Source organism: Cotesia glomerata, linkage group LG7 (genome assembly GCF_020080835.1).
Source record: "Cotesia glomerata isolate CgM1 linkage group LG7, MPM_Cglom_v2.3, whole genome shotgun sequence".
NCBI classification, from domain to species: Eukaryota; Metazoa; Arthropoda; class Insecta; order Hymenoptera; family Braconidae; genus Cotesia; species Cotesia glomerata.
Window position 1 is genome coordinate 21,986,058 of NC_058164.1, and position 287,350 is coordinate 22,273,407.

The 287,350-nt window shown below is 31.6% G+C and overlaps 26 protein-coding genes and 2 long non-coding RNA genes across 62 annotated transcripts; 18 read left to right on the plus strand and 10 right to left on the minus strand.

Annotated features, from left to right (window-relative positions):
- Positions 1 to 1,250: 1,250 nt before the first annotated feature.
- On the minus strand, positions 1,251 to 16,899 carry LOC123268655 (serine/threonine-protein phosphatase 6 regulatory ankyrin repeat subunit A-like). Of its 5 annotated transcripts, none has more exons than XM_044733936.1 (10): positions 16,853 to 16,899; positions 12,100 to 12,148; positions 11,317 to 11,444; positions 8,684 to 9,716; positions 6,322 to 6,853; positions 5,106 to 5,724; positions 3,696 to 4,132; positions 1,921 to 2,180; positions 1,620 to 1,749; positions 1,251 to 1,537 (listed from the first exon to the last, which is right to left on the minus strand). In XM_044733936.1, the coding sequence occupies exons 1-10, from the start codon at positions 16,888 to 16,890 to the stop codon at positions 1,434 to 1,436; spliced, it is 3,330 nt and encodes a 1,109-aa protein (XP_044589871.1). In that variant the 5' UTR covers positions 16,891 to 16,899; the 3' UTR covers positions 1,251 to 1,433. The 5 variants fall into 5 exon arrangements, with proteins under 5 accessions (XP_044589871.1, XP_044589876.1, XP_044589872.1 ...); XM_044733941.1 differs by lacking the exon at positions 16,853 to 16,899 and adding an exon at positions 12,305 to 12,446; XM_044733937.1 differs by lacking the exon at positions 16,853 to 16,899 and adding an exon at positions 12,239 to 12,373.
- LOC123268653 (protein MMS22-like) lies at positions 12,496 to 18,567 on the plus strand. 3 transcript variants are annotated; one of them, XM_044733933.1, is made up of 4 exons: positions 12,496 to 12,812; positions 14,551 to 17,337; positions 17,910 to 18,098; positions 18,173 to 18,567. In XM_044733933.1, exons 1-4 carry the CDS (start codon positions 12,496 to 12,498, stop codon positions 18,216 to 18,218), a joined length of 3,339 nt encoding a protein of 1,112 aa, XP_044589868.1. In that variant the 3' UTR covers positions 18,219 to 18,567. The 3 variants fall into 3 exon arrangements, with proteins under 3 accessions (XP_044589868.1, XP_044589869.1, XP_044589870.1); XM_044733934.1 differs by having other exon boundaries at positions 12,534 to 12,807; XM_044733935.1 differs by having other exon boundaries at positions 12,743 to 12,864.
- Positions 18,132 to 21,813, minus strand: LOC123268686 (high mobility group protein 20A). The gene is made up of 5 exons (XM_044733999.1): positions 21,689 to 21,813; positions 21,000 to 21,615; positions 19,937 to 20,021; positions 18,591 to 18,806; positions 18,132 to 18,519 (listed from the first exon to the last, which is right to left on the minus strand). The coding sequence occupies exons 2-5, from the start codon at positions 21,600 to 21,602 to the stop codon at positions 18,377 to 18,379; spliced, it is 1,047 nt and encodes a 348-aa protein (XP_044589934.1). The 5' UTR covers positions 21,603 to 21,615; positions 21,689 to 21,813; the 3' UTR covers positions 18,132 to 18,376.
- Positions 21,798 to 23,820, plus strand: LOC123268714 (DET1- and DDB1-associated protein 1). Its single transcript, XM_044734042.1, has 4 exons — positions 21,798 to 21,936; positions 22,043 to 22,181; positions 22,862 to 22,923; positions 23,404 to 23,820. Exons 1-4 carry the CDS (start codon positions 21,934 to 21,936, stop codon positions 23,515 to 23,517), a joined length of 318 nt encoding a protein of 105 aa, XP_044589977.1. The 5' UTR covers positions 21,798 to 21,933; the 3' UTR covers positions 23,518 to 23,820.
- Positions 23,821 to 24,121: 301 nt separating this feature from the next.
- On the plus strand, positions 24,122 to 29,958 carry LOC123268670. Of its 3 annotated transcripts, XM_044733978.1 has the most exons (5): positions 24,122 to 24,603; positions 24,669 to 24,735; positions 24,831 to 25,001; positions 28,082 to 28,719; positions 28,759 to 29,958. In XM_044733978.1, the coding sequence occupies exons 3-5, from the start codon at positions 24,854 to 24,856 to the stop codon at positions 29,740 to 29,742; spliced, it is 1,770 nt and encodes a 589-aa protein (XP_044589913.1). In that variant the 5' UTR covers positions 24,122 to 24,603; positions 24,669 to 24,735; positions 24,831 to 24,853; the 3' UTR covers positions 29,743 to 29,958. The 3 variants fall into 3 exon arrangements, with proteins under 3 accessions (XP_044589913.1, XP_044589912.1, XP_044589911.1); XM_044733977.1 differs by having other exon boundaries at positions 24,654 to 24,735; positions 28,082 to 29,958; XM_044733976.1 differs by having other exon boundaries at positions 28,082 to 29,958.
- Positions 29,959 to 31,794: 1,836 nt separating this feature from the next.
- On the minus strand, positions 31,795 to 37,613 carry LOC123268680 (activating signal cointegrator 1). Its single transcript, XM_044733991.1, has 10 exons — positions 37,527 to 37,613; positions 35,120 to 35,365; positions 34,403 to 34,515; positions 34,129 to 34,329; positions 33,787 to 34,057; positions 33,027 to 33,309; positions 32,766 to 32,929; positions 32,262 to 32,380; positions 31,999 to 32,190; positions 31,795 to 31,930 (listed from the first exon to the last, which is right to left on the minus strand). Exons 2-10 carry the CDS (start codon positions 35,185 to 35,187, stop codon positions 31,884 to 31,886), a joined length of 1,458 nt encoding a protein of 485 aa, XP_044589926.1. The 5' UTR covers positions 35,188 to 35,365; positions 37,527 to 37,613; the 3' UTR covers positions 31,795 to 31,883.
- Positions 37,614 to 37,951: 338 nt separating this feature from the next.
- Positions 37,952 to 52,756, plus strand: LOC123268669 (putative uncharacterized protein DDB_G0282133). 2 transcript variants are annotated; one of them, XM_044733975.1, is made up of 7 exons: positions 37,952 to 38,401; positions 42,399 to 42,936; positions 43,015 to 43,070; positions 44,579 to 44,852; positions 46,071 to 46,148; positions 46,260 to 46,539; positions 51,673 to 52,756. In XM_044733975.1, the coding sequence occupies exons 2-7, from the start codon at positions 42,626 to 42,628 to the stop codon at positions 52,549 to 52,551; spliced, it is 1,878 nt and encodes a 625-aa protein (XP_044589910.1). In that variant the 5' UTR covers positions 37,952 to 38,401; positions 42,399 to 42,625; the 3' UTR covers positions 52,552 to 52,756. The 2 variants fall into 2 exon arrangements, with proteins under 2 accessions (XP_044589910.1, XP_044589909.1); XM_044733974.1 differs by having other exon boundaries at positions 37,952 to 38,376.
- A 1,306-nt stretch (positions 52,757 to 54,062) lies between these two features.
- Positions 54,063 to 59,397, plus strand: LOC123268679 (potassium voltage-gated channel subfamily H member 2-like). Its single transcript, XM_044733990.1, has 8 exons — positions 54,063 to 54,146; positions 54,228 to 54,453; positions 55,049 to 55,241; positions 56,889 to 57,225; positions 57,306 to 57,497; positions 58,635 to 58,736; positions 58,818 to 58,939; positions 59,019 to 59,397. The coding sequence occupies exons 2-8, from the start codon at positions 54,251 to 54,253 to the stop codon at positions 59,331 to 59,333; spliced, it is 1,464 nt and encodes a 487-aa protein (XP_044589925.1). The 5' UTR covers positions 54,063 to 54,146; positions 54,228 to 54,250; the 3' UTR covers positions 59,334 to 59,397.
- LOC123268652 (liprin-alpha-1) lies at positions 59,398 to 88,477 on the minus strand. Of its 18 annotated transcripts, XM_044733915.1 has the most exons (21): positions 86,046 to 86,405; positions 85,926 to 85,942; positions 85,188 to 85,733; positions 83,728 to 83,829; positions 81,859 to 82,023; positions 81,700 to 81,774; positions 79,753 to 79,863; positions 79,116 to 79,343; positions 77,240 to 77,527; positions 75,989 to 76,132; positions 75,560 to 75,740; positions 74,001 to 74,371; positions 71,254 to 71,697; positions 70,939 to 71,031; positions 68,745 to 68,962; positions 67,707 to 67,995; positions 66,813 to 66,964; positions 64,749 to 65,225; positions 64,505 to 64,661; positions 63,112 to 63,228; positions 59,398 to 63,026 (listed from the first exon to the last, which is right to left on the minus strand). In XM_044733915.1, exons 3-21 carry the CDS (start codon positions 85,434 to 85,436, stop codon positions 62,937 to 62,939), a joined length of 3,951 nt encoding a protein of 1,316 aa, XP_044589850.1. In that variant the 5' UTR covers positions 85,437 to 85,733; positions 85,926 to 85,942; positions 86,046 to 86,405; the 3' UTR covers positions 59,398 to 62,936. The 18 variants fall into 18 exon arrangements, with proteins under 18 accessions (XP_044589850.1, XP_044589852.1, XP_044589851.1 ...); XM_044733917.1 differs by lacking the exons at positions 85,926 to 85,942; positions 86,046 to 86,405 and adding an exon at positions 88,388 to 88,477; XM_044733916.1 differs by lacking the exon at positions 85,926 to 85,942 and having other exon boundaries at positions 86,140 to 86,405.
- LOC123268713 lies at positions 87,088 to 87,627 on the plus strand. The gene is made up of 2 exons (XM_044734041.1): positions 87,088 to 87,237; positions 87,310 to 87,627. Exons 1-2 carry the CDS (start codon positions 87,198 to 87,200, stop codon positions 87,594 to 87,596), a joined length of 327 nt encoding a protein of 108 aa, XP_044589976.1. The 5' UTR covers positions 87,088 to 87,197; the 3' UTR covers positions 87,597 to 87,627.
- LOC123268720 lies at positions 87,850 to 88,582 on the plus strand. The gene is made up of 2 exons (XR_006510272.1): positions 87,850 to 88,041; positions 88,410 to 88,582. It is a non-coding gene; the product is annotated as an uncharacterized LOC123268720 (long non-coding RNA).
- A 1,108-nt stretch (positions 88,583 to 89,690) lies between these two features.
- LOC123268665 (exostosin-2) lies at positions 89,691 to 93,296 on the plus strand. Its single transcript, XM_044733962.1, has 2 exons — positions 89,691 to 92,121; positions 93,094 to 93,296. The coding sequence occupies exon 1, from the start codon at positions 89,951 to 89,953 to the stop codon at positions 92,111 to 92,113; it is 2,163 nt and encodes a 720-aa protein (XP_044589897.1). The 5' UTR covers positions 89,691 to 89,950; the 3' UTR covers positions 92,114 to 92,121; positions 93,094 to 93,296.
- On the plus strand, positions 93,121 to 100,316 carry LOC123268647 (maestro heat-like repeat-containing protein family member 1). Its single transcript, XM_044733901.1, has 2 exons — positions 93,121 to 93,323; positions 95,345 to 100,316. The coding sequence occupies exons 1-2, from the start codon at positions 93,284 to 93,286 to the stop codon at positions 100,240 to 100,242; spliced, it is 4,938 nt and encodes a 1,645-aa protein (XP_044589836.1). The 5' UTR covers positions 93,121 to 93,283; the 3' UTR covers positions 100,243 to 100,316.
- Positions 100,261 to 103,404, minus strand: LOC123268693. Of its 2 annotated transcripts, none has more exons than XM_044734018.1 (4): positions 103,132 to 103,404; positions 102,299 to 102,518; positions 101,637 to 101,717; positions 100,261 to 100,569 (listed from the first exon to the last, which is right to left on the minus strand). In XM_044734018.1, the coding sequence occupies exons 1-4, from the start codon at positions 103,294 to 103,296 to the stop codon at positions 100,364 to 100,366; spliced, it is 672 nt and encodes a 223-aa protein (XP_044589953.1). In that variant the 5' UTR covers positions 103,297 to 103,404; the 3' UTR covers positions 100,261 to 100,363. The 2 variants fall into 2 exon arrangements, with proteins under 2 accessions (XP_044589953.1, XP_044589952.1); XM_044734017.1 differs by having other exon boundaries at positions 101,637 to 101,762.
- A 22-nt stretch (positions 103,405 to 103,426) lies between these two features.
- LOC123268678 (ubiquitin-associated domain-containing protein 1) lies at positions 103,427 to 107,245 on the plus strand. 2 transcript variants are annotated; one of them, XM_044733989.1, is made up of 3 exons: positions 103,427 to 103,544; positions 105,609 to 105,834; positions 105,907 to 107,245. In XM_044733989.1, exons 2-3 carry the CDS (start codon positions 105,620 to 105,622, stop codon positions 107,177 to 107,179), a joined length of 1,488 nt encoding a protein of 495 aa, XP_044589924.1. In that variant the 5' UTR covers positions 103,427 to 103,544; positions 105,609 to 105,619; the 3' UTR covers positions 107,180 to 107,245. The 2 variants fall into 2 exon arrangements, with proteins under 2 accessions (XP_044589924.1, XP_044589923.1); XM_044733988.1 differs by having other exon boundaries at positions 103,438 to 103,554.
- Positions 107,246 to 111,275: 4,030 nt separating this feature from the next.
- On the plus strand, positions 111,276 to 113,958 carry LOC123268690 (chymotrypsin-1-like). Its single transcript, XM_044734013.1, has 4 exons — positions 111,276 to 111,333; positions 112,240 to 112,574; positions 112,656 to 112,907; positions 113,749 to 113,958. Exons 1-4 carry the CDS (start codon positions 111,276 to 111,278, stop codon positions 113,890 to 113,892), a joined length of 789 nt encoding a protein of 262 aa, XP_044589948.1. The 3' UTR covers positions 113,893 to 113,958.
- A 7,618-nt stretch (positions 113,959 to 121,576) lies between these two features.
- Positions 121,577 to 131,590, plus strand: LOC123269752. Its single transcript, XM_044735588.1, has 9 exons — positions 121,577 to 121,681; positions 125,002 to 125,330; positions 125,403 to 125,654; positions 125,730 to 125,868; positions 125,950 to 125,954; positions 126,973 to 127,060; positions 127,241 to 127,575; positions 127,645 to 127,896; positions 131,438 to 131,590. The coding sequence occupies exons 1-9, from the start codon at positions 121,627 to 121,629 to the stop codon at positions 131,588 to 131,590; spliced, it is 1,608 nt and encodes a 535-aa protein (XP_044591523.1). The 5' UTR covers positions 121,577 to 121,626.
- A 48-nt stretch (positions 131,591 to 131,638) lies between these two features.
- On the minus strand, positions 131,639 to 135,427 carry LOC123269754. Its single transcript, XM_044735589.1, has 2 exons — positions 133,571 to 135,427; positions 131,639 to 133,215 (listed from the first exon to the last, which is right to left on the minus strand). The coding sequence occupies exons 1-2, from the start codon at positions 135,072 to 135,074 to the stop codon at positions 131,684 to 131,686; spliced, it is 3,036 nt and encodes a 1,011-aa protein (XP_044591524.1). The 5' UTR covers positions 135,075 to 135,427; the 3' UTR covers positions 131,639 to 131,683.
- Positions 135,428 to 135,560: 133 nt separating this feature from the next.
- Positions 135,561 to 137,551, minus strand: LOC123268676 (cytochrome P450 9e2-like). The gene has a single exon (XM_044733986.1). It carries the CDS (start codon positions 137,421 to 137,423, stop codon positions 135,900 to 135,902), a length of 1,524 nt encoding a protein of 507 aa, XP_044589921.1. The 5' UTR covers positions 137,424 to 137,551; the 3' UTR covers positions 135,561 to 135,899.
- A 441-nt stretch (positions 137,552 to 137,992) lies between these two features.
- On the plus strand, positions 137,993 to 154,297 carry LOC123268663 (leucine-rich repeat-containing protein 15-like). 2 transcript variants are annotated; one of them, XM_044733960.1, is made up of 5 exons: positions 137,993 to 138,148; positions 149,756 to 149,993; positions 151,568 to 151,879; positions 152,404 to 152,736; positions 152,828 to 154,297. In XM_044733960.1, exons 2-5 carry the CDS (start codon positions 149,757 to 149,759, stop codon positions 154,172 to 154,174), a joined length of 2,229 nt encoding a protein of 742 aa, XP_044589895.1. In that variant the 5' UTR covers positions 137,993 to 138,148; position 149,756; the 3' UTR covers positions 154,175 to 154,297. The 2 variants fall into 2 exon arrangements, with proteins under 2 accessions (XP_044589895.1, XP_044589894.1); XM_044733959.1 differs by lacking the exon at positions 137,993 to 138,148 and adding an exon at positions 145,491 to 146,282.
- LOC123268718 (IQ and AAA domain-containing protein 1-like) lies at positions 146,282 to 149,511 on the minus strand. Of its 2 annotated transcripts, XM_044734047.1 has the most exons (3): positions 149,333 to 149,511; positions 147,650 to 149,057; positions 146,282 to 146,775 (listed from the first exon to the last, which is right to left on the minus strand). In XM_044734047.1, exons 1-3 carry the CDS (start codon positions 149,467 to 149,469, stop codon positions 146,419 to 146,421), a joined length of 1,902 nt encoding a protein of 633 aa, XP_044589982.1. In that variant the 5' UTR covers positions 149,470 to 149,511; the 3' UTR covers positions 146,282 to 146,418. The 2 variants fall into 2 exon arrangements, 1 of the variants encoding a protein (XP_044589982.1); XR_006510271.1 differs by lacking the exon at positions 146,282 to 146,775 and having other exon boundaries at positions 149,000 to 149,263.
- Positions 154,298 to 157,098: 2,801 nt separating the features above from the next.
- Positions 157,099 to 192,986, minus strand: LOC123268674. 2 transcript variants are annotated; one of them, XM_044733983.1, is made up of 5 exons: positions 192,908 to 192,986; positions 159,337 to 159,447; positions 158,529 to 159,259; positions 157,732 to 158,073; positions 157,099 to 157,655 (listed from the first exon to the last, which is right to left on the minus strand). In XM_044733983.1, the coding sequence occupies exons 2-5, from the start codon at positions 159,438 to 159,440 to the stop codon at positions 157,189 to 157,191; spliced, it is 1,644 nt and encodes a 547-aa protein (XP_044589918.1). In that variant the 5' UTR covers positions 159,441 to 159,447; positions 192,908 to 192,986; the 3' UTR covers positions 157,099 to 157,188. The 2 variants fall into 2 exon arrangements, with proteins under 2 accessions (XP_044589918.1, XP_044589917.1); XM_044733982.1 differs by lacking the exon at positions 192,908 to 192,986 and adding an exon at positions 161,955 to 162,099.
- LOC123268704 (histone H4-like) lies at positions 168,213 to 169,126 on the plus strand. The gene has a single exon (XM_044734031.1). It carries the CDS (start codon positions 168,650 to 168,652, stop codon positions 169,031 to 169,033), a length of 384 nt encoding a protein of 127 aa, XP_044589966.1. The 5' UTR covers positions 168,213 to 168,649; the 3' UTR covers positions 169,034 to 169,126.
- On the plus strand, positions 173,380 to 177,635 carry LOC123269755. Its single transcript, XM_044735590.1, has 3 exons — positions 173,380 to 174,542; positions 175,653 to 175,712; positions 176,442 to 177,635. The coding sequence occupies exons 1-3, from the start codon at positions 173,585 to 173,587 to the stop codon at positions 177,515 to 177,517; spliced, it is 2,094 nt and encodes a 697-aa protein (XP_044591525.1). The 5' UTR covers positions 173,380 to 173,584; the 3' UTR covers positions 177,518 to 177,635.
- A 104-nt stretch (positions 192,987 to 193,090) lies between the features above and the next one.
- On the plus strand, positions 193,091 to 199,919 carry LOC123268658 (YEATS domain-containing protein 2). Of its 4 annotated transcripts, none has more exons than XM_044733946.1 (5): positions 193,091 to 193,205; positions 193,447 to 193,538; positions 195,552 to 196,160; positions 196,191 to 198,109; positions 199,427 to 199,919. In XM_044733946.1, exons 2-5 carry the CDS (start codon positions 193,454 to 193,456, stop codon positions 199,595 to 199,597), a joined length of 2,784 nt encoding a protein of 927 aa, XP_044589881.1. In that variant the 5' UTR covers positions 193,091 to 193,205; positions 193,447 to 193,453; the 3' UTR covers positions 199,598 to 199,919. The 4 variants fall into 4 exon arrangements, with proteins under 4 accessions (XP_044589881.1, XP_044589882.1, XP_044589883.1 ...); XM_044733947.1 differs by having other exon boundaries at positions 195,552 to 196,145; positions 196,197 to 198,109; XM_044733948.1 differs by having other exon boundaries at positions 195,552 to 196,079; positions 196,203 to 198,109.
- A 351-nt stretch (positions 199,920 to 200,270) lies between these two features.
- Positions 200,271 to 212,290, plus strand: LOC123269756. Its single transcript, XM_044735591.1, has 9 exons — positions 200,271 to 200,311; positions 200,394 to 209,374; positions 209,429 to 209,560; positions 209,615 to 210,076; positions 210,149 to 210,310; positions 210,387 to 210,526; positions 210,600 to 210,845; positions 211,877 to 211,991; positions 212,069 to 212,290. The coding sequence occupies exons 1-9, from the start codon at positions 200,271 to 200,273 to the stop codon at positions 212,122 to 212,124; spliced, it is 10,335 nt and encodes a 3,444-aa protein (XP_044591526.1). The 3' UTR covers positions 212,125 to 212,290.
- A 10-nt stretch (positions 212,291 to 212,300) lies between these two features.
- LOC123269873 (cytochrome c oxidase subunit 7C, mitochondrial-like) lies at positions 212,301 to 215,484 on the minus strand. The gene is made up of 4 exons (XM_044735768.1): positions 215,344 to 215,484; positions 215,161 to 215,270; positions 212,999 to 213,116; positions 212,301 to 212,404 (listed from the first exon to the last, which is right to left on the minus strand). Exons 2-3 carry the CDS (start codon positions 215,257 to 215,259, stop codon positions 213,003 to 213,005), a joined length of 213 nt encoding a protein of 70 aa, XP_044591703.1. The 5' UTR covers positions 215,260 to 215,270; positions 215,344 to 215,484; the 3' UTR covers positions 212,301 to 212,404; positions 212,999 to 213,002.
- A 97-nt stretch (positions 215,485 to 215,581) lies between these two features.
- On the plus strand, positions 215,582 to 223,748 carry LOC123269887. The gene is made up of 3 exons (XR_006510493.1): positions 215,582 to 215,830; positions 220,241 to 220,390; positions 223,634 to 223,748. It is a non-coding gene; the product is annotated as an uncharacterized LOC123269887 (long non-coding RNA).
- Positions 223,749 to 287,350: the final 63,602 nt, after the last annotated feature.

Here is a 287,350-nt window from a genome sequence, read left to right on the forward strand (position 1 = left end):
CTCGGGTAAATATATAATAAAAAAAATTTTTGATTTTAAGATAATTTTTATAATAATTATAAAAAGATGTAATACCGAAAATATTGTAGTGAAATAATTAATAAATAAAAATTGAATATTTTGATAGCCACGCTTTTTTTAAAAAGTAGTTGGATTTCAGCAGTTACATTTGACTTAACACCAAGTTTGCGGTAATTCTTTACAACACAAAGTTGTAAAAAAATTGACGAACATCTACGTTCACAATTTGAATACATTTAACACCAAACTTTTGGTTAAATTTCCTTTCAACTTTACTACAACTTGAGTAAAACACTGCACGTCTTGCACTGCAAGTCTTGACTTATAGACAACTTAACTAAAACCGTTTGGTTTGAAAACTCTTTCCATCAAGTTGACTACAAATTTCGGCAGTAGATTGAATAAAAGTTTGAGTTAAAGTGGCTATCATGGATAGTTCGTCATCAAATTGGATCGGGGAATTTGGCTTAAAAAAATAATAAAATTTTTTTCAATAAGTAAAATCACCGATGTTCAAAATATATTTTAAAAATTATTATTCTTTTAAAATCAATTTTTCTAAAGACTGGTTTATAATACTTTTTAGATATTTTCGGTTTATTGGCTATCTAGTCTAATACAACAATTTTTTTTCTCTAATTTTTCGTAATATTGTTAGCCTGTATTTCCCTCCACGCACAAACAATTTATCCTCAATTCATATATAAATTTGTCATTCAAGACAAATTTGATTGAAAAATAATTGTGGACAGAGTCTCGGATAGCTTAACAGGTAGAGCCTTTGGCGTGTAATCAAAAGATCCAGGATCGATTCCTGGTCTGGGCCGTCCGAATTATTTTTCAGTCAAATTTATCTTTATTTATTTATTTAATTTAAATGCCAAGACAATGGATGAATGGCAAATGGTACAAAAAAAAACAAGTAAAAAAGTACATATAAGAATGTAAACAGATCTACATAGATAAATTGACAAAGTTATGATTATAACTTTAATGACAAATTTAAATATGAATTGAGGCTAAATTGTTTATGCCTGGAGGGAAATACAAGCTAACAATATTACGAAAAATTAGAGAAAAAAATTGGTGTATTAAACTGAATAGCCAATAAACTGAAAATATCTAAAAATTATTATTATTAATTTTATTGTTAATAAAATTGAATTTTACTTTTTAATAGTAATATTAATACTATTAATTAATTCGAATTATTATTATTATTATTATTTATAATTAATAATAGTAAAAAGTGTCTCACGTTATCTAATTTTAATAGATGGCATTATTGTTAATTTGAAAATGAAACTCAAGCAGTGAGTGCATTTATGATTATGATAATGATTGTGATTATGATTACGATTTAGATGACGATGATGAAGATGATATTGACGACAAAGCGTTGTCAATCGTCGTCAGTAGAATTCAGAGTCCGAGCTATGTTGAGAATCTTTGCCATTTAAATAAATCTCAGAGGTTTGTTGAATTGACGGCTGTTGTGTAGACTCCAAATTTTGCCCTAAAAAAAAATTATTATCAATTAATAATGTTAATAATATTAATAATAAGTCATATTTATAAATATATATTTAATGAGATACCATGAGCTGCGAGAATAGTTGCCAAACATTTAGCAACAGCGGGGTTGGGCGCGCAAGCTAACGCTGGAGTCAATCCGTCTAAATCAACAGCAACTATGCTGGCTCCTAATTGAATTAGTCTTCTTGTTATCTAGAATAATAATAATGATTAATAATATTTTTGCACAGATTGTCTAGATTATAATAATTATTATTTTTATTATTATCATTATTTATTATTTTTTATTATTATCATTATCATCATTATTTATTATTATAAATGATAATTTTTTTTCAATTCTGAATTATGAGTATAACTTACGCCAACAAGACCATTCTTAGCAGCAAAATGAAGAGGAGTTTTCAATTGCTTGTTAGCCATATTGACAATTTCCACTCGCTTTGAAGGATTCTTCTGAGAATTTTCAGTTGAATTGATTAAAGGTACAGTCTGGGATGATTCGATTATATCCAGGAGAAGAGAAGCTGCTTGTGAGTGTTTTCTTTGACAAGCTAGGTGAAGGGCTGTGTTATTTCCGGCGTCTACTGCTTGGATGTTTGCTTTCCATTCCAATAATAATTCTAAAAAAATGATTAAATCCATAATTATAGCAAATAATTAAAATTATTGATATACATCAGAACTGTGTTGTAAAAATCTAAGAATGTTATTGCTATTATCACAATATAAAAGTGCTGTATAAGATTATGTATTTATGATTGATGGTCCTAAGGAAACTGCAACTTTAAGATCAACTAAATTTAGTTATTTATTTATCTTTCAATTAATATAATTTATTTAAATGATTGATTCTAATTTTAAATTCAGGAATCTATTTTAAAAAATCAGTAAATATAAATTAGTCATTGATTTAACGCTTTAAAAAATTGCGCTTGTAGTTTTTCAAATCTACTACACGTGAAATTTTTATTTTTTTTTTAAATAAATTTAACAAGAAAAATCTTAAAAATTGTCGGATGCAAAAAAAATTGAACAAATTAAAAACTATGTCACGTAATTGAAAAATTTTTTTAGAATTTTAGAAAAATTTATTTTTGACGTTTGATCAATAATTTAGAGTCTATCTGATGATTATTAAATATTTTTTTTTATATTCTGTATTAAGAATATAATAAACAAAAATGACTTGATAAGTCAATTTTCAAAATTTTGGGTTTGATTTTATAAATTTTACAAAATCAAAGACGTTCATACGCTATGCTACAATCAAATGAGTACTAACTTTTTATGAAATTAATTCGGGTCTTGAGAACAATTTTAAATTATATTAATAATCTTATAATGATTTACAACTACTTGTTTATTTACCTGAAATATTTTTTAGGAATCTATTTTAAAAAATCAGTAAATATAAATTAGTCATTGATTTAATGCCCATCTTTATTGTTTATTAAATTAGACAAATCTGTCATTTCTAACGATGTAATTAGCTGTATAAAGTGGTTGTTTTCAGTACGGTCAAAAATCAACTAAAATAATTTTAATTATACCAAGTAAAATAATAAATAATTAATTTAAACGTTCGTCAACACTCTGTATGTTTTGATGCATTTATATAAACTACATAAATCAGATAATTTTTTAAAACATTATTTATTATGGAATCTACTTTAATAATATAAATATTATAATTTTAAATTTAAAAAAATGCTGATCTGCCATAAGATTGTATGTTAAAAATCTAATTTTTAATCGTTATTAACTTTTTTAAATAATCGACAGCGAACTTTAAATTTTTTAGGGAAGATTATTGTATGATTAAACTTATCAAAACTAAAAAATATAAATTTATATCTACTATTAAGTTTACGCATGAATGTCCTCAAGTAAACTTTCAATAAAAAATTTTTAAATCTTGAATAAAAAAAAAAATTTGACAGCTCAATTTTTATTACAAATAATTATAAAAAAAAATTTTGAAAATAATAAAAAAAATGAACCTTCAAGTTTGTGTCTCAACGTAAGTTTCTCCTCACTCTCATCCATTTGTAAATAAGCAAGGTGACTTTTTTCGACATTTATCTTTAATTATTAAATTTTTAAATAATTAAGAGAAATGAATAAATAAAAATTACCTATTGTAGCAGTTTGTCCTGCAAGAGCAGCACTGAGAAGGGGAGTTCGCCCCGCGTAGTCTTGAGCTTCAAGACCAGCAAGATTAGCCCCGACGGAGTGAAGAATTAATTTAGCGCATTCGACGGATCCTGAAGCAGCGGCGACATGGAGGGGTAACCTGCCCCCAGGATTGTCTCGTGGCGCAGCAGCGACAGCTTTGCCTCCGAACTTGTCGATTAGAAGCTTGAGACACTCTGCTGAGCCCTGGTGAACTGCACAGTGGACCGCAGACAGCGGGTTGCTTTCCAGCGTGTCCACAAAGTTCTGCTGCAGAAGGTACTCTACACAATCCGAGTGGTCGTTGTAACACGCCCAGTGCAGGACAGTGCAGCCTTGGTCGTCTTTTAGAGACACTGCACTCGGGTCTGCTTTTAGTAAAGCCTCTAGAGCGTACAGTCTGTAATAAAATTAATTTTCATCAATTTTTTATCATTTTGATAAGTAATAAATTTTCTCAACCTTCCGTTACTTTTGTTATTAAGGGAATCCCGGGACTTTTATGTAAAATATTAAAAAAAACTATCAAAATTATTGTTGCTAATTATTTTCGAATTAATTTATTATTAATCTAAAAATGTTCTCAGACCTGAATTTTTTATTTATTTAGCTATTTTTAAAAATTGATTTTGAGTAACTTAGTCACAAGAAATTGCGGCTATTCCCCGCTAGCAAGTCTATTCTTGATAATATATTAATTAAACTTTCAACGTTCCAAGATTTATAGAAAATATTTGAGTATTTTTGTTGTTTAATAATTAAAATTTCAATGGAACTGAACAAATTTTTCCAACATTAAATTAAACTCAAAGAAATAATATCTTTTATAGTTAATTTTATAAAATAACATTTAGTAAGACTTAAAATGGATTTGGCAACAATGTCGAGTAAAAAAATATTCCGGGGATTCCCGTTGACGCTTCTAACGCCCTCTGGATTTTTTGCGTCACGGAAGGTTAATAATTTTTAGATAATATAACTGACGAAATTAATATAATAATTTCTTCAATTTCTTCCGTGAGATAAAAATATTTTTGTAAAAATTTCTATAAAAAATTCTTAAAAACAATCTTATAAATATATTTACATCATAAAATAATAAATAAATAAATTTTTAAATACTACTTTATGATAATCATAAATTTTGAGGTGAATTTTTCTGCATAACTAACAAATTAAGTTTCTGATAAAATTACTAGTTATAGACCCTCTTTCTTATCTCTGATAATTAAATTATTAAATTAAACCAAACACATTATATTTTCATTCAAGCGTCTGCTTGTGTAAGCGCGTCTAGATCCATCGATGAAATTGATATAATCTAACGGCCTCAGAATTTTTAGCGCGTGTTAAAGCTTAATCATAAAAATTACCCTCCAGCAGCAGCAGCCAAATGAACCGGAGTCTTCCCAGAGTTGTCTTGAACAGAGACTCTTGCCCCGTGTCTCAACAGCTGATTCAGCACAGGATCTGGATTATATTGCACCTGAATCACAGCACGGAACAGCGGCGTGTGTTTATTGATGTCCGGGAGATTGCAGTCCGCTTTGTATTCCAGCAAAATAGCTGCACATTTTGTGTGTTCATTGGCGACCGCGAGGGTCAGGGCGGTCCGATGCTTAATGTCGTACCTGTCGATCACCGAAGGGTCCTCCATGTTGTTCAGAAGGAGTTTCAGGCAGTCCGCGTGACCCATCGCCGCGGCGCAGTGCACTGGCGTTCTTTTGGTGACGTTGTCCTGGACCGAGACCAGGGCTGCGCATCTTAATAATAATCTGACGCACTGCTCGTGACCGCAGTAGGCTGCCAAGTCCAGAGGAGTTTTCCCCGTGTCCTCCCGGATGTTCGTGCTAGGAAATAGCGGCAATAACAGCCTTAAAATTTCTCCGTGGCCGCAAAAAGCTGCAAGGTGGAGCGGCGTCAAGGCGGGATTCCCCGGTCCTTGGATCAACGAGGCTGCAGTGAGGTTTGCTGATGATGGGGTTGATGAACCTGGGTAAAGAAAAAATTTTTATTGTTTATTTTTTAATGTTTTATCATTGTTAATATTCAATTTTTTTTTTTAATCATAAATTGTGATTAATAAAAATAATTTTATAATCCTTAAAAAAAATGTATGATTTTTTTTTTAGCAAATGACTAAATATTCGATTTTTTAAATAATAAAAATTAATGAAAACAATTAAAAATTTGCTAATGCGTTCCCTGAATAAGATTTGAATTAATAATTGAATTAAAATATTCTTGAGTTTTCCTTGAGAAATTTTTAATTAAAAAAAAATTGTTCTCAGTTTTCTTAAAAAATTAGTAATTAGTAAAAAATAATAAAAAGTTTACTACTAAATTCCTTGACTAGGATTTAAATTTCTTAACTTTTTCAAATTTTCCATAAATTTATGATTAAAAAAAACAACATTGCTAATTTTTGTGAAAAATTAATAATTAAATAAAAAATGTTACTAATTTTTTTCTAAATAATTAACTAGATGAAAATAATTATTAAATTTTCTGAAAAATAAAAAATTACCAACAATATTATTACCAAAAAAAAAAAAAAAAAAAAAAAAACTATCACATCTCAACACTAACCTGGAGAAGCCGGTGAAACACTTTCGCAGCGAATCGGGGGCGAAGGGTGGCTGCTTTTCAAATTAGTCAAAGTCGAGGACTGATTATTAGAAATGACCGTCGCGGAGACGTTCAACAGCGCTTCCAAGGCGGACTGGTTTCCTCCGGCTACGGCGTAGTGAATCGCGGTAAATCCACGCTTGTCTCGGATGTGAGCGTCTGCTCTGTGGGTGAGTAAGTATCTGACACACTCCCCAGCATAGTCTCCACTGTGAATCACTGAAAAACTTCCAGCTGCCAGGTGTAGGCACGTCGCGCCGTTTACGTCCTGGGCATTCGGGTCACTGCCGTACCCTACCAGGGTGAAAACGCACAAATAGTGACCTTGGTTCGCGGCATAGTGCAGGGCCAGTCTGTTGTCGTTGTCAGACAGTCGGAAATTCGCTCCGCTGGACAGCAGAAGGTCTAGACAATCCACTGAACCCTTGAATGCCGCGGAATGCAAGGGCGTTCGCCCGCAAATGTCACGGGAGTCGATTTTCTTGTTATCCACCTAGAAAAAAAAATTAATGTGAAATTAAAAATCAAAATTTACTTTTAAAAATTTCTAAATCTAAAAAAATAATCAATTACTAGCAACCTTTCAGTCACTATGTGACTGCCGTGACTTGTAAACTATATATAAAGAAATTATGCTTTATTAAATAATGACTTTTGTTAAATTGCACTGTACTTTCTTAAATATTGACGTTTTTAAAGATATAAGCTCATCCCAATGTTACATTTATCAAGAGCTTTCATTTGAGTACCCACATGCATTTTTGATATATTTTTCATATATACATATATAATATATATTTTAAAGATATAAGCTCATCCCGATGTTATACTCATCGAGCTTTTATTTGAGTACCCATATGCATTTTGATATATTTTTCATTTATACATATATATATATATATATATATATATATATATATATATATATATATATATATATATATATATATATATATATATATATATAAAATTGATGTGGGTACTCAAATGAAAGGTCTCGATGAGTGTAGTGTCAGAGTGAGCTTATATCTTTAAAAATGTCAATAGTTCACAAGATACAAGGTCATTTCTTAATTATGTATCTAGAAATAGAGCATTTACGAATGCAGCCTAAATACTTATCATAATAAATTGACTATCGGTGAGAATGATACGAAACCTTAAAAAGGCACAAATTCAAGTCAAGACTTTTGCAATGACATTAAATTACACTAAAAAAAATCAATTTTATCATATGACTATCCTGGAGTCAAAATTTTTCTTATTCTCTTAATAATATAGATTATTTAAATTATCTCAGTACTTATACGATTTTATGAAATTGTATACAAAGTTATCTAATTTAATTCATTGTTAGAGTTTATTTATTTTTTGTTAGAAATAACGGCAATATTTTATCAGTTCATTTTATTTTATTATTATGCAATAAAATTTTTTAAAATTTCAATAAATCGATTGCTACTTTTTTACTAGCTTTATAATTAGTTTGTTTATTAATTTACTTGGTCATATGTTTTTTTTTATATGTATTTTTTATACATTTTTTTAAACCACCGTGATTTAACAGATAATTCAATTAAATTTAAAATATTAATCCCTCCGATATTTATATAAATATAAATTAAATGCTGTTCGTTGGTAAGCGGATTAATTGAGTACGGCTGGATCGATTTGGGCATTTTTTTTTCAATCCTCGTAATAATCCGAATTAAATTTTTATACTAGGAAAATTAGTTAATCAGAAAGAAAATTAGTTCTTTTTTGTAGAATTTATTTATCAACTATCGATATTCAAAGGATTCAAAGAACAAATGTTCAAAGAAGAAATTTTAAGTAAGAAAATTAAAAAAATGTTGACAAACATTTTTAAGAAAGAAATTTATAAGAAATAATTTAAAAAATTCGAAGTAAGTTATTTTTAAAAGACAAATTTCAAAGCAGAAATTTTAAGGTAAAAAATAAAAAAAATGATGAAATTTTTTAAGATAGGAATTTATAAGAAAGGTTTTCAAAAATTTCGAGTAAATAATTTTTAAAAAAGAAATTTGAAGAAAAAAAATTTTTAAAATATTGAAAAATATTAAAAAAAAATAAATTTAATTTAATTCAAAGGATGAATATGAATAAATCTTGTTATTTTGTTTGTTAGTCCTAAAAAGATTTGCAGGGAGAAAAAATTTTAGTAGTTACAAAAAAAAGTCAGAAAAATTCTTACTAAATATAAGAATTATAATTTTTTAAAAAATTTCTATAAAAATAACTTTTGGTTAAAAATAAGTAAAATTAATAAAAAAAAAAAAAAAAAAAAAAAAAAAATATGAACCTGCAATAGCTTCCTGCAGACTTCAATATGCCCAGCAAGACAGCTCAAATGTAAGGGCGTCCTCTGTTCAGCATTCCTAGCCGCAGGAGAAGCTCCGCACTCCAACAAAGTGGTGGTAAGGCACTCGTGTCCCAACCAAGCGGCAATATGCAAGGCAGTGTTTCCATTTTTGTCCCTAGTGTCCGGAGAGGCTCCAGCATCCAGGAGACTTTTGCTCCTAGTGAACCTACCGTGAATAGCAGTCATATGAAGCGGAGTCCTGCCATCCTGGGACTGGACATTAATATCAGCACCAGCGCTCAGAAGAATCTCCAAACAGCTGACACCTTGAGTACTCGCAGCCGCTATATGCAACGGTGTCTGTCCTCTGTAATTAACAGCTTCAATATTGGAGCCGTGATAGACCAGGACAGCAACGGCCGCAGCGTGTCCGTTCAAGCAGGCGACGTGGAGCGGCGTGTTCCCGTAAGAGTTCTTCGCCTCGATATCAGCCCCTGCCTCGATCAGGATCTTCAGACACCCGAACTTCCCCGCAGCTACCGAGACGTGCAAGGGAGTGTAGAGATTCCGATCCTTGACGTCGACCTCAGCTCCGTGCTCCAGGAGAATTTTTACAATCTCTTCATGACCTTCGGAGACCGCGTAATGCAGAGCGCACCGGTCCTCCTTGTCCCGGGCGTTTATTGCACAGCCTGGCTGCTCCAGGAGCAGGCGAGTCATCTCCACGTGCCCGTTCGAGGCCGCGTAGTGCAAGCAGGTCCTTCTTCTTCGGTCCATCAAGTTTATGTTTTTGAATAATTTTGGGAGGATCAGGCGAGCACATTCTACTGCGTTGTTCGCCGCTGCTACGTGCAACGGCGTTCGCCAGGTCGTGTCTCGGATGTTCACCGCTGCATCGTGCTTCAGCAGAACTTCCACTGCTGCTACGTTCCCTGAACAACACGCTCGGTGCAACGGCGTCAGCCAGTGCTTGTCTTTTTTGTTCACTCCGGCTCCGCTTAGGATCAACGCTTCAAGGATTTCTGGATCTCCACTGCAATTTTAAAGATTATTTATTATTTACAATATTCAGTAACAAATCGACGGTCTAATTAGCAATTTGTCTAACTCCTTGTTTTTTAGAGGGTGTTTTTTTAACATTTCGATGTAGCAATAATCCAATTATAAATTATTTGAATGATTTAGACCTAAATATTATATCTCTATTAGATATTAATGATATTAAATGGTTTTTTAAAGTAATAATAAATTTTTAACTAATTGTTTTTTTCGTACAAATAGAAGATTCTCTAAAATGGAGTTAGACAATTTGCTAATTAGAACGTCGAAATGAAAGGTCTTAAGGAGTTACATACACAGTAAAAAATTTTGTGTTAAATATTTAACACTTTTTTGTGTTGATTTAACAAAATAAATGTTAAATTTACACATAAAAGTGTTAAATATCCAACGCAAAATTTTTTGACGTAATGACGCAAAATTTTTTACTGTGTGGATTCCACGGCTTCAAAAAAATCCATTTTTTTTATTGTCTTATTAAATTCTACATCTCTAGAATATTGTCCTGAAGTTTCAAGTCAATCCGAGTAATAATTTCGAAGATAAGCACAGTTTTAAAAAATTGCACGCTCAAGGCGCTGTTTTATTGTCACTCAAAACTTTTAACGCGTTTTTCTTAAAACTGTGGTTTCAAAAACGGTTGTCAAGATTTCTCGAGAACTAAACAACCGATCTTGATAAAATTTTAGATAGGTCTCCGAGGTACAATTTACAAGTACTTGGACGAAAGATTTTTTTTTTTCAATTACAACTATTTAATTTAAAAAAGAAAAATGCCGCGAAATTTTAACCAAATCTTTCATTTTTTCGTAAAAACTTTTGCCAAAAATCCAATTTTCATTTTTTTTTGCTTCGTCCAAGTTCTAGTTTAAAGTCTTAACTAAGGCACGTATTTTTCTTTTTTCATTTCAAATGATCCTACTAGGAGTTCTGCTGTTAACGCGGACGCTTTTTTATTTTTTTCAAAAATTTCAGTAATCCGTTATTAAATATGTGTCTTTGAGACAGTAAAAAGTTCGAATTAAATATTTCATTTTTTATATTAAAAAAAAAAATTGTTAAAAATAGGCCATTTTTTCCCTGAGGAAACCCATATGATCCCTTAAAATCGGATATAATCGCAATTCTGTATCTTAGTTAGTATAAAAAATAATTTATTTTCATAAAAAAAAATTTCAGGATTTTTTATTACTAAAATAAAATTTTTTCGCTTTCGATTTTTAGTCTGAAAAATAAGTGTTTTTTAGTCTTTAATCATTAATATTTCTCAAAATAAATTTTTTACTCGTTTTAAACTACGAATAGAAACGTAAAACACTTGTAGCTATCGGTTCATATGCATTATTTTACTATACGATTTTTTTTTGTAAATATTATATGCTCTCGAAGACGGAGCTCAATGATGTATCATAGCTATTGTAGTAGACTAAACTTACAAAATTATAAAATTTTATTGGAGTTTTTAAAAAATATTTACCCGACATGGTATTAAAAAAATACAATACCGCCATTGAAATAAAATTTTGATTTTAAATTACTGATTTATTTTATCAGTATAAGATTATAACTCTTACATAAAAGCTGCTGCGTGAACCAGCGTACGCAGTTTTTCATCCTTCCAATGGACACTTTCCTGCTGTGTCGCCAATAAAGAGCGAACTTCTTGGATGTCACCAAGGAAAATCGCTTGCAGTAATGGTGGCTGTAAATTAATTATTTCTGTTATTGAAAAATCACTCTTTAAATATTAAAATATATTCTTAATCTTTAAATTTCAGTCAAAAGTTAATTCTTAGAATTTTTTACTTTTAAAAAAATTTTAATATTTGTTATTAATTAATTTGATTTCAAGAAAAATATTAAAAAAATTTATTTTGTTGTCTAATCAGGATCAGAATTTAAAAATTACTAATTTTACAGGTTAAAAACAGAATTTACAAAATTACAATAAATATTGTCGTTTTTTTTTTCAATTAAATAAAATATTACAATTTAATATTTTTAATTTTTAAAATATAATTAAAGTAATTAATAAAAAAATTGTATTTAGTGTAAAAAAAATTAAATTTTCATAGAAATATTTACAATTTTTTTTTATAATAATAATTGTTACTGAAAATAATTATTTTTTTTCTTTAAACTTTGTTTTTTAATTTTTTTGAATCATAAATTTTATTTTTTTAAATTAGTATGTTCAATTTTTTTACACATTTTAAAACAAGTAATTAAAAAAAAAAAAATATGAGTTTTATATTAAAAAAAAAATAAGTAATTTAAATTATAAATAATTAAGCAAAATATGAGTCATACTAATTTAAAAAAACTATTCCTAATTTTAAAAACCACAAAAAACTTACCCCATCACTGAGTTCCAAAAAATGGGTCATTGTGCCCAGATTGACATTCCTTAAAAAAATAAAAAACTGAATTAAACAATTAACAAACTCAAATATTACAAAGCAACACAAAAATTTCAATCCACTGACAAATACATACAAAATCTAGACATAAAAACCTGAAGCGCGCCGCACCAGCATGCCAAAAAAACTTACAAGTACCCACCAGCTTCAACTATATTAATTAAAATTAATATCACAAGTATATTACTATCATTAACAATGCATTAGCATCGAGCGTAATAACAATTAAAAATTATTGTCTGTTTATTGTATAGTTTCCATTGATATTGAATCTTTGTCCATGATGGTCGCCATTAATATTGTACAGTTAAATCCCGGAGTTAATAGTTACATATGTACAGTGTAAAGCTGTCAGCTGATTTCGGCACAAACTGTAGAGTAACCGGCAAAACCGCGTCTTCTCTGAAATTCAATAGCAACAGTCAACCTGAAACAAAAGAAAACACTATGAGTAAATTTGTGACGTTCGATTGTGCTGGAAAAATTAATTCAAATGACACTAACCTGACAAAAACTGCAGCACTGATGAAGGAACAACTGGACCGCTGCAAGGAATTCCAAGTTATTGACGACCGGGTGCTGCTCTTCGACCACGAGCTTCCCGGGGCGACTGCGATCCTGCACCTGCAGCCTCTTATAGAATGCGTAGAGTATATTTTTGTTTTTTTTTTTTTATAATTTTATATCACCTAGTGCTCAAAGGTTGGTGAAAAAATTGTGAAAATTAATTTACCATTTTTTATTACAAAAAAAATATTTTTTAAAAATTTGCACTTGTAATTTTTTTTCTATCTCTAGACATGAAATTTTTTTATTTAATTTTTTTCATAATTTAATTTTTGAATTTTCATTACAAATCAATAATTATAAAAAGAAAAAATATTTTTAAATTCGAATTTTTTTATTTTTTTAATTCCTACTTTTGGAATTTTTTTGCTAAATTTTTTTCAACATAATTTAATTGTTAAATAAAAATTAAAAATTGGTCAAAGGTTGTTAATTTTTATGTCATAAAAAATTATGATAGTGTCTATCTGTCAATTTCTTTTATTTTTTATACCTAAACTAGCAACCTTGCAGTTACTACGTGACTGCCGTGAGAATTATAAATAAATAAAATTTTGCTTTATTAAATAATGATTTTTATTAAATTGCACTGTACTTTCTTAACTACTGACGTTTTTAAAGATATAAGTTCATCCCGATCTTACACTCATCAAGAGCTTTCATTTAAGTACCCACATACATTTTCATATATTTTTTATATATACATATACATAATATATATAAATGTATGAAAAGTTGATGTGGGTACTTAAATGAAAGGTCTCGATGAGTGTAACATCGAAGTGAGCTTATATCTTTAAAAATGTCAATAGTTCACAAGATACAAGGTAATTTCTTAATTATTGATATTTTTAAAGATATAAGCTCATCCCGATGTTACACTCATCAAGAGCTTTCATTTGAGTACCCACATGCATTTTTGATATATTTTTCATATATACATATATATAATATATATTTTAAAGATATAAGCTCATCCCGATGTTACACTCATCAAGAGCTTTCATTTGAGTACCCACATGCATTTTTAATATATTTTTCATATATACATATATATATAAATATATATATATATATATATATATATATATATATATATATATATATATGTATATATAATTATATAAATATATAAAAAATTTATGTGGGTACTCGAATGAAAGGTCTCGATGAGTATAATGTCGGGTTGAGCTTATATCCTTAAAAATATCATCAGTAGACAAGGTACAATGTAATTTCTTAATTAATGAAATTTTTTAAGAGATGGACTTATTTCGATGTTACATTCATCGAAACCTTTCATTTAAGTACCCACATGGCATTTTTGATATATTTTATGTATATTGTATTTGTGAAATATATAAATATATGAAAAATTGATGTGGGTACTCAAATGAAAAGTCTCGATGAGTCTAATGTCGGGGTGAGCTTATATCTTTAAAAATGTCAATAGTTCACAAGATACAAGGTCATTTCTTAATTATGTATCTAGAAATAGAGAATTTTCCAATGCAGCCTAAATACTTATCATCATAAATTGATTATCGGTGAGAATGATATGAAATCTTTAAAAGGCACAAATTGAAGTTAAGACCTTTGCAGTTACACTAAATTCCATTTAAAAAAAAACAATTTTATTGTATGGCTATCCTGAAGGCAAAATTTCTCTTATTCTCTTAATAATACAGATTATAAAAAAATTCACATCTATAAATTTAATAAAATTACTTTTAAATTTTTTCAAAATATTTTTTTTTTTTAATTTTTTCCCAACCTTTGAGAAAAATTAACCAAAAATCAATTAAAAATAAAATCTTCCAGGATGAACCTGCGGATTTTAACGCGCTACGAGAAGTACAACCCCCGTATCTTAGAAACAAATTCCCCGGATAACTTATACCAGCTCCGTAAGTCAGTCTGCGATTTCCTGAGCTACACAATGAAATTCATCAGCAGCGTAGACAATGCATGGTTCAATGAAGAAATCTCCCAGTTCCTAGACCTGCAAGACATTGACCGGATCCTGCAGGTCCTAAAAACGTTCATCAGCAGACTAAGAACCCGAGTTCCAGCTGCAATCTTCCACTATGCAGTCTCGAACATCGGGAACAAGTGTTCCCAACCAGAGTTCCACCTGTACCACATGCACCTAGAGCTTCGCTGGCTCTTGATATTATTCACCTACGTGCGAGCGAGCAAGTTCATAGTAGCAGAAATGATAAACGACTTGAGCACGACCTTGGAGCTGGTGATCGACGACCTGATCTACATATCCTTAAAGATCTTCGAGAGACACTCCGGGGACTTGAGACTAAAGACCCCATACAGCTGTTCCTGTGCTAGAGAGCTGTGGCTGATGATTCAGTTTATCATCGAGGACTGTGACCAGATCGAGGTCAGCTTCTGGGAGTACGTGAACTGCGCGTTGGACAAAATCACCCCTACAGCAAAAAGTGAGCTGTTCAGCGTGTGGCTTATTTACCACCTGGGGATCCTCCAGGGGTACAGCATCGACGGAATCTTTCATGGTAGCAGCAGCGAGAGGATCAAGGACAATTACACCAAAATTGAACGAATCCTCCGAGGGTTTTCCCGGCACCCTGGAGACGTTGACGAGGAACTGAAGCTGCTGATCCCGCTGGTGAAGAAGCTGACTACTGAATGGTGGGAGTTTAGAATCATAATAATAAACCATCTCTGGGAATACTTCCCCCGGAGACTGGAGCACCCGTACCTGACCTCCCAGGGCCTGTGGTCGCTCTCGATGGACCGGAAGACTCCTCAAGAATTGTTGAAGCAGGTCAAGGAGAGGATTGACGGCAAGGACGCTGAGTCCAGCTACGGGATGTTCCTTAATTTCCTGGGCTGCGTCCTCAAGCGCCAAGATGGAACCTCCGGTAAGAAGAACTACTGGTACCAGATCAAGGGCCGGATTTGCTCCAAGTTCAACAAGTGCAAGGTCCAGGAATTCAACGAAGCAGCGCTGCTCAATTTCATTTCTCTCTTCCTGACTCTAGGTGTCACCGCTGATGTTGCTGATGTTTGCACGGTGATGCTGAACCTGCTGCCACCTGTCTTGCAGCCGGACAATAATTCCAAGAGGACTATTTTGAGCTGGAAAGGACAGCTGTGTGTTCTGCTGCTGTACAGGGAGAATGATTTAAGCTTACAGCCAATTGCTGACAGGTTTGTTGAGATGGTAAACGTTATCTGTTGCCGACAGGACGAATTTGGTAGGTCGATGATGTCTACCTTCATCGACACCTTGGGTACTTTGGTGGTGGGTAGAGGAGATGAGCATCTCTTGATTAGTGGATGGATCGACAGGTATTTAAGAGAGTGTCCTAAAAGCAAGATTCCAGTTTTGCTGAAGCTGATCTTGGAGATGTTGAACAAGGACAGCAAAGATGTCCTGGCTACTTTGATGGTCAACGTTGTTGGGTGTCTTCGCACGATGGTCTTCTCTGGGGATTACTATGAAGACCTTCCGAATCTGGCTGTTGAGTTCACTGTCCAGGCGGCTAGGTACAAAGACATTGCTGAAGCTAATCGGCAAGAAGCTTCTTCGCTTTTTGTTCACTTTACCTCGACGTTGAAGGTCAAAGACGCGAGGATTATCAAGAACTACCTGACTGGCGTCCTGGGGCACATTGAGCTGGAAAGTATCAGGGGGATCAAGAATTTTAACTTGATTGTCATCCAGGCTTGGTTTAAGTGTTGCATCCATGGGTTGGATTCTCCGGGAGAGATGGAGGAAATTAAACGCTGCGTGGTTCAATTTGATGAAATTCGACAGCTGTTTACTCAGCAGGAAAGGGAAAAGTTTGTTAAAGAATCTGAGTCGTTGATTTCCTGGGCTATGGCGTTGAATAACAGGCGGAGGACTGCACAAGATGCAGCTTTGGATGTCAGGACTAGGTCCGTATTGATGAATCTTGACAAGTGGATCTTGGGGCCGATAAGACCTGAAACTCAGGACAGCGAATTGGCTTGGTGGATCTACAGATGTCTTGGCACGATATTTCTCTGCTGCGGCGCGATGATGCACACCAAAACTCATGCTAGCATGCTGGTTAATTACATCAACAAGTTTGTTCTGATAAAGAATGAAGAAGATTCTTACCTGAGACACCTAAGCAAGAAGATATTCTCCATGGTCATCTTGGGGTTGGAGGCTGCTAATGCTAAGAATGATGTTACTTTGTTCAATTTAGTATCAGATCTGCTTCAGGCGTATCTTCCGCTTCTTGTTACTGAGTCCGGAGACGGATTTAGGGTCGCCGAATCACTCACCAGGTGCTTCACAGACACCGCTAGTGATTTTTCGGTTTTTATTGTGGAAAAACTAGCGGTTTTTCTTAAAATTTCTCAAGATAATTCAATGCACAAGCACGGGTATCTGGTGATGGCGCTGATTAATCACCTGCTGGATGTTTTTGTGGCTCAGAATAAAAAGTATATTGCTGAGTCGATTGTTTTAAAGTGCTCGGGTAATATTGTCGAGGCTTATATCAGGACTCATGAACATCATCCTCATAAGCAACAAACGATTAAATTTATCAATTATGTCTGCGGGAATAATTACTTCAGAAGTGATTTTAAATTGAGGTTAGTTTTTTAAATAGTTATTTATTTTCACCGCTAGGTGGCGTTTTTTTTCAAAAGTAAAAACTCAATTTTTATTTTATATAAGTCTTTACTGATAATTGATATAAAAATTATTCTCAAGTAAAATTAAATTTTGTAAATTAATTTTTTCATGTAAGAAGAAATTTGAGGTTAGTTTTTTGAGTAATTACTTATTTTCACCGCTAAGTGGCGTTTTTTTTCTCGAAAGTAGAGACTTAATTTTTATTCCATATAACTCTTTGCCAATAATTTATACAAAAATTATTCGGAAGTAAACTCGAAGTTTGTAAATTAATTTTTTTATATAAGAAGTTTGAGGTTAGTTTTTTAAAATAATTATTTATTTTCACCGCTAGGTGGCGCTTTTTCTCGCAAGTAGAAACTTACTTTTTTTATTTTATATAAGTCTTTGCTAATAATTAATACAAAAATTACTCCAAAGTTTATAAATTAATTTTTTTGTTTTTTTTTTTTTATTTATACATAAGAAGAAATTTTTTTGTGAACTTGAAGATTTATTTAATAAAAAAAATTTTTTTTTTATTTTTTAGAGTAAAATTAGCAAGTATTATTGCTTCAACTTTGATTAATTATTTGCCATCAAATTCGCAACCTACTTGGGAACTTTTACAATCAATAAACACACGAGAATTGTCAAAAATAATAATCACACAAGTACAACAAGGTATCATTAAATTACAACGAGGATACCATCACCCGCAAAATGCAAAATCACTCAGGTAAGTAATTGATTTAAAATAAATTCAATTGACTTTAATTAATTAATATTATTATTATTATTATTATTTTGCAGAGATCTATCGAGTAAACTCACAGAACACGTGAAAAAATTAAATTAGTAATTTAATGGGTGTTATGTAGATAAGATAATATTTGTACTGCGTTGAACGCATCACTTTCGCAAGTGCCTTGACGAGCGATGTTTCGAATTAGTCGTTGCGACATTGGGTGACGATGGCGGAGGCAGTGCCGGTGCTGGTGAGGAAGGAGACGAAGGTCATCCTATCAGATCAAATTGGGCAATAGCATTTTGCACTGCGTTTCGGAATGAAGTGTCTGAATTGCTGCCGCTGGTAAACAAAAATTCTAATCGCTCGATATAGCTGTCGATATTTTGTAAATTGGCACCATCGTGTGTTCCTGTAAATATTTTTACCGATATATAATAAACTATATTTATGTAACAGATATTTGTGTAGGTTGATAAAAACCTTTGAGAGGGACTGAAGCAAAACAACTGGCCAATTGATTTCGTAGAATATCAAGATGACGCTGCAGAGATTGGTTCGTGGTTCGTTGCTGATTTGTTTCTGACTCTAGTCGATTTACTGCTGCGTGGAGGCTGTCTACGTGAATCTGGAGAACTGCGTTTTGAGATTCACAGTCAGATGTTGCTTTTCGTAGTTGCCGTAGTTCGGATTCACAGGCTGTAAATTGGTTCATTTTTTAATTATGACAATTTTTAATTGATAATTTTTTGTATAATGATAGAAGAATTTATTAACTATTGATAAAATTATTAAGGGGTTAGATGCAGTCAGAATTGAAAAAAAATCGATTTTAAAAATAGGGTAAAATACCGTTTGTGGCCAGTATACCTTTTAGAGCCACTTTATTTTCAAATTATGGCATAAATATTTCTATAAGCGTAAGACTTTATGAATTCAATTCGTATAAATTTACTAATTCACAAATTCTATAAAAATTGTACTTGAATAGTTAAATTTTTTACAAATTAACTAAAATATCAAGTGACCAAAATTGGTCCTAAGATCACCAAAACAGGTACTTCTACCCTATTTAATGGAAATTTATAGTTACTTTAATTAATAGTTTTCAAGATATCTGACAATTTTTTAAGTAATATGAAATATTTTACAAAACTCGAGCTAAACAGTAAAAATAATTTTTTTTATAATTTGGGCAATTTTGAACAAAAAGTTATTATTATTAAATTTAACTAAAATTCATAATTTTATCATTTTAAATTAATAAGATTGATCAAAAAAGGTAACCTTTACTCAAACTAAAACTCAAAATTTGAACTCTCAAAACTATATTTTCAAACTTTGTGATTACTTTCATTAAAAAACAACTCCTAGAATTTTAATTTAATTTTTACAGCTTATTTAAAGTATAAAAAGCTGGCCTTTGATTTATTTATACTTTTTTGGAGTCGCTAAATATGAAACTTTTTTAAGAGCGGTTGATAGTTGATTTTCAAACGGGTTTTGCTCATGAATAAGCTAAAATTTTGAAAAAAACGCTTCGCTCTTCGATAGATAATTAAATTATCTATCGAAGAGCGAAACGCTTTTTTGAAAAATTTTCATTTATCTATGCATAAAATCCGTTTTAAGATTCCATAAGTTGTACAAGTATGACAGAGATACTTTTATTTGTCCAATAGAGGGTGAGAGAGAGAAAAAATGTAAACTCTTCTTAAATTAATCTTGTTAAAAAAATTCTTCAAATTATCAGATGTCTCTCAAAATTTCAAAATCATAAAATTTTTTACTGTCTAACTTTTATACCTAAAATAATATTTACACAATACCTTTATTATGATTAAGAAACTCTTCAGTGAAAATCGGAATATCAAATCCAGAGAACCCATCATTGTCTTTTTCCGACAAATTTTCCTAAAAAAAGAAAAAACAAAACATTCATTAAAATCACGAAAAAAAATGATAATTAAATTAGCAGATGTTTGACTATTTTTCTTATTGAAAAAAAAAAAAAAAAAAAAAAAACTAAAGAAAAATTTAATATGTAGAAAATTTTTAAATGTCTCCTAATTTCAGTATCATAAAAAAAATGATGCTGAAGTTGAGAGACATCTGATAATTTTTAGAAACTAATAAATTATAGCTCAAAAAATTAATAAAAATTTCCATTTTTGAAAGTTGTAAAAGATGATTAATGCAATTTTTACGTAACATTTTTCTAGACCTGGTTTAGTTTTTAATAAAATCAAATTTCTGCTAATTTCATCATAAAAAAATCAAAATTAAGTTAGCCGACATTTGAAAATTCTTAGAATTTTTTCTTATTGAAAAAATTATTACAAAAAAATAAAAGAAAATTTTCATTTGTAAAAAAACTTGAAAAAACTATAAGTGCAATTTTTTAAAAATACTTTTTAGTTCTAATTTAATAAATTAAAAAAAAATCAAAAGGCAAAAACGTCGGCTAATTTTAGTATTATAAAAAAAATGAAAATTAAGTTAGCCGACATCTAAAAATTTTTAGAAATTTTTACTGAAAAAATTATTACAAAAAAATAAAAAAAAATTTTCATTTATAGAAAACTTGAAAAACTATAAGTCTAATTTTTAAAAAATATTTTTTAGTTCTTATTTATTAAATTAAAAAAAAATCAAAAACTTCGGCTAACTTAAGTAAGGTAAAAGACCCAGTTATTGACACTTGTAATTTTATTTAACTTAAATAAAACAAATCGACTCTAATAAATATAATTTTTTAATTATAAATTTTAAGATAAATAGTTTTTTAAGAACATTTTATTTTTTTAATTAGAATAAAATTGCAAGTGTCAATCAACTAGGCCAGTGTCAATAACTGGGTTTTTTACCTTATTATAAAAAAAAAAAACTCACAATTTGATCAGTAGCCGGCGCATCAGGAACAACCTTCTTATCGTTAACCTTCTCCATGGTCTGTTTCTCACTAAACGACCGATAAGCTTCAGTCTGCTTGTAATTACTGTACTCCCGGTTGTACCTCTCCTTGTCCTGCTCAGCAGCCACCAGATACTGCTGTTTCTGATCAGCTGGTAGCGAGCTCCACTCAGCAGCCAGAGCCTTGGTGATGTCCGCGAATGACATGTTAGGATTTTCATTGCGAACTTTGTCACGCCTGTCATTTAAGAACCTGAAGTACCCGGTGAGCGGTTGCTTGGGTGCTTTCGCGTCTCTGGGAGTCTTTTTGCGCTTCTTCGACTTGTTCTTGTTCACCGGAGTGACATTGTTGGTACTCGCGTTCAAGGATTTCTTGTCACCCGCAGAGTCGGCTTTGTCTTCAGCGGATTCACTGTACGGCGACCTGTTCCCGGAGAACTCCTCACCTTCCCCGTTTACGTTTGACGGCTGCTGGCTCGCCGTCATTATTGTCATCGAGGACACCGACTCCTCGCCATTTACCGCATTGTTATCGTTTTCGCCCGTCGACGTCGCGTCGCTTCTTCTTGAATTTTGGCTCATTATTTATTTCTTCCTAAAATTTATTTAATGTTTATTATTAATTACAATAATAATAATAAATATTTTACAGGTTAATATTTTCTTACCTTTTGCTGCTCTGTGCTCTGTAAATCAAGCTTACAACTCTGCAACTCATACGCATGCGCTAAATGCAATTTAATGTCGAAGATTTGATGCAAATGTCAAGCATAACCTCAAAAAAGTTGCATCATTAATCACCAGGAGAAATTTTCAAGGCGAAAATAATTTTGTTTATTAATTGTTACTTTGATAAGTATTTAATATTGTTCATTTAATTGAAAGTATTTTTTAATTCTAATTCACTGCAACTATGGTGAGAAAATTATATTAAGAGTTTTGTTTTTTTTTTACCGTTAATTATTTGTACAACCGTTTGGCATCTATGTTTAGAGTTTTCTAACATCTTATTATGGTTTCAGTCTGTCTCAGAGTTTTTGAAAGGACTTCCGAGCCACGACGAAAATAATTTCGCTAATTTTCATACAGATAACGGTAATAGGACTTGTGTTAAAAGACCTTCTGTTTATTTACCCACCAAGGATTATCCTTCAGAGCAAGGTATCAGATGTTTTGTGTATTTTTTTATTTTATTTAATTATTTTTAATTACTATCAGTAATATTGAGGTAGCAAAATTAGTTTTTTTAAATTATACAAATAATTTGTGAGTATTTATTTAAAAAAATTTTGGAGCGTTTTTTGAGTTAGTATAAAAATAACTAATTAAATTTACAATTTTTTTATAGTTAATTTTTTTAAAATTAAAATTGACTAAAATAGTTAAAATCCTCATTTTAAAAAATTAAATTTTTTATTTATTATTATTATTATTAATGGTAAAAATCAGCTAATCTGACAATTTTTTGTTTTTATTTAAGAAATCAATTATTATTAATTTTATTTAAAAAATTTTAATAATAATAAAATTAGCCGACATTTTTTATTTTTTTATTTTGTTTAATTTATTAAATTATAACTCAAAAATATTAAAAAAAAATTGCAATTATAGTTTTTGAAGTTTTTAACAAATGAAAAAAATTTTTTTTTTATTTTTTTGTAATAATTCTTTAATAAAAAAAGTCATAAAATTTTACTCCATTTTTTTTTTTTTACAAAAATTACATTTTTTTTGTTAAAAAAATTCTATAAATTGTCAAATATCAATATTATTTATTTATTTATTATTAGTAATAATATTGTAATTATTATTAATATTGAAAATAATTTTTTTTATTACAGTAATTGTCACAGAAAAAACAACAATTTTACTCCGTTTCCTTCATCAACAATGGGACAAAAAGGTACTTAGTCAACAAATAAACTAATTACCCTGATAGCCAAGTTGGCCGCAACTTTCTGTCAATCTACTGCCGCAACTTGTCACCAACTTGGCGGCAACTCTTGGAAAGTAACTCGATTGGTGTCAACTTGTTCACCAAGTTGTCAGCAAAAGTTGCTCTGAAACTTTTTCACACCAAGTTGACGATAAGTTTCTCAAGAAATTTGGCGACATATTGCGGCAGTAGATTGGTCTCTTTTTTCTCAGAAACTTGTAGCCAACTTGGCGCCAACAGTTACAAATTTGGAAGTTGACCGCAAGTTGTCGCTAAGTTGGTGGCAACTATCTGACACCAACTTGGTTGGTCTGAAACTGTGGCTATCAGGGTATAAAAAAAAAATACTGTAATAAAATTTTCGAGTACAGTATTTTTATAAGTATTTTAAATTAAATTAAAAACCATAAAAAAATGATGAATAAAATAAATGATGTTTCTAAATAGAACGCTGAGCGAAAACGTGATGTATTATCACCAAATGGCGGCAGTGATCAATCTGAAGATGTTACAGTCCGTCGCTGTAAGAGACCACGTCTTGATCTCAACAATACTCTTTAATACACGATTACCTCATTTACAAATCAACAAAATAATAATCAATAATAAGTAAATTCATTTTATTCACACACGCTACATTCCAAATACTGCGGCATGTTACATTTAAATTAACTATTCATTTCATTATATTAAATTTTGCAAAAAAAAAAGAAAAATATTTTCATAAACATTGATATTAATTCAATTATGATTAATAATAATATTTATGCGTACTCTATTTGTAATTATGTGTAATTGACATTTGTGTGCAATGCGTGTGAAATTTTAATGTCGCATTACCAATAAATTTAATTGTAATTTTAAGTTTTTTTTTATTGTTACAATTTTTTTAATAATTTAATATTAATTGAAGAAAATGAAATTGAATTTTCAATTAAATAAAAAATAATTATAAAATTCGAAGATAAAATTAACAAAAATAAATCTTAAAGTCATGTTAGTAGAATTAAAATTTTTAAAATTACAAAATTTACTTGAATATATACAATGTACTTAAAAAAAATTACTTTAATTTTAATACTTCATTAGATAGATTGTCAAAAAAAAAACCGTTTTTAAAACTACAAAAAACAATTATTTTTTGATAATTTAAAATAAATTTGTAATATATTTATTAAAAATAATTAAATTTTCTCCTGGTGGCAAAAAGTGGAACTTAAAAAAATAAAAATTGGGAATCCCCAAGGCCCGCCATCTTTTAACGGCGCGAAGAAATATTTCAAACATAAATTCCACCATTGCCGACATTTTACAACTGAGAAAATTAAATTGTTGATTTTTTTTTAATCGACACATGCAAAAGGAAGCATTAAACTATTATTATTATTTTGTAAAAATTAATAATAACCAAGTATTTTTAACAATATTTAAATTGAATAAATAAGTGAATTTTTAACCAAAACAAAGATGCTAATTATTTCCCAAATTCTGAAGCACTGAGAGCTGACCAGTGTCGACAATAAATAAATATTTTGCACAGAGGTGTGTATTTGTTAGTTTATTGCTAAATAAATGAATTGGTAAATGATCATAAACAAAATGCTGAAGCACGAGAAATCGAATTGCAACAATGGTAAAATAAAAAAGGTATGAAATTTTAAAATTATTTAATGGATCTAGATTACTTCTATAATTAGCATTGATATTTATAGGTTGAGACAGTATGAGCAGACATACGGAAATTCGAGTGTAAATTGCACTAAATTTTCACCGGAAAAGGTATTTCCGTCATCAATTTTCCAATTGTTCCCTAGATAATTATTTTATGTGGTGATTTAGTTATTAGTATGCTGATGGTGGTGATTTGTTGACAGGTTGTAGGTAATTAGTGCTCAAAATGATGGCATTTGACATTCTGAACCGTCCAGGTGCTGCGATAATAGACAAATTGGAAGAAATAAGCATAAATGTCGAAAAAAGTCACCTTGCTTATTTACAAATGGATGAGAGTGAGGAGAAGCTTGCATTGAGACACAAACTTGAAGGTTCATTTTTTTTATTATTTTCAAAATTTTTTTTTATAATTATTTGTAATAAAAATTGAGCTGTCAAATTTTTTTTTTATTGCGGATTTAATAATTTTTTATTGAAAGTTTACTTGAGGACGTTCATGCGTAAACTTAATAGTAGATATAAATTTATATTTTTTAGTTTTGATAAGTTTAATCATACAATGATCTTCCTTAAAAAATTTAAAATGCGATGTCGATTATTTAAAAAAGTTATTAACGATTGAAAATTAGATTTTTAACATACAATCTTATGGCAGATCATCGTTTTTTAAATTTAAAATTATAATATTTATATTATTAAAGTAGATTCCATAATAAATAATGTTTTAAAAAATTATCTGATTTATGTAGTTTATATAAATGCATCAAAACATACAGAGTGTTGATGAACGTTTAAATTAATTGTTTATTATTTTACTTGGTATAATTAAAATTATTTTAGTTGATTTTTGACCGTACTGAAAACAACCACCTTATACAGCTAATTACATCGTTAGAAATGACAGATTTGTCTAATTTAATAAACAATAAAGATGGGCATTAAATCAATGACTAATTTATATTTACTGATTTTTTAAAATAGATTCCTAAAAAATATTTCAGGTAAATAAACAAATATTTGTAAATCATTATAAGATTATTAATATAATTTAAAATTGTTCTCAAGACCCGAATTAATTTCATAAAAAGTTAGTACTCATTCGATTGTAGCGTAGCGCATGAACGTCTTTGATTTTGTAAAATTGATAAAATCGAACTCAAAATTTTGAAAATTGTCTTATGGAGTCATTTTTGATTAATGATTATATTCTTAATACAGAATATAAAAAAAATATTTAATAATCATCAGATAAACTCTAAATTATTGATCAAAGGTCAAAAATAAATTTTTCAATTATGTGACACATTTTTTAATTTGTTTTTTTTTTTACATCCGACAATTGTTAGGATTTTTCTTGTTAAAAAACTTATTACAAAAAAAATAAAAATTTCACATGTAGTAAATTTGAAAAACTACAAGCGTAATTTTTAAAAAATATTTTTTCAGTTCTAATTTAATAAATAAAAATTTTTTTAAACGTTTGTTAATTTCAGTACTATAAAAAAATCTCAAAAGAAAAAGCAAAACCTAAATTTTCAATCTTATTTCTTCTTCAAAGAACTTTTTTTAATTTATAATTATCATTTATTGATTTAGTTAATCCGTGTATTATTAACATTAATATTTTGTCCATTTAAAATTATCTATATTATTATAAGAAATTCCTATCTGTATAGTCACTCATCACGATATCTCGGGAACCATCAGACCTAGAAACTTGAAATTTAGTAGGAATATTACTTTTGCTATGTAGAGGTCAGCTAAGAACGGATTTTAAGAAATTCCTCCCCCCAAAGGGGTTTGCGGGGGCGTTAACAACAAAAAATTCTCGTTTTTAAAATATAGCTCCTATCGACTCCAAATTTGATAGGAATCTTCTGCAAGAGATGTAGAAATAGTTTACGATATATCATCCCAAAGGAGGTTGTGGGGGTGGGCATTAAAAATGAAAATTTTTAGTTTTCAATCTATAGCTCCTACAGACTCCAAATTTGATAGGAATTTTCTATAAGTTATGTAAACATCATGTATGAACAAATTTTACGATATTTCATCCCACAGGAGATTGCGGGGGTGGGTATTAACAATGAAAATTTTTAAGTTTCACACTGTAGTTCCTACAGACTCCAAATTTGGCAGTAATTTTCTATAAGTGTTCAAAGAGTTCATTAATAATTTTCAACGATAGATTCTTCTGTGTCCGTATTTGAGCGAATTAGGGCGAATGTAAGTGAATTAGATTTTAAAACTCTCAAAGAGTTCATTTATAATTTTTAACGTTAGATCCTTCTGTGCCTGAATTTGAACGAGTTTGGGCGAATTTGTGTGAATCAGGTTTTAAAACTCTTAAAGCGATCATTTATAATTTTCAATTTGTGCGAATTATGATGAATTAGATCTTTTAGTCTGTGTGTCTGAATTTGCGCGAATTACGGCGAATTCTGATGAATTAGATCTTTCAATTTGTGTGTCTGAATTTGAGCGAATTACGGCGAATTAGTATGAATCAAGTTTTAAAACTTTCAAATAGTTAATTTATAATTTTCAACGTTAGATCCTTCTGTGCCTGAATTTGAGCGAATTAGTATGAATTAGGTTTTAAAACTCTCAGAGAGTTCATTTATAATTTTCAACGTTAGATCTCTCTGTGCCTTAATTTGAGCGAATTTGGGCGAATTCGTGTGAATCAGGTTTTAAAACTCTCAAAAAGATCATTTATAATTTTCAACGTTTGATTCTTCTGTGTTCGTTTTTTGAGCGAATTAGGATGTATTAGACTTTAAAACATTCAAAGGATTCATTTGTCACGATTATTAATTACGGCTGTGCGAATAGTGTTCGAATCGAATATTCAAATAGTTCGAATATTCACACACTCCTACTTTTTTTTCTAAGCCTAATATTTTCGCCGTAATATCAAAACTCAAAACCATTAATTTTAAAATAAAAAAATTAAATTAAAAACTTTTTACTTTTTATATTTTATATATGATTATAAATTTATACCATATACTTTTTGTATTAAATAATTGTATCTGTGATGGCCGCAAGGAGCCTAGACTCCATGGCCAAATAACAATAAATAAATAAATAAATAAATAAAAATAATCTATACTAAGATCATAACGAAGAAAAATTTGATTGTTTGTTTGTTTGTTTGTTTACATTGAATAGTCTCCAAAACTACTGAACCGATTTAAAAATTTTTTCACCGTTGGGAAGCTACACTATCCCCGGGCGACATGGGCTATATTACTAATAATTAATTAATTCAAACATTTTTGTTAAATTCCCGTGCGAAGCCGGCGCGACCTGCTAGTTATAATTATAATTCATGCCTTTAGTCTTATTTTTATGTATTAAAATATTTAATAATTTTAAACTTATATTAAAGTTTGTAGTTCCCACTTTAAAAAACTTACTCACAATTTCTTTTTTAAAACACTTACAGGCTTCATAAAAGAATACCTCCATCTAGTGCCTCACGAGAACAAGTACGTGTTCGAGCAAACAGCGCACATATTGCACCAATCAGCAGCAACCCTTCCTGACTTCAGCGGTTACCGAGCTTGTTCTGCCTGGATCGCCATCTCTCTGTACGCCGCGAACCTCCTAGCCCAGCCTTGGCGCAAAGAGTACCGAACCCTGCGAACTTACAGCGGGTACTACAAGCACGAGATCGAGACAAACTTGATAGGCACTGAGCTGATGTTCGAGCTGATGGGCTACAAGCCGACCCTACACGAGCGAGGCGTGATGACTCTCGAAGGACCCATAGATCCCGACCGAGTGTCCTTCGTGAGCCGTGACGCGATCGTCGCCTTCGTCGAGTGCCAGATAATGAAGCAGATCTGGGAGAACGTGTCGCAAACCTTCACCGTTTCTTGGTTAGAAGTCCTCGAGTTCCGCGAAAAACACGTTGGAACTCCTGAGAATGCAATCCGCGCCCTCAATCACAGGTTCTGGGAACGGTGCCAACAAAGACGCAAGAACTACGACTTGCATTACGCGCAACCTGCAATTATAAATTCTCCAATTAATGAATATCAAACTGGAATTAAATATCCTATTAATTACAGACCTGATGTCATTCCGGTTCCTGGAACAAGAATATTTCCTGGAACAGAAGTTCCGGTTCCTGGAACAAGAAGTTCAGTTCCTGGAACAGGAGTTCTAGGAACTGGAATAAGAAGCACCGTTCCTGGAACAGCAGTTCTAGGAACTGGAACAAGAAGTACCGTTCCTGGAACAGGAGTTCTAGGAACTGGAATTCCACGTGTTCCAATACTCCCTCTGGCGGCGAACTATGTTCCAGATAATTATCAGTACGAAGATTTAAGGCACTTTGAGTCTGATTTAAACAATCACTACAATCAAGTCTACGGAGTTCCAACTTACGCGCATGCGCCGCTAATTGAGTTCGATGGTTCCTACGATAAGCGGAGCCACCGTCGCAGCAAGTCTTCAACGACGGCCATTAAGCCGCCTGATCAGTTCGACGGAGGGAACAAATCTTCGCCGATAAAAACTTCAATGAGTCTTGATTCTGCGACGGCTTCCGATTCTTGGGATTTTGTATATCGCAGCCTGAAGGATGTTGGGTACTCTAAAGATGTCGCTGAGAGAGAAGACGTTCTGAGGAACGAAAGGCAGAGTAAACGAAGAGAGAGTTCTGACAAGTTCGAGGAACGACGTCGTTCCAGAAGTTCCAAGAACGCGAATTATAATGGAAATTCTAATCCCAGGATTGACAAGGCGCCATTAATTGATTTGGGTGCGACGTACAATTATGATAGTGAAGGGAGCGATTTGATGGTTGAGGTTAAGGGAAGAAATAAGAGAGATAAGGATCAGGTTTGCGATCTTGTGAAGAATATGAAGATTGATGGTGGAGCTGAAGCAACCTGGTCTTGCTTGACCTGCACGTTTTTTAACGCCGCGGGGAAGGAAATTTGCGAGATGTGCGGAAAATCTAGGAGGAAAGGTAATGAAGATATTCCTCTGGCCAGTGGCGGGAAAGTGTGTCCTAAATGCACGCTTGTTAATGAGAAAGAAGCTCTTGTTTGCGAAGCCTGTCAGTTTAACCTCAAAGACTCGCCTACTTATATTTAATGATCATTATTATTAATTTTAGAGGAGAAATTTATTTATTTGTTTTTTTTTTTTTTTTTATTGAATTACGGAAATGAATTAAGTGGATAAATTTGGCCTTATTGAATTGTAAAAAGTTATTAGATAATTGTATGAATGAATTTGTAAGATATTAAATATGTATCGATGCTTTTATGTTATTTTGGTTCAATAAATGTTGAATTGTTGCTATTGTTACATTTTTTTTTTCTTTAGATTTCAAAGTTTTGAGATGAAAAAAAAAGGTTTTTGGATCTGGGGGCGTTGAAAACTTGGCGGAAAAAAATTATTTAAAAAAAAATTGTAGTGGGTCTTGAAACTAGGGGTCTAAGGATTCTAAAAATGCCGGCGAAGACATAAAAATAATTAGTTTGATATTTTAAATTACGGATCAAAGTTTAAAAATTTTGAAGATTTTAAATTTGGATCCTGTAATTAACCCGTAGTGGTCACACTCCTTAAAAATAACATACTGGTCATACTGAGTCTAGTTGACCCCATGCACGGAAAAAATTGTTGCTACTTGCGTTCTTTTCAATATTTTCACTCGAGCCGTACATGAGAGTAATTTTCAACACTTCCGTTAAATAATTCATTCGTTTTTAAATTTTTAACTTCCCGCTAAGAAAATTGAAAATTTTCAAAAATCGGGAAGTTATTGTTTTCACCCCGTTTTTAAAAAATCGAGTTTTCATCAGATCTCGACGTTTTGAGGTCCTAGGAAGCTTTCCTGACTATTTCCACGGCAATGTCACCGTGTCTGTATGTATGTATGTGTGTGTGTGTGTGTGTGTGTGTGTGTAAATCTCTCATAACTTTTGAACAGATCATCCGATTCAATCGAAATAAGTGGCGTTCTGAAGAGTTCCTTTGCTCCTAGAATTCTGATACTAATTTACAGAATTAGAGTCGATCAATTTTGAGAAATCTCAAAAATAAAATTTCCAAAAATTCGTTTTTTTGAAATATCTTTTAAACGGCTGAACCGATCAATTCCAAAAACTAATCAGCTCTTAACCTCAAAAAACCACGGCGATTGCCACCAGCCCGGTCAAAATCGGTTGATTTGTTCGTGAAATATCGTTGTCGAAAAAAATTGAAAAAATTTTTTTTTCAGAATTTCTATGAAATTTTTAGTCTGACCAGTTTACGCCTGAAGATTTTTCAAAGAACTCTAAAAACTGCGTTGAATACCGTAAACCGCGAGAAAATCGGTTAATTCATTCAAAAGTTATTGCGGTTTGAAAATCCAAAAAATAGTGTTCTATAAAACTTCCATTAGCCTTTTGAGCTCCAAGAGCTCAAAAGCACAGAACAGCGATTTATTTGAGCTCGGAGAGCTCAAAATTACACAAAAATTATATTTTTGAGCTTGAAGAGCTTAAAAAATAAGTGAATTGTTGAGCACTTAGGTATGGAAGTAGCGGGAAGTTGCAGGGATGGCCTTTAAGGTCAACCGTTTTCCTAATTTTTTTTTAATTGTTTAATTATAAAAAAAAAAATGCGAGAAAGTCAAATTTCGAAAAATTTTACTTTTTTCGCATACTTTGAAGAAAAAAGTGGTGTCATGTCGAGTTTTTCAAAAAATATATTGATTTGTGGAATTGAAATCGTAAATTTCCATTAATCTCAAAAAATCTTCAAACAATAATAGATGGTACCACAGATATCATTTTGAATGATATCTTCGAAGCAAGAGCAACTCAAAATTGCCTGGGGTTATCTAGAAGGATAATGACCACTACGGGTTAGTATTAAATAATTTTCATCTCGATTGCTATTGGTTCTGGAAAAAATTTGGTGAAGAAAGTTGTAGCAAAAAGTTTTTTTTTTAAGATAAAATTTGACCGGTTTAAAAATTTTTATTAGTTCAAAAGTTATGGCCGTTTCTTTTTTTCTTAGATTCTTATTTCTTCTTAGAAAAAAAAAATAATGCTTGTAATTTTTATTATAAACTTTTTATTGTTTTTAATTATTTTAGTTCACATTCTTATGCGTTGAAATATTATTAACTGTAAAACTAAATAATTAACAATTAATATAAATTTAAATATAAATATGAAAATGACTTTTAGTCACTTAAAAAATAATTTAACGACATATTTATATAAAAATGTTTAAACTTATATATGCTTCAAAGCAGCTTTGTGAATTTGTTTATCCAGTTTATCTGAAAAAATTTTACATTATGATTTTTAGTACTTATAAATATTAAAAATAAAAAAAATATTTACTTACATATTTTATGTTTCCCTTGCATGGGAAATTTTAAAGATAATTCACGACTATCTTGACAAATAAACACATAAGGTGAGTCTGAATCACCGTCGGGATAAATTTTACGGTACTCATCTTGCGGGAGAACGTCAACGACAGTCACACAGCCGATGAGACAACCAGCCGGGTATGTTTTTGGAAAGATATAATTTTCTAGAAAAAAAATAATTAACAACTTGACTCAATAATAATTTAATAATTTTTATAATTTAGTCATAAATTACCATTGAAATTTTTGTAATGATCTTCCAGGGCAGTAATTTCTTCTTTGGAAAAAACTTTAGCCGCAGCGTGGATCCACAACCGTCCTCGGTGTGCAGAGTACCATGTTCTTCCTTCATGTCTACAATGTTTAATATTATTAATACTGACACAATTAAACTTCCGTAACACGCGCTAAAAATCTAGAGGGCGTTAGAAGCATCCCGGGGAATCCCCGGAATATTTTTTTGCTCGACATTATTGCAAAATTGATTTTCAATCTTACTGAATATTATTTTATAAAATTAACTATAAAATCAATTTTTAACATATAACGCTAAATAAATAAAAATTTCAGGTCTGAGAACATTTTTAAATTAATAATAAATTAATTCGAAAATAATTATAATTAGCAACATTAATTATGATAATTTTTTTAATAGTTCAAATAAAAGTCAACATTCCGGAGATCTCTCAATAGTAAAAGTAACGGAAGGTTAATAATTAAAAAATTAATTAATAATTACATTTTAATTCCTGCGACTAGAAGAGAAGCATATGGTTGATGCATAGAAAGGCAGTATCCTTCATCAACCATGTCCAGAAGTTCTTTGTCTTGAATTCGACGGATAGTCGTCGAAGCGTTTGAATTGTTTGATACATTCTTCAGAATATTATCTGTCTCTACGTACTAAATAATTTTCATAAATTATTATATGATGTAATAATTGATCTTATTAGATCATTAAATAGAACTATTGTTCTATTTAATGACAAGAAAAAAATACCTGAGGAAGATCGAACTCCAAGTCAGGACAAACAACATCGTTGAAGCTTTGAGCTTGACTTTGATGAGGTAATGGCAAATTATCATAATTTTCAGGCTCGTCAATAACCTGACGCCCGTACAAATCAAGAGTTACTTTTTTTGACAAACGCGAGGCGTGTTTTCGACTTCTCATTTCTTCCTGGTGTTTTTGAATTTCAGCGCGTTCTTTGTTTGATAACCAGACGCTGTCTGTTGATTGGTAGTAATCAGACTGGTCGTCAATTACTTGAGTACGTTTTACACTAATAATGATAATAATATTTTTTAAATTATTCGATTTTTATTATAATAAGCATTTAGGCTGCATTCGAAAATACACTATCTCTAAATACATAGTTAAGAAATGACTTTGTATTTTGTGAACTATTGACATTTTTAAAAATATAAGCTCACCTCGACATTACACTCATCGAGACCTTTCATTTGAGTACCCACATCAATTTTTCATATATTTATGTATATTATATATATGTATATATGAAAAATATATCAAAAATGCATGTGGGTACTCAAATGAAAGCTCTTGATGAGTGTAACATCGGGATGAGCTTATATTTTTCAAAACGTCAATCGTTAAGAAAGTACAGTGCAATTTAACAAAAGTCATTGTTTTATAAAGCAAAATTTTATTTATTTATAGTTCACAATTCACGGCAATCACACAGTGACTGCAAGGTTGCTAGTAATAAATAATAATAATATAGCAGAAATATAAATACCTGTTGCGATCAAACTCCACAAGTTTGTCTCTCTGCAGCAAAGCAGCTTGCATCTGATCCTTACTAACTTTCTGCTCCATCAATTTGTTATACAAATTATCTGACTGTTTAGTCTGCATCGCAAGAATTGCTTGCTGGTCTGGAGTGCAAACAAGTTCATTACAAAAAAAACACGGCCCGGGACCTTCTTGCGCACAAACGATTCTTCCACAATTGAGACAATTGTTTACTAGAGAATGGTTCTTCGCTTCACAGTCGCACTTGTGCCTGTCTATTAATTAATTTTTACTCATCAGTACAAATAAAAAATTTTTATACAAATAAAAATAATCTAAATCATACTCTTTAACATGACGGTAAATTTATCCTTGCCATCATCAGAAAAAATATTAACAAACTTGGACTTTTTTTTTCCAGGCTTCTCCGGTGGATTTTCTTCCTTTTCTTTCTCCTTGCTCTTATTTTTCTTCTTCTCATTTATTTTCTGGGAAAAATTAGAATTGTCATCGACTTTCTTGTAACCAGTCAGTAAATTTTCTGCACCTGAAAAAATATAAACAAGTGAGTAAGAAAAAATAAAATATTAGACGTTAAAATTGACAAGTAATACACGCACCTTTTTTTCGCTTCAGCTCCAGGACAAAATTACGATGCTTTGGATTACTGAAGTCCAATAAAGTTTTAAGGTAATCATCTAAATCTCTTTCATTGTGAATTTGAAGAATGTACCTGGTAATTATTTTAATTATATTCATTATTTTAATAAAAAATTTTATAACACTGAAATTAGCAGAAATATCACAATGTTTTTTATTTCTATTAAAAATTAATTAAGAAATGAAAATTATTTTTTTTTTAATTTGTCTTGTAATTTTTTTTTTATTTTTAGATGTGGAATTTATTTATTAAAATTTTTTCATAGTGATTTTGCATGACACTGAAGTTGACTAACATTAAAATTTTTTTTTCAGAAATATTGTAGCGATTAAATTATTGTGAAAAAATATTAATAAAAAAATTCCACATGTGAAAATTAATAAAAATTATTAGTGGAAATTTTTAAAAGAATTTTTTATTGTTGCTGTAATTGATTTGTTATAAGAATTTAAAAAATTGACAGGTGTCAGCTGACTTTAATATAATTTTTTTATTATGAAAATCTAAAAAATTGAGATGTTTTTTAATTTCACTATCATAAATAAATTAGATCTAAAAAATTATTTTCTTTTAATTTAATAAAATTATTACATTTATAATTTTTTTATTGTTGAAATTCTAAAAAATTATCAAAAATCACAAAAAATTAACAAGTACAAAATTTTTAATTACTTACTGAGTTAGATCCTCTGGAACTGGAAAGTCTAATATCAATGACAGATTGTCGTGTACCCATCGATCCATTGTTAGTAATTTTAATTAATTTTCTATTAAAATATAATGCTAAATATTTTTAATTCAATTTGTGGTTTATTGTTCAACAATAACCTCCTGCAAGATGTCAAATGTGAAAAAAGTAAACACATGTGAGTCTTCAAGAATATGATAAGGAAGTGCTGCCTCCAATCGGCGAGTTTTGGAACTAATAAATTCAAAAATTTAATTTAATTCAATTTCTTTAAGTTAATTATAAATAGTAAAGTGAAATTTATTTTTTCTTTTACTGAAAAAAAAATTTTTTTTCAATTTTTATATGAAGAAAAAAAAATTAATTAAGTGACAAAAATTTTCGCGATTGTCGAGAATTGAACTCGGGACCTTTTAGTTAATTTTGGTAAATGTTATTCCATCATACGGCAATAAATTAATTATGTCATCTTGTAATTTTAAAAAATTTGAGGGTTTAATTTATTTTTTTTTTAATTTTTAATAAAAACTGAATTAAAAAAAAATAATTTTAAAAAAATTTACACTTGTAATTATTTTTAATCTCTAGACGTAGAATTTTTTTTTAATAAAAATTTTTTCATAATAATTTAGTTATAAAAGTCTGAAAATTATAATTGTTAATTTAAAGAAGAAATAATATTATTAAAAAAAAACTTGTTTTTAATAGAAAAAATTATATGAATTAAACATGAAAATGTTATATTAATTGAGCAACTTTCTTCACAAGTAAAAACAATGTCATACTTATAATTAATTATCAAATGACACTTTATTAAACAAAATACATCGCAGTTGGTAACAATAAAGATGAATCATCTTCATGATCCGTCTATTATAAATATAAATTATAATGATCATGCAAATACCAGATACAAAATATATAACTTCCTTTTTTATAACGTATGTATATCAGACAGTTCATTAATTCATCCTGTACTTAAAAATTTATCTTAAATTATTCAAAAGAAGAAATTATATTTTAAAAAATTAAATATTTAAATAAATTGAGTAAATTTTTATTATTTACAATTTTCTTAGTTGAAAAATTTCTATTTTAATAACTCTCGACTAATTATCTTTATAAATTATTTATAAAAAATTTCTTCACATATTTATAATTAAATTATTTCTTAACTAGTTTTATGTCGAAATTAATAAGAGTTATTATTTAATGTGAATATATTTCTTTTCAAAATTATTTATAAATATAAAAAAAATGAGTATTGAAGAAATAATTAGAAAAATATTTTTTATTAAAACTTTGTTATCTTCATAAAAACAACTAATTTTTTTAAATTCATATATTTTCTTCGAATTAAATAAAAAATTTCCATTTCTTCTTTGAAAATAATTTAAAGTCAAATTTTTCTAATAAAAGATTTAATATTTCCTCTTAGAAAAATTTATTGTAATAAATTACTGATTTGATATTTCTTCTTTGATCCAAAATTTATTAATTCTTGTTAAAAATGTAATATAGTCTTCTTTATATTAATATCATTTAATAATCATTTGTTTAGATAACTTTTTTATTTCTTTACAAAAAAAATTAATAATTAAAAATAATTCTTATGTCTTCCTAGTTAAATAAAAATTTTTCTATTTCTTCTTTGAATAAATATTTGAAATTCTTATTTTCTTAATAAAAATTTATTTTTTCAAACAATTTTTTTATCATAAATTCTGTTATAATTAATTTGGTGTTTCTTCTTTGATCAAAAATTTATTTCTTCTTACTATTAAAACTTTATAGAATCTTCTTTATTATAATTTCATCGAAAAAAAATTTTTATTACACTTTCTTCTTTCTTCTTAAAAAACAACTAATTTAAAAAATGCCTCCATATCTTCTTAATTAAATAAAAATTTTCTATTCCTTCTTTGACTAAATTTTTCAAATTCTTCTTTTATCAATAAAAGATTTAGCATTTTTTCTTGAAAAATTTTTTTTATCACAAATTCAACTGTTATAATCAATTATTAATTTAATGTTTCTTCTTTGGTCCTAAATTTATTTCTTCTTACTATTAAAACTTTACAATAATTTCATCTAAAAATAATTTTTTATCACACTTTCTTATTTTTTCCTAAAAAAAACTAATTAAAAAAATTCCTATATATCTTCCTAATTAAATAAAAAATTTCTATTTCTTCTTTGACTAAAAATTTAAAATTCTTATTTTATCAATAAAAGATTTAGTATTTCTTCTTAAAAGAACAATTTTATTATCATAAATTTTACCAAAATTTATATAGACTTCTTTATATTTTTATAGATAAAAAAAATGTAGAGTACCGAAGAAACAATTAGAAATATAACTAAAAAGAAAAATCGTGACAAAGTAGGTGGTCACCTCTCTATTTTTCATCTCGAAAGTTTCACCCACAGTCTTTCTCTCAGTAGACGAGCTCACTCAAACTGAGAACTCTTAACTCGCCTCTTCATGCTTCTTCGGTTTTAAATTTATTTGCCTTATACATATACATATATATATATATATATATATATATATATATATATATATATATATATATATATATATATATATATATATATATATAATCTACACAAGATATACCAGTCTTATATATACATATATACTTCTCAATAGTATATACTCACCTCTCTCATTATCTCTTCATCCTATCATACTTTCTTCCTTACTCATTCTCTAGAAACTTACATCACACATCCACGTTCTCATATATATATATATACCAACTCATACATCACACTACCTACACATCCACACACCCGTCGCGGAAATTCGCGATTTCGCGAGCCAGCGACAGTCGACCGGCGATCAACATCGTCGCCGTTGTCTAAACATTTACATTAACAAATTACAAACAATAATTGAACAGTGATAAGTGTTGGTGATTCAAATTCAATAATAGTAATAATAAAATAATAATTATAATAAAAGTAAAGAAATAGAACATTAATTGAAGTCCTCGAAGGAATAATGATCAAACAAATTCGTTGTCTTTATTGTGATAAATGAATCATGATTGCATCGTTATAGTTTGTTATCAGGGTGACCTCGCAAACATTGATCTTACATCGGTGTTTTTTTTTTCTATTCCTTTTGAATATAGCTTTTAGTTTTTGGTTTGAATAATAGGAACCTTTATTCGAATAAATACAACGTTTCCGGTGTTAATGTGACAATTTAATATTCAAGTACTTAGCAGTTGGAACAGGTATACTTTAAAGTTTAAATATAATGTACGTATGATTATATAACAGTTAGGTGGTAATAAGTAATAAGCACATATAAAGCGTGAAAATGAGTGGGTTAAATGATAGATATGTTGGTATTACAAATTTATATTGTTATTATTTTATTGATTCACTTTATCATTCTTTAATTCTTCTCATGCTATTATTTCTTCTCCTTCTTTTAATAAAACAAAACTATGTTTTTCTATTTATAATTTGACATTTTATTCAAATGTTTGATTTCTTCTTTTAATTAGTAAATTACTTGTTTAAAGTTATAATTTTTTATCAGCTGTTTCTTCTTTGTTTTTATTATTTATTTTCGAAGTAATACTTTTCTGTTTCTTCTTAAAATTGAAAAATTTCTTTAATCGTTTGTTATTTTTTCTTTACTTCAATTATAATATTTTCTTCCATAAAAAAAAAATACATTTTTTCTTTTCTTCGGAAAAATATCATTTTATTAATTAGTCTAAAATTTTACCTTCATTTTTTCTAGAATTTCTTCTAAAAAAAATTATATTTTCTTACCGTTAAAATTTTCGATCGTCTTCTTAATTTTACCATAATCTGAAATTCATTTATTTTATACTTAAAAATGAATGTATTGACAAAAATCTATACACCTCTTCTTATTAAAAAATTCTCTATTTCTTCTTTGATTTATTTTTTTTAACTCGGATTTTCTCAACAAAAGATTTAATATTTCTTCTCGAAAAAATTTATTACCATAAATTTTATTGTTTTGACATTCAATCATTGATTTTATATTTCTTCTTTTACCCAAAATTTTTTTTCTTTTTCTAATAAAAATTTAACCTATAGTTTTTTCATATTAATATCACATACAATAACTTTTTAATAACAACTTTCTTATTTCTTCATTATAAAACAATTAATTTTAAAAAATTCTTACATCTCTTCCCAATTCATTAAAATCTTCCTTTCTTCTTTGACTTAATAATTTAAATTCGTATCTTCTCAATAAAAGATTCGATATTTCTTCTTGAAAAATTGATTATTTAAATATTCAACCATGGATTTGATGTTTCTTCTTATTATTTAAATTTCGTATAGTCTTCTTTATATTAATATTTACAATAATTTTTTTTAGTACAAATTTGTTATTTCTTCATAAACAAAAATCTTACATTTCTTTTTAACTTCTTAAAAATTTTTTTATTTCTTCTTGAAAAAAAAATTTATCATAAATTTTATTATTTCAATATTTAATCACTAATTTAATATTTCTCCCCAAAATAAAATTGGCTATCAATTAATACAAATAAAAAAAAAACATTCTTCAAACCTAATAAATAATAAATAATTAATAACTGTAAAAAAATGATAAATATCGTTGAAGGTTAAGTTCGATTGTCTGGAGTATTCTTCGTCAATTCTATTTTTGACTATGAATAAATACATTTATAAAAATTTATTATCGAACTTTGCTCGGTATACATATATTCAACATACATGTATAAATTTATTTAAGATTATATCTCATCGCGTAAACACAACACTGTAGATTAGATAAATATAAAATGAAAAGTTAATCTCACAATTATAAGTACAGGAAAACGTATATAATAGAAAAATAATTTTAAAAAACGAATGATACTAATTATTTTTCTGGTGTAAATGAAACTTCTTAATAATTAACTCTAGTATGACGTTTATTATCACTGACTTGCGAACTCGATAAAATATTTTTATTTTTTTATTTTTTAACCGCAATAATGCGCAACAATATATATATTTATTTAAAACAAGTGTTTTGTTCTGTGTAAGTGTTTTCATATATTATTTTTTTTTAATCTTCAAATCAGTCTATTTTAAATCATGGAATGTCACGGGCTTGCTCTCTACTAAATATATCAACGTGAATACCTATATATACACATACATACTTTTCTTCTTTTTTTATTCAGAGCTATTTCAAGACAAGCACACCCATCCGTTGTAATAAACAAAAAAATATTACAATTGATGCAAATTAATATTAATTAATTGTTCATGACCTTATTTGTATTATTTACATGAATGGAAATTATTTTTAAAGAAGAAATAGGGTAAGCTTGTTTTATTTACTTTGCAATACTTGACCCTGAAGAAGTGATTTAATTAAATAATTTATTGTCTAGAAATTTAATCTTTTTGATGAAAATTTTTTATTGCAGACGTATAGTAGGATTATTATTAATTGTTTTAATAAAAGTGCATCAGTTACGCTGTATCAATTTAGTAAATATACCATTGCCATAATAATTAACTTTTAATTGTCTAAATTTATAGTTTGCGTGACATATTTTTATTTAAATAATTATTTATTTTGCTCTTAGTGTTAGTTATAAAAAAACTTTCGGATTATTTTTAGAGAAGAAATATTTATGTACATTTATTTTGAGTGTTTCTGTTCTGAATTTTCAAAATAACTTTTTTAATTTTCATGATTTTTCTTTCGTTTATTTCAAATTTTTTATCAAAAAATTAAATACAAATTCCTTTAAAAAATTTCTTTTTTATTCAATAATTTTATTTTTTTTTCTCATAATTAAACTGTTATTTCTTCATTGTCGATAAATATCGTCTGCTAAGTCCATATTTCTTCTTATAGTATGTTTCATCTTCTTTTGAGTTGAACAATAAATATTGTAATTTTATTTCTTCTCATCATACTAATCATTTCTTCCCGTAATTTTTACAATTATTAACTATTTCTTCATTTTCATACAAAGTTTGTAGTTTTTTCAATTCAAATTGTATTTCTTCTTATAAACAAAATATTGTTACTCATTTTTACATTACTTTCATTATATCTTCATATTATTCACTCAAAATTTATAATTTTTTATGTAAAAGTAATTTATAGTTCCTTCTTAAAAATTAATTATATTTCTCTTTAACAAATGATATATACCGTTTTCTTTTTATTAAGTATTAACTATTTCTTCTCAATGAATATTAATTAAAATTTCATTTCTTCTTTCTACAAATTATTATAAATTATAAAATTTTGTATTTCTTCTTTAAATGAAGATAATTACCATCACTTTTTTTTTTTTAAATAAAACATTATTTCTTCTTTTTTAAAAAATTAATACACAATTTTTTTTTGTAAAAGTAATGTATTTCTTCTTCTTATAAATAAATTATATTTCTTCTTTCATAAAATTCATCTCCTCTAACTTCACTTTTAATTTAAATTTACTATTTCTTCTTACAAAAAAATATTCTTCATTTCTTCTCAGATTAAATAATATCTTCCCATTATTTCTAAAAATTATTTCTTATTTCTATAAATCATTCATCATTTATTCTTACAACCAAAATCCTACTTCATCTTCAATTATAGACATTTAATATTTCTTCTTTACCAATTAATCATAACTCCTACCTCTTTCCAATAAAAAAAAAATATTTCTTCTTCAAAAATTGTCCAAAACTTGAAATAAAAAAAATAAGAAAATTCCTAATTAAAAATATACTCACACTCAAACTTCTAAAAAAATTTAACAGTAAATAAACAAAATTAGCAAATTAATAATAAACAATAAAAAAAATCTCATAAGCCCGTATAGAAGAATTAAAAATAAATAATTTATAAACAAGTACGTAGGCAAAGTAATAAAACGTGCTGGTGTAACAAATGAATCGTCAATTTTACTTACACACACTAACAATTAATAACAATAATAATCCACATGTGTCTATCGATATATAAACACATACATATGCATACTAATGTAAGTACGAGTACATTGTATGTACATTTGTAATTCAAATGGACTTTATTCTAGTGGCATATATTGCGGTATGGTATTGCGGTACGTGTATGACTGGGACAGTCTAAATATATACAGTTATGTGCTCAAAATTTTTCCTAAAATAAAATCATCAATTATTATATTGCCAACAATAATAAAAAAAAAAATTAAAATAATTTTAATAAAACTTAATTATTTTTTGTTGATAAAATAAAAAAAAAAAAAAATTGTTACAGTGTTAGAGAATAAAAAATGAGATACTGGTACTGAGAGTAGAAGAGAATGAGATCCCAGTGGCAGTGTGCTGGCAGTTGCGGTCGCGATGGTGACAGCTGATGATACGGATCTAAGGCCAACGGAATTGTGTTAATACTTTTTATAAGTTGGAGTTAAGATTGAGTGATTAATCAATAATATTTATATTATTGATATTAATAATAATAATAATAATAGTGTGATAATAATGATGGATACGTCGAGACGGTCAAGTATTTCCACTCATGAATACCCAGAAGATTTGAACCCATTTAAAGATGAGACCGAAGACTCCGAGGATCAAGTTATTTTGAGACGTCCGCTTCCACGTGTATCTAAAATTAATAATAATAATAATATTAATAGTAATAATAGTAATGGTAATAGTCATAATCATAATAATAATACTAATAATAATAGTCTATCGAAAGATAAAGATAAAGATACCAAGAACAAATTTTGGACGTTTGGCAGGAGCAGAAAAAAAAGATCCAACAGTTTTTCTATTAAATCTACTTGGTGAGTTTTTAATGATTGTAATTATGATAATAATGATTACTAATTAGAAGTCGAGTGATTAATTTATCGTTTTTGCAGGAATGGAATTTTTGGAAAACGAAAAGAAGAAGAAAAAAAACCGACTATTTCTACCGGTGAATAATTTTTTATTTTGAGGTTATGTTTAGAATTTTTTGTGATAAGTTTGTAAATGTCTGACAATTTTTTTTTTTTGACAAGTGAGTGAAAAAAAATTTTGTTTAGAAAGATATTGTCAAAAAGTGTGAGTGCTAATTGATGATATTAAAGTTAGCAGTCTTGGCCAGTTTTTAATTTTTTTTAACAAAAAAAAATTTGTTTTAAAAAAATTGCATTTTTAATTTATTAAAATTTCTACATGTCAATTTTTTTGCCAAAATTTATTTGTTAAAAAATTCTTAAAATTATTAAATATCTGCTAAATTAATTTTCATTGCAAATTGTTTTTAATTAAAATCAGCTGACAGCTGACAATTTTTAGAATTATTTTTCAGCAAAATTGTAAAAAATTGCGTTCATAGTTTTTTGAAAATTAAAAAAAAAAATATTTTTGTTTTAAAAAAAAATTTAAAAGCTGTCAGATATTTATTGATATTTTATTTAACTCTAATTTGTGTGTTGAGTAAGGACTTAAAAAAAATTAGTCAGGTACCTGATTAAGAAATCTAATTTGAAATGATTTAAAATTATTTAAATGCATCGGATTTGAATACTATTAAAATCATTTCAATCATCTTTCTGAATCAGGAGTGTCAGCTGATTTTAGTGAGTGAAATGGAAAATGTATAGTAAAAGAAAATGAAGAAATATGTGAAAAATTTTTTATAATTGTTAAAAAAAAAAAGCGGCAATTGTTTGGTTTTAAAAAAACGATTTAAAATTTTTTGGAACAATTTTATTTTTTTTTTTTAAAGTTAATCGAGATTATAACAAAAAATAAATTTCAAATGTCAACTTGTGAAAAAAAAATTATGAAATTGGCATTTTTTACTTTTAAAAAATTATTATTATTCTAAAAAAACAAAGTGACTTTGAAAATAAACAATTATCTTATATAAACAAAGAAAAAAAAACAAATGAGTAAACAGAAATTGATAATTTCAGTTTAATTTTTTAGGTTATGGAAATCAGTTAATTTATTTGCATGCCGAGTTTATATTCTAACTGCATGATAATAATAATAAAAATAAATTCTACGAACTGCATAATTACAAGAAGAACAAGTAAAAAATATCAATACTGCGGTTTAGTATTGATTTATCAACTAGTGACTAGTTCTAGGCTGCTAGTTGCTTGATATTAAATAACAATGCCGCATAATAACCTCCAAAGAAATTTATTCTTTCTTAATTTTAAAGTAAAAATAAGAAAAAAATTATTTTTATAAAATATTTAATCAAAAAAATTAGATATTAAGAATTAGATTAGCTAAAAATTTTCTAATAAATAAATTAGTGTCAAAAAATCTGGAAACCCGGCAGTACCTAGCGCCAAGTAATTTTACTATACAGCATTTCAAAAACTCAATGCATAAATTTATTATTCATGTCAGCTATTTTTAGTTCTATGTAGTGAGTAATTAGTAATTAGTAATTAGTGTTAATATTCTTTTCTTCTTTTTCAGTTTCTTCAACATACAAAAGAACAACGTACAACAATTATCCTACAGAAACACCGGCGACACGATTGTCGAAAGACCAGCAGGAATTCGATGAAGCACTTGGCACACTAACGAGACGACGTAAAAACACTTTGGACTACCCGTCGACGACTTCTTCCCGATACGGGTCTAGTTTGACAGTTAATGGGGATCCTGGAAGAATTTACGACGGATGTCCGCCTCAGGAGACCACGACCTCCATTATGGGAGAACTTACGCCCAAACCTCCAGCTAGAAGGTCAGTAATAATTCATAGATATATAATTTATTTTTTACAGAGAAAATAGATACCTTGGCTCAAGAACAATATTATTGCCTAAGAAACATTTTCAGGAAGAATTTCTTGATTCAAATAAATTTTTTTATATTGGAGATTTTGATTCAAAAGTTCCAAATTATTGAGTTATTTTTTTTCAATAAATATTTTTATTTTTCCATTTAAGGTAGTTATCGTAGTTAAGGCATACCTTCAGAAAATTCTAAGCTTTTGTATATTTATTAAGGGCAGGATGATACAATTACACTAAAAATTTGAAGTTGATTGACCACCTATACCCCGAGCTGAATTCAATTAAAAATTGGATATTTAACATTGATTGCATATGCTCTCTGCAGTTCTGTACCAGTTTCTGAGTTATAAAAAAAAGCTAATTGTCAGAAACTTTAAAAAAACTGACAGTTTTTTAATGCATTTTTTGAGTTTAAAAAAAAAATTTTTTTGACTGTCTAATCATTTATAAATAACGGATTAAAGTTCAACAATTTATGAAAAAGTATATATTTAGAGAGTCGGACAGAAACGATTGTATGGGTTGCGTTTGCATGGGTACAGTTTTGCGTAAAAATTATGGATTACTTCGTTACAAGCTCATATACTTTTGCGGCGCGTATAATCTCTAATTTTTTGGCAATATAGTACCGCGACAACTACCTTAAACATAAAATATTTCTGACTAAGAAATATAATCTTTCTTATACAAGAGCTGTATTTAACTAACTCCAAAACTAAATAATTCAACTCAAGAAGATGATGTTCTTGGCTCTAGACGATTCGACAGCAGCGCTGATTTAAGATGGCCTAAAAATGACACAGTTCGATCAGGGTTCGAGTCCGGTCTTGGGTGTATTTTATATTATTTTTAGTTTCTCAAAAAAATAATATTCTCAAGTTTTAAACATTGATTTCTTTGAGTCAAGTATTTATTTGTTGAGCTTACGGAATAATTTCTAGAAAATTATTCGTCTTAATTCAAGTTTTTTGATATCATTAATTTTTAAATAATTTTTTGAATTGAGAAAGTAAATTTTTTCAGTCTAAGAACAAACTTTTAAGCTAAATAATTATAAATGAGCCAATTTTTTTGAATTACAAAATGAAATAAAAAATTATTGTAAATAATAATACAATTATTTTTTAAATAAATTTTAAATTAATTAATAATTTTGAGAATTTCAGATTTGGTCAAGTTACCGCAAAACGTGATATTCCTCCGCTGCAATACAGTCAGGAAAATAAAACGCCTATACCCCCAAGGTAGTTTATAAATTTATTTATTTATTAATTTGTGAATTAATTATGAATTTTTAGAAATTTTTTAATATTAAATTTTGTTGAAATAATTGATTCAATTATTCTTTCTTGAAGGCGAGGTGGAGTAAGATCATCACAGAGATTAAATGTACCAAATGACCATCAAATTAACAGCAGTAATAATAGCATAAAATCAACAGTAGCAGATGAGAACGAAAACATGCCGGAGGATTACGTGTTCAAAAGGGTTAATCATGGCTCTATGGCTGGTGTACGAAAGTCTAATTTATCAATTAACAGCTGCGTGTCTATGACAAGTGTTTACGCTTCTGGGAGAAAAAAAAGACGAGCACCCCCACCGCCAAGTCCGCGTGACGTTAAACCCCAACTAAAAGTAATTCTTTTTTTCTTTTTAGTAGTAATAATATAATGAATAATATTTTAGGTTGAATTATTGTACTTAAACGAAAAATTAAGTATGATGAATATACTTAGTGCAAATAAGAGCAAAAAATTTGGATCTGTTACGCGGGCTAAAATAACTTCAGGCATAATAACCGGAACAAATATAACCTAAATATAACTGATACTAAAATAATCCTAAATGTAGTACGGAGTGTTGAAGTAAAAAGTACTAAAAAATTTTAAGTAATTTAATATTTTAGGTTCAATTGAAGATACTTAATTTAATTTTAGTATATTTTGATAAAATAGTCAATATTTTAATTTTCCGTTCTTTTGCGCTAAAAAAAAAATTAATATTAGCAACTAGCCCTAAACAAAATTAAGGAGTTATAAGCACTTGGAGAGCTATTTTCAAATAATTTTTTCTGAAGAAACTTTTTAATTGATTGATATGAAAATTAATATACATTTACTAGCGACTTTAAACTTTAATAATAAGTTCTTATTTATTTTAAATAAAAAGTTCTGCTGATATTATTAATCCTTGAATCAATTACTGAAAAATATAATTAAAAAAATTGTGTAAAAATTACAGGCTGGTTTTATCACTTTTGATAAATATTGCTCACTGATTTTGAAAATATAATTTTCTGCCCTCCGGCCGGAAAGTGGCAACTTTCTGGCCGCTGCGCTAAACAAAGTTGCCACATTCCGGCTACGTCGAGCAGAAAAATAGTATACACACCTTGGCCAGTAAAAAGTAAAGCCTCAGACCACATGTTTGTCAACCTCGGCTTCGCCTCGGCCAACAATTACATGTGATCTGAGACTTTACTTATTATACTGGCCTAGGTATGTAATATACTATTTGAGAAAAAGGCGTTTGAAGTTTTTCGGCCTTAGCAGCATTGAAGTACAACAAGCTCCGATTAGGCTTTACAAATATCTGTATAACTTTGGAAATACGTGTCCGATCGGCATTTAATTTTTTGTGTAAATACCCCGTGAAAAAATATTCTGATCAGGCTTGATATGAGCTGATAAGGCCATATAAAAATTTTTGACATGTTCATATCTGGCCTGATATGATCTGATATGTCCATATTTAATTTTTTATATGTCCTGATATGGCCTGATATGAAAATTGGCCATATCAGGCTTGATCAAGCCTTATCAATTTGATATGTCTATATCAGACTTGACATAGCTTAATATGCTCATATCTAATTTTACATTATTTTTTTAATAGGTCCTGATATGCCCTGATATAACCTTATAAAGTTATATATACTTTGATAAACTTGAAAAAAAAAATCCCTGATCAGGGTTGATATAACTTGATATGGATTCATATAGTCTGATATACTCATACCCTTACCAGCACATAAGTAGTCTTATGTACTCATATAAAGGCATACCCGAGTAAAAAAAACTATATATCATTATATATGATTTATATCTAATTATATAGAAGCATATGTAATTCATTTATAATTACATAGATGTATATATAATTCATATACAATTATATATGAATCATATAGAATTCTATATAATTTTTTTTTACTCCAGTGTGTATTTTGTGATTACCATAAAACATTCTCTTTTTCTATCTAAGAGTCTGTTACTCCAATGATTAACAATCTTTTAATATATAGTATTTTTCGGATGAAATAATAGGAACTTAAAAAAAAATTTAATTTCACAAAAATTATTAGTTTTGTCAAGTTCAAAAATTGTTAGCCAGGCCCTCCAGCAATATATAGTTCCATAAACTAAACAAATAATTCCATCAAAATTTAAGCTTTCAATTCTGATTTTACCTCGATTATTTTTTTAATTTCAAAGAAATTATAAATTCTAAAGCAACGAAGTACCTTAACAATATATCGTAGAATCATTTTTGCGATTTCATGTATACATAGATAATTTTATAAATCTACATATAGATACCATTATTATATATAAATATTGACAGTTAATAATTAATAAATTAGATAAAAAATTTTGTTCACTACGAATCGATGATGTATACGATTTTCATTACTTGTAGTTATAATAAACTCTTAGGTAAACGGGTAGTGAATTAGTCTTTCAAGCGGTAGGTCCACGGTTCGATTCCCACTCGCGCCGATTTTTTTTATTTCCTATGGAAATAATTATATATAATTATACATAATTATATAGGGCCATTTTTCATTTATAATTATGTAATATAATGATATATAATTTTTTTTACCCGGGCGGGTACATAGTCTGATATACTTATATCAAGGCATATATAGTCTGATATGGCCAATTTCCATATCAGGCCTGATACGGACGGGTTATATCAGGCCTGATATAGTCTGATCAGAAAATTTTTTCACGTACGTGAATATATGGACATTACAAAAATGAGATTTATAAAATTCCAAGTGCATATACCTTTAATCTTCCATTACTTCTGCTATTAAGGGAATTCCGGGACTTTTATTTGAAATATTAAAAAAACTATCAAAATTATTGTTGCTAATTATTTTCTAATTAATTTATTATTAATCTAAAATTGTTCTCAGACCTGACATTTTTATTTATTTAGCGTTATATTTTTAAAAATTGATTTTGAGTAACTTAGTCACAAGAAATTGCGGCTATTCCCCGCTAGCAAGTCTATTCTTGATAATATATTAATTAAACTTGCAACGTTCCAAGATTTATAGACAATATTTGAGTATTTTTGTTGTTTAATAATTAAAATTTCAATGGAACTGAACAAATTTTTCCAACATTAAAATAACCTCAAAGAAATAATATCTTTTATAGTTAATCTTATAAAATAACATTTCGTAAGACTTAAAATGGATTTGGCAACAATGTCGAGTAAAAAAATATTCCGGGGATTCCCGTTGACGCTTCTAACGCCCTCTGGATTTTTTGCGTCACGAAAGGTTAATAATTTTTAGATAATATAACTGACGAAATTAATATAATAATTTCTTCAATTTCTTCCGTGAGATAAAAATATTTTTGTAAAAATTTCTATAAAAAATTCTTAAAAACAATCTTATCAATATAATTACATCATAAAATAATAAATAAATAAATTTTTAAATACTACTTTATGATAATCATAAATTTTGAGGTGAATTTTTCTGCATAACTAACAAATTAAGTTTCTGATAAAATTACTAGTCATTGACCCTCTTTCTAATCTCTCTTAATTGAATTACTAAATTAAACCATATAAATTATATTTTCATTTATGCGTCTGCTTGTGAAAGCGCTCCTAAATCCGTCGATGAAATTAATATAATGAATACTGAAGATTTCTCAACAATCTCTGACTATTTTATCAAACTTCTAAGAAGGAATACTTAAAGTCAAGTACTTCAACATAATTATCATTTTTTTGTCGTTAAAATAATTTCGCAGTGATAAATAAATATAAAAACATAATGCTGATAAATAAACTACGTAACAGATAACCTCAATGACATAAACCCGTGCTAAATTTTTATTAGTAAAAATTACTGAGATAAAATTAATTGCGTTAATACTATATACAAAGTATAATTGTATAATTTGTTATTTAAATATATTATCTATATTATTAAGAGAATAAGAAAAATTTTGACTCCAGGATAGTCATATGATAAAATCGGTTTTTTAAAGTAAAATTTAGTGTCATTGCAAAGGTCTTGGCTTGTGCCTTTTCAAGGTTTCATATCATTTTCACCGATAGTCAATTTATTATGATAAGCATTAAGGCTGCGTTCGAAAATTCTGTATCTCAAGATACATAATTAAGAAATTACCTTGTATCTTGTGAACTAATGACATTTTTAAAGATATATGCTCACCCCGACATTGCACTCATCGAGACCTTTCCTTTGAGTACCCACATCAATTTTTCATATATTTATATATTTCACAAATATCATATATATAAAATATATAAAAAATACCATGTGGGTACTTAAATTAAAGGTCTCGATGAATGTAACATCAAAATAAGTTTATATCTTAAAAAATGTCATTAATTAAGAAATGACATTGTACCATGTCTACTGATGATATTTTTAAAGATATAAGCTCATCCCGATGTTACGCTCATCGAGACCTTTCATTTGAGTACCCATATCAATTTTTCATATTTATATATTTCACAAATACCATATATATAAAATATCTAAAAAATGTCATGTGGGTACTGAAATGAAAGATCTTTATGAATGTAACACCGAAATAAGTTTATATCCTAAAAAATGTCATGAATTAAGAAACGACATTGTACTTTGTCTACTGATGATATTTTTAAAGATATAAGCTCATCCCGATGTTACACTCATCAAGACCTTTCATTTGAGTACCCACATCAATTTTTCATATATTTTATATATTTATATATTTCACAAATGCCATATATATAAAATATATAAAAAATGCCATGTGGGTACTTAAATGAAAGGTCTCGATGAATCTAACATCGAAATAAGTTTATATCTTACAAAATGTCATTAATTAAGAAATGACATTGTACCTTGTCTACTGATGATATTTTTAAAGATATAAGTTCACCCCGACATTACACTCATCGAGACCTTTCATTTGAGTACCCACATCAATTTTTCATATATTTTATTTATTTATATATTTCACAAATACCATATATATAAAATATATAAAAAATGCCATGTGGATACTTGAATGAAAGGTCTCGATTCATGTAACATCGAAATAAGCTTATATCTTAAAAAATGTCATTAATTAAGAAATTATATTGTACCTTGTCTACTGATGACATTTTTAAAGATATAAGCGCATCCCGATGTTACGCTTATCGAGACCTTTCATTTGAGTATCCACATCAATTTTTTATATATTTATATATATTATATATATGTATGTATGAAAAATATATCAAAAATGCATGTGGGTACTCAAATGAAAGCTCTTGATGAGAATAACATCGGGATGAGCTTATATCTTTAAAAACGTCAATAGTTAAGAAAGTACTGTGCAATTTAACAAAAGTAATTATTTAATAATGGAAAATTTTATTTATTTATAGTTTACAAGTCACGGCAGTCACATAGTGACTGCAAAGTTGTTAGTATTAATTATTTATTTAAATTTTCAGGATTCCGATGAAATAAGTGAAGAAATAAGTAAAATAGCGAAGAATATAGAAAATCTAAAGGTCGAATCGACGGAAAAATTAACCGAATCGAATACTAATGATTCTGATGGTAATTATTCCGAGGGTCAAGAGGTCAAAGTCGAAATAAAAAAACAAGAAGAAACTCGCTGTGAAATAATAAAAGATGTTGAAATTGTGGAAGACAAAACGCTGCTTAGGAAGAAATCAAAGGAAAGTATTGGAAGCGACAGCAGTTTTTCAGTGAAAGACGAAATTGAAAAAATAGAACGTCAGATAAAATTATTGGAGGCTACTAAAGCTATTAATAACGACGAGAAAGCGGCCTTGAGGACTCGGACGTACTCGTTGACCGATGAAGACAATTATGATACACCAGGCAGGCGGCTGATACGCGGCAGCAGTTCTCGAAGAAGTTTGCAAGAAAATCGCAGAAATTTCTTCAAAGAGTTGACTTCACGCTCTAGTAATAATGTGAATATTAACAATAATATTAATCATAACAATGATAGGGTCAAAGTTGAGATTAAAGAGCTGCCGCGTCAGCAGAATGACATTAAGATTGTCCATCTTACAGATGAAGTAGAGCATCATGATAATGGAGAAGAAACTGCCGATAATTCAGCGGTCAAAGTTATCGAGCTTAGAATTTCCGAACCTTTAAAAGTTAAATCTGACTTTAATTTTGAGATTAACCCAATTCCGAAACCCGTCAGGCATAATAGTAATTGCAGTTTGGATAAAATGTCGACGGTTAATATTAATAATAATAATAACAATAATGTTGATAATAATAATAAAAATATTAGTACTGTTGATGTTAATGATAATAACAGAGACAACGAAGAACAATCTTTGTAAATTGATATGAAAACGCACATGTTTGCCACCAAAATTTGTATGCATTTGAAGAAATTTTTTATGAGAAGAGAAGACTATCACGCGATGGCCTTTAATTTTTTAAACAAGTGAATGTGCCTTTTAAATTGTTATTGATAAGCACAAGCTTATTAGTATTTACAAATTGTTTATTTATTATAATACAAATAAAGTTTTATTTAAGTAATTTTGTTGTTTATTTAAGGTGAGACTTATTTCTATTTATTTGTATCCATTTTTTAAGGTTAAGACTATATTGATGGAAATTTTTGATAAATATTATCAATGGTATTAATAACTCAAAAATTTATAGGTTATTTATGAATAAATCTTAAAATCTGATTCTTTCCATTAAAGTATTATTTCTTCACCAGATTTCATCTATATAAAATTTATTTCTTCTTTCTATAATTCATTTAATATTAATAATTTTAGAAAAAATTATATTTCTTCTTTAATCAAAGGCATTAATGATTTCTTCTATTATAATTTAATATTAACTATTTATTGATTTATTAAAAAATTATTTCTTCTTCAAATAAAAAGTTTCCGAAAAAAAAGTAATTAACAAAAACTGAAACAAGAAATTACTAACCTCACATTGATAATAAAAATTCTCCACTTTTCAACTGCTCCGAATTCCTTCCAAAAAAATTCTAACCAAGAAACTTACAAAAATTTAATTTCTTCTTCAATTAAAGCAATTTATCAGGACATTAAAGTTAGCAGTCACTTTACAATTTTTTAATTTTATTTAACAAAAAAATTTGTTCCAAAAAATTATTTAAAAAAAAATTGCATTTTTTATTTTTTTCATTTCTCCATGTCAATTTTTCTTCAAATTTTTTTTTGCCATAATTTATCTATACTAATATTGTAAAGAGGAGAGATTCGATTGTTTGTTTGTTTGCATTGAATAGGCACTGAAACGACTGAACCGATTTGAAAAATTCTTTCACTTTTGGGAAGCTACACTATCCCCGGGTGACATAGGCTATATTATATTATAATTAATTTTGAAATTTTTGTTAAATACCTGTGCGAAGCCGAAATGCTAGTTTGTTATGAAATTCTTGAAATTATTAAATATATGCTGAATTAATTTTTATAAATTTATCAGTCCTCGTGTTCTTTTTTTATTTATATTAATAAAAATCAATTTAACTAGTTCATACCAATTTTTTATAACCAAGATTTCATTAAAAACTAGTGAACTATTAATAAAAAATAGTTAAATTAATAAAAAAATCTTCAATCAACACTAAAACCATATAAACCATATTAACATGATATTTTGTCAACAAGATGGAGATTTACGAAAGATGGCGGAAGAAGAACATCGAGCGGCATGTTTGCGAACTAAAACGGCAAACATCTTCCAGCCAATTGAAACGCTTGCCCCCCAACGCAAAATTAATTGCCCGACTAAAGCGCAAGTTTCAAAAACTGATAATCGTGTATGAAGAACATCCTTTTACAAAATACCACTTGAGGAGTCGAGCTGCCATTGCGTTTGAGAAGAAAAGACACAATAATTCTCAGCATTGGTGGATTTTGCATCCCTACAGTAAACTTGGGTACTTCAATATTCCTTTATTATGATTAATTATTATCATGGTTGTTATTCTTCTTCAACTTCAAAACAAATAATTCAATAGACAGATTTTTTTGGGACAAAGTAATGACTGTAGTGCTGCTGTACTTCTTCTTAACAGTCCCATATATAAAAGCGTTTTTTCGTATCTGCGACAGACCTCTGTATAATCAAGTGTACTATGTTTACCCGGTGTTCACTGTTTGCACTTTTGATGTCATTGTTAGATTCTTTACAGGTTATGTTTCTCACGATAATCGGATTATTATTAATCCTACCATGATTGCTAGGTAAGTATTGAAGGTTAAGTTAAGTATTAAACTTCCGTAATACACGTTAAAAATCCAGAGGGTGTTAGAAGCATCAAGGGGAATCTCCGAAATATTTTTTAGCTCGACATTGTTGCCAAATCCATTCTAAGTCTTAATAAATTAAAATTAGTTATAAAAGATATTATTTCTTCGAGTTTAATTTAATGTTGGAAAAATTTGTTTTGTTCCATTGAAATTTTAATTATTAAACAAAAAAAATACTTAAATATTTACTATAAATCTTGAAACGTAGCAAATAAAATTAATATATTTTACCAAGAATAGACTTGCTAGCGAGGAAAAGCCGCTATTTCTTGTGATTAATTCACTTAAAATCAATTTTTAAAAATACAACGCTAAATAAATAAAAAGTTTTGGTCTGAAAACAATTTTAGATTAATAATAAATTAATTAGAAAATAATTAGCAACAATAATTACGATAGTTTTTTTAATATGCAAAATTAAAGTCAAATATTTCGGGGATTCCCTCAATAGTGAGAGTAACGGAAGGTTAACTTTCCAAAATGGTCACCAGGATTTTGATATTTTTCTTCCTAACCTACAAAATTTCAGACATTATTCTCAGAAGTTTTTTCTCATTGACTTGATTTCTTCAATACCTTACACCTGGTTCTTCAACGATGACTTGATTTCATTAAAAGGAAACAACCAAAGGAATTTCATCGCCTTTATTGGAGAACTTCTTCCTTTGTTAAAAATTTTCCGACTGACCACTTTGCGATACTACGTCAAGCAGATCAATTCTGTAAGTTGTTTTTTTATATGATATTAAAATCGACAGACATCTGATATTTTTTTTAATTTTTTTACCAAGTAAATTACAACAAGAATTTATAAAAAAGAAAACTCCAATTTTTAGAAGCTCTACAAAATTATAAATGCAATTTTTTAAAAATAATTTTTTGGACCTAGTTTTTAGTAGATTTCATAGAAATCTAACTATTGCATTGGTCCTCGTGACGGAACTTTTAAAAAATTTTGCTATTTTTCGACTATACTTGTCGAGCTGAGTCGGAAAATGCATATGGTTCAAAAGTTTATATATGTATGTATATATATTTACATATATATATATATATATATATATATATATATATATATATATATATATATATATATATATATATATATATATATATATATATATATATATATATATATATATATATGTATATATCTATATATATATATCGGATACAACGCGGCTTGTCACGACGATAGCGTCGCCAATTTACAACGGATCTCTACCAAACTCATCATACTTATTCTACAGATAAATACCAAAGTCAAGTTCGAAGATGAGCTTAATCGGTCAAGTAATTTAGAAATACCAGGATTTCAAAATTTTGAAAACCATAAAAATTCATATTTCTTCACTTTCTTACTCGAATAACTTTTGAATGGGATAACTTATTGAAATTCTGTAAAATGCATCTGAAAGCTCTTTAAATAAGCTTCAATTTGAGTACCATATCATATGTGTAGTCGTAAAATTTTTTAGAAATGCCAGAATTTAAAAATTTTCAAAATTATAAAAATTTATATTAGTCCTAATTCATATAGTCTTAAAATTATGTCCTATTCCGCTATGCCAATTATGAAATTTGCTATTGCGCTGGTTTAAAAATTTTTCCATCGATTGCATAGAAGTTAAAAACCCTAGTTTTGTATACAATCCTCGTTATATTTTTTTTCTATTCATGATGAAATCTACTTCCATTTCGGCTGCCGAATGGTCTTTTTTTTTTTTGAAAAAAATAAAAAAATTGCTAAAAATGCTAGTTTAAGAGTCATCTTTTTTTATATAATTGAGGATATTTCAGTAAATTTGTTATTAATTATAAAGTTATAAAAATATAAAAGTTTAAATATCTTCAAATAATTTTAGTAAAAAAAACATTTGTGAATGAATTTTTTTTTCAAGCTACTTGTTTAAATTTCAATTTTAAACAATGACAAATATCTAGGTTATACATAAGATTAATTAGCCAAAACAAGGCTTAGCTTCTTCAAAATAACTGTGGAAACAGCACCAGAAACTTATATAAAATAATAAGTATTATTTAAACTTTAATAATTTATGAAAATTAAGTTAGCCGACATCTCAACATTTTGAGAATTGAAAAAAAAAAATTCATTTGTAAAAAACTTGAAAAACTATAAGTGCATTTTAAAAAAAATATTTTTTAGTTCTAATTTAATAAATTAAAAAAAATTCAAAAAGTCAAAAGCGTCGGCAAACTTTAGTATTATTAATCATTTTAAATTTAAATACACGCCTCATAGCGCGAAGCGCGTCAGGTTGTGCTTTATATCCGACTCGTCAAAGTTTTGTAACTTACATTATTTTTAATTTATTGTTAAAAATTACTAAATAGCAAAAAAATTACAGGATTGGGGATTTACCAGCTCAACAGATACCGCCATCTGGATCTCAATCCTAACAACTCTGATCTTCCATTGGAGCGCGTGCTTAACCTGGGCATTTCCGTTTATCGTGATCCACGCAACACCTTTGCAGAAAATATCAAACTCAAATGTCTACGCAATTCAAAGCGGGTTGTACAAAATGGAGGACACACTAATTATATACATCAACAGCTTGCACATGGGCGTGAGTAACCTAATAGGCTCGAGTTTCATCGAGCTGCAAAAAATTTCACCTTCTGACAAGCTTATACGGTGTATTCTTCTTCTCTTCGGATCCAGTTACACTGTTTACTTGATTGGTATCTATAAGTTAATAAAAAATTTATAATTTATGTTAATTAATAATGATTAATTATGTTAAGATAATTATTTATTGCAGTGGTCATCCTGCAGCTGATAGAATCTTCAGCAGAACCGGAGTTGAAGTATCAAGACATGAAACGTCAAATCCGAGAATATATTCACAAAAACGATATACCGCAAGAACTAGGGGACAAGTTTTTTTTGTACAATCGATATCGGTTTCAAGGAAATTATTTCAAGGAGAGTACTATTATTAATTCACTACCGAGTATGTCATTTATTTTTTATCCACTCTTATAATTTAGATGAAAAATATGAAAATATATCATGTAAGCAAACTATTCGTAACGTAATTGGTTGATAAAGTTACATGAAATATATGCAAACGACACGAAAATATATCATAAGCAAATTTACATGGGCGCTTGCGCGCGCAACGTATACTGGTTCATTTATGAGAATAAAGAATAGTATATTACACATCTAGGGCAGTAAAATAAGAAATGTCTCAGATCACATGTAATTGTTGTCCGAGGCGAAGCCGAGGTCAATAAACATGTGATCTGAGGCTTTCTTATTTACTGCCCGTGGTGTGTATACTATTTTTCTCCTCGACGGAGGCGGAAAGCGGCATTTTCGTTTAGCGCAGCGGGAAGAAAATTGACGCTTTCCGCCCGGAGGTGAGAAAATGTTTTTTTGAGGTTACGTGCGGACAAAATTGAAGAGATATTTTTTGTATTTAAAATATACCTAGAATGATACTGAAGTTAATAAATATTTAAAAATTTTTTAAATTTTTGTAACAATAAAATTACAATAAAAAAAGTTTGCTAAAAAATTTTTTAAATTTACAAATCTGAATTTTTTAAAATAATTAATTTGTTATATTAAAAAATTATTTTTTGTCCCGAATTAATTTTTATTTAATTTGGATAATTTTAATGATTTTAAAGTTAGCTGATAACTATCAATTTTTTTAATTTTTGTAACAAATCAATTACAAAAAAAATTCTTTTTTTAATTACCACGAATAATTTTTTTTAATTTTCACATGTTGAATTTTTTTATAAATAATTTCATTGATATAAAATTATTAAAAAATTTCTAATGCATGTCAACTTTAGTATCATAATTTTTAATCAAAAATCATTCTTATAAAATTTAATTTCAACATAATTATAAGGTAAAAGCCCCAATATATGATCATGTACCAATATATGATCACTCCATGTATTTGTATACCTATATTTGTAGCTATATAGCTATACAAATACATGGAGTGATCATATACTGGTACATGATCATATATTGAGGCTTTTACCTTAAGTATCAAAAATATGATTAAAAATTTATTTAATCTAATGACTGCACCTAATCTCAAATAATAAAAAATTTATAATTTCAGATCACTTGAAGCAAGAAATTTACATAAGATCAAATAACGGATTATTAGAAAAAGCTAAAATATTCCATAACTTGTCCAAGAGTTTGATATCTAATCTCATGAGTATGTATCTAACAATCTAACTACCTAAATTTAACCAAATTAATTTTTCTATTTTTTTTCTGCACTATAAAAACATTTCAGCTGCACTCAAGCCGGTAGTTTACTTGAAGGATGATGTAATTTACAATTACAACACAGAGGGCGACTGTATGTATTTCATAACAAGTGGAACCGTTGCGATCATCAACTACAATGGCAAAGAAGTAATAGATTAATAAACATAACCTTCAAAATGAATACAACAATTAAATTAAATAATTAATCAATAACAATAAATTGTAGTTACATTACCATTTAGAAGATGGCGACCATTTTGGTGAAAGATGTCTAGTATCTTCAGCAAAACTTCGGGAGGTTTCGGCCATTGCCGTAGAAACTTGTGAACTTCTTCGTCTTTACCGTCGAAACTTCAACCGGCTAATTTTGCCGCACTCGGAGTTGCACGATAGGTTATCCAAAATTTCTGATATCCGGGGGACGGAGATAGAGTACTTGAACAAATTGTCTAAAGAAGAAATGACATTAAAAAAGAGACGAAGCTCAGAACTTCGAAAGTTACTGATGAGAACAGACGATCTGACGGCGGACTTACCTTAAGAAGACTATAAATTATCAAATATTTATTATAAATCATAATAATAAATGAAGAAATAATTGACAATTCGCGTTCAATGGTATATATTTACAATTGAATACATTGAAGGCATTTTAAGCTTGCTACAATGTTTTTGTTTGTTAATTTGTTCGTGTAGACGCACTCGCGCCATTACAAATGCATATCATTCATAAATATCTTCTTACAGTTGCAGAATAAATTTATTTATTATTTATTTCTTCTTTTATATTCTTCGATAATTTTTAATCAATAATTATTAATTTTCTATTATTTATTTTGCAACTCGTTGCCATTCTATCTTTCATGTGTAATATGGAATGTGTTTTTTGCGCTAGAGCACACTATATATATAAACTAACAATTATGATGATTAAAATAACTGATTCATTTATACTACATTCGCCGTGCAACTTCCGAATATAATTTATCTTAACTTCAAAATTGTATTTTCTGTTTCCCGGCAAAAAAATTATCCGTCTCTCCCCCACCACTTCTTTGCGCATGCGCCTGAGTGTCGCCGCGCATGCGCAGTTTATTTTTTTCTAAGGAGTGGGAGAAGCTGTGATGTCACTTCAGTTAGTTCCTTCGCCGAGAAAAGGTCGACCAAACTCGTAATAATTATTTACGCCAATTTCTTCTTAAACAAAGTCATGAAAATAATAATTAACAATAAATAAAAAATTACGATATGTCTTATTACTTTCTAAAAAAGAATAAATTTTTTTTTTTTTTGTAAAAAAAAAAATCTCATGACAATGCACGATTTTAAAAAGTCTTTGGTATAAAAATTATTTGGTAAATACGTACAATTATTACATACAAATCGGTAAGTTGCACTCGCAATTGTTAATTATTTAGTTTTTTTATTCTTTATATATTAGATAAAAAATAATATAAGTGATAATGACGTGATACGTTTTTTAGGTTAATATTTTGTGGATGAAAAAGAAATGAACAATCAACAACAATGACACTCGTTCAAGTATCACACAACAACATTATAACAACATTGCAATTGGGGCACATTTACAATTATTTTATCCCTACTCTGTTTCTTTTTTTTCTTAATCAATCGACTAATTCTTATCGTTGTCGCTATTAACGTGCCACTCTCTGTATTTTCCTAGTACTTAGCCATACATACTTATAAATTACCGCCGATCGATCAAAGGACAATTGTGCGTTTATTTATAAAATAATAACAATAACTTTAAATAATAGTTTTGATTTCAATTTTAAATAAATGGCACTACTAAAGCATTTCAATAACAAACTTTAAACTTTAAATTAATACTGCATTAATCTAAATAAAATAAGTTACGATCGATCGGCTGACAATTTATTAACATAAATCACGTCTATTTTTTTATTTTGTTTTAATAGTTATTTATTTATATATTTATATTTATTTATATATATTTATATAATTTTTAAATGTAAAGTCAAAATTACGCAACTTTTAATAATTATTATTTCGGTATAAAATGCCCGCGGTTATATCGTAATTTTGAATCTACGAAATTTTTATATGCGCGCACATTCATTCGCATTTTTTTTAAATATACGATTTTATCTTTTGTTTATGGCTTATCTTTGTTCGGGTAAAAAATGGTAGCAAGTGATTCACAGAAAATTACGTATCTTCTCAAAGGTATTTTTTGGTACGGTTAGATCTCTTTTAATTATTTAGCAAACTTAAACATTAAAATACCATGTTAAAGATCATGTTTTCCGATATTGGCGAAAAATATCCAAGAAATTTGAAGAAATGTTTTTGGTTAAAAAATTGACAATAAAAAAATTTACAAAACAATGCAACACTATCTGTTGAGTATTTATTTAACTATGTAACTGAGTGGAGGGTGCTTTCGGCTACTGAGAGTGTTGGCGCAACGAGCAGAGAGTGTGCGCTGACACACGAGTGCCGAAAAGCCGCTTCCAATCAGTTGATACATAAATAAATGGAATTAATTAACACAACCAACATAATATTTTGCGCAATATCGTGATAAAGAAATAAATGGTCGTATTATAATGTGGAAATTAACGAATGCAAATATTTATAAATGAAAGATATTTTTTTCTTTTCAATACTAGTGATAAATGTCAATCTTATTTTCACATTATAAAATGAGTGAAATTTTTTTTTATTCTCTAATATTCACTCAGAATATGGATTTAAAAGTTTAATAAATAATTTTTAGTTGCAATTTTTACATAACAACAGGTAAAATTATTTCCATAAACCAGAGCTACCATAAAATACCATAACTATCAAAATACAGTGAATTCACCATAAACTTGAATAGAGGCAGGCATAAAATAATTAATGACAACCAGTCGATGATTTATAAATATTTTAATAAGTTAGATAATTTATTAATTCAAGTCAATCATCGACAGTTTGTTGTTAATGATAAATGGTAATATTTGATAAACTATTCGGATCCTACGTCATGCAAAAAGTTAGTTTTAATGATGATGATTATGAATTTCAATCGCGCAATTATTAACACACAATTTTTTTTTTTATTTTATCGGTAACTAATAACGAGAGATTTGTTGTGCTTGTGCATACACTCTCGTTAAATATATCTCTCAATTTCACCTCAATTCATTAATTCATTATTAATAATAATAATATAAAGTACAGGTGTCCTGTTAACATTTTTTTACGAATACTCGATGGTTTTCTTAAATTTTTCATATACATTTAATAAATTATTAATTATTATTATTAATTATTATTATTATTATTATTATTATTTTTATTATCGATACAATATTAGTATAGAGATTGTGTAAAGTCAAGATTAATTTATAAACTCGCGTTAAAAAAATTTTATTTTCTTTTAATTTAAAATTTAAATGACAGGAAAGTCGTCACTTTAAAAAATTATTTTCAATTGGGATTTTGTGCGACATATGATGCGTGATTATCATTTATCGAGTACACGGTTATAATACAACGGGAAATGTTACAAAAAAATGATTTAATGATTGATAATGATTTAATGAATCTAAAAAAAAAGCAACAAAATAATTCAGCCCGATGGAATTATTGTCACTTGGAGTTTGCTGTATTGATGAAATATAAATTAATATTTGTTACACGCACTCTTACTCATTAAATTACATTTAATTATTATTATTTTTATCTTTTCTCTCTCCTCACAATTTCCACATAAATTTAATCATTTACAACACTAGGAATGCGACTTGATATCAGCGGTTCGTATTTTGTTAAAAATAATAATAACTAAATAATATTTATAGAATTAAATTAAATAAAGCACGAGTGCTTTCCGCTTTATTAAATATCAATATTCATTTATATATATTTATATATTTAAATATATATTAATTTATCCTCTCAAGTCTTTAAGACTGGAGATTGATATGAAACTTTAAGAGTCAAAAATACTCTGCGGATATTTTTAAAGCTTACGCTTATTAATTTTTTATTTTTTTTTTTAAATAGTTTATTTATTACTCCGTTGGAACTTTACAGCGAGGACAGCTGCGGTAGACTAGACGTGATGGGGTTGATGGCGTGGTAATGATGGCCTAGTTGTTAAATTTGATCAGGACTTTAGGCTCATTGATTCCTCTGGATGCCTTTCTGTGGCGGTCGTTAAAAGGTTTGAAAATTCCACTTCCAATATTTGTCTTGCCTGTTTGTAATTTTATTAATTATTGGTAATTTTTTTTTTTTTTTTTTTTTTTAATTAAAATTTTTTTGGTAATAAAAAATCATACCTGGGTATTTTGGGTTGGTATTTGTAAAGCAAGAGCAAATGATGTGGCGTCAAAACTGTCGTCAAGCGCAATAAGTGCACCGTGAACTCCAGATTCTAATAAATTGTTCCCATACTCCTTGAAAATATTATTATTTATTAATATTAATTAAAAAGATTTCATATTAAATTGTAGTTTATTAATTTTATTCAGTGTGGTTAGAATTAAAAAAAAAAGATTGATTTTTTTTTGGAAATCTCGAAAATTATTACAAATACTTTTTTTTTTTTGGTCGAATTATTTTTTTTTTATCATCAATTTGAGTAATTTTAAACTAAAAGTTAATCTTATAAAATTGAACTAAAATTCATAATTTTTGAGTTATAATTTTAAGAAAATTATGAAAAAAAATAACCTTTGCTCAAACTAAAACTCAAAATTCGTACTCTCAAGAAAATTTTTAGTAAGTTATATTTAATAATCAATAACAAAGCAAATAAAAGGATTATATGCAGTCAAAATTTAAGAAAAAATTGATTTTTAGCATTTTTGTTTAAGTATAATATTTCAAAAATATTTACTGAAAAATTTTAATATATTTGATTAATAGATTTTAATATACTTTACAAAACTCGGGCAGAAAAATTGTTTGAAAAAAATTTTTTTGGGCCGAATTATTTTTTTTTATCACATTGAGTAGTTTTGAACCAAAAGTTATTTTTATAAAATTTTAATTCATTAATTTAGAGTAATAAATTTATCAAAATGATCAAAAAAAGTAACCTTTGCCCAGACTAAAACTCGAAATTTGTACTTTCAAAAGTATATTTGAGTCAATATAAATGAGTCAACTATGGACTCAAGCTAATTAAATATGTCTACGCGCCAGATGGCTATCTTGTACTTAAAAATTAAATTTTTCTACTTATAAGTACTCTGTACATGTATTAACCCTGTTAATGGCTCTGGCTGTTGGGTTTGATTTTCAATAAATAAATAAATAAATATTTTCAAACTCGGTGATCAATCTCATTAAAAAACAACCCCTAGAATTTTAATTAAATTTTTACAGCTCATTTAAAGTACAAAAAGCTAGTCCTTGATCCAAGGATTTATTTTTTTTTAACAATAAACTCCCGCTTTTTTCTACAAAATTGGCGAGTAAGCTGTTAGACACAGCAAGCTGTCCGAGCTCCGACAAAGATACCAATAATTCTGTTTATAATAAACATGTTTTTTTTTTTTTATTTTGGTCGTCAAATTAATCATATAATCAATATCATTAATCATTAATTTTATATAATTTAATTAGTGTCAAAAAAAATATTAAAAATTTATTTTTTTATCCTATAAATGTACTTAATTCTTTTAATATTTTTTTAATTTTGAGTGAAAATAATAATAATAAAAATACCTTAAGACCAATTGATTGAACCCATCTAATAACACGATCATTACTCCATACAATGACATCAGCATTCGCACTTTCAGCCATTCGCCTTCTTTCTTCAAGTTGATGTCTATCAAAGTTTAATCGCTTTAAACATGAAATTCCATACTGAAGACTTGTTCTGAAAAAGAATAAATAAATAATAACAATAAATTAATAATAAATAAATAATAATTAAATAACAATAATAATATAAGTGAACACAAACCTGTGAAAACTGTCAACCATTCTGAGCTGGCCCCGCAAATCTTTTTTGTTAAGATGGTCAAGCATCCGTGCATCAACAAGGCACTCCATGAATGTAGACCTGTACTGGGGCAACCCGAGACTCGGGAGCCAGACGTTGCCGATCCATTCGTGGTTCATGTCACCAAAGGCCAGAGTAGTGCGCGAAGTCTTGGGAGCCGAGGGGCTGGTCAGGGAGACCATTTCTTGGATTGCCAAGCGCAACTTCAGTCGATGTAGGGGATTGCTTATTCCGATTTCTCGCTGGATCTCCGTGTCGCTTAGAGCACTCATTATAGCACCGCTTTTGACATTTGCGCGACAGGCTGCGACATACCAAGCCGGCATTCCGACCCATAATTCCAGCCACGCGACGATTGTCGGGCCGTTCCACAGGCCGAAAGGTGTTCCGGCTTTCATTGCTTCTCCCAGCAATTCATGTCGCGATGAATCTAACATACTAGAAGGTCATATTTGTAAATTAGTTATTGATAGATTAATAAATAAATTAAACTTCTGTTACAAATAAAAATTATGAGGGTGTTAGAAGCGCCAAGGGGAATCCCCGAAATATTTTTTAGTTCGGCATTGTTGCCAAATCCATTTTAAGTCTTTTTAAATTAAAATTAACTATAAAAGATATTATTTCTGCGAGTTTAATTTAATGTTGGAAAAATTTGTTCAGTATCGCCGAAATTTTAATTATTAAATAACAAAAATACTCAAATATTTTCTACAAATTTTAGAATGTTGCAAGCTTAATTAATATATTATTAAGAATAGACTTGCTAGCGAAAAAAATCCGCAATTTCTTGTGACTAAGTCACTTAAAATCAATTTTTAAAAATATAACGCTAAATAAATAAAAAGTTCAGGTCTGAGAACAATTTTAGATTAATAATAAATTAATTAGAAAATAAGAAGCAGTAATAATTCGGATATTTTTTTTAATATTTTAAATTAAAGTCAATATTTTGAAGATTTCCTCAATAGCAAGAGTAACAGAAGATTAATAAATCAATTAATATTGAAAAATGATCAAATTTACTAAATATTATTTTATAAAATTAAAAGCTACAAAAAATATATATTATTTTTTGAGTTTAATTTAATATTGGAAAAATTTGTTTAGTTCCATTGAAATTTTCATTATTAAACAACAAAAATACTCAAATATTTCCTATAAATCTTGATACGTTACAAGTTTAATTAATATATTATCAAGAATAGATTTGCTAGTGGGAAAAAGTCGCAATTTCTTGTGACTAATTAACTTAAAATTAATTTTTAAAAACATATCGCTAAATAAACAAAAATTTCAGGTTTAGGATCATTTTTAGATTAATAATAAATTAATTAAAAAATAATTAGCAACAATAATTATGATGGTTTTTTTAATATTTCAAATAAAAGTCGCGGGATTCCCTTAATAGCAAAAGTAACGGAAGGTTAAAAGGTATACGCTCTTGGAATTTTTTTAATTTAATTTTTGTAATGTACATATATTCACGTATATACACAAAAAATTAAATGTCAATCGGACAAGTATTTCCAAAGTCATACAGATATTTGTAAAGCCTAATCGGAGCTTGTTGCATTTCAATGCTTCTGAGACCGAAAAACTTTAACCGCCTTTTTTTCAAAATTATATTTTCAAAATCGGTGAGCAATATTTATCAAAAGGGATAAGATCAGCCTCTAATTTTTACACAATTTTTTAAATTATATTTTTCAATAATTGATTCAAGGATTAATAATTCTAATAAATATTTTATATTTTTATAAACAACTTAAGGCTAAAATTTTTGTCAAAAATTGATTATTTTTTTATGATACCGTCATTTTGTTAAAAATATTTACTTTTATAATTCTGGAAATTAATTTCTAGGTAGTATATAAAAATATAAAAAAAAAAAAGAACTTATTATTAAAGTCCAAAGTCGCTAGTAAATGTATTTCAAATAAAAGTCAACATCCGGGGATTCTATCGATAGCAAGAGTAACGGAAGATTTATATAAATTAATCAATATTAAAATAATAAAATACCTTTTCTTTTTCCTACGATCAAATTCAGTCTTACTGGTACTTAATTGTGTCCCAACAACAGTGACACTATCACCATAATCTGGGTCCGCTGGTGTACTTGCACCACCAAATCCACCCATTTCAGCTGCCATTGAATTGTCTTTCGACTTTATCTATATCAATAATTCAAAAATATTAACATTTATAATATTAATGTAAATATAAATAATAATAATGATAAATAAATAAATAAAAAACAAATAAATAATAAGGTAAATATTTACAAGTAAAAATTTTTAATTTTTTAGAAAATTGTGATAATCAACTTTTTTTTTTTAAATTTTAGTGATTATAAATCATTGATTATAAATAATTGATTATAAACTAGCAATTAATGATTATCAATGATCAATTACTAAAAATTTTTATCTTTTTGTTTTTCTCTTCTTTCAGATCTTTTAAATTTTAAATCTATCTTCTCTTTACAGATGCTATTTATTGTATATAAACATTACTAAGCATTCTACACAAGAAAGTGTAACATATTCTTGTAAATTACCAAGGGCGTTTCTTTACAAATAAATAAATAAAATTGTTCGTTTTTTTTATGTATTTAAAAAAAATATATATATATCAAAAACACAAAAGAAATAAAATAGAAATTTTATCCAAAAACATGTGAGCCAAAATTTTTTCCAACTTTTGAAGGCAAAAAAGCTATTGAAATCTTTATTTTTTTCTATCACGACATTTTTATCATAAATGCGCCATAAAAACAAGCAGAATAAAAAAAAATTGAAAATGTTAATTTTTCACCTAGTTATAGCTCGAAATGGAGTTGACTCCACTTGTAAATAATTACAATAATAATAATAATAATAATAATAATAATAATAAAATAAATAAAAAACAAACCTTATCCTTTTTACTGAAAAATCTTCCAAGACTACTCTTGATTCCTTTCTTCTTCTGAGCAGCAGCAACAGCGGCAGCTGTAGCAGGGCTCATTCCACTAGCTTGCATCTGCAAGTGTGAGCTGGATAGCTGTCCCAAAGGCAGCCCTATTGGATGGCCCATTCCTTGACTAGCCGCCATGCTGATATAGTTGTTTTTGTGCAAACTGTCCTGGCTGCTATGACGTGAAGACAACGGTGAAGGAGGTGTCCCACAATTGAGGGTGCCGTTGTTATGATGCCCATGCCTGCTAAAGCATGTAGCACTAATCTAGTTTCTATTTCTAACTCTACTACTAATTGTCAAACTAATTATAACTACTGAGCTATTTAATAATTAATAATTTTGCAGCCTTAAGCACGAGGCTTATCAAACGTTAAAAATAAAATTTTCTAAAATTCATAAAAAATTTTTCAATTGCGTGACACATTTTTTTATTTGTTCCATTTTTTATAGTACTAAAAGTAGCTGACGTTTTTATCTTTTTGATTTTTTTAAATTTAATAAATTAGAACTAAAAAAATATTTTTAAAAATCCACTTGTAGTTTTTCAAGTTTTTTACAAATGAAATTTTTTTTTTTATTTTTTTGTATTAATTTTTTCAATAAAAAAAATTCTAAAAATTTTTAGATGTCGGCTAACATAGTTTTTATCTATTTTTTTTACATCTGAAAATTTTTAGAATTTTTTTCATTAAAAAACTTATTACAAAAAAAAAAATAAAAATTTCACATGTAGTAGATTTGAAAAACGAAAAATTTTTTTTTTAAAGATTTTTTAAGTTCTACTTTAATAAATTAAAAATTTTTCAAAGAAAAAATCAAAAACTAAATTTTCAATTTATCTTATTTCTTCTTTAATTTTTTTCTTAAAAATAAATTGAGCGCTTAAGGCATGAATATTTCGTTTAACTAAACTGTAAAATAATATTATTTTAAAGTTGTTTGGTATTAAATTACAATTGCTCGACCAAACATCTCTAAAAGAAGAAAACAAACCTGTGAGGCGGATAACCAGCATTAGGAAACCCGGTGTGACCTGTGCGTCTCCTAAGTTCTTCTTGACTGTGAGCCAATGCCTGGACAACGCGTTCAAGTCTGATAGATCTGGCCGTCGAGGGTGACGGCGTGTCGTTATTCATACTCATTCCGCTGCCCATTCCGACCATTCCGTCGCGTTCGTTTACTGAATGCAGTTCTTCGCCAGACAACTGAAGCTGTAACAGATAAATCATTCTTTATCTTTAAAACAATATGGAAATTTGTAAATTAAATAAAATTGAAACTAGATAATAAGTATAGTTTAATATTAATTATTTATTATATGTTCATGCATTGTATTAAGCGTGAGTATCACATTCTGCGAATAAATATACACATACACACGAGTATCTTCCATCCTGTTTATTGAATATCGGATGTCTGTATGATTTTATTGAAACAAATAAACAAATAAAGTGTTGATTTTTGTGAGTGATAGTGATAGTGATGAGGAATGTAGTTCTGAGTTGGTATTTTAACGCTGGTGATTGCGAGTGATTGTGATATTAATCAATTCCAGTAACCGAAAATCAAATTAGTAGACATTTTAAGAAATAGTTAAAATTTCTATTATAATTTTTAGAACTAAGAAAAAAATTGTAAATTGATTCAAGCTCAAAAATGTATCTTTCTGAGCAGAAGGTAGTTTCTTATAGAAAATTATATAAAGTTTTGAAAATTGCAAGTTCTGGTAGTATTTTTCAGGGTTGAGTGCAGCCATAAGAAAAAATAATTTATAATAGTTTTTTGACAGTAATTGAATTTAAAAAAATTAATTATGTTGATTATGTGTTTAATTTGACGACCAAAATTTCAAAGTAGTGTTTCAGGGTGACTGTCATAACTCTTTATTAGTTTATTAAAAATCAAACAAGAAATAATCATTAGTTTAATAGTAAATATAGTACCAAGATCGAAACTTTTTTTTATTTTGAAAATTAAGAAAATGACAGCGTCTAACAGTTTACTCGCGAATTTTGTAGAAAAAAGCGGGAGTTTATTGTTAAAAAAAAATAGAAATTATAAAAAAAAAATCCTTGGATTAAAGACTAGCTTTTTATACTTTGAATGAGCTGTAAAAATTTAATTAAAATTCTAGGGGTTGTTTTTTAATGAGAATGGTCACCGAGTTTTAAAATATAATTTTCAGAATACAAATTTTGAGTTTAAGTCTGGGTAAAGGTTATTTTTTTTGATAATTTTTATAAATTTATAACCATAAAATTATGAATTTTAGTTAAATTTTATAAGAATAAATTATTCAAATTAATGAAAAAAAATTGATTCGACCCAAAAAAAATTTTTTCAAACAATTTTTTTGCCCGAGTTTTGTAAAGTATCTCAAAATCTATCAATGGAATATATTTAAATTTTTCAGTAAATATTTTTCAAATATTATACTTAAAAGAAAATGCTAAAAATCCATTCTTTTTTCAATTTTGACTGCACTTAATCCTTCAATTTACTTTGTTATTAATTATTAAATAAAACTTACTAAAACTTTCCTTCAGAATTCAATGAGAGATTGAAGGTGCATTTGAAGGAACGTATGCACAAATTTTAATTTTTAGTTTGAGCAAAGGTTACCTTTTTTAATAATTTTTATAAATTTATAATTCAAAAACTATGAATTTTAATTAAATTTTACAAGAAAAACTTTCAGTTAAAAATTACCCAAATTAATAAAAAAAAAAAAAAAAAAAAAAAAAAAAAAAAAAAAAAAAATTAAAATTAATTCGGCACAAAAAGGTAGGTATCTCAAAAACTATTAGCACTTATATATTTTTGAGACTTACTTAAAAAAAGATTGATTTTTAAAAAATTCTTCCTAATCCTTCAAATAATCACAAAAAAATAACTATGAATTTTAATTAAATTTTACAAGAAAAACTTTTGGTTAAAAATTACCCAAAATAATTAAAAAAAAAATTCCATTTTTCGGCCTAATTTTGTGAGATATCAGTAAATATTTTAGAGATATACTTCAAGATTAAAAAAAAATTATTTTTATTTCAACTGCACCTACTATTAACTCCTTAATAATTTATTTATTTTATCCTTTAGTACTAGAAAAAAATGAAAAAATAAAAATTTTCGGTTACTGTATTGACAGCGAAAGTGAAAGTGAGTGAAGTGGGAAATGAACACGAACCTGGCTGGCAGGCAAAGACTCAGATAGTTGTCCCGGGCTAGCCAATGAAGATGCATATTGATGAAGATGCGCAGGTGACATTGAGGCTGGTGCCTGTAACAACCCACACCCATCCCAAACCATTTATGAATCGACAAAAAGAGACATTCACTCTTGCAAATTAACACGCATTCCTATTCAGTGAAAAAACAGGTCAGGAGGATCAGGAGGACCAGTCCAATGAGTCAGGACATTAAATAAATAAAAAAAAAAAAAAAAAAAAAAAACAATTTTCAAATCAACTAGTCAACATTAATCTACTGAGACAAGTCTTACGGTGTGGTATTTGTGAAGATAGTCACGATTGGGACTGTGATGGGACTTTGGCGTCGAGCGGCCACTCAGTGGCGGAGAAGCGCGATCGTGACTGCGACCACGGGTCAGCAGGTTCATGTGCTCCAAGCTGCCTACCCGAGATTCGAGTTCTTCAGCTCTGGCTTCAGTGCTCTGCTTTTCTTCCTGGATCAGCCGGATTTCGATGTTGATGGCGTCCAGCTGCTCTTGCAGCATCATCGCCAGAGTTTGAGCGTCTGTGTGACCTGAAGGACTGATCATGTCCGCGGCTGAGCTGAAGAGACTCTCGTTGTCTCCGTCTACTTCTGCGTCGCTTGATACGTCGAATGCTTGTTGTACGTTTGCTAGCACGTGAGCCTGCTGGAGTTTTTCCCACTCCTGCTCGGCTAGTGTGCGAGCAACGTAACTCTGTAATAAATAACGAGTCTAGAATATAAAATTTGTTGGATTAATATGAGATGTATGGACAATTATGAGTTAAATTAAGAAAATTAACCTTCCGTTACAGATTTAAATTATGAGGGCGTTAGAAGCGTTAAGGGGAATGCCCGGAGTATTTTTTAGCTCGACATTGTTGCTAAATCCATTTTAAGTCTTATTAAATTAAAATTAAATATAAAAGATATTATTTCTTCGAGTTTAATTTATCACTGCAAAATTATTTTAACGACTAAAAAAAAATGATAATTATGTTTAAGTATTCCTTTTTAGAAGTTTGATAAAATAGTCAGAGATTGTTGAGAAATCTTCAGTATTCATTATATTAATTTCATCGACGGATCTAGGAGCGATTTCACAAGCAGACGCATAAATGAAAATATAATTTATTTGGTTTAATTTAGTAATTCAATTAAGAGAGATTAGAAAGAGGGTCAATGACTAGTAATTTTATCAGAAACTTGATTTGTTAGTTATACAGACAAATTAACCTCAAAATTTATAATTATTATAAAATAGTATTTAAAAATTTATTGATTTATTATTTTATGATGTAATTATATTTATAAGATTCTTCTTAAGAATTTATTATAGAAATTTTTATAAGAATATTTTTATCTCACGGAAGAAATTAAAGAAATTATTATATTAATTTCGTCAGTTATATTATATAAAAATTATTAACCTTCCGTGTCGCAAAAAATCCAGAGGGCGTTAGAAGCGTCAAGGGGAATCCCCGGAATATTTTTTAGTTCGACATTGTTGCCAAATCCATTTTAAGTCTTACTAAATATTATTCTTTATAATTAACGATAAAAGATATTATTTCTTCGAGTTTAATATAATGTTGGAGAAATTTTTTCAGTTCCATCGAAATTTCAATTATTTAACAGCAAAAATACTCAAATATTTACTATAAATCGTGAAACGTTGCAAGTTTAATTAATATATTATCAAAAATAGACTTGCTAGCGAGAAAAATCCGCAATTTCTTATGACTAATTCACTTAAAATCAATTTTTAAAAATATAACGTTCAATAAGTAAAAATTTCAGATCTGAGATCATTTTTAGATTAATGATAAATTAATTAGCAACAATAGTTATGATAGTTTTTTTAAGACTTCAAATTAAAGTCAATATTCCGGGGATTTTCTCAATAGCAAGAGTAACAGAAGATTAATAAATCAATTAATATTGAAAAATGATCAAATTTACGGTATCAAGATTCTTGATCCCCCGACAAAATATCCCGGAGAAAATATCCCCGGACAAAATATCTCCGTAACAAGCTTAAGTCCTTCTCTCCAGATTAGTTTCTTGATAAATGATTAAAAAATCATTTCTTTTAATAATTTATATACATTTGAATAACTATTTATATTATATTATGGAATTGATTGAATCTAATTCTATTTTATATTTTGACAGTTGGAATATTTAAAAATATTATAACTTTTAGTATTATTGATAATTAATTTTTTGGTAACAATAAATTTTGTGGTATTCGTTGTTATTTATCAACTGATTTCATTTTGTTGTATTTGTGATAATTAAATCATGATTATTTTTGTAATAGTTGACAAATGTTACCTAATAATCAATACTTAAAGTTTTTGTAAAGTCGTGCTACGAATATTTGTTGAAATGTCATTAATAAGTGTTAAAATAAAATTTATAATTTTTTTTAAATTTATTGTTTTGAATTATTTTATTGAAAAATTTAATTATTTAAGATATTTTGTCCGGGGATATTTATTTTAGGGAAATTTTGTCTGGGGATCAAGAATCATGGAAGAAAATTTATTAGTAAATATTGTTTTATAAAATTAAAAGGAACAATAAAAGATGTTATTTTTTCGAGTTTAATTTAATTTTGGAACAATTTGTTCAGTTTCATCGAAATTTTAATTATTAAACAACAAAATTACTCAAATATTTTCTACAAATTTTAAAATGTTGCAAGCTTAATTAATATATTATTAAGAATAGACTTGCTAGCGAAAAAAATCCGCAATTTCTTGTGACTAATTCACTTAAAATCAATTTTTAAAAATATAACGCTAAATAAATAAAAAGTTCTGTTCTGAGAATATTTTTAGATTAATAATAAATTAATTAGGAAATAATTAGCAACAATAATTTTAGTTTTTTTAATATTTTAAATAAAAGTCAACATCAGGAGATTTTTTCAATAGCAAAAGTAACGGAAGGTTAAGAAAATTTATTACTTATCAAAATGAAAAGTTATAAGTTTTTTCTTGATATTTAATAACTGTTAATTGAAGTTACCTTTGCAGAATCATCATCAATGATACGCTTACTAGCAGCACGTCTTGGCAATGAGTGAGTATCAAAACTACTGTGACTAGCACTCCTGGAAGATGACGACGGTTCTACCAGTGTAACGGCGTTGGGTGATAAACTGCGGGTCAGTGCATCAGTCTGTTGTATGTTAAACGCTATTTCTTGCTGCAACATTTGACGCTTCACATTGTCTATTTCTAGTCGCGCTTTGCTTAGCTCTTTCATTATCTCGCTTTTCTCGTTCTGCAAGTCTTCAGCTATTTTACGCATCTTTTCTAGCTCTTGAGTCAGCGCGTTTTTCTCCTCTAGTGCGTGCATACGTTCCTTCAAATGCACCTGCAGTCTCTCATTGGATTCTATACGAAGTTATAGGAAGTTGTATTTAATAATTGATATTAAAGTAGGTTAAAGGATTAAGTAGTCTAAATTTAAAAAAAATTGATTTTTTTTAAGCACATTATTTCACAAATTTTTACTGAAAAATTTAAATGATAGATTTTAAGATACTTTACGAAACTCGGGCTAAAAAAAAGTTTTTTTGGACCGAATTCATTTTTTTTCATTAATTGAGTAATTTTAAACCAAAAGTTATTCTTATAAAATTTAACTAAAATTCATAATTTTTGAGTTATAAATTTATAAAAATTATCCAAAAAAGTAACCTTTGCCTAGACTAAAACTCAAAATTCGTACTCTCAAAAAAAGTTTTAGTAAGTTGTATTTAATAATTAATAACAAAGTAAATAGAAGGATTGTGCCGTCAAAATTTAAGAAAAAATATATTTTTAGCATTTTTTTTATGCATAATATTTCAAAAATATTTACTGAAAAATTTAAATATATTTGATTGATAGATTTTGAGATACTTTACAAAACTCGGGCAGAAAAATAATTTGAAAAATTTTTTTTGGGTCGAATTAATTTTTTTTTATCAATTTCAGTTATTTTGAAGCAAAAATTATTCTTATAAAATTTAACTAAAAATCATAATTCTAGAATTATAAATTTATAAAAATGATCAAAAAAGGTAATCTTTGCCCAAACTAAAACACAAAATTTAGGCTCTCAAAATTATATTTTCAAACTCGGTGACCACTCTCATTAAAAAACTACTTCTAGAATTTGAATTAAATTTCGATGTTTTTTAACAATAAAATCCCGCTTTTTTCTACAAAATTCGCGAGTAAACTGTTAAACGCTGTCATTTTCTTGATTTTCAAAATAAAAAAAAAAGTTTCGATTTTGGTACTAAATTTTGGTACTATAAAACTTAAATTACTTCTGGTTTGATTAATTTTTAATAAACTAATAAAGAGTTATGAGTCACTTTGAAGCGGGACTCCAACAAAGATATCAATAATTTTGTTCGCAATAAATGCTTTTTGAAATTTTGGTCGTCAAATTAAACATGTAATCAATATCATTAATTTTATATAATTTAATCAGTGTCAAAAAAATATTAAAAATTATTTCTTTCATTCTTTAACTGCACCTAACCGGATAAAATCCAAGTTAATAATAAAAAAAAAGTTTTGGCAAATTACCTGACAATAGTTTATCGACAGTATTACTTAAACGTGAATTATGCTCTTCATTCATCTTCAATCGTTGATTAAGACGCATGACCTCGCCATTCTTTTCTTCTAATTGAGTTTCCAGTCTTTGTATTCTGTCCTCGGCGCTGCCGTGCTTCTCTTGCGCCTGCTTATTTAATGTATCACAAATCTATTGTTTATTATTAAATATTATTCTCAATGCTTTTAAAATTTTCAATCAATCACTTTATTATGGATGTTTCCCCGAAATTTATCGCTAAAATCCTTAATAAACTGATTAATTGCTAAACTAAGAACAGCAGGCTCATATTTTTGTATTAACGAAACAATAAAATGAATAAACGAATAAATGAAAAGATGAAACATGAGTGAATCATTTTTTGTATTAATGTGGCGATATATGAATTCCCTGCGTACCTGGTTGGGCCTCCTCACCTGCGTCAGAGCCTCCATCCTCTGCTTCAACTGTTCCTCCATTTCTGGTAGTTTTGCGTACTGCGCCAGTTTCTGTTCCGCGAGCTCAAGTTTTTCTTGTATCGCTGCTATTCTCTTCTCTTGCAGCTAAAAAAATAAAATTAACATTAGCAACTGGCCTTCAACAAAATTAAGGAGTTATATGCACTTGGAGAGCTATTTTTAAATTATTTTTCCTGAAGAAACTTTTTAATTGATTGATATGAAAATTAATATACATTTACTAGCGACTTTGGACTTTAATAAGTTTTTTTTTTTTTTTTAATAAAAAGTTCCGCTAATATAAGATATTACCTAGAAATTAATCTCCAGAAATATAAAAATATAGATTTTTAACAAAATATAATATTCTAATATTTATTAGAATTATTAATCCTTAAATCAATTACTAAAAAATATAATTTAAAAAATTGAGTAAAAATCACAGGCTGGTTTTATCACTTTTGATAAATATTGCTCACTGATTTTGAAAATATAATTTTGAGAAAAGGCCTTTGAAGTTTTTCGGCCTTAGCAGCATTGAAGTGCAACAAGCTCCGATTAGGCTTTACAAATATCTGTATAACTTTGGAATTACGTGTCCGATCGGCATTTAATTTTTTGTGTAAATACGTGAATATATGGACATTACAAAAATGAGATTTAAAAAATTCCAAGTGCATATACTTTTTAGCCTTCCGTTATTTCTGCTAGTAAGGGAATCCCGGAACTTTCATTTGAAGTATTAAAAAACTATCATAATTATTGTTACTGATTATTTTCCTAATTAATTTATTATTAATCTAAAATTGTTCTCTGACTTTAACTTTTAATTTATTTAGCGTTATATTTTTAAAAATTGATTTTAAGTGAATTAGTCACAAGAAATTGCGGATTTTTTTCGCTAGCAAGTCTATTCTTAATAATATATTAATTAAGCTTGCAACATTCTAAAATTTGTAGAAAATATTTGAGTATTTTTGTTGTTTAATGATTCAAATTTCAATAGAACTGAACAAATTTTTCCAACAATAAATTAAACTCGAAGAAATAATATTTCTTATAGTTAATTTTAATTTAATAAAACTTAAAATGAATCTGGCAACTATGTCGAGCTAAAAAATATTCCGGGGATTCCCCTTGACGCTTCTAATGCCCTCATAATTTTTCCCTGTAACGGAAGGTTAAAAAAATAATTATATCATAAAAAATTACTTTTAGCTGATCTTCCTTGTGTTTAAGTTCCTGCTCCAATTTTTCATTCAAGTCATGAACACTAGTAGATTCACGCTGAGCATTCAAGTATCTCTTCTCAAGAGTCGCTATTCTTTCTTCCTGGTCCTCTTTTTGCGCAACATTCTCCCGTAAATCGCGTTGCAATTTTCCATTTGCTTCCTGGGTCTTCATGAACTCTTTTTGTGTTTTAGAAAGAGTTTCTTCTAATTCAGCAACACGAGAGCTCAATTCTCCGACTCGACGTTGCCACGTCGCTATTTCAGAGTTCTAAAAATTAATATTTTATTAATACTTTTTTATTTATTTTAAGCGAGACTCATACCCGAAGCAATTAATATTTTATCCACTGTCTAGAATAAAAAACTATTAATTAAAACTACCGATCGGGTACTGAGTCTCCAACCTTACCTACATAATTAAATTAGAGTACCAAGTGTCATATAATCACTGTGTAAGTGTACTGCAAAATCGTGTGTGTAATTTTTTATTTCGCCACGGCAGTACGGCACGGGAAGGCGTTACACGTAAAAAAAATCATTCCATCACATGCTCTATTTCAAAATAATTATTTAAGATCAATATTAACAATCAATATTTTTTAGGTAAATATTTTCAGTGGGGTCAACCATTTTAATTTTCATTTTTTTGTACGAAATTTTTATTTGATTTTATTATGAAAAATACAAAAAAAAATTAACAATTTAAGGGAGAACACCACTGTGACGGTCGAAATAAAAGGTGATTTTCGGGAATTTTTTTGACAGAGAAAATAAAGAAATTTGAGGATCAGATTTTTTTTATTTTATTAAGAGTACATTAAAGATTATTACCCTAAATTTTTATTAAAAAGTATTTAATTATTACAAAGTTATCAACAATCTCGTAGAGCACTAGAAAAAATTTTCCACTTCATGGTCGCATCGATAACTCGAAAACGTATCATCTGGAAGTAAAAACCCAAATTGCTTTTTAAGCAGTAAGGATGTAGTTATCGTTGCACGTATGGAAGTTTGAAAATTTTAATTTTCAAAAAAATGGCGACTGATTGAAAATTTTCTCAAGTTTTTGACTGTTCTTTTTTTGTTTTAACTCGGCTAAAAAAATCTTTAAAATCAAAATTTTTAAAATTCCGTCCGTGCAACGATTACTAGATCCTTACTGATTAAAAAGCAATTGTGTTTTTTGTTTTCAGATGATCCGCTTTTGCGACTATGGAGGAGGAAATTTTTAGTGCTCTACGAGATTGTCAATAACTTTGTAAATATTAAATATTTTTTAATAAAAATTTAGGGTAATAATCTTTAATGTACCCTTGATAAAATAAAAAAAATCCGATCCCCAAATTTTTTTATTTTCCCTGTCAAAAAAATTCCTGAAAATCACCTTCTTTTTTCACTCTTATATATATATATATATATATATATATATATATATATATATATATATATATATATATATATATATATATATCAAAAACATAAAAAAAAAAAATAAATTAGAAATTTTATCCAAAAACATGAAAGCCAAAATTTGTCCCAACTTTTGAAGACAAAAAAGCTATCGAAATCTTTATTTTTTTTTCACGACATTTTTTATCATAAATGCGCCGCAAAAACAAGCAGAAGAAAAAAATTTTTAAATATAAATTTTTTACCTAGTTATGGTCCAAAATGGGTTTGACCCCACTTATAGTTACCATTTTTTGAATAAAAAAAAAAAAATTTATCTGTGCAAAATTCTAAATCACATGCCTTGACTTCACAAAAATCGCGTACGTGAATGGAATGACCGACATTATAAATCTAAATTAAATAATAATAAACTTCCCTGTAGTCGACAAATAAAAACCGCGTACCTGTTTCTCTACGGTCGCTTGCAACTCGGCGACTCGCGCTAAAGACTCCTTAGAATCTCTAGAATCTTTAGGATCCTTATAATCCTCAGTAGCGTCTCCATTGCTGAGCCTCTCGGCGTCTTCCTTAGTGGTCTTCTCTGGACAGGATTCATTGACATCGTCAACAATATCTACTCGCTTACTCGGTTCCTCCTGGTGGGTCTCATTCAGCTGGTTCACCTCCTCATTCTGTCCCAATATACGAGTCAGTATTACCTCAACTATTTTAACGCATTACACTAAGCCCTATTTTATCTCCCACCACCGCAGTTGATTGCCATTATGTTAATGCTTATTTGACATAATGTTAGAATTAAAATTAAAATTACAATTATGATTAACATGCATGTACATTATTTTATAAAAAAAAAAAGGTGACTATGAAAAGCTATGACACATGCAAGCACAACCCGCGCACATTGCCTTATATTTAATGGTATTTATTACTTAATATTATTCATTAGATTTTTTTATTTAATTATTGGTCAAGCCCTCGACCGATTGCCCAAATAAATGTGATTAATGCTGATGATGTACTGAATAAATGTGCCATGGTGTATGAGTGTAATTTGTTGGCATTGATTGTAAGCAGTGGTACCTTGTTTTGTAATTGCTGCTGCTGCTGCTCGTCCAGTTGCCCGTTTTCTTTAGGCTTGTCTTCTGATGGCTTTAATGACGCTGGGTACCCACCGAGTTTATATTGCTGCAACTATTCAAATTATTATTTTAGTAACTTTAAAATAGTCCATTTATTTATAAATAAAAATAACTTTAAATAAATAGTTTTGATTTCAATTTTAAATAAATGGCTCTACTAAAACATTTCAATAACAAACTTTAAACTTTAAATTAATACTGAATTAATCTAAATAAAATAAGTTACGATCGATCGGCTGACAATTTATTAACATAAATCACGTCTATTTTTTTATTTTTTTTTAATAGTTATTTATTTATATAATTTTTAAATTTTATCTTTTGTTTATGGCTTATCTTTGTTCAGGTAAAAAATGGTAGCAAGTGATTTACAGAAAATTATGTATCTTCTAAAAGGTATTTTTTGGTACGGTTAGATCTTTTTTAATTATTTACCAAACTTAAAAATTAAAATACCATGTTAAAGATCATGTTTTCTGATATTGGCGAAAAATATCCAAGAAATTTGAAGAAATGTTTTTGGTTAAAAAACTGACAATAAAAAAATTTATAAAACAATGCAACACTATCTGTTGAGTATTTATTTAACTATGTAACTGAGTGGAGGGTGCTTTCGGCTACTGAGAGTGTTGGCGCAACGAGCAGAGAGTGTGCGCTGACACACGAGTGCTGAAAAGCCGCTTCCAATCAGTTGATACATAAATAAATGGAATTAATCAACACAACCAACATTATATTTCGCACAATATCAAGATAAAGAAACAAATGGTCGTATTATAATGTGGTAATTAACGAATGCAAATATTTATTAATGAAAGATATTTTTTTCTTTTCAATACTAGTGATAAATGTCAATCTTATTTTCACATTATAAAATGAGTGAAATTTTTTTTTCATTCTCTACAAAAAAAAAAAGTCTCTTATGATTTTTTTGTATCTTCAATATTCACTCAGAATATGGATTTAAAAGTTATACAAATAATTTTTAGTTGCAATTTTTACATAACAACAGGTAAAATTATTTCCGTAAACCAGAGCTACCATAAAGTACCATAACTACCAAAATACAGTTAATCTGCTATAAACTTGAATAGAGGCAGGCAGAAAGTAATTAATGAAAAATAATTTTGTTTTTTTTTTAATAACAGTAATAAATATGTCTTATTTTCATTATAAAATAAACGTATTTGATCGCAATATTGTGCGAAATATTCACACGAGTCGGCTAGTTTTATTTTAAAATACATGTAGAGTTTAATTGTACAAAAAGGCTTTTGAAGTTTTCTTCTCAGTTGGAACGAGTAAATATAAAGCTTTAATTATAAACGCTGTGTACTCATTATTTTTTATTTTTCATTTTAATCGATTGTAATTAAAACATTTTTTACGAATATTTAAATTTTTAGATAATTTGAGAAAAAATTAAGTACTAAAAAATTCTACATTTAAAATAACTCATATAAATATTTTTTTTTATATATCAAAACTTGTAAATCATGAATAAATTTTGATAAAATAAAATGAATTAATTGATTAATTAATTTATAAAAATTGAATAAGCTTCTGTGAAGCTAATAATTTATTTGAAATATCAGACTAGCGACTGTAAGCCGTATCTTTTTTTTATCACATGTGGAACTGTGATAATTAAATCTAATGGCGAAGTAAATAGAAATTATGATATATGAACTGATTAGCGAACATCTGTCATTTAAAAAATATAAAATACTTTCTATGAGAAATTGTAGTTTATTTTACTCGTAATTTTATTTTAAAAATTGTTTTGAGTAATTATAAAAAAAAAAAAAAAAATATTGAAATTTGATGAAAGATATCCATTAAAAAAGGAGAGTACAACTAAAAGGTTTATAAACGAAAAAAAAGGTACCTCGTCTTTAGTTCGTGCGAGCTCTTCCTCAAGGCTTGTATTTCTTTCGAGCGCGACTCTTAATCGTTCTCGAACCTGAGTAACAAAACAAACAAAACAAAAAATTTAAAATTACGTGATGGTAAGACATAAGACAAAAAACACTCAGTAGAAACAGACCTTTTCATCCAAAGCCTTGTGGTGCTCGAAGAGGCTCTTGAGTGCCTTGAGTACCTCGACCTCGGACGACACTCCGGATTGTGCAGCCGCTTGTCTCTTCACCACCGTCATCCGAAGAGATCTTTCGTGCCGAGATACTAGACATTCCAGATGCTCAAGTAGCAGCTATTTAAATAAATTATTTTAACAATTACAAGTACGATCCATTATTTGCAATCCAGTCAACAAACAACAATAATTTGCATCTTGGTTGTGATTGTTTAAAAGGTTAGGAAATATTTTTTCAAAATCAATCTTTTCTTAAGTAAATCTCAAAAATAAATACTAATAGTTTTTGAGATACCCTTTTTTGTACCGAATTAATTTTTTTTTTTTTTTTATTAATTTGGGTAATTTTTAACCGAAAGTTTTTCTTGTAAAATTTAATTAAAATTCATAATTTTTGAGTTATAAATTTATAAAAATTATCAAAAAAGGTTACCTTTGCTCAAACTAAAAATTAAAATTTGTGCATACGTTCCTTCAAATGCACCTTTAATCTCTCATTGAATTCTGAAGGAAAGTTTTAGTAAGTTGTATTTAATAATTAATAACAAAGTAAATTGAAGGATTAAGTGCAGTCAAAATTTAAAAAAGAATGGATTTTTAGCATTTTCTTTTAAGTATAATATTTGAAAAATATTTACTGAAAAATTTAAATATATTCCATTGATAGATTTTGAGATACTTTACAAAACTTGGGCAAAAAAATTGTTTGAAAAAATTTTTTTAGGGCCGAATTAATTTTTTTTCATCAATTTTAACAAATTTCAATATTATAAAATTTATAATTTTTTAGTTATAAGTTTATAAAAATTATCAAAAAAGTAACCTTTGCCCAGACTAAAACTCAAAATTTGTACTCTCAAAACTATATTTTCAAACTCGGTGACCACTCTCATAAAAAAAACAGCTCCTAGAATTTTAATTAAATTTTTACAGCTCATTTAAAGTACGAAAAGCTAGTCCTTGATCCAAAAATTTATGTTTTTTTAATTTCGATTTTTTTTAAGAATAAACTCCCGCTTTTTTCTACAAAATTCGCGAGTAAATTGTTAGACGATGTCATTTTCTCAATTTTCGAAATAAAAAAAAGTTTCGAGCTTGGTACTAAATTTACTATTAAACTAATGATTATTTCTTGTTTGATTGATTTTTAATAAACTAATAAAGAGTTATGACAGTCACCTTGAAGCACTACTTTGGAATTTTGGTCGTCAAATTAAACATATAATCAACATAATTAATTTTTAAAAATTTAATTAGTGTCAAAAAACTATTAAAAATTATTTTTTCTTACGGCTGCACTCAACCCTGAAAAATACTACCAGAACTAGCAATTTTCAAAACTTTATATAATTTTCTGTAAAAAACTACCTTCTACTCAGAAAGATACATTTTTGAGCTTGAATCAATTTACAATTTTTTTCTTAGTTCTAAAAATTATTATAGAAATTTTAAATATTTCTCCAAATATCCACTAATTTTCTTTTCGGTTATCAAAATTCGTGAGCAAACTGTTAAACGCTGTAATTTTCTTAATTTTCAAAATAAAAAAAAATTTTCGATCTTGCTACTAAAATTACTATTCAACTAATGATTATTTCTTGTTTGATTGATTTTTAATGAACTAATAAAGAGTTATGACAGTCACCTTTAAATTTTGGTCGTCAAATGAAACATATAATCCATATCATTAATTTTAGATAATTTAATTAGTCAAAAATTTTTCTTGTGCCTAACCCTTCAAATTTTTTTCCTAAAATTAATTCAACAAGGTCCAAATCACTGTTAATTGAATAAATTTATTTATTAATTTATCCACCATACCCGAGTATTATTACGTTCAGCCTTCAATTCCGATATTTCTTCCTCGCGCTCAAGAATACTTTCACGTGCAGCAGACAACTCTTTCGTCAACTGGGAAAATTCCTGAAAAAGAAGAAAAAAAACATTCATTACTCTTCTTACCTAATTGATAATTATCATAGTCATAAGCAATAAAAAGATCCATATTTATATTTATATTTAAATATCTATGTACATTATAGTATCCGTTTACGATTGACTTTAAGTTGTTACGCGGTGTAATACTCTTGCATATGTGTAAATATATACATGTATATTATGAGCGAGATAAAAGTACTGAGAAGCGTGTATAGTATAAGGTGAGGTTCATTCATACGCCCGGGGTCGTTGCCGATAGCAGACGAGTGCCGTCGTAGAGTAGGTGGTTGTAGTGGTGGTGGTTGTGGTAGTAAGCTATTGATCGGTCAGTTTCTCTCTTGCGTACAACCAATCATCTCATTTACCCGACGTCGCACGCACCACACACCTCACCGTGCTCTCTACCTATAATCACCTTACCATACCGTCAACGACATACACCTTCACCGTCGCCGTAGGTTGTAACCGCACACGAGTTTACATTATACGCCCTACTCATGTTTTTTTTTTTTATTTTGTTGCATAATTATTTCTTCATATCTCTGGCTCACATTATTTATTATTTTATTATATATTGATATTTTATTTCTAATGATACTCCAAGACCAACAACACCCCCCCACGTGCTCATAATATTTTTTCCTCATCACAATCTACTCCAACATTCCAGATTTTAAAAACTATGCCTCAAGCACATTACACGTAACGACTGAAAAAAAAGAAAAAAAATTACTGAGATTCTGTAGACCGTGATTGCGACACGTTTTATCTTTTTTTTTTTAATTTCTTGGAACAAAAATATTTTAATTAATATTATGAAAAATTATTTTTAGTAATCATTGTTATTTTTTAAATATTTTGAAATTTTATTGTTCTAAATATTTCGTTAGAAAGTTATTAAATCTTATCATTAATATTAATATTTTTATTTTTAAAGATAGTAGTTATCTTTTCTGACATCTAGTGATTGTTTCAGATTCTTCAGTAGCGCCCCCACTCTAACAAATCTAATTTTCAATAATTACCGTAGAACAATGTTAATTTTAACAATAATTAAAGCGTTAATTTAAATAAAATTAAGTGTCTTTACAATTCTACTATCATGAAGATTAAAAAAATTTTATTTAGAGCTATTATTACAAATCTATAATAAAAAATTGTATAAATAAATTTTCCAGTGGGTCCCTTGATTCAAAATGGCGTCTTTAACCTAATTTCCATCTTTAAAAATCTAACCTTGTACTATTTTTTAAACTAGCGCTTTAATTATTTAATTATTAAAAAATTGAAAGGTTATGTTTATAAAAAAAAAATAAAATAATTTTTTAATAAAAAAAAATTACCTGAGGAACACTAGCATTGATTTGTCTATTAAGAGCATCCCGCTCCTTCTCAACATCCTGGAGCCTAGCCTCAGCCTCTTGAAGTCTCTCCTGGCTCTCGCGAAGCGAGTCCATAAGCTTGTCCCGCTCGTCGAGCATGGACACCATAAGCTGCTCGAAATTGGCATCTTCGCCAGAGAACTGTGAGCTTCTTTGGCTGATGCTGTCCTCAGCGATCGTTGGCATGACATCGCACATCATATTCCACATTTTGATCACTAGCGGCACATGCACACACACAACTGTGCACTTAATAAACAATAGCAACAACAATATCAATAGTCTGTTGTATTAACTAAAACAATAACTAGTAATTCATTTCTTCAGAAAGTTTCTCGGGTTATCACGGAACGTCATTGGTCCAATTGGTGTCTCTTTGAAGAGGCCACTCGCTGCAGCTCGACAGCAACTGTGGCTTCTAATTTACTGTCAATGGGAATCACTCGTTCTGGTGTCAACTGATGATGCATCTGTCTGATGATCCGATCGCCCATCTTTTACTGGACACTTAAAAAAAAATTTATTTTTTTATTTAATACAGCTGTCAATTATTTTTTTTAAATAGTTTGGTTTTACTTTAGTGTTTTTTGTTTATATAATCACCACACCTAGTGCAATAAACTATCATATATTTTAATAATGTCAAAATATAATTGTTGTGGATTAAAAAAAAAAAAAAAAACTGTCATCTATATCTACACCGTGAAAAGTGGACCCTGGAGAAATGAAAGTAAATAATGTAAATTAATATTGTGAAAATGAAAAAAAAAATAATAATAACAAATAATTAAAATATAAATAAAGAGAAAGTTTACGTACATTACTATTACCATCAGAATGACCATAAAAAATATACATTACAGGGGTAGTTAATAAAATACATGTAGATGTATATATAGATATTGGCACTCACAGCAGACGTGCTTGCTACGTTTAGTTTTGAATAGCGGTTTTTAAAAATAGGTATAAATATATGTGTACTAAATGATAATGTTAATTTATAATATAATAATAATAGTACACTAGAAAAATGATTGATATAAAGTAAATGTGGCGGTATCCGGTCACGTTATCACGGTAAAAACCGCGGAAAACCGCGCAACTGACACACCTACAGGTATTACTACCGCCCAGTCTTCTACACTACTCCATTTTCAATACCAGGACGGCCATCTTGCTTATTGTGTATGCGCGTGTGTGACGTAAGGGGTGAAGAGAACAAATTACGGAGTTTCACGAGTTTTTACGAAGTTTTGTGGGCTTTCAGGGAAATACTTTGCGCGCGAAATTTGAATTTTTACATTGGGCCCAATTTTTTTTTTTTTTTAATTAATATTTATAATTATAATATAATAAATTATTTATTATTTAATAAAAAAATAATTTTTTTTTAATTAATTATTTAAAGATGTTAAAAATTAGCAGCAGAGTGAAGTTTGGCGAAATTAAGAGCTAGTCCGCCATTTTTAATAAAATTCTCACTTCAATTTTTATTTCTCCAATTTTATTTAAATAAAAATTTTAATTTACGGTAAATTGATTTATTTTTAATTAATGCAATGGCAAAATTGTAAATATGTATTTTTTTTAAATCAGCGCTTGTATTTAAAGGTAAATTTGTCAAAAAAAGAAGGCCCGATCGTTGATAAACATTTAAGGTTGTTAATTATTTTTAATTTTTAATAATCGCGCGGGAAATTTGGATAAAAAAAAAGTTTCAAAGTATTGATTAAAATTAGCAAAGTTATTTAAAGAGCTGTAGATATAAGAAATAAATAGTTTGAATAAAAACGATTTATTGCCAGAAAAAAATAAATGTAAAAGGGGGTAAAAAAATATAGAGGGCAAAAGTACGCGGAGATTGCGCGGAATGGAGCCAGCTGGATGCTGCGTTAATGATCAATACTTTTCTCCATTTAATCTGTCATTCTGTTGTCGGACGTCTGTTTTGTAGACAAACTTTGTTAGAAAATGGGATCACCGAGTCATTTGTGTCATCGAAAAAATAAACGTAACTATTTATTTATTTTTATATTTTTAAAAATATTTTTTTAAATTATTAATTAATGTTTGAATTTTTTAGTGATCAACGAAATGGAAGATGAAACAATAGAAGACATCTCGGAGTCCGTTGATGACTTGAGAGAACGATTAGCAAATGTCAAGAGGATGATGAAGGAGCAGAGTGGCTACACCCTGGGCGAACTCGCGGCCAAGAAGAAAGGAAAATCTGATGTTATAAATGGCGACTTATTGTCTTTGATTTTTGCTGGTGTTTTCTTTGTTGTTATGGGTGCTAGTTGTTGGGCTTTTTATAATCTTTATCGAGCTGTTCTCAAAAAGTTTCCCTCTCATCATACTGAACTTTAATTATTGTTATTATCATTCTTATTATTAATATTATTATATTAAATTATTAATAATTCATGATGTGATTTTGTTGTAATGATATTTAAAAAATATTTAATGTAATTATTGAAGAAATAATATTTATAAAATTAATTAAATTTGTTGTCTTTTATTATTTCTTCCTAAATATTATTATTATTTAATTAATAATGATATTAATTAAATTATATAAAAAAAATTTTTTAAGCGCTAATTTTAAAAATTTTGTATTTTTCCCCGCTGAAAAAGCGCGCTATCTTCCGGCAATTTTTTTTACTATACTTATTGATTATAAACGTGCTTTCTAGAACACACCACACACACTAAATTGCAATTTGCATTAAATTACAACAAAGTCCAAGTTACTAAATTAAAAAATGGGTGTCTGCAGTTTACTGAAGAATATTTACTACGATCCTTTTAAATGGTAAAAATTAATTCATTTTTATACTTAAAAAAAACTTGACAGTTTTATTAATTTTCTCAGACAATTTTTGAGTTTTTGATGTAATACATAGCCTAAAAAATTAATTTTATTTATTAATAATTTTTTAAATAAACAAATTTTGTAATAATTTGACTTTCATTGTTTAATTTTAGTTTCATTTAAAAATTAATAAATTTTTCTGGAAAATTTATAAAAAATAAAACTTGTCAAGTGTAAGATTAGTTATTATAACACTTGTAATTAAAAAAAAAATTTTTTCTTTTTTTTTATGATAGCTTATTAAAAAAAATTGATTATCAAATCTATGCTAATTAATAATACTCACACTAATTATTATTATTTTACAGGTCACTAATAAAGAGTATCGCTATGTTTGGATTTGGTGTCGCCCTGGCTCTGGAATTCAAGGGAGTGGACTTCATGAACCCACCGGCATAATTTGACACTGCTGTCCTAGAAAATTATAATTTTTATTACAAAATTCCATTATGTAATAAAAATGATTGAAAAAATTACTGTACAGATGCAATTAAATATATTTTAAATCAAAACTGAAAAATTATTGTTTAATATTAAAATAATGAGAAACCTGATTATTTTTTGAAGGTTTTTTCAATGGAGAAATTATAAAAAAAAAAAAATTAAAATTTTACGTATAGAAAATTAAAAAAACTATACGTGGGGTTCTAAAATAATAATTTAATTAATTAATTGAAAAATTGTAAAAAGTCTGCTGACTTAAGATAGTGAAATCAGACATCAGAAACTTGAGGATTTTATTAAAAAATTTATTGCAAAGTAAACTTCAAAAAAATTTTTGTGTAGAAATCTAAAAAAAAAAACAGTGCCAAAAAAATTTGTTTTTATTTTAATTTAATTAAAAAAAAAATCGTAAAAATTATGAGTTAGCTGATTTGTGATATTAAAATAAAACAGACAATTTTTAGAAATTTACTCAAAAAATAAATTAAAAAAAAAATTTTTCAAATCAAAAATTAAAAAAAAAGAACTCAGTGCATTAAAAAATAATAAAAAATAAAAAGTGAGTTAGCCGACATCTAAAAATTTTTAGAATTTTTTTTATTAATAAAATTGTTACAAAAAAATTTTTTTTAAATTTCATTTGTAAAAAACTTTAAAAATTGTAAGTGCAACTTTTTAAAAATATTTTTTGTTCTAATTTAATAATTAAAAAAAAAATCAAAAAAATTAAAATGTCTGCTAACTTTACTTTTATAAATAAAAATTTATAGATAGAAAATTACAAAAACTATAAGTGGAATTTTTAAATAATAATTTAATTAATTAATTAAAAAATTGTCAAAAGTCTGCTGATTTATGATACTGAAATCAGACTTCTGAAAATTTTAAGTTTACTCAAAAAGTTTATTGAAAAAACTGCAATGTAAAATTCAAAAGAAAAACTGAGTGCAATTCAAAAAGAAATTTTTTAAAATTCTAATTTAATAAATAAAACAAAAATAAAAATCAGAAGTCAGCTGATTTATGATACTGAAACCAGACTTGAAAATTTTAAGTTTACTCAAAAAGTTTATAGAAAAAAATTAGCAATGTTAAAATAAAAATAAAATCTATCAGTGCAATTACAAACAATTTTTTTTTCAAATTATAATTTACTCAATAAGATGAAAGAAAAAAACAGAAGTCAGCTGATTTATGATACTTTAATCATACAAGAGATAGTTTTCAAGTCTCAATAATTAATTACAAACAAGTTAAAAAAAGAATTCCTCAGGAATAAATTAAAAAATTCCAAAACAAAAAATCATCAGATTAATTCCAGTAACCACGACCAAGTGTTAGTGCCTATAAAAATTCCATCACAAAAAATAAACAGTGACGTGAAACCCTAACCTCAAAGCATGTAATGCATCGCGTAAATACCCATCTTCGAACCGAAAATTCTTCCAGTGAGTCCAGAAAAATGACTCCTTATTTCCTCCGAAAGAACCACCAGCTAGTGTCTAGCTATCACCGGAACATAATCCTGTCTTTATTCGCGATAGTGACAAGTGCGTTAACCCTGACAATCATCTACCACCTCTTCGGATACGTAAACACCTCCAAAGAAGTGATCTATTCTCGAATTTCAATCGACGCAGAAACCTTGGCGTCTCTCCCCCAAGTGACAGTCTCGAGATCCCTCAAATCCTCACCAAAGAACCTAACCTGCACACACTTCACCTGCTTCAACGTGTATCGGTGCGGACAGGAGGGCAGCAAACTGCTGATCTACGTCTACCCCCTGGAAAGTTTCTTCGACGAGGACGGCACAATAATAAACAACTTATCCCGTGAATTTCTGCAGATCCTCCAAGCGATAATCCGGAGCAAGTTCTACACCCCGGACCCTTACCAAGCATGTCTGTTCGTGCCTTCAATAGACACGTTGAACCAGAACAGGCTGAACGTCCAAGCAGTGAGTCGCGCGCTCGCCTCCCTGGAGTTCTGGAACCATGGTGAGAACCACCTGATCTTCAATTTAGTATCCGGCGTCTTCCCGGACTACAACACCAGCCTGGACGTGGACATCGGCAAAGCGATTCTCGCCGGTGCAGGATTTTCTACTCTAACTTTCAGGAACAACTTCGACCTGAGCATTCCAGTGTTCACCTCCAGGAACGCTTTGGTTCCTGGAACCGAGTCAGAAGGTAAGCACTTGATAATCTCCGCACAAATTAACATAAACATCGCCTTCGAGCAGGACCTGCAGGACATAAACACCAACAACGAGATCCTGATCCTCCACCCGTGCCTGAACCACAACCCGATGAGCAGTTCCGTCCGCTGCAAGAACTCCAGGGTCTATAAGTACCCAGAAGTCTTGAACTCGGGGATCTTCTGCCTGGTGATCCGCTCAGCCAGGTACGGACAAACCGTCCTGATGGACTCTTTAGCCGCTGGATGCATTCCAGTAATTATTTCAGACTCTATCGTGATGCCTTTTGGAGATCTGATCGACTGGAAGCGCGCTGCGGTGTTTGTCCGCGAGGTTGATATCTTGGGGGTCATTTCCACGCTGAAGAATATTTCTGCGACCCGCATTGAAGAACTAAGAAGCCAAGGTCAGTGGTTGTGGAACAGGTACTTCAATTCTGTTGATGCTATTGTCAACACGGGGCTGGAGATCATCAACGATAGGATTTTTCCCCAGGAAAGCAAGGACTATAATTACTGGAACAGCAGGGTTAGTTCTTCCCCGCTGTTTTTGCCGGTCACTGCGCCTAAAACTCATGGGTTCACTGCTGTTATCTTGACTTATGACCGAGTAGAGCTCCTGTTCTCGCTGATCACCAAGATTGCCCAGGTTCCGAGCTTGTCTAAGATCCTGGTGGTCTGGAACAATGTTAAGAAAGACCCACCGATCTCTGCCAGGTGGCCCAAGGTCAACAAGTTGCTCCAGGTGATCAGGACCAAGGAAAATAAATTGTCTAACAGGTTCTATCCGTATGATGAGATTGAAACTGAAGCAGTCTTGTCGATTGATGATGACATCGTGATGCTCACCGCGGACGAACTTGAGTTTGCTTATGAAGTCTGGAGGGAGTTTCCGGATAGGATTGTTGGGTTCCCTTCTAGGACTCACACCTGGGACAATGAGACACAGTGCTGGAGGTACGAGAGCGAGTGGACTAATGTCATTTCTATGGTACTCACTGGTGCTGCTTTTCATCATAAGTATTGGATGTATTTGTATACTACCTCCATGCCTGGGGATATTAAGTGGTGGGTTGATGCGCATATGAATTGCGAGGATATTGCTATGAATTTTTTGATTGCTAATACTACTGGTAAGAGTCCGATTAAGGTTACGCCTAAGAAGAAATTCAGGTGTCCAGAGTGCACTAATACTGAAATGCTGTCCGCTGATTTAGCACACATGGCTGAACGGACTAAGTGTATTAATAAGTTTACTAGGATTTATGGACACATGCCTCTTAAGTCGGTTGAGTTTAGAGCTGATCCGGTTTTGTTTAAGGATGTGTTCCCGGAGAAGCTCAAGAGGTTCAATGCTATCAAGAGCTTGTAATTTTTTTTGTAAGTTTCAATATGGAGCTATTTTATTATTATTGTTATTAATATTAAAATTAAATTAAAGCTGTTAATTTTTTGGATTTTTATAAATAATTTTACATTTTGAAATTGAAAAAAAAAATATAAAAATTAATTTAGCAGATAGGTTGATAATTTTAAGAATTTTTTTTAACAAATAAATTATGGTGAAAAAATTAGAAAAAAAATTTACATGTAGAAATTTTAAAAAATAAAAATTTCAATTTTTTAAAAATAATTTTTTGGAAAAAATTTATTTGTTAAAAAAAATTTTTAAATGGTCAAGTTGACTGCCAACTTTTATGTCATAAAATTATAAAAATTTATTTAGCAGATATTTGATAATTTTAAGAATTTATTTAACAAATAAATTATGGCAAAAAAAAGTAGAAAAAAAATTGACATGTAGAAATTGAATGACATTAAAGTTAGCTGTCATTCGACCAATTTTTAATTTTATCAAACAATTAAATTAATTCTAAAAAATTATTTTTAAAAACCTGCATTATTAATTTTTGAAAATTTCTACATGTCACTTTTTTTTTCTTATTGTTTTTGCCGTAATTTATTTGTTAACAATAGTTCTAAATATTATCAAATATCTGCTAAATTAATTTTTATAGAAATTAAAAAAAATAAAAAGTGCAATTTTTTTTAAATAATTTTTTGGAAAAAATCTATTAAAAGAAAAAAAAATGGTTAAGTGACTGCTAACTTTAATTTCATAAAAAAATTGTAAAAGTGCAAATTAGAAAAAGATGACAATTTTTTGAATTTTTACGATTAAATTATTAAAAAAAAATTTGACATCTAGAAATTAAAAAAAATTGAAACAGCAAATTCAAACAAAAATTTATTTTTATTATAAATTTATAATAAAAATAAAAAAAATTTTCAGATGTCAGCTGATTTCAGTATTACTTAATATTATTTTAATCGATGTTGTTTTTTTTACAGGTATTCATCATAGTGACTATTTTAATCAAAGACTTAATTAAGTGAACATTTGAGGATTAATTATCGATAGTAAACAGTATATTTAAAACCATGAAAAGCTGTTATTGTTATTATTATTATTATTATTATTATTATTATTGTGCAGTGCGCGAATCTAACCTAGTAATATAGTTTGACATATTAAATTACGATGAAATGTCAAAGTGAAGATAAAATGAGCGAATTGTCAGGTATTTTATTTTTTTTATTAATATTTTCATTTAAAACCTACACTAGTAATTATTTATTATTTATACTAATGATAATAAATAATTTTGTTTAAGTTTTTACTGGAAAAATGTTATTTGGAGTTTATTGCTCCAATAAGGAGTTTTTATGACTCGGAAATCTGGCCGAATTATTCAAGTTATTTGTTTTGCAAATATTTTATGAATCTAAATAGAACTTTTTAATTTTTAAAAATACTTCAAAAATTTTTTTGGTTTATAATTTTAATTATTAATTTTCTATTTACTTATTTCATTTTGCTTTCTCCAAAATTGACAGAAATTAATTGCTGTTTAGAATATTCACACGAAATATTATGTCATATTCTCTTAATATTGAAAAAATATATTAACCTCTAAATTAAGCGAAAAAATTTTTAATTTTTTAAAAATTAAACATTAAATTTATTTATTAAAAAGAAGTTTTTGTTTTATGACGACTTTAATTTATACAGAATAACTTTAAATTTTTCGTGATAGTCTTTGACCTTGTGATTGTAAATTCCAATAATAATTTGAAAGAATTTTATCATGTTTAACAACCTTAATTTAAAGATAAATAATTTTGTTTAAAATTTTTTTTATTTCATTAATTATCATTATTAAAAATCTTCAATAAATATGATAATTAAATTAGCAGACGTCTGACAAATCTTAGAATTTTTATAACTAATAATATAATTTATTATTATAAAAATAAAATATTTTTAAAAATTCATGATATTTTTTTTAAATTTTTGGAGTAAATAAATTACAATATAAAAAAAAATGTTTTAAAAAATTTACACTAAGAATTTTTTTTTAATTTTTACACGTGGAATTTTTTTCATAATAATATTGTTATAAATTTCTGGGTGGGGAGCATCTCTACAGAGAATTGCTCTACATTTTATAATCCCTCAAGAGAAATCTTTATTTTAAAAAACTCTCAATATAAAACTCTACAATGAAAACAAATCAATTTAAAAAATCTCTCAGGAAACAATTGATTACAATGGAACTTCTTTATATCGTAAAAATTTCAAGCGATACATCTCTCAGAAAGAAAAGCTCGATATTTTTCTAAAATCATGTGTATTCTTTTTTTATTAAAATCAAAAATATAAAGTTGTAATTATTACTAATTATAACATCTATAAAATATTTTTTTAAATCTAGTTTTCATCAGACGAGCTCTCAAAAAACTTTATATTTTTGATTATTTTACTAAAAAAAGAATACACATGGATTTAGCAAAATATCGAGCTTTTCTTTCTGAGAGATGTATCGCCTGAAATTTTTACGATCTAAAGAAGTTTCATTGTAATCAATTTTTTCCTGAGAGATTTTCAAACGAAGGATTTTTTAAATTGATTTGTTTTCATTGTAGAGTTTTATACTGAGAGTTTTTTAAAATAAAGATTTCTCTTGAGGGATTATAAAATGTAGAGAAATTCTCTGTAGAGATGCTCCCCATTCAAATTTCTAACTTTCCGTTATAAAATTTTTCATAATAATAAAGTCAGCCGACGTTTAAAATTTTTTTTCTTTTATTAAATTAGAACTAAAAAATATTTTAATAAAATTTGCAATTATAGTCTTTCAATTTTTTTTTTTAATTTTTTGTAACAATTTTTCCAATAAAAAAAATTATAAAAAATTTCATGACAATAAAGCTAGCCGAAATTTAAAAATATTACAAATTTTTTTTATTGAAAAAATCATTACAAAAAAGTTTTTTTTAAAAATTCATTTGTAAAAATTTTGAAAAACTGTAAGTGCATTAAAAAAAATTTTTTTTTAGTTCTAATTTAATAAACTAATCAAAATCAAAAAATAAAAAATCCCGGCTAACTTAATTTTTATAAATTTTTTAAAGTTTTTATATGTTGAATCTTTTTGCTAATTTTCTAAAAATTTGTTATAAAAATCTAAAAAATTAAATTCAGTATCAATAAATTCAACCGTAGGTCTTCATCCTGCTAAAACCTGTAATAATTTTCCAGCTGTAGTAGGTGCTCTACTAGACGGGCTGAACGACAAAAGTGACCAAGTAACATCCTGCATCAACGAATCAATCCGTCAGATATCAACTCGCAGCCCAGCCGTAGTTCTCCACGCGACAATATATTACTTCGAGTTGCATAAAAAAATAACAGCAGCTCATACATCAGCTATTCTGCGTATCATTACCGACACTTTGAACAGCACTAGCACCACTAATCCCATCACCGACCCCAATGATAATTCCAACGCCAATTCCACTGACAATTCCAATGAAGAATCCAACTCAAGCCACCAAACACTGGAGATGCCTACCCTGGCGGATTCCGTAGCAGAATTAGCCGTGGAAAAGCTTTCAGAATTCGAAGTAGAAGCAACCGAAGTGCTAGTCGCACTAGGTAACCGTTTCTGCAACCAAGCAATCGGCAACATCTTGAACAAGTTTGAATTCGGAAGCATCCCCAAGTCCTCAGCAATGATCCGAGCCCTGGGACTGATCGCCGCAAGCAATCCATATGACGTGGTGCCTTTCATAAAGCTGACTTTGACATTCTTGCTGCCTTTCTTGAACCAAGCGCAAGAGGAACACCAGAAACTAGCACTGTGCTTCGTGGTAGGAAAATTCGCCGAGGCGATAAACGAGTACCTTGGCAATCTAAGCACGAATTCAGAATCTCGTATCACCCGTGACAGTTTTGCCGAAGAAGCGAGCTTTGTCTTCGATTTCCTGACCAGTAGTTCCTGGTTGAAGCCAGCTTCAGCGACCAAGAACCGCCTGGCTGAAGCAGTGTTGAGCGCACTGTGTCCAATTTTGCTGCTTCTGCCAACTGGTAAGAATCTAAACGAAACAATAAAGTTAATCCCGTCGGTACTAAACTTCTGCAAGCACCCAACGACGCGGTTCGCCGCTACCAAGCTGATAGCCACCATCCTGATCGACAACGACCGCCACAACGACAACCAAGCCCGGGAACTGCTGCGTCCTCACCTGGAACCGATTCAGCAGATTCTCTTTGAGTTGGTGAACGTGACTCCTGCCTTTGAAACAAGGTCCAGTTTGTCCAGAGACGCTCTGTTGACCCACTATGAAGTTCTCCAGTGCTATCGGGCGATAGTCACTCTGTACCCAGAAGAAGGGCTGGACCTGGTCCTGTACCACCTGAGATCTCCAGCTCCGCAGTCGCATCGCGGCAGGGCTCTGGTGATCATAAGACACCTGATCAACACCCTGCCAACGGAGGACGACCTTTCGCTCCAGCGTATCGCTCTGAGCATCCAAAACATCCTTGGAGACAGTGGAGGTGCCACAGTTCGTCATCTAGCTGGTCCGATAATTGCACTGCTGGCGCATCCTAGTCTTAATCTCTTGCCTTCGCAGCGCGCAAACTTGATCCGCTTCATCATAATCCGGTGTGGTGATGATACAGAAAGCCAAGCGTACGAAGAAGCTTTGTTCTTGCTAGCGAACACAGTTGCTGGGGCGGAAAACTGGCTCTGGACTGCTTTGCTGAAGGCTTTGCTAGACCCGACGTATTCATTGGCAGTGGTGCCGATTCTTCGGGGCCTGGCGGCTCTGGTGGGAAAAGTAGTTCATCAGATGGACAATGAAGGTAGCAACTCTTTCAAAGAATTCTCTGGGTCGAAAGTTCTAAAAAGATGCTTGGAATTGCTGGAGGATGATAAAAATTGCCTGGCAGTGGTGTCGTTTTTAAAATCCGCGGCTCCGTTGTTTGGACACCAGCTGAAACCCGAGTGGGACATCTCGCTGGGGAAGATATCTTCTCTTCTGGAAGAAGGGAATGATGATTGGAAAAACCAAATGGTAGAGCTTATGGAGACCAGTCGGCTGTTAGAAGGCGCTGATTGGGCTGGAAAGCTTTCCAATGAGATGGTTCAGGGAGAAACTATTAAAAGCTCCACAACTGTTTATCTCGCAGCGATTACTGATAATCCTAATCACATGTCTACTCTTGTAGATCTTTCAAGACTTAATCCCTTTAACGAAGTGTATTCTCAAGCGGTAGGAATTGCAGCCAAGCGCCACCTGTCGGTAATTATGGCCAGAATGCAAGAAGCATGCGACATTATCGACAGCCAAAAGAATCCCACAAAGTTATTTGGGCTAATGAAAAACGCGTCCGCTGTCACTGTAGTCGAAGCGACTAAAGCAAGCTTGCTTCGTTGTTACGGAGAAATTTTTGCAACTGCTAAGGATCCTGAGCTAGTTTACAAAACTTACATTGCGGAGAACAAACACGTGCTGCCGTGGATTGTCAAGCAGCTGACGGATTGCAAGGAAGTTACTACTAAAGAAGCTGGGCTGTTTGCTTTGGAACAATTGGCCAAGATTGTCGCAGCTAAGCCGAATTCTGAAGATCTGACTTCAAGTGTTGTGCCGAGTTTGAAGTCCAAGGGGGCGTGCTTGGCGACCTTGCTGTCGCTTTTGCAGTCTCACACTGGGTACAAGCCGATTCAGCTGTACCCCCAGCTGCTGAAGACGATGATCGCGCTGCTAAAAGTCCCACCGATGCTGACTGTCGAGGAGCAACAAGTGCTGATGGGGACTATTTTAGACAAGGTGATCAGCGCTAGTGCGGAAATCGACTTGATTTTGAAGAAAGAATCCAAGAATCATATCGTCCAGAGGCTTGGAGCAGTCAGCAGTGAAATGGTCGGTGATTCTGCTAACAATTTAGCTGAGTTTGTCGAGATTATCATGCCCTGGATGGAGTCTAAAACTCCAGTGGAGCGTAAGATGACCTTGCTGGTTCTTAGAACCACTTTGAAGTCTTACTGCCATGCGCTTAAGTACACCTACCCTGAAGGAAAGTTAGAAGCTGGGAAGCTTCTAGGCAGAATAATCTGCTGGTCAGCAGACTCCGAGCGTCTGCTCCGGCCGATTATCATCGACTCTTTGGCTCTTACTCTAGAAATAGCCGCAAGACACCACAGCAGTGGCCACCCATATGTCGAAGGTAGCAACGATCTGGAAGAATCCAAGCTCCGGTTGATCAGCGAGGACATCAAGTCCCCTGACGACGTCTACGAAGGCGTCCTGATGCTCGCCAAGACAGTCTGCCAAAGAGTGACTCCTGGGGAAGTGGTAGCAATGGCCGAGGGCTTGATAGAAGGACTCTTGCTAAGGGAAGAAAACTCCCTAGCAGCTGGAATCACCCTGAGCCAGTTGTTTCGGATCAGAGGCGATGAAATCCCCAGGTCTGACTTGTACCTGATTGACAATATCGTCACCCAGATGCGCCAGATAGAGAACGCCAGTTGCAGACACGCTGCTGCTACTGCCATCAAATCTCTGACTCTCCATCACCCGGAAGAGGTGATAGAGCACCTGTTGCACCAGCCCTTGCCCCCGGACCGCGGTACTGAGGAAAGCTGGAGGGAAATGGGCAGTGATGAAGAGACAGGCCTGATAGCGGTAGATTTCCTGGTGAACCGCTTGGAGAATAACAATCTGTTCGCGGAAGCTCCGTCGCCAACCAACGGATCCTTAACCAATCGCAGTGATATCAACAAAACAGCTTCCCTGGCGTCTTTAGCAGCAGTGATAGCTCTAGGACACGTTCTCCAATCAGCAAAGTCGGAACTGTTGATAAATTCACGGCTTGCTGAGCTGATCACCTGCTTGATAAAGTACTTGGCTGGTTGGTTGCACGCAGACACGCCTGCTTCTGTCTTGAGTACCAAGTTTGGATTCGTTCCCAATCGCAAGGCCTGCAAGTTGAACCCTTATAGGCAAGTCTACACAGTCTTGACGAACCTGCTGACTGTCATTGATATCAACGTCGCCTCAGGGCTGCTGAATGACAACCCGAGGTTTGAATCCGACACTCAAGCTAGTGATAGCTTGATATCTACAGTGCGTTCAGTCCTCCGGTGTCTTGGAAGGAAGGCTGGGTCTAAAGACGACTTGCTGATCTCCGTAGCTCAATCTATCGGGAAGCTGGTGACCAGCCAGATAGCTACTCAAAGAGCCGTAGCGATTGCGTTTTACGGAGAGTTGATCGGTCAGGTTGATGCAGACCCAATTTGGCTGGACTCCATCATCACCACGTTGTTAGAAGCCAGGTCTGATTCTTCCTTTCTGGTGAGGAAGCTAGCGATCCAAGGACTGTCTAATATTCACAAACTGGATCCCCAGCAGCTGAATGAATTTTATGACAATAGTGTGGCGGCGCTGCTAGACGGGTTGGAGGAACTGCCGAACAATGGCGGGCTGGTAGCTGGTGGAGGTAGCCAGGTGATTCTTGAATCTTTAAGAGGGTTGGAGACTCTGCTGGGGCTTCAGACTACCGGCAGGGCTGTTAGTCCGAGAGTTGTGTTGTCCTTGAAGTCTTTTGTTGACAAGCAGGACAACTGGGACATGCGGCTGGCTGCCGTTGGAGCTCTGGGAGCTGTTTCTCGCGGGTGGTTGAAATCTTTGAAGACTTATGATGATGATGACGTTACTGATCATCTTCTGGGATGCTTGCCTTGTTTGACGGTCAGGCTTGAGGATGTTAACAGCCTGGTTGCAAAAGCTGCTCGAGAAACTTTGGTTAGCTTTTCAAATCTTCTGCAGTCTTCGTCTCTTGCTCAGGTTATTAGAGGACATCTTTCTTCTTCGGCTAATGCTGAGGTTAATGTTGAGCATTTCTACAAAGAGCTGGTTAAGGTCTTGGTGATTGACCTGCCGGTCAGGGCTCAGGAGATGAGGAATGCCATGGTTCGGGGGTACTCCAGGTCAGAGGTTGCTGCTACTCGCGCTACTGCGGTTCTTATTTTGGGGTTCTTTGGGCAGCCCAGGGCTGAAGATGTTCAAAGGATGCTACAGCTGCTTAGGGATAAGGACAATAGTGTTAAGTCCAGGGCTGCTAGGGCACTCGCTTTTGGGTTTACTACTTGAATTAATACTTGTAATTCCATTGTTACTAAATATTTATAAAATAAAATTTGTACATATTATTATTATTATTATTATATATGTTGTTAATTGAATTTAATTATTTACTAAATTTTAGTTTATTTTATTTATTGTGTAGCTTCTCGATGCACATACTGAGCTGTTGGAGTCTGTGAAGAAGGTGTCGCATGTTCGCACTAGACTGTCCAGGGCCGCTGGTGTCTTTTTCTTGATGACGGGGCTGCTGTTGCCCAATTTCAAAGTGCATTCGGGCTAATCTTTCTTGTTGCTCTCTGATTTCTGTCATTTGTTCCATGCTGCAGTCTTTACCTGTATATATAATTAATTATTATTATTGAATTAAATTTAAAAAAAAAAAAAAAAATCAATTTAATTTTTTTGTATCAATTTTCGATACTAATGACCGAAAATGATGGTTTTTTCATTATATTTAAAAGTTTTTTAATAATCTATATTATTAAGAGAAGAAAAATTTTGTCTACAAAATTATATGATAAAATCGGTTTATTTTAGAGAAATTTAGTGTCACTGCAAAGATCTTGACTTGAATTTGTGCCTTTTCAAGGTTTCATATCATTCTCACCGATAGTCAATTTATTATGATAAGTATTTAGGCTGCATTCGTAAATGCTCTATTTCTAGATACATAATTAAGAAATGACCTTGTATCTTGTGAACTATTGACATTTTTAAAGATATAAGCTCACCCCGACATTACACTCATCGAGACCTTTCATTTGAGTACCTACATCAATTTTTCATATATTTTATATATTTATATATTTCACAAATACCATATATATAAAATATATAAAAAATGCCATGTGGGTACGTAAATAAAAGGTCTCGATGAATGTAACATCGAAATAAGTTTATATCTTAAAAAATGTCATTAATTAAGAAATGACATTGTACCTCGTCTACTGATGATATTTTTAAAGATATAAGCTCACCCCGACATTACACTCATCGAGACTTTTAATTTGAGTATCCACATCAATTTTTCATATATTTATATATATTATATATATGTATATATGAAAAATATATCAAAATTCATGTGGGTACTCAAATGAAAGCTTTTGATGAGTGTAACATCGGGATAAGCTTATATCTTTAAAAACGTCAATAGTTAAGAAAGTACAGTGCGATTCAACAATAGTCATTATTTAATAAAGCAAAATTTTATTTATTTATAGTTCACAAGTCACGGCAGTCACATAGTGACTACAAGGTTGCTAGTTTTAATTATTTATTTTAATAATGAAATTTCAAGTCAAGATTATTATTATTATTATTATTATTATTATTATTATTATTATCATTATGAGTTTTTTGGTTAATTAAAATAATTAAAAATGTTTAAAATTACTAACCGAAGGCACGGAGGTTTCCGCTATGAAAGTCTTCAAGCAGCTGCAACAAGGCTTGTTCCATTCTCCGGACATCTGGGACCTCTGACAAAAAGGAATGATGCTTGCATGCTTGTATGCTTGCTGTTGCTTTTTATTTATTGGTTTTTAAATAAAATTGTGCGGGATATTTAATAAAACAAACAAAAATAGCGTGCTGATAAGTGGAATAGGAAGGTCAATAAAAAGCTTAACGTAAAATTATTAATTAACTAATATTCATAAAATAATATGTTATTATCTTGGAAATTTTTCTAATTCTTATTTAGTCAAGATTATATAGTCGAAAAATATTTTTTTTTAATTCATTTAATTTAATAAATATTTTGGATTGTTTATAATCCTAAAAATAATTAATTTAAAGCTTAAAAAATAAATTTATAACATTACAAGTTATTGCAAAATAAAAACTATTAAAAATTTTATTATTTGTTATTTTTTTTTAATTTATTACAAAATATGGAAGTTAAAAAAATTTCAAGATAATTATTGCAATTTTTCTTTTAAATAATAAAAAAATTATCAGTTTCTTTTCTTAAATAAAAATTAAAAATTTTATAAATCATTATGAAAAAAAAAATTTTTTTTTTAAAAACATCAACTTTTTAAAAAATAAAATAAAATACCTCTATGCTGACGAGTTCTACTAGTAAAATCTGATTTACTAGACCGCTGTTTATCTTTTTCATTAACATACATAACCCGGGATTGTTGTAACAATTGGTGGTGATTTCCATGAGTGTTAACTTTTCCAGAGACCATTGACCCTTGGCTGGTAGCTTGTTCAGAGCTGGTCTTGCTGATTATTGGCGAAGTTTGTGCGTTACTTTCCCACAATACTTGTTGCTGTCAATAAAAAAAAAAACCATCAATAATAATTTCATTAAATTAAAATTTTTATTTTAAAATTTTATTTAATAAATTAATTGCAGAAAATTATTTAAAAAAAAATTAAATTTATACTAAAAATGAGAGACATTTAATAAATTAAAAAAATTTTTTAACAAATAAAATATGGCAAGAAAAATTTATTTAAAATATTTCATATTTAGAAGCTCTAAAAAATTATAAGTGCTAGTTTAGAAAAATAATTCTTTAGATCTAGTTTATTTTTAATGCAAATTAATTTAGCATATATTTAATAATTTAAAAAATTTTATAACAAAATAAATTGCAAAAAAAATTGATATTTAAAAATAAAAAAAAAAAAATGCAATTTTTTAAAAATAAAATTTAACAATTGTCAAGTGACAGCTAAATTTAATGTCATTTATTTCTAAAGAAAAATCAAGTGTACTGATTTCAATGTCATATCATTAAATTTGTAAATTTTATAATTTCTATACCAAGAATTTTGTTATAATTTATTTAAAATAAAAATCAAATTAATTTTTTATTACAAATTAATAAATAAAATTCAATTAAATGTAATGAATTAATAAGTAAATTATTGACTTACTGAGGATGCATGAGGAATGTAATTATTTTTACTAGGCTGAGACTTATCTGGACTAGTTGGCGGAGTGGCCTCGCCACTGGCATTTATTGTAGTTTCTTCATTTTCTTCTTCTTCTTCTTCTCTAACTAATTGTTGCAGCTCTCCACATCGAGATTCTTCGTTCATTTTTTATTTATTGTCAATTTCAAATCAATAACAAACACCTTTCAGCTTTTAAATTTATTTCCTAACCCCGAAAGACAAAGAGAGAAAAACAGCTGGTAGCTGTCAAGTTTTGTTGGTAAAGAAGAAAATTTTTTTGCCAGTAAAAAAAAAAGAAAAAGAAATATGTCAATATTGATGTTGACGGAAATGTTGATTGTAATGTTATTTTGTAAATTCTAATGAAATTTATCTGTGGAAAAAATTAATAAGTTGTAATAAGTAAGGATTTTTGATGTTGATATTGTTAATTATTAATTTATGTTCTTTTAATTATAATTTTTTATGTAAAATGTAGAATTAAGGTTATTAAAATATTTTTTTTTTTAAATTAATTTTAAGGACACTTATGATTCGATAAATTCATTTTTGAACAATTGTTGAGGAATTTTAATGTTAAATTAATGATACTGACATTAAATAACGTTTGACATTTTTTTGGATTGTTATGATAAATAAAATTTTCCTAAAAATTTTTCATGTGTAGAAATTTTGAAAATTTATGAGTGAGAATTTAAAAAAATATTTTTTTTTGTTATGACAGTTCAAAAAAGTTCCAGAAATAAGCTGATATTAGTGTCATTAAAAATTATAATTGAAATTTTATAATTATTTTTATTTGTTTTTTAAATTTTATGAACATTGTAAAAAAAGAATTTTTTTTTAATTTCCATAATTTTATGTTAGTATTAATTATTTTTTAAGAGTTTTTATTATTGTATAAAATTCTATGAATCCTAGTCATATATAAATTTAGTTGTAAATAATTTTAAATTTATATTTTTTTATAATTATATATAATTACAGATAAATCTATAATTATAACAAAAATAACAATTTTAAAATTATCTATATTATTAAGAGGATAAGAAAAATTTTGTGTCCAGGAAAATGATATGATAGAATAGGTTTTTTTTTAATTTATATTTAGTGTTATTGCAAAGGTTTTGACTTGAATTTGTGCGTTCTCAAGGTTTCATATCATTCTCACCGATATTCAATTTATTATAAGTATTTAAGCTGCATTCGAAAATGCTCTATCTCTAGATCCATAATTAAGAAATGACCTTGTATCTTGTAAACTATTGACATTTTTAAAGATATAATCTCACCCCGACTTACACTCATCGAGACCTTTTATTTGAGTACTCACATCAATTTTTCATTTATTTATATATATGTATATATGAAAAATATATCAAAAATGCATGTGGGTTCTCAAATGAAAGCTCTTGATAAGCATAACATCGGAATGAGGTTGTATCTTAAAAAATGTCCATTATTAAGAAATGACCTTGTATCTTGAGAACTATTGACATTTTTAAAGATATAAGCTCATCCCGATATTACACTCATCGAGACCTTTCATTTGAGTACCCACATCAATTTTTCATATATTTATATATATTATATACATGTATATATGAAAAATATATCAAAAATGCATGTGGGTACTCAAATGAAAGCTCTTGATGAGCGTAACATCGGGATGAGTTTGTCTCTTAAAAAATGTCCATAATTAAGAAATGACCTTGTATCTTGAGAACTATTGACATTTTTAAAGATATAAGCTCATCCCGATATTACACTCATCGAGACCTTTCATTTGAGTACCCACATCAATTTTTCATATATTTATATATATTATATACATGTATATATGAAAAATATATCAAAAATGCATGTGGATACTCAAATGAAAACTCTTGATGATTTTAACATCGGGATGAGCTTATATCTTCATAAACGTCAATATTTAAGAAAGTACAGTGCAATTCAACAAAAGTCATTATTATTTAATAAAGCAAAATTTTATTTGCTTATAGTTCACAAGCCATGGCAGTCACATAGTGACTGCAAGGTTCCTAGTTTATTAAATTTTCATTTTATAATTTTATGCATTTTTGTATCTTTATAAAAAATTATACAAAAAATTTTTTGTAATTCACTAACATTAAATTTTTATAAAAATTTTTATGATTGTACAAAATTATATAGATTCTTTTTTAAAATTCTTACGCTACTATATAATAATATAAAATTACATCAAATAGTATATTAAATAAAATAATATATTTTTATAAAACAATATGAATTAATTTAGATACAATTATAAAAATTTTTTTTCTTACATTACATAAAATTTTATTAGTTCTTTCCTCATATAATTTTATATATTTATTGACATAAAAATTTATATGAACCGATCATAATTATATTATATAATTTTTCTTCTAAATTAATTTAAATATTAAAAAAAATATTTATCAAAACAGAGAACAATTTGATGATCCCATGGATGAAAGAACAAATTGCTGATGTGTGGAATAGGAAAAATTCGTCAAGGACAGCCAAGAAAGCGTCGACGGCGACGTCAGGATCTGGCTCGGGACTACCATGTGCAACAAATGAAAATAAAAACGATAATAAATCTAATAATAAAATGATGTCATTGACAGCAGCTTCTTCATCTTCTAATTCATTCAACATTTCTGTAATCAGGTAAAAAAAAAAAATAACAAAAACAATACTAATAAAAATAATAACAATAAACTAAAATAAATAAATTAACAGCCTGGAAGGAGATTTGCTGGACGTATCAGTAAAACCGGACTTAAGCGTGGACAAGTTAAAAACAATAGCAATAAAGCATTTTTACGGTCAAGATCCATCAAAAGTGTCATCTGGGTTCCACTTAATCCACGCGGAGCACATCCGTCAGTTATCTGACGACAACAGCCTGGTTGACGAAAACGTGGGAGCATCTGACGAGCTGCTGATGATACAGGTTCGCCCGTTGGTCAAGGTCAAGGAGCTGACGGAAGATTCAGTGAAAGGACCACCAGTAGAAATGATCCTGAAGGCTACAAGTCACTTGTCAGAAGCAAAGCCTCCTAGACCGACACCAACGACGGACTGCCCGGCGGATTTCCAGGCTGAAATCCGGAAGATCTTAATAACTTTAGTCGAAGCATCAGCTAAAATTCTGATGAACAGTCCGGAGGCTTCAACGCTTTACGAAATAATCCGGGAGACCTTGGAGCTGCGTTACAGACCTCCTTACGACCCGAAGACGGTCAAGTACCTGACGGACATCGGGTTCTCGGAAGCAAAAGTGCTCCGGGCGTTGAGAATCTGCAAAATGAACGTCTCGGAAGCTCTCGAGTGGCTGATTGAGCACCAGGAGGACCCGGATGACTGCGACAATGATGACTACTTGTCTCTCCCCTTGATTCAGGCCGACGGGGAGCCTAAAGTCGAGCCGGAAAAAGGAGCAGGACCCAGCTCTGGCTCCCCGACTGGAAACAAGCCTGGAAGCTCCAGGAGGAAGAGCATCAAGGAAGCCTGCTTCGACATCATCAAAGGCTCCAAGGACTCTGGGAAGAAAGACACCAACCTGGTGTACATCGTCGGGTTGCTGCTCCAGAGTTTTCATCAATACAAGCAGCTAGAGTTCCGTCCGAACCACAAGATCAAGGAGTCCTTGATTGAGATGGGCTTCCAGGAGAAGAATGTCGTTGAAGCGCTCAAGATCACCGGGAATAATCAGTTCAATGCCTGCGAATGGCTCCTCGGGGTCAGGAATAAGAATTTACATGATGTTGACCAGGGCCTGGATGCTGATAGTCCCATTTATAAGGCTATTATGACCAATCCTCATATTCAGCTGAGTCTTACTATTCCTAAGATGCTACTGGCTTATTTGTCTATTTTAGAGACTCCTTCGTCCACCAGCATTTGGATTAATGATCCGGAGGTCTCTCCGGTTTTGAGCCAGATTTTTAAGACTTATCATGCGGAGAAACACGCTATTCATATGAATAGATATGAAAATTCAGATAATTAATTGGAATTATGGCACTGAAAAATTTACTCTAAAAAAATTAGCAATAAAAAAATTATTTGGTGAAAATTTTCAAACTATTTTATTTTGTAGCTGAAGAAATAAAAATTTTTGGCATAGTAACTTTTGGCAATTATTTACAAGTGGGGTCCAGCATTTTCATTTTCATTCTTAAAACTTTTTATTTATTTTGTTTTGAAAATTACATAAAAAAATGAATTAAAAAAAAAAAGTTATCACAATTTTACAAATTTTCAAAAAAATTTATAAATTTTTTAGAATTGTGATATTCAATTTTTAACTTCTCGCCAAGAAAAAGGGGAATTTTTCAAAAATCGAGTTTTGTAATCGAGTAAGTGAATAGATTCTTTGTGAATAGAGATATAACTGAGTTAAAAATTCAGTGAATAGACTTGAAAATGAATACAATTGAAACTAAGCAAAGTTGTAATTGACTACTGTTGAATTTGAGTAAGGTTGTAACTGATTAAAGTTCTACCTGAAGGCAAATAATAATGAATAAAGTTGAATCAGAGTAAAGATTTAAATGAATAAAGTTGTGACTGAATGAAGATGATTTTGAATAAAAATGTAATTGAGTGCAGATGTCGTTGATGGCTGTGAGTAGAGATTTTATGAGTAGACCTGTAACACAGCCGTTATCAGCATATCTCCAGCATTGGTCTTATGGATCTTCTCTACCGTACTACGGACCTGATCATCAGGGACGTCCTGTTTTATTCGGCGCAGGATCTCGGCGTACTTTGCTTTCTCTGTCAGCCGGATGATGAGGGCATCCGGTCTGATCCATTTCCGCGGTTTCTTTCGCTTGGGTTCAGATCGGGGCTCCTTTGTCATCTGTTTTGGGAGCACCTCTTTCTTCTGTCGCTTTAGCTCTTTCTTGGACTGAATTTTTTGTCAAACCGACTCTTTTTCCTGTTCGTCGCTTCGTACTGCCGCTCCTTGAGGAGGACTTTTCTTCAAATCCTTTTTCTTCACGACTTGGCTGATTGCTGGGTTAGGAGAAGGTCGATCTTTTCTCTTACCTGACTTGCTGCTGGCTTTACTTTTGTCTTCCGCGACTGATTCACCGTCACCTTCGGCTCCGGTGTCCATTGCTTCGTCAGTCACGACGACGGCCTGACAGGCTTTCTCCGGTGTAGCATGGGAAATGCGCTGCAATGATGAGCGCCACTCCTCGTCCAGCTTCTCAAACCTTTGAAGGGCGTTAGCTACACCAGTCGTCTTGGCCTTTATCTCTTTGTGAATGTTGAATTTTGGTTGGACGAAATCATTCAACTCACTGATCAGCTTTTCAAGGCGTTTGAGCGCTTGCGAACGCTTCATTTCAGCGCTTGCGTCAATCACTGCTTGTTGGGCATGTAGCCCGTTTCCACTCTTGTTTGTTTCCTGTAAATTACTCATACTTTTTTGATTTACCAGCGCATCGTACGGAGTGGAGCGGGTTGTCATAACTAGGAACGGGTGTACCCTCGGAGATAGTACTCCTACCCCAGTTCCCTGAGGCCTAGTCGACACTTAGCCAGTCCCGGAATACACGGACGGACTAAACTCGCTCGGAGCGGTGAAGATTCCGATCTCTAGCACTCACTGCGTACTCCCTGATCAAGGCCCGAGGTGGCTGGCTCCTGATCTACTGCTGTAACTTACACCTCGGCAGAGCAAGCTCACATCAGCCATGGCCTGCGTCGTCAGAAACTATGACACAGGTTCCGGACACTCCCAGTGGGTTACAACAGAGAACGATCTTCTTCTTGCTAGGTCAGGTAGTGTGACCAACCTATTAAGGGGAGTTTTGTCCACGGGAGCGTATTTTATTTAGCTCCTACTCTCTGTACCTTGTCAACTAAGAGACTCAGTGTCATCCAAGGACAGCGAGCGTTCTCCCATCCGCTCGGGGAGACGCGCCCGGTAGCAGTATCTCTTCTGCCCCGAGGTGTGTGTGTGTGTGTGTGTGTGTGTGTGTGTAAATCTCTCATAACTTTTGAACAGATCATCCGATTCGATCGAAATAAGCGGCGTTCTGAAGAGTTTCTTTGCCTCTAGAATTCTGATACTAATTTACGGAATTTGAGTCGATTAATTTTGAGAAATCTCAAAAATAAAATTTTCAAAAATTCGTTTTTTTTTAAATATTTTTTAAAGGGCTTAACCGATCAATTCCAAAAACTAATCAGATCTTAACCTCAAAAAACCACGTCGATTGCCACCAGCCCGGTCAAAATCGGTTCATTTGTTCGTGAGATATCGTTGTCGAAAAAAATTGAAAAAAATGTTTTTTTCAGAATTTCTATGAAATTTTTAGTCTGACCAGTTTACGCTTAAAGATTTTTTAAAGAACTTAAAAAACTGCGTTGAATGCCGTCAATCGCGAAAAAATCGGTTAATTCATTCAAAAGTTATTGTGGTTTGAAAATTAAAAAAATAGTGTTCTATAAAACTGCCATTAGCCTTTTGAGCTCGAAGAGCTCAAAATTACTCAAAAATTATATTTTTGAGCTCGAAGAGCTTAAAAAATAAGTGAATTGTTGAGCACTTAGGTATGGAGGTAGCGGGAAGTTGCAGGGATGGCCTTTAGGGTCAACCGTTTTCTTAATTTTTTTTTTAATTGCTCGTTTTTTTGTGTACTTTTCAAAAAAAAAAAAAAAATATATCAAAAACATAAAAAAAAGATAAAATAAAAATTTTATTCAAAAACATGAGAGCCAACATTTTTTCGAACTTTTGAAGGCAAAAAAGCTATCGAAATCTTTATTTTTTTTTTTTTCACGACATATTTGATGAAAAAAAAATAATTTAGGATAAAAATTACCAAGTTGCGTGTCAAAAATTGTTTTTTTTTTTTTTTTTAGTTAAAAAAATTTTTTTAAGGAAGTACGAGGACCAAGGCAACTTTTGATGAAAAGCTTGATTTTTTTTAATATGAAGTTTAAATATGTCTAAACAAATTCCGAAAATTTGAAGGGGATTGCCTGATTATTTAAATAAATAATTAACTTTGAAGTTGAGCAGTTTAACATTGGTCTTATGGGGTAACCTCCAAACATTGATACATTTCTGTATTTTTCTCGTAAAACTGTCGGTGAATATTTTTAAAAAACTTGTGGATGAAAGTAAATATATTAGTGATAAATTTAATTCAAAAAAATTTACACTTGCCCGACTAATTAATGTGTATTAATTAAAAGAAAAATAAATGCCGCCATTAGCCAATGTTAAATGTATATCTATATATTGAGAATAATCATATGGTTACTGCTCTCCCCTTACCGCGCTAAAGTCGATACCTATCCCCACCCCGCCTAGTGCTTGTACTTCCTTAATAAGAAAATACACTAAAATACAAAAATTTGTATTTCTGCAGCCAGAAAATAAAATTTTTAACAAATTAATTTCTCTATTTCAACATTGCTTATGTTTTTCAAAAGAAATTTTTTCTTTCAGCTCGGTTCGTTTAGGCTTGTAATTTATGAAGCCCATGTATGTAGTTATACCTAAATAAATTTATTTAAAGTTGTAACAGTATTTATGGTTTAAAGTATTTTATATAAAAAATATTTATTGAAAAATCATTAAACTTTACTCAATTATTTGAAAATTTTGAATCAAAATATTTGTCTTCTTCAAAATTTTTCATTTCATTCCTTAAATTAATTGTTTCTAAAAGCAAATATTTAAAATAACAAAAAATTGTATTAATTAGATTACATTAATCATCATCCAAATATTTAGTATCTGATCTCATAGTAAACTTTCACTTTATCACTAATTAAACATCTAAACAATGAAAGTAATAATAAGAGTAGGTATGTTTACATTAATGATAATTTTTGGAATAACAAATATACTAAAATAATGGATTATAAGTATTACTTATATATGATTCAATACTTATGAATTATACTAAGTATTGTCTTCATATCAATACAAATTTAGCGCAATAGTAATTAAAGTAAAAAGGAGGTTTTATCGAGATTACACTTAATTATACTAAAAAATAAACACTAAATCCTTATAAAACAAGAAAAAAAATTTCTTAATGCAGTTCACTTTTGTTAGGTAATTAATAATATTAATAATGTTTATCAAAAGTATTTATATTTTTATTTTCATCCTTTCTTTCGTATTTATTCAAGGTAAATTATTTAGTTTCATTTTTGTATTGAAAAAAAATTACTATTATTTTCTGATTAATCTCCTTTCACAATAAAAAGTTTGTGTGGGACTTATGAAATCTTGTTTAAAAAATTTAACTTGAACTAAGAAAATATATCTTGACTCAAGAATTTTTCCTCTTGGCTCAAGAAATTCATTTTCCTCCAATTGGTGTTCTTGGTTCAAGGTTTTTGCTCTTGAGTCAAGTTAAATTTTTTATCAGTGTATCAACCGTAGTAACGCCCCTTAACAACTCGACGGTACTTTGGTAAAACCTCGTATCTTCTATGTATTTTAAATGAGAGATACGAGGTTTTACCAAAGTACCGTCGAACTGTTGCTTAGCAACCTTGGCAACGCCCTTAGCTAACAGTAGCTAAGTAACGGTTGCTAGGGGCGTTGCTAAAGTTTCCGTTACCTAGCAACCTTAGTAACGCCCCTTAGCAACTGTTGTTTAGCAGTCGTAGTAACGCCCCTTAGCAACTGTTGTTTAGCAGTCGTAGTAACGCCCCTTAGCAACTGTTGCTTAGCAACCGTAGTAACACCCTTTAACAACTGTCAATTAGCAACCTTAGCAATGCCCTGAGCTAACAGTTGCTGAGGGCGTTGCTCAAGTTTCCTTTATCTAGCTACTGTAATAACGCCCCTAGAACGCCTCTATATAATAGTTTCAAGGGATGTTACTGAAGTTGCTAAGCAACAGTTGCTAGAGGCGTTGTTAGGTAATGATTTTAAGGTGCGTTGCTACAGGAGGGGGAAAGAAGATATTTTGTACTACCCTATTTTGTATATAATTATTTATTATACATGCTTAAAATTGAAGAAAGTAAATATTAATCAACAAAATTAGAATCGCCTTAAGGTTAAATAAATTTTTCTTATCACAGACGCCTATGGGAGACGCCCCAACAAGATATCAGGTGGCACAAGAACTTCTATACAAGAACATCCATCAATAGTCTCAATTCGGTTTTACGGTCAACATATCTGCGGAGGAGTTTTCATAACAACCAGACACATATTAACTGCAGGCCACTGTCTGTCTGATGATGATGAGTCCAGACAAGGCATAGTACGCTATCCGAAGTCTCTAATAACGGTGGCGTCAGGAACTAACAACTGTTACCATCCGGCAAACGTTCATAAAATAAAGAGCTTTACAATTCATCCGCAGTACCGAGGGTCCATCAGCAATTATGTCAACGATATTGCTATTATTGAGGTAATAATTTGTAGTAGTAATTACTAATTATCAATTATGATGAGTGGATAGACTAACCTAATCTAAATTCTTACTTTGCAGTTGGAAGACACCATAAAGCCTAATGAATCTCGACAAATCGCAAAGCTTCCTCGTGAAGACACATCACCAAATGTTGACGCCACTGTTGTTGGATGGGGGACATCCTACGAGGGAGAAAAAATATTGTCGGAGTTGTTGAAGAAAGCTGACGTTCTCACCATTGACAATCATGAGTGTCAAAGCGAGACACGAAATTTGGTTTATGCGGGACAACTTTGTGCGACACAACCTTGGGGTATAGGTTTTTGCGATGTAAGTTTACTATTAAAATATTTTATTAGGTGCGCTATTCCAATTAATTTCAATGATAGCACTTGGTAGTAATCTGACATCTATCATGTTGTCTGGATTCGTAGTCAACTATACAGAAAAAAAAAACTTCTTGCACCAAGAAAATTTTAAGGAAGACAAAAGTTATTTTTGAGCAAGAAGAAATTTTCGTGGCTCAAGAAAATTTTTTTGGCTTAAGAAACTTTAACTTCATTCAAAAAATTTTCAATCTCTTTAAATATTTTCTTGAGCCAAGAAAATTTACCTTCCAGTCAAGAATTTTTTTTTTCAGTGTATATACTTCTAACCAGTTTTTTGTTTTTGGTTTTAACAATCAGTATCACATCAGTAACAAATATTCTTAAAACAGCTTAAGCAATATGCATATAAAAATAGTTTTTGGTTTGTCATCACATGAAGCGTCTTACCATAATACCGTTTGAATATTATTTTTCTTATAACAAATTACTTCTTAATATAACTATATATAACTCTAAATATTTTTAAAGCTATGTTAAAGAAAAGTAAAATATAAATTAAAAAAAAAACGATAGAGCCATATAAAATATATACTTCTACAATCATTAGTTGTAGCAGAGTGGTTAACGTGCTAGACTTCAAACTATGAGTACTGGCCAGGCATGAGTTCGAAACCCACCATGGTTTTTTTAGTTTTGAGAATTTTATTTATTAAAATTTTCTCTCACATATAAATAAGTAATAATATCCTTAATTAAAAACTTATACTCTAATTTACATTTTTGTTTTGAATTGCCATCAATGATGTTCTTATCAAAAATCAATAAATTTACTAATCTTTCAGGGTGACAGCGGCGGCCCCTTGTACAGTAGAAGTGGAGAATGCTTGGGTATCGTATCAATGTCCATCGACTGCGGGAAAGGAATACCAGATATCTACACTCGCGTTTTCCACTACCTTCAGTGGATCAAAGCCACCATTAAATAGTCTTCTCATGCCAATTAATAAAATTGAGATGAAATATATATGAAGCCAATTTATTCGTAATGTGATTGGTCAAATACATCATAAGCATGAAAATTTAATTTCTAGTATATTATAGAACGTTGATTAAATCTAAAAATAAAATTCTTATCTACAAATTGATTTACTGAATTAACATCACTGACCTTCAACTGCCTAAATTTTCCTGATTAAACAAAATAATTTGAAATGATTAAAAATTATTAATTATTTAATTATTTTTAATCATACCGAATCATGTGAATCATTTTAGAAATTTCAAAATTAATCATTATAAATCATTTCAAATACTGAGAAATTGACAGAATATAAAATGATTAAAATTTTTTAATCATGTCGAATCATTTCTAATCATAAAATACTTCATGAATTTCTGTGACCTCTTAAGATTTAAAATGATTTTAGGATTAAAAATTTTTAATAATTTTAAATCATTTCTAATCATAAAATAATCGTTGAATTTCTGATATCTGTAATGATTGTAAATGATTAAGTTATGATTGAAAATTTTTAATCATGTCGAATCGTTTTTAATCATAAAAAACTTTTGAAATTTTTGTCTATGGAATGATTTAAAATGATTGCGTTAGGATTAAAAATTTTTAATCATGTCAAATCATTTCGAATCATAACATACTCCGTGAATTTCCGCCACTTCTTATGATTTAGAATGATTCAGTTAGGATTAAAAATTTTTAATCATATGGAATAATTTCTAATCATAAAATAATCGTTGAATTTCTGACTTCTATAATGATTGAAAATGATTAAGTTATGATTGAAAATTTTGTAATCATGTCGAATCGTTTTTAATCATAAAAAACTTTTGAAATTTTTGTCTATGAAATGATTCAAAATAATTGCGTTAGAATTAAAAATTTTTAATCATGTTGAATCATTCCTGATCATGAAATACTTCGTGAATTTCTGTCACCCCGAGAAAAAATATTTATATATATTTATATATAAATTGGTTATATATGATTATATATGAAAAATGGCCAAATATAATCATATATAATTATATATAACTATATATAACTGTATATAATTATATATAACAATATTTAATTATATATTTATTATATCTAATTAATTATTGGGTTAATTTTATGGATAGAATATTTAATATGGTCCTACGCAATTCTGTGTAACCAATTAAAATGCAAAAAAAAAATATCGAGATATAATTTTATAGCTATAACACCAGCGGTCACCCATCCAACTATTAACCCTGCTTAATGCTGCTTAACTTTGGTGATCTCCGTGCGTCTTAAAGTATCTGTCTGCTGTGCTGCTGTCTTAGATGATAATGATTCTATGATCTACATAATGTATCATATGAGTTTATCATAAATGGAATATAAAAATTGATTTTAATATATATTTGGATAGTCATTATTCATAATTTATTTATTTTACCGAATTTAATTATAATATAACACTTATTTAAATAATAAAATAAATAATGATTTTACTATTAGGTAGTAGCAGAGCAGACCAAAACATCTCATAGGAAATGTGACAAATTTTGTATTTCAGAATTATTTAAACGTCATTATAAACATCATTTTACACTTTTTGTGATTACCAAAAAAAAATTTTTTTTCAAAGAAAAAATTTTTATGTCTGTTAATTATATATAAGCATATATAATTATATATACTTATATATAATTATATATGGGACTATATACAATCTTGCATGGCTGTATATTGCTCCATATATAGTCATATATAATTATATATAACCTCATATACAATTCCATATATAATCATGTATGATTATATATAATTCTATATACTTATATATAATTGTATATGGAACTATATATAATCCTGCATGGTTGTATATTGCTCCATATATAGTCATATATAATTATATATGATTATATATAACCTCATATACAATTCCATATATAATCATGTATGATTATATATAATTATGTATGATCATATATAATTGTATATAATTATATATGTGATTCCATATATAATCATATAAGATTATATACAATTATATATAATTATATAGAAACATTTTTTCTCGGGACCTGTCATGATTTGAAATGATTCAATGAGGATTTCGAATTATTAATCATGTACAATCGTTTTAAATTATGATATAAGGGGTAAATTTCGGTTATCTATAATGATTAAAAAGGAATATGTAAAGATTAAAAATTTGCAATCATGACAAACCATTTCTGATTATGAAATATTTTTGAAATTTTTGTCGCTTCAATGATTCAAAATGATTACGTTACGATTGAAAATTTTTAATCATACACGGATAAAATTAAATAATTGGGCTAATTATACTAAATTTTTAATTCCAATCATTTAGGATGATTAAAACGTCACTTTTGTCACACAGCTACGCCAATACTAAAATACGACAGCATTAAATAAAAATTATTGTTTTTGAAGCTAGAGTTCCAGATGTCGAGACTTTTTTTCAGAAATTTCCTTCTCTATGAGAATCTTTTTTTTCCCGTTTTTTCGGTTTCACCTATAGTTATTGGGTTATTTACAAAAAACTAAGATTTTTTATTTTGTTTATGTTTTTTGTTAAGGGGACCCAAACCCGGTGGTCTGACGGCCTAAAATTTAGGCTATTTTAGTAAATGTTATTTCCATATGAAGGTAATGACTAATGCTTTTGAATTTTTTTGACAGCTACCCGGGAAAATATGAATTTGCCTAATCATATATAGTTATATATAATCACTTATATATAATTAGACCTGAAAATTGGCGAGATCTAATCATATATAATTAAATATAATTATTTCTATAAAAATAAAAAAAATTCACCGTGAGCGGGGATCGAACCGGGGACCCGACGCTTTCAAGACTAACACGCTACTTTTTTTTTTTTTTTTTTTAAAGTTTATTTGCTTTTGTTGGTAAATTACATATGTTTTACAAAGTTCGGCTGAAAATTAACTTAAAAACTAGCCATTATGATATGTTTATATAAGTTTAGTATTAGTCTCCGTGTGTGGAGCTGCTCATACCAATCTAGTATGTGGGCCTGGGATTCAGGGCCTTATTATCTCATTGTTTAAGTATTTATATTTTAAATTACCATATAATTTATATTTTATGTTTATTAGATTGCGGTGGAAAATTATAAAAAAAAAACCCTCGCTTGACTCTCTGAAAAGTTAATGAAGTTAATGAAGAGAAAAATAGAAAAATAAAAATAAGAAATTTTAGCTTAAGAATTTACAGTATTTACAATACATACATATTTACACTTCACAAAATCGCCGACCAGCCGTTCAGCTTACGTTTTTTTAATTTTACACGGTGACAGGAGTCCTCCAGCCACCAGTATCTGTCATCGAGACTGTGGAAGTCCATCTTGTCACGTTCAGGTAAGGCCATGGAATAAACTGGATCGAATTTTTAGTTGATAACCATCTCAGAAGTTAAGTTGACTCTTTTGTTTGCAATATTTCTGCCCCAATGATAGATTACAGGAATGTTGTTGCTGTCTTGGATGACTCCTTCTTTATCAAAATAGATAAAGGCTTGAGGTGGTAGGCAAGCTGTATTATTATTCGTGATAAAAATTTCTTGATCAGGAGACTAACACGGTACCTGTTTACCTACGAGACTTACTGGAAGAGAACAACTTGAAATACCTACAACTAATGCAAATCGAATACATAATCGACTTTTATAAGTTAAATTAATTAATACAGTTCCATTATTTCATCCACAAAAAACTATAGTTTAAAAGATTACACTGATAGAAGGATTTGTTTATAGTTAAAAAGATTTGTTAATATTTAAAAAATCATTTATTAGAAGTCATTTGTTAGGCCTTAACAAATATTTATTAGTATTTAATAAGATTTATTAATATTCAATAAATGGATATCAGATTTATTAAATACAAACAAATCATTTTAAATACTAAGAAATATATATTTAATATTAAAAAATGGTCTCTAATAAATGATTTGTTAGCTATTAACAAATATTATTTAATACAAATAAATTCTTCTATCAGCGTATTAATCATTGGAGTAGCAGACTCTGAGATGAAAACAGAGAATGTTTTATAGTAATCACAAAATGCATATATAATTAGATATGATTCATATATAATTAGATATGATTTCCGTGTAGTTACACTGATATTGATAGAAGAATTTGTTTATATTTAATGAGCTTTATTAACTGTTAATAATTGATTTTTTAACATCATGGGATTTAATATATATTTATTACCGTTTAATAAATTATTTATTAAATACGATTTATTAAATGTTATCGTGTGTTACAGTTATGTATTCCAGCTGTCGGGTTATATAAAATGTCAAAAGAAAATTAATATTTTTGCTTCTGATTTTAAATAAATATTTTGTTAACTGTTAACAAATATTTATTAACATTTAATAAATCGTATTTAATAAATAATTTATTAACTGGTAATAAATATATATTAAATCCCATGATGTTAAAAAATCACTTATTAACAGTTAATAAAGCTCATTAAATATAAACAAATTCTTCTATCAATATCAGTGTAACTATACGGAAATCATATCTAATTATACATGAATTATATCTAATTATATATGAATCATATATAATTATATATGAATCATATATAATTATATATGCATTTTGTGATTACTATAAAACATTCTCTGTTTTCATCTCAGAGTTTGCTACTTCAATGATTAATAATCTTTTAAACTATAGTTTTTTGTGGATGAAATAATGGAACTGTATTAATTAATTTAACTTATAAAAGTCGATTATATATTCGATTTGCATTAGTTGTAGGTATTTCAAGCTGTACTGTTCCATTAAGTCTCGTAGGTAAACAGGTAGTGTGTTAGTTTTGAAAACGTCGAGTTCCCGGTTCGATCCCCGCTCACGATGAATTTTTTTTATTTTTATAGAAATAATTATATATGATTAGATCTGGTCAATTTTCAATTCTAATTATATATAAGTGATTATATATAACTATATATGATTAGACAAATTCATTTTTTCCCGGGTCGGTATAGCTGTATTCGATTGGACTAAAAAACCTTGTGTTTATTCGATATTAGACCAACACAGTCGCGGGTAATCGTGTTGCGCTTTTTTAACATGGTTTTTGTGTGTGTTTATTCGATATTAAACAAACACAAACGCGGGTAATTTTGTTGGGGATATTTTTTCGGGGGATGAAAACGCATTACTGACGTATCTTGTTAGTATAATGAGCTTTTTTTCATGAGTTTTAACCGGTTGAACTGTCACCGGTTGAAATATCGCGGTTGAACTGTCGCAGTTGAATTGTCTGCGGTTTAATAGTCGCGGCACCAAAAATGTGACCTTAGAAAATTCAATTCTCGGTGTCCACTCAAGGTTAAGGAAAGAAACTCAGAAATCATAGAGTAGAGTCTACTGAAGAGTTACAGACCCATAATTATCAACCCTATGGACACCGAGTAACAGCCCCATAAAAGGCATTTTTTTTTACTTATTTGTCAGAAATTAGACTTCAAAAAATTTTAATCTTGAGTGGTCACCGAAAAACGAATTTTAAAAAAACAAATTTCCATCAAATAAGATAAAATTGTCATCTGATGAGGCAGATACTCGATATCTCTGGGGTTGATCGATTAATTATGGGTCTGAAAATCTTGGGTAGACTCAACTCTATGATTTCCATGAGTTTTTTTCTTAATCTCGAGTGAGCACCAAGGATCGAATTTTTTAAAATCAAATTTTCGACAAATAAGACATAATTCACATCTTACGGGGCTGATACTCGGTGTCTATGGGGTTGATCGATCAATTATGGGTCTGGAAATCTTCAGTAGACTCTACTTTATGATTTCTATGAGTTTCTTTTCTTAATCTCGAGTGGACACCGAGGATTGAATTTTTTAAAGTCAAATTTCCGACAAATAAGACAAAATTTACATCTTATGGGGCTGATACTCGATGTCAATGGGGTTGATCGATTAATTATGGGTCTAGAAATCTTTAGAAGTATCTACTTTATGATTCCCATGAGTTTCCTTCCTTAATCTCTGGTGGACACCGAGGATTGAATTTCTAAAATTCAAATATTCGTCAAATTATAAAGAAATCGCCGCTTACGGGGCTGTGACCCGGTGTCTATGGGGTGGATCGATCGATTATGGGTCTAAATATCTTCCCTAAAGTATCTACTCTCTGATTTCCATGAGTTTCCTTCCTTAATCTCTGGTGGACACCGAGGATTGAATTTCTAAAATTCAAATATTCGTCAAATTATAAAGAAATCGCCGCTTACGGGGCTGTGACCCGGTGTCTATGGGGTGGATCGATCGATTATGGGTCTAAATATCTTTTTTGACGTATATTCTATAATTTTCATGAGTTTCCCTTGTTAATCTCCGGTGGATACCAAAAATTGAATTTTTAAAAGTCAAATTTTCGTCAAATTCTAAAAAATCGCCTTTTGTAGGGCTGTTACTCGGGGTCCAGGGGGTTGATCGATTGATTATGGGTCTGGAAATCTCCTATAGGATGCACTCTATGATTTCCATGAGTTTTTTTTCTTAATCTCCAGTGGACACCGGGGAATGAATTTTTAAAACTCAAACTTCGCCGAAATTAGCTGAAAATAGCCACTTATAGGGCTGTTTTTCCGTGTCTATGGAGTGGATCGATCGATTATGGGTCTGGAAATCTTCTATAGAGTCTCTTTTACGGCTCTCATGAGTTTCTTTTCTTAATCTCTAGTCCACATCGCGCTTCTAATTTTCTTTCGTCTTTGTATTTTCTTTTTGCTTGTCGTTTGTCGATAGAGTCCGTGGGATGCTTGCGCACGACATAGAGTCAAATCTCCCGTTCCTGAGTTATCGCGGTTTAAACAATTAAATTTTTATTTACAATTGTTTGCATTATCTGTCAAAAAATTAAATATGATCTTCGTAATCCTTGACCGAAAATATATAAGAAATCGTTGGATTTTCCCATGGACATAAAATGTACACGGGCTTCATTCTTTATATAGCCGTTGGACTAGTTATCTTATTCAAAACCATTAAGTTAGGATTGAATATTTTTAACGATGTCGAATCATTTCTAATTATCAAATACTTTCGAAATTTCTGTTATCTGTAATGATTCAAAATGATTGCGTTAGGATTAATAGTTTTTATTCATATCGAATTATTTTCATGATGAAATATTCAGTGAATTTTTATCGGTTTTTGATTTAAAATGATTCAATTAGGATTAAGAATTTTTAATCATGCCAAATCATTTCTTATCATAAAATTTCTGTAACCGTAATGATTTAAAACTTTTGAATTAAAATTAAAAATTCATAATATTGTTTAATCACAAAATACTTTATGAATTCAAATTTTAACGATTAGAAATGATTTAAAGTAATTAAAAATTTTTTTATCATTTTGAATCATATTTTGATAATTAAAAATGATTAAAAATTTGAATTAATTGTCCAGATTTGTGTCCAAAGGTCTTCTATCTAACTGAGTTATTCTTCCAAAATTCTAAAAATAGTTATTTGTTTAAGATTATTGTTATATATTTGTAAAGTATTTGCCGACTGCATTAAGTAATTAAATATAAATAGCTTTTCAATGTTTGGAATTACGATAAAGAATCGCTTATTAATCTCCGATTTGCAAAATTTCATAGCTTTCGAGTTTCCAACACCAAAATGGCTGCATCACAGGTTATACTTGTGGCGATAATCGGGCTGGCGCTCACTAGCGGTATGTACTCGAACTAAAAGATATTAAAAACATACAACAAAGAAAAGTTAAGGACGTTCATACGCTACGCTAAAGTAAAATTAGTATTAACTTTTTATGAAATTCATTGGAGTTTTGAAAAAGATTTTACATTATATCAATAATCTTAATGATTTATAATTTTTTGTTTATTGTATGGTTAAAAATCAACTAAAATAATTTTAATTATACCAAGTAAAATAATAAATAATTAATTTAAACGTTCGTCAACATTCTATAAATGTTTTGATATATTTATATAAACTACATAAATCAGATAATTTTTTAAAACATTATTTATTATGGTATCAACTTTAATAATGTAAATATTATTATTTTTAATTTTAAATTTATTTGGTGATTTAAAAAGTAGTTACGGACAGTGTCTTAGATAGCGTAACTGGTAGAGCTTTTGACGCATAACCAAACGTTCCGGATTCGACTCCCGGTCTAAGCCGTTCGAATTATTTTTTCGGATACCGAAAATGATACCCACTGAGTAGGTCCTCTCTGTCAAATATGGCTGTTCTGCCATAAAATTGTATGTTAAAAATCTAAATTTTAATCGTTAATAACTTTCTTAAACAATTGACAGCAAATTTTCGATTTTTTAGAGATCACTAAATAATTAAATTTATCAAATCTAATAAATATAAATTTATATCTTATTATGCCTCTGTAGATTATTCTTATTCTTTTAACGTTATATTTCAAAATTGCTGACGGTGATGTTTATACGCCTGCGTCTGGGCAGAGCACACTATATTACCAGTTTATTCCCGTGCACTGAAAAAAAAGTTTTTCAGCCTCCGGCCGGAAAGTGGCAACTTTCTGGCCGCTGCGCTAAACAAAGTTGCCACATTCCGGCTACGTCGAGCAGAAAATAGTATACACCTTGGCCAGTAAATAAGAAAGCCTCAGATCACATGTTTGTCAACCTCGGCTTCGCCTCGGCCAACAATTACATGTGATCTGAGACTTTTCTTATTTTACTGGCCTAGGTATGTAATATACTATTTTCTACCAAGGAAATGTTTCCTTATGGTTAAAAAACTGGTATTCTTATGATTAAAATACGAAAGTTTTTTAACTGTAAGAATACCGTTTTCTCACTGTCAAAAAACTAGCCTTATAATAAAGCGTGGTATTTTAAGGTTAAGAATAGCAGTTTTTTTAAATCAAGAAAACAAATGAGGAAAAAATTTTTTTTTTCAGTGTGGCATATGATGATACTTAAAACTGCAATGTATGTTTTTTAACACCTTTTTAATCAGTTACAGAATATGGAACTCATAGAATACACTACGGATTGTTATGAATTCCTACCCGGGAAAAAATGATCAGATCTGATCAGACATGAACAGGCATGAGTCTTCAGGTCTGATCAGGTATGAAAAATGACCGGGTCTGATCAGACCTGGCCAGGCATGTTCAGGTCTGATCAGATCTGTTCATGTCTGACTCGATCAGGTCCATAAAAAAAATCGGTGCCGACGTGGATTCGAACCGTTCACCTCGCGCTCTTCAGACTGACACTTTACCTCTTGACCAAATGATTCATCTTAATTTGAGAGTATCTTTCGAGCTACTTCAAGTAATTCAAATTTTATACATGATTTATCCTTATAGTTAACGGAGTTCTATACCTAATTTATTAATTATTAATAATTAATCATATATTACAGTGATTTATTCGGAACGGCTATGTATTTTTTCGCTCCATTAACATATGGTTCTACACTGAGAGAGAATTTTATTCAATAGTAATAAAACAGTTTATTTGGACTTGAAAAAATTTAGTTAATATTAATAAAATTATATTTCATATAAATAAAATTATATTAGTATTTAATAAAATTTCATAAGTATTTAATAAAATTTTCTTAAATACTAATATGTGTTTATTAAAATAACCACGAACGACGCTTTCGTTTGCTGTCATTAATACGAATATTAAGTCATTAAAAGAAATAATCTCAAAAAAAAAAAAAATTAATATTCATCAATTAATTATAATATATTCAAATATATTTTCACAGTAAAGTCTTTTAATAAATAGTATTAAGATTTTTAACAAGACATCCTAACCTAACCTATTTGTTTACTTCATGACGAATCACATGTAGAGATTTTAAATAATAAAAATAAATAAATATTCGATTGAATTTATGAAATCATAGTCTTTATTTTTAACAAATGCGTCCCTACATTGTCTGGTTTTCTGCTTCTGTTTTCATTTTATTAAATAATGCCTAACTCTTATCGATTCATTTGTGAAATTTTTAAATTTAAGTGCATAAAAATTAACATCCACTCGGATAACAACAGTTGTAGACTTTTGTATTTCAAAATATAGTTCCGACAAAATTCAATTTTACTTAATTATTTATTCAATTAATTACTGATCAATACTTGTTAGTTAGTTGATTAATGAATTTTCTTTATATTACATGTAGATAAATATTCATTACATACTAAAAAACATTTATTAGTATTTAATAAAATTTTTATTAGTATTTAAGGAAATTTAATTAATATTTAATAAATTTTTATTTGGGATTAGCCAAATAAACGTTTTATTAAATAGTAATAAAATTTCATTACTATTAAATAAAATTGTCTCTCAGTGTTGGCTAGATATCAGACATGGACAGGTCTGATCAGGTCTGAGCGTATTTAAGGCTTCAGACATGAACAGACATGAGCAGGCATGAACAGGTCTGATCAGATCTGAACGTATTTAACGCTACAGACATGAACAGACATGAGCAGGCATGAACAGGTCTGATCAGGTCTGAGCGTATTTAATGCTTCAGACATGAACAGGTCTGATCAGGTATAATTTCAGGCCTGATCATACATGAACAGGCCTGCTCAGGTCTAATTTCAGGCCTGATCAGATATGAACAGGTCTGCTCAGGTCTAATTTCAGGCCTGATCAGATATGAACAGGTCTGATCAGTCCTGATCATTTTTCCCGGGTAGTTACAGAAAATCTTAAAGAATAAATTATAGAATTGTAATTAAAAATCTTCCTTTAATATTATGTTATAAAATTAACCCCAGAATAAATACTAGCAATTTAGTTAAAATTTAACAATTAACAATTAGTTTTCCAGTTGATGTTTATACAGTCCAACTTTATGTTAACAAATAAACAATTAAATGTGACTATAGTTTAGACATTAAAATTTGTGTAAATTATTTAGACGAAAATTGAACCTTTCTCCCAAGGCATAACAATCTACTATTGAAATAAGCGTTATAAGACGTGCACTTTTTTACTATCATTTCTGTTGCAGTAATAGAAGGCAAGCCACCGAAGAAAATAGTAAACGGCTCGGACGCCAAGATCACCGACTTCCCCATAATAGCTTCCATTCAACGATTTGGGATTCATTGGTGCGGAGGAGTTTTCATAACACAGCGTCATCTTCTTACGGCGGCTCACTGTCTGGCGGATTACGGAACGGGACCTGTAAGATTGCATGACAAATCTGGGATGTCGGTAGTGTCGGGAACTAGTAACCACAAGTACCCGAAATATATAAGTGGAATTGAAAGAATGGATATCCATCCAGGTTTTACAGGAGAGCTGCCGGATTTTTTGCATGACATAGGAATAGTAACGGTAAGTTTTAAGATTTGTTATTTAAAGTGTTGTTTTTTTTATAACTTCAACATAAAATCTGATAAATTTCAGCTTGCGCACGATGTAACTATTGACGAAACACAAAATATCATCGGGCTGCCATCTTCTGACGTTCATGCGGGCATTTACGGAACATCGTTAGGGTGGGGGTATACGTCGCAAAATTCTAGCGTCACTTCAGATGTTCTCAAGAAGACGCCAATGATAACCTTGAACAACCATGAGTGCAATCAAAGAACTCCAACGAATATTTACGAGGGTCAGTTTTGCGGGTATTACAGTCAGGACAGTGGAATTTGTCAAGTAAGATTTTTTTATGGTTGAAGGTTAGTTTTAAGTGGAAGATTATGATAGAGATATAATGGAATTCGGTTACAGGGTGACAGTGGCGGACCTATGATTTACAACAATGTAGTAATAGGTGTTATTTCAATGGGCTGGGGCTGTGGTAGGGGATATCCGGATGTTTATACCCGTGTTTACGCCTACTTGCCGTGGATTAATGGGATCATCGGGAGTTATTGATGACTTTTGATAGTTATTGGCTACTGAAATATTGAATTTGAAATGTATTCTTATTGGTTATATCGAATTTAAGGCTATGTAATATTACAAGAGTATTAAATAATATAAAAGAGATGATTCATGTTGTTATAATTGATTGCACACCTCATACCGCAAAGCGGTTGAGGTAGCGCTCTACTCTCGTTTTACTAAAATCAAGCAATTTTCTGAAGTGAAAATGTTTCTATTTTATTCATATTGCACTTATTTAATAATAAGAATATACGTATGTAAGAAAAAACACTCGTTTTAACGCATTTGAGATTTTTAAAAGACATTTATTTTATTTAGTGTAAAAAAAACTTACAAAAAATTTCTTGGCCTGTTCAGAAGTCTGTATGTGTGGATCTGGCACGATTGCGCCTACAAAACTTAAAATATAGACATTTTTTTTTTATTAGCTTCAGAATCACATCGCGCAGTTTCATATCGAAAATGGCTGTGTAATTCGGTGCCGTTTAATTACAATTAATAGAAAACTAAAATCGACTAGTCTTTCGTATGTCTATACATATATGTAAATAAAGACTAGCCTTAAGTAACGTATGGGGCGCTCGGTCATCTATTCAGTGGTGCACTTGCGTCCTATTTTTCTTATCTTAGATGAAGATGGGGCGCAAAGTATTTGAATCTATAATTAAAGTACAATTTGTTGAGTCATTTAATACGAATGAGTTGATAAGAATTTTTATTAGAAATTAAATGGACGTTATGAGGCGTGCTTTTTTGGATTTTCCAAACTGCTTATAAATGGAATCGAAGTTTGGATTAAAAAAAAGCTCATGTTATAGCAAACTAAATTTGGACTCGGAATTAAAATGAGGTCTATAATGATTGATGATACTCTTTAACAATCAAAATACCCACACACGCGTGAATAAATTACTGGATTAAATAACAAAGATAAGCTAAAATTAACTTTCTTTCTCAGATTTCATTTGTTTATTCATGCAATAAATAATGAAATTATAACGCTCCATTTACTGAATCATAATAATGTCCAATGCAATCACCAAATTGTGTCACCAATTGATAAGACATTTAGGATGCATAAAAGCCGTTAAGAATACATTGTTACCTCAGTATTTCCAAAATGGATCGCTTTATCCATATCGTTTTTATCCTTGCGATCTTTCTACCTCTCGGTAAGCAATCCTGATTAAGAAATCTAATTTAAAATGATTCAATCTATAACTAAGTAAACTCAAATTATTTTGAATTGTTTTTAATAATTTTAAATTAGATTTTTCAATCGGGGGAATCAACTTGCACTTGCTAATACTAAAAAAGAATACTATTAATACTCTTTTGAACTTCTGGACCAGGAATTGACGGCAAATCTCCAAGAAAAATAGTCGGTGGAACTTTCGCCCAGATCAATGATTTTCCGTGGATAGTTTCCGTCCAAAGCTGGGGTGCGCATTACTGTGGTGGAGCCTTGGTATCAAAGAAACACGTCCTGACAGCAGCACACTGTCTTTGCACCCCAGACGAGAGAACCAAGACCATGAAAATTTTCGACAAAGATGCGTTTAGGATCGCTGCTGGAAGCAGCAGTTCGAAGAATCTTAATCAAGTCTACGAAGTAGAGAAGATAAACGTCCATCCTGCGTATACCGGCAAGTCGCCGTTAGTTTTGCACGACCTTGGGATCATAACGGTGAGTATTGGTGAATTTGATGATTAGCTTGGTGATTTGATCATGAACAGTGACTAGATACTTGATTAGATGAAAGAAGAAGCTGCCCTAGATGATACAGTGCAGGTTGTAAACCTACCAACTGACTACTGCTACGCCGGGCAACTCGCAACAGTTCTCGGGTGGGGATACTTGAAAGACAAAGATGGTGCCACGTTTGAGTGGTTGCAAAAAGCTCCTGTTCTGACACTGAGTAATGAAGATTGTATGCAGAAACTTCCTTATCCCATTGCGGAGGATCATATTTGTGGGTGGTACGGTAAAGGTGTTGGATTTTGTGACGTAAGTTTTTTGATTATCCTATAACAATATTTATTAAGGCTTTCGCAAGACTGCTCTGAAGTTTAATAGTTGCTAGCATAAAATTCTCGCTAGCGGTTTTGTAAATACCGAAAAAATGTCGCAGTTATACAGTATTAAAGCTGTATTTTTTCAGCATATTTTCAGTTGTTTTGGTCAGTTTTTTCATCAAAACATTACGGAACGTTTACCGTAAAAATGCAAATAATTTACGCTCAAAATGCCAAATATTTACGCTAAAAATTTAGAATATTTACGCTGAAAATGCGGCATACTTATGGTAATGAGATGATAAAATGACTGTATTGAGACCATATTTAAAAATGGTGTAAGATTAAATGATGCTCGGACTGGGATTCGAACCCAGAACCTTCCGAAGACACGTCGGCTACTCTACCATTTGAGCTACACCCGATCTATACCAAATTTCCATTTTGCTTATTATATACACATTAAGCCACACCATCCATCTTACGATAAGCATTTTTAAAATTAAATAATATAATTATATATGTGAAATAGTATAACTTTTCGATTTTAGAAAATTTGCAATTTTGTAAGTGAGAAATTAAAGATGAAATTAAAATTAGAATATACAGGGTGTCCCAAAAGTCACGGACGCCATTGTAGCATCTGATGAAAAAAATAATTCTGAGACGAAAAGTCCTTAGCCATTTTTCAATTAACCGCATAGATAATTAATTATTTTTAACTTCCCGCTAAGAAAATCGAAGATTTAAAAAAATCGGGAAGTTATTGTTTTCACCCGGTTTTGCAAAAATCGAGTTTTCATCAGATGTCGACGTTTGAAGGTCACAGGAAGCTTCCCTGACTATACCCGCGAGGTTGTCACGGTGTCTGTATGTGTGTGTGTGTGTGTGTGTGTGTGTGTGTGTGTGTGTGTGTGTGTGTGTGTGTGTGTGTGTGTGTGTGTGTGTGTGTGTGTGTGTGTGTGTGAAAGTATGTGAACCGCTTATAACTTTTGAACGGCTTGACCAATTTTATCGCGGTTGGTGCCATTCGAAAGGGCTTGACCAAACTTAGATTTCAAAAACTATTTGGAACGATTCAGATCGATAGATTTTGAGAAATCTTCAAAAAACTGAAAAAAAAATTTTTTTCAAATGTGGTTTTTTTGGCATAACTTTTAAACGCCTTGATGGTTCAATTCCAAAAACTAATCAGCTCTTAACCTCAAAAAACCACGTCGATCGCCACTAGTCCGGTCAAAATCGGTTGATTCGTTCGAGAGATATCGTGAACGAAAGAAAACCAAAAAAAGTGTTTTTTCGGAATAACTCCAAAATTTCTAGCGCGATCAATTCAAAATTTAAGATTCTTCATGAGGCTTGAAAAACTGCGTCGAATGCTACCAACCGCGTGAAAATCGGTTTATTCATTCAAAAGTTATTGCGGTTTAAAAATTCAAAAAATAGTGTCTTATCAAATCTCTATCAGACTTTTGAACTCGAAGAGCTTTAAAGCATAGGAAAGTAGTATCTTTGAGCTTGGAGAGTTCAAAATAACCCATAGATTGTATTTTTAAGCTCGAAGAGCTCAAAAACGTCATTGGTGCAATTTTAAGCGCCTAAGTATGGAATTAGCGGGAAGTTGCAGGGATAGCCTTCAGGGTCAACCGTTTTTCTAATTTTTTTTTTTTTTTATTTTAACCCCGCTTTTCAGACTTCTGTCTCGATGGGGGTCCGGCCGAGACCGGAAGGGGTCTCTAGGCTGATCGGTACATTAAATTTGGCAGAATAAGTTTGGTGGTATTACATACTTTTTCAGCCTGAAGAGTAATGCGGCGATGGGCCGACTTTGGGGAAACTGTATGCATTTGTCTGTGCCCCACCGGTAGCACAGGGCTTGGGGAAACCATCGAAAAACCCAAACCTGTACAGCCTGGCGTGAGTTACGAGCACCAATGTTCACTAAAAATTAAATTTCAGCTCACACCGGGATTCGAACCCACGCCTCACCAGTCCCAAGCATGCATGACAAGCATTATACCGCTTAGCCATGGGACTGGCTTTAGATAATTAATTATTAATTAAAAATAACGTCTTTTCATTTGTTAGAGAGAGAGCGCCAGTGTCCAGTAAAGTATGTGCCAAACAAAGACACAACTAACTGTATGACTAACTAGTTTCTATAGCTAACGTAGTCACACATATTTACTTACACATTCACACGTGCAAGCGTCTTCGTTGGAACGCACTTGACTTGACACTAGTGCTCTCTCTCTCTAACGCATAAAAGGACGTTATTTTAATTAATAATTAATTATCTATGCGTCTGATTAAAAAATGGCTAAGGGCTTTTCGTCTCAGAATTATTTTGTTTATCAGATGCTACAATGGCGTCCGTTACTTCTGGGACACTCTGTATATACTTAACATATGTATTCCTTTGTATTTATTACCGCTAAATACCTAATTAAAAAATAATATTCTATATAGTATTTATTCAAAAACAGCATTTGTTTTTGCAAAGTATCAATGGAGAATAAAAAGCAAAATTGGAAATTTTTCATTTTATTCATTTTTATTGTTAGCAAAAAATATGGTTTTATTACTTATAAATTACTGTATTATTGCGGTAATTATTTGGAATTTTTTGGGTAAAATTTGGGCATTAATGCGGTAATCGTATAGTATATTTTTGGTAACTGTACAGCATAACTGTACAGAATATATGCTGGATAATTACAGTATCAAAACTGGCCAAAACAACTATACCCCTACGGAAAAATTATATATCCTAGAATATATACTGGGAATATATCCTAGAATATACTCTAGAATATATGCTGGGATATACGAAAATTCGCAAAAAAATATATGCTACGATATATGTGCTAGTATATATTCCAGTATATATCCCGGATATATCCATGGATATATATACTTGCGCTCGTATGTATCCCGTTGTACGCAAAATTTTTTTGAGATCTATAGTCTGGTTCATAATCAATGGACGTAAAACATGCATATATATCTTAGAATATATCATAGGATATATTCTAGGATATATTTTGAGATATATTTTTCGGCGAATTTTCTTATACTCAGCATATATCCTTGAATATATACCAGGATATATTCCCAGCATATATTCGAGGATATATAATTTTTCCGTGGGGGTAATTTAACCGCATTATTACCGAATTATAACGGAAAAATTACGGTATTTTTACGGCATTCTCAAAACCTCGAGGGCTGGATTTTGCTGCAGATTTACACTACCGACAGAAAGTTTCCAGACGAGATGAACATTTATTGAAACGATTATTAAAAGTAAAATAAATCAAGAAGAAAGTCAATGACATGATCGTACACTCTTTGTAAAATAAAATAGCATTTTCTTTGTAGATCAAGTTAATTTTTTTATGTATCATATTTAAATTAAAACGTAAACAAGAAGGTTGTTCAGAAATTTTCCATCGATACTGTAAATTGCCAGGATCTGCTGCTAGTTTCTGTAACAGAAAAGTTAACGAAACTTACCACAAGTATATTTTCAGGGTGACAGTGGAGGACCTTTAGTGCTCAATGGAGAGATAGTTGGAGTCGTCTCCATGGGCTACGCTTGTGGATCTGGACTTCCCGATATCTACACCCGGGTGTATTCTTACTTACCTTGGATCAGAAGAGTAATTAGCAGAACGTATAATTAAGAGTATTGTATCAAATTAGTCATAAGTCATAAATAAATAACAGTTTAGTTAAAATGAATAGTATTTTATTTAGAAAGCATACAAAGACGTTGATCATTTCCGTGGTTGGATATCTAACCAAAACCCGCCATCGGCGATCAGGGTGAAACTCCTCTTACTAAGTCTCATCGGCAGAATCATCTTTTTGGAAAGAGTGATATTGCACTTGGCAAGAAGGTAGAAGAACAGTACCTTGATTTCCAGAAGAGCAAACCGGTTTCCAATGCACATCCGGGGCCCAATACCAAAGGGCATGTAGGCAGCCTGATTAAAGGTGTCTTTTTCATCATCCATAAATCGCTCCGGTTCAAATTTATCCGGGTTCGGGTAGTATTGCGGGTCTCTATGGATGGCGTGAATGGGAATCCAAATATTATCTCCAGGATTTAGCATCAGAGGTTTGGCTCCAGGTACAGTTGGTGGTAGTTCATAGCTTTTGGTGCAGATTCGGTCCATGACTACACCAATCGCATGAAGACGCAGAGTTTCGTTCACGGTAGCGTCAAGGTAATGCATTCTGTTGATTGACTCGTAGCTGGGGTTACCATTCTCCTTTTCAAGTACTTGGTCTATTTCTTCCTGGAGCTTCTTTTGGATATCAGGGTTGGACGCTATCTCGTGGGCCATGAAGCACATCGTGGTCGCTGTGCTATCAAATCCACCGAAAAAGAAGATGAAGGCTTGCGAAGTCATGTTTTCAATGCTGAGTTCTGGAGTCTTGAATCCAGGTTTGTTGCCGCGGGTCTCCATCATCAGCTGGATCATGTCCGGTCGGGTGATTCCTTGAGCGTCTCTGGCGGCGATCGTGTCTTTAACTAGCTTGTAGAAGAATTCCTCACATTTGGTGTCAATCAACTTCATGCGGAACAGTTTCGTTATCAGCGGAAACGAGCGAATCAGAAAGAACTTGAGCGACTTGAGGCCTTCGAAGGTAGTGGCTTGTCGACCCAGGACGTAGAAGTCGTTGTCGGGGTTTTTCATCGAGTCCACTGCTATTCCAAATGCACAGGTGGCGATGGCGTCATTGGTGTAACGTGTGAAGATGTCTTTAGAACTGAACTCATTAGCTCTATCTTTAACCTGCTTCACCAGAGCATCAGTAAAAATATTGGCACACTCTGACATCAGCTTGAACATGCCCTTCATCTTGCTGGACGTAAACGCAGGTGTCAGGAGGGTTCGAATCTCCCGCCACCTGTCACCTCGCAGAGAAAACAAGTTGTTTCCGAACAAAGGTTCGATTTCAGGGTCAGTGAATCCCCGGTGGTCTATGAAGTGATCGAAGTGCTTCACTGTGATGCTCTTTATCAAGTCCAAGTCTCTGATCATCGCCACTGGCATGCCGAAGTCGTAGAACCCAACGTACTTAGGCTCCTTGAACATGTTGTAGATATTCGAAATGTGCCCTACGAATGTCTCTCTTTGGAAAATGAGCGGGGCCATATTTCCAAAAATTGCCAATCGTTTAGGATGAGGAATTCCATATTTGTCAAAGTAGTTCTCGCGAGAGAAGAAATAGTAAATAACAACTAGCCCAGCTAAAGCAGCTAAAACCGTTGATAGCGACACTTCTAACATGTTATGCACTTAATGACACTGACACGCGCGATCATCGAGTGATAACTGGTATTACTTATTATTTTGCAGCAGCGGGAAGGAGTGACCTTGCGTCAAGACCTGTTGCAAGTCATCCCACTTCACATGCTCAATTGCATCATACGCGGTAATCTTCTATCTGTATGTTTATTTTGATTGATTATTTTTCATGCTAATTAAGCGTGAATAGTTTAGGGAGTGCTGTCGTCTAAATAATTCATATTATGCAAATTTTCATTTTTTTTTCTACTACTAATGTTAGGAACAATTAATCTCGGAAAGATGATAATGTAACCCATTTTTTGCTAGCCAATATATATCGTGTGATGCACTTGACACTCGATTAGACAATCACTCTCGGGTGTATCTCCAGCCAGAATCCCCCCTCTGCCATCAAGGTCACACTGGTTTTGCTCAGTCGCATCGGCATGATCATCTTGTCAGAAATCTTGATGCTACACTTTGCAAGAACGTAAAAGAACATGACCTTCATTTCAAGAAGGGCGAAGCGGTTCCCGATGCACATTCTAGGGCCGATTCCAAAGGGCATGAAGGCCGAGTGGTTTAAGCTATCCTTATCCATGAACCTTTCTGGATCAAACCTATCAGGATTCGGAAAGTACTGGTCATCTCGATGAATCGCCCAGGTTGGGATCCACAAGGAGTCCCCAGGTTTCATCACCAGAGGTTGCAACTCCGGCAAGGCTGGTGGCAGTTTGAAGCTCTTGGTGCAAATCCTGTCTACAGAAACCTGGGTAGGATACTTCCGAAGGGTTTCGCTGATAACCGCATTAAGGTACTGCATTCCGTTGATGGCCTTGTAATTAGGATCTTCATTGCTTTCATTTAGAACCTGATCAATCTCTTCTTGGAGCTTCTTCTGGACCTCGGGGTTCACTGCAATTTCATGAGCCACAAAGCACATAGTCGTCGAAGTGCTGTCGAAGCCTCCGAAGAAGAAAATGAAGGCCTGGGAAGTCATGCTTTCGATACTGAGCTCCGGATTCTTGGATCCAGGATCATTTCCGCGGGTTTCCATCATCAGTTGTATCATGTCTGGTCTGTAGATCCCCTTCTCGTCTCTGGTTGCAATTGTCTCTCTCACGAGGTCGTAGAAAAAGGTTTCTACGTCCCTTTCAATGACTTTCACACGAAATAGCTTCGCTAGCCATGGAAAGGACCTCGATAGGAAGAACTTCAGCGCTTTGATACCATCAAAACTGGTTCCTTTCTTCCCGAAAACGTAGAAATCATTTTCTGGATTAACCATCGAGTCCACGGAGACTCCAAAGGCACAAGTAGCAATCACATCATTGGTGTACCGGGTGAAGATGTCTTTAGAGTTAAATTCAATGGACCCCTTCCGTGATTGATTTACCAAGTAACCGGAGAAAGTCTTAGCGTATTCTGACATCAGCATGAACATTCTCTTCATCTTGCTGGATGTAAACGCTGGGTTTAGCAGAGTTCTGACCTTCCGCCACTGTTCGCCGTGAAGGGAAAAGAGGTTGTTGCCCATCAAAGCTTCTCTTTCAGGATCCATGAAGGCACGGTGGTCAACAAAGTGGTGAAAGTACTTCAACGTGATATCTTTTATCAGCTCCAGGTCCTTGATCATTATCACATGGACTGAGAACTCGAAGATCCCGACGTATTTAGCTTCCGAGTTGCAATTGTATATTTCGGTGATGACATCCACACCGGTTGATCTTCGGAATATGATTTTCCACATGTTTCCTAGCACGGGAAAAGGGGTCTTGTAGGGAATTCCAAGTTTTGCGAAGTAGTTTTTCCGAAAAAATAGGAAATATGTAACGAACGCACACGCGATTGTTAAAATTAGATACATTTTTACGCTTTTGGTTTAAATAATCGGTTATTTGCTCAAGTTAAACTATAACTGACATAAATAGCGGTTTAGTAGTCGACCTTGGTAGCATGTGGATGCATTATGTTTGCTGCGCATTAGGCTGTGTCAAGTGGAATCCATTACGTCAGCAACCTCAACATTCATCAATTGAGATACTTGCCTGGTGTGGGGAATTACAGTGGAAGTAGAACTCCTGTAAATTCGTTCAACTCTAGTTCGACTTCTCCCACTCTGTAGTAGAGGGGGAAAATGCTGCTCTTTCTCCGCAGAAGTGTGAGCGAGAAGGAACATTTCCCTTCCTTTCGTTGGATGAAGATTATAGTAGAGGAGGCGCTCTGTAAATTCTTATTAATGTTACCGAATCTTTCGTAGCGGCTTGATTTCGCTATTGAAGGTCAAACGTATCTAGACTACAAGATAATTTTTTTATTAATAGGTTTGTTTGTATAAAAAATTACTCGATAATGACATATGTGAAAAAATATATTTCTTTATTGTTGACATCAACCTTAATTGATAATTGGTTAAAAAATTATGCTATCAGAATTATTTCTTTTTTCTTATCTTTTTTTAGTGATCAATGATTAGTTTCACCTTCAAATGTAACTTTTTTACACAGAAGGTTGAAAGTTATTGCGTATATAAAAATTTAATTGAAAAATCGATTGCTGAAGTGATTATTATCACTTTTTTACAAAAGCACTTATAAATTAGTTAAAAACTTGATAGCTTCCAACATTATTAAGATATTTCATAAACACATCCAACAAACACTTTAATGCACCAACCCTTAAACTTCACTAACTATACACCTTTCCTGGCAAGAATCTCCAGCCAAAATCCTCCTTCAGCAGTGACAGCGACAGAACTCGAGGATATCTTCATTGGCAATTTCATCTTTTTAGCAGGTTTGATGGTGCACTTGGCCAAGAGATGGAAGAACAGAACCTTGGTCTCCAAAATGGCAAACCTGTTTCCAATACACATCCTGGGTCCAACTCCAAAAGGAAAGTACGCCGGACTGTGAAGCGCTTCCTTATCCCCCAAGAATCTCTCAGGATCGAACTTCTCCGGATCAGGAAAGTATTGGGGATTTCTGTGAACTGCCCACATGGGAAGGATCAACGCGTCTCCTTCTTTGACCATGTAAGGCTTGGCTCCCGGAACAGCAGGAGGCAGTTCGAAATCCTTGGTACACACGCGATCTACCGCGACGGCAGCTGGATACAGTCTCAGCGCTTCGTAAACGACTGCTTCAAGGTACTGCATTGCATTGATAGCTTCGTAGCTTGGATCCCCATCGCTTCTCTCCAGAACCTCGTCGATTTCTCCCTGGAGTCTCTTCTGGACCTCAGTATTCACTGCAATCTCGTGGGCGGCGAAGCTCATTAAGGTTGAAGTGGTATCGAAGCCCGCGAAGAAGAAAATGAAGGCCTGGGATGTCATCTTCTCGATTGACAGCTCTGGTTTCTTGGATCCTGGCTCCTGGTTCCGGGTTTCCATCATCAGCTGAATCATATCCGGTCGGTGAATCCCCTTCTCGTCTCTCGTTGTGATAGTATCACGGACCAGTTTCAGGAAGAACGAATCCACTTCTTTATTGAAGAGCTTCAAGCGGAGAAACTTGGCCAGCTTCGGGGAGCTCATCGTGATAATGAACTTCAGCATCTGGATTCCTTCGAAGTTGGTGGCTTTTCGACCCAGGACGTAGAAGTCGTTCTTCGGCTTCTTCATTGAATCTACGGCGACCCCAAATGCGCAGGTTGCGATGGTGTCATTAGTGTAGCGGCTGAAGATGTCCTTCGAGTTGAACTCGTTGGTCTTTTGGATCTGTTCCAACAACGACTCGGTAAAATTGTTCGCACACTCAGACATCAGCTTGAACATGGCACGCATTTTTGCAGAAGTGAAAGCAGGAGTCAGCAGCGTCCTAATTTCCCGCCACTTGTCGCCTTTTAGAACAAACAAGTTGTTGCTGAACAGAGGCTCTATTTCAGGGTCGCCAAAGCTACGGTGGTCCACGAAGTGCTCGAAGTTCTTCACTGTGATGCTCTTCAGAAGTTCAGGGTCACGGATCATGATGACAGGCTTGGAGAACTCGTAGTAGCCGATGTACTTTGCGGCATCATCATGCCAATAAACTTTCAGAGTTTGGTTGACGATAGAGAGTCTCTTCAGCAGAACCTGAATGATGTCGTAGAAGATAGAATGTTTTGGAACAAAAGGCATTCCATATTTCGCAAAATTTCTTTCTCTCGATAAGATATAGTTTAGCAGGAACAGCAAGCCGATTATGCTGCCCAGAATTATTGTCCATGAAATGTCCATTCTTTTGCGGTATTATCACGCGGAAGAACTGCGATGTACTGGAGTTTGCAGTTGCAATTCATTGACAGTCCCCCACTTTGCACTCAGGAGTAATCAAGCGCCAGATGACATCAGCGTAATTTTTCATAATGATCCAAGATACACCAGTCTGATTTTTAAACAAGATGAGAGTTTGCTTGTTATTTCTATGAAAAAAGTATTGTAATTTGTTATTGTAGCAATATAGAGTACTGATAGGAAGATTCAATGAAAAAATTGATTTTTGTTGGTGTTATCAGGAGCAATCAGTTGTTATGATGACATAATTATGATTGGCATCGTCTGCTTGATATGATAAGTGGGTTGTCGAGATCACGACGTAATATTCAAACGGAATTTTTGGGAAACCATTTTTGTAATTTTTATTGCAAATATTTAATTAAATAATTATCTAATCACTGGAGCAATTACGGATTCTGAAAGAGCATTTAAGGAGCAATTTTTTGATATTTGGTTTGATAAATTTTATTGAATTTCCACGCTAACTTAATTGCGGTGAATAGACAGTTCTATATTCTGTAAATGACGATGATATAAGTGAATGTTATCATCTTACGTAAAAAGGCATCGTTGTAGTGTTTGCAGTTGACTAGTGACGATGCGAAGGATCTATAGATCACGATTAGCTGCTGTCGACACTACGGAGCTCTATATAATCAACGGAAGTTATCATCTAAGATATGCTGGTAAGAAAGCTAACTAGATGATCTTCAATAATATCTTAAAAAGAAATAGTCTTCTCTGATCAAGAAATCTAATTTGAAATGATCTAAAATAATTTAAAAGCATCTGATTTGAATACTACATAGATATACAATAAACATGAAGGTAATAATTTTAAATCATCTTTCTGAATCAGGGTTATAAAAAGCTGGAAAGAAGTTAGCGCGGAATATTTTTTTTCGCTAATTGGTTCATAGATCATTGTGGATAAATAAATAATGTATACAAGCCATTTGAGGAACTATTTTACATAGTGCCAGAGTAAAATATATTGAATGATTTTTATAGTTTGAACAGTTTGAATTCTTAAAAACCATAAAAAGAGTTCTTAAATGCTTATTCAAATCTTCAATCTTTGAAATTTGAAGTAGAGTTCTTCCCAAAAGTTTTTGGATAGTTTTTTAACACTTCACTAACAAAACCTTCCAATTTTAGTGATTTATAATGTAATTAGCTTCCCGACAGTATATTCAAAGAGATTTTTTTTTTTTTTTTTTTTAAATGAGCAATGTAATAAAAAATTAAATTATTTGAAATTTTTAACAATTCATTTTTTAGCTGAAGAAATAAAAAATTTTTTTACAATAACTTTCTTGTTAAAATAAAAGTATTCTAGATTTGGAAAAAACAATTTTAGATTAAAATTCGCAAGTTGTCTATCTAAAATTTTTTTTTCCAAATCAAAAAAAATTTTTTTAACAAGAAATTTCGTTAACTAAGAAGTAAAATTGTTTAATATTTTCAAAAAATTAATTTCTTGTCACAACAATGCCGATTTTTTTCAAAAGAAATTTTTTCTTTCAGAGCATTTGTACAGTTTTTTGTTTTTCTTTTTTACACTGGTGTGTACTTTTGGATTTTCTATCCAAGAATATGATGATAATAATAGTGTCCTAAAATAGCCGACTCTCTTGGTAATTATAAAAAATATCGTGGGAATGCGTTGGAAAATGTTTGTGCTAATCATTAATTCAGCAGACAACCCAGCTCGGACATAAAAAATGGCTTACGCATCCAGTGTAAGAGCTAAGAGCCGAGTAGGATCGAGTCTAGTCGGCTAATAGCCGGTTTGATTAAACTTTTTGCGAGGAGTTGACGTTTGATCTCCCATCTGGATGGCGATGTACATTTGTATTTGTACTTATCCTTATTGTAAGCGCAAACAGTTATCTTCCATTTCTGTGAATAACTCCGGACTGGGTTGTAAACGAGTTTCGAGATCCGAGGTTCATCTTCGATTCGAGGATGTACTATGCTATTTTTATTTATTTTTACTGCCTAGAAATCAGTTTATTATCGCTTTAGCTTATAACTAAGCATATATTTTTTCACGTAAGGTAAAAGCCCCAATAGATGATCACGTACCAGTATATGATCACTCCATGTATCTGTATATCTATATTCACAAATATAGGTATACAAATACATGGAGTGATCATATACTGGTACATGATCATCTATTGGGGCTTTTACCCTTATTATATAGTTTAGAATTTTTTAAAAATCCTAGAAGGCTGAAATTAGTGTCTTCTTTCTTCAGTTCAATTCTTTTTGTAGACTTGACAATTAATACCTCGTGAAAAAAATTTTCTGATACGGCTATAAATGGACATTTCAGGAAATATTTGGTTTGAAACACTGTAAAAAGTTTGGGGAGTGGATTTTTAATTGATTGAATCCTTTTGGAGTGAAATTTGTTAAAAAAAAAATTATATTTGTTCTAGTAATAAAAAATTTACCTTTGATTAAAATTAAAAAGTAAAAATTGCAAATTTATAAATTAAAAAAATCAATATAGTCTTTTTTATCAATTTGATGCAAAAAATAAATTTTTATACTAAAAAAAAAATTGCATAAATATTTTTTTCAATTTTTACAAGTAGCATTTTTTGATGAATTCTTTGTATAATAATTTATTTGTTAACAAATTCTAAAAATTGCCCTATAAAAATTAATTTTAATAACATTTAAGTAATAAATTTTATTTAATTAAATGTAATAATGTTAATTGTTCATTATTTTTACTTTTTACATAAGGTTTCACTAATAAGAACCAAAATAATCTTTATCAAAATTTGCTTTAATGTTCCCAAGTCAAATTTTCTCGAAAAATATAATTAATTTTTACAAACTCAAATTTAAGATAAATTGTGTGATATGCATTTTGTTAGTAATTTTGCATACAAAACTTGTGTCAGCTAAATTAAGTTGTCAGCTAAGTTAAGTTATAAAATATAAATCATTTTTTTAACTAGCAAAATTTCCAATTAGTTTTTAATTTTGTTAAGTATTTAACAAATTATCGTCCAATTTAACATTTTAATCAACGAATATATTTCTACAAAAGAAAAAAATGATATTGAAATAAAATTTTTAAATTGCAGTGTCTTGTTATAATGAGCAAGGCTTTCTGCAGTTTTTTTGTAAATTAATTAAAACATTTAGATTTAATATGAATATGGTACACATTGTTTGATTGGAGTTCTTGCCACATTTCCTAATATTTGACATTGATTCGAGCAACAATTGACGTAGTCTTCACACTAAAATAGGTAAATTTAATAAAAAATTACTTGAATTACCTGTAATAGTATTTTTAATTTTTATTTTTAAAATTGATATTTTATACTTACAACACCGTGTAATTTGCACTTATGAACAACATAGCTTGTTACCATAATTACATTAAGCAAAACGAAAAATACTAAATAAAATTTCGACATTATTGTTTCTATTTATTAAATTCTTATTGTAAGACGTTAGCATCGATAATCTTACAACATGTCATCTGACACTTTACTTTTAATGATTTATAACGATACTATATAATTAACTTAACGATGCTATTAACGATCCTATAATTAATTTTTATTTGTTTCCTCATTTATTTTTAAATTTTATAACTAGTAAAGATATTTAATAACTTACTATTTTTTCTTTATGTAACGTTTAATTACACTAAGTTATCAAATTTTGATAAATTTTATCTAAAGGGTTATTAAATTGAACGTCTTATTAATTTTCTATCAAAAACCGGCTAAAATTCTGGACAAAAAAACATTTTATTACACAGAAAAAAGTTCTATTGATAGAAATAAGTAATGTTGTTATATGTCATTAATTTGTTGATTTCAGGATTTTATTTTTTAGTTGGAGAAATAAAAATTTTTCTCACGAAAAAAATTTTCTAGCTTTGGAAAAAAGCAATTTCAGATAGACTACTTGTTAATTTTAATCCACAATTGTTTTTCCTCAAATTTAAAAAAAATTTTTTTGTGAGAAAAATTTTTATTTCTTCAGCTAATAAATAAAATTGTTTAAAATTTTCAACAAATAGATTTCTTATTACAACGTTGCTCATTTTCTTCAGAAGAAATTTTTTTTTTGAGCATAAGCTTAAAATATCATATTTTTATTCAATTTTCTACTGCAATTATAACTACATTTATTTGATAAAATTATTTTTTATGATTTCATTCAGAATTTCTTAGAAATTTATATTTGTATCAAAATATAAATTCCTCAGGGTAAATAATTAATTATTATATTATAAATAATTTTTTACGCGTGTAGGAAGTTATGGATAGGATCGATAATAAATAATAAGAAAACTATATATTGTTAAAAAATAGCGTGATTCAAATGGAATCTTTATTTTAAAATAATCGTATCGAGACAAGTGTTGTTACTTGACAGAGTTTAGTCGCTAACTATAATATTAAAACTATTTTATTGTGAGGTCTAACCTTCTGTGTTGTCCTTAGTAAAACACAAATTATTCATCTTCAGGTAGTTGTAGCGTGATAGGCATTTCAACAGAAAATTATGAAATTTTTTTTATTGAAAGATAAATATATTAATAATTCACTACCAAAATTTCAGATCAATTGACCGCACCGGTTTTGAGTAATTAATTTTCGAAATTGTATCTTTTACACGTAGAGGTATAGAGAGATGGTAAAGTTAGTATGAAATCTTCCATACCACTCGAGTGGGCCAAAGATTTCATACTAACTTTATCATCTCTCTATACCGCTACGTGTAAAAGATACAATTTCGAAAATTAATTACTCAAAAACGGTGCGGTCAATTGATCTGAAATTTTGGTAGTGAATTATTAATATATTTATCTTTCAATAAAAAAAATTTCATAATTTTCTGTTGAAATGCCTATCACGCTACAACTACCTTAACTAAGACCGTAATATTTGGTTGTACTGTACATAGTAAAATAAGGAGTCCTTTATACATCTCAGGTACCTAAGGTCATTAAATTAAGTCGATACATGCTTTCTTATTCTAGCTGCACAAATGTGCCTCAAATGTGTTTTTCAAATTTCAAAACTAATAAAATAAAATGTTCTATTTTTCTGAAATAAATATTTCTAAGAACAAAATATCTAAAATATAGAACTAAAAGTTTTGTAACTGGAATTCATTTTTGCTCAGAGAATCCAACAATGCGGGTATATTATTTTTTAAATTCATTAAGTGTACTTAAAATCAACTCTATTTTCTTATTTTACTAGAAATTTGAATAGCGCGCTACGCGCGCCCTTAAATTTCAACCAATAATGAATCGTGGCCCGTTTTTTGCGAGTTTCGACCTTTGACTAACTTCAAGACTTTCATCTATTTTATAATATAGAAATAAAATTTTTACACAGAAAATAAAATACTTGAATCAAGTAAATAATTTTGAAGAACTTTATCTTCTTGATTTGAGTAGAAAAATTCTTAAATTAAGAAATTTTTCTTGGTTCAAGAATTTTCGTCTTGAAGTTAAATTTATCTTCAGTGTAGTAACTTTGAAAAATCTTTCATTCCACACTGAAAAAAAATTAATTTGAATCAAGAGAAAAATTCTTGAATCCAGAAAATAATTTTGAAGAGTTTCATTGTCTTGAATCGAGACAAAAAATTTTTGAATTAAATAAAATTTACTTAAACCAAAAAAAATTTTTTAGTTTAAGAATTTTTTTATTCAAATCAAGAAGATGAAATTCTTCAAAATTATTTACTTGATTCAAGTTCATTTTTTTTTCTGTGCAGCAAAACGAAGATGTAATTAAAGAAACTAAAATATTTTCCTTCTTTCCTAACTGATAATTTACACAAATACCGGTAATTTACTATTAAAACAGTAAAACGACTTTCTTTAATCAACAAACTTGCGTGGGCAGCAGCCCGGTTTGTATTTCGTAATGTAGGAGCTACCAAAGATTTCAATATTTCGAGTATAAATCTCCTTATTTTTCCTTGCAATCGATAAAATTATTTTAATTTCTCTCCAAAGATTGTTTATTCAAAATAAGTGTGAAATAAATGTCTGTCTATAAGCCAATAAACCCCGAAATCCGATTAAGATAGCCTACTATATATATAAATCGTAAAAAAAAATGAGTTGAGATCTTAATCGCTTAAATTCTAGGCCCAGTTCGATATATATAATGTAAACACTGTCCTTTCACTACTACTATGAAATTCCGTATAAATTACGGAAGGGGCGCCAACACGCGCTGCGGTTAAGGAGGAGGGGGAGGTTGAAGAGGAAAGCAAGGAGTGGGGGAAAGGGTATTCAAAGTAAACTTTCATTCATTCTTTTTCGAGCTAATAGTATGAGTTAAGTCCCTCTTATTATTTTTTCGGGCCTCTTATGTGATGCCAGATCGTATAAGTATACTTATACTTAGTTACGCTAGTATAGTATGGCGGCAAAAAAATGAGAGCCCGTTTCATTCATTATTATAGTCTTGGGCTTCACATATGCTGATTCTTGATCTCCCACACGTGTCCAGGATTACCCAGCCGAGTATAGTAGTAGTCCCCGCACCAGCACACAGATGCAATATAAAACTTTTATATGACGAAAGTGTCACAGTTATATATCGCTAAGTTGTGTTTGCTTCGTGGATTTATGCCGCGTTTTAGCCCACGAAATGCAGTTTATTTTGCTCAAAGATTTTTTGTTTTGTCACCTCTTATTTCCGACACGAGAAATCTGTGAATTTTTTTAAATATTCACCTCTTCAGATGGACACTTAATTATGAAACGAATGAGTGTAATTTTATGGATGCTCATGTGGGCGGATTTGTTCATTGTCATCTACACCCAGTTGTGGGTTTTTATTCCGCTTGAGAGAAGAGTTCCATTGGTACTCTTTATGAAACTGAATGAATTCTTAGTTTTTCTTGTTTATCAAAGATCGTTGCTTTCAAAAATTATTGAATTTGTTTTTATTGAAATTCGACGATTATTGTAGAAAATTTCGGAAAATAATTGGTTTCGGATATAATAAGTTGGATAGTTGAGAAGCTTTTAAAATTCTGCGTAAAATGAGTCATCACGCGACTTGATCCGCTGCAGGTCGATTTTTGATTAATTGATTAATAAAATATTGATTAATGCCATTAATTCTATGAAGGATTCGATATTAATTGAGGTTGTTGGGGTTCATTTTACTCGGGATTTCATTATCTAGGTCGCAGTGTCTGTGGATTTTAAAAATAAACAGTTTTATTTTTTTGTTAATCATTGAAAAAACAATTTGAGATACTGAAAATTTTTTTAATTAGTACTTTAACCTCAAATTTTGTAATTTATTTCTTTATAGGTCGTCAGTTTTATTTTGGATGACTGTTTATAATACTTTCAGAAATTCTAATGAATTAGTTATTGATTTGTAGCAGATGAAAAAATAAATTTAATATTTATTTATTTATTTCAATATAATGAGACCCATTTATGATAGTTGTTGATAATAAAAAACATGTCTTGTTAATTTTTCAACAAAGTAATTAAGATAGTTGAAAACCTCTTGTATTTCTGCGTAAAATGAGCCGTCGCTTGACTTGATCCGGCGCAGGTCGATTTTTGATTAATTGATTAATAAAATATTAATGCCGTTAATCCTATGAATGACTGATGATTAATAGGGGTTGTTGGGGTTCATTTTACTCGGGATTACATTATCTAGGTCACAATACATTCAAATTTCAAAAGTACCCAATTTCATTTTTTCATCAATAATTAATTAGGCGATTTAAGACCTTAGAAATTTTTAAAAATCCAAATTTTTTAAATAAATTCATAGTATGCCAAAAAATCAAGTTATTGTGCCTCGAATCATCATAGTTCCAAAACCCAAACTCCCTGCTTAACTTGAGCATACTCGAACCCGTGAGCCTCAAAAAATCAATCCAATAGAAGATGACTTGAAAAAAATAAGTGTGTACATTCCCACGATTAAAAATGCTTAATGTACTTGTAGGAAGACACCGAGTCGAAGTATATAGCATCGAGTATAAACGGTTAGCGGCGATACCAGTTGAGATTTCGTGGGACTGTCCATAGAGTGTGTGGTGTAAGTCCCCACACACTGACACATACACTCACTTGGATGCGTGTGTTGCGTAGCCTCCGTAAGTGGGCGTAGGACCGGAGAACGTCGTGTGTTCCATACATGGGTATGCTATGTGGAAACGGGCAACGACGTGGGACACCAGATACAAACAGAGACGGCTCTTCAGCAAGAGAAAGAGAGATCTATAATATCTCTGGCTCCTTATTCTGCCGGTGGGGAAAGGACCGTGTTATGTTGGTCTTAGTCCTCCAGAATGAAACCAAGACCGAGACAACTAAGGAGGAGGTGGACATATGCGGAGGCGAGCTAAGAAGTAAGACAACCAAGAGTTAAGAGTTAAGAGTTAAGTGGAAAAAGACACTCCATCCCTCCTCGATATCATGACCATTCTACTGGACAGTATCCAGCCAGGCCCCGCTCCACGACCACGTTTAGTTACGTTTCACCTTTCTTCATCATCCGTTCGCTCTTCGGTTTATCTAAATCTGAATCAATATCAATATCAAAGTCTATCCTCGTAATTTGGATTTGAATTTGGTGAAATTGTTTGGTGGTGCATTAGTGAAGAATTGTGAAAAAATAGCGATGGTTGACAAGAGAGGGAAGTTCGGAGGACAAGGGTGTAGCGATTTGCTACAACGGTGAACCTAAAAGGTGTATCTGGTGAAGATAGCAGTGAAGATACGGCTTGGAGAAATAACTTGGAGAATAAATAGTGACCACGCGACAAAAGGTAAGAAGCTAAGAACGAAGGAAAAAGGAATAAAATGTTAGGGACGACAGGGTGGCAAAAAAGCTACCTGGCGAGAAGAGCTGCCGGGACTTATTTAGTAACTTGTCGGGGGTTAACTAAAATGGCGATAAAGTTGTTACTTTTGTTTTTTGGTCTTACTTTCGAATTTTTTAAATTGCTTAATAGCTGAGAGCTGCGTGGGATTCGAATATGTTAATTCAGCAGAGATTGCGCGGGCGAGGGTGAGTGGGAGCTGGGTTTTAGTGTTCGGGGGAAGAGCTTCGATGGCTTTTTGGACGGTGCCCAGGGGGTAGTTGGAGACGCGGGAGAGACAGGATAATTCAGGGAAAGTTGAGTGCTTAGAAAGGGTCTGCTGGTAGAAGAGGTTCAGCGAGCTGGGGTCCGCTGGAGGGATCACGATGAAAGTGGTGTAGAAATTGTAGAAGGGTTTGGATGTCTTCCAGGGTGCTGAGGCCAGGCCGAGGATCAGGAGCTGAAAAAGTTTTGCTTTTTAGTCATCAAATTTAAAATCGATCATTTGATTATTAATTTGTGGTTTTATTTTAGGAGATAGGGAAAAATTGTAGACCTTTTTTTTGTAGAAAATTTAATTTTATACAAGAAAGAATTCAGGTAATTTTTCCGTATCTCTTATTTTTTGGTTTGAATTTGAATTTGAAACATAAAGCGCTGAAAAAGTTTGTTTTTATTTAACAAGGTTTATATTGATAATTTGATGATTAATTTGTGAGTTAACTATGGGAGATATAGAAAATTATAAGACACTTTCTTGTAGGAAATTTAATTTTCAATAAGATAGGTCCTAAGTAATTTTTCCGTATCTCTTATAGTTTACCCAGAATTTGAATTAAAAAAAGAGTCCGTGAATTGGAGTTTTTGAAAAATCAAAAGATGACGTTAGTTAATTAGGTTTGCAAACACTCGACCACTTAGAGAGTAATTGTTGATAAAAAAGTATTCAATTTAAGATTGCATATGTCCAAGGCCGCCCGCAGTGAGCCGACAGGTTATCGACGCCATAAACTTGCGTGGGAAGTGAAGAATCGAGACAACTTCTCAGGCTATCTCTATTCACGGGTTCAGATAAATAAAAGAAGACATATAATGATAATGTATAATAATAAACAAACAAATAACACTTTAAACCCGTGTGCCCACCGTCTGAGACCCTGATTAACCAGCCAGCGATGTGACATGCTTGATTAATAAACATAAACCTAACCGAGCTCCTAATATCAAATTCTCCGCTGATCAATCATCCGAACTCTATCTAATTACCTACCAATTAAGATAATGTTAACCTATAACAATTTGTCTCCTATACTCGCAAATAAAACGATACCTACCTGGTCCCCAAGTTTTATAGACTTCCTAATCTTCTTCAGCAGCTTTTTGATCCTCTTCGGCTTGGCTTCTTTATCCTCCGGTGGCAGCTTCCTCCACCAGGGCTTATCTCCGCCATCGATCAAAATAATTACAGCCTGAGGATAGGATCTCCCGACGGCGATTACCATTTTTACGAGTCTCTTTTCGTTCTTCTTCCCGCGGTAGCCGTCTAAATTACCTGGTGTCAGGTCCATTAGAATAGCGCCTGTTGAGCTGGAGATTATGTTCGCCAGCATGCTCTTTCCCGAGCCCGGTAGCCCGGCAATGCAGACCGATCTTATCAGAGGCGCTAATTTGTGGGCCTCCTTGGTTATCAAAGGAAGAACACAGTGATCGATCACCGCTCTTTTGACGTCTCCTAAGCGAGCATTCCTGGCCATATCTTTCCACTTATAAGAAGTGTCTCCAACCCACTGGTCCCAGTTAGTGATCGGGTAGCTCCGGATGATTCCAGTTCCAACTAATTCGTCGTACATCTCCTTAACTTTGCTACCATCTACCCCTTTCTTCTTCTTCTTCCTCTTCTTTCTCTTGGGCTTAGGAACCTCGGACTTGACCTTGTTTTTCTTTAAGTCCTTCACCAGGGCCTTGTTCAGCCGCTTTAACTCCTCCCTCATCAACTCATCCACCTTCCTCCGCGCCTCCAGTTGAACTTGATAGTAAACATCGTCATTCAGCTCCAAATCCTCCAAACACTGTCCACTAAGTCGCACCAGAGTGTCTAGAGCTTCAGACTCTGGTCTGTCCAATTCAGGACCCGGTCCCTCAATCAGTACCACTTGTCCCGCCTGTTCAGTGACAATCAGAACTGAACCTCCTTGATCAGCCGGTGGGAAGGTTCCAAAGTGACCTACCTCCTGGTACCAGACCCTGAACCACTCCCGAAGCTCGTCGGTGATGTCCTCCATCAGTCCAGGTTCCATTTCTTCGAAAATCCTCTTTTCATCCCTTGATCCTTCTTGCACCTGGGCCTGCAATCCCAGCCTACGATTGAAGTTTTCCTGGTCTTTGTTCAACACTTTAGTGTCCCTCACCCCAGGAACTAGCCCTAGCGCTTCATCCAAGCGTTCCTTTTGGTGTCTCAGAAGCTTGCGAGCATGATACCCTCGCCAGAATCGTTGGACAGTGACCACAGCTTTGCAGAACTTGTCCAGGTCTTCAAATCCAATTGATCTTCGATCTTGGGGATCTACTTTGGAAGAAAACTTTCTCCTTGCAGCCCGGGCTCGTTCGTGCTTCTGGATCATCAAGACAGCTTTCGCCAATTGGTTTTCTGACCTCGACTGCTGGATTTTGCGCTTGCTGGGGATTGGTATGTCAATATCATCGGGTGTGAGCTTCATTTCGATTAGCAAGTCTCCTGGCCACCTGCACAAATAACCCACGTTGACGCTAATTGTTGAGTAATTTAATGAGTTGAATTCCAGCAAACCCACTCGTATTTCCTAAGTTGGGTCTTGTATTCCAGCATCCGGGCGATCGAGCAGCCTAGGAATTTCTCAATCACTTCAAGCTTTTTGCGGGGGATGGTTTGGAAGAAACATTGAAGTAGTGAAGATACTATTCGGCGATACCTAGCAGAAAATTTAGTTTGAAATTCGGAAGCTTTATGATGAAGGTGATTAATTATAAAGATTACTAACCTGAAAAATACCAGAATCATCTGCTTCAAAGTTTCTTCCGATTCTGGATTTTTTTGCACCTTCATGTCCTGGTTTATGACTTGCTTGATTTTTTCTTTGGTTTCCAGCCAGAGATTATCGTAGAATTTATCAGACATCTTGGATAATTTTGATTACAAGTTAGATATTAGTATTTTAGTAGTAGAATGTTATCTCAGAAAGACAGAAAGTGAAGTTGGCCGCAATTGAGTTAGGAGCGGGGATTGATTTATGGATCAAGGTTCTAGACAAATGAAATCGTCCTTTCCTTTTCGGGCGGCATTCTCACGTCAAGGGAGAATTTCACGGTTTGCAGGATGCAAGACGGATGGCGCGGGATTTTTGTCATCATTTTTACACACCTTTTGTGATAATTGTTTAAAAATACTGTTTTTGTCATTACAGAATGCCGACTACAGTCCGAGCGATCCTGCTCTTGCTGTGGATTTTCGAAATTACCGCGGAAGACGCAACTAGCTCCACTACACTGGCTACTTCTTCTTCAACTTCAGAGCCTCTGTCGTTCCAGACGGAAAAATTTGATAGTCCGTGGGAGTGTCCGAATATAACGAAAAAAAATGTTGAGTGTTCCTGCGATTTTCCTCACACTTTGCGGTGCACCGGAGACCGGACGGCTCTGCAGGTTTGTGTTTAAACTATGAAGTTTGGGAAATTCAAAAGTGCACGCCTCAAAAAGTCCATTTATTTTTAAGAAACATTCTTATTACTGACTTATTTGTATTAAATAGACAATTCAACAAATTGTGCTTTAATTATAGATGCAAAGATTTTGCGCCATTGATTGACTTATGGGGTTTCTCACCAAAACGAACAAAATAGTAATAAAATCATTAATTTATCAATTTTTCTCCGTCAATTATTTATTATATCCATGAAATAAAGTAAAAGATATGTATTGGAATTACAATTAACAAAAATAATAATAAATAATCATTTATTTTTAAACTCAAATTAGTAAACTTAGAGTTAACAATAAAAAATTATTTTAACTTACGACAAATCACAATTTAACTTTATAAAACTTAAATTGCGAAAATTATCAAAATCAAAGTATTTAACAGTGAATATTATGTCTTTTTATTTGGTAATCATTAATTTCAGAATTTAATCAGTGAAATCAGATTCAACAAAAAAACAAAATATTTTTAATTTTAAACCATTAAATGAATATTGCCAAACTCATTAGAATATAAGTATTTAACAATAAAGTTAGTTTCTAATTATCTGACAATCAATTGTTTTAAAACTAAAGTCAGTAAAATCACATTAAACAATAAAATAATAATTTAATTTAACTTTATCAAACTAATACACTGAGAAAAAAAAATACTTTTATTCAATTAACAATTTCTTGATGGTTCAAGAAATTCGATGACGATCAAATATTTTATTATTATTAATTATTAATTTCTAAAGAGAAGAGCATCAATATTTATCTTTGGATAATGATAGGTAAAGAGAATAGCTTTATTTAAAATAAGTAAACTTAAGTAAAAATTATTTCAATCAATTCAACAAGTTCTTGAGCTAAGAATATATATTCTTGAAAATTTTTAAGAACATGAATTCTTGTATCAAGAAAATTTTCTTAATAATAGTATTTTTTTTTCTCAGTGTACTACATACATTATTAAAATTCAAGTATTTTGCATTGAACTGAAATTTTTTTATTCAAAAAAAAGTTTTTTTGGAAAAAAACAAAAAGAATCTTATTTTTGGAATTTTTAAATTGAACATTTATTAAAAAAACTCCATAAGTCACTGACTTGTGGGGTTTCTCAACTAAACGAGATTTGTTTCGACCGATTGGCTAGGTCTTGAACACGGATTTAATATTTTTTGGTGCTGGTATACGCGAGGGGAAATTCAAAGAACCGAAAAATGCAATAAACCCGATTTCGAAAAAAAAATTTGACTTATAGGGTTTCTCAAATAAACGATTTAAATAAAATAAATGTCTTTGAAAAATATCAAATGCGTTAAAACGAGTGTTTTTTCTTGACATATGTGTATTTATATGATTATTTAAGTGCTATATATATGAATAAAATAGAGACATTTTCACTTCGGAAAATTGCTTGATTTTAGTAAAGCAAAAGTCGAGCGCTTTGCGTTATTAGGCGTGCAATTCAAGTCATTCGTTGAAGTTGTTTGTTGACTATTCATCTTATGACAAGTAATTAATTATTATTCCAGACAATAAACTCCCATCTAAAAAGCAGCCAAGGAGCGATCTCCCTTCTGGATGTAACCGTTACAGGAATCTCAACGCTCCCGGCGGAATTTCTACAAGACGTGGCTCTTCACGGGTTGGTGGTGTCAACTGGAGAACTGAGGCGCGTGAATGACAATGCCTTTACCGGCTTGGTCCGGCCACTCCAGGCACTCGGGTTGCCCAATAATCTTTTGGAGTCTGTTCCTACTTTGGCCTTAGCCCAACTCAATGGACTAGACAGGCTCGATTTGTCTCTTAACAAATTACACACGCTCGAAGCAAACTCTTTCAAAGTGAGTAAATATTTGACCACGCCAATTATCTTTTTGTACCAATCAACACAAAGGACTTTTAACAGAACTTATGACTAACAACGTATAAATAGCATTATATGATCTGATTAGTGATCATGGTCATATTAACAATTCTTACAATTGCAAAAACTAATGCCGGATTTATAACATAATTAAAAAAAAATTTTTTTTTCTTTTTTTTTGTCAGTCTAATCAATCAGATTCAGTAGAATACAACACAATACAAGTTGTTTTTGAGTTATACGATCAATTTAAGTCCAGTGTCCCTTTTTTTACGGGCATAACATAATAAAAGTCCGTCTGTCAATCAACCAACTCCCAGAAGATATTAATTCAGTTAAACGGACTTCGTGATATAGCTTTTAAACTTATTAGCATTGATTCCCACAATTAAATCATTTGATTAAGAATATACTCTGGTTTTTTCTCTACCGACTTATAATCCACCCATCCATCCATGTATATATAGATATATATGTAGTATATATTACTTTTTGTTCCAGAGTCTCGCTAGTCTGACATACCTGGATCTTAGCGAAAATTTATTGTCCCAATTGTCTCCACAAGCGTTTGGCCCGTTGAAGCAGCTGAGGTCGTTAAAGATGCGCGGAAACCGATTAAGCGTTTCAGCATTATCTGCGCTCCGTGGATTGAAAAATCTCGAAGAACTGGATCTATCTAGTAACTTACTTATTGGGCCCCTGGGACCCAATTTACTCCCATCAATGCCCAAATTGAGATTCCTAACTCTTTCGGAGAATGAACTTATTAATGTCCAGCAGGGAGCGCTTGTTGGGCTGAAGAACCTCAGCTACCTTAGTTTGAGCCACAATCAGGTAACAAAATTTGTAATAACTCAATACGGAATTTCGATTCCTGCAAAAAATTTTCCGACCAAGTAATTCACTTAAAAACAACTTTTTGTAGATTGACGTCCTGGAGGATCATTCCTTCAAGTACTTGTCAACATTAACCAACCTGGACCTGGCCAGCAATCGGATCGTTGCAGTCTCTAGCGCTTCGTTGGCACACCTAGAGAACCTGGTGACCTTGGATCTGACCCATAACTTCTTACGTTCTTTGACAGCAGACCTGGTGATTCCCCTGACGAGCCTCCAAGACCTGAAACTCGACGACAACGACATCACTATGGTGTCCAGTGATGTGCCAACCTCGAAACTGAAGCTCAAGCGGCTGTCTCTGGCAGACAACCCTTTGAACTGTGATTGCACTCTTCTAGACTTCGCTAACTGGCTCAGCAATTCACCACTTGATGAAGAAGAGAAGAACTCCGCAGTCTGCGCAACGCCCCCTGCTCTGGAGAACGGAATCCTGGTCCAGGTGTCACCAGGAAGCTTGCTCTGTGGTGATCCTACACCTCCTCTGATGACCAAAGTCCCGCTAGCTGGAGCCCAATTGACGCTCAAGGAGTTCCGCTATGACAAATCGGGAGTTAACATCCTGTGGAACGTTGAGCCTTGCAGCGAAAGTTACACCTGCGATAGTCTAATTGTTTACGAAGCTACCGGAAGCTCTGAAGTCGAGATTGAGTCGAAAACTCTGCACTGTGATTCAAGATTCATGGCGAATCCTTGTTCACTGTCGGTAACTATTCCAGCGTTGAACCTCCAGATCGGTCACAAGTACAGGTACTGCGTAGTCCTCCTGGTCCCGTCTGACCACGAAGACCTGTCCCTGGGTCTGGGATGCAGCGACATCATCACCTTAGAAGAGTCCCATATGACCACCAACGTCTCCAGCATTTCTTCAACGGTTCTCCCCGCAGTTCGTCAGGATGGACAAAGAATCACTGGAGTCCATGTCAACGTGTCCGAGCAAGGCTTTCTCCATGTTGACATCAGCTTGTCTTCATATGAAGCCAATTCTTGCGAACTGTTCGTTATTGTCTTCGCTGGAGAAGTTCCGCTGCACAGGAAGAAGCTCAATTGCTCGCTAGCCTACGCTGAAATGACTGGACTCATTCCTGGGAGGTATAAAGTCTGCGCCAGCTTCAATGATGAACGCTTGGACGAGTCCAACGGCAGGTCCAGATGCGTTGAAGTCCAGGCTGTCAAGCAGAGCTTCGAAATGATAATTCTGGTGATTGTTGTGGTGTCTTGCTTGCTGTTCATTACGGTGGTTGTCTTCGTTCGCAGCTTGATCAAGAAAGTTAAAGCTCCGCAGATTCAAACTCAGTGTTTTATGCCTGCGCAGGAGCTTGAGATTACTCACAAAGCGCATTATATTAAGTTACTCGCTACCACTAAAGTCTGAATGATAGATTTTGTTTGTAAATAATTTGAATTTTAATTTTATAATTAAAATTAGGATAAGTGTTGAAGTGTACATTAATAATGTTATTTAGTGCCTGATAACCGATTATTTTTTTATGAGGATTTTGTACATAGTTTTTTTTATTATTAACGATATTTTTAAAGTTATATTGATAAATACATTGATTTAATATTAAGTATTGTATTGTTTATTAATTAATGTCTATAATAGCGCTTAGATGTAAGAAAACCACGATGCGCTCTGGCTGACAGCTAGAATTGGAATGACGGAGTCGCTTCCCCCACTACCTAGTCTTTGTTCCCTTTCTTACTTAGTCTATTCCTTCCAACTAGATTCGCTAATAGCAAAATTAGAAATTTTAAGTAAAAATTCAACGAAAAATTCCCTGATAAAAAAAAAGTAATAAGATAAAGAAAAAAGTATTGAAAAGTATTGGTTTTCTAGTCAATCCAATACTTTTCAATTCTTTTTTCTTTGTCTTAATACTTTTTTTTTTATTCAGGGTTTTTACATATATTAGCTTTTTTATTTTTCTTACGTTTTTGGTTAGAATCAAAGTCTTAAAAATTTTGGACTGAAAATTAACGAATTCTGATCTAAAAGTAAAAATAAAAAAATCTATAGTTTTTCAAGCCAATTAAGGTAGTACCCTCACCAGAGCCGTTTTCTTAGGATTTTTTTTTTTAATTTTGGCAGATTAATATTCCTATAATTCTGCGTCGATTGGCGCAATTTAAAAATTTTTGACCATCTAGTTTCAGAGATATTTAATTTCAAAGTTTGAGTTTTGAACGCTCTTATACATTGCGGTATATACGGGATATCAAAAAGTTTACCTACAAACATTTTTATATCTCAGAAACTTTTCTTAGGATTCTTTTAAAAAACTAAAGTAACGTTAACTAACAACTAAACAATTTTTTGAAAATAACTTCATTGTTAATTACCACACAGTTTCAGAGACATTTATTAATAAGTAATCAAAAATTTACCAGACTTTAGGTGAGGAAGAGATACGTTAATAAAACTGTGGCAACAACGCAAGTTTCGTGAGCCGCGAAAAAAGTATGAGACGCGCATACGCTAAAAAATTTGAAAAGTTTAATTTACCTTAGGTGTAACATTATAGTTATTGATTTTATTTATTTAAAAAAAAGTAACAATGATTATTTTATGAAAATACATACATATTTTTCTATATTTATAAAAATTCAAAAAATTAATAAATTTAATATAATAATACATATTAACCTTTTATAAGTTATAAAAATAATAGTCAGATGAAATAATAAAAAAAAATTAGAAAAACGGTTGACCCTGAAGGCCATCCCTGCAACTTCCCGCTAATTCCATACCTAGGCACTTAAAATTGCACTTATGACGTTTTTGAGCTTTTCGAGATCAAAAATACAATTTATGTGTTATTTTGAGCTCTCCGAGCTCAAAGATATAGCTTTGCTATGCTTTTGAGCTATTCGAGCTCAAAAGTCTTATCAAAATACGATGAAACTCGATTTTTCTAATTTTCAAACTGCAGTAACTTTTCAATAAATCAACCGATTTTCACGCGGTAGGCGGCGATCGATGTGGTTTTTTGAGCTTTATAAAAAATTTAAAACAAAAAAATTGATCTGATAAAAAATTTCGAAGTTATTGCAAAAAAACACTTTTTTCGATTTTTTTCGACAACGATATCTCACGGACATATCAACCGATTCTGACGCTCTATGTGGCGATCGATGCGGGGTTTCAAGGTTAAGAGCTGATTAGTTTTTGAAGTTGATCGGTTCAGCCAATTCGGAGATATTTCAAAAAAATGAAAAAAAAAACAACTTTTTTTGTAATTTCTCGAAATCTACTGGTCCGAATCGGTTTCAACTTACAGTAAATCTAAGTTTTGCGAAGCCCTTTCGAATGATTCCAACCGCGATGAAATCGGTCAAGCTGTTCAAAAGTTACGAGAGGTTTACACACACACACACACATCCAGACGTACGGACATCATTGTGAAAATAGTCAGGAAAGCTTCCTAAGACCTCGAAATGTCAAGATCCGATGAAAACTCGATTTTTGAAAAACGGGGTAAAACCAATAACTTCCCGATTTTTTAAAATTTTCAATTTTCTTAGCGGGAAGTTAAAAATACTAAAATTTAAAATCAGTTAATAAATCAACATAAAAAATTCAATTACTGATTTTTCTGAAAAAACAAAACAATATTGTCAATTATTTTTTTTCTATTTGTTATTTGCATATATGATAGTGATTTTTGTCGTTTTTCAAGGACTTTTTTTTATGAATTATCCTTTATAAGTCTATTTTTCAGACATTGTAATTATATTTCCGAATAAATGTATGTAAATAAATAAATAAACGTATGTGTCAAAACAGAGGTTAATCTACAGTTAGTCCAAAATCCTACAGTATAACCACTACAAAATATCTCAACGCTCACGCAGTGTTGCCAGACTTTTTAAACGAACAGTTTCTCGTTTGTGATTGGCTAAAATAAGTACATAAACAGCAAAAAGTTTAAGGCTTGTCAATAATAACTCTCAAGTATATGTACCGTACACTTTAGCATAAATTTTTGACGATGGAAGTCGCGAGGGTACTACCTTAATGTTCTTAAATAACAACGTCGATGTTTTCCTAATACAATTACAATAATTGGATCCAGAAACATGTAACAGATCGAATACGGATTGTTATTCTCTATTTCGATTTAATTGATGGCTTGTTCTCGTCATCTTTAGCGACTTCTTATGACAAATTTAAAAGCCGTCAATCATGTTTCTTATTCTCGATCAAATTTTTAAAAGAATTTCCATAGTTAAGGAATCTTTAAAGAATCTCAACAAATTCATTTTTTAACAAGAATTATTCATAAAAATCCATTATTTTCTAAATCTTACAGCTAATTTAATTACAAAATTACAAAATATCATTAACAAGCATCAGCAACAGTAGTTATCTATACAAAAACGGAAAATTTATTGGAACAAGGTATCCAAGTGAATTTCTTGCTGCCTTTGGAAGGTCATAAGTTCTTTCTCGAAATCTATAGACTGGTCCTTATGAGCGCGAAGAGAACTTAGCCATCTGTTGAACAATGGCCGATCGTATTCGAAGTTATGGGGCTTTTTGTTTTCTACCATTATCTTGTAGTAGCGAATGATCGCGTGGATTCCTATCCAAAGGACGGAGACAATCGAGCCGATCACTTTCCAGGTTTCGGAGAGCGTATTGTTGTGCAAATCGAGTTCCTTTTTCAATCCCCGTTCCCGGGAGTCAAAGGATAGGTACCTTGGAATAATCATGTCATCGTTTAGCTTGCAAAATGGTTCCAGCACGAAGAAAGTCCAGATCACTAACCCGAAACTGAAGGACAGAGGGATGTTCCAGCCGAGTCGCGATCGGAAATCGAAGCTATGAAGCATCCGAAGTCCTCCTTTGTCATCTTCAAGATTATAACACAATCATTAGCATCAAGAATATCTTTTAAGTTTTACTTAATTAACTTCAATGTGACTTACCTTCGACGTTGCTGAGGATAGACAACAAAATTTGGGTCAACAGGATCGAAATAGTGAAAGTGAATTTTCCATTTTTGATAGATATTATCTTTTCCAAGCTAAAGATAGTTCCGTTGTAGTAAACTTCGCGCTTATTGAAGTCTTCGATGAGAGTGAGGTTGTGTTCTCCAAAAGTTTGTCCAAGCTTGGTAAAAATTTGAACGATATTATCGCCGTTTAGGTACAAAATAGTCAGCGCTGATACAAAGAAGACGACGATCTTCCAGATTGATATCAGTGCGAAGGTGAAGTGTCTAGCAGGAAAGAGTTTTTCTCGAGCGCTGTTGAAAATTTGGATGTAGCCTGAAGAATATATAATTGCTTATGATTAATGTGGAAAAAGTATGTTTTATAAATTGTTTAGGATAAAATTATGTGCATAGTTGAAAAGCTCTTGAAATTCCGAGTAAAATAAGCCGTCGGTCGATTCAATTGGCTGTAGGTCGATTTTTGATTAATTGATTAATAAAATATTAACGCTGTTAATTCTATGAAAGACTTGAGATTAATGGGGCTTGTAGGGGTTCATTTTACTCGGTATTTTAGAATCTAGGTCGCAGTACATGTGAATTTTTAAAATTAACAATTTCATTTTTTTGTTCATCATCAAGACGGAAATTTTTGGATTAGGAATCTTTCTAAAGGTTAATTCATCTCATAATTCTGAATTTGGTAATCGATATAATGCTTTTCTGATTCTACCTTGTCCTGACAACCTGTGATATATTTATTTATTTATAACATTTTATAGTACTTACCAGTTGGACTCAGTATAGAATAAGAAGTATCCTGCCAAAATCCAAAAAATATACAAATAGACGCCAACATAATCGCCCAAAAACTATGATCATAAAAGGTGCTTTCATGCAACGAAAACACAATGTTAATAATAGCCAAATTCGTCAAGATAACACAGTCCAGGACAATCAATGCCGTGTTTTTCTTGGACTTGGCATTGTTGTAGACTCTTGTCAGCAGGTTAAGCAGGCCCATGTCGAAAATGAACCAAATGCAGAGCAGCCAAAACCGCATCATGTCGATCTCTGGTAGAATCACGAAGACCATTACCGCTATGCCAACCACGTGGAGCGTTTCTGGGCCCATAACCTGCAGGAACTGGCAAATCGAAGGCCTAGATCTGGATTTTCGGAAGCAAACTACTGAATTTACCAACTCAGGAACTGCGAATGCCAATAATAGGCACCAGATCCACATTATTCGCTCCTCTTCCGACTGGACCAGTTCTACCCTCATCATCTCGAAGCTACCTTGTCTTTTTCGACAGTACGCGGTGTGGTTTGGCTCCAGTTGCGACGTCATTGACAGCAATGTTGACTTTGAAACAATGCAGCTTATCATGAAAAGCACCACGTACAAAATGAACAGCAGAAACGATACCAATTTCCAGAGCTTTGAGGTGAACTTTTTGAACGACGAAGGCATCGGGAAAATTTTTATTGATTTGTTTATTCTGTCAACTATGCTGATGCTGAAAAATTTTGGTAGTATTAATTTGTTGTGATTATTGAAGATTGTAATCTCAAGATGTTTGACTATGGTCATTACCTAAGTGGTTCATTTGTGAGAGGAAGCTCATCGTTGTCCGAAAAATTGTCTTCGGTTTTGCAGTCGGACAACGTTTCATTATCTGGTTGATGATGATCAGGCATTTTTGATCTGTAATAATAAACTATTAGTAATTTTATGAATTGCTAACCTGACATGAATGATTGTTTGACATGAATGTTAAGCGAATTTAGAGGTAATATTGAATATTATTGTGGTTGAATTTTTAATATTGTATAGTTACTATCTATAATTTTCGAATATTGTATAATTGTGTATATTTATGTCTTGTACAGAGCCTGAAGAAGCTGAGAAAATACAGCGAAACGTTGCGACCTAAGATGCAGTATCATTCTATTCATTGATCCATATTCCCTCTGAAATCTTTACATCTTATGTTTATGTTGGATCTTAATAGTCATAATTATAAATGAATTGCTAACTTTTGTAAATTCCCGCTAAGAAAATTTAAAATTTTCAAAAATCGGGAAGTTATTGGTTTTACCCCGTTTTTCGAAAATCGAGTTTTCATCAGATCTCGACGTTTTAAAGTCCTAGGAAGCTTCCCTGACTATTCCCGCGAGGGTGTCACTATGTATGTATGTATGTATGTATGTATGTATGTATATGTGTATATATATATATATATGTATGTGTGTGTGTGTGTGTGTGTGTGTGTGTGTGTGTGTGTGTGTGTGTGTGTGTGTGTGTGTGTGTGTGTGTGTGTGTGTGTGTAAACCTCTTATAACTTTTGAACGGTTAAACCGATTTCATCGCGGTTGGTGCCATTCGAAAGGGCTTGGCCAAACTTAGATTTTGAATACAATTTGTATAGATTTGGACCGATGGATTTCAAAAAATTTCAAAAAAACTAAAAAAAATTTTTTTAAAAGTGGTTTTTTTGGAATAACTTTTAAACGGCTTTATCAATCAATTTCAAAAACTAATCAGCTCTTAACATAAAAAAACCGCGTTGATTGCCGCTAATCCGATCAAAATCGCTTGATTCGTTCGAGAGATATCGTGCAGGAAAGAAAACCCAAAAAAGTGTTTTTACGGAATTACTCCGAAATTTTTAGTTTGAACAATTGAAAATTAGAAATTCTTTATGAGGCTTTAAAAACTGCGTAGAATACCGCCAACCGCGTACAAATCGGTTCATTCATTCAAAAGTTATTGCGGTTTGAAAATTCAAAAAATAGTGTTCTATGAAACTTTTATCAGACTTTTGAGCTCTTTGAGCTCAAAAGCATAGAAAAGGTATCCTTTTGAGCTTGGAGAGTTAAAAACAACACATAGATTGTATTTTTGAGCTCGAAGAGCTCAAAAATTTCGCAGGTGCAATTTTAAGTGCCCAGGTATTAACGGAATTAGCGGGAAGTTGCAGGGATGGCCTTTAGGGTCAACCGTTTTCCTAATTTTTTTTTATACTAATTATTAACGAGTGACCTCTGGATTGATAACGATAAAAATAATTAGGATAAAATATGAAAACAAAATTTGTCATCTTTATAATAGATCATAGTAAGGTAAAAGCCCCAGTTATTGACACTGGCCTAGTTGTTTGACACTTGAAATTTTATTCTAATTAAAAGTTCTCAAAAAACCCATTTTCTTAAAATTTATAATTCAAAAATTATATTTATTAATTTATTAGAGTTGATTTACGGATTTTTTATAGAAAATTTATAAGCTTTTTTTTTTGTAGCTTAAAAATAAAAGAATCCATGCTTGTTTCATGTTTGTTGATATTTAGCAAAACTATATTTTTTAAAAATTTTGGAAATTTTGGACAGCCGTCAATTTTGAGATAATTAAAAAAATTTTTCAATTTTCAAAATTTTTTAACTTTGGAATGTTATTTATTCAATTTTATCAAATTTAAACATTTTTGTAAAATTTTGAAAATTTTAAAAATTAGACATCTACAATTTTTTAAAAATTTAATTATTTTATTTGTGATGCAAAATTTCAATATAATTTTTTTTTCAATATTTAGAATATATCTCATCACCTCTCAATCGTAGATCGAACGAAATTTCCAAGAAAATAAAAAAAAAGATGACAAGTATATGTATTTTTTTTTATTTTTGAATTAAAAATTTTATTTTTATAATTTTTCGAATAATAATTATATTTGCAGCGACGGAGCATAAAAAAATTTTTAATTCCGTTTATTTCTCAATTTTTAATAAAAAAAAAACTCTGCGCCTAAATACTTTTTTTTACTTTCTTTTTGCCTTATTCTCGTCATCCCTCTCCATTATTACATATACGCTGTAGATAGTCAGATGTTTTCTATTACAAAGAATCTGAGTCTGCGCAAGCGCGCTACAGATTACTCGAATATACGGTTTACTCGCATCAATCTGTAATTGTTATTACAGAGACTAATTATTCCAAAAACAATTCATTTAAACCCACGAAAACTGTTAATTTTTAAATATCAATTAATTAACTGTTCGATAAATTATTGTATGACTAAAAATTATTTCATAAATATGTTTTTCTTAGTTCAATAATCTAAATGTTGATTTTTATCTCCATTGCTCGAAAATTATATCAAAATAGAAAAAATTATTATTATAGAAGAAATAAATTATTAAAAAAAAACTTGCCTATATTTTTTTCAAAATTATTATCACCAAAAATAGATAATCACTATTTTTATTTATTTACGTTTTAATAACTTAGGCATGGCGGAAAACGCCGTCACTATGCTACTTATAACACTGACATATACTAAAAGATCGAAACTTAACTCGGAAAAACGAGACCTAAGAATTTGACCATTTGGTCCTTTGCTAACCAACACAACAAAAATCTTCGGCCCTCGGCTGACCTGAGAATAATAGGGCCCCCTCCCTCCTCTGTCCTAGGGTTGACGTCATGGGAAATTCTGATGCCTCTATAAGGACCCAATGCTTTGCAGGTAGAATTTTTTATAAGAAAATTTTTAGAGTTCAATTCATATTCAAATTTTATGAGATCCGAGAAAAATCTTTGTGGTCTAATGAATGTTTGTAAATAAAGTTTATCTAATTATAGATTACACCGGTTGACACGATTTTTGGGTTTTACTATTAAATATCAATTTTTTTTTGTAATTAATGAAAGGAAAAATAGATTTGGTCGCTCAAGTTTGCTCTAGTGGGAACGAAAGCAAAATTTTGAATTTTAAGAAAAATCACTTATTTTTTTCTAGAAACAAAAACTATTATTAAGTAAATTAATTTTTATATACCTATGTAAATTTTATAAAAAAAATAATTAATAGTAGCTTACACATGCCAGCAAATTGAAAAAAAAAAAATTCAAAAATGGACACTTTAATTATACTCATATTTGAAATTTATAATTTTTAAGACCAAACTCTAAAAACATGATCTCTCCTTAAATATTACACTGAAAAACAATTGTAGGAAAAATTACAATTATCGCATGTAATCCAGGACCAGATTTTCAATATCTTTATTTTCATAATTTTATATTTTAAAATTTACGATGTTACATCGTAAAATTTCATATAAAAGTATTCAGTATACTATAGTTGCAGTATCTAAGATAGAGTCGTTAAAAATTCTTTACCTCTCAATAAAAGTATATTCCTTTTTCTCTTCTGAATAGGCATCTATATATTGTTTTTGAATTGTTAAAATTTTGTAATCAAATTTAGAGTTTAAATTTTATTTTTTACCTTCTAAAGTCATTTTATCTTTTGAATTTGCAGATTGAAATAAGCTTTCATATTTTAAAAGAGCAGTTTTTTGAACTTTTAATATTAGTTACTTCGAGAATTATAAAGATTTCTAAATGAAAATCGAATTGTAGCTTTATAACCGATTGTACTTTATAGCTTAATTAAAAAAGTTCAATAAAAATATTTATAATTGACGATAACCAGTTTTTTGTTTCGATCAAATAAAAATGAAAAGACACCCTTTTAAAACTAAACTCCTCAATTCTAAATAAAAAAAAAAAAATTAATATTTCTTAATGAAAATTTAGGATATTTATCTTCAATGTAGATTCAATGAAATAAAAAAATCTGATCGCCAAATTTCTGTATTTTCTCGGTTAAAAAAATTAGGAAAACGGTTGACCCTAAAGGCCATCCCTGCAACTTCCCGCTCATTTCATACTTAAGCGCACAAACCTACACTTATTACGTTTTTGAGCTCTTTGAGCTCAAAAATATAATTTTCGTATCATTTTGAGCTCTCCGAGCTCAAAAATCTGCTAGAAGTTGAATAAAACACTATTTTTCGAATTTTTAAACCGCAATAACTTTTGAATGAATGAACCGATTTTTTCGTGGTTGGTGGCATTTAACGCAGTTTTTAAAGCCTCATGAAGAACTTTTAAGTTTAAATTGATCGAACAAGGAATTTTAAAGTAATTCCTAAAAAACGATTTTTTCGATTTTTTTCGTTAACGATAACTCACGAACGAATTAACCGATTTTGACCGGGCTAGCGGCAATCGACGTGTTTTTTTAATGTTAAGAGCTGATTAGTTTTAGAATTGATCGGCCAAGCCATATATAAGTTATTCCACAAAAACCACATTTCAAAAAATTTTTTTTTCCAGTTTTTTTGAAATTTCTAAAAATCTACTGGTTCGAATTGATCCAAATTATGCTCAAAATCTAAGTTTAGTCAAGCCCTTTCGAATGGCGTCAATCGCGATGAAATCGGTCAATCCGTTCAAAAGTTATGAGAGGTTTACATACGGCCGCACACACACACACACACACACACACACACACACCCTTCAAGAGATGAACGTACCAGGATACCTACGAAGGATAGTCGCTAGCTACTTCACAGATAGAGTCGTGAGATATGACACGAAGAATGGTCCAAAGAAGTATGATGTTACTGGAGGTGTACCGCAGGGTTCTGTTCTCGGTCCACTTCTCTGGAATGTCATGTACAACGGATTGCTGAGGCTGAAACTACCAAGAAATGTCAAACTGGTAGCGTACGCGGACGACGTAGCCGTAGTAATCGTCGCCAAACATCTTGATGAGATAAAACATATGTTCGCTATCACCTTTGAGCGAATTAACCAGTGGATGGACACAGTAAATCTACAACTGGCTAAACAGAAGACCGAGGCTGTACTTATCACTAGCAGAAAAGTGGTGGAAACGATCAATCTAAACGTCGGAGACCAAGAAATCACATCCCAACCATTCATTCGATATCTGGGAGTGATGCTCGATGCCCGACTTAACTTCAAACAACAAGTTGAACACGTGACCGCCAAAGCATCAGCAGTAGTAGCCAACCTAGTACGATTGATGCCCAACATCGGTGGCCCGAAGCAGACAAGGAGATCATTGCTATCATCAGTAGTTACATCGGTCCTCACATATGGTATATCCATTTGGGCCGACGCACTTGAGATCCAAGAATCATGGAGGAAAGCATGTCCAGTTTACCGACTGAGAGCGCTAAGTGTAGCCAGCGCCTTTCAAACAATATCAGAGAAAGCAGTGTGTGTCATTTCCGGAACTTTGCCGCTCAGAGTCCTAGCTGAGGAAAGACGGAACCTTTACCAACGAAAGAGGACAACCGCACAAAGTTCCGAGGAACTCAGAGCTAAAGAACAGCATCGCACGATGGCAATCGCAGTGGGACGCCGCGACAACAGGGAGATGGACACACCGTCTCATACCGAAGGTCGACGTTTGGCTAAACCGAAGTCATGGCGAGGTCAATTACTATCTGACGCAGTTGTTGTCAGGACATGGATGTTTTCGGACGTATCTTCACCGCTTCAAGCATGATGATTCACCGGAGTACCCGTCCTGCCCAGGAATCAATGAAGACGCGGAGCACGTTTTCTTTGAGTGCCCACGATTTTACCCACAGCGAGATGAGCTGGAGATGATCCTAAAAAAGAAAATCCAACCAGAGGCAATAGTAGAAGCAATGTTGTCATCAAGAGCCTCCTGGAACGCCATCAGCACATTTGCAACAGAAGTCCTTATAGACTTGCGTTCCATCGAAAGAAGAAGAGCAAATGACAACAACTAGAAGAAAGGTAAAATAACACCTTAGCTACCAGAAGAAAGAGCAGTAGCTAGATCCTCCCCTCACGAAGTAATGCCTAACGGCGGTTTCCATGAGGGTTTAGGGGAAAGAGGAAAAGGGGTTTAGGGTTTAGTGGGTAGGGGCGCTAGCGTCGAGTTTTAGTATGACACTGCGTCGAGTCGCCACATATCCAGGCCAAACAACTATGCCTAGAATCCGTAAAAAGGATTCCCCCCCCCTTAAAACAAAAAAAAAACACACACACACAGACGTACGGACATCATCGCGGAAACATTCAGGGAGGCTTCCTAGGACCTCAAAACGTCAACATCCGTTGAAAACTCGATTTTCGAAAAACGGGGTGAAACCAATAACTTCCCTAGTAGAAATAATCGAGTTTTCACTGGATATAAACCAGTAACTGGCCAGTGATATCGAGTAAAAACTTGAAATCGCGCCACCTACAACTAAGTCATAAACATTAGTTACACCGACAGTGTATCTTTACTAGTGTGTGTATGTTTGTTTATTTTTTTTGTTAACCTGTACGCATCATTATTGTAATTATTATTATTAAAAAACAGTATAAATCAATCAAAATTAGTGTTTATTAACGTGTAAATAATTTCCAGTATATATTTCAAAATGGATGCAGTGAAAAAAAATGACACAATATATAAATTGCGACTGTGGGCATTAAAAACAAATCTCCAATTCAAAATAATTATTTTCTTATTCTATTGTTAGATTTATTATTAGTCTATCAGACTAATGATGTTATCTATTTTATAATGTACACATAAATGAAACTTTTTTATATCATATCGTTTATTAAACATTATTTTGAATTTATTTGACAATTTTAATAACGCCTAATAACCTCAGAATTCGAAACTGACAGTTTTACTAAAGCCGCCATAATGTTTTGTTAGATCTCTAGTAAAACTGGCCAGTTACTAGACAGAAACTTGATATTACACTGGCCAGTTACTGGTTTAAGTCTAGTAAAACTGGCCAGTTACTGGCTAAAAACTTGATTTCATTTCTACTAGGGTTCCCGATTTTTGAAAATTTTCAATTTTCTTAGCGGGATGTTAAAAATTAGGAAAACGGTTGACCCTAAAGGCCATCCCTGCAACTTCCCGGTACCTCCATACCTAGGTGCTCAACAATTCACTTGTTTTTTAAGCTCTTCGAGCTCAAAAATATAATTTTTGTGTAATTTTGAGATCTCCGAGCTCAAATAAATCGCTGTTCTGTGCTTTTGAGCTCTTCGAGCTCAAAATGCTAATGGAAGTGTTATAGAACACTATTTTTTGAATTTTCAAATCGCAATAACTTTTGAATGAATTAACCGATTTTCTCACGGTTTACGGCATTCAACGCAGTTTTTCGAGTTCTTTAAAAAATCTTTAAGCGTAAACTGGTTAGACTAAAAATTTCATAGAAGTTCTGAAAGAAACATTTTTTTCAATTTTTTTTCGACAACGATATCTCACGAACGAATCAACCGATTTTGACCGGATTGGTGGCAATCGACGTGGTTTTTTGTGGTTAACAGCTGATTAGTTTTTGGAATTGATCGGTTCAGCCGTTTAAAAGATATTTAAAAAAAACGAATTTTTGGAAATTTTATTTTTGAGATTTCTCAAAATTGATCGACTCAAATTCTGTAAATTAGTATCAGAATTCTAAGGGCAAAAGAACTCTTCAGAACGCCGCTTTTTCGATTGAATCGGATGATCCGTTCAAAAGTTATGAGAGATTTACACACACACACACACACACACACACACACACACACACACACACACACATACAGACACGGTGACATCACCGCGGAAATAGTCAGGAAAGCTTCCTAGGACCTCAAAACGTCGAGATCTGATGAAAACTCGATTTTCGAAAAACGGGGTAAAACCAATAACTTCCCGATTTTTGAAAATTTTCAATTTTCTTAGCGGGAAGTTAAAAATTCCCAAAAATGACCTATTTTTTCGCTGTTATCGGTGGCTATCCTCCTTAATTCATCCCAAGTAAATTTATATAAATTATCATGATTATTAGTTGTTTTCATGGGATTTTTTGATTGAATGACACCCAATAACAGTTTCTATTTCTGAGTCAAACACGTAAACATTAACTGGTGTCTACTACACAAATGTTAAGTCATTAATGCAAGCTTGCATCTATTTGAGTTAAAATCCATCGTCTTAAAAAAGATAATAGCAAACTTTAAGAGTTCAAACCAGGTATTTTTATGCATTGAAACAAAAACAAAAAAAAATTATTTTGTCGACCTATGTTATATAAGAACCTCAATCATCCGATATCTTGTAGTCATTCATAATTTATTGAATAACTGTCATGACGATTTGATAAATTATTGTCTATCAACTAATCAGTGATTAATATCGTTTGTTCTTTAGAATCCGTTTTAGCGATTACTTACTGTAAACGTGATATAATTTATTCATACATTGTATATAAAAATGTCGCTACTTATGTGATAACGGAAGAATCTGTTCTGCAAAACATAAAAAAATAATCTGATTAATAATGTCTATCATGACTTATTTTTTAATCCTACAAAATTATACTATATCATAATAATTCCTTAAATTATTGACATTCTCAAAAAGAAGTCTAAAGCTTTTTTAGATCTGAACAAAAATGGTGAACAAAATCTTAAAGAGCACTGAATACACTGACATTAGCATCTGGTACAAAAACTTATAGTTGCAGTTTTTCAGCACGTAACCATGCGTCAGTAGGTATGAACCGTATGCACTATGCAGCCATCAGTTCTGAAGTCACTCAAGTATAAGCAGTTAGTGACGCTGCTGTGTAGATGGCGCTTCTCTCTTGACAAAAGCAAAAAATAGAACTTCCAGTGACTGTTAACCTATTATCAATCTGATTTAATAAATATACGAGTCATCGTTCCCAACATGTCCTTATCAGGTTATGGGTCGCAACAAGTAACCCTGGAAAATTCCATTCGTGATAAAACCTTTTCAATAATATTTTTTTGTTCCAAATCTATACTTAGAAGTTACGTAAACTTACTCCCTACGTTATTGGTTCTGGACCCGTATAAATTCCGAAAGCAACTCTTGGGTTCATTCAGTAAGGTACCAACTGTCATATAGTATAGACGGTTCTTGCTCCTGGTGAGTCTTCAACAGTTAGTTATTAACAAAGATATACCAGTACGTCATCGACGAACAAATCTTGGAGTAACGTTCACTGCCATCTGCAACACAATCATCATGACTGATCGTCCTGAAGGTCCTGGAAAAGAAAAAGGACAGGGCAAAGGAGGGAAAGGATTGGGCAAAGGAAGGAAAGGATTGGGCAAAGGAGGGAAAGGATTGGGAAAAGGAGGCGTTAAGCGTCATCGCAGACCTCTTCGAGATAACATCCAAGGAATCACCAAGCCAGCTATCCGTCGTCTGGCTCGTCGTGGTGGAGTCAAGCGTATCTCTGGATTGGTCTATGAAGAGATTCGTGATATTTTACAGATTTTCCTCAAGACCGTTATTCAAGATGCTTACCACTATACCATGCATGCTAAACGTAACACTGTCACCTCCATGGATATCGTCTATGCATTGAAACGTCAAGGCCGTATGATCTACGGTTTTGGAGGTTAATCTTCCAATCAAACTTCGAATGAAAGAATCAACGTTACAAACGTGTTTGAGGTGTGCAAAAACTCAAACATTTCAACTGAATGTAAACTCAAAGAACGAGTGAGGTTAATTTGCCGAAATGGACGCAAGATTGACAACAGATGATTGTTTTAAATTCTTGTATTATTAGTGTAGACTCGAAAATTCACTTAATGTGATAATAATAATTAGAACCAAAATTTTGACAAGACTCATATTTGTATAATTATATTTTTAGATAATTGTAATTGTTATCAAGTCATCCAATCTAACATAGATAGATAGATAGATAGATAATAAACTTTATTGACCCTAGAGCCTTAGCTCCCTCAGGACCATCATAATTATACATTATAATCAGTGTAAAATACAGAGCATGTAATTACATAAATTGAAAATAATAAAATATAAAAATATTATAATAAAATAATAACGTGAATTATAAATTATAAATTATAATCGTGGTAGATATCAGACAAGTTGCCAGAAAACCTGGTAATAGCACAGTTAAGCAAAACTAATATCATTCAATATCACTCAAGGCACAGCAGCATACAATAATGACAATCAAAGCTCAATATCATAAATTAATACTTTTGCAAATAATAATTATAGCACGCACTACGGAACAGTTCATAATTTTCAGCTTTAGTTACTTCTGGGGGTAGCGCATTCCAAATGCGTATCCCGCGGATAAGAAAAGAGTTCTCAAATATCCGACAATTAGATCTAGGCAGGCGTAAATAATCCTCCCTTACATCACCCCTCTGCAAAGCTACCGGCAAAAACTCCAAATTACATCTGAACAATTGTCGGTAGCCCATACATATTTCTTTATAAAAAAGGCATGCCATGAAATAATTTCTCCTGTCACTCAACTTCAACCATCCCAGCCCAGCAACATAGAACAATTAGATTATGCTAAGTTATTAAATAAATATTATTTCAGATTATAATAATGATAATTGGTTTTATTCTCCATTCTTTAAACCTAATAAGACTCTTGTTTGATCTGCTGGTGTCTTTCGCAAGATCAAGTAAGAAGAAACTTGTGTCAAGATTTGTGTAAATCATCATCTCTATCTTTATGAAAAGTTTTTTCAAAATATCTTTATTCATTAGTTATCAACAGGGGAAGATTATATAAATATATTTTTATAAATAGTTATGAGATATCTTCAAGCAAAAACTTTTAATATGTTTTGGTGTAGTTGTCAAACAAATTCGTCAAACCAGTGAGACTTTCAGTCTCTTTATTTCATCGACTAACAGATAACAGTCTTCGATAAATTAGATTAAAAAAGGTTAATTTCAACTTTATGGCTCATTATGTAATGTCCCTTATTTTTGATACTCAGCAATATAATAGAATAAAATGATCCTTGTTAGAAGAATCATGCCCAATAACAGCTATCACAATCTTTACCAAAATTATCGATGATCATTGGACTAAGCATCGGATTCAATTCCAACATTATCCTGTAATTGAGTATGGATATATAGCTATAGTTGACATGAATTATAGTCGTCAATAATTTACACGTAAGCTGAAGAGTCATTTATAGCCGAACGTCGAGAAGTGCAACCCAACAAAACTTAAGACAGTTTGATTTCTGAATCTGAATGAGTGAGCTCTAGTTTAAATCAATTTAGCTACTGGAGATACCCAAATAAATGTTAGCGCATTCGCTACGTAGGAACATTTTTAAATAGTAGTTACTGTTACATACTATACAGTTATATCGTCAACTTCTAACTAATTGGGTAGATTAACATTTGAGTAAAATACAAGCTGCGGAATCATCGCTGCATCCAATCTTACTTAAAAATTGCTGTCATTCTCGTTTGAATGTAATCTAAGAAACAATTTTTGAATGACATAGCATCATTTTGAAATAAATTCTTGAGTCACGAGTCAGAAGAATTTGCTTTAATAATGATTAAAAGATTTGGCGAGACAAGTGAAAAAAAGAAAGACATTGTTAAGTAAAATAAATATATATGTATTTTATTAATGTACAGACTAAACTTATTGATACATCGTATAAAGAGTGATTAATTTAAACAAAAACAGTTTAAATAACTATAGTGAAAGCTATATTACAAAAGAACATGTCACCATCTTGATATTAACTATTGAAGAAGTAACTTTTTTACAAGATTTTAAATAATCAATCTATGATTTATATCAAAGTTATCCTATCTGCATAAAAACCTATTCCTTATAAAGTCTAGGATCATATGATATTCTAGGCATAACGTTTTGTAAAAATCTTTCATAGTTTCCATTTGAGAAGTTATTTGTATGAGCGAATCCCCACCATTCAAGTTCACGTGTGGAGCGCGTGATTTCCAGCATGATACTGGTAACATCCGGTATGATCTCTTATGACGTCATAACGACAATGTTTACAGCACTTTTATCAATACCTATTGAAAGCTCTCATTTGAAAATACCAGTCGGAATTAACTTACATAACCAGGTCAGCTGACATAACCTGTTTTTAATTCCAGGTGACGTTGGTGTACGCTGATCGTATAAAAGCGGAAAAACTGCGCTGATGAGCACACTTGAGTTTTAGCAGCTCTGACAAGATGTTCGACAAAGTAGTCTTCATTGCGCTGTTTGCGCTTATCGGAACCTCATGTGGGTAGCTTGTGAAAATCTTTAAAATCATCCAACGTTTTTTTACGATAGAATTAATTTTTCTATTAATCACTCTATTCTTCTTATTAACTTGATAAAAACTATTTTTTTCATGTTAAAACATAACTTTAGATTCTTGAACTATTATTGATTCAAACTTATTTTGTTCTTAGCTTACTAATATATGATTAAAGTCACCGGCTTCGTTTTAGTGCGACTTCGTCGTAGTTATTTAGCCAAAAATTAGTAGCTGTGAAAAGATAGAATATAAACATAAAGCAAAATTTGTTGATATCTATTCATCTAATACTTAGTTTCATTCTTCTTAGATTATGGATTCATTCTGTTCTTTTTTTCATAAAATTTGTTATTTTTTTCAGTGGTCCGAGCGAATCCGTAAGAAATAATGCAGCCTGAACAACGTATAATTTATCAACATCTACCCTGCTCTGCTTTACAAGGAAGATACTCAGTTGAATTGAGCAACAGTTATTTTATGTCAGTAGAGAACCCTTGCAGAATAACCGCTACCAAAATTTCTTTGAGAAACAACAGATTTCCGAGTTTTCAACAAGCTTTCTATTTAACTGGAACGGATATTGATGTAACTAACAACGAGTTTGTCGGAGCGGAACAGGAACGTTACATAATAGGCGATAACGTACATCTACAACATAATACATATAAAGGCCAACTCAACTTTATCAAACGGTGGGAGATGAAATTGACGTATTAAGTAATTTATATGATGGTCTAGCCCAAACCCATGAGGTACTCGGAACTCATGTAAGACGATATGGCAATTATTATAATGAAGCTCCAAATTTTGCACCCTCAGAAAGCTGTAAAAGATTTATTGAAAGTGTGTATTCTAAATCAACGGCTGGTACTGAGGTAGCTTCAAAGCCCGTTAATAAAATTGCTAGTAAGTGCAGATCTCCCAAAAATTAAATAACAACACTTTGTCGTCTTTTTTTTTTGAATAACTTCTGCTGTGATTATCAAGATTTTGTGTGTTTAAATTAACCTTTTATAATCTAATTTATCGAAGACTGCTATCTATAAGTCGATGAAATAAATAGACTATTACCTAAAAATTATCTTCTTTTCTTTTTTATTTACCCTGCCATATTTCAATCAACCTAAAGCCAAATTTTGACACGTGGATCAAGAATTGATTCTACATTGATATTTTATTATTCGAAATTGCCTATTAGATAGCATTCAAACGAGATATTTTTTGTTTTTCTACAACAATGTGCGCATTAAAAGAATTTGTTCTTTTCTCTATGAAAAATCTAATTGTCATCTTAGTACGTCATAGAGCTGCTTTGGAGAGCAAAAAAAATCGTCACCCTTAGTTCAGATCTGGGTAGTTCCGTTTAAAACGTAAAAATTGTCGAAAAATGTGTTATTTCTTTTTCTCTGTAAGGATAACAAAATAGGTAGATTCCATAAAATTCTATTTATATACTGTTATAATTGCTGTGAGATTTAATGTTCATGTATCAAGTCACATATATATATCATGGGTTTTTTCCATTACGTATAGGGTCATCGTTTGTACATTAAATCATCACGACAAATGAATTTAATATTATTAATTCCTTAGCAACAGTGATAACTGTGAAATATTTAACTACATATTCTGAAACTAGGTATTTAACAATGGTGTCGCGTTATTCAGATATTACGGTTTACCTCCTCTATAAACGCTAGCATTACGTTAGTGATCAGGATAAACCAATCCATACCTACTTTTAAATATCCCTATTTAAATGCCATCGGCAGAATTAAACCATCAGTTATTGCTCTAAATTTTGTAAGTGAAGGTCGTGACACTTAGATATTGTTTTTATATATTAAACTATTATTTAGCCGTAACAATGGATCGGACTATTGACGAGCTCAAATACGTAGACTTTATGGCGCTGATGGAACGCAGTGACTGCGAAGTACTAATCGCTGCGGAGCACCAGAAGATTATCAGTGAAAAAATACAAGGGACGTGTGAAGCCGAAAAAGCTAACAGAAGTCTAAACCGCTACGCACATGCGGTTTGCTTCGATCACTCTAGAGTAATTTTACCAACAGAGCGAAACCGGGGGAACTACATTAACGCCAATTATGTAGATGGCTTCGAACATAGTAAGAAGTTCATATGCGGACAAGCTCCAACCCGACATACGTGTTACGATTTCTATCGTATGTTGTGGATGGAGCATGTGCAAATCATTGTCATGCTCTGCAGGAAGAAAGAAAATGACAGGGAAAAGTGTCACCCCTATTGGAGCGACGTGGAGCAATCGTCGATGAGGTTCGGGAAGTTCCAGGTCACTACTACTAGTGTAACGCGGTTGCCTCATTACGTTAAGTCAACAATTGTTTTGACAGATGGGACCGAAGCCACCCAGACAGTGACACATTACAACTTCATTGCTTGGCCAGAACATGATGTGCCGAAGAATACCTCGGAATTTTTGAATTTTGTTCTAGAGGTGAGGCAGTGCCAGAAAGAGTTACATGCAAAGTCGCTCCAGATTGGCCACCAACGTTCCCAGCCGACGCCAATCGTTGTCCATTGCAACGCCGGACTAGGAAGAACTTCGTGCTTTTGTGTTGTAGACATCAGTATTTCTAGGTTCGACGAAACACAAACAGTTTCGATAGCGTCAATAGTGTCTAGTATTCGTCAAGCAAGATTCCATAGTTTGTTCAACCCTTTTCAATATTTATTTTGCTACAAAGCTGTGAAAATGTACATAGAGTCGGCTTCCGCAAGAGTTGCTACAAGGGCGACTCCGATCCGACAAGCTGTTTCGTTTTTAAGGAATTTAGTTAGGTGAATTAGTGTCAAGATGAGATAGGAGTTACGTTGATTATGTTGTTGCTGTGAAATGGTCTTATTACTTTAAGAATTATTATGTAATAACTTATCATTTAAATTATGTCACAAATAAATCTGTATTTAAACTATACCAGAATCATTGATTCATTCAAATGAAAACTAGTTAAGAAAATACTTGGGGCAAAATACTGGCGAGTTTTTGAATTCGTAGATACATTAACATCATAACTTCTAGAATAATTAAATATTTTTTTATTATTTATTTTTTATTAGTTATAAATATGGGGAAAATATATATATTTTAATATATAATTTTGGGAAACCTACAAGCAAGTACTTTTGATATGCTTCAGTAGAGTTGTCAAACAAATTCGTCAAACGAGTAAGACCTTTTAAGAGTTATTGTCTTGATGCTGACTGGATATGATAGGGTAAATAAAAAGAAATAAAGATAATTTTTAGGTAATAGTTTATTCATTTAAATGACTTATAAATAACAGTCTTCGACAAATTAGATTAAAAAAGATTAATTTTAACACACAAGATCTTGATAATCACATCAGAAGTTGTTCAAAAAAATAAAAAAAATGACGACAAAGTGTTGTTATTTACTTTTATAGAGGACTGCACCTATGAACAATTTCACTAAGGAGCTTCAGTGAAATGATAGAAATGTATTCCTGCGTGAATTCATTAGCACAGATTGGTACAACACTCTCACTGCTGTAGACTATGCAGATAGGGTGAACATTGAGAAATCCATTGCAGCTTTGATCGACTACATCGTTGGCGACGTAAAATCTAAGTCGTTTGACGCTTTGAAGTTTGACATTAAATTTTACAATTCCCTTGGAGTGGAGCATGTCGTTGATGTTGATTTCTTGCCTGCTGATAAACGCTCTAAGTCACCTTCTTTATACTTGCAAGACTGCCACTTGAATAGAAACATAAAGCAAAATTCGTTGCTACTATCTATTTCTATAACTCTAATGCTTACAAAATGAATATTTTATCCTGTTTCTCTTTCGTTTTAGTTACCCAAAATAATCTTTTTTCCTTTAAAAACCAGCAATACAACTCTTTACAATATTTTTTCGTTGTTTCAGTGGTTCAAGCGATGTCAATTCAGGAGATTGACACCAACAATAAACCGAAAGAGAAGAGTGGTATATATCTTTTCATCGAAAATAACCATCATGTAACCAACATTGAACCGAGATGGGAGGGTTGTGACAATCATTCGTTCTATGATTTCCTTGGTGACTTGTACTGGCATTTATGTGAAGAAACACCTCGAGGACAGGGACTTCCCGAATATGAACCCCACGACATCATTTATGGGCGATTTTGAACGTTATTTTTTAAATCGGTCATCATGTTATATGTCATTAACTCTAAAAGACTTTCATTTATAATTCGATAAAATAAAAGATTGTTACCTAATAATTATTTATTTTCCTTTCTATTCGCCCTATCATATATCTCATCTAGAATAAAAGCGAATGACTCCTGACAGGTGGCTCAAGAATTAAGTTCTTAATAATGTCCTATTAACCAAATGTTGCCTACAAGATCGCATTAGAACAACAATCTTAAAAATGCATTCGACGTTCAGTCAAATGATTATCATCGTTATAATTGTGATGTCTGTGACGTCATGATAATGCGTCAAACATCGAAAGTCTTACTGAAAAACACTATATATCTAATACTACTTAGAGAAGCTACATCTTTTACACGTTTGAACACTTTTTTCGTTGAGTCAAGTCATTCGAGTTCACTCACCCCCACTCGCTACGTCATGCCCTTCGAATGCCGTATAAATACTGCGAGCAACCATTTTGTCTATTCAGTTTGAAACGGAGCGTTGTACGATCGAGAAGTCCCCAAAATCTGATCCTCATTAAAAATGGTTGATTATTTTATTTACGCAAAAGATTGTTCGGATTCGATAAATAGAGCCGAGTATTACCACAGCAACAACTTGAAGACTCTTGAACAATTCAAATGTGACGTCAAAAGCATCAAAGAACAATCGGTTGCCCAAGAGCCTGCAAGGCAATTTAAAATTGTTTATTTGCACTGGCGTGACGTCTGTTGGGAGGTCAATGAAGATAAGGTTGGAATGAAGAATTATACAAGTGCCGACGTGTCCGGACTATCAAACATCCATATTTGTGAATGGAGAGATCCAGGATGTCTTATACGGCACCTTCGAAAAAACTATATTGTTTGTGAAAATGATCGAATCAAATTACTGTACATCGTTACAAATGGCATGATTAGTCGGGAAAGTATAGACGCATGTTTAGAATTAAATAAAGACATAGATTATGAAACGGTTGTTTTCCATTCATTCAATGAAGACCCGGAAAAAATCGACCTTTCAGTAGCTGCGCCTTTCTTCAAGAGCCGTTGCATCGTTTATCGCAATAACGAACTTTGTGACAGCACTGATATTTCCAAGGAGTTTGATTACGACAAAATCACTAGCGACAACTTTGCAGTTGAAATGCAACAGCTTATGTTTTATATTAAGTTGAAGTTCATCAATAAATTCAAACAAGACGCTGATGTTTGGCGAGAAATTAAAAAATTGGATAACCTAAGAAATCGAATCCTTAGAGAGTTGTCAAGAAATACACCAAAATGTCCATTCTTTGACCGAATGAAAGAAAAGGAAAGAAAAATATTAATGCGTACATTTGACGTAAATAAGTTCAAGAATTATATGGCTATGGCATATGTGATGAAGACTGACGTTGAAAACTATGTTGCAGCTATGGTTAACTACATCAAGAGCAATAAAAAATCCTGCTCGCTTGACGCCTTGAAGTTCGACTCGAAAGTCAACGAGTCCGTTGAAGAAAAGCAGATCGATGATGATGATTCTACAGACGATGAAGATAGTAATTTAGTCCTAATAGTTGATGAAGAAAGTTGTCTTGACAACTTATCTTTATCCGGATGAAAAATTCCTCGAGTTTTCGAACAGCTCAAAACGTTTGATAAAAAAATCTTCTAATGCAGATAAGCGTAAAGACTGAAAATTGAGTATGCGAATAAATATTATTTTAAATTAATCAAAGTTCTTCATTTAATTCTCATTCCTAAACCTAACAACAAAATGATACAGTTAGTTACTTATCGTACATATATATATATATATATATATATATATATATATATATATATATATATATATATATATATATATATATAGCGGATAACACCAGTATCAAACTAAAAATCACGCGCTCCACTCGTAGACTTGAATGGTTATTCAGTGCATTGGTACCGGATAGGTTAATTTAAGGACTCGAGATGGATCAACTATCCATACTTACGCGTGGGGCACGTGACTTTGAGCTCCATACTGATAACATCGGACATGATCTCTGATAACCCTCTAATGACCATGTTCACAGTACTTCTCTCAATACCTACTGAAAACTCTCATTTATACAATTCCGAGAAATCATTAAAAAAAACAAACTAATGTAAGACTCGAGGTTTATATTTTGTATACCACTCATATTTATTTATACATCTACAAGTAATAACCCGACAATGACTACAGAATGAGACAGCTAATGAAAGCCAATATAATTAAGGGATGACAATGACTGGGTGACGTTGTATTAGGAGCCATCGCGTGTGAGGTCCTCATGAAGGGTGGCGTCGGAATGCCCCTAATAATCTCTCTCGTAGTCCTCTCAACCCTCGTTGAGTGAGGGCGAGTCTTGTCACGGGCTGGGGGTAAGACCTTACATCACAGATCTCGGGCCTCACGATACTCGACAGCCTTCAGCCTCGGCAATAAGAATAGCGTTGCTTACACTAATAAGAAACATTATTGTTGTTGACGGTTTTTTCTGGCGGTGACGTAAGTAATATTATTTATTTTGCACCATGTTTAAAATAACGAGCTAAGTCATACTACTCATTGCGTCAGACACCTCGGCTATCGTATAAATGGAGACGAAAAGTATTTCGATCATTCACTGTTTAATTGACCTTCAATAAATATAGAAGTCTCGTGATCTCAGTAAAATAATAATAGTTTAATTTAAATTTAAACAGTAACCAACATTTGTCACGAAAGTCTTTAACAAACGCAATATTGTTTCGTTTCAAAAAAAGAAAAACTGATTGAGCGCCAAAATGGTTAATTACTTCATTTACGCAAAAGAATTTTCGTTCTCAACTGATGGGGATAAGTATTATCACAGAAATTGCTTGAAAACTCTTGATCAATTCAAAAAGGATGTGCAAGAAATTAAGGAAGGTCTATTGATTGCTGGAGAGCCCCCAACAGAATCGAAGATTATTTACTTGCATGGGGCGTACCGTTGCTGCGAGGTCGATGAACAGACAATTAGAAAAACATACAAAAGCCAAGTGGATAACGACTACGAGTTGCCACGTCCAGCAACAATCACAAATTGGCTAAAAGAACACGATATTTTCGACAATAAAAATAAAATCAAGTTGCTATACCTCACTACGGATGGCATGAATTACAATGTAATTCACAAGAGAATTTTACGTGACGATATTGTTGAAGAGAAAGTTCATCTGAATGACTATGTCCACCTCATGTACTTTAAGGGTGACTTGGAGGCATCCAAAGCTGGGACAGGCACGTTTGAAATTTGAGAAAAGACGTTCCCTCCATACTTTGCTGTCGACCTAGACAAATCTTTCTACATGGAAGCTATCGATTCGCTTGAGGATGACCAAGTTTTGTCACTACATAAACTGTTCATTGGTTGTGTAGAAGCATCTAGGGAAAATCCAACTTTAGCTAAGTACTTCATGTATGTTCTTAAGAGAAAAAAGTTTCACGAAGATTTGGTTACCCTTTTCCCATCTAATGTTTTATTTGAAATGAAAGACATGCATGAGTGTTATCAGAAGGTAGTGAAGAAAGTCGGAGTCGAAGAATTCCTCGAGGTATGCGACCCTCGGTTTATGCGAATGAAACGCAATTGTACCTTCCGAAGAAAATGAGGTTAAAATGTTTGGGACAGTAGAGAACGCTATATGAAAACTACTGACTATTGTCTGCACACTACTGAGTCGTGTTCTGGCACTAACCAGTTGTGTACGAAACAGGAATCATTGCTTTTTTATTTTCTCCGTGTACTTATATGGTCAAATTATTTTGTTATCGGTGTAAGCCTGAAAAAATATTGAATGAAATTACGTATGCTAAATTCTTCTCAAGGCCTATTTTTGTATAATTGTATTACAATCATAGTTTCAATAGATGATTTTTTGAAATATATATCATTCAAAATTTACTGGAGTCTTTCTTATGTCCCTTATTTTTCAGACCTAACAATATAATAGAATAAAATGATTCTTATTAGAAGAATCATGCTCAATAACAGCTATCACTTCTGAATCTGAATGAGTGAGCCCTAGTCTAAATCAATTTAGCTACTAAAGATACGCAAATAAATGTTGGCACATTCGCTACCTAGGAACATGTTTAAATAGTAGTTACTGTTACATACTATACAGCTATATCGTCATCTTCTAACTGATTGGTGAGATTATTATTTTTGTAAAACACAAGCTGCGGCCATCATCGCTGCATCCGAAAGTCTCACTGCTTCGACGAATTGGTTTGACGACTTCACAAAAGCATATTAACAGTACTTGCACGTGGATTTTTAAAAATTATAAATATATATATTATTTACATGAAAAAATACCAGGCTGCACATATGATCAGTAGTTAACGACGCTACTGTGAAGATGGCGGCTTTCCAAAGATGTATAACGAATGACAACTCTCCGAAAATTTATAGCTTATAGTGAATCTTATTCAGTCATTAACGGAATCATAAAGCAGAGTGGGTACTTTAATGACTCATTTAATTATGTAATAATGAACTCTACATTTGTCTCTAAGAAAATATACCTGATAACGTAACCACAGTTATGCCTAATGATTATATTAATTAGAAACAAATACATTAATCATGTTGACGATTCTTCATTTGCTTCTATATTTCATATAAATTCCCACAAAAGGATCGATTTATTCCAGTGTGTATTTGACCATTGGTCATTATGGAAGCGTCCTGCTCCCAGTGGATTTATTAATTAACTCTGAAAAGTGACCAAATAGCTTATATTTTTTCACAATATTTTACTTCAGGTAAGTTTCACCTTTTATTTGAACTTTGCATTACTCTTTAAAATCGCGAGTTCGAATCTCGGGTCCGGCTTCATATATTACTGATACCCTAAATTTTTTTTTTTAAGTTTTGTGTTTTACAATCACTAATAATTTTCTGACTTTGCTTGAATCTTTCTGTAACTATCAGAGTTTATAGTATATTACTTTTAAAAACTTATTATGATAAAACACTTGTGCTGTTACATTAACAGAATTATTAAGTTATAAAACATATAAGTACAAGCTTGGAAGTGTAGATGGCGTAGCAAACTTAGGTATCCTAGATGACGTAGTAGCAAAACAAAAAAAAAGAGATTTTTGTTTAATAAAAAGGTTAGAAACTAACTGCAGCAGCGTTTTCGATATTTTTAGAAATGTGTAAATCTTAAATTGTGTTTAAAATAGTAGGTAACATGATGAGCAGCTTTACTTCGAAAATTTAGTATTGTAACTCTCTAGAGATGTTGCGTTTCTCGACTGCATTATCCATTTTGAATTTCAAAATGAGAATCGAACATTCGTCACCGTAACGGAATTACCGCTTTTACTTATACTTTCTTTGAGTTAATAATCTTTATTTTTATCTTTCTATATCTCGCTCTAATCAATGCGTTTTTGTAATTAAGCCTGTTTTAGAAATGTAAACAGCCACACTGAATTTGCAGTAATTAGAAGGATAAGTCTTGAAGAAAAGCAAATCGTCATGAAAACAGAAAAATAATTCGCGCATTCTAGCGGGAAGAACACTAAATCTTGGGCTACTCTAGGTGTTTAGTGACCTTATGTTTCCATTCATGAGATCATTGAACAGCTAGTATAGACTTGGATTGCCACCAACACTATTACAAGAACGCCACCATCTTTGCAGGTTTCAGTGGATCTAAAACACCACATCCCTGATCTGTTTTAGCTGTCTCTAACAACTAGTGAATTTTTCTACATCATTGTTATTAAAGACTGCAACGATGGATCGAGATTACTTACATGTATCCAATTTCTACTGTTCAGGACCGATGAACAACATTAAAGTTACTTTTATTTCGACTTACATATTGAGTTATTTATAATAGTATCACGTGTATGTTTGTTTATTCATGGTTTCGTGGGAATTGATCAAATTTAAACAGTAAAACCATTCTAATTAAGACCACATTATTAAAAATATTCATTAATTGTTTATTTGTGACTCGTTACAAAACAAAGGAACCTTATCATTAATTCTTGGAAAATATCCTGTTGTGTTGTTATCACTTATTAATAATAACATGAGTTAACCGAAAAGAACGAGTGGTTGTTAATTTTGTCGTTAAGTTCCGAAGAACTCCAATTTTCAGATTGGGCTTCAGCATAATCTAGCTATCTAAAAACCAGGACCAGGAATCCGAATCTTAGGTATGTTTTACCACTTACACAGGCCAAGAGTGTTTCTAATCTGCTTAGACTGTGGTAAGTGATAAAATAGTTCAAGATGACATCATCAGTGTAGTTGTTCCTGTTGCTAACACCTCTTCTACCCATGGGAACCTCTTCCCCATTAGTCACAAGCTAATATTAGGAGGAAACTAAACCCGCATTACAGATTTATATTCGATAGGTACTTGACTTTGATAATTGTGCTGAATAAACATTTTGGTCTTTGTTGAGCTGTTCCATATAGTGAAAACGTTGCCAAGCCGTTGCACTCCGTGGAGTAGCCAGCGTCAGCCAAAACAAAAACAACTTCAAGAACAAGTGACTAAAATTTATGAATCTTCTCTAGTTTTTCTCAGGATCTCTGTTCCGTCCATGTAATTCTACGTACCATGGCTGAACCGAATTCCTGAGAAAGCTTAGAAGAATGTCATTGCAATGCTGGATGTTGGATTTTTGGACCTGTCAACCAGTCAGAAATAATATTGATCTGTTCGTATGTTTGTAAGGCGCTCAAGAGTTTTTACCTAGTTGAGAATTTCATCCAGAAATTATAATCTTTGGTGTTTTTTGACTTACTTCAATCGGTTATGTGTTTTCATCGATATCACTTGTTGAAGTGGTTCAAAAATATCCAAAGCGAGTCTTCCGTATCTATCATTGACTTGAAACCGAAGCTCGCAGGTCAAGAAGAAATATATAGTAGTTTTAGACGACTCCGTTTCTTTAACTTGTAATTGTGTTACCATTCAATGCAAGCCAAAGCAACGGAATTAGTTTGAAAGACATGGTACAAGAACAAAGACAACAGATTCTGTTTAAAATCTTTGTTCTTCCCTTCTGAATCTCCTCATCCGTTATTTCGTAGGTTAATTCAACAGGAAAACTGAATATATGATCGTGCTTATAGTAGCTTTGAATACTTCAAGGGAAATATGATTTGAATAATTGTTATTAACAGTTTTGTTAACGCAGGCTTATCGGCTGATGGGTTTGGAAATGAAGACAAAGGCTACGAATAGAAGATAGAATTAATAATAATAGCGATATATATGATTGGGTTGTTGATAAATTACTCGAGTGAAATCTTGAAAAACTTGTGTCGATTTTTTAAGGCTAGTAAAGAAATAAATCTTCCTATGTTTACTGTGTTAATGCTGTGTCCGTGGTTATTGTATATAATTTTACTGCGTTGATAAGGAAAAACAATGTACATTATATATTGTATTAAATAAATAAAATTTTTGTTTTCATAAAAGTCTTTTTTAGCATAAATGATTTGATCCCATACTGTTTTATACAAAAATATGTTATTGTATGAAATATGTACAGTAATAAAGGAGTAAAAATTCCATTAAAAAATTTTTTTCTTATGATAAAAATATTTGCCTCTTTTAAATGAATACTTCAATAATACAAATTTCTAAATTAATAATAATAATATTTGTAAAAATAAAAAAAAAAGTCATATGAGATAAATTCCAACAGTACTGCTGTAAGTATCATTATTTAAACATTTTTAAACCTAACCCAATTCTTGACTGTCATAATCTACACAAAAATTTTTAACTAATCAAGCTACAAAAGGAATTTGTATTCATGTTAATAACAATAATATACCAAAAAAATAATAATCTGCAATAAAATATAATTAATATTTAATTCAAGACAACTAATCATCTATAAACCATAGCAATACAGACACTCGATATCCGAATCCATGTGGATCGTGATTATCACGATCCACTAGATTGGGCATTTGCGCATCTAAAGTATAGTCATGCAGGGATCGGGATCATCACTATACTGTATTGTGGTAATAGCAATACTTTTTTCTCCGTGTAATCCTTAACGACAATTCTAGATGTCTCATAAATATCAGATGTATGAAGCCTTAGAATTGTTGTAATTGATCAGTATCTTCAAGCAACGAAAAAGAACTTTGGTCACTCTTGATCATACTTTAGGATAATTTACTTGTGTCTTATAGATTTTTTTTTTCCGCAGAATCACACGATGAATGCCACCAAGACCTTCGTTAAAAGCATTATTTTCAGTGTATTTAGCTATTTTTAACCAATTACTTTCAAGTTGCTTCGGTATCTAGTTTTTTCGATTACTTTAGAGTTTCTGTGTTTGATTGTATCATAGTAACTTAAGGTCTTCGTGATAACTGGGTGTACAGTGTCATCATGCCGTAACTTTGAATCTTTCTGTTCGGTTGCTGATAAACTTCTACTTTATGTCAAAAGAGATGCTTCGGCACAATTCTCTTATCAACTAGAAATTCACAGTATTCAAGATAAGAAGAAAAAGTATACTACTTTTGCCTGTCGTACTTGTTTTTTCTTGCTCTTGTATATCGAATCATGGCAAGAAAAGACACTTACAACAGTCTAAAAGTGGTGATTTCAGCCGGAAGAAATCTGAAGATTGAACACTCTTTGGTCTTACAGAGTTATTCTGTCAAACGTATTTTTTCTATCATTCGTTGATTGAATGACTCAATCAGCCTAAAAGAACATCATCGAAGAACCAGTCTGGACGTGGTCATCTAATTCCAGTGGACATTTGTATTCCTATCAGCATCTGTACACTTGGTCTTAGTTCGCTACGTCAAGAAATTTCTACAAGTGCTTGAAGTTTGCTAATCTGGATTAAAAAGAAGACTGTCTTGAAATGAAATTGAATATTGAATGCTTTAGCATCTTTCAAAACTGGTAACGTTGGAAAAATAGTTGATAGTGTTAAAAGCTGCTGAAATGAAACAAGGTATCTATCAACGAACAACAATAATTTATTTCAAGTGTAACATATAACAAGTTATTAAAATAGTAATGCTTCGGATGACTGACCTAGATTGATTACATTTTTCTGTTTTATTGACGTCAAATGTACCCAAAAAAAGCAATAATTGGGGTAAAGTTTAAGAAAAACTATAGATATGTTTAATTATGGTTTGGGTGATTATTTTAATTATTAGCTATTGTTTAATATTACTAATATTAACACAACGTGTAATTTTTGATGAGGAAAATAAAGCAATTTTGTAGGCAATTTGTGGTCGGAATATTATTAGCTATTCTGGACAAGGTTAATTAACGTGTGACATACTATTAGACACGTAATACTAAGTCTAGACACGTGATGATTCAATTTAGATATATAGATCTGAAATTTAAAATATATTGTCCAAAAATGGAACTCGAACATCTTCCGCTGATAATTATTGCTTAGCTCTTCATAGAAGCTGGTGAAGGGAATCAGTACAGATTCGGAAGTAATTTATAATTTTCGACATGAAAATTGTCCCTGGTCTGAATTGGTCAGGAATGTATGGGATTTGTAGAGATCCTGGTCTTTTTGTACCAGTTATAGTAGCGATTGTGAAACTAACGGGACTTAGAATTAATTATACATTCCTGAAATTTGAATAAATACTCTATTGCATCATTTTCATGAAGAACAAAATGGATTTCCGGCTTGCAGTTTAATATTTTTTTTTGTTGCAGGTTGGACCGTCTTCGGCGAAGTTTCGCGGACGCAGCGTTATCGGTTGGAAAAGAAAAGTTATTTATTTATTGTTTAATAAATGTTTACGAAATCAAAATGTTGTTTTGTTTATTCTAATGATTTTTTAAGATCATCAATAGCATCAGAGGAGTAATCTTTAACTTAATCAAGCGGAAGATAACTACCGTCACTAATATTGACTTTTAAATATTCACTTTTAGTTAGATTATAATCTCAAAGTAGTTATGATTTTTGACTGAATTGTATGACTGAATAAATTGAAAACTAAAAAGTTTCTAAATATGTATTTAATTTGTACTGAGTTCTAATTGTATAGCTTTTTAAATTTCGTTATTAAAAAGAAAGATTTTAAAATAATTAAAAACAATTCAAAGTGATTTGAATTCGATCGAATCATTTTAAAATCATTTTTTGACTCGCCTGAACTTATATGACAGTAATTATTAGTTTAATAAACTACTAAACCAATTTTCGCTAAACGCAACATGTTAATTGACGTATACATTTCTATAAAAAATTAAAAATTTTAGAATAAATAATTTTTTTATTCTCAGATATGAAAACTTTTCACAAGTATCTATAGCTTTATATGCACGTTTATAGCTTTATTATGCACCTCTATAGCTTTATTATGCACGTTTTACGTAAAATGAGAAAGAATAGGTGGATTGAGGATGCAATCGGAAGATTCAAGTTCGAGTCCTAGTTTGGCCCGTGCAAAGCCATTTTTAAGATGTCCAAAGTACATAGTGATTGAAACTATTAATTTTAACTTTTTATTATATTGTTAAAATCCATTTCACGATTTTATTTATAACTAGTTGTCTGCCGCGGCTTTGCACGGGTATAATCTTAGTAAAGAAGTATAGATTATTCATATTGAAAAAAATAGTTCATTGTAATAATAATAATAATGAATAAACTTTAACACTGTTGCATTATTTTCATCTATAATTAATAAAAATCATTTTTCTTACAAATGTTGCTAATTATTCTCACGATTTATCTCCTATTTCCACCTTTCAATTTGTTTCCGAAAAATGAGAGTGAAAATAGAAAATAATTTTTAAAAAATTAAAAAATCTCATAAACAAATAAGGTTAAAAATATAAAAAAAATAGATTTGAATAGTTTAATTATCAAGTAACAAATAAGTCCTGTAGCATATTAGTAATACATTATTTGTTTATGAGATATAAGCATTGTAAGAAATAGAAAATGCAAATTTTTATAAATAAATGCGTGTAATTAAAAAACTAAAAGAGATAAACGTTAGGTTTAAAATTTATATGAAAGCTTAGTTCATACTGGGTAAAAACGACTTAAAGATCGAAAACTGTATCTGAAATAGTTGCAAAGTTACAGCAATTTGTTTGTTGACAAATCGAGTCAGTGCTTAGACTTTGTCGTGCTTCGAAATCCAAATGTTTTTTAAAAAATCGAAAAAATTTTTTTTTTCCATATTGTTGCAGATTGCTATTTTGGTAATTTTTTTATCTTTTAGAAAAAAATTAAAATAAAAAAAAATTGTTTATAACAAATTGTTACATAAATAAATTAATAAATTGTTGACAAAAAAAATTTTTTTTTTTTTACCATTGTATTTAGAAATGAAAATTATGATTAAAAAAAAAACGATTCCTTAATTATTGATTTAAACAATCAAAATATGAAAAAAACGATTATAAACAATAAGATATTGTTTTTAAGAAAAAATTTTTTTTTTTAAAATCATAATTTTCTTACGCTAACAATATGGTGAAAAAAAATTTTTCAAAAATATTTAATTAATTTATTTGTTTATAAAAAATTTATAAACAAATGGCATAAAAAAATTTGAAAAATAATCATTTGATGCCTAACAAGAATATAAAATCAGTAATAACTTAAAATTAAAAAAAAAAATATTTAACATACATTATTTAAATTTTTAATTTTTTTGTTGGGAGACAATGTGTTACAATATGAGTTTATGTGCAAATGAGATATCTGAAAAAAAGCAAAGTTATCAAATTATTGATTGATCATGTTTAAAACATCCATTATATTGTAAGAAACATCATAGTTACGATAAAAATAATTATTATATTGTTCCTAAACATTTAATATTGTAAATATTATTTAACTTGTTGTATAACATTCATTAAATCGATTTCTGCGTAATTTATAAATTGAAAATTCTTAAATAAATGTTACTTGTCTCATTTTGATAAATATTGAATATTAATTGTGTTTTATAAATCATGTAATATTCATACTACGATACGGTGTAAATTTATTCTACTGTTACACCGCTTTAACACCGGACTTTTAACACCGCAAAAGAGCACCGCTACACCGGTGTTAATACACAGGTGTTACATAGCGGTGTTAAAATGAGTCCATTTTAACACCGCTTTTTACAGTGTAACAAGTTTTAAAAAATTAGGAAAACGGTTGACCCTGAAGGCCATCCTTGCATCTTCCCGCTAATTCCATGCCTGGGCGCTTAAAATCGTACTTATGACGTTTTTGAGATTTTTGAGCTCAAAATATAATTTATGTGATATTTTGAGCTCGCTGAGCTCGAAGAGATAGTATTTCTATGCATTTGAGCTCTTCGAGAAGTTTCATAGAACACTATTTTTGGAATTTTCAAACCGCAATCACTTTTAAATGAATCAAGTGATTTTGACGCGGTTGGCGGCATTCGACGCAGTTTTATCATCCTCTTAAGTTATTTTCAGGTTTTTAATTGATCGAACTAAAAATTTCAGAGTAATCCTGAAAAAACACTTTTTTGGGTTTTCTTTCGTTCACGATATCTCTCGAACGAATCAACCGATTTCGACCAGCTTGGTAGCGATCGACGTGGTTTTTTATTGCCTAGAGCTGATTAGTTTTTGCAATCGATCGGTAGAGCTGTTTACAAGTTATCAAAAAAAAACCACATTTGAAAAAAATTTTTTTCTTAGTTCTTTTAAGATTTCTCAAAATCTACTGATCCGAATCGGTCTAAATTATACTCAAAATCTAAGTTTGGCCAAGCTCTTTCAAATGGCACCAACCGCGATAAAATCGAATCAGCCGTTCAAAAGTTATAAGCGTTTCACATACTTTACACACGCACACACACACACACACACACACACACACACACACACACACACACACACACACACACACACACACACACACACACACACACACACACACACACACACACATATAGACACCGTGACAACCTCACGGGAGTAGTCAGGGAAGCTTCCTGTGACCTTCAAACGTCGAGATCTGATGAAAACTCGATTTTTGCAAAATGGGGTGAAACCAATAACTTCCCAATTTTTAAAAATCTTCGATTTTCTTAGCGGGAATTTAAAAATTTCACTATCTAGAGTGAAGCCTGAAGTATGTCAAAATTTTTAAAATCGATTGAAAGATCTGTATAATATACGTTAAGAAATAATATCACCTGTCATGAAATATGTGTTTAAAAAATGTGTGCACTAACATTATCTATGAATACATAAAAAGAATTGAATTTTATTCAAAAATATAATTTTTAGCAATTTTTTATTTTTTATTTTTATTTATTAGTTGTGGATAGGGGGAGTATATATATATATATATATATATATATATATATATATATATATATATATATATATATATATATATATATATATATATATTAGACTGTGCCAAATAAATCGAAGATTTTTTTTTCGGTCAGATATCAAAATTTCGTTGAGTTACGAAAAAAAAATTTTGTCAAAATTTGAGCCCTTTATCTTCATTTTTCAATCAGCGCTCGCAAGAAGAAGAATTTTCGCCAAAAAAAGTTTTTTTTCACTTATTTTTTGGTTATAAAAAATTCAATATACCAAATATGAAAAACCCTTGGTATGGTTTTGTAGGAAATTAAATTCTCTACAAAGATGATTTTTTGTTGAATTTAAAGAATCAACAGCTTCTTTTTAATAGCTAATTTAATTAAAATTTTTTCGATAATTTTTGTTTTCAATTATTGATGGACACGTATTAAACTACTTTTTAACGAAAAAAACTAACTAATACAATTTTTCTAGGAATATTTATGATCTAAAAAAATAGTTTTTATGCTTTAATTGATTATAGTATGGCACTATAGAAGTTAAAAATAATTTTATTAAAAAAAATAATGAAGACAAAAAGATTAATTTTTTCGTAATTTTTTATTCATAAGTCTCAGTGACTTAAAAATTATTCATGCTTCAAAATTAATAAAATATATCTTTTTTTGTCATTTTTATTCGTTAACGGATTCTTCTATAGCGCTCGTAACTCAAAACAGCAGTTGTAGTCTAGTCAACAAGTGGCTTTTCAGTTAACTTTTTTCAGCAATCTCCGATAATTATTATTGAGGTGTCATTTGATTCGGAATGGCAACTAGATAATTTTTGAAAAAAAATGAAGTTCCGTTTGTAAAAATTACAAAAGTTATTAACAATTAACTGAAAAAAAGGGGGTTTAGTTTTTTGACACAATTTTTTTTTCGTAACTCTCAACGAAATTTTGATATGGGACCGAAAAAAAAAAATCTTCGAATTATTTGGCACACTCTAATGTATATATATATATATATATATATATATATATATATATATATATATATATATATATATATATTAGGGTGTGCCAAAATGTAACTCTCGTGAAGAACCTTTTAAAATTGGAATTTTGAGTTCCGCTTTTAACAGAAGCTTAGTTTGGGCATTTCCGGTGAAAATTCAAAATTTGGCCGGAAGTGCCCAAACTAAGCTTCTGTTAAAAAATTCTATGAAAATCAAATACATCGTCTCACTCCAAAATATCTCAGGAAATGCCCAAACGCAGCCCCTGTTAAAAGCGGAACTCAAAATTCCAATTTTAAAAGGTTCACCACGGGAGTTACATTGTGGCACACCCTAATATATATAATATATATATATATATATATATATATATATATATATATTATATAATAAGAGATTGTTGATAATAAAATATATTTTTGTTAATATGTACTCGTTCTATGCACAGGTGCTATACGCACCTCTATAGAATTTTTGTAACGAGATTAATAAATAAATAAAAAATAAAATAAATAAATATATATATATATATATATATATATATATATATATATATATATATATATATATATATATATATACACCTCCTACTACAAGAAACTAAAAAGAAGAAACTGTGACAATTAACAAGTTACTGATAGAAAGATGACGCATTCTGGATGAATAAAAGCCATTTGAATCAAAGCGATTAGCTAGTTATATATATTTATCGATTATTAATAATTGATAACGAATTAAAAAACGTGATATAATTTATTCATGACCGTACAGTAAATTCTCACATATCCGAATCATCGGTTATATATATTTTAGATGACTATATTATATAAAATTTTATTTTTCTGATCCGGATATACGGAACTTGACAGTTAATTGCAAAATAAAATATGTCAGTATGACAGTTTCCTGACGATGAGAGTCATATATACAAATATTGTATTTTCAGAAGCTACTCGGAAAAAAAAACTGTAGCTGCTGCAGGTTTTGAGCCTGTGGATACTACATTCCACTTTCCTGTAGCTGCAACAAGGTTGAGCCTGTAGCAGCTACAGGCGTGGTCTTGTTGTACCTACAAGCCTACACGCAAAAAAAAAATTGGGGCTGCTACATGATACATTCTTGTGGCAGCCACTTGATACATTCCTGTGACAGCCACATGATTTTTTCATGGGGCTGCCACATGAAAATCATGTGGCTGCCACATGAAAATCATGTGGCTGCCACATGATTTTCATGTGACTGCCACATGATTTTCTTGTGGTAGCCACATCATTTTTTCATGTGGTTGCCACATGATTTTTTCATGTGGCTACTACATGATTTTCATGTGGCGGCTACATGATTTTCCTGTGGCAGTCATGATTTTTTCATGTGGCAGGCAATACTATAATAACAGTTAAAACAACAAAAATAATAATTATCATGATAATAATAATAATCTATATTATTAAGAGAATAAGAAAAATTTTATGGCCAGTATATTTTTATGATAAAATGGGTTTTTATCGTTAAATTTGGTACCATTAGAAAGGTCTTGACCCGGAGTTGTGCCTTTTCAAGGTTTCATATCATTCTCACTAATAGTCAATTTACTATGATAAGAATTAAGGCTGCATTCGAAAATGCTCTATCTCTAGATACATAATTAAGAAATGACCTTGCATCTGGTGAACTATTGCCATTTTTAAAGATATAAGCTCATCCCGACATTACACTCATCGAGACCTTTTATTTGAGTATCCACATCAACTTTTCATATATTTATATATATATTATATATACATGTATATATGAAAAATATATCAAAATGCATGTGGGTACTTAAATGAAAGCTCTTGATGAGTGTAACATCGGGGCGAGCTTATATCGTTAAAAATGTCAATAATTAAGTACTGACATTGCTATCTTGTCAACTAATGATATTTTTAAAGTTATAAGCTCTTCCCGAAGTTAAACTCATCAAGAGCTTTCATTTGAGTACCCACATGCATTTTGATATATTTTTTATAGATACGTATATATTAGGGTGGTTCATTTAATTTTTTGTAACAAAATTCCAAAATTAGCAAAAAATTTAATTTTTTTCATTGTCAACTTTATTCACGCCAACTTTGTATATTTTCGTGCAATTACAATTGAACGCGATATCTTATCAAAATTCTATAAATGGTATCTGAAAGCTTATTAAATAATTTGTGCACCTCATTATCAGTCTAGGTCAAAAATCACCTACTTTCTCAGACAGATTTAATGAAATTTTACTTTTGCATTCGTTTTGACGTCATTGTTGTTCAATCAGACAGAAATTTATTTTTTTTTTTTTCGTATGCAACCTTAGTAGTATTTTCATTATTCATCATGAAATCTACTTCCATTTCGGCTGCCGAATGGCCTTTTTTTAGACTGCGTGCGCATATGACAAGAAAAATATGCGCCGATATTTAAAAAAAAAATAAAAAATACTCTGTAAGAAATTACTTAATTATAATTTTTTTTTTTTTAATTAATTACAAAATTAATTTTTTTCTTAAAAAATGAATGAGCGTTATGAGGCGTGCACTTTTGGATTTTCCAAACTTTTTATTTTTTATGTGACGCTTGTGGAGTAACGGAAGGTTATATCACTCACCTTCTGACGATTCAACCTCCAGTCGCCAACTTTTTCACCGCCGGCAAAGTAGACATTTCAATTTGGACCACCTCACTGGATATTCATCGAAGCCGCGTCCATGTGACAAAAGTTATGGCAACAAGTGCACCGTGCATCGCCAATTTAGCGTTAGCATAAACAAATTATTCATTCAATGCCAATCTTAAAAGCGACTTCCAGAAGTTCTGACCTCCAGAAGACTGTTCCAGTGTCCGGAATAGAGGTCAGCCAATTAGCCTCCACCAGCTCCGAAAGCAAGTGCCTGAAAAATAAACACGTGAGTCATAACCTCCGTATGTCAATTGTTTTTTTTTTTTAAACTCATCATTTATATTAAAATTTAAACAATTGGTGTCAACAATCATTTTTTATTTTTATTAATTACAAATTTTGTTTTTTTATTACAATTCACGTTTAATTTAATTAATTAGTAGTTTTTATTGCAAGTTTTGAATTTTAATGCTTAGTATTGATCTCTCTAAGTTTTACCTCAGGAATAATTATTTTTATTTTTTTAGGACTCAAATGAGTACATTAAAGGACAATGTCCAGGATCCAGATTATGCTATCGCAGGACCGAGTCGTCAGCAGAAAACTTTTGAAGAAGCTGGTAATTTTTTAGATTCATTCTTTAACTTTTATGACACTGGAATTAATAGACAGCTGTGAATTTTTTGGATTTTTGTAACTACTTAATTATTATAAAAAAATTTTTATGAAAAAATTTTAAATCTAGAAATTAAAAAAAATACAAGTGCAATTTTTTTTTTGCAAAAAAATTGTCAGATGTCAGCAGATTTGAGTCTCAAAAATTTTTTTGTTTTTAAGAGAAAAATTCAGCATTAGATTATTTTTTTTTTTAATTTCAAGGGGTCATAAGTATTTAAATAAAAATAAAAAAAATTAATTTTTTTTATTTTATTTTTGTAAAGTAGATGTATTTAAGTATTTACACAAAAAATTAAATGTAAATCGGACAAGTATTTTAAAAGTTATACGGAATTCGTGAAGCTTAATCGGAGCGTGTTGAACTTCAATGTTGCTGAAGCCGAAAAACTTTAAACACTTTTTTCTCTAAAGTATTTTTTAAGTTAAAGAGCAAGATTTATTCAAGATGACTGGTAAAATAAGTCTCCAATTTTTACACAATTTTTTTAACTATGTTTTTCAGTAATTAATCTAAGAATTAATAATGCGAATAAAGATTTTTTCACGAAGAATTTAAGGCTTAAATTTTTATCAAAAATTGATTATTTTTTTATGAAGTTATTTTTTTTAAAAATATTTATTCATTTTTATAATTCTGACGATTCATCAATTAATAATATTTTATATTAAATGAACTTTTAAATTTCGATGATTAAGGAGCTAAAAAAATTATTATTTGTTTAAAAAAGGAACTTATTAATAAAGTTCAAAGTCATTTAATCAATTAAAAATTTTCTTCAAAAAAAATTACTTAAAAATCACTTTTTTTTTTATCTTCCAAGTGGGTAAAAAAAAAATTAAATAAAATATGTTTCTTGAATTTTTTTATCTATATTATTAACAGCCGAGACCAGTGATTGCAGTTTCAATCGGCTTAGCGAAACGAATGTAAATTTTGAAAAAACGTTTTTAGAGATAATAGATAATTTAATAAACTATTTCACCACAAATCGTTTTTTTTTTTAATTTCATTCGTTTCGTGAAACCAATCGAAACTGCAATTGCTCTGCTGTTGGGAGTGCGACAGAGATAGTTCCGTTGAACTCCGTGAGAGCAAAGCGAGAAAAAAATGGTCTCGCCTGTTAAGAGAATAAGAAAAATTTTGTCTCCAGGATAGTCTTATGATGAAATCGGTTTTTTTTAAATTGCAAAGCTGTTGACTTGAATTTATGCCTTTTTAAGGTTTCATATCATTTTCACCGATAGTCAATTTATTATAATAAGTATTTAAGCTGCATTCAAAAATGCTCTATCTCTAGATTCATAATTAAGAAGTGACCTTGTACTTAATATATAAAAAATGTCATGTACTTAAATGAAAAGTTTCGATGAATGTAACATCGAAATAAGTTTATATCTTAAAAAATGTCATTAATTGAGAAATGACATTGCACCTTGTCTACTGATGATATTTTTAAAGATATAAGCTCACCCCGACGTTACACTCATCGAGACCTTTCATTTGAGTACCCACATCAATTTTTCATATATTTAAATATATAATATATTTGTATATATGAAAAATATATCAAAATGCATGTGGGTACTCAAATGAAAGCTCTTGATGAGTGTAACATCGGGATGAGCTTATATCTTTAAGAACGTTAATAGTTCAGAAAGTATAGTGAATTTTAACAAAAGTTATTATTTAATAAAGCAAAATTTTATTTATTTATAGTTCACAAATCACGGCAGATATAGTGACTGTAAGGTTGCTAGTTGTTTTAAATTACCAAAAATAAAAAAATAGAAAATTCTCAAAGATGTTACTTATATTTTGCAATTAATTAAAAATTTATGATTTGTAAAGCGATGATCAAGTACCTCCAAAATTAAGCTACCCCCTAAAAATTAAATTAAAAGAATGATTATAATTTTATAAGCCAGCAATTAATAAATTAATTTATTATTTCAGCTCTCATTAATAAGATAAAACGAATCAACCCAATAATCGAGCGTGAGTTCGACAGATCAATTAACGAAAAAGAGAAAGAAATTTTGCTCATCAACGATCGACTGCACGAGGCGATCAGAACGCTCAGTTTGTTGCGGTACGCGATTATTTCCGAGTTCTATAACCGGAAAGAATGCCAGAGAGGTATAAATAGCGACTCAAAGCAGGCGAGAATCCACCCTGCGATTAAGCAAATCGTGGGAAAGGCTCCTAGGAACCTGAGAAACCGAGGAACCAATGGTTTGAGCACTAAAAGTGGTTCTGGAGCGTCGACGTCCAGCACTGAGCCGCCGAGCTCACAAAATGGCGTTCCGGGTCCTAGTCATCAAAATTCTCAGAACTTGGGTCAGAGTATTAATGGAATAGGCTCAAATCATCAAGTTCCAAGTGAAAATCATCAAACTATAAGTGCTAATTATCAGAATCATCAAGTTCCAAGTCAGAACTATCAAACTATAAGTGCAAATCATCAGAATCATCAAGGTCCAGGTCAGAATCATCAAACCTTGGGTGCTAATCATCAGAATCATCAAGTTTCAGGTCAGAATCATCAAGGTCCAAGTCAAAATCATCACATTTTAAGTGCTAATCATCAAAACTATCAAATTCCAAGTCAAAATCATCGAAATCATCAACATCCAGCATTTCATCAAAGATACCAACACCCTGGCTTAAATATCAAACCTTTCCAAGCCCCAAACTCATCAGCCACTAAAAATCTACCATCAAATCCTCTGAAGCGCAAGTACAACCAAGAACAGATCGAGAATCTTGCAAAAAAACTCTGCCCAAACACCGAACCAGAGTTCCAACGCGGTGATGGCTTCAGAGAAACCCGAGTGATCGTAATCGGCAACATCTCAACTCCCATTCCTCCAATGGACCGCAACGACGATAAATACACCCACAAATGGCAAGTGTACGTCCGGGAGAAGGACAACGACAAAATCTCAGAGTACATCTCTAAAGTAGTCTTTCAACTTCACCCTAGCTATAAGCCAAACGACGTCATAGAAGTAGATCGCGCTCCCTTCAACCTGGTTCGTCGTGGCTGGGGAAATTTTTCATTGAATGTGACGCTGATCTTCAAGAACAAGTCAAATCTTCCTAGGGCTTTCGTTCACAATCTCACCTTGGACCATGTTACCGAAACCATTTATGCATTGAAAATTTTCCCTATCAACTACTCGCCACCCAGTTACGAACCAGAAGAATCAAGCTCTGAAAATGAGATTGATATTAATGAAAACGGTGATGATACAGGTGGTGACAGTGATAATGAAACAGTGTTGACGTTGACGAGGAAGGAAGTTATGAGTAATATTTACTTGGAACATAGGTATGTTAATATTAATAGCATCGGAGAGTTCAATAAGACAATCAATCACGCGGGAATCAAGAGTATGAAGGATATTAATAACAGAAATAATTCCTCCAGGAGTCTGAAACCTGGCTCAGGAGCTCTAGGCAGTGTCATGAGCCAGGAAATCTCATCAATCGACAAAAGAAACCAGTCTAAATCTGTTAACGGTGATAAAACAAATCTATTATCATCGAAGGCGGTCTGTCAGCCGTTGGAGATAAAAATTCCTGATATTAATGAAACTATGGCGAGTGCCGTGAAGCAGGTGCTGGTGTTCAACGACAAGCAGATTCCTCTGAACTTCAACAAAGAAAAAAAGCAGAATATTAACGGTAACGGGGTCAGCATTCTCAAGAAGAATATTAATGGCAAAAATGGTATTACTATCAGCATAAATCCCACGAAAAGCGTTATGTTGAACGTTCCTGACACCGAACCGGCGCTTAAAATCGTCACGGGAAAGAGGATGAAGCTGGTGGAAAAGAAGAAAAAAAATATTAACTACGTTTTGAGGTTAAGAGATTCCTTAATGGAATTAAAGGAGAGAGATGTGGAAAAAATAGTCACTTTTTTGGCCAAACGGCTGCCTATAGTGACTCCAGAAGCTCAAGATATAGAATTCAAGAAGAGTTTTCCGTACGTTTGCCAGACTGTCGAGGAGTTCTTGGGGTTCAATGTCGGGAAGCAAAGATCTGTTGAGTGGTATCGCGCGAAAAAGATCAGGAACATGCTGAAATTTAAGGTTAGAGAGGAGGAAATTTGGACGACCAAGGAAATTCTGTTCTGGTGCAGGTTCCAGGGTTTCACGGTGATGAGGCCGCTGTTGAACTCAGTGAAAGGGGAAAGAGAGGAGGTTAACACTTGCACCGAGTCCAGGGAACTGGTCGAGTGGATCAGGAAAATGAAGTCGTCGGGAGAGGAGAAGGAGCAAGTCGATGTTATTGATATTGAAGGTGATGATGATGATGACGATGATGAGGAGTCAGGAGAGGTTGAAGAAAAGAAGGGAGAGTTTGTGAAGTTAGAGATGAACGAGGAGGAATCTAAGATGAACTTCTTTGTCAATGAAACTGCCCGACAGGTGGGGGTCACTTTGGTTGAGGAACAGATTGAAGAGGGGGTCAGAGATGCCGCTGCTAGTCGCGTTGTCGCTAAGGTAGGAATTAATTGTGTCATTTTTTAGATGTGCAGCTTTAGCGTTTTTTAAACGCAAAAAAAAATAGAAAATTAAATTAAAATCAACTTTTGGGAGCTTTTTGATAATTTTTTGATTTAAATATTTAAAAAAATTACAAAAAAAATTGAAATTACAAAAAAAAATTAAAAATTTTTTTTAAATTCATTAAAAATATTTAAGATATGGTACAACACTTATTTCTTTAATTTGTTCAATTTTTCATGAAAAAAAAATTTTTTTGTGGCTGAATGACGGTGAAGATTAAAATAATCTGTAATTAACCTGTCGTCACATGCGCTAAAAATGCTGATAGCATTACAAGGGTTGCGGGGAATCCCCGCAAAATTTTTTAATTCAACATTGTTGCCAAATTCATATTAAGGTAAAAGCCCCAATATATGATCATGTACCAGTATATGATCACTCCATGTATTTGTATATCTATATTCACAAATATAGGTATACAAATACATGGAGTGATCATATACTGGTACATGATCATATATTGGGGCTTTTACCTTAAGTTTTGCTAAAAATTGTTAATTTATTATTTACGAGTGGGGTCAACCCCATTTTGGGCCACAACTATGTGAAAAATTAACATTTTTTAATTTTTTTTTATTCTGCTTGTGTTCACGGCGCATTTATAAAAAAAAATGTCGTGAAAAGAAAAAATGAAGATTTTGATAGCTTTTTTGCCTTTAGAAGTTGGAAAAAAAATTGGCTTTCATGTTTTTGGATAAAATTTCTATTTTATCTTTTTTTGATGTTTTTGATATTTATTTTTTTGCAAAGTATGTACATAAAAAGCAAACAATTTAAAAAAAAATTGATCAATTAGATAAAAAAAAAATAAAATTTAATATGACCCAGCATGAGTTGACCCCACTTGTAAATAATTACCATATTATTTTATAAAATTAAAATTAACTATAAAAGATATTATTTTTTCGAGTTTCATTTAAAGTTGAAAAAATTTGTTCAGTTTCATCGAGATTTTAATTATTAAATAACAAAAATACTCAAATATTTACTATAAATCTTAAAACGCAAGTTTATTAATAAAAATTTTAGGTCTGAGAACATTTTTAGATAAATAATAAATTAATTCGATAAGAATTAGCAACAATGATTCTGATAGTTTTTTTAATATTTCAAATTCAAGTCAACATCTGGGGATTCCCTCAATAGCAAGAGTAACGAAAGATTAATTTAAAAAATTCACACTAGTCTCGTTTTTAATTTGAATTAAATGTTTAAGTTTGGTGTTAATAATTTGTAATTGATTATTTTCAGGCTGTTGAATGTCTGCTGGAAAACTTGCTGCGTTCTTCCTTATCAAAGGCCTGGGAGAGGAATAATTTAAAGTGTCCAGATGTAATTACAATAAACGATGTACGTAAAGCTATCCGCCAGCGAGAGGAATTCGACATTTTTACAAACTCCGGACTTGGAACCACGCAGTGATGATTCCAAATTAAATTGTTTTATATTTTTTCACGACTGCCAACTAATATAATCTTAATTCTAATATTTTGGGTCAGTTGGTCAGACATTGATCAATGTACCCGAAGACTGATTCACGTTATTTATTTACCAGCCGACACGAATTTTTTTAAATTTGTATTATTAAGAATTTAGTAATTTATAAGAAATTACTTAACTGTGTTTAATTTTATATATACGAATTTAAATATTTCAGTGTATTACGCTTTTTAAATACAAGACGAGCCGTTTTATATTTTGTACAAAAAAATGTTAATTTATGTAATAAATATTGACATATTTACGTAGCCTCTGATTTTTTTATTTCTAATTTTTAAAACACCAATTTTTTATTTTCAGACAATTTCTTACAAGATAAAAAATTTTGATTATACTGAAGTTCTTCCGAATAATTCAAAAAAAAAAAAAAATAAACAACTGAACTTAGTACTTGTCAAACAAGCTGCCATTAAGTGTCAGTTTTTAATAAAAACTTTATATATTTTCTATACAACCTACATACTCGTTTTTAACCACCCGAATTTAAGTAAAAAAAAAATATGACATTTGATGTTTTTTTTTAAAAAATTATCAATGACCAAAATCAGTTTCTCTACACCGATAATAATTACGAAACAAAGTTTGTATGTGTACTATGAAGTCTGAGTTTAATCACAAAAGCAAATGCGATATTACGTAATTTACAGGTACGTCAATAAAATTAAAATCAATGTTCAGTAATAAAATTAAAAAATCTAAAAAGTCAACTTTCTTTTAGCCTCTTGTGTGCGGCTTTCGTAATAAGAGGAGCGGAAGTTACAAAAAAACCCATATCAAAAGCCAAACGATCAGTCCTAACCTCAAAATTACACCCTATTCATTCTTACGACGACCTTACCGACAATGAAAGCAACCTGGCAAAGGGGAATCCCTGGTACTTTAACCCTAATAGCGACTCTAGACCTAAGATGGCGCCTCGCGTCAACGACTACCAGCCCGCGGACGAATCTCTGGCGAAAGCCAAACGGGACTACCAACTTTACCCACTGGCGAAAGAATTGTACATTCTGAGGAACCACCCAGCGTTCCGAGAGGTCAAAAATCGGGATGTTAGGCGCATGAGCCCAACATCGGCGATTTTGGGCTTCAAAGCTCATTTGCATCATGATGTTGGTGACATTGGAAGATCTTTTGTCCACAGGCCAACGAAGAAGGACCTGGAGAACGAGGAGTACCAGAATCCACTCCAGCTTCTAGACGATGCTGATGATCAGGACGTAAATCAGTTGCCTGTTCAGATGCTGGATGACGTTGATAAGGTAGACCGCGGACCAATTCGCAGACAATATTCAGATCTGGGCTACGACGAAGGCTACCTGGACAAGGACCAGATGGAACACTACCTAACTATGAATCGAAAGCCGTTAGTGTTCGATAAAAGCTTCCGAAGATACTTTAACTCTGATCAGCTTGATAATCTGGACTATTTAGATAAGTATTCCAAGGCGATGGATCGACTGGGACGCAACTCCCTGGTGTTGGATGATGCGGCGAATGGAGGTACATCAAGGGATGGAGTGGATAATGGTGAAGTTAGATCCAAGTCACTGGCGATGGCGATTGAGCCGCTGAATGGACAACTTCAGCAGCTGGTGGATTCGGTCCAGCAGATCAACGAGCAGCTGAGGGAGCAGGAAAAGCGAGAAGTTAAGGGCAAGGAATCCAGGAGGAAGCGGCAAGTTTCTGATGATGACTGCAAAGATTACATCAACGTTGAAGCGGATGTTAAACATCCGTTGGAGCAGACGGTGACTTGCACTTGCTACCGGGTTGAAGAAACTAGTCCAGGTGGTAGTACTAAATCTGTTCCTGGTGCTCCTTCTACAACGCAAGCTACTACGGGTATAGACGCGATTTTAGGAGGAATCAACTCGATATTGCCGAGTACTTTTAGCCCTGAGACATCTACCAGTTGTCCGGTGATACAAAATGTTCATGTTGAAGAAGTAATGGACGCTGGTGGAAGAACTAACTGTTCTTACAGATTCTTGAGAACTAATGATGTGAAATTGTTGGAAATGCTGTTACCGGTTGTAATGATTCAGAACGTGACGGCAGAGGGCATCATGGTGAAAGTTCCTAGTCGCAGAGAGAGGTTCGTCAGTCTGGAGGCTGGAAATATTGACGAGAGCCTCAAGAAATTGGGAAAGGAACGGCGTTGGGGTTTGAAATTAAAGAACCGGCTTAAGAACGCTGACAATAAGAGATGGAGCATCAGGCTGAATTTACCAGGTATTGAACAGCTTAAAAATTCGGTTAAAAGGAAGGCTGAGGAGAAACAGAGTGATGGAGAACTGTTGAATACGTACTTGGAGATGCTGGACAAGGAAGAGGAGCAAGAGATGGAGGATTATGAGGAAGGAAAGAAGGAAAAAAGGTCGCCGGAGGGTAAAAGCGAGAAGAAATTGAGTGGAAGTCAAAGTCAGGTGGTCAAAGTTGGAAGACGGCTGATGGCGGTGGAAGAAGATGAGGAGGAAGAAGATAAAGAAAAAGAAGAAAAGAAAAAGGAAAATAAGATTCCTATTGGTTTGGCTATTTTGAAAATCAGCGATGTAACGATTCCAGATCCTTTTGATCTATTGAAGAAGAGTGAGACTAACAAAAAGAATAAGACGGATAAAGCTAAAGGAAAGCTGTCGCCGTTTAAAATACTTGGGATTCATGAGCTTGCGAAAGTGGCGAAGGAGAAGATGAAGAACACTCCCAGTACGGAATTTCCGACTGTTACTATTGGAGATCCTATGGAGATGTTGGAGGAAGAGATGAAAAAAGAAAAGACGAAGGAAGAGAAGGGTGGTAAGGCTAAAAGTTCAGGATCGGGGAGTGTTATTGAGTATATTAAGAATAAGAAAATTTCTGGTCCTTTTGAGTTGGCTAAAGCCGCGAAAGCGAGAAAGGAAAAGGAGAAAGAGAAAGAAAAAGAAAAGGAGACGGAAAAGACGACATCAAAGAAACCGGAACGTAGTGTAAGGTACAAAAGATTCGGAAAGAAAGACCCATCAGATTATTATATGCTGGATCTGACCCAAACAGGAGACTCTGATTTAGGAGACTTCAACCTACCCGGTATGCCTGCAGTTTCTAACTACATTGAAGATGAGCCTTTGACGGAGTATTTGGCGTACACTCTGCCCGACTTTGACGTAAACAAAGAATCTGATCACTCTGACCTGAACTCTGAGCATACGACCCCGATGTTCATGGACGATCCTACCGTGTCTATGTTGACGATCTACTCTGATACAGTGTTAGCTCCAGAAACTAGTAAGCCACGGTTGAAAGCATCTATTTTGAGCCATGAGGCTGTTGAGACGGAAGATTCTAATTTGCTAAAAGTTACAGAGGGGATTCCAAGTATGAGGAAAACTAATCCTGCTGTTTTTGAAACAGAGACGTCCATTTTGCTGGAGTTGGAGATTGGACTCATGACTGGAGCTCCAACGAATCAGACTACGGTAGCAACTACTATGTCTAGTACTACTGATAGTACCATTAGTTCTATTACTGATGCAATCGTTGGGTTAACGAAAGAAAATGAGACTGCGGAATTCATTGAATGCATGTCAGTTACTGAATCTTCTACAGAATCAACGACAACTGAGTCAACTTTAGAGACTGAAACCAGCAAAGCAACAGAAACAGAAACTACGACTCCTGAAACAACTAACACAACCGAAACGACTAGCACAACTTTGATGACGACTTCGACTACCGTAGCAACAACAAAAAGTATATGCGAAATCTCTAAAGAAGACCTTATAAAACAGGGTGAAAAGCTGGAAAAACTCATCCAAGACATAGTTGATAAGGAAAGAAAGCTGGACTATGAAGAGGCCGACGCACGACAGCTTATGCGAACCTGGGAAGACCAAAGAGAACGATGTGGATTTCTCTGGGATCTCTTCTTTCCTAGACCACCTCCAAGACCTAGACCAACTAAACCTACCAAAAGACCACCTACGACTATTGGTAGGTTATGTACAATCACTACTCCAGTCGTACCAATTGAAGCTACTAAAAGTACTATCAGTAAAGCTGAAGAAGAAGAAGAGGTGACAACTGCTTCTGTTTCACAGCTGACTGAAAGAGAAACATCACCAACTGAAGGTCATACTTTGAAAACAGAGTCTCCAAGTTTTAGCACAGAGTTTGTTTCGTTAAGAACATCAACATTAGTCACTCAAAAAACGTCGGCCACTGAAAAATCGACAACAACGGAGCATTTTTTATCATCGATCACGAACAACGAAAGTTCTGCATCTGTAAAAGAATCACCAAGATCAACATTGCCAACTTCAACAAATACTCCTAGTTCGTCTTCATCACAGACGACGAGTGAAACTAGTGAAAATTTGACAGAGTCTACGTCAGAAATGGTTTTAACTTCAACTGCTCAATCATCAACAACAGGATCTACGGTGTCTCCAAGTTCCAGTGTCTCAACATCTATTCCGACAACTTTAACTGGTGAATCTTTTGTAACTTCTACAATCAGTGAACCTGCAGTAAGCTCAACAGAATTTTCTACGTCAGAAGAAATTGGTGGTAAAGAAAATTCTACTGTTTCTCCTCAATCTTCAGTAACAACGGAAGCATCTTCACTTGAATCGATTGGACTCTCGTCAACATCTCCGACTTATGAAACTACCAGCGCTACTGAATCTTCGACAGTTGTAGAATCTACATCAATTGCTGCAGAACAGTCGACGAAATCTTTAACCTATTCTTCAATGTCTACAACTGAGAGTGAAACTGAACCGTCGACCATGCAAGCTATATCAGCTGTTGATGAAATTGAAACGACAACTAGAGGCAAGACCAAAGGCAAAGGCGATTTCTTTTGGTTCCCGCATACAAATCTCGTTACTCAAGCTCCTCCACAACCTAAACATCTGATTAAAACTACAACTCTGGTATCTTCAACCGTTAACGCTGCTGAATCTTCAACACTGAAAACTAGTCAATCATCAGAAGAACAAGCTGAATCTTCAACACTGGAAACTAGTCAATCATCAGAAGAACAAGCTGAATCTTCAACACTGGAAACTAGTCAATCATCAGAAGAACAAGCTGAATCTTCAACACTGGAAACTAGTCAATCATCAGAAGAACAAGCTGAGACTTCAGAATTAACTTCTTCAACATTAAACGAAGCTTCTGGATCATTATTCAGGTTTCCAGAGACTAGCATAGTCACTGAAGTTTCTACAGACGCTGAGAGTTTAACTAAATCTATACCTGAGACTTTATCCTCTTTAAATGCTGAGTCTTCCACAATTGAAGTCAGCAAATCCTCAGAACAAACTGAAACCGCAGCATCTAGTTCTTCGAGCACATCAGAGAACGCTGCATCATCAGCAGTGACATCAGCGTCCTTGGAAACTAGTCAATCTTCCAAGAGTGTCGCAACATCTATATTATCTCCAAATTCTACTCAATCTTCAAAGTCAACTTCACAACAAATTACTTCTCCAATCGCTTCAACACCATCAGTAGCATCTATGTCATCTGTCAGTCTCACTGCTTCTATTGCAGCCTCCAATGGCACAATCCTACAAATGACTGGACCCCCCGGATCGTCAACAACTGGAATGGAAAGACCTGAAGGCATTTTAGGAGAAAAACTTGAAGAACTGGAAAAAGAAGTAAACGAACGCGAGAAAGAAGTTGGTGAACTTGAGAATCTACTAGAAAACCAAGAAGAAGAGTTTGAAGAGAAAACAGAAGAGTTGGAAGACTTGATAAAGGCATCGACTGAGAAGAAGTACACACTTCCAGGTGACCTTGAAAGCACCAGTACTTTATCTCCTGAAGGAATTCAGATTGAAAGTGAAGATTCTCGATACGTTTACGATCCTGAAGAAGAAGTTTGGCGTGAAAAGCTGGACATAGTGGATCCTGAATACAACCAGACTTCGATGGAGTATGAAGACTGCACGAGCACGACATTGAATTCCCAAGCTGCGGGTCAGGAGACTCGTAGGGAGCGGAAACTTCTGGCTATGCCTCCTAACTCTGTAACGGAGTCAAAAGATTCTGATCTTAAGGACAAAACGATCAAACTGACTGTTCCATCCTTCGTGCTCAAAGATAACGAATGGGTTAACCAAGACCAAGACCTAAATCTTGCTAAGCCAGTCATACCAAGGGACTTCATTCAAGGTTACACTCGAGTCTATCAGCAGTGGTACAAAGTTCCTCAGAAAAGCTTTACGCCGCGCAAGCATGTAACCAAGCAATCCTATCAAGAAATGAGTAAGATGATCGGTGATTTTGAAAATCGACGAAATCGTGAACCGGAAAGTGGATCAACTAAGCCGACTATTTCTGCTGACAAAAAATCAGATTACCGAAGGCAGAAACGGGATGATGATTACTACGGAGATTGTGATGAAGATGATTACAGTGATGATGATTATGAACCTGATCCAATCATTACTCAACGAGCGAAGAAGTCTAGGAAGCATGATTCTAGAGTAAATCTCAAGAAAGCAGAGATTGCCATGCTAGAAGACGAGAACGACGAATTGATCAAGAAGGAACAGTTGTTGAAGCAAATTCAAGAAGCATTGCAAATATCAAAGCATGAATTGCGTCGGGTGAAGTCTTCTATTCTAAGTAATGCAATGCGAAAACGGGCTAAGCGTGACATTGATTTAAACGGAACATCTAGTTCGTTTGTTACCGGGACTTTGAATAGTTCTCTTGTTACTGACAGTGATAGTACTTCTGATATTTTTGAGACTTCCAACTCTTCTTATGTTTTTGAGAGTTCCAATACTGGTGGTGTTTTTAAGACCTCCAATACTTTCAATATTTCTGGAACCGTTGGTACTTCCACAACTCCAATGCCATCACCAACAGGATTGAGCAGCTTCCCAGCAACTAAAACCAATGATACTGAAAACTACGTAACACGCAAGTCCAGTTATACTGTTCATGTGGTCCATCTAGTCTATGACGATGACTTAGAAGGTCACAGAGTGAAACTAGTGAGTCCAAGTCAAGAAGATTTGGTAATCGATGAAGGTCTAGTTAGTTCAGAAGAAACTATCCCGAGCACCACAGAATCAACTACTGACACCATTGAAGAATCGACGACTTCGTCAACTATGTGTCCACCTTGCGGACAAACTGCTTCAATGCCCTGGCCGACTGAAGCTCCTGATAGGTATCACATTGGAGGTACCCAGTCTTGGCATAAGGAAGTACCTGCTCCTTGTGTCCCGGTTAGAGTCGAGAAACGTAGATCCGAACTGCGTGATGGATTCGTGGATAATTTGAGAAAAAACTTGGAACGGCAGCTCGAAAAGTCAGTTCTATCGGGTAAGAACAGTTGGAAGTTTAAATTTGGGCCAAACAGTTCAGATAATCGTGACTTATTGAAGGAAACCATGAAAGAGTTCAATATTTCTAAGACCGAAACTTCTACGGAGTTTTCAGTAGATGCTCTGAAAAGATGCTTGGAAACTTCCAAGAATTATCGTGCTAACAAAAGTTACGAGTCCGGTAACGATAGTATCTCAATTCTGAAACTAGGTGGCCCAGAATTGGAAGAGTCGAATGAGTTGATGTCACCATCAGAGTTCTATTGCATCTACAAGTACGGTTTTTCACAAAATGGCGATTCTGTACCACGAAGACATCTTCTTGCGGTCAATCATGGGTCAGTAAAATCTAGATTTGCTGGCAAACCATTGAAGAAGACTTCGAAGCACCGGGTATCGAAAAAAGAAAACAAATACAAGTTGAAGAAATCGGTTGGCAAAAAGAAGAAATTGGGGAGCCAGAAATCTGCTAAGCGCAGCATCTTGGATAACATCAAGAAAGCCTTCAATCACATGATAGGCAACGATGCGACTTCTCCACCCGTACGAGTTGCCAAACAGTCCTTCAAACCAAAGCCATATCGGACAAAAGCTTATCACGTGTCTTCTAAATTATATGGACGGAAAAAAGGTAAGACCCAAAAACACAGGATTCTGTTTCGTAAATCCGTGGCCAAAAAGCCTAAGCGGAAGCATAAATACCATAAATTTTGGGTGAAAATTGATCCGAAGAACGTGAGACCTAGAGAAGTTAGAGAGTCGAAAGAACCGGAATTGCGTAAGAATAATCATGATCATCACAACAAGAAGAAAGTTCATGCAGGAGTACCCAGTGGTCTTGATAGCAGCAAGCTAGGAGTCTCTGAGAAGATTTTGATCTACGTGACTAGAATAAAGAACTCCGAGAACTGCAGTCACGCGGTCAAGTCAAAGAGACATCGTAAATCAGCCCTCAGTGACTTGGATTTCGAAGACTTGTACAAGGACAAGAATCTGAACCGTCTGATCTCCAGCTTCGCTGACCGAGTGGTGAAATCTATTGAAGGATCTTCCAGATCTCTTCGAGAATTGGATCCACGTTTGAGAGTAAAAGTTGTGAAAGGTTCATCTGCTTATATAGATCCTGAAGAATTTGATAGTTCAGATTCCGAGTTTACCATCGACATGTCGGATATGAACGCCGATTCTGACGCCAAGTACTTAAAGCGCTCGGGTAAGAATTTAATTTCACGATTAGTTGGAAAATCTGCCAGAAAAATGAATTTAGAGGATGACTTTGGCAAGAAACGCAAAAATTGGATCAGAGAAGTCAAGCGGAACGAAATCGTTCGAAAACTTAGGCATAGATTGCTGTCAGAGTTAGAAAAACGCATGAAGTCTGAAAAAATGAAAGACTTGAAGAAAAACGTAGAGTATGATAGCGCTAGTTTTGATGAGCCCGTTAGGAGGATCGACAAACTGGGAGAGAAGTTCAAAATAATGTACGCGATGCATAACAGTCCAAGGCAAGCTATCAAAAGCTTCAGACGCAAAAGAAATGACGCCAGTTCTTTGCTAGAAGGCGTTTACTTTGACAACCAGAAGGATAAAAAGCTAATGAAGGCGCTGATTGATCAGATTTTTGATGTCCAACGTGGAGTTAACACCACTCTGCAGATAATAAAACGACGGCTAGCTTCTCCATCAGATTTTGATTCCATGCGTGATCGAAGGCTGGCAAAAAAATCTGCCAAGAAAGTTAAGAAAAAAGCTCCGAAGAAGAAAGCTAAAAAGAGCGTTGGTCATAAGAAGAAGTTAAAGTCTAAATATGACGCAGGTCATATGGAGGAATTGAGAAATGATATAGAGCAGATTCTGAAGGAGGACACCAAAAGAAAGAAAAGAAACCTAGAAAGGTTTAAAAAACGAAAGATTCTTTCTGTGGCGTATGACTACGACGAAGATGATCATTTTGATAACACGGAAGAGACTGAAGTCAAGATTAGGAATGTCAAAATAAAGTTCAAGGATAAACAGCCCAAAGAGGTTAGGAAAGAACGGAGTAACAAACAGAACATCAAGCAGAGGCTTCGTAGGAGAAATTTTCAAGCTAACAATGATGTCGATTGCTTGAATTGCATCTGTGACCTTGAAGCTAGCATTCTGACCTTCAAGAGCATGGTCTCCGAGAGACACAACCTGCTGGACAGAATCGCGAGTTTCAAGTGCAAGAAGTTTATAGACGTGGGAGACAAACTAGAGCTTGCGCCATCTAGGGTCATCGAGGAGATTTATCCTGCGCAGAAGAGCCTCGCGCAGGCCAAGGGGCTCAAGTACATCCAGCTGACGGATTTGGAGAAAGTTCTGCAGGCTGGAGAAGGCGTAGGCCGCGGTTAGTAAATTCTGAGGTTAACTTAAGGTTTGTTGGCTTATTTTCTTGTTTCAGACCACGAGATTCTGTCTTTCCCGGGCGTAGATTTAGTGATTCCTTGCAACAGAGAGGGTGGGTTCAACTGGATGCTCAGTATCAGCAAACCTAACTACACTTGGACTCGACAAGATGACATTCCTGTCTCTGGTGAGTTGTTCAGCTTCTTTGGTTCTGTTCCTTAGTAATTTTTAACTATTTTAGGGACGGTTCATAAGAACGGAAACCTGGAACTCAATAGTCTGAGTATCCAAGATGCAGGAAACTACTCTTGTACTCTAACCTACGTGGATCCAGACAACGAAGAAGTAGTCAAGCACATCTACGAACATGGCATTCAAGTAGTCACGCTTCCGCGCTACTCTTTGCGCGGAGGTAATCGCTACCGGGTTGGTAACTGTGATGAAGAAGCTTTAGAGATTCTAGCGACTTATTTGCCCCAGAAGTTTAATGGAATTCTATGCAAGCGCCATCTTTGTGACACATTTATCTTCGCTCCGCAGTGTAATGACCACGAAGCTACGATCAAAGTCCTGGTTACTCTTTCTTCTTTGTCCAAGACTGTGCCGTTTTTGTCCAAGTGTGGTCTCAGGTGCCACAAAGCTATCCAAGACAAACTGATTTTGTTGCTGAGCCAGAATCTCAGCACCATCTTGACTAAAAACAGTGAGTAGTATTTCACAGTTGCCAAGTTTTTGCATTTGTTCCAGACAGTCTTTGTTGGAGTTTTAACGACAGTTGTTTTTAGATTGTCCCAAGGGGGACGTCAAATATTGGAGCCCATTTCCAGAGCAAGATTCCAGAGAAAGAAAGACCATCATGAAGTTTTTGCCCGCGGCGCTGGCGTCGGGCTTCTGGTTGGCTGCCCTGCAGGTTATGGGCTTAGTTCTATTAACTGTGGTAACTTTTGAAATTTATCTTTAAGAAATCACTTCTTCTTGATGAAAAATTGATCATTGTTAATTATTGCTTTTAGTTCCTTGCTCACCAGGGTTTCACAGCCAAGATTTATCACCGCAATGTCAGAGGTGTCCAGTAGGATCCTATCAACCTAATTTAGGATCTAGAGTTTGTAGGTTATGCACTAACCCGTTTATTGATGGCTGTTATGATATGGTGATCATTTATTTGATTTACGCGGATGATTTTTTGTTTTTTTAAGATTTTTATGAACGAAATTTATTTTTAGCTATGGACTTCGCCAATAACTCTGGGTACTTTTTCTGTAGTTATGATTATTTTGGTTATCGGGCTGATTCTTTGCATAACAATATCCTGCGTACGGAAAGACAAAGACAGGGACAAATGTTTGATAATTAACAACGAATCACGGAAGCCGTTAATTAGTTCTCGGAATAACGAAGATCGTGCTTGGAGGAAAAAAGTTGATTACAAAAATGAGAAAAGTGAACGACCTTTTGTTTATGGTGTTGATGTAAGTTTTTTTTTTAAAGAAGAAAATTTCATGACAAAAAAATTTTTTAACTCAATTTTCATTCTATAAAAAGCTGATTTTTCAATTATACAATTTTATTTTAACAAGAAAAAAAGATCTTTTAGAAATTTCAAAAATTATAGCTAAATTTTTTTAAAATCAAAAAATAATCAGCTGTCTCCTGATTTCAATATTAAAAAATTTTATCACAATGATTTCAAAAGACATTTTATAATTTTTATCTAATTAATTATGAATAAAAACTTTAAAAGAAAAATTCCACTCATAGAAATTTTAAAAAACTATTAGTGCAATTTTTTAAAAATAATTATTTATAACGAATTTATTTCTTAACAAAAATTAAAAATTTTTTAAGTATCGGATAATTTTAGTATCATCAAACTTTAACAAGGTTTTACCAAAACTTCTATAATTTTAAATTTCAAAAACTTACTTGTAATTTTTGAGTACTCTTTTCATAAATTCGATAATTTGAAGTTCGAATAAAAATTAAAATAGCTTCGTTGATTATTTTTTAAAACGAACTTATCCAAAATGTCTACTAAAGAACGCCAAATTTGTTGTCAACCGACCTCAGTTTCTGAACTGAGTTTTTTTAATTTATAAACGACGAATTTTTTTAATTTATTACTTTAACGATTGATAAGTACCTATAGAACGAATTTATATAATTACTTTAATTAAATAATGCGATATTTACGTACAAAATGGAAAAATTATGAAGAAAAATTTTCCGCGTGACGGTTTTGACTTCATGCGGCCATATTAAAGTCACTAGCGCGCAGGTTTTTTTAAGCGCGCATTTAACTTCATTTTGAAAAATTTATATCATAAATATTAAAATAGAAATTTTTTTTATTTATTAATTAAATTATTATTTTTATTGAAATAAAATTTTAAAATTATTTCTTGATTTTAAAATCGCTTTATATTTTTTATTTTAAAAATATTAAATTTAATAATAAAGCTAAATTTATTTTTTTTGAATAATTTGTATTTTATAATTTCAGGTAATTCCAAATAGAAAAAAAACTAAAATTGAAGCAAAAAGAAGAGAAACTTTAACTTGCGCTGATTCTGATAGTATCGATTGTCTTGAGTGTAAAAAATTAAATTCACAAAATTGTACGTTCTTTAATAACAAATTATTTAATATTTTATTGATAATTTATAATTACATATTAATGGATTTTTGTTTACAGATGGCTCAAAAAAAAATCCTAGACCTCCAGTACCGTACCCAGATTTTGATAAATAAAAAAAAAAAAAAAAAGATACAAAAATAAAACAAAAACAATGAATTACTGGTTTAGATTAAATGATTAAGGATTCAATACTTCTAAGCTATAATTTACTTATCCTAAGGAATTTTATTTTACGAGTATTAATGTATTATTATGATTACTTAATAAATATACAATAATTTATACATAGTTATGTTTATAAGAGATGAAGATTTTATTGCTAGAATTTTTAATACATTTAAATGGTTTGAATTATTTTTTTAAATTTCAATTAACTACTCCAGCAAATATTATCTGAAACATAAATAAGTATTTGTTAATTATCTTTAATAACAATCTGATAAGTATAATTAAGAAATATAGTAATTGATTGATATTAGAAAAAAATTTTTATTTGAGATCAGAAATAAAATTCAATTTTTTATAAGGATATTAATTTTACTATTTTATGTAATTTTAGAGCATTTTACTGTTTCATATTTTTTTATTCATTTAATAAATAAACAGAAAATTTATTGAAAAATAAATCATGAAAATTTTAACTTGTTTTTCAAAATTTTCAACGCTGTTTATGATAATATTTATGTTGACTTCATTTTTATGGAAAAGATATCAATAAATATTTTTTTTTGTTTTTTTCAATAGAATTAAATAATAATTAAAAGATATCAAATAATAGTTATAAAAAAAATGAAGGACATAAATTTAAAAAATTTTAGGTACTTATAAAAAAATAATTAAAAAAATTTTCAACTTTTTTTTTGAATCATTGAATTTTTAGACATCCAAGTCTTTACTGATGCTAATAGTAATTTTTTTACTGGATATAACCATTAATCATTTATAATTATTGGTAAATAGTACTAGAAAAAAAAAATGGCAACTTACAAATTTACTTCAACATTTGATGACGGACTATAATGAATGGTAAGGCTAATCCGCTGCCAAAGAAGATGATGAAATAAGCTGTAAGCTTGAATCTGTTGTGGATACTGAACGGCAAGTTCTGGGAAAGTTATTACATAACTAATAAATAACAATCAGTGAATGTAACGAATATGATGCAATTAATATAACAAATCATTAAAAAAATATTGAATGGAAAAAATTTTCAAGTTAACACTTTGGATATTAATTTATAAAAATAAATTATTTAATTAAGAATTAAAATTAAAAATAGTATGTATTTTTAAAGGGGGAACACCACTGTGACGATCGAAAAAAGAGGTGATTTTCGGGAATCTTTTTGACAAGGAAAATAAAGGGATTTGAAGATCGGATTTTTTTTATTTTATTAAGGGTACATTAAAGATTATTAACCTAATTTTTTATTAAAAAATATTTAATTATTACAAAGTTATTAACAATTTCGTAGAGCACTAGAAAAAATTTTCCCCTCCACGGTCGGTTCGATAACTCAAAAACGGATCATCTGAAAATAAAAACCCAAATTGCTTTTTAATCAGTGAGGATGTAGTTATCGTCGCACGTATGGAATTAAAAAAATTTTCATTTTAAAGATTTTTTTAGCCGGGTTAAAACAAAAAAAAAAACAGCAAAAATAGTTAGAAAATTTCCAATCAGTCGCCATTTTTTTTTAAATTAAAATTTTCAAAATTTCGTACGTGCGACGATAACTACATCCCTACTGATTAAAAAGCAATTTGAGTTTTCATTTTCAGACGATCCGTTTTTAAGTTAACGAACCGACCATGGAGGGGGAAATTTTTTCTAGTGCTCTACGAAATTGTTAATAACTTTGTAATAATTAAATATTATTAAATAAAAATTAAGGGTAATAATCTTTAATGTGCCTTTAATAAAATAAAAAAATCGATCCCTAAATTTTTTATTTTCCTTGTTAAAAAAAATTCTCGAAAATCACCTCTTTTTTTCGATTATCACAGTGGTGTTTCCACTCAATAATTTTAACTAGAGAAAATTTTTGTATAAATTTTATCAGGTATTTGCAATTAAAAAATTCTAAAGTAAAAAATTTTTATAACCTGAAACAGAAATTTTGTTATTTTCATATTTTTTTACACAAATAATTTGTTTGTAAACGGGACATTAATTTTTAAAAATCTGATCTTAATTTTTGTAATTTCTATAGTTTGAAATTTCATTCTCTCTGCTATGATAAGGAAAAATATTTTTTTTTAATTTAGACTTTTAATTTTTTTTTAAATTTCTTTATGTATAATTTATGTTGAAATTTATTTGCTAAAATTTTTTCTTATTAATTTAATTGATGAAAAAATCTAAAAAATCATTTGGTGTTAGTTAATTTCAGTAAAATAATAAAAAAATTAAATATTGCACAATTGAAAATTTAAAAAAATATGATAGGCCTATAAATTTGCAAGCTTCAAATAACTTATCGACATTCTAATTAGCAAATTTTCTAACTCCATTTTAGAAAATCTTCCATTTGTATGAAAAAACAATTAATTAAAAATTTATTATCACTTCAAAAAACCATTTAATATTTAATAGAGGTATAATATTTTAGTTTGAATCATTCAAATAATTTACAATTGGACTACTGTTACATTGAAGTATTAAAAAATCACCCTCTACAAAATAAGAAGTTAACCAATTGCTAATTAGACCGTCGATATAAAGTATCAGCATTATCAAAAATAAAAAAACAACCTAAAAAATAATAAGTATACAAATAATACTAAAGTTAGCCGACGTTTTTGACTTTTTGATTTTTTTAATTTATTAAATTAGAAATGAAAAATTTTTTTTTTTAAATTGCACTTATAGTTTTTCAAGTTTTTTACAAATGAAAATTTTTTTTGTCATAATTTTTTCAATAAAAAAAAATTCTAAAAATTTTTAGATGTCGGCTAACTTAATTTAAGAAAATTAAAAGTATAAGTGCAATTTTTTAAAAATAATATTTAATTCTAATTTAATAATTAAAAATAACTCCAAAAATTAACAATGTCGGCTAACTTTACTATTATCTTAATTTTCATAGTATATAATTATAATTATAAAAATAAAATATTTCAACAATAAAAAGTTATGCAATTACGTACAGCGCCTGGGTAACCTCCAGGATCGCCATGGCCAGAGCGACGGATAGCACTTGTGGTAAAATTTCTGATCTGTTTGGCAATCAACTGTCTGGCAATCATCTTGAAATTATCTAAAAATATAAAAAATAATTAAATTAACGTAAAAAATGATCAACTATGACAAATATTCTTTATTTCACTCACAATAATTCAACACCTGTAAATTTACTACGTCTTTGCTATCAATAAGCTAAGCTCTGCATTGAAAATTACAGCACATGCGCGAGAATCGTGGAAGAAGTGGGCAGTTGAATAAAAGTAGAACTTGTGTCGCCATCTTGTGAAACTTCGCGTCAGTTGTCAGTCGGTGAAAGAGGAATCAACAAGAACGCTTGCGGAAAAAGTAAATTATGTGCAATTTCTCTGGTGAGTAATATAATAAGCATAACAATAATTAAATAAACGGTAATCATCAGTTGTAAGTACTTGTAAATGGCTGACCCATTAGTATTGAAAAAAATAATAAAAATGAACGCGTAATTAAAAATTAATCTTGATTCCATTGTTGCTACAATCGACTGAGGAAGTTATTAAAAGAAGACAAGAATCATAAATTGAAAAAATTTGTATTGTATAATGAATAATTGAGATCTTGAACATGTAGATAAATATAATGTTCAGGTGAATGAAGGTAATTATTTTTCGAAAGGTCTGCTGATTGCTAGTGGATAAGTTTAACTTTACGGTACATAATGTATTGATGGTACATCTTGTCATGGTTTGTAGAGCATGTAATCTTTTAAAAACTTCATTTATTAATTACAATTAAATATATATACATATCGCGCTATCAATTCCAAAAAAAGGAGTCTAAAATTTTATTTTTTTTTTAATTAACTTGAAAATTTTTACAATAGATGAATAATTGGGAAAATGAGAAAAAAACAAAAATTTTTTTGACATATATCTTTTGACTTGAAGCTAAACAATTTTTTAAGCCCAAAAAGCGTATATAAAAAAAATTTGATTATATATTTTTTGACTTTTTGCTTCAAAATATTAACCCATAGTGGTCACACTTCTTAAAAATAACGTAGTGGTCATACTGGGTCTAGTTGACCCCATGCACGGAAAAAATTGTTGCTACTTTGGTGTTCTTTTCAATATTTTCACTCGAGCCGTACATGAGAGTAACTCTTAAGAGCGATTTATAATCGCATTTTCAAACGTGTTTTTCTCATATATGTGATAAAATTTCGAAAAAAAACGCTTCGCTCTTCGATAGATAATTAAATTATCTATCGAAGAGCTCTTTTGGAAAATTTTCATTTATTTATGCATAAAATGCGTTTTAAGATTCCATTTGTTGTACAAGTATGACAGAGATACTTTCGTTTGTCCAATAGAGGGTGAGAGAGAGAAAAAATGTAAATCCTTCTTAAGACTTCCGTTGAATAAGTCAATCGTTTTTTAATTTTTTTAACTTCCCGCTAAGAAAATCGAAGATTTTCAGAAATCGGGAAGTTATTGTTTTCACCCCGTTTTACGAAAATCGAGTTTTCATCGAATCTCGACGTTTCAAGGTCCTAGAAAGCTTCCCTGATTATTCCCGCGATGGTGTCTGTATGTCTGTATATATATATATATATATATATATATATATATATGTGTGTGTGTGTGTGTGTATGTGGGTGTGGATGTATGTAAGCCTCTCATAACTTTTGAACGGCTTGACCGATTTGATGGCGGTTGGTGTCATTCGAAAGGGCTTGACTAAACTTAGATTTTTTATATACTTTGGAACGATTCGGACCGGTAGATTTTGAGAAATCGCAAAAAAACTACCAAAAAAAATTTTTTCAAATGGGGTTTTTTAGGAATAACTTTTAAACGGCTTTACTGATTAATTCCAAAAACTAATCAGCTCTTAACATGAAAAAAAAACCACGGCGATCGCCGCCAGTCCGGTCAAAATCGGTTGATTCGTTCGTGAGTTATCGTTGACGAAAAAAAACCGAAAAAAGTGTTTTTTCGGAATTACTCCGAAATTTTTGGTTCTATCAATTCAAACTTGAAGATTCTTCATGAAGCTTAAAAAACTGCGTCGAATGCTACCAACCGCGTGAAAATCGGTTCATTCATTCAAAAGTTATTGCGATTTGAAAATTTAAAAAATAGTTTTTTATCAAACTTCTATAAAACTTTTGAGCTCGAAGAGCTTAAAAGCCGACAAAAGCTATTTTTTTGAGCTCGGAAAGCTCAAAATAACACACAAATTGTATTTATGAGCTCGAAGAGCTCAAAAACGTCATGTGCAATTTCAAGCGTTTAGGTATAGGATTGGCGGGAAGTTGCAGGGATGGTCTTTAGGGTCAACCGTTTTCCTAATTTTTTTAATTGTTTAATTATAAAAAAAAATGCGAGTAAGTCAAATTTCGAAAAATTTGACTTTTTTTTACTAAAAACTTCATTTTTTAAGATAAATGAAAATGACTGCGGTTCTACTCCGGATATCACATACTTTGAAAAAAAAAGTTGTGTCATGTCGAGCTTTTCAAAAAATATATTTATTTGTGCAATTGAAATCGTAAATTTCCGTGAATCTCAGAAAATCTTCAAACAATAATAGATGGTACCACAGATACCATTTTGAATGATATCTTCGAAGCAAGAGCAACTCAAAAATTGCCTGAGATCATCTAGACCCATAATGACCACTACGGGTTAAATTAAAAATTTTCAGAAATTCAGAAAAATTAATTAATACAGATAGATTTTTATGTTAATTTTTTTTTCTAATTTCAACGTTTTAGCGTCCCAAAAATCTGTTTTTTCTTTTTCAATTTTCAATTTCCATAGCCAGAAGTTCAAACAATAAATTTGTGAAACAGAAAGTTAAAAAATCAATTAGAAAAAAGAAAATATTATTGGAAACTTGCATCAGTAGATTAATTTAGTTAGAAAATTCTGATAATATTTTGATTTTTAAATAGGACCATTAGTTCTAAAAGAATTAAAAAATAAAATTGCCTTAATAATTTTCTTAAATTTATTTGCTACGAAAAATTATAAAAATTATTAGATTTTTAGTGACTTAGACTGATAGAAGGATTTATTTGTATTAAATAATATTTGTTAATAGTATTAATCAACATTAATAGTATTAATCAACATTAATAGTACAAATCATTTATTACAGACCATTTTTTAGTATTAAACAAATATTTCTTAGTATTTAAAATGATTTGTTTGTATATAATAAATCTGATTTTCATTTATTAAATATTAATAAATCTTTTTAAATACTAACAAATATTTGTTAAGGACTAACAAATGGCTTCTAATAAATGATTTGTTAAATATTAAGAAATCTTTTTAACTATAAACAAATCCTTCTATCAGTGTAGTAGTACAATATTATCCGACGTGTTATTACTTGTTTATTTGGAATTAAGAAAATTAGTGAAAAGAAAATTGCATTAATGATTTTTCGAAATTTCTAAAAAAATAATATGTAATTTGCAAAAAAAACAAAATAATGAAAATTACCCGATTTTTATTGATTTTAGTACAATATTATCGGACATTTAATCAATTTTTAAATTTTTAATTAAAAAATTTAGTACAAAGAGAACTGCATCCATAATTTTTGGAAATTTTAAAAACATTGACTTGCTAAGAAAAATCATTATGACACTGATATCAACAAATATCTGACAATTTTTTTTATTTTGATTATAAATTAATTATAAAAAAATTAGTAAAACGGTTCACCCTAAAGGCCATCCCTGCAACTTCCCGCTAATTCCATACCTGGGCGCTTAAAATTGTACTTATGATGTTTTTGAGCTCAAAATATAATTTATGTGATATTTTGAGCTCGCTGAGCTCAAAGAGATAGTATTTCTATGCATTTGGGCTCTTCGAGCTCAAAAGTCTGATAGAAGTTTCATAGAACACTACTTTTAGAATTTTCAAACCGCAATAACTTTTGAATAGATCTACCGATTTTCATGCGGTTGGCGGCATTCGACGCAGTTTTATCAGACTCATAAAAAATTTTCAGGTTTTGATTGATCGAACCAAAAATTTCGGAGTAATTTCGAAAAAACACATTTTTCAGTTTTCTTTCGTTCACGATATCTCTCGAACAAATTAACCGATTTCGACCAGCTTGATGGCGATCGACGTGGTTTTTTATTGTCTAGAGTTGATTAGTTTTTGGAATCGATCGGTAGAGCCGTTTAAAAGTTATCCAAAAAAAACCACGTTTGAAAAAATTTTTTTTCTTAGTTTTTTTTTAAATTTCTCAAAATATACTGATCTGAATCGGTCCAAATTATACTTAAAATCTAAGTTTGGCCAAGCCCTTTCAAACGGCACCAACCGCGATAGAATCGGATGAGCCGTTTAAAATATTTTTCATATATACATATATATAATATATTTAAATGTATGAAAAATTGATGTGGGTACTCAAATGAAAGGTCTCGATGAGTGTAATGTCGGCGTGAGCTTATATCTTTAAAAATGTCAATAGTTCACAAGATACAAGATCATTTCTTAATTATGTGTTTAGAGATAGAGCATTTTCGAATGCAGTCTAAATACTTATCATCATAAATTGACTATTGGTGAGAATGATATGAAACCATGAAAAGGCACAACTCCAGGTCAAGACTTTTACGACGATACTAAATTTAACCATAAAGATCCATTTTATCATATAAATATACTGGCCACAAAATTATTCTGTTAATAATATAGATTATTGGATTTTTGTCAATTGTAGTATCACAATTTTTTGTTTTTAGTTACTATTGTCTAAATATGATTGTATAATCAGAAACAAGTATGAATTTTACTATAGAGTATAAAAAAAACATAGATTCAGGTATGAGCAGTTTTAGGCGACTAAAATACAAACGTACTTACAACTGTACTAAAATTAGTGGACATCTAACCGTTTTTTGATTTTTTACCGAATAGATTATTAAAAAAAATTAATTTCCTAAATCTAACTATCAATTCTGATGAAGTATTATATGTGAGTCCATAAATATACAAACTATAGGTAAACGAATCGATTTAAAATATGTAGTGTCCTCCGTTATCGTAAGTGCAAAGTGAGGTATCCCCTGAGAGTTCCGCTTGGTTCGTGACCACCCACGTACTGGCTCCGGAGCTGGAGACGGAGGACCGGAGTGAATTCAGAATTACGGAGGACTAGATCGTAGACGGAGACGTTTAGGTGAGTGCCAACGGCAACTAAAATCCCTCTTAAAAAACAGTCTTCTCGAAATGTTTACAACCGTCTGCTAGATTTTTTGCTTATACATTATAATTTATATATTCTACATTTTATATTCTACACTCTAAATAACAAATGCTCATGAAACATGTTTTCTTTTTTCATTTTAGCTCCAGTGATTATATATTATATTCTATGGGTTTTTAATGTTACAGTGAAAAATAATTCTGTTAAGAGTAATCAACTTTTAGTTTTTATGGGTTTTATTTGTGGAGTTACAGTATAGTACAATATTAATTACTGCGCAACCATAACATTACAGTATTAATTAATACATCATGTACATATTTAAAAATTTGTGAATATTTACAAAAACGATAACATGTTGATAATATTTTCATAATTCAATTAACGAACTGCAAATGTTCAGGAAACATATTTCGTTTCTTGATTTTAGCTCCATTGATTATATATTTTATTCTTACAAGAAAAACAAATTTTTTCTTAGAATAACGGTAGATAAGATAAGCGAAGGATATGTTATTTTAACAAATGTAATTACAAGAAAGTGAGGCTTCACTTATTTTCAGCCAAAAAAATCGAAAAATTAATTTAGGGTAAATGCACTAGTAGTTGACCGATCGTATATAAAAGTAATAATATTACTGTTAAATGGAGATTATATGGTCTCTAAACATTTTTTAATTATAACTTCACTTATAATATGCATCATTAATAGTATCTATAAGTTTTTTGCGTCGTTTATTATCCTAAAAATAATTCATTAAAATTACCTATTGTATTTTGAAGTAAATCAGTAATCTTCTATAGTTGCGCTTCTAAAAAGTAAATACTTTTTTTAATCAATAAAATAACACCTTAAGGATTCATATTAATAAACATAATTTTTTACAAGTCATTATAAGTTTTATAATAACTTTATAGATGCAATAATGGAAAAATATTGATTTAAATACAAGTTAAACTTCCAGTTAGGTACAAAGATCCATAAAAACACAATAGCTCCGTTAAATTACCGCGTCAACTACTATAAATTCTTGCCTTTATGAATAATAAACGCAAATTTTAGGCGATTGTTATTTCATTAAAACTGTTATTTTAGATAATTACCATATTTCTTAAATTAAAATAAAAAGTTGAATTTACTCATGTATAATTTAAAAAAAAATTGAGTGTTTTGTTAAACTTTTAGCAATATATGGTTAATTACTAAGTATTGTAACTTGAATAATATAAACAATATAATCCAGTAATCCTCAACAGTGAAAAAAGTATGCTATGGGTTCTGTTTGAAGTTTCCGTAAAAACTAATAATCTTTTATAAATTTTCAATTAAGTAAGCGTTTTTCTAAAAAAGTAAAGTTATTAAAAGTGTATTAACTTGAAAAGTTTATTTCAGTTTGACTGGAAACAATTTAATAGAATAAGTTCGGTAAAGTTGTTTTATTTATTGGTATAATTTAATATTTCTTTCTCCAGAAGAAAAATTGAATAATAATATTTGCTTGGAATAAAAGATTCAGCGGATATAAGAAAGTAAGTGGGTCAAAAATCTGTTCGGTGGAAACCGATCCAAACCAGAGTTGAGGTTTATAATGTAAATGGAAACTCGATAAATTTTAAATTTTGCGCTACCCAAATAAATTTAACTGGGAGCTACTTTGTCTTAGCTTATAAATATTTAGTTTGACGTTTTCCTCGATTATCAAGTTTATTTAAAGCTACTTAATTTTTACGAGGTACTTTATTATACATTATTAAAATTCCAAGATTGATAGAGGTTTCAGATTTTTGGCAAGGATATTCGACGTAATTTAATAAATCTCGGTTTGCTGAGACTTTTTATTTAATTAATGTAATTATCGACTTTTTCACTATTCAATTATCGTATTAGTGTCAAGCAATCTTCGTATTATCGGATTATAGTCTTTGGTAATTAATTTATAGAATGTGATAAATCTTAAAAAAATGGAGAGAACTTTTTCAACGTTTGCCCAATTCTAACTCATGGGATTTTATACTTTTGGCTGTAACTTAACAATTAAACTTTCAATTAAAATTCATTATAAAAAAGATATTCAAGCCTTTCTTCTTTTAAATCGGGCAAAATGGACTAAAATCTTAAAACTATTCAATTTGGCGGGCAATTCTAACTCTATAGTGATTTCTATATTTTCAGCTATAAGTCAGCATCCACTGTTTTGATCAAAATAATACTGAAGAAGGTCTAAGTCCGTGATGAAAGATAATATTAAGATATCATTTCATTAAAATCGGGTCAAATGGGCCAGAGTTCTATAACTTTTACATTTTAAAATGAGGCGCTAATTTCGGTTATAGTATTTTGGACTTCTTTCATGCTTTCCTTTGTATAAATCAGTACTATTTATTTTGTTATAAAATTACGGAAAATTTATGATAGGTAACATGAATTGTGGGTTTTGAGCAACAAAACATTCTAAGGCTGTCTATCTTAGCATTTATAATATTTCCTTATTCATAAATCATATTTGACATTTGTTTATTTTGGAATTTTTCTGCATTATATTATATTACACTGCATTATTTGAATTTATTATTATTATTATTATCTATATTATTAAGAGAGTAAGAAAAATTTTGTCATTTTTTTCATATTTTCAAGTTTTCATATCATTCTCACCGAGAGTCAATTTATTATGATTAGTATTTAGGCTGTATTCAAAAATACTCTATCTCTAGATACATAATTAAAAATGACCTTGTATCTCGTGAACTATTGACATTTTTAAAGATATAAGCTCACCCCGACATTACACTCATCAAGAGCTTTCATTTGAGTACCCACATCAATTTTTCATATATTTCATATATTTATATATACGAAAAATATATCAAAATGCATGTGGGTACTCAAATAGAAGCTCTTGATGAGTGTAACATCGGGATGAGCTTATATTTTTAAAAACGTCAATGGTTAAGAAAGTACAGTGCAATTTAACAAAAGTCATTATTCAATAAAGCAAAATTTTATTTATTTATAGTTCACAGGTCACGGCAGTCATATAGTGACTGCAAGGTTGCTAGTTATTATTATTATTATTATTGTTACTATTATTCTTATTATTATTATTACCATTATCATTATGACTAAGTATTATATTTTTCGTTCAGGATATTTCAACCCTATTATTACGTCAGTACAGGTTGATTCCACATTTATGTATTCTATTATGTTTCAAGCTTGGCGATTCCCTTTCTGTTGTGTGTATATGTTGAATAATACCTCTGGTACCCCTGGGCGCCCTCGCCTACCCCACATTCTCATCCTCAATCCTCATTCTCTTCAGTACATCCACCGTGTCACTACCTCACGCCTTTTCGTTTCAATGTTATTGCATTGCGATTTAACATAACAATGAACACACCGCAGGTCATTGTTGTGCTGCTGGAAAATATGTTAGGAATATATCAAGACGAGATTTATATATATATATATATATATATATATATATATATATATATATATATATATATATATATATATATATATATATATATATATAAATAAATAAACATAACATATCTTTTATATAGATTTAATTAAAAATCACAGTAAAAATAAACGAACCAACGTTTCAACAAGAAAACTTAATTAATTGCTTGCACAGAATATTAATTTTTGTTTTATATTTTTCAGGACGCTTCAATGTTTAGCACCAACTAATGGTAAGTTGAGAAATTTGTTAACTATTTTATATAATATAACAGATAATTTTCCGTAAAAATAATTAAAAGTCACAACGACAGATTCGTGAACTAGAAGTCAAAAGTACTTTACAATTTTCCTAGAATAACTTAAAAAAAAAGCTACTTAATATAACACAGCGTTAATTAATAAAGTTTAACAGTTTCTTCGTCGCTAATAAGTGCAACTCTAATTATACTTATGTCTATAATAACAATTGATACGGAGTTAAAACAATGGAACCTTAAATAGTAAAAATAAGTTTTGGCTGATATTTAAACTATAAACGCTCGTCCATTTTTCTTGAGAAACAGTCGTGCTAACTTGTATCCTCACTCTACTTTTGCCACTCTAAAAGATCTCCTTAAATCCGCTTGAACTACTTTAATAACCTAAGAGGCTAAGAATCTTATTCTCTTTATTTTCTAGCTTTATCTATTCTCAGGTGCCGAGTATTCAACTCAGAGAATTAGAGAATATCTCAAAGGTGTAGGATAATTATAAAATCTTTCCATAAAATTCAGGGCCGATTTTTTTTACTAAATAGTAGCAATATTTAAGCACGATTCGAAAAACCATCGACATTGAAAAAACCAAACAGACATAAAATAACGATGTAACAGTTGAAAATGGTGATAACTGGGGAAAATGAAGCAGAATAAATATTACCATGCAGAAATAAATGTTTGCTCGAGACTACTATTGACAAAGGTTGTGGAATAACCTCAGTAACAAAATGTGTGCATTGTCTATAAAGACTACCACTCGACCAGGAGTACTAACGTAAATTCAAGGTCCCTCAAATATTTGTCAGCCATCACCGTCAACTATCTTGGAAAATTATATTCTGTATAGTTACTAATTGTACTTTTTGGTTTCTTCTTTTAGTTAAAAGACATTCCTGAATCTAACAAGTCTTAGTTCCACTTTTTATTTATAACCTCGAGACCGTTTTAAAAATTTTTACTATTTTGTTAAGAAAATAGAGTTAAAACTTTTAATTTTAATTATAATTTTCAATTATTAACATAAGAAATTTTGTTCCAAGCTTTAGAATTCTGTAGCTTATCAACAGATTTTTATATTTGTACAACCATAGAGTATTCTTGTAGAAAATTGAAAAAGGTCTCCGGTAATTTCTTAATAAATTAATTTTTCAAAACTTATTCAGGATCGAAGTTGGTCGCGAAAAAATTCAAAGTTTTTTTACTTTTTGGGAATTTTTCAAACTGATTGCGAATTTTTAATTAAAATTATCTCTTTTTGTTACTTTTATAAATTCCTAAGTGTATTCCAATAACGTGATAATTTTTTTTTGTAAAAAAATCTTTTTTCAGATACTTTATTGATAAAAATTGTAGATTTTTTTGAAACAGCTTAATAAACATTTAATATGCTCGTAAAATAAAGGTTATGTTTTCGTCCAGCGATCGGTCCTCTGATATTACAAACATAAAGAGCCTAATTGAAATATAAAAAATAATTTATTCATCCACATAAACGTATTCATATACATAGAGAAAATATGAAAATAATAAACGTGGTTAGAGTTGTGCCCCCCTTAAAAATTTATTTATCTCTTGGGATGATATAATAACATAATTAATGACATAATAAATCCAGGTAACTCGTGACTCGTGACATTAATTTTATATTATTATTATCATTGTAATTATTTTTTAATTATTATTTCTCGCGCTGTCTCATTATCTCCGGCAATTAACAAATTTTATGTTCTTTCTCGGTTTTTTAATTAAAATAATCCATGATAAAGAGAAATCACTCGTGCTGTTACCCCCTCACCTGCTCTTAAAAATTCTCGCTGGATACAGACTAATAAAAAAATTAATTTCTCATTCTTATTACCCGACCATAAAAACCTCTCGGTGTTATTAAATTATCTGGATACTCTGACATGTTTATTAGTAATAATATTTTTGGTTTAAAAAATTCGAAAGTATGCATCAAACGTTTGAGTTAATTGTTTTTTTGAATTTTTTATTATTACGATAGAATTTTCGGTTTAGAAAAAAATTGACTTGAACAGGTTATGAGCCCAGGCCGAAAAAAAACTTTTGGATGTAATCGATTAAAAATCGAACGTGAATAGAACAAAATACTGCAGGTACGGAGTAAATCTCTTTGAGTTCAAAAATACAACTTTGATTTTTTTTTCAACTCTTCGAGCTCAAAATTCTAGTGGTTGTTGAGAACATATTTTTTGAAAATTTTTAATTGCGACATCCCCCCAACCAATCGTTTATGATAGAACTTGCAGCATTTGACTTAGTTTTTCACGCACAAAAATATTATTTGTCACTTATCAGACGATTTGACGTAAAATTTTGAAGTTATGTTAAATAAAACACTTTTTTGGAATTTTTAAAAATTATATATCCAAATTTATCGACAAAGATTTCTCTTAAGGTAGTTGGGGCCTGTAAGGTATATTTAAAGAAAATTATGAAATTTTTTTTATCAAAAGATATAAATATATTAATAATTCACCACCTAAATTTCAGATCAATTCACCACACCGTTTTTGAGTAATTAATTTTCGAAATTGCATCTTTTACACGTAGAGGTACACTGATAAAAAAATTAACTTGACTCAAGAGCCAAAATCTTGAACCAAAAATACCATTTTGAAGAAAATGATTTTCTTGAGTCAAGAAAATAAATTCTTGAGACAAGAAAAATTTACTCAAATCAAGAATAATTTCTTGACTCAAGAATTTATTCTCTTGACTCAAGAAACTCATTTTCTTCAAAATGGTATTCTTGGTTCAAGATTTTGGCTCTTGAGTGAAGTTAAATTTTTTATCAGCGTATAGAGAGATGGTAAAGTTAGTATGAACTCTTCCGTACCACTCGAGTTATGCAAATAATTTCATACTAACTTTACTATCTGTCTATACCTCTACGTGTAAAAGATGCAATTTCGAAAATTAATCACTCAAAAACGATGTCGTGAATTGATCTGAAATTTTGGTGGTGAATTATTAATATATTTATCTTTCATAATTTTCTTGAAATAAGTACCTTAAACGAATGAACCGATTTTGAGGTGGTTTGCGGTAATCAATTTTAATATGAAATTCCCATCTCAAGTCAAACAACCAATTATTTTATTAGCTGCATTTGCAATTAATTCTCCCCAACACAATATTTGTACTTTCAAACCTTTCAATCGTTTGTGAGTCAATTACTCCTTTGGCACAAACAATTGAAAACTTTTTCGCGTAAAATTTATAAATTCTGTCGACAAAAAAAGCTTCTTGAACAATTATATAATTGTTTACTAATTAGCAAAAGCCTAATAAAAATTCTTTTAGCCGTAACATTTGCATCTCTTAAAAAACATAATTTTGTTGTTTAGTATGCAATTGGCAGTACTTTATTTTCAAGTGTCCAGTACTTTTGAAACGTTTCTCAGGAGTTCTGCCGCTCCGAGACCGAGACAGTTTTAAATTCACCCCTTACTTTTATCAACTCTTCGCATCTTTCAGAGCATTTGCATTTTTACAAGCAATCGTGAGGGCAAAAGAGGAAACCCACCTCCACCTCCTTCCCTTTTTTTTTCCTCCCTGTCCCAACTTCTTTCCCTCTTGCAAGTATTCTTTTCTACCTGCAAGTACAAACTCACTTTCAAGTTTGACGATTGAGTTTCCGTTGAAAACGGGGGATTTCCCGTTAGAGTGATGGGCGCTCCACGTGATCATGGATTATACTAGGCGCCAACTTCTAAATACTTCAGGCGCCATTTTTTATTGATTAACATTTCATACTGTGGGTTAACTTATCGATTAGCTATTCAACTCGCTCGGGGGTAATTATTGCAATTAAAATGCTATAAAGCTAATTTGTTTTATGTTACAATTTGACGTTATGGGTTTTTAATGTTACATTGGCAAATAAGTCTATTAAAAGTAATCAACTTTTAGTTTTTATGAGTTTTATTTTTAGAGTTACAGTATAGTACAGTATTAATTACGGCGCAACCGTAAAATTACAGTATTAATTAATACATCATGTACTTATTTAAAAATTTATGAATATTTACAAAAACGATAACATGTCGATAATATTTTCATAATTCAATTAACGAACTACAAATGTTCAGGAAACATATTTCCTTTCTTGATTTTAGCTCCAATGATTATATATTTTATTCCTACAAAAAAAAATTTTTTCTTAAATTAACAGTAGATAAAATAACCGAAGGATATATTATAGTAACAAATGTTATTACAAAAAAGTGAGGCTTCATTTATTTTCAGCCAAAAAAATCGAAAAATTAATTTAGGGTAAATGCACTAGTAGCTGACCGATCGTATATAAAAGTAATAATATTACTGTTAAATGGAGATTATATAGTCTCTAAACATTTTCTAATTATAACTTCACTTATAATATGCATCATTAATAGTATCTATAAGTTTTTTGCGTTGTTTATTATCCTAAAAATAATTAATTAAAATTACCTATTGTATTTTGAAGTAAATCCGTAATCTTCTATAGTTGCGATTCTAAAAAGTAAGTACTTTTTTTAATCAATAAAATAACACCTTAAGGATTCATTTTAATAAACTTAAGTTTTTACAAGTCAGTATAAGTTTTATAATAACTTTATAGATGCGATAATGGAAAAATATTGATATAAATACAAGTTAAACTTTCAGTCAGATACAAAGATCCATAAAAACACAATAGCTCTGTTAAATTACCGCGTCAACTACTATAAATTCTTGCCTATATGAATAATGAACGCAAATTTTAGGCGATTGTTATTTCATTAAAACTATTATTTTAGATGATTACAATATTTTTAAATTAAAATAAAAAGATAAATTTACCTATGTACATCTTCAAGATTAAAAAAACGATCTATGCAAATTTTCTAATTGTTATGACAATCACTTTTGTTATTTAAAAAAGAAAAAAAAACAAAACCAAGTTGTCAGAGATCTAAAAATTTTAATATCATGCTTTTAGAATTTAATTTTTGTGTGACATTTTAATATATTTTTAATTATTTAAAAAATTCATAAAGATATTTTTCAATTTATATATCTGTTATTTAGTTCTTCAGACATTTAATTTCGATCGTTATCGAAATAAAAAATTATCTATCACATGTACAATTTATTAATCCCCTTTACTATATTATGATAAATTAAGAAATATTTAATTAGTTAGTACTGCATATGTAATTGAATAAGATAATTTTCTATATAAAAATATGCTAGCTAAACTTCAAATATCAATTTAAATTGAAAAAATAATCAATACTACTTGACCGGTGAACTACTAGCGCATTTACCTCACAAATTTTCTATAATATAAAACAAATTGAAAATGTCTATATAAATTTATATTTATTCTTATACATAGCGCTTATTTACAGCAAGCTTTTCCTGATATATTGGATAGAACTAGATGCACAGAAATGATTTATTCGGTAAAATTGATGGTACATTAGTAACTCTAGCCTCGAAATAGCAAGGAAGAACAAACAAAAGTATAATACCAGTTATAATTCAGATTGCATCTGATTTTATATGTGTAACGTGGTATATCTAATTCTTAACGTAATTCATCGCGTCATATGAGAAGCTGCGGTACTCTCTTGTTACACGATACCTATAAATAGGTCAAAGCAGCTAAGATACTTGGGTTACATTCGTATTAGTACCTTGTACTTATACTTTTATTATTTACCTTATATTATACTTATAATTATGATAGTTATTATTATACTAGTTATTATTATGCATAAATAATATGTTATGCAGTCACCCACAATATTACTCATTGCATCTCGACCTTACTTTATAATACCGACCGCGCCTTTTTAAACCGCAAGTATTTTTAATGTTTTTTGCTTAAAGAATTTTCCTTATTGCGTTACGTGTCCTTTCACGGGTATTAGGTGACCGCGGTTTTTATTAGATAATCGATGTTATACTATTACTCATTTTTTTATGTATTTATACAAGAATACACTCGTGATTGTAAAGAACATGTTCTGAAAGATAAATTGGGCTCGTACATTCGTGTTTAACAAGGAATTTTCAAATTTTTTATGGAGAAGAGGAGTGACATTTCCTCAAGGCTATAAAATGTTATAAATAATCTTATTTAACTGTGATACGATGAGTTCGCCTTTAGAAAAATTCCTAGCTTCTCAAATTGTCTAATTAATGATTCACAAAAAATTACATTGAGTATTTTTGTAAATGAACTGTACTACGTTCTAGATCGTGAAATCCCGAGTAAAATGAACCCATACAACCCCTATTAATCATCAGTTTTTCATAGAATTAACAGCATTAATATTTTATTAATCAATTAATCAAAAATTGACCTGTGACGAATCTAGTCGCGTGACAGCTTATTTTACGTGAAATTTTAAGAGCTTTTAAACTACCCAACTTATTTTATTTAAAAATCAATATTTTTCAGCAGTTTTAACATTAATCACATTTATTTTACATCAATACAACTTAAAATCTAATATCAACATAATTTTTTAGTCGAATAAATTTTTCTTGATTTTTTCTTCTATGTTGAATCAATTCTAGTTGAATCTGAAGACACCCCAATACACTCACACACCTGAAACTTTGCTCACCTTTTGTTAAATAATAAATATTTAAATAAACCCCTCACTTGAGGCTGCACATTGGCCAGGTAAAAAGCAAATTTCAGGCGTCAGAGTACGATTGAGGTTTGGTCGCTTTGTTGTTCTTCTGCATCACTGGAGTAAAAACTTCGACTAAAGTCAGCTATATATATATATATATATATATTAGACTGTGCCAAATAAATCGAAGATTTTTTTTTTTTCGGTCCCATATCGAAATTTCGTTTAAAGTTACGAAAAAAAAATTGTGTCAAAATTTGAGCGTTTTATCTTCATTTTTCAATTAGCGCTCGCAAAAAGAAGAATTTTCGCCAAAAAAAGTTTTTTTTCACTTATTTTTTGGTTGTAGAAAATTCAATACCCTTGGTATGGTTTTGTAGGAAATTAAATTCTCTACAAAGATGATTTTTTGTCGAATTTAAAGAATGAACAGCTTCTTTTTAATAGCTAATTTAATTAAAATTTTTTCGATAATTTTTGTTTTCAATTATCGATGGACACGTATAAAACTACTTCTTAACGAAAAGAACTGACTAATACAATTTTTTTAGGAATATTTATGATCTAAAAAAATAGTTTTTATGCTTCAATTGATTATAGTATGGTACCATAGAAGTTAAAAATAATTTTATTAATAAAAATAATGAAGACAAAAAATTAATTTTTTATTCATAAGTCTCATTGACTTAAAGATTATTCATGCTTCAAAATTAATAATATATTTTTTTTCTGTCATTTTTATTCGTCAACGGATTTTTCTGTAGCGCCCGTAACTCAAAACGGTACTTGTAGTCTAGCCAACAAGTGCCTTTTTGGTTAACTTTTTTCAGCAGTCTCCGAAAATTATTATTGAGCTGTCATTCGATTCGGAATGGCATCTAGATGATTTTTGAAAAAAAATGAAGTTCCGCTTGTAAAAATTGCAAAAGTTATCAACAATTAACTGAAAAAAAGGGGATTTAGTTTTTTGAAAATATCTCAAAAAGTCTTGAAAAAATCTTAAAATAGTCTTTAAAAAATCTTACAGCGACAGAGCTCCGGAACATAATTAGCGTCTTTAAATTGTCTAAAAATGATCTAAATAAATTAGTCTTTAAACGATCTAAATAAATTAGTCTTTAAATGATTTAAATAAATTAGTTTCAAAAAAATCTTAAACATAAATTTTGAGACTATTTTGAGATGAGCTAACAGCGATAGAGCCCCGGAACATTAAAACGGAACGTCTTAAAATTGTCGGATATAATTTTTTAACAATTATAAATTCAATTTAAAAACATCTTACTTAAAAATATTGCGTTTAGAAAGTCGTAAAATCGTCTAAAAAATGTCTAAAAATTAATTTTCCCAACAAATTCGAGAACCAAATTTTCAAAAATCTGTTCTCGGAAATTTTTTTTTAGCGTCTTAAAAGAGTCTTAAAATAGTCTTGGTTTGTGTCACGTTTAAGATCCTAAACAAACGACAATTTTAAGTCGATTTTTTTTTACACGGGTGGAGCAATTCTTGGCAGTTTTCAGAATAGATCCCCGTGGAAAAAATTAAAAAAATTTCATTTTTCAGTTTTTTGTTAATAATTTTCGTTGTTGCAAAATTAAAAACTTAAATTAATCGTCGAAAAAAATTTTTTCTTCAAAATATTAATAAGGAAGTACAAGCGCTAGACGGGGTGGGGATAGGTATCGACTCTAGTGCGGTAAGGGGAGAGCAGTAACCATATGATTTTTCTCAATATATAGATAAACATGTTGTCTTCATTATTTTTGTTAATAAAATTATTTTTTTGCTCGACGGGCAGAAAGCGTTAACTTTCGGCCCGCTGCTCTAAACGAAGTTGCCCCTTTCTGCCTTCGTCGAGCAAAAAAATAGTATATACTCCACGGGAAGTAAATAAGAAAGCCTCAGATCACATGTTTGTTGACCTCGGCTTCGCCTCGGCCAACAATTACATGTGATCTAAGACATTTCTTACTTTACTCCCCTAGGTGTGTAATATACTATTCAACTTCTATTGTACTATACTATAATCAATTAAAGCATAAAAACTATTTTTTTAGATCATAAATATTCCTAAAAAAATTGTATAAGTCAGTTCTTTTCGTTAAGAAGTAGTTTTATACGTGTCCATCGATAATTGAAAACAAAAATTATCGAACAAATTTGAATTAAATTAGCTATTAAAAAGAAGCTGTTGATTCTTTAAATTCGACAAAAAATCATCTTTGTAGAGAATTTAATTTCCTACAAAACCATATCAAGGGTTTTTTCATATTTGGTATATTGAATTTTCTATAATCAAAAAATAAGTGAAAAAAAACTTTTCTGGGCGAAAATTCTTCTTTTTGCGAGCGCTAATTGAAAAATAAAGATAAAGCGCTCAAATTTTGACACAATTTTTTTTTCGTAACTCTAAACGAAATTTTGATATGGGACCGAAAAAAAAAAAATCTTCGATTTATTTGGCACAGTCTAATATATATACTATTACTACAATCTGAGCAAAAAGTATAAAAGAGTCTTTTGGAAATAAATGAACAGTTAAAATAACAGTGAATGCTTCCATACTACTTGGATCGCGATAATATAAAGAAAAGGTTTTTAGTCAATAGAGTCAATTGTCTTATGCTGCTCGAGCGGATCGGTGTCCATTAGTGGGATTGTTTAAAGCGGCGATGATATTGGAAGACTTATTTTTATTCTTCATTGTAACTTTTTATATTACACTTTATAAAATCCAAGGACCATTTATCATTGATCTTCTTCTATACTACTTCTTCATTCACATTAACTCTTTTTACTTTTTTACTTTATTTCCTACTTTTTTCCTTTTTCGACATCCTACTTACTTACTTTTTTTCTCTCTCCATATCTCTGTAGACTCAGACTGGAACCGACTTCTTTTATTCTTCAAGTCGTTTCTTTCTTCTGACGTAATAAAGCACCGCGGACACACCTGAAACTTTGCTCACCCACTGTTAAATCCAGGGCAGAGCAACGAGTCAGGCACGTACGAAATACTTATTATTTACTTCTTAGTCACTTGATAGTTTTCTGTGAAAAAATCCCAATTAAAATTAATGCTTTAATAGAAAATAAATAAAATGTTTCAAAGATTATTCCGTCAAAAAATTATTTTTTAATGAAATAAGTTAGACGGTCGAAAAGCTTTTAAAATCCTGGGTAAAATAAGTTGTTGCGCGATTTGATCGGCCGCAGGTCAATTTTTTGATTAATCAATTAATAAAATATTAATGTGGTTAATTGTATGAAAAACTTATGATAAATAGGGTTTGTGGGGGTTCTTTTTACTAAGAATTTTATGATCAAGGTCGCAGTCCACATAATTTCTATAAATAAACTATTTCAATTTTTGTTAATTGTCAACAAGTCGATTTCAGACCCGAGGAAGTTTTTAAAAAATGAATTGAATAACTCAAGGTTTAAATGTGGTTAAATGGGAGGTAAACTTGAACTATTTCGGTTTAATCAATCAACAGATGAATTAATTAACACCCGAGTTCGGAAGCAATCGATTTTTATCTTGTTCATTTCGGGTTATAACTAATAACTATAAGTCACGCAGCGGATTTTCACGAATAGAATAAAACCGATAAATAAATTTAGAATTTAATCATCTGGTTGACATTTGTTGTCAACTCCACAAATATTAAAAAGTCAATCCGATTTTAATTCGATTGCTGCTTTCATTCGTTTTCATCAGTTCTATCCGGTAAAAATAAAATTTTAAAATCGAGTTTATAACTTTTTTTTTTATTGAATAAAATATGAATTATCGACTGGAATCAAAAATTCAGCAGTAGGTAGCCAATTTCTCGTGGCAAAAATTTAAAATTTTTTCGCTACTATCGCGGTAACGACAACAATCATCACCATCATCATCATGATCATCATTGTAATTTTTTATTTTTAAAGCTAGCTTTTGCTCTCAATTCAACAGTAAAGTCGTTACGCCAACGTGGATTATCCCGCGTCTTGACTTTAGACAAACGGTGAGAAAATCTTGAGAAGCGGATCTTCTCAAGGTACTTTTTTATTTTTCATACTTTTTATACGTATTATTCTCTAAGTACGTGCTCTGTACTCCGCATTCATTTTTATTTTTATACTTTCTGCATTAGCTTGTTTTCTGCAAGAAGAAATCTTTGCCATGCAAATTTCAAATACTACCACTAGTTTTGTTACTAAAATAATCACTAGAAATAAATTGATAGGATTTTAACTCGACTTTCAATAGAGTCATACATAACATAAATACAAAGCTAGAAAAAAATAACCAGAACGATCGTTTAAGTCTTTTAAGAGATTCCCTGTTTACAAACGTGCGTCTAAAGACTAGCAAAAAAATTCTGATGACTTAATTAGTGTAATTAGTATTTTTGTCGGTAACAAGAATATATTTGTCTCTGAAATTGTTTCATGTATTAATAAGGTTGTGGCTGTTAATATAAATTAAAATAGTTTGAAATTACATTAGTAAGGAGCCAATTAAGATCTAAGTACAACTAGCAACAACAAACTTAGTTCCGGTTCTAATTGACATGTAATTCAGTTAAACTGAAACTTAATATGTAACCAAATATTGAATTTACAGACTTATTTGTAAACTTGTAATGTTATATTGAATTAAAAGGTGGAACTGAGCTAGATAGCAAGTAAACAATTGTTATTATCAATTATTAATAGTTTTCCTGAGATACAGTTAAGTTTGGCGTGAAAAAAACTAATCTCAAAAATTAACAATCATTTCTGTATTTTAAAAAATTTAGTAGGGGAGAAGGGGGTCAATTGAACCAAAAAAAGTTTAGTAATTTTTTACTATTCGAATTAAAACTAAATAATAATTTTTTTTTTTCTTGGAATCGTAGTTTATTAAGTCTGCTATCATTATCAATACATAAATTAGTCAATAAACAACGTGAATTTTTAAAAATTATTAATTTATCCGAACGCGTCAAATGGTTTAAATGACCCCCGCTCGGGGGGCAATTGAACCACTGCTTGGGGTCAATTGAACCAATGATATTTAAAACTCAAACCCGAACTTTTAATAAATAATATATTAATTGTTACCTGCTAATATTACTGTTGCATATTTTTAATGCACAGATATTATATTAAATAAATTAAAAATCAATTTAAAAATAATTTTCATTATAAATTCAGTTCATCAAATTGTTAAGTTATTTCCCTGAGTATTTTTCACGTAGAGTCAAGATGCGCGCGCATGTCCCATGTTTCTCCGTGTGGTTCAATCGTCCCCGGGACTGCTGGTTCAATTGACCCCATATCATTTTTAAATAATTAATAGTAAATAATAAATAAATAAACTATTATATCACTATGAACAAAGTTTAGGATTATAAAGTATTAGTATATACAACTACTACAATTCAAACTTTATCAATTCATTCAAAAATTGAAATATAATTAAACAATTTGTCACCAGCCGGAAACAAAGTTTACATACCTAAAAATAAGAAAATCTCAATTTTTCAAAATTTATTAATCGCAATGATTTCAAATTTTGATCATATCCGAGTTTAACATATTAGAATCTAATTCTAAGAGCATGAAGCGTTTTTTCAATTTTTTCGATTTTTTAAGTCGAGTGGTTCAACTACCCCGTGGTTCAATTGACCCCCTTCTCCCCTGTGTAGTAGATAATTTTTTTTTACTTCATATATGATGAGATTTATTTCTGGTAATATTATAGATATTACGCGCCAAATTGACAATAATTAAACTCGACTTCTTTCGATTAATTTTGTCTTATTCATTAAAAAAGTTTTTTTTTTTTTTTTTTTTTTTCAAATATCTATAAATTTTTGAAAAATTGACTACTTATCATAATTTTTATGAAATTTTGAATTCTTAATGTACTTTTCACAAAAAAATAGATGCAAATTATTCAGCACAAAATTATTTTCATAAAAAATTTAAACATTTTCTTTTAATTCTTTACTATTGCAGAGTAATTTTTTTAATTGATCGAAAAAAAAATTTTATTTCACAAAACATCGTAAAAATTTTTGAGTTTGTGCAAAAGACTTGAGAACTTGAGAAGAAAAAATTAAAAATGGTTATCATCGAAAAAAAAAAAAAAAATACAACAACTTTAAATAAATTGTTTAATTTTTTGATTAAAGAAAAAAAAATTGTTATTTCGTCTATTTGTGTCGAACAAAAAAATAGCTAGTCTTGTAAGTAAATCTACGAGCAAGTCGGCAAAATCATATCAGTACGATAAACAAATGCGATAAATAAACAAAGCCCTTTGATACCTCAGACAGAAAAATGAAATGAAATGCATGAAGAACTGGACATTTACAACTTAGACGTTATTTATGGCGGGCAGTTTCCTGATTGCGGGCCTGGTACCTAGAACCTAAGAACTAAGCGCGGTCGAAAGGGCAAAGCAGGTTAGGTTGTAGAGACTGGGGCTCTCCGGAGAGTTAACTCGGGCTGTACTCTGAACTGGCTGGGCTGGTATTGTTGGTGTCTTAGGGCAAAGTTACCATGGCTGTAACTCTTAGAAAAGAGAAGAGAAGAGAGAGTGGTGGCCAACGCGGATGTCAGTGACCGGAGCGTGACCCCGGGATCATTGTACCACTGGCTTGGTGCTGTTATACCCAGACCCACTGTAGAACTACTATAGTGCCAACACTAACACTAATACTACGCTGAGTTGCTTCTCTTTCTTCATATTAAGTTTCATCTTCCCAACCTCAATCTCTTCCTATTCTTCTTCCTCTTCCTCTTTGTCTTTGTCTTTCTTTTCGTCCTCGTTCTCTAGTTTTCAGTTTACAATTTGCTCCATAGTATCGGGTTAGCTCCATCCTATCCAGCTGATCTGAAAAAACAACAGAAATTATGGATTAGCGACTTTCATTTGATAGCATTCGAATTTATATTTTGTAGATGGTGGTTTGTTATCAAGAACTCGTTAACGAATTAAAGTATCATAGAGATCAAGGAATTTATTCTTAGGAAATTTAATGCCCTATAAGAAATGTGTCTAATGATTTTTTGATAACTTGCTCTCTTTCAGAGTTATCCTAGGTCAATAATTAAAGACAAAATTGAAAATTTTCGAATTTTTGACTAGTTTATAGTTCTTTTTCTTCGCAAGGTCACAAAAAAAAAAAAAAAAAGAAAATCAAGGTCTTGGCCTTTAAGAAATTGAATTCTCTACAAAAAAAGTATCTTATTTTTTTTGATGAATCGCTTCCGCAAAAATGAATCTAGGTTAAAGATCGAAAGCAAAACCATAAATTTCTGAATTATTAAGGGCTGAAGCTTTTAAATTAGAAGTATTTCTTGCTCGAATAAAAATTAGAAATGAAAAAAATGCTAAACTGGGAGACGAGACTATGTAATTTATTTAAAAGATTGGGTGGAGAGCGCCCTCGAGCGTTTGAGGTTACGTCAGACTCAATTTAAATGCTCGGCATTGCTGAAATTGGTTCCAGTTGATCTCTAACCCCTGTTTCAACGTATGTACATATCTTCCTTTGTCTAACTTCAAGAACGTTCCTTCACTATAGTCTATTACATGACAATAGCTTGATGTTCTTATAATATTTTTAAATATTATGCTTTTTCTAGATATGAATTATTGTATCAATATTATTTTGTGATGAATAATCTTCGCGATTACACTTTTATTACATCTTACAGCGATCTTGCGACAATTTTATATAACGCAATTAATTGTTTCTTTCTAAAAGACGGTATGAAGTAAAAATTTGGACCCTCGAAATTTCATCTTACGGCAATTTCAATCAGCTTTTTAGTTTTTGCTTTAAATTATATGTATTTCGAGGCCAAAAAACTTTTATAAACTTCATTTTAACATTCCATCTTACAGCGTAACATATAACGGCAAATTTTTATAAACTTTTCGCCAGTTGTTTATTTACAGGGTCCATCTTACAGCAACAAGTAAATCATACCACCTCTGAATATTAAAAAAAAAATCTACTAAATCAACGTCCAAAGTTAACACCAATAAAATGAAAGTCAAATCGCCTTAGAATAATTTATTTGAAACAGAAAAGTAAAGTGTTTAGCTATAAGTTAGACAATCAATTTCCATTATATATTACACGTGTAAAAAGAAACTAATAAAACAAAAAAAAAGTTTCAAACATGAGTCCAGAGTTATATGTAGTCGGAATAAAGAAACTCAAATACACTGTATAGTAGGGTTCTTTGAAGTAACGGTTTTATTGCGTCATTTTGAAATAAAGTATTCAATGTACACAAAGACGATATTAAAAAAAGTGACTTTTTAAAGCGATACTTATATTTATTAGATAACTTGCCAACTGTATGATATATACGACCAGCTTCCAATCATTTCATCGCTTAATATTAATCCACTATAATCATTAAAATATCGCGTTTTATTATGGTAAAAAACGTTTAAGAGGTAAAATAACTCGTTAATTAAATCATTATACCCGTAGGAGGCGTTGCCGGAAACCGGTCGTTCGCGTGCCTCGCATCTTTCTTACCATATTCTTCTTATAGTATCTTTCTTCATTACATGACATCTTTTACCAATTACATGGTAAAAAATTCGGAAATTGGATATTTTTTAATCGATTTAATCACTCTGGAGTGAAATTCACTCCAAGAACGATTAATATTATTAATAAAAAAAGTCCTAAGATTTACTCCGTACCCACAGTGTTTTATCCTCTTCACTACCGATTTTTCATCAATTACATCCATAAATTATCCAAAATTTTATTTCAAGACTGGGCCCATAACCTGTCCAAGCAAATTTTTCTCTCAACCAACAAATTTATCACAAAAATGAAAACTTCGCACCCCACATTTGCAATTTTCATGAAATCTACCACAAATTTTTTTTCCGAATTTAAAAATAAAGGTGTGGTTTGTCATGACATATTATACGTTTCCGACAGACTTCAGCCTGTATTTATTTTATTACATACACAAATATATATATTTATTTATTTTACCTCTTTTTAATTTAACAAACAAGCGGATGTGTCAGAGCTCGGGTTTTTGTGGTTAGGAAATAATACTGTACGATGACTACCTCCATACATATATATTCAGTTGCCGAGTCAGGTTGAATGTACTTTGGGCGCGTTCGAGGGTTAAAGTGGAACAAAGCGACACGCGTCCAAGGCACGTCCTTTGTCAGTCTCCACGTGTGTCAGCGAGCACGGGAATCAATAGTCCCTAGTGATTCTCTCATGTTTAGAGATGCGATCTACACTATATCAGTATAATGGTGGTGAAGTCACTGAGTCACAGACATAGAGACATAGACGCAGACAAAGTAATAGATTACAGAGTAGTGAGTAGCATGGAGCTAAATATAAATTGTGCACTACTCAACACCAGGATTGACGTCTCTAGTGTCACTGATGTCATTGGTGGTATCTAGTGTCATCTGGTTGGTTTCAAAAAACGAAGTTTTGCTTTACTTTGAACGCGCTTGACGTTTTACTGCTGATTTATTCATAAACAATATTTATACTTTCACTATTCACTGTTTGTTGTTTGCAATTTAGTAGCGAGTTCGACCGGAGAATCTAAAACTAGGAACAATCAGTGATGCTTATGATTGTGGCGATATCACTAATTTCACGCTCGTACTCACTCGTTTGTCGATTGTCAATTGTCGTTAGTCATTGGTCGGTGTGCCTTGTGTACCCGCTACACCCCCGGACTCCCCATCAGGATCCCCTACTAGGACTCCTGCCCCTCCTCCAGCTTGAAGCCGGCAAGTCCTTCAATCCTCACAAAGACCGGTCTTGTGTAAACACACGCACGTGACGTCCGCACGGTTAAACTGTTTTGCTTCCACGCTTGTTAGCGTTTGCGATTCTATTCTGCCAAAGTCACTGGTAATTTGTTGTATATTGCGTTGAAGTTTATGTTTAACAGCGTATGCTCAATGTTCGGTTCTGGTGATCCAGGAATAGTGTCATGTGTAATGTGTGTCAAAATGGTGATACTGATACTGATTGTGAGGATGTTGATGAGTTGAAGATTTGTCGAAATCATTATAGAACATCAGAAGTGATGATGGAGATTGGACGGATTGAGTTGATTCGAAGAATTTAGAAGGAAGATCAAATTAAGATAAGATTGGAAGCTATGAAATGTCGGAGCTTTTCTGCATGGAAGGGTATGCAGACTGGAATTCGAAGAATGCTAATTCATTAGATTTTTAAAGCTAGATGATAGAAATCAATGAAGCTCTACTGGTTTTATGAGTTGAATTTTTGGAATAAAGAAAATATGACACCTATAAAAAGTGATAATATGCATTCTAACAAGTTAGAAGAAGGAAAATCAATTTTTGATTCAAAAATTCTTAGTGTCTTTAGCAAGGTATGTATTTTTAAGAAAACGATGACTTCTGATGATGTTAATAAAATTTTAAAGAAAAAATGGATGAAACAGTGAATTGCATTTAACTACTATTAAAATTTCAATTAAAAAGAATCTAAATCTAAAATCACGAAACCAATACGAATTTCAGTAAAGGTTCCAAAAGTAAATCTCCAAAATGATGCAAAGTATGTTCTTTGTAATACATAAAAGTCAAGCTTAAATCAATTTCCATCAGTCCAGGTTGTGCTTTAATGCTCATCTTAATGCTCATCGGGTAGATATAAAGCAACACTAGCTACTAGTGATCCTAAAGAGTAGCCAAAGCTGGCCCGTGTTCTTTTGATGGAACTCAAAGGACCGTGAGATATTTAACCACCGCGAGCGTCTAGGCTTTTGGGAATTTATCCGCTTGGGGTCATCAAAGGTTAGAGTATCGATACCATCCCAGCCCACTGGAAAGACGATAAAAAACATTATAATAAAAAAAAAAGTATCGCCACCAACAACAATGAACTAAAGTCCTTTGTTAGATAAAATCGTGGAATTTATGCTAAACATTTGTCTTTCTGTGTCATCTTGTCAACGGTCTGTATCTGGGTATTGACTGAAAATATAATAGTGTTGTGCGATTGTTACTGTGGATTTATATTTTAGTGAAGTATACGTTTTATTTCGGGTGTTTCCGTTTTGATCAGGAGCTTTCGGATGGCTTTGTCATTGAGAGGAAGCAAGCAATGGTGTAGCACGAATTGAAATTGTCGAGAAATAATGCTGGGAGTGGTTTTACCCGATTGGTGGCTGGTGCATTCAAGATTGAGCATCCAGAGACAAAAAATGTTTTAAATGAAATACCGATGGAATTGGAGGTGGAGAATAACGTTCAAAAATATTCAATGGATTTGGATTGGATTTATTTCATTTTGTAGCTCAGTTCTAAAAGGATTCTTTTGGACTATAATAAAGCCACATTGATTAAACTTGATAACCGGTATTATGATACACGCTAAATAAAAGTGACAAGCTGGAAGTAATTGATAGCGATCGACTATTCGGTACTTCTATTCATCTACTGCTTTATAATTTTGAGTTGATTAGTTTATTGTTTAAATGAATACCTCTAATTAAAATTCGTACCACTTTAACTAACGCCTTCAAATCATGTGTGGGAAGACTTTGCTTTTGATTACACAAAAGATTCTTATTGATCTTCCATGAGATGATGATAATAATGATTATGATGATGATGATGATGATGATGATGATGATGATGATGATGATGATGATGATGATGATGATGATGATGATGATGATGATGATGATGATTACAATTATTAAAACAACAATGCGACTGAAAAATACTCTTAAAGTTGACTCGTCGCATTAAATAGTTGATTGCTGTTTGAAACAGCGGAAAAAGGAAAACCGCGTGTGGAAGTTAAATCAGCATGGAGACCTAGAGATCCAGCAGTAGTCAGCCCAGAAAAAGGTACAGATACCAGAGCAGACTCTGCAGACTGGAGAGCGAAATTCGTTGAGGCAACGAAATTATTTTAATTGCAGACTACAGCATGAGTCGAGTCCAGTGATCTCTCGAGGGCTGACCCACCCGTAACATTTCAGAATTTCTTTATTTCGTCTCCTCTAAAAGCACTCGTCGACAAATGACAAAACTTTTCGAGCACGAGAACGAGACAATGTGATGAAAAAGAGAATTATCCGAGCAGTGGTGCTGAGCAAGACAGATAAAAGATACATAATAAAATCAGGCTGTGATCATCATGATGATCTTGCTCACGTTGGAGTTGTCGGAATCTACGATCGGGCCAAACTATCTGAATTTTTAGGCCAACAGTGTCTAGATCCGAGATAACCTTAGCTTAAGAAATAAAGGTTTTACGATGCCAGAGCTTCTTTTTTATGTATACCAGTTTGAGTCTGCTCTGGGTTCTTTGTCCTCCACCAAATCTAACATCCAAGCGAGCATATATTTTACAGTATAACTGCGCAATAACAGTAGTAGTAAGAGCAAGCGGAAGACGAAGATCAAGAAAATGGAGAGGAAGAACTTTTAAGAGAAAGCAAAACCCAAAGCAACCAACTCTGATGGAACCAAATAGAGTAGGCCAACTAACACTCACTCTTGGAGTCTGGATTTTCTCACGTTAGTATCTTTGGTTGATACTTCCCATATGTCTGTGAGCTGAGATAGCAAACATAAACGAGGCAAAACACATTTATGTATATTATAAGTACGTCGAAATGGAGAAGATCGGGGATTGGGCGCCAGTGTATAAGTATGAGCACTCCTTCTACTCCTAGAGTGTGCACGTGATATGACTGCAGCATCAAACGGCGATGTTGAGAGGTATAAGCCTGAGCTAGGGTTTACGTACTTTCCGTCTTCATGCACCGATTATTCCGACCACGGTTGCTTTCTTATCATCTTTACTCCGAGACTTTCATCTAGATATTAAAAACACTATTTTTATTTCTGGTAGAATAAAAGTAACCAGAAAAGAAATGCCAAGAGTTCATTCCGGGGATTGTTAACACAAATTGATTAGAAAGCTTCTCCAATTTTGCAGTTACAAGAAAGGATAGCATGATAATAAGATTAGTCAAGAATGATTCATAGCTTGGCAGACGGGGAACCTTAAAGTGGGTCATAAGACACCCATAAAGTGGGTAGTTTTCCGGGATATCACCGATGAAATAGGGTATGCCACTTGGAGGACGCATAATGCATTGGATTGACGTGTTTGTGGGCGGCAGACTGCTAAAGGCGAGTGTCTATTCCTCGGAGACTAAAGACTGGGTTTTAATACGATCAGGATCGTAACCCATCGTGCCAACGAGTCTCGTAAAATGATGAGGATAGTTTACCCGAGTGCTCCCGGTGGTTCCAAGACGAGGACGTTGATCTGAGAACTAGAGTCTGGATTCTAGCAGTTACTGCGTCTGATGGTTCATCTCGTCTAGTGCGTGTCCTTGTTTGTCATTGGTGAGCGGGTGTGTGGTAGGAAGATGCCAAGTGGATCGATCCTCACGTCCAGCCAAACTTCCGCAATTTGCCGTACGTAAACGGGAGTTTTGAAATAGCTATAAACCAATCCTGGCAACTGGTGCTGAAAATACAAAATACGGCTAACTCGTCAATTACAGACGGCTTTGCATCACCACTAACTTACGGCTACTGTCCACGAGGTTGCATGTCCAACTATTTAGCAACTAATTTGTCCAACGGCTTGTTTTATTGATGGTTATGTTGATATAGCTACTGTTGGTCACCAACTACCAGCAGTTGTTCGTGCTTGTGGAGTCAACTGATGAGGATTTAAAATAGGTTCTTTGGAGCCAGCGGTGGTATGCAAAAAAAAAAAAAAAACGTCATCTGGTTGACTACCCGCGAGGCGGGAAGTTGAACTCAATGTAATTGTTTGGGGTGGAATGAAATAAAAAAGCTGAAGAGAAAAGAGGTCGTGTTGGATTCAACCGGACGAATTCCCTGGTGCGATTTTGTGCCAGTTCCAAGTATCGGCGTTCACGCGGAGCCCGTGGGAATCTAACTAGGAACACTCACACGCAGAAATCGAGGGGCCTATCGATACGGACAGCCGGAGTAATTCGTGTAGGTGGGTGTAAAGTAAAAAAGGAACGAAAATAGCAACAGGGAAAATATAACACGGAGCTGAATGTGGACGTGAATGTTGGTCTCCATAAGGGTGTGAGTTATGTAAATGTATGTATGCATACACAGAAGAGCTGACGTGTTCACTCGAATGGGGAAAAACGATTCTGGACGTTTTTTTTATTTCACTCGGTCCTTTTTTTTGTTTTTATTTTTAAAATGTACAGAGGTTGAAAAATTATACTGCAAAAAGGAAAACATTTTGCGTCAGCGGTTACTTTGACAAGTGAAAAATTAATTGGTCATATGTATAAAATACAGATGTAGAAAAATATATAAAAAATGTGTTGTGTTTTTGTTGTTTGTTCAAAAGTATGCGGTATGAAAAAAAAAAAAAAAAAAAAAAAAAAGAGATAGAAATAATGACAGGAGTGTCATGATCTAAAAAGGAATATCCGAATAACGAGGAAGGAGGAACAAGCGGATTCCTGAAATTATAATAAAAGTGGGCTCACATCTGGCACAAAACCAACCAGCCTCGAAATTAAAAAAAGGTAATGAAGGAAGAGAGAAAGGTTGTCCAGCAAAATAACTGAAGAGAATGAGGAGTATAAGCAGAAGTGCATGAAAAGTGTGGAGTCGAGGAAGAGAGCGTCATGAAAAATCTCCAGTGTCCTAATTTTTAAGGTGGTTTTTCTCACAGTTACAAGAGCTTTTCATCGGATAGGTAGATGTTGAAGCAGAAACAGAGGCTGAGTAGAAGGAAATAAGAGCACTGGGAGGCTCCGGGGCTCGTGGGAATCGAGGCTTTTTATCGGTCACGAAGACCAGGCAGGCCTGAAGGGGTGGCTTGGGGAGACACGTAGAGCATGACTGAGCAGAGCTTTACACTGCTTCGGATTTTTATCAGTGTAAGTAGTCTATAGATGTGTATATAGTATACATCCAGTCACCCACTCATTGTAGCTCTCTGACTTCGGGTCGTGTCCTCGTCCCTTCACTGTACAACCCCTCGACAGAATCCCACTCCAGCCTGGTATTAGTTTCTGGAAGCGACGTTGCCGGGTAAAAAAACTACCAAAACTTCTGAGGGACACGTTTGGAATGTGTCCGCTGGCTGGAACAGTTACCGCTCGAGAAGTATCTAGTTTTGTTATAAGAAAACTCTTCTCTGGACACGGAAATCTGTTGTCTGGATTGTTTTTACTTCAGTTGGTTTATTTTTTATCAACAAGACCCACCAACTCCACAAGACGAGGAATAATAGGAAACAAGGAAGAGACCAGACAGTTTTCTGCATCGCTGAAGCATCCTTCACCAACAAATCCAAGTGTCCATTGGATTTCACTCTGTGAACTTGTATATTTCGATTCTCTTTCTTCACTGATCCTTGTCCGAAAAGCTCCTGATTCCAGATCGGTGAGAAAGGAATGGAAGCCATAGCTTGAATTTGCCCCGAGAGACGAGTTTCACGGTCCGAAAATGGTTTCCTAGAAAAGAATGACATGTCCCACCGGAAAGCTTGCGGTATCGCCACTCACTGAACTAGACCTTAGACCGGGTCTGGTTGTTGCTTTGTCAACTCTCAGTTTATTGCTGTTAGCGTTGACATCATCAGACTCCAGACTGGACATTGGAAGAATACCCTGGAGATTTGATGGGTATCCTTTCATCGGCTTTCAGGACCCGGAAGTACATTAGAACCGGATGTTAGTTCTACCTTGGCTTCCATTGAATCGACGGAAGCTTTCACACTCGGTGTCCTTTTTCCCCAGACCGATGATTGATCGTCCTGGGTATCTAATCCGACTGCCCTTTTTTGCTTTCATTCATGCGGATATGTCCGTCAGGGTTATCATCAATCATCGATAAAATTACTATTTTGACTGATAATTTTGGTAGACGCTAAAAATACCACGCAACAAATAACGATTGCTACACAATTTCCTTTTTGCAAACACCTCCCTCACTAGAAACTTATACTTCGGGTCGATTATCTCACCCGTTCGAAATTCAAACCCCCGAAGTGTCTACTTCTCAAACTTGGTCCTTACCTACTTCTCATTCTCCGGGAACTTTTCACTGTACTTTTCATCCCCGTCAGATAAGCAAGAGTTGTAGCTTCACTCGTATAACGATTTATTTTTCTTCGAAATCACTAATCGGACTGGTACATCCTTGAGTAAGTTATCTTCCATTTGTTTGTTCCTTTTGATCTAAAAACAAAACTTTTAGTGACTAAAAGCAAGTGCACGTCGTTTAATAGAGATGCATGGCCGAACTTCTTTGGTAAAGCTCAGCCACTCATAAAATATTTGATCGCCGTTAAATCAAGTTTCGTAGATGCGATGTTAATTTAAATGCACTGTAGCCCTTTAACTCTCACCCTATTTAGGTCACATATAGCTCCAGGTGCTTTTTTCAAGTGCTCTCTACGTAGTCCAATAGCATATTAACATCCACTTTTTTCGCATCATCAGCAGCTCTTCCATTAATAGCTCCCGGAGATCAAACACTCTGCTGTTTGAGTGTTGGAGTCAATTCGCGAAACTTGATTCAATTATTAGTTCAGAGGACCGTCACCAAGTTTCTCTTGGCTGGCTTCGAATACACTCGGCTAGTTCCAGTGTTTGTGTTTGCTTGAGAAAGTGTTGTTAAAGCCATCACTAAAATGGACTGTTGGTCCTGACGGAACATCCCCGCATTTGCTGATGAAACCACTCGTTAATACTGTAAATAACAAACTCGAGAAACCGTAAGCGGCTAAAAATAATCCCCTGTTTTCTGGTTCTCTGGGTAAGTTCATCAACTCGGGAGTTTACTGGGTTAGACAAGGTGTATAGCTGAGTGACGTTGGGGTAGCTAGCTATTGGCATTACTTAAACAAGCATTACAACTCTTCTTGTTGTTAAATTCTTCTGATTCTGGTTGAAGCACACTGCAGAGGAAACGCCGGTTGTTTGCCAACCGTTTAGTTAAGTAGCCGCAAGAGCCAGAGCCGGAGCCGAAGCAGTGAGCAAGAGCAGAGTAGTCTTTTGTTTAGAGTTTTAAAATGAAGAAAGAGTTGCATTGTGCCTGAAGTATAACTCTAGGCTATGTGTGAGCTACTTAACAAATTCAAACAACTTTTTTCGCGTAGGACCGAAGAGGAGGATTAATAGATGTACGTTAAACGGGGTTCTTGTTAACCCAGCACTCGATACAAAGACTAAGGGAGTTATTTACTTTTTTGTCGGTTTTGGTCTTGTTCTGGGTGTTGGGAATCAAATGAGAGAGATCGAGCAGAAGTACCCACGCCGGCTGAAGAATAGATGAATGAGAAAGAGAAAAAGAGTCTCGAGTGGCTGGTAATCCCAGCGGACGCTTCACTCTCTCTGTGTGGTAGTCTATGGATGTGTGTGAGCCTCTCTATAGGGCTAGATTGTTGATGGTTGGTTGGATGTGATGCTACGATGCTGTGAAGAAGATCAAGAGAACAGTACCAAGGAGCCAACATCGACATAACACTATGCCGGTCTTTATCCTTCCTCTGCTTCCAATCTCGTTTTGTTACTGCCAGACATGCCTCTTGTCTCTTCTCTTAAATCTTCCGTTTGCGCCATTTTTCATAGATTCTACCTACCGATCTCAAGTAGATACTTTTTCTTTGAAATTGAAAGGAAGGGTGGACTGACTTCCAGGAATTTTTGATTATAGTTTCTTTGATCAACGCTGGATTTATTCCTTTGATTAAATTATTTCGAGCGTCCACGGTTTCCGTTCGATACCTTCGACTTCTTTAATTAAATTTTTGGCGAGTTTAGATGTAAGCATTGAGGAGAAGTTCTTGGCCTTGATGATTTACAAATTGGAATAATTGATTTTTGATCACATAAAAATAAAATACCAAAAGGTTCAAATTTCTCGATCCAAGTAGTTCAACTTTCAATCAATATCCGCAAAAGGATTAGAGCCAATAAAAAAAGTCATAAAATCTCCAATTCTGTTTATAGATACACAGTTCAATTTTATGACAGTTCTACCATTAAAAATTGTATATTTCCTCGTGAATGTTTATTGAGCGAAGACAAAACCTTAAAGGAAGGAAGCAGTCGTAAAACAAAGAAGAGGAAGATGAAATAAAATAAAATGAAATGAAATAAAATAAAAAATAAAACGGAGATTCTTGGAGCAGCAAACTGTCGATTGACTAAAAAGACACAAGGGGAATTGAATGAAAGATTTCATACCTAAAACATATGACGCACCATTAAACACACCTTCTGCGCTTCACGAATGCCAATAAACCTCATCGCATGTATATATCACCGATATTTATGTATAAAGTCACTTTTTATGAAGGCTGGAATACGGCTTTGCCGACGGATTGCAAGAGCAAGTGAGCTAAAGTGATGTCTGTAAGGTATTAAAGTAATCTCTCGTTTGAAGATGAAGACTTACTGTGCAATAATAATCTAATGATAGTTTGATGACAACGCCCTGCATTACAACTTCTTTAGTTATTACTTATAACTTTAGCTTCAGCCTTGCTTCGGGTATTATCAGCCTCGGAATTATGATAATTTCTATTATTATTATCATTATCATTAGTTTAAGACTGAGATTATACTTTCTCCAGTGTTAGCTAGAGTCTTCAGAAAACCCGTTACCAGGCTTCCCTCTTTATTATCGCTGGGTCATTAGAGATGGATTGTACCCAAAAAGTTTGATATGCGGGGTAAACACAGCGGATGCTAGTTTTAGATTTTTCGAGTGATTTTTGACAGCTTAGTTATTAATCATCACTTTGGGGGTTTATTAAATTAACAAAAGCATGATTGTGCTAACGAAAATATTATCAAGAGTTAAAACTTCCAGATGCTCTGTTGGGAATTGTAAGCTCTTATTCGCCCGGAGGTTACGCAACTCTTGGCAGCCTATGCCATAAAATATTTATTACGCGGTTATGTGTGTACGTGTGTATATATACTGTTGTTTGTTGTGTGAGATCTCGGTCAATTTAAATACATGCACCCACGCAACTAGTATATAGCACACGCATATTTATCTTAAGAGATCACGTCCATACCAATACAATCACCGGAGCGTACCGAGTTACGTACAATTATTATCATTATTGCTGTACATAAAATACATTAGATGTATTACAGTATGACGTGACTTTTATTGCTTCCATAATGCATCATGTTATAGAGTGCTTTTTTAAATCTATTTCTCAGTCGCTCTTTGTCCTTGTGAACATTAAGGCATACGTGAATAATGAGCGGGCGCCGTCCGCCGCAAGAAAGGGAACCAAATCTCGAGAAGAAAAAGAAAAATGAATGAAGAGGAGGAGAAAAAAAAAGCGAATCGCTGCTGACGGGCGAATTAAAAGAGGAAAAAGATCGGGAACGGCAAAATCGGGAAAGAGCAAAGCAAAAAAATTACAAGGGAAGAGGCACGTGAAAGACAGGAGATTTTATTCCCAATGGAAAGTAGATCCGGCTTTAAATTCAATTAAAATATTCTCAGCTATGAATTCCCGGCTTTTATTTTTTAAAACTTGTAAAGATTTTCTCGCTAAATTATTTCACTGAAAGATAAGAGGATTTTTGAGGAGTATTGTTGCTATTTTTAGTTAATAGTTACGTATAATGCTTAGAAATTTTTTTTATTCCATTTTTGTAATGTATAGTTGGTAATAGATATTTAAGTATATGCAAAGAAAATTAAATATCAATTAGACAAATATTTAGAAAGTTGTACGGATATTTTTAATATCTAGTTTTATATTAATTAATCAATTGAAAAGTGTCTTTAAAAAAATATTCAAAAATTGCTACATTAGTGTTACTAAGTGCCTACAACCCGTTAAAAATCGGTTGACTTTGGGGAAGATTGTATAAACAATTTGAAAAATGAAAAAAAATTCAAAGCTTCAAAAAATTCGATGGTTGGTTTATGATAGTAACTCACTAAGAATGCAGAAGTTCTAATTGATAACATTTATTGCGTCAGTAACTGCACCCATTACTTTTTTCCGAAGTTTTGTTAATTCAAAGGAATTTTATTCTAAAATTTAAAGTTTAAGTTGATGATTTGAATAAAAATTCATGGAAACTAAGCTTTTGGGCTACTTTGTCTGAAAGAATGAATTTTTTATAGCTCGTCACACAAGACACTCAAGAAAAAAGAACTGAATACAATCGTAAGTACTGTCGTAAACAGCGACTGGAAACAGAAAATAGTAAAAAATTTTCCTGGGAAAATGCGTGTACTTTCAATGATCTCTTTGTCCTGAAGCGTATCTCACACAGTTTCTGACAATCCTTTGTCCTGAGCCTCTAGCAGTTCTCTCTTTCCCACTCCCGTCTTCGCACTTTGCCGAGATGTCTATTTTGCACAAAGAGACCGTGATACAGTAGCTGCCTCGAAACGGCTTCACATTTTTCTTATCGGGACCTCTTTGAAAATATAAAAAAAAAGCCAAAAACAAATAAAAATAATTCTGGAAAAAACAAAAGATAAATAGAAATAGAAGAAAAAACTATTGCCTTTGAATAAAATTATCGGAGGTTCGGGGATGCCACCGGTAGTGGGCGGGTGGATATGTATGTAGATGTATCATACACAAAAGAATTGAAGTGTAGAAGGGAAGGGGAAGGGAAATTGTGAAATGCGACAGAATATCTGCAGGCAATGTCGCACGGGACATGCTGAAATATACATTTATAAAACGGAAACGAACGGTTCATACATGTTACGCATTTACGCCGTGTGCTATGTATACCTATGTATACTGCCAGATATATAAATGAGAATCCTCTAGTGAATACGCAAATTCGTAGTGTCGCAAGCGCTTGGTATGATTCAGGATTATATTATTAATATATAATCCCATCGCGCATATCCGGGAATATTATTTATCTTAAATGCGTACTATTTATTAATTTCAATAAATTTTCATTAAATTTATGTACATAATATATCGTGGTGACTATTTATTTAATTGACAGAATCTCATTGGCTTTTATTAATTTTTTATGTTAGATGTCGCGACTATTTTTGAGAGTATGGCTGTATTCAATCAATTTACATACAAATCACTGAATTTAAAGACTGATTTAACTTATCCGATAAACTAATCTTCAAAAAAAAAATTTCTCACTTATGAAATTGACTTTTTTATGATCAACAAAAAAATAAAATCGTTCATTTTTAAAATTCATATATACTGCGACCTAGATGATGGAAAGCTGCGTGAAATGAACCCCTACAACCCCTATCAAATTTCACTCCTTCATAGCATTAACGGCATTAATATTTTATTAATCAATTAATCAAAAATCGACCTACGGCGAATCAAGACGGGCGACGAATCATATCACGCGAATTTAAAAAGCTTTTCAACAATGCAACTGATTCTGTGATAAAATAATTTTTTGCAGAAAAATTTTGATAAAATATTATTTTTTTCTCGTCACTGTTCCGCTAAGCTGAAAATAAAGCATCATAAAAACTACAACTTCTACTAATTAGGTTACACAGTGAAAAAAAAGCTTTGGGGTCAATTTTCTCTGTATGAAAAACAAAGTTAACATTATTTAGTACTAATGTTACATTTATTTATGAAAGCAACCAAAGCTCATATTTCTCGTGATATTTATTTTGAACAAAAGCTTATAATGAAATAACACAATGCATCATTTTATTGTGTTAATTTTAGGATTTCGTTTTATTTAAAACAAATATACCTGTATCACGGAATATTAAAACAGAAAAGCGCGGAAATTATTTCCTGGGAGTGGATGCTGGATAAAATGGATAACTAACAAAAGCTACAAATGGCCGCGTCGGGTATAAAGAAAATAAAATCGTGCAAGAGGATCATAATGTTTTGATAACGATGAAATAAAAAAAGTTATGATAACAATAACCATACTAAAATCTATCATCCAATATTATTAATAACAATAATAATAATCATATAACAAGAACTAACAAATTAAATGGTTAAAATGTTTAAATTATTTATAAAGCTCTCGCGATTTCAATAAATTTGGACGTATCGTTGATTACGGTAAGGGTGGTAATTCTATTTTTGAAATGGCGAGTGATTGAATATCTTGTTACCGGTGATGCGATGATGATGAATGGCGTTGTGTGGGAATAATAATTTTCGCACAAAGTACCCGTATATTGTGTGTCTAACGCACGTAAAACACATGAGAAGAGAATTATTGGGTTGATGGTAAATATGAGGAGAAATATTATAGAGGGTCAAGCGCTGGACCCTCGTGTATCGGTTTACCGAGCTGACATTATCAGACTGCCTGTAAAAACTTCTATTGTTATTTCTCACAAACTTGTTCATTACTTTAATAAAAAGCGCTTTATCGTCTGAATTGAAAAACAAAAACAAAAATTTCTTGATCACCCTCGAAATATTAATAACTACACTGCGCGTCTACTTTACCGGCATGCGAAGCTGCGCGCCAGGTCTGCACAGTTAAAGCGTAACGGATTATATCCACTTACTATGTTTAATAATCGTTTGGTCGTTTTAAAATTTTGATTTATATTTAAATAACTTTTTGATTAAAATAAATGTTTTATTTGACTAGTGTCCATTAGCCCAGATTGAGTAAAAAGTAAATAAATTTATTATATGAAATTTAGTAACTCACCATGAATTGACGCGGCACATTGAAGCGTATCCTGAAAAACAAAACATACAAATTATTATTTTGGATAAAAAATTACCTCACATTTGATAGAAGTTAAAAGTGACAAATATATAAACATATAAATATAAATATAAATATTTAGTTTCATTTTTATGAATATATGCCAGCGCAACATGTTATATAAGCACTTTATTCTCTCCGTAATCAAAATGTATATAAAAGTGACACACGCTCTCTCGCCGAGATGAATATTTATATTTTTATTTCCACATTATTTGAATAAATACCGACAACTCTTTTTTTAATTTTTGTTCCGCATGAGTTTTTTTTTTTTTATTAGATTCAGGTTTAATCTATCTAAATTTTTATTAACTTTATGCGCATAAATTTATGAGTATTACATCCATTGTCTATCTTTATATCCCATTCATCTGGTAAATTACCCGACAAATTTAATAAACGTACGCCGGTTTTTAAAGCCCTTAATATTGTTTGGGTGGAAATTAATTTAACCCACGTAAAAAGAATTACAAACTGTTATTAATTTACTCTTGATTTTGATATTCTTTCAGCAATTTTTTGTTGATAGTATGTGTGTGTATAGCGACATAGTTCCAAAGCGGCGTGGTTGATAAAAGACGGTACCGTCTGGACGTGACATTACCGACTGTCGATCCAAGTTAGAATGACAATACTATGTTATATATGAAAATCAAGACTAAATTTTTAAAGACAAAAATTATGTATCGATATTTCAGAAAATTTTTTCACGGTAAAGTATATCATAAACGCATGCGTTTTCGAGTAATCAGTGATTTTTCGGATTAGTTCTCTCAAAAAAAAATGCGAAGTGTGTTTTTTCGTAAATTTCAAAGTAATATTTGCCTTTGTTCAGATAAACATGTAATTGGCATTGTAAACAGAGGAATATGAATCTATTTGGCAATAAATGTGTATTGTGATGGTAACAACTGATACGGAACAAACAGAAACAAGCTAAACAGTGGAAAGGGCAGAGAAAATGAATGATTTATGAAAACAAAGGAAAACAGGAATCCTCAAATTTTCTTTGACCCAACAATTATTGTTAGCGTTGTAGTATTGTGGGTGTGTGGGAGAATAAAGCGAGAGCTTAGTAGTAGAGTACAGCATCATTTGCAGCAGGTGGTAGTTTGTATTCGATGAAGCCAGTCTCGGTAAAACGGATTTGCATACTCTCAATGCATATGCATGGTAAACTTGACCAATCAGAGTTGTGGAACAAGCATGGATGTTGGATGTTACGTTTCGGATTCTACTGTCTATCTGCATTCACCATGTATGCATTCATATATTTACACATATACATATATTTAACTAATAGTTAGAATTTGGCGAGGACTGCTCTGCCTCGGGGATCTACCCTGAATAACTGTGTAAAGTGTCATAAAGTGTCAAAGTGTGCAAGTGTCAATGTGTAGGTGTTTAATACCATGCCAGAAGTGATAGGTTCAATTTAGAAGGGATGACATCATAGACGCGTTAATAACCAATCGAGAAGCGTCGTGTCGTCATTGGTGGTACCCAAAAACGCTGGGATAAATTTATACGATAAATGAATCACCGATAATCTGAAATTGCGCATCAAAATTCTCAGTTTAATATGAGTCAAGGTTTTCGTTTTATCGCTATTGGGTATATTTATGGGAATTGTGGTTCAATTAACGATTTAAATTGATGGTTAGAATCTTCTATACGATATTCCATTATTTTTAATTTTTTAGTTAAAATTTTGAGTGTTTAAAACTTTTTGGTTTACTTTTTAATCCATCTGAAAAATCATACAAAAAATAGAATAAACAAGCTTCATAAAAATCTAACAACAATTATCTGAGTTATTGTAAGTGTAGTCCTTCCCTCTACCAAAATCTGACCCTTACCTAAAGGAATCACACGAAGCAGTTCCGTAAGCGCACAATACTGTTAAATAAAACTAAAGCGTCATCGATAAAAGCCGAATGAAGTTAGCGTGTAAAAGCTCGAGTTACCACAATCTATAAATTTATATTTTATGTGCGAAATTCATAATGTTAACCAGCAAGTAACTTCTTTTATAAGATTTACGTTATGTGTTCATCATATCTTGCCATATATAACATGAGACACTTAATCTACTTTTATCGCGGTAAGAGTACAAAGTTTTAGAGGAACGGCAAAGAGTCCCGCGGTACTAGAACCCGTGCAAGCTTCTGCACTAGTTTCTGCCCCAGCTTTGTTCTGTGTGTTATACTCAGCAACAAAGTACATTTATTTGAGTTCACTCGATGAAAGTTAGTTGAAAGCTGGATGAGTTAGTTTCACGTTTTTTTTTACCTTCTTTTTTTCATTATAGCAGTTTTTAAAAAGACAAAAAGAACTGGAGTTAAAAAGGACGACAGCCAACGGGCATCAAACCGCAGGCTGACCACCTGTGCTAGGATTTACTTTTCTCGGTTCTCTCTCACCCCCATTTATTATTTTTTTAAATCTATTTTGCCGACGGTCCTTTTTCGTTTTACAACTAGCAGCTTTCTGTTCTCCGTTAGTTCTTTAGTCTTTAGAGCTGACAGTCCTGCATTCGCCGGCTGCCTTGGCCGAGTTTCGTGGTCGCAACCTTCCGTCTCAGCTCGCTCCTTCCTGTTTTTTTCTCGCTGAGAGTATCAAACCAACGATCCGTGTCTTTTAAATTATCAAAGCACCTGCCGGTAACAGGTGATACCGTTCGGTCCCAAGTTTATCTAATTTCGCTGCCACGTGCCGCTATACTCTATTCATTTCAGTTACTATACTCACTGACGTTTAATGCCTTTTTTATTTATGCGGATAAGGATAAAGAAGTGCCGGTTTATTCACCAAATACGTAAAAATTCTATTCAAATGTTACTGATTTTCAGATACTATTATACATCTAATTCAAGCTTAAATTTTTATATTCTTTATAATGAATATCTCAGAAATTTAAAACCACAAAATTCTTGCTAAATTTCTCGAAATCAATCTGAATTTAGTAAAATATCTCGAACTCCACTCGTTTAACCCTAGAATGGTCAACGTATGAGCGTGACACCGCGCTCAATTATATTTTTTTTGTTACATCGTCAATATTTACTAGAATTATTAAAAAAAATTTGACTTTTTTCTTTGAACATTTTAGAATATGTTAATAATTTTTTCAAACATCTTCGAAAACGTTAAATTGCTGGAAAAAAATTTCTTAAAAAAATTTGTGGCAATTCGCGGGGCTTTCCTCATCGCTTGACCAGAGTCGTAAGTAGTTTTTTGTCCGCGGTGTTGCCGAAAACACCTCTAGTCTCTGCCTGTCAAACGTGTATGAACTGGGAGTACGGTACGCTCTAAAAGCATTGCGGCAAATTCCTCATCACTTGACCAAAGTCGTTAGGTCGCGTTTGTTGACCAGTCTAGGGTTAATATTCAATAGATACAGATTAAACTTAGTATATTTGCTCCTTAGGCAATCTTCAAGATTGTGATAGAAAATTGTATAAATCAATCCATTAGTTTCGAATATACAAGCATTTGAATAATTTCAGCTATTTAGAGCTCATTCATTATTTTGAAAACTGCACTCACGTTAACTTTGATAGTTAGAACTTTAATGAAATTTGATAACTTTATTTCTCGTAAGGTGTCTTAAGGCATGATAAAAAATGGTGAAAATCGTTCCATTGGCTTAAAATTGGCAAGCTATTTTTTACGGTTCAGAGCTTACTCACTGAAGAAAACTGCACTTAAGAGAATTCTGTTAATTTTCGTCGAATTTTAATCATACTTAATCACTTTTTCCACTGGACATGGTATAAAATGGGGGTAATCAGTCGACAAGTTCGAAAACTCTGATCAGTTACTTGTAATTTCATAATCGAAAACTGTAGCTTAATCCTTAAAAAAACGAAAAATCCATACTTCAAAAATAGAATGAAGGAAAAATATTACGTATTAGAATAATTTATGCACACCATAAACTATAATGTACTTTGTTGTTGAAAAAACAGTACAACGAAGCGTGAAATTTGAATGTCCTTGGTGTGACATATGAGTAGAAACGATTGCTGTTCTGTGCAAACACACAACAATATTCTAGCATTACCTACCATGAAACTCTCTTCCTCTATCTCTATAGCTCTTCGGGGGCGTTAGAGAATACAAACGTAGGTGGTGTCGAAACTGACGGCTAATCGATATATCCTGATTCACGGTGGTATAAATAATACCAGCTTGTCCTGCAGATCCAGCATCTCGCATGCGACACCACTTTATTCACGGAATTGTAATGCGATTCCTTTTATGTCCTGCACCCTATCATAAGAATAGTCATCCCTTGGCAACTTACCCTTGGATATTTCTGAGCTTTCAAAACATCAACACATTGATCGTCGATGTTAAAACTTTTGAAAGTTGTATTAACGCGAAAAAGTTGTCTTAGCAACTGAATAATTTGAAAATCAGCAACCACAGGATCAATACTTTGAAAATAACATCCGTGACCTGAATGTTACATACGAAATATATTAATGGCTTTATTTAATGACCTACTTCGCGTTATCAATTTCCAGCGTTATTTCATTATCGGGATTTAATAACATTAATTACATTTCCAATTAAAAGTAATTGCCTTAATCGATCATTTCTAGAGCGATACGTCATTCCGAATATACGACAATAATTGCTAATAGATTTCGAATACGAATAAATTTATAGATTTGAAGCATGATAAATATATACATATATAGAAAAATCCAATAATAGCTTTCGAACGTTGTCATGGAATTGTATTCTGCACTAGTTTTAATATTCAAATGCTTATCAATTTTAAGCTAATGGACCAATTTACCCCATTTTCTGTTATGCCCTAGAATACTTTACAAGGAACAGATTTACGAAGTTTCATAAGGATTTAACAAAAATGATCAGAGATATCGTTAGTACAGTTTTACAAAATAGCGAAATACCATTTTTTCCGATTTTATCTTAAAAAACGATGTATGTTATTTAATTATAAACTAAAATCGGATAAAAAATTTTCAACCATTACTATTTTTATCGAACATGAATTGATAATAGTTTACAACAGAATCGAACAGTTTAACGATATAAAAATTCTGTAGTTTCGAGTGAAAATGAAATAATCCATAAGAGTGACTAAAATTACGAGGTTGTCTTCGTAGGAGTAAAATTGGTAAAGGATTCATAGCACGAAAGTCACATAAACTTGAGAATAACTACCAGAGTGCGATAGTAAGCAGATAAGAGTATAGAGTTATGTTATGTATAATATATAGTATAAATGGTGAGCAAAAGCGTTTGAGTTGTTGCAGAAAAGAAACTAAAAGTTTTATAAAAAATCTAGAGTTATGTTATATATTTATAGACTTTTTTACGGAATAATGCTTTTCTACGAAAATAACTGTTTTTTATGTGCTGGTTTGTACCTACGTATAAATATCCGTTATCCGCGTGTTATCGTGAATGAGAAAATATACTGTGTGGCAAAGAACCGTGGTAGGTCTCTCTCCAGTAACCAGGAAAAAATGACTTTTAAATGCGCAAGGAACCGAAAGTATGCTAGTTTTGTACGGTCATTATCATCCGGAACTTCCGGAGACCGGTAAACCGCGACTTTAATCTAATCTGCTGGTTGTTACCTCAAAATTCATTTCATTTTCTCGCCTTTTAGATTAAATGCATCCCTTTATGTCTTCTCGTCTTCAAAATCTTCATTATTTATTAAAACTATGTTTTACACGCCTCATAGCGCGGATGTAATTGACTCTTACTTGATGAAAGTCATTTCCAGCTCATATTCGTAGAGTCTATTTCTGTAAAGGAAGTGCTCATCTGCCCATATGTTGTTTATTATAATTCGATGGATGCTGAGTGCCGGAATGGCACGTGTTTCGTATAGAGGAGGTGGAGCATCTCGGATCTGCTTCTGTTCAAGATAACCAAATGCTTATATTCTTCTTCTCTTGATTCTCGATTTATTCTCGTATGATTGGCTTGTAGAAAGAACCGAGTAAAACCAGAAGAAGCAGGCCGCGGTACACTCGAGCTCGAGGTGGTTGGATTATCATTATCCTTTGATGTATTCTCTTTTACACGTAAGTCCTTAGGAAGTTATGTGTGATTGTGTTTAAAAAGCACCAACCAATTTCATTAGTTGTGATAATCCCGTTTTTCCGCTCACATTCATCAAAATTAAAACTCCTTTTCTCCGTCTTTCACTTCTGCTACGACTTCTTAAACAAAGCTAATCTCCGCGCAATTATCACTGCCGCTAAATGCCTAACAGCTTTATTTACTTGTCTCCTTTCATTCTTCTGTTCTCTTTTGTACTTGGCACTGTGAAAAATGAATTTTCACTCTTGTCACTTGGAATAGCGGAGTGAATATGGAGCTTAAGATTTATTATATTATTCAAAAAAATTTAACCTTGGAACATTAAACCAAATTTTCATGAAGATTATTTTATTTTTAAATCTTGTTAATAAATCCTAATTTCGAAAGTAAAAATGATAAATTATTAACATTAATTCTTTGTTAAATTAGCTAAAATTAATTACTTTGATTCTACTGAAATTAACTTAAATAGAAAAATTTTTAGAATTTCCGAACAAATAAATTACTATAAAAAGAATTTATCAAAAACTTCTACTTGAAAAAATTCAAAAAAATATCAATACAATTTTTTTTTTATTGTATTAAAATTTATTTGTTATATCAAATTAAGAAAAAAAGGTTGTATTAATATTTAAAATTTCTAAATACACATTTTATGATTTTGAAAATAATAATTATTTTTTATTCATTTTTATCAAAAAAATAAGGAATTCTTACAATGTATAGTTACAGAAATTGGTTTGAATTTTTTTTAAAGAGACTTGAGTCTACAGAAGATTTTTTAAAATTTTTTGAATTTCACTTCAAAGAGATTAAATCAATTAAAATATCTCCACAAATTTTTAACAGTGAAGCATAAAATTCCATGGATAGATTTACTGTAATTACTTTCGAAACAGAGTATTGTCCAAGAGAATTTCATTAATGGTGCTAAGTTTAGTTAATTGAAATTACTTGTCCAGGTTCACGAGCGTTAACTAAGAGGCCCAGCGGAAATTGTGAAGTTTGATGAATGAACCTTTTGACCGCCATTCAGAATTTTGAAAACAAAAAAGTGTTATGCAAATTTTTTAATCAATTTTTTGAATAAAATTAAAAAGGATGCATTTCAATATTGAAGCCCGATGAAACGTGTGCAGTGAATTTATACATTTATCATTTATCAGTTTTATATAATGCACAGTAATACATTAAATATTAATTTCTATAAATTTATTTTCTTGTGACATGTTTCTATAATATATATAAAGGTATTTCATGTGGCTTCAATCGAAAATAATTCAATTTGATTGTACCTTCCGTAAAAGCAATTGCCGATGAAATTCAATCAGCGGTAAATGTGAACAAGCTGTACCGTGAAAGCTTCATTGAAATATACATAATATATATGTATATTATGGTTGATTATTGAATAATTTATATAATTTTTTCTTTTTTTTATCAGTATTATTTCATCATTCGATGTTCATAAGTGTGCTATATGTGAGAAAAAAATATTTTTTTTGTTTCACAAGATTTTTCTGAATATTAAGTGCAAAAGCTTTTTAAAATATGATGAAGTGTTTATCTAAACATTAATAATAAAAATAAAACATTAAAAGTAAAAAAATTGAAAAATTAACTGCGTTCAACTTTAAGCTCGAATAACATTCAAAGGAGTCAATTTATCAAAAAATGATAAGAAACTTTTTTTGTAGAGCGTTTGATTTCTTATCCTATAATTAATGTATATATGTAACTTTTTTCTGTATAGCGCTTTTTAATCGAGATACAGATTTTTAAAGTTCAAAAATATTTTTCCATAGAATTTGAATAAAAAATACACAGAAAGAAAAATTTCTTGACTGGAGAACAAAATTCTTGGCTCAAAAAAATTTTCGGGTGCCTGAGGGAAGACCGAAGTTGTGTTGGCCGAAGTAAAAATTTTTCTTGAAATTCTATTCTTGGTGGAAGTCATTTTTTCTTAATTCAAATTATTATAAATACTTGATACAATAAATTTTTATATTTGATCAAGATTTTTAGATACTTTAAGGAAGCAGCGCCACCTACTTAAACTGAGAAAAAAATTTTTTCACCTTGAGAGAATTTTTCTCTTGAATATTTGATACCTATTTTATATTATTTTAGCGTGCAATTATACATATTGAATGAAAAAAAATGATTTAATATTATTTGATCTTCCCATTTGACATGTTGATCAATAAAAATATTAATGAAAATTTATTTCTATCTTTATATTTAATTTTTTGGAGCAAGAGAGAAATTTTCTCAAGACAAGAAAATTTACTTCTATCAATAACTAAATTTTTTGGAGCAAGAGGCTGAATTTTTTCAAAACAAGGAGATTTTCTTGACTTAAATAAATTTTCTTGGATCAAGATACATATTTCTTAAAGCAAGAGAATTAATTTTGTTGGAATAAGTGAAATTTCCTGTCAAAAACAAATTTTTTTTTTCGCTCAAGAAAATAATTAGGAAGAAAAATATTTTATCGGCTCAAGTGAACCTTTTTTTCTATGTAGAAATGTACAATGATTAATTCGTCTTAAAAAAAACTTTTTTTTTACGATTCTATAAGAAGTCTTGCATTAACATTTTTTTTAAAGCCTTTTACGTATTTTTAAAAATTAATTCAATTTAATAAATTTTTAGAAGTTGCTAAATATTTTCGAAATAGTCAACAAATTTTATTTTAAACTCTATAATATTTTTTATCTTCATCAAATTATTCGTTTTTTTTTAAATCTATTTTTAATATAATTTTTTTCACGGAGGAAATATATTTACATTGTTGATCACGTCTCAATTGATGATATGAATCATCGTACCATTTTAGCCATAATTTAAGCCGTATACTACGAGATACTTCCTGTTACTGAATCAACATTCTCTCCTCGCCCATGATAATAATGCGTTTGAATAAAACTATAAATACGTATGAGCATTAGTGTGTTATTTGCCCTTGTGCCCACATGTTACAATTAAAATCCAATGATTACAATTACAATTATTATTCAATTTTACTCATGGAACTTCAGCAACTTTTATACCTAATATGACTGTATAAAACTCACTATCGCTGGTAACTTTATAAACAGAATTGTTTTATTAACTTAATTATCGCATTAAAAATAATTACGGCGCTTTGTGCTCGTCACGAGTCAAATTATCCATTAATCTATTGTTACCATTACAATAACAATTGTTATATTATTGTAACTATTATTGTGTTGTAGCACAACAAATGTAACTGCTGCGAGTTGTTTGAGTTAGTCGACATCTAAATAATATATTAATATTATTATACATCTATATAATATAATAGTATATTTTAAAAAATATGGAAACATGCTAATTGCGATAAAATAAGTTGCAATTAATAAATTATTTTAGAAATACAAAAATAACTTAGAAGTTTTCAATCTTTTATTTTTTTTAGAACGCAGGTCAGTTAAAATTTTTCATTGGACAAAAATTAATTAAGTAAATGACTAAACTAAAAATTAATTATTAATAAACTCCCTAAAAAAATAAAAAAAAATTATTTTTAATATTTAAAAATAAATTGTATAAATATTTTTTTAAATTTCTTTAAGTAGCATTTTTTTATATTTCCCTTTATAATAATTTATTTTCTAATAAATCCCAAAAATTGCTTTGTATCAGTGAATTTCAGTAATTAATTTTAGTTAATTAAACGTAGTAGTTTTAATAATTTATGATTATTTCTTTTTAATATTAAAATTTATCAAGAAGATTTGAAAACAAAATAATCTTCATGAAAATTTGGTTCAATGTTCCAAAGTCGAATTTTTTGGAAAAATATACTTAATATTTACAACTTTAAACATGACATTAATCGTTTCAAGTTTTTGTTAGTAAATAAAAATTTACTTCAGTCTAAAAACTATCCGACATAATACATACATCATAACAAGACGAAATAATAACAGAAATTTATTCATAACGATGTAATACCATAAATTGATATTATATTTATTGATTCGATTATTATTATATTTGTATATTATATATTTACAATGTAGTTTAGTATTTATGGGATCGGATCGATCGACGAAGGGACAGAAGTAGTCATTTTCTGAGTATAGGCATCGCCTGCAACTATATTGTATATGTACACGATGTACGCATGACCAAACATATATCAAAGTGAAACATATGTGTCTGTTCTCTATTACTATCACAACTCAATTCCATGGCTCTGGTTGTTGTCTTGGCATCGCAATTACGTAATTTATTGCGAGGTATTAGTCAAGATTAATCATTATACCCTTACTGGTGTTCGTCTAAGCATATATTCTCATATGTTGTATATTAATTTATTTATATTAGTTTACAATTGAAATTAAGGGTGGATTTGATTTTTTTTCCTTATAAAGATACTTGAAATATTATTCAGGGTCAGAAAACATTTTACAAAATTAATAATATTAATTATTTAACTTGACCAAAATTAAAAAAAAATTTTAATCATAAAAAAAGGTTTTGTTATCTTTGTCAGAGCCAATTTTAGTTTAATTTTCTAGGAATATTTTTTTATTCAAAACTTTGCAGGTAAAAAAAAAATTAATTTACTTCTAAAAAAAATTTCTTTAAAATTGAGTTTTAATTTTCTAGAGATATTTTTAAAATATCGTGCTTCAAAAAAATGACAAAAAATAAAAAAAAGAATTTTTCAAAAATTTCCTAATAGGAAATTTTTCATAAATTTTTTATTTCTTCCTTTTCAATTTTTTCATTTTTCCCTTTGAATTAATGATTTGATATTTTATGTCGAAGATAATTTTTATTTTTTTGGAAACCCTTAATTAGACTTATTTTTAATATTTATGTGTATTAACTTATAATCAAGATTATAAGATGTAGATATTATTAGATGTTTAATAAATCGTAGATGCGTTAGAAATTTAATTAAACAGTTTCATTATTTATTTAATATTTAATTTAGTAATTAAATCTCGAGGATTCTTAATATATTGATTGATTAAATTTTTAACGATTTCTGATATTTTTATTTTTAATTATAGCATTGAAGTTAATTAAACTTTTGCAAATATCTATAAAATTCCTAAAACGAATATCAATACTCCAGATTGCGTTTCCAGAATTTCAAATACTTGAATTTAGGTTTGCATATTTCTGAATATTGTACAAAATGAAGAAAAAAAAACGAAATTTGATTGTCGTCGGTGTACAGTATATTGTAGAGCAAAATGAAGCAACAAAAAAGTCTGTATAAATTTATAATATCGACTTTTATCCTTGAGCAGCCAGATAAAATTACGTCTAGCCCGCAGAGATCCAAGTGCTCTCACCCACGTGCAGCACAATACTATCCCGCAAATTACCTTCCAGCATATCTAGTTTTATCTCGTCTCATACAACTTTCACCGTCTCTCGTATCAACCCAACAAACTATAAAAAAAAATAGTAAAAATATATATTTTATCCTTAAAGTAATTTAATCCTTATTAAAAATATAATTGCGATGTTAATCAGGGATCTTAGATCTCGGTAATAGTAACAGAACCCAAGTAGTAAAAATAATTTAAGTACAAGTTGAGCTGAGATAAAAATAGAGATCAAGTATTCCATGATGAGACATAATTAGACATTTTAAATTAATTAACTCGAGTTATCACTTGAATCTTTAATCTCAAGACGTCGCGCTGAGACGATGGGTATTAATACTCCAGGATTCAATTTTTAGATAAAACTTTTTATGAGTGTGGCTAAATCGTAGAGATATCTGTTTCAAAAATACCGCGGGGAATTAAGTTAGGTTGTTCAGAGAACTCACAATAACTATTTAAATTTTTGATGGGTATTGATTACGCTCTGAACATTTATTCCTGATGCAAACTCAAAGGGCGTGATGATAAATGAGTTAAATCAGTTCATTAGTTTGGAAATTACAAACATTTAAACAATTTTAGCCGTTTAGAGCTTTTTTACTATTTTTAAAAACTGCACTCTAGAAAACTCGGATAATTATCATCGGGTTTAAATGAAAAAAATTAAGTTTCTTGCAACGTCTCCTGAAACGTAGTAAAAAATGGGGCAAATCGATCCTGCAGTTCGGGATTTCCAAGCTTTTGAAACAATTTTCAACCGTTTAGAGCTCATTTATTATTTTAAATAACTACACCTACAATTCTGATTATTTTTGTCGGAATTGTGTAAAACTCAATATTTTTATTTTTTGTAAAAGTTTTCAGAGCGTGGTAAAAATGGGACAAGGTCTGTTAGTTTGGAATTTACAAGCTTTTGGTCGATTTTTAATCGTTAAGAGCTCATTTACTATAGCACGCCTCATAAGCGAAGCTCTCGACTTGTCAAAAAAGCAGTTTTCTCGAAACTGAAATTGATTTTTTTTTTTTTTTTACTTATATCGCATCTACAAGATAATATGAGTACACTTATATCGAGCCAAGTAATCTGTCATACGCATAAAATATATTTCAATAACAATTATTTTGTTTAACATAGTAAATAATAACATTAAAAATAATCTTTCCTGGACGTCCGTTTTTCTGTGTTTATGGATCCGTGTATGTGGCAGGGAAATTGGTCGAAAAAATTATCGTACCGGAATAATTTTTTTTTTATCATCTAAAATAACACACTCCGGACTTTCTCAATTAACATGAATGTTCAATTCATTGTCGTTTAATTATTATTTATAAAAAACTAAGATACGACTGTGTACTTGTATATTTATATAGACATTTTATTACAGTATTTTTTTTTCCTCACTTTAGAATTATTGGCGCCACTAAACCATATCAGAGTTTTCTGTTTTTTATTATTTTGTTTTCTGTATTTTATTTTAATCAATGTTATTGTGGAAAATGAGATTATGAGGCGTGCACTTTTGGATTTTTAAAACTTTTTTAAAAACTAAATTTACCATAACTCTAATAATTTTTTGTTAGATTTCACTTCAATTTAGTAACTTTGTTTCATCTGAAGTCTACTAAGGCGTGATAAAGAATGGGGTAAATTGGTCCATTTCGAGGTGCTGATATTCACTGCTTATTTTCTTCATTTCCTTTTTATTTTAACTTCGATTTTCTTTCTATAAGCAAATTAAAAACCAGCAGAAACACTCATTACAAAAAGTTTCAAACCACACAAAAAATTGACTAATTAAATAAGGAAAAGAGTGAAATTTATATTCCGCAAGTTCTCTCGCAGATATAATTGATGCGGGATGAAAACGGTCGATTTCGTAAAATCAACATGAAGCTGGAACGAGTAAACCGAGTGACTACGTGGCTGGTTGTATGTCTGCGTTGTATACCTAATACAACCCGGTGCATAGTGGGAGAATGCCGAGCAGAATAATTTGAAAATAATGAGGGCTTGATGAGAAGTAGTCTTGAAGAGAGCTAGGCGGTTGGGCAACGGCGTTATCTCTGGTAAGGTCTTTACTTGGCGGTTCGCTCATCTCGTACACACTCAATACTCTCGGCTCATTCCGTACCCACATTTACACCCACAACACACTTTTTATCCACACATAAACACAAGCTCCCACATAACATTAACACACAAGTAGGTAGTTGTGTCATATATCAGTATAATATGTTGCTTTGAATCATGGTTTTCATTTGTACAGAAAGAAATATAACGACAGTCTGTTCTGGTTATAGTTTTCTACAACCACCGTCATCACCAGCTACACCGACAACCACCAGAGCATCCACCAGAGTAATATTTTTATTCGCCGTGTTACTCGTTATGTCTGTCCACAGAGCTCATTAATCACTTGTCAACCTCTTTTAACACTTTTATACCACAGTCATGATCACGTTATTATAACAAACTGTCATTAGGAGTGATAATAACAACAGTAATCGTGTTATTTCCTAGGCGTTAATTCATTAAAAGGATCTTTCTTGACTAAATTTAAATATTCATTCATCAAAAATTATTTCCTGAAAATTAAAACTCTTATTATAGTTGAAGAATGGAAGATACAGGGAAAATGATAAGGAGTTTTTGTTTAAAGGAAATTTGATTTGCTATAAAAAAGATATCTTATCATTTTTTTTATTCAGCTATCATACGATCCGACGAAAATGATCAAAGTTATCATGAGTGCAGTTTTTAAAAATATTAAATAAGCTCTAAATGGATCGATATACTCGATTTTTGATTAAATTCTTAATAATTCCCCTGAAAATAAGTCGACCAAGTTTTATTAAGTGGAAAAACTCAACAAAAAATAGAAACTATTAATTAAATTTATTGATGAAACATCTATTTCCTAGTGAATAAAATTATTTGAGCTTGAGCGATGAATACAGTGATGAAATTAGTCATCGAAATGTAGGTTATTACAAGAATACCTTTGATTGCCTCGGTATTCCTCGAAACAAGAAACTTATAACAATACTCAGAAGTAGAACTACTTGTGAAGATAAAGGATTAAGAATAAAAATAACGAAGCCTGGTTAGTGTCAGGGCTTAGCGAGCGAGTATTTTTAGCCGGAGTTTGCTGAAAGAAATTGGATGTCATCGATGGTTGTCAAGTTTTAGTCACGGTGATCGTTAGTTTTTGTTAGTTATTTCTACGAACACAGAAAGACGAGATAGTCTCGATACTGTAAACAAAATCTAAAGCTGTTACAGTTACAGTAACAGTGCCTCAATGTGAGAATCAAGTAGATCGGATCGCTCGATACCGACCGCCGGAAACTAGGAAACGCCAGTTCCAGTGTAACAGATAGAGATTCGAAACAAACAGAATATCCACCTCTCCATTGGAATATTATGTTCAAAGAACACGCTCAGAATATCGAGAGAATTCAGTTGTTCTACAATGCTACACAAATTTGTCCTTTATCACGTACAGCCTCTGTTGTTACCATTTTTTTTTCCTTTGAATCATTTAAAGGCTAGAGAGATTTTCTAAATTTAACGGCTTTATACACGTTTCTGATAAAAACAATGGAGTAGTAGTTGCAGAAAGAAAAAAAAAGTATATGAACGGTGATTTTCTACATTCCTCTTCTCTAGTGGAGCCTGTGGCGCTGAGGAAATAATAATCAGAGGATTGATCGAGTTGTAAAGAAGTAGTTGTAAAGAAGTCACTCGCTACCACGAGTAGCGACGTGACGAGAAAAAATTTTGATTTTTCACGTTATCCTTATTTCGCTGATTAAAAACCAAACTCGCTTGTTAATTTTTAATCAATGTGTAAATGTATAAATTTATTTGAGAATTCACCCTCCTGAAATAGATTTCCGGCGTGAAACGGTTGGTATACATACTTTATGAATAAAAGTGACATATTTTTTCCAGCAGACGGGTCTAGTTTACTTGTGACTAAATAAAACGACAGGAAAAATGAAAAAAATAAAAATTCTCTAGAGACTGAGGGAAATTCAATCTGAATTTTTATTCACTGCATCTGCCTCTCTATTTTCTTATGAATTTTTATTTATTTATGATAATTAAAACTTACTTTTTTCCCTTTAAGGCAACTGAAATTTACTTTTTAATAACCAGAGAAAACCTGGCTAGCATAAAGTCACCGGAATTATGCTTCTAATTATCGCACCGTCACCAAAAACATTTTCTTACACTCTTTAAAGGTTTGAGATAACAAAAATATCATAAATTCATTTTATAATTTTTTTTCCGTTGTTTACGCACCTCTTACTTCAGTAAAAAATTTTTTTGGTCAACCCACGATTTTTTTCACCAGGATAATGATGATACCTAAAGTAAAGCAATTCACAGTAATGGAAGTTGCCTTGTCATAAGCTGATTATTTGAGGCATAGAGAACATCTATTTGAGTACCAAGGCAAATCATTAGTACACGCCTATCAATTTCCTGTCATTTCTTAGTCATCTCAACAGCGGGTCAATAATAGATGTTTGTTTTCTTATTCAATGTCAATTTACCGAGCACTGAGGAATTTATTATCATCTCTACTGGTATTAAGGAGACGTTTGAGTCACTTTGATTGTTTAAAATAATGAGACAACTCAATTTTTATCAACAGACTGATCAAAATAAAGATAAAAGCTAACCATTACAACCATTACAGTTTCTAAGACTGACTTTAGGGTCATCGAAACGATAATAATAACCCAAAGGCAAGGGTGTAATAGATGAGTCGAAACGGGTCGACAATATGTGGACAGGAGTTGTCAACGAAATGTCTTATCTTGGCACGGGTTGAGCTGGAGTCTCCACCCGAGCTCGAAAATATTGTCTCATCTGTATCCATTAGGACTAAGAACCGGAGGTGAAGCAATAGTAGGAACCGTAGTAGCTGTAATAGAGTGGAGGGGGTGACCGAGAAACAGTTTGCTCAGTTCTGGCAATGGCAACTTGTCTAAATTGAGTACAAAGTGTGAGCTGTGAGTGGGGGGTAGCGGAGGTATAGTGAGCAGTTGCTGTATGGTAACAGCCGAGAGGAAGTATAGTGAAGCCTGTAAAATAGTAGCTACTAGCCAAAGTGTAGTGTCGGTAGTATGGTTGTTACTGTTGATTGTGGTAGTTTGTCGTTTGTCGGCGAGGTAGATGTAGATGTGGATGTAAATGTAGAGGTGTAGTGTGTAGATAGAGATAGAAACAGAAACGATTGTCGAGGACTCAACCATCCGGTACAGCTGACGCTGCCACGACCGGAATTTCTAAAGCGACGACACAATTATCGTAGACGATTACATCTGGCCCGTTTGTCGTTTGTTATATACATTTCACTGAGTATGATGTGGAAAATCGAAAATATTTCGGGGGATTATTACCTCGGACGTTTTCCCAGGATAATGAGGGTCTGCTAATTGTGAAGTTATTGTCGACTATTTGGAGACATATACAGTTAACAATAAAAAAACTCACCAAAAGTGTCCAAGGTGTTGGTAGTACTCCATGTCCGAGACCTGGAACGACCTGAAAGAAAAAAAAAACTATTAGCTACTTCAGCGACAATGAAACCTCACTTAAGATAGCTAATGTTAGTTCCAGTGGAACACATAAAACTCGTCGGAAATGAATTTTAAAAAGAATTTAGAGCTATCTAGCTCTAAATTGAGGGGTGCCGGGAAAAAAGGTTATAGCTTTTTGTTCCAGGTGGTGATTAAGCACAGTGTGCCATTAAAAAATTCCTGGTGGCAATCTTCCAAGCGTGCAACGACCCGCAACGAGGCTTGTCCTACTCTTGATGTCATCGTACCCCTTCCCTAGTGAAGTTAGCAGAATGATGACGAACGTGTCCCAACACGTTCCGCTCCTTGCTGAGCATTATGGAAGTTCGTGGAGCGAACTTCCTGGCTTTATTTTTGGTTGTCCGGGTGACGGAAGGGCTACAAGGTATAGGTGTTAGTGATGGTGAATAGGTGTCACCTTATAATAAAACCAACCAAGTTTTACCATATCAAAAAGTTAGCAAAAGCTTATGATGAAAGACGGGTAAAACTCCTGGCAAGACATGATTGCTAATAGCCTACTAGCCTTCCCAATTTCCCTTTGTGCTTGATTTACTGTCTACCAAGGTAGACGGGCGTGTTATAAACTTTGCTGATTATGCTTGATGACTACATCTTGCTATACATTGCCTGAGAAAGTAACTGCAATGAACAGAAAATGTCATCGTATGATAATCAATATCATTTGATTGCCCATAATCCGAATAACAACATCATTCTGACACATTCAAATCCAATTTTGTGTTTCACTGAATAAAATATCAAGAATAAGAACGATACCATGAATGCATTATCTGATTCAGTATGATTTAGGCCATAAATTAGCATATAATGCTTCCATCTCTACAGATGGAGAGAAGGAAGAAGCATAAAACTATTTTTAATAATCTAGTGAAATCAATGTCACCCTGAATTCATCCGAAGCTCATGATCACGATGCTAAAAGAATAGAAAGATCTTCCGCCCGGATTCAAATCGAGACACCATTCATAATTCAACCGGCACGTTCCTTTGTTTTATCACCACCACCGGGTGTCTGGGATCGATCCGTGAGACGTCAAGAGGCCACACCGTCTCTCTTCTCCATTCTTTCTCCATCCACTAACATTATCTTGCTTTCTACATTCCTTTCCCTTCGTCGAATTCCCTTCTCTCTATCCTTCCTTCTCGCTCAACCATGCAAACAGTTCATCGTCCCACCACTTATTCTTTCAACAAAACCTTCCTTAGAAGCTATTCCTTCTAACGACGCTATTCGTTTTCACGAATCAACCTGGATCACCTGAGACAGAGCCGAGCTAACCAGGAAATACTGTACCGCGAGTACCATCAACTTCTGTTACTTTGTTCCTATATCCACTAGCATCTTCCGTGATTCAGTGACTAATCATGATCGTCAATGACAATCAACGGATGACTAATTATAAAGTAAACCAATCAATAAAGGTGGTGGCATCATCACCCATTATGCTAACGACGAAACGCGGATTGGCAACGTAATCTTCTTCTAACAACCCCGCTTAATGAGGCAGCGTCAGGAATATCTATAGTGCCATCTCACAAATGAGCGTCCTAGTGACACTAATTTGACTAAAAAGTTATTATGTGACTTCAGCAAGTTGTAACAATCATTTTAAAGGTGAGGCTATTTAGCCTAATGGCAATCCTCTGGAGATTGAGAGATACCTCCAGCAGCCGGTCATACCAACCTAGAGCTATATTCTCTATAACCGCAGGGTCATAAGGAACTCTTGAAGAGGGCCTAGGGACTTTGAACCGTGGATGTTCCAGTCTCTACATTTCATACTTATTTACTTCTACCTCCACACACACACACATGAACTATAACACCGTTTGTTGAGGAACGAACAAGTGGCCTGTGCTTTGTGAGCTCGCGAGAACCGATAACAAGGTGGAATGTTGTGCCAGGATTAAAACCTGGTACAACAATGGTTTACATGTTTTTCTTGGGATTTTATGCTCTAAAATACTGGCTCTAATATATCACCTTACACAGAAACATACACACAAAGGAAGACGTTACTCGGGCAGATTTTTATCAGCATCATGGTGCACGAGCCAAGACAATGAAACAGACTACTCCGTGACAAAATACTTCCTCATAAAAACCCGGAGCAGAGAACGGTGGACGTTGGAGTTAGAATTTAAAAAATGGATTTAATTAAAATAAATAAGCCAAGAGTTTTAAGCTCCTCCATCCACTCGGTTGTTGGCATCATCACAAGAGGGTTAATTGAATGAATTAACAGTGTTTATAACTTAGCTTCCAGACAAATCAGATTATTATTACGAATAATAACTAAGCTTAACATTCAAAGTTTTCTGTTAAATAACTTTTTCATCTCATCGCAATATACTAAATAAAAGTAATCCAGTTTAGCGGCGGTGATGCGACCGGGAGAAGTGCCGGAAGGTTAATTGAAAGTATGATTCTGGATGGCGCTGAAGCCTGAAGGAAGCTTTCAACCTAGAAGATTTGAGATTCGAGATTTAAGTTTTTTCTCGGGTCAAGTTTCCTGCCTTCGGTCGTTTATCGCAATGGTTGGATTGCTCCAGCACAATCACTATCTTCTCTTCCTGGTGGCAATTTTTCCAGGGACTTGTTTTTCTTGAGCTGGCACTGAAAACCCAGAGAGCAATTCACAGCTTCAGTCAATGTCTTTAGTCTCAAGAGCCGGGAACGTTATCTTGACTGGGAGCTAGGAAGTTGGCGCTGATGACCTCCCTAACCACGTTACGGGAAACCTAAATGCTTTTACTGGTTGCCATTGGTTACGGCCTCATCTCAATCTTCCTGTTACTTTCCACCTAAACAATCCAGTTCTTATTTTACTGCAGTAGCTTAACTATTTAAATTACTACCGATAGAACAAACCGGTACAAGCTCAAGTTAACTGAGGATTTACTCAGGTCATCTGCGAACTACGAAGTGCATTAACAGTCCGTTTGTACAGCGGGTTGTTTGCTCTCCGCGTATTCCACATTGTCCTGATTGTCGGAAGCTTAAGATTCAATGCTTTTAATGCAAATGTTTAAGTTTCCACATGCTCAACTCACAGTACAGTTCGTACCTTATAACTTCACCATTAATTCTTATTCCACACTCTAGTATTTATAATTAACACAACAATATATTCATTTATGCACTCGGGAATTCATTTGCTGAAGCTTAATAAAACACAATTGTTAATTGTATTAAGCTAAAGCCCAGAAAACTCAGACTACGCTTGGATTTAGCATCAACATCAACATCAACTTTAACATCAACATCAATATCAGCAACATAACTCGGATTCATCTGCTGACATCGTTTAGATACTTGGATCCAGATATATATAAGAAAATTGTGTGAACCGAGGGTAGTAAAACCTTCATCACGACACCCTCCTTCTCCTTGCTATCGTGGGATGAGTCCAAGACTTACTTCTCCTAGCTCTCTTTTTCCGGAGGGTGATTTTTTCATGAGGCATGAATGACAAGGATATTTCTCGGCTCAATATCCACCAGTCGCTTCGAACAGTCTTCAACACACCCACCACCGAGATGAGAAGAAGCTTAAATGAAAATCTTGACGACTTCATCACTGTGAAAAATGTCTCAGTGGAAAATTGTCCTCGAGTCATCACCATTCATTGTAACGATTCGGTCCAATCACTCGAGACTCTACAATAAGATTAATTGGATTCTGGATTGGGCGCTTTGTTACTGGGGCACACCCTGATAGCGCGAAGCATGATGACCTCTACGAAGCCAAAAAGGGCAAGTCCATCAGTCATCAACGTTGTGACCATCAACATCATCATCCAGAGTTAAAAGCTTCCGGTTATAAAGAAGCATCAACACTTAGCATAAAATAAGAGTGCCCGTAATTCCATGACTGGATGTTATGACAGTCATTGACAAGGTGTACCTTGATGGTCTTAATGCTTGAGTGCTTCCACTGGGCGTTAACGGCTACTGTCAGGGGATACGCACTAACACTGTCTATGTCATGATTCATGTTATGAATTGCTGTGCTATACTGGCTGAAGTAATCCTCCCCTTCTCTCTTGTGTGTGCTTATAATGAAAGTCTTGGTATGACTAGCATTTACACGTCTCGTCACTCACTATATAGTTTATTTATTTTTATTTTTAAACTTTATAATACTTCCCTTCACTCTTTTCCGGCGTTACTTGCCGCCCCTCACAGGCGTCTCGTCGAGGATTAACAAAGCGTGTCAAACTCATGATGGGCGGATCAGGAAATCGATCATCGGAAAAGCGTTGTTAGTCTAAGTAAAGTTCTGACGCAGACTTATGATTAGAAAAACTTTTTTAAACATTATAGTTATAATAATAATAATAAGTATTAAAAAACACTTTTAATGTCGTTAGTTTTCCATCTCAGTATTACTGAAAGTTTGTCGTACGACATTTAAGTTTGAAGTCTCAGACGCTCAGGTATTGATTTTTCATCAACCCATAATAACTATTTTTAAATTCCAATATACACTGGCAATAAACCCTGTTTTAACTTCTGGCCATGAATCGAAATTGGTGAATCTAAAATGAGCTGGATATCTCGATCTATTTCGATAAAACTTTTTATCCGTACACCAGTGTAAAGGCTCCCATTGTAAAGGTGATAACAATAGATAGATATAGAGATAGAGAGGTTCCTTCAACCATCCCATACACGTATATAAATATGTCACTGGTATTTGTCGTCCAATAAGCTCCAAGATGCTCCTTTATGTCTCGAAAGGGAATACCCAATTGGACTATTCAGATGAACCCATTCGTGTCACAGCTACAGAATGACCCTCTTCTCTCCGCTTGCTTTGGAACTCGGCGACCATTGTCAGCAACCTACATCCTAGCTACCCTGACAATACACCAGATATGGAGGTAAACTAATGATCGGATGTATTATCACTAGTCAAATGTCAGGTGGGCAATTATCCGGTTAATTAGCCGAAATTCTTCCAAGGCATATCTTCTTGAGAATCTGTTTGATAACACCTTTTTTATTGATCAATTGGGGCTTGCGTCACTCCCAATTGGATCAATACCATCCACTCGGATACCTTCTATTCCATTTACCACTTTTTTTTGTTTTTAATTCCATCACTCTTCGAACACTGCTGGTGGTTCCCCTCCCTAACAACACTCTCATTTATTCATCCGTCGGTGTATTTTCAACCGTGGATTGACACATACTTCTCGTGCAGGATTCCCCCGACGCTTCATTCTTTCACAATGGAATGTGCTCTATTTACGAGTAAAAACAACCTGAAATATATTCCTCGAGAGCAAGGCAGTATATTATCGACAACGAGCAAAGGGACGCCGGGAAAGAACCCAACACTTAATCTTATGTTAAACTTAATAAGGTACATATTATTAAGCAATAAATAAACCTGACACGTCTTTCTCTTCTTATTTGCGGTAATAACAGTAATGAGTAATATACCAGTAATAGTTATCATCATTATCATTATTATGGTCTTCAACTATGCCATTCGAGATGTCAAGAGTTAACTGATAGACACCTACATTGATGCGTTAAATCATTGGATGCATCATTCTCAGTGATATGATGACATCAGTACTCAGTCGATGTCTGTAAGAATGTAAATGTGTGATGGGACGTTTCTTTGAGTCAAAACAAGGAGAGAGTCGTCGAGGCGCGGTGACATGGAAACTCTTTGATGATTGTAGAGATAAGAAGGCACACACTGGTTGGTACATTGTTATATGGCGACAAACGAGGACGTAATATACAAAACGCAATGGGCTGTCTTCCAAGTTTCCATATCGAGGGAAAGGCTACATCTATAGAGGCAAACCACGCTTAGGATGGCTTATCACTTCTGTTTATTCAAAGCACCGTCTTTGCCGAGAGCTCTTTAGCTTTGATGTTTGATGTTTTGCATTGAGCAAACATCCTCTTCCTGTTACTCCTCCTCGGTTCCTTACAGCAGTATCATACTGCTGCATTATATGAGCACACTAAGACGGTTATTGATGCTCCGTACTCCATGACTGAATGCGCACGTCTAATACCTTAATTTTTATACTATGTTAGGCAACCTGCAGTTACTCTGAATGAGGGAAGTACCATCCTACTTGAATCATTGGCAATAACTGTCGTAATAATGTGAAACAAGGCACTTGTGCTCAATAAACCCGAGACTTGTAAGAAGTAGATTTGGACGTTGAAAGCTCTTGAAGTATCTAAAAACAGTTTGGAACACAAGTGAGCGAGTAAGCACCGGATTTGCTGAAAAGAACTAGATACTGCTTGAAGCAAAGAGGATCTAAACAGCTTTCAACGTCTGCTCCAGAAATTATTCCCTGGAAAGTGGTCGGTATGGTCAGACATGGGTCCAATGGTGTCCTGAAGCTTTGACAGAATTGGTGTGCCTTCAGGGTGTTATTTAGACTTTATATCTCCACTTTGTCTGAGACTATCTTCAACAACACCATTTCTGGCTCGCCTAAAGCAATAGAGCGTTATCTCGGCAGTTACAGCTAACCATAAGCAAAATGTCCTTTTCTAATTCGGTGAACTCTATCCGATATCATCCCAGTTAGTTGTAAAACTATCTATCTGCGAATAGATAGTTGCATGCCTCTAAAACCTATCCTATTACTTTATAAAGTCATTATTGATGCACTACATTTGGATAGTCACGGATACGTTAGCAATTGCTTTCTGTATGTGTGTTCGTACTAAAGCATTTATTACACAGATTAGCTATTTACGTATTTATGCAAACCTAGTCGCCGTGCGTGGGTATGTTTAATGGTAATAGAAATGCTAATTCATAGATCGCCTTCAACTGTGCATTCGTTTAAGTGATTATGTATGATGCATTGATTCGATTGCTTCTGGCTAGCCCATAGATGTGATACATTTCCAAGGTTTTTTGCAGATTAATATACCAGTAAGCTGGCTTATTAATTATCTGCATTTATGGGTGGTACATGGATATGTCACCAGTGGAAGGTTTTTATCAAACTCTATATCCCCTGATCGGATGTCCTTATGCAAGCATATAAATGTCTCATATAGATACGTTGGGACGCAATCTATGGTAAAGTTTGAACTTGTTTTTCCCGGAGCATTACTTGTTTTATGGATTTTATGTTTTCGATGGAAAACTTTTATAAAAAAGTTTTGAGCATTGGATATTTGAATTTTGTGTTTGATAGTTTCGCGGACTTTTATCGGAAATTTTATATGCTGAAAGTTTTAAGTTTGGCAGGTGTCTGATAAATTTTTAGGATTTTCTGAGAATCGATGGTAGTTAACGTTGTTATCAGCTTGGATATTCAAGATAGGATTTTAATTCTTGTAAGATTTAATTAAAACTTCCCATTTTCTGGACTGAGTCTCAGTAGCAAAAATATCTTAATTTACGACTTGCTCTTCAAAATACACCCTAATAGAGCCCTAATCAAACAACTTTTCAAGAAACGATTCTCTGAAAATGGAACATAGAGAAAAAGCCTCAAACTCTGGAACAATGCACAAACAATGTCTACACTCTTCCCAATGATTAAATGTTGATCCACCAATGAATAATTCATGCCTCAAGACGTTCCGTAAAACACAAAGGTCAGAATCGATCTCCCATTCCAAACTCCAACTCGAGCCGTATGACAAATGGTTAACCAGTGAGTTGCTGATTTAGTGGAAGAGATAGCTTTTGTTGCATTTCCTTCTTCTTACATTGTGAGACATTGTCTGGCTAGTAACTAAGAAATTAAAGTCATCAGCGGCTACTACGTCACCAGAAAAACAACCAAGATAAAATAAAAGCAGAGCTGACTGGTACTAAGGGCAGACTAGAGGCTTCTTTATAGAAGAACATTACTCCTCAATCCAGCCATTTACAAGCTGACGTCAGCTACGTTGCTCCACATAATTCGATTAAACTCACTTAATTTCAAGAAAATTACCAATCTGCCGATTCTCATCCTTACTTGCCAGAGATTGCAACGAACAATCTTATTTTTTCCACTTATTTCATTCAGTTCCGACATTCTGGTATTAAATCTATCTCTTAGATATATTTTTTAACATTCACATCAAGTAAAATGGTAATTAAATTATTAGATTGTAATTAACATTAATTATTACAAAATATAAAGTTATTTCGCATAATTTTACGGAAAAAAAAATTTTTAAATAATATAAATTAAGAAGCTGAAAAGCTATTGAAATTCTGTGCAAAATAAGCTATCACTCGTCTTAATCTGTCGCAGGTCGATTTTTAATTAATTGATTAATAAAATATTAATGTCGTTAATTAGATGAAGGATTGGTGATTAATACAGGTTATGAGAATTTTTTTACTCGGAATTCTATAATCTAGGTCGCAATACATGATATTTTCAAAAATATACAAATTTATTTTTGTTGATAAAAAAAAAGTCGATTTTAGATTTAGTATCTTTTTTTATTTTCGATAAACTTGACGTAAAAAAATGTCATCAAATTTTACAGATCACACTCCATTTGACGACCTCTTTAAAGACATTTGCTAGTACCGAAAAAAAATCGGTTTTACATTAAAAAAAAAAAAGTATGGCACGTACCCAAGTGCAAGAAGCTAGCAGCGTAATATTTTAAAAACAGTCGATTCATTCTCCATTTTCCAGATAGAGATAGACTAGATAGTTGGAGTCTCCATCAAAAGAACACTCGAGTCTTTCATAAACTCAGTATGCCAAGAATAAGAAAATAGAGTTGAGATCATTCGTCTATCAGCTTTAAAAAAAAACCTAAAATATCAAATGATTTCTTTTTTTTTTCTTATTCTTTTCTTCATATCACTATTTCTACTCGCATTACTCGAACACTAAAACGAGATAAAGACAAAATAGTAAACGAAGAAAAAGCGTTGTTTTTATGTAGTTCGGCGAGTGCAGACCACTGAGGAATAGTAGCTAACAAATTGCTAAAACGCTTGGGAATAAAAATAAAAACCTGATCGATCGATAAAACTTTCAAATGTAGGTAGCAAGTAGGAGTCCTTCTCCCTTCTCCTCCCTTTCCCTGCTAAGAAAGACTAGAAGACTTTCTGGGAAAAATAAAAGAGAGCCTCGATATCAAGTGGGAGGAAGTCTTCCTCTCGAGAGGTCACGGGAGTGGAAGGGGAGAAAGGTAAAAGGAGTTTTTTACGGAACAGGTTCAGTGTGGACAGAAAAAGATTCGAGATGCTCCATCGCAATCGGAAGTTGGTTGATGAATAGGATCATTCTCGCCAATTATTGACACCTTCGAATGTTCACATATTTAAAATTCAGAAAATCAGCCTCGCTATTGGTATTTTTTTACGAATTTAAGAGCAGTCTGATGTATGAGATAATTAAATGGGGGGTTTTTTTTTTTTAATTAATTAAACGTATTTTATAAAATTAATCATATAAAATTAATTAGTTCTTACGAAATCAATCAAAAATGTAATAATCATTAATTTCATAAAAAATCTAATACAAAGATCGAAGCTTTTTTTTATACTTTGAAGAGTGAGAAAATGACAATGTCTTAGATAACTCACAAATTTTGTACAAAAGGGCAGGAGTTAAATGTTAAAAAAATTCGAAATTTCAAAAAATAAACAAATTCTTGGATTAAGTACTAACTTTTTTATACTTTAAATGAGCTGTGAAAATTTAATTAAGATCCCAGGAGTGGTTAGTTAATGAGAGTGGTCACCGAGTTTGAAATATAATTTTGAATGTAACAAGTTTTTAATTTTAATTTGGGCAAACGTTACCTTTTTTGATCGTTTTTATGAATTTACAACTCTAAAATTATGAATTTTAGTTAAATTTCAGAAGAATAACTTTTGGTATAAAATTTCCCAAATTAATAAAAAAAACTAATTTATCCCTAAAAAATTTCTTTCAACGATTGTCTAACCCGACTTTGTAAGTTATCTCGTTTCACTTACAAAATTATCACATACTTTGGAAATTATAAATTAAATAGACTTAAAAATTTAAATCAATATTTTCGAGACATACTTTAATAAAATACAGAAAAATTAATTTTTAAAAAAATTCTGAATGCACCTAGCCTTTTAAGAAAAGTTACACTGATTTGGAATTTTATTAAAATTCACAAAATATATCATTTACAAACTCAAATATAAAATTTTTTCACCAAATCACAATCAATCATTGCGAATATCAAAATAGTGATCTCGATGATAATAAATAATGGGTAATAAATAATGACAAAGTGCGAGATTATTCTAGTATTACAATAAAACAGTCTGCAGTTGGATGGAATCACTCGTAAAATGTGATAAAACATAAAAAAGTTAGTTTTCGATTTAGTCTGCATTAAAGCTTTCAGGACTCATCGAAGCATAAATGCTACCCAGTATAGATATCAATGTGTATTGTATACATTTATCTCGAGATAGCTTTTTAAATCCAGTTTAAATGAACTTTTTCAGCTGTTCAGTTTTCAAATGATGATTGATATCGTTCTGTTAAAAAATCGCTTTTGTAATTACCCAAAATTTATCTAGAAAAATTGCATCCATTTGAATTATGTGACTCCAATACAATGCTATATCAGGTGATAATTTTTTAACTGTATTGATTATACCAGAATTATATTTATTTAGCTGATGAAATCGATGTTCAATTCCATTAAATTAACACAAAAGCCGAGCATCTGAAAAGTTTTCAACAATAGAAAGTTTTGGATTTTTCGGGTTTCATTGAAATCTAGCTTTTTGTTAGAGGTTTCAAGGCGTAACTTTTCCCAAATTTTGCCATGTGTTCTAATTAGTCGAGAAAAATAACGTCTATTGAAAGTTTATAGATTTATGCTTTTCTTGAGCATGACAATCGTTTTCGAACCAAATGTTGTTGTGTAGACTCTCTTGGGCGTGTACTTTGATCATGTAACCGAACAAGCAACATCATTCAATTAGATGAAGGAAAAGGTACATCTGCCCGAGAAAGATAGTTATAGAGTAAGTCAAAAATTTTTTATCGCTCAAGTTTTTGATAAAAATGTTAAAATCTAAATTTTTAAAGAAATTTTCTTCAAGAAATCATTTTTGAATCAAATAAGTGAAGTACTAAAAAAGCTATTAAATTTCCCCGTAAAATAAGCCTTTGCTCGTCTTAATCGCCCACAGGTCGATGTTTGATTAATTGGTTAATAGAATATTAATGACGTTAATTTTATGAGAGACTTATGATTAATATGGGTTGTTGGGGTTCATCTTACTCGGGATTCTACAATCTAGGTCACGGTACACTCAATTTATAAATATAAATACCTTTATTATTTTGTTAATCATTAAAAACTCGATTATATACGCAAGAATTTTTTCAAAGACGAAATATGTTTAAGTATATCTTATAATCAGCTGTCGTATACACCTGAATCGTAATAATGTTTTTCATGCTAAATTTGTAGCTTCATACATACATTTATTCATTCTGAATTGAAAAAAGTTTTAAAAAACATAGGTGTCGTCACAGAAATGTCAAAGTTCAAACAAAGGTTTTAGTTTCCATGTGACTAAAATCCTTCTAATTGGTCGTGGGTAATGAAAAATTTTTCGTAACAAAACGTTAATAGGATTTTTTTCAATGGCTTTTTAAGTGAAAAAACGCAAAGGATTTTTTTTTTGTCATTCGGTACTCGAGTTCCATTTTTAAATGAAATTTTTAGAATGATAATACTACAAAGCCTGTTATAGTTGAAAAAATAAATTCTCCGTACAACGATCTGTGCAGCGAGTTTTCAAAATAAATAACTTAATTTATACTACGGAGAAGTATTATTTGTTTCTAGAAATCTAGGGATTTAGGCTGCCAGATGTCTTTAGTACCATCAAAATAATAAATTAACTTTTTTTCTCACGTACATTTTTGATCTTAGAATTTTTAACATATTTTTCAAAAATTTCAAATTTTTCAAATATTTACAATTTTATAAAATTCAAATTTTTTTTTTAATTTGCTCTTGTAACTTTTTAATTTTTATAAAATCAAAATTTTGTCAAAAAAATTTTTTTTTAATTTCTTGAGAAAAGGAATTCTTAGACTAAAAAAAAAAAAAAAAAGTTTTTTTTGAATTTTTTTTCATATTTTAAAAATTTTCGGTTTTTTTTTTTTTTTTTTCTAAATATTAGTTTTATAAAAAAATTTTTTTTCCACTTGAAAATTTTCTCCAAAAATTTCGTTACACAAACTAACACTTGCGCGCATCGAAAGTTTCTTACAATTTTTTATTTTTTTGTACGAAAAAAAAAATCTTTGATAGGATATTCAAACACACACAAAGAAAGTTTTATTCGGTAATTTAAAGAGTGACTCACCTCGGAAGCGGAAGAAGTCGGCATCGTTTGGCTCTCCTGCACCAGATTGTACAACAATAATAACAACAATGATAATAAAAATAAAAATAATAATAAGATTGAGAGGAGTAACAAAAGTAAAGTATACTACAGAGTACAGAGAAAGGGCAAAAAAAGTGATTGAGCGGACAACCGAGTAAACGAGTGAGTGAGTGAGTGAGTGGCCAATACAGAAAATGAGAAAGATTTTCGAGCGTGGAAGAGAGAAAGGAGCGACAGGTCTCCCACGCAGACCTCTCTCGGCCTCGGATCGAAGTCTCAACTGGGATTTAAAACTAAAGAAAAATCTCAAAGGCTTATATTACTTGAGCATAAGCACGCAAGCGCTAAATTCAATTTCTGATTCTAAATAAAATTCAATTTTTGGACTCTAACTTGCAATTACAGAAACAAAGTCAGTGGTTGTTTAAAAAAAAAAAAAAAAAAAAATTCTGGAGTCACTGAGGAGAGATACAAAGACACAGAGTCGAGGAGTGAAGCGCCGAAATTTGAATCCTCAAAAGATGCGAGCACTTGTTTGATAATTTCACTTAAGAAGTTTTAAAAAATTCAACACACTAAAAATTCTTTCTCATTTTCTTTAAAATTTGGTATTTTATAAAATTTCGAAATTTTTTAAGACAAATAAAATAAAATTCCCACTTCACTGAAAAAATGAAACTTTAAAAATGCTTGCCAAGATTTGTTCGGTTGCAGAAGCGGCGCATGAACCGCGCGACGTGAGAGATTAAATGGAACTGCTGCCCGAAGTTTTAGATCGGAGAGCGAGGCCTCCGCTCGGAGTGGTTCGGCAACCTTCGTGAGTCCTCGGGCCTCTATCGATATGCTGTGGAAAGAGTGTAAGTATGGATATTCGGTATAGTTGTGTTGTATTATAGTCCTATCGCGTAGTCGCTGGTACCAGTACCGGTGGCGCTAGTGCTCAGGGAGGGGAGGGAACGCTCCAGGTTGTGGGTGGCGGGGGATTTTTAAATGTGAAAAAGTGTTGGAGGACAGTGGCTGCGTTGGCGGATCGTAACGCAGTTAGCTGGAGGGGAGTCTGGAGGGAGAGGAGGGGAGATCCAGGAGGCACGTGACAGAAAACGGTCATGTGGCGCTCAAGTAATATCTGGATACGGATGGGGCTGTCTTATGTCACGGCTCTGTAATCCGATGTTCGGATGTCCGCGTTGTAGAGTATATGTATACACATCGCGACAGAATGAAAAAAGTTCCTTTGTTTCCGACCTGTTTTTTCCCGGTTTATTGACCCACTTTCGGGAGAAATTAACAAGGTTTCTTTGGGGTAGAGGGTAGAGAGCTTCGATAATTTGGTATGAAGAGAAGTTTTGATTGTAGTTACGGAAAATTGAGAAAGAAGTTTAATAAATGATTCATTACTGATAAACTGGTACGCGATAGAAAAATTAATAATTTTTAATTGAAGTTTACTTCGAGAAGATTTTAGTTATATTATTAATAAAAAAAAACTTCAAAAAGTGAATTTTTGATGAGCATAAAAAAATAATTGTTATTCGTTTAAAAAATACAAATTTTTAACATTAATATTATTGTTTTCTCAGTTTGATGGCACAAATAAATTTTAATATTTTAAAAAAATTACATGAATATTTTTTTTTATTTCTACAAGTAGAATTTTTTATAAATTCTCTCTATAATAAATTATTATGTTATACAATCCTAAAAATTGTCATATTTCAGTTAATTTTAGCAATATTGAAATAATTAATTTTAAGTAATTAAACGTAGCAATGTAAATATTTTATTATTTTTACTTTTTACGAGAGAATTTATCAACAAGACAAAAATAAAATAATAAGTATCAAAATTAAGTTCAATGTTAAATTTTAAAAAAAAATATAATTAATATTTAGAAACTCAAAGTTGAAATAAATTGTTTGAAGTCTTGTTAAAAATTTGGCTTATAAAACTTGTTTAAGCTAAATGAAAATTTATTTTAATCTAAAAACTCCGTATTAGGAAGTTTTTCGGATTAAACTTCATATTCACTCCGGAATCACTTTTTGTGTCCATAATGACTTTCAGCTTTGTTAATAAGTTACTTTTTTTTTTTTACAAATAATTTTTCTAGTTTCTGTTAATAATTTCCGGGTTAAAAAAAAGTGTCTTGCGGTGAACACGATTTCCTCATTTCGAATTATCACAATTCAAAAATCAAAAAAAATTTTGTTAATAATAGATATTATCTATTAGTGATACATATAGAAATACCTATTCTTAACAAAATAACGGCTTTATAAAGAAAATAATCAAGTTTTAATAAAAATTTTAGCTTTTAATTTTTTATAAAAATATAAAATATGTATCGGAATAGTTAATCCTTGTATCAATTCCTAAAAAATGTAGTTGACAAAATTGTTTGAAAATGAGAAACTGAACTTATCAGCCTTTTATGATAAATTTTGCTCACCGACTTTGAAAACACAATTTAAAAAAAAAGGCTTTTTGAGCTTCACCACTATTTAAATGTCCGATTAAAATTTAATTTTCTACACAGAAAAAAAAATTAACTTGATTCAAGAGAAAAATTCTTGAACCAAGAATATAATTTTGAAAAGGGTAATTGTCTTGAATCAAAACGAAAAATTCTTGAATTAAGTAAAATTTCTTTAAATCAAGAAAAATTTTCTTAAATCAAGAATTTTTCTACTAAAACCAAGAATATTGAGCTCTTAAAAAATATATACTTGATTCAAGAACATTTTTTTTTTCTGTGTATGTACAGATTTAAGTATGTATACATTTAAAAAATAAAATGAAAAAAATTGATTTTTCATTCTACCTTTAGTTTTTCTACTTTTGTGCGTCATCACTGTACACATATACTTTTACCTGTTGAGTATAGAGGACCTTAATTTAGGGGAAAGAAATTCTAACGACAGGTGTTAGGCTTTGAAAAAGTTACTCGAGGGTCAACACACAATAACCTCGAATTTAAAATGTATTATAACAATGAACCATATAGAAGTAAAGGTTATTGTGAACTATTGTTGGTTTTCTCTGAGAACAATCGATTAAATTTGACTGTTTTTATTTTTTTTTCTAAGTGCCACAATTTAAAAAAGATACGAAACACTTTTAAAATTTATAAATAAACATCACGCATGTTAAAATATTGTTAAAGATCAACAAACGGAATTTCTCCTTCCCAAAATGTTCTTAATAAATTTGAAAAGCAAGCAAACAAAAAAAAGTACCATAATAATTCGGTAACTTAATAGCTTTTTATCGTTGGTTTATTGCGGTCATGATTAAAATAAGAACACCCGGTACACAAAACAATAGTGGAGTGCTATAAGACGACATTGTGTGCCACGTGACCGTTAACAGAGACACGTAGCAAATATACAGTAGCCCGCATTAATCAACCGGACTAATCGGAACGGGAAGAAACAAAGCCGGCGGATAAATAAAAGTTAAAAAACATTCACCCTTTCCCTTCCTTCCCTCTTCTCTTCCTACTTTCCTTCTTTTCTTTCTCTTCCTATCGCTCACGAGCGAGCTGTCTCCCTCTCTTTCCCACTGGACGGACGTTAAGAGCACGAAGAATAGGGAAAAAAGTTAAATTCAGGAAAACATGGCTGATAAGATTGAATTTAAAAGCAGACAGGATTGTAAAGTGGAAAAGACACTGTTTGTGTGGACTATTTTCGAGCTAAAAGTTACTCGGTACAACGCTCGATATTCGGTTCCAGTTCTAGAGCCCCTCTCTACTGGAGCCGGACTAGCACGAACTACTCAGTAGTTCTTATTCTTTTTCACCATTCGCTCTGTCTTCATCGAATCAAACAAAAACGCGAGAGGGAATAAAGATGAGTCGCATTCTTCTCCTCTTATTATGCTCCAAGTGTCTTATCTTTACTTGTTACTATTATTGTTATTATGTAACTCAACTTTTTATTTTCTTTAGAAGTTGAGACAAGCCTGTGGCACGCGAGCCTTGTCGTCGAGGAGCATCTGTAAATTATACGCCTCGAATCCGGGACGTGTTAATGGACTAAATCGATAATGTGAAGGATTTCTGTTTGAGGGTATCATGATATACATTATTTATGTTTCGAGTGTGATGGTGTTCTCGGGTTCACATGTTCTTGTCGACTGAATGGATTCCATTTCAATGCACCTGTTTTTTCACTGTTCGGAGCATCCATTAGTTTGAGGTTCTAACAGCTTTAATGAATATAACGATCGTCTTGATCAAAATAGAGAAAAGAAGACTTTAGTTGATAAATTTTTAACAATTCACCAATTAGGGATAACCAAATTTTGGATTTAACTTTTTTACTGAGTTTCCTGACTGGACAGTTGGTAGCTT

Bases quoted from the DNA above. Each gene is read 5' to 3' on its own strand.
- LOC123268653 (XM_044733933.1), top strand. From the start codon at position 12,496: ATGTACAGTGTAAAGCTGTCAGCTGATTTCGGCACAAACTGTAGAGTA. The intron at 12,813-14,550 runs GTATATTTTTGT...AAAATCTTCCAG, and splicing joins CCTCTTATAGAATGCGTAGA to GATGAACCTGCGGATTTTAA. The intron at 18,099-18,172 runs GTAAGTAATTGA...ATTATTTTGCAG, and splicing joins CAAAATGCAAAATCACTCAG to AGATCTATCGAGTAAACTCA.
- LOC123268655 (XM_044733936.1), bottom strand. From the start codon at position 16,890: ATGACCATGGAGAATATCTTCTTGCTTAGGTGTCTCAG. The intron at 11,445-12,099 runs GTAAGTTTTTTG...ATTAATTTACAG, and splicing joins TTTTGGAACTCAGTGATGGG to CCACCATTACTGCAAGCGAT. The intron at 1,750-1,920 runs GTAAGTTATACT...TTATTATTCTAG, and splicing joins CTAAGAATGGTCTTGTTGGC to ATAACAAGAAGACTAATTCA.
- LOC123268686 (XM_044733999.1), bottom strand. From the start codon at position 21,602: ATGAGCCAAAATTCAAGAAGAAGCGACGCGACGTCGACGGGCGAAAAC. The intron at 20,022-20,999 runs GTGAGTTTTTTT...TTCTTTTTTTAG, and splicing joins CGCCGGCTACTGATCAAATT to GAAAATTTGTCGGAAAAAGA. The intron at 18,520-18,590 runs GTTTTTATCAAC...AAATATTTACAG, and splicing joins TGCTTCAGTCCCTCTCAAAG to GAACACACGATGGTGCCAAT.
- LOC123268714 (XM_044734042.1), top strand. The intron at 22,182-22,861 runs GTATCAGATGTT...TTTTTATTACAG, and splicing joins GGATTATCCTTCAGAGCAAG to TAATTGTCACAGAAAAAACA. The intron at 22,924-23,403 runs GTACTTAGTCAA...GTTTCTAAATAG, and splicing joins ATCAACAATGGGACAAAAAG to AACGCTGAGCGAAAACGTGA.
- LOC123268670 (XM_044733977.1), top strand. From the start codon at position 24,854: ATGATGGCATTTGACATTCTGAACCGTCCAGGTGCTGCGATAATAGAC. The intron at 25,002-28,081 runs GTTCATTTTTTT...AAACACTTACAG, and splicing joins ATTGAGACACAAACTTGAAG to GCTTCATAAAAGAATACCTC.
- LOC123268680 (XM_044733991.1), bottom strand. From the start codon at position 35,187: ATGGATCGATGGGTACACGACAATCTGTCATTGATATTAGACTTTCCA. The intron at 34,330-34,402 runs GTGCGTGTATTA...ATATTTTTTCAG, and splicing joins GGAGCTGAAGCGAAAAAAAG to GTGCAGAAAATTTACTGACT. The intron at 31,931-31,998 runs GTAAGTAAATAT...AAATTTTTTCAG, and splicing joins GCAAGGGAAACATAAAATAT to ATAAACTGGATAAACAAATT.
- LOC123268669 (XM_044733975.1), top strand. From the start codon at position 42,626: ATGATGGATACGTCGAGACGGTCAAGTATTTCCACTCATGAATACCCA. The intron at 42,937-43,014 runs GTGAGTTTTTAA...TCGTTTTTGCAG, and splicing joins TTTTCTATTAAATCTACTTG to GAATGGAATTTTTGGAAAAC. The intron at 46,540-51,672 runs GTAATTCTTTTT...TTAAATTTTCAG, and splicing joins ACGTTAAACCCCAACTAAAA to GATTCCGATGAAATAAGTGA.
- LOC123268679 (XM_044733990.1), top strand. From the start codon at position 54,251: ATGACTGTAGTGCTGCTGTACTTCTTCTTAACAGTCCCATATATAAAA. The intron at 54,454-55,048 runs GTAAGTATTGAA...ACAAAATTTCAG, and splicing joins AATCCTACCATGATTGCTAG to ACATTATTCTCAGAAGTTTT. The intron at 57,226-57,305 runs GTATCTATAAGT...TATTTATTGCAG, and splicing joins TTACACTGTTTACTTGATTG to TGGTCATCCTGCAGCTGATA.
- LOC123268652 (XM_044733917.1), bottom strand. From the start codon at position 85,436: ATGTGGAATATGATGTGCGATGTCATGCCAACGATCGCTGAGGACAGC. The intron at 79,864-81,699 runs GTACCTTTTTTT...TAATTTGAATAG, and splicing joins TCGCACGAACTAAAGACGAG to TTGCAGCAATATAAACTCGG. The intron at 65,226-66,812 runs GTATTTTATTAT...ATGACCTTCTAG, and splicing joins GATCGTAGGAAAAAGAAAAG to TATGTTAGATTCATCGCGAC.
- LOC123268713 (XM_044734041.1), top strand. From the start codon at position 87,198: ATGGGATCACCGAGTCATTTGTGTCATCGAAAAAATAAAC. The intron at 87,238-87,309 runs GTAACTATTTAT...TGAATTTTTTAG, and splicing joins GTGTCATCGAAAAAATAAAC to TGATCAACGAAATGGAAGAT.
- LOC123268665 (XM_044733962.1), top strand. From the start codon at position 89,951: ATGCATCGCGTAAATACCCATCTTCGAACCGAAAATTCTTCCAGTGAG.
- LOC123268647 (XM_044733901.1), top strand. From the start codon at position 93,284: ATGAAATGTCAAAGTGAAGATAAAATGAGCGAATTGTCAG. The intron at 93,324-95,344 runs GTATTTTATTTT...ATAATTTTCCAG, and splicing joins TAAAATGAGCGAATTGTCAG to CTGTAGTAGGTGCTCTACTA.
- LOC123268693 (XM_044734017.1), bottom strand. From the start codon at position 103,296: ATGAACGAAGAATCTCGATGTGGAGAGCTGCAACAATTAGTTAGAGAA. The intron at 102,519-103,131 runs GTAAGTCAATAA...TTTTATTGACAG, and splicing joins ACATTCCTCATGCATCCTCA to CAACAAGTATTGTGGGAAAG. The intron at 101,763-102,298 runs GTATTTTATTTT...ATAAATAAAAAG, and splicing joins TAGAACTCGTCAGCATAGAG to CAACAGCAAGCATACAAGCA.
- LOC123268678 (XM_044733989.1), top strand. From the start codon at position 105,620: ATGATCCCATGGATGAAAGAACAAATTGCTGATGTGTGGAATAGGAAA. The intron at 105,835-105,906 runs GTAAAAAAAAAA...ATAAATTAACAG, and splicing joins TTCAACATTTCTGTAATCAG to CCTGGAAGGAGATTTGCTGG.
- LOC123268690 (XM_044734013.1), top strand. From the start codon at position 111,276: ATGTTTATCAAAAGTATTTATATTTTTATTTTCATCCTTTCTTTCGTA. The intron at 111,334-112,239 runs GTAAATTATTTA...TTCTTATCACAG, and splicing joins TTCTTTCGTATTTATTCAAG to ACGCCTATGGGAGACGCCCC. The intron at 112,908-113,748 runs GTAAGTTTACTA...CTAATCTTTCAG, and splicing joins GGGGTATAGGTTTTTGCGAT to GGTGACAGCGGCGGCCCCTT.
- LOC123269752 (XM_044735588.1), top strand. From the start codon at position 121,627: ATGGCTGCATCACAGGTTATACTTGTGGCGATAATCGGGCTGGCGCTC. The intron at 125,331-125,402 runs GTAAGTTTTAAG...GATAAATTTCAG, and splicing joins ATGACATAGGAATAGTAACG to CTTGCGCACGATGTAACTAT. The intron at 127,897-131,437 runs GTAAGTTTTTTG...GTATATTTTCAG, and splicing joins AAGGTGTTGGATTTTGTGAC to GGTGACAGTGGAGGACCTTT.
- LOC123269754 (XM_044735589.1), bottom strand. From the start codon at position 135,074: ATGTATCTAATTTTAACAATCGCGTGTGCGTTCGTTACATATTTCCTA. The intron at 133,216-133,570 runs AATCGAGTGTCA...AGTGTCATTAAG, and splicing joins ACACCCGAGAGTGATTGTCT to TGCATAACATGTTAGAAGTG.
- LOC123268676 (XM_044733986.1), bottom strand. From the start codon at position 137,423: ATGGACATTTCATGGACAATAATTCTGGGCAGCATAATCGGCTTGCTG.
- LOC123268718 (XM_044734047.1), bottom strand. From the start codon at position 149,469: ATGTCTGATAAATTCTACGATAATCTCTGGCTGGAAACCAAAGAAAAA. The intron at 149,058-149,332 runs GTTAGTAATCTT...TTATTTGTGCAG, and splicing joins ATGATTCTGGTATTTTTCAG to GTGGCCAGGAGACTTGCTAA. The intron at 146,776-147,649 runs GTAGGTATCGTT...AAACTTTTTCAG, and splicing joins CTATAAAACTTGGGGACCAG to CTCCTGATCCTCGGCCTGGC.
- LOC123268663 (XM_044733960.1), top strand. From the start codon at position 149,757: ATGCCGACTACAGTCCGAGCGATCCTGCTCTTGCTGTGGATTTTCGAA. The intron at 151,880-152,403 runs GTGAGTAAATAT...TTTTTGTTCCAG, and splicing joins TCGAAGCAAACTCTTTCAAA to AGTCTCGCTAGTCTGACATA. The intron at 152,737-152,827 runs GTAACAAAATTT...AACTTTTTGTAG, and splicing joins TTAGTTTGAGCCACAATCAG to ATTGACGTCCTGGAGGATCA.
- LOC123268674 (XM_044733983.1), bottom strand. From the start codon at position 159,440: ATGCCTGATCATCATCAACCAGATAATGAAACGTTGTCCGACTGCAAA. The intron at 159,260-159,336 runs GTAATGACCATA...AAAATTTTTCAG, and splicing joins CTCACAAATGAACCACTTAG to CATCAGCATAGTTGACAGAA. The intron at 157,656-157,731 runs GTAAGTCACATT...ATAATCTTGAAG, and splicing joins TATCCTCAGCAACGTCGAAG to ATGACAAAGGAGGACTTCGG.
- LOC123268704 (XM_044734031.1), top strand. From the start codon at position 168,650: ATGACTGATCGTCCTGAAGGTCCTGGAAAAGAAAAAGGACAGGGCAAA.
- LOC123269755 (XM_044735590.1), top strand. From the start codon at position 173,585: ATGGATCGGACTATTGACGAGCTCAAATACGTAGACTTTATGGCGCTG. The intron at 174,543-175,652 runs GAATTAGTGTCA...TCGTTGTTTCAG, and splicing joins TTTAAGGAATTTAGTTAGGT to TGGTTCAAGCGATGTCAATT. The intron at 175,713-176,441 runs GTATATATCTTT...TCCCCAAAATCT, and splicing joins TAAACCGAAAGAGAAGAGTG to GATCCTCATTAAAAATGGTT.
- LOC123268658 (XM_044733945.1), top strand. From the start codon at position 193,454: ATGAGTACATTAAAGGACAATGTCCAGGATCCAGATTATGCTATCGCA. The intron at 193,539-195,551 runs GTAATTTTTTAG...TTATTATTTCAG, and splicing joins GAAAACTTTTGAAGAAGCTG to CTCTCATTAATAAGATAAAA. The intron at 198,110-199,426 runs GTAGGAATTAAT...GATTATTTTCAG, and splicing joins CTAGTCGCGTTGTCGCTAAG to GCTGTTGAATGTCTGCTGGA.
- LOC123269756 (XM_044735591.1), top strand. From the start codon at position 200,271: ATGAAGTCTGAGTTTAATCACAAAAGCAAATGCGATATTAC. The intron at 209,375-209,428 runs GTTAGTAAATTC...TTCTTGTTTCAG, and splicing joins TGGAGAAGGCGTAGGCCGCG to ACCACGAGATTCTGTCTTTC. The intron at 211,992-212,068 runs GTACGTTCTTTA...TTTTGTTTACAG, and splicing joins AAAATTAAATTCACAAAATT to ATGGCTCAAAAAAAAATCCT.
- LOC123269873 (XM_044735768.1), bottom strand. From the start codon at position 215,259: ATGATTGCCAGACAGTTGATTGCCAAACAGATCAGAAATTTTACCACA. The intron at 213,117-215,160 runs GTACGTAATTGC...TAACTTTCCCAG, and splicing joins CTGGAGGTTACCCAGGCGCT to AACTTGCCGTTCAGTATCCA.